At 45.9% G+C, this 211,869-nt stretch overlaps 8 protein-coding genes and 1 long non-coding RNA gene across 20 annotated transcripts; 6 read left to right on the plus strand and 3 right to left on the minus strand.

Moving 5' to 3' along the window:
* The first annotated feature begins 4,737 nt into the window (after nucleotides 1-4,737).
* C22H11orf52 (chromosome 22 C11orf52 homolog) lies at nucleotides 4,738-22,748 on the plus strand. 2 transcript variants are annotated; one of them, XM_037882461.2, is made up of 4 exons: nucleotides 4,738-5,079; nucleotides 16,785-16,825; nucleotides 18,399-18,445; nucleotides 19,015-22,748. In XM_037882461.2, exons 1-4 carry the CDS (start codon nucleotides 5,048-5,050, stop codon nucleotides 19,264-19,266), a joined length of 372 nt encoding a protein of 123 aa, XP_037738389.1. In that variant the 5' UTR covers nucleotides 4,738-5,047; the 3' UTR covers nucleotides 19,267-22,748. The 2 variants fall into 2 exon arrangements, with proteins under 2 accessions (XP_037738389.1, XP_037738390.1); XM_037882462.2 differs by having other exon boundaries at nucleotides 4,825-5,079; nucleotides 19,018-22,748.
* A 412-nt stretch (nucleotides 22,749-23,160) lies between these two features.
* Nucleotides 23,161-91,852, plus strand: DIXDC1 (DIX domain containing 1). Of its 5 annotated transcripts, none has more exons than XM_037882432.2 (22): nucleotides 23,161-23,247; nucleotides 25,009-25,185; nucleotides 26,468-26,589; nucleotides 51,630-51,759; nucleotides 52,702-52,827; nucleotides 55,494-55,743; nucleotides 57,306-57,413; nucleotides 69,654-69,766; nucleotides 72,695-72,843; nucleotides 76,511-76,600; nucleotides 76,696-76,749; nucleotides 77,760-77,810; nucleotides 79,295-79,399; nucleotides 80,064-80,117; nucleotides 80,698-80,790; nucleotides 80,881-80,952; nucleotides 81,541-81,627; nucleotides 81,824-81,985; nucleotides 83,596-83,662; nucleotides 85,468-85,576; nucleotides 86,229-86,337; nucleotides 88,031-91,852. In XM_037882432.2, exons 3-22 carry the CDS (start codon nucleotides 26,533-26,535, stop codon nucleotides 88,109-88,111), a joined length of 2,067 nt encoding a protein of 688 aa, XP_037738360.1. In that variant the 5' UTR covers nucleotides 23,161-23,247; nucleotides 25,009-25,185; nucleotides 26,468-26,532; the 3' UTR covers nucleotides 88,112-91,852. The 5 variants fall into 5 exon arrangements, with proteins under 5 accessions (XP_037738360.1, XP_043390022.1, XP_037738359.1 ...); XM_043534087.1 differs by having other exon boundaries at nucleotides 23,182-23,247; nucleotides 25,089-25,185; XM_037882431.2 differs by lacking the exons at nucleotides 23,161-23,247; nucleotides 25,009-25,185; nucleotides 26,468-26,589 and adding an exon at nucleotides 32,203-32,457.
* Nucleotides 91,853-93,892: 2,040 nt separating this feature from the next.
* Nucleotides 93,893-107,407, plus strand: DLAT (dihydrolipoamide S-acetyltransferase). The gene is made up of 14 exons (XM_037882289.2): nucleotides 93,893-94,226; nucleotides 95,483-95,584; nucleotides 96,571-96,695; nucleotides 96,821-96,977; nucleotides 99,376-99,502; nucleotides 99,957-100,147; nucleotides 100,827-100,974; nucleotides 101,206-101,273; nucleotides 102,125-102,217; nucleotides 103,278-103,385; nucleotides 104,024-104,139; nucleotides 104,459-104,621; nucleotides 104,845-104,981; nucleotides 105,705-107,407. Exons 1-14 carry the CDS (start codon nucleotides 93,978-93,980, stop codon nucleotides 105,832-105,834), a joined length of 1,914 nt encoding a protein of 637 aa, XP_037738217.1. The 5' UTR covers nucleotides 93,893-93,977; the 3' UTR covers nucleotides 105,835-107,407.
* A 1,380-nt stretch (nucleotides 107,408-108,787) lies between these two features.
* On the minus strand, nucleotides 108,788-113,938 carry PIH1D2 (PIH1 domain containing 2). 3 transcript variants are annotated; one of them, XM_037882291.2, is made up of 6 exons: nucleotides 113,844-113,938; nucleotides 112,532-112,764; nucleotides 110,979-111,102; nucleotides 110,137-110,379; nucleotides 109,385-109,647; nucleotides 108,788-109,264 (listed from the first exon to the last, which is right to left on the minus strand). In XM_037882291.2, the coding sequence occupies exons 2-6, from the start codon at nucleotides 112,712-112,714 to the stop codon at nucleotides 109,130-109,132; spliced, it is 948 nt and encodes a 315-aa protein (XP_037738219.1). In that variant the 5' UTR covers nucleotides 112,715-112,764; nucleotides 113,844-113,938; the 3' UTR covers nucleotides 108,788-109,129. The 3 variants fall into 3 exon arrangements, with proteins under 3 accessions (XP_037738219.1, XP_037738220.1, XP_037738222.1); XM_037882292.2 differs by having other exon boundaries at nucleotides 113,825-113,938; XM_037882294.2 differs by lacking the exon at nucleotides 113,844-113,938 and having other exon boundaries at nucleotides 110,979-111,064; nucleotides 112,532-112,663.
* Nucleotides 113,939-113,964: 26 nt separating this feature from the next.
* Nucleotides 113,965-125,466, plus strand: NKAPD1 (NKAP domain containing 1). Of its 2 annotated transcripts, none has more exons than XM_037882296.2 (6): nucleotides 113,965-114,102; nucleotides 115,027-115,103; nucleotides 117,272-117,372; nucleotides 119,203-119,361; nucleotides 120,474-120,527; nucleotides 121,438-125,466. In XM_037882296.2, exons 2-6 carry the CDS (start codon nucleotides 115,035-115,037, stop codon nucleotides 121,943-121,945), a joined length of 891 nt encoding a protein of 296 aa, XP_037738224.1. In that variant the 5' UTR covers nucleotides 113,965-114,102; nucleotides 115,027-115,034; the 3' UTR covers nucleotides 121,946-125,466. The 2 variants fall into 2 exon arrangements, with proteins under 2 accessions (XP_037738224.1, XP_043390071.1); XM_043534136.1 differs by having other exon boundaries at nucleotides 114,060-114,623.
* Nucleotides 125,467-126,039: 573 nt separating this feature from the next.
* On the minus strand, nucleotides 126,040-127,538 carry TIMM8B (translocase of inner mitochondrial membrane 8 homolog B). Its single transcript, XM_037882298.2, has 2 exons — nucleotides 127,347-127,538; nucleotides 126,040-126,646 (listed from the first exon to the last, which is right to left on the minus strand). Exons 1-2 carry the CDS (start codon nucleotides 127,437-127,439, stop codon nucleotides 126,479-126,481), a joined length of 261 nt encoding a protein of 86 aa, XP_037738226.1. The 5' UTR covers nucleotides 127,440-127,538; the 3' UTR covers nucleotides 126,040-126,478.
* Nucleotides 127,539-127,545: 7 nt separating this feature from the next.
* LOC102946859 (beta,beta-carotene 9',10'-oxygenase) lies at nucleotides 127,546-203,678 on the plus strand. 4 transcript variants are annotated; one of them, XM_037882290.2, is made up of 13 exons: nucleotides 127,546-127,675; nucleotides 130,198-130,302; nucleotides 181,999-182,203; nucleotides 183,722-183,933; nucleotides 187,043-187,158; nucleotides 190,363-190,465; nucleotides 195,411-195,539; nucleotides 195,731-195,891; nucleotides 196,578-196,745; nucleotides 197,401-197,538; nucleotides 198,479-198,661; nucleotides 201,765-201,875; nucleotides 202,281-203,678. In XM_037882290.2, exons 1-13 carry the CDS (start codon nucleotides 127,621-127,623, stop codon nucleotides 202,392-202,394), a joined length of 1,800 nt encoding a protein of 599 aa, XP_037738218.1. In that variant the 5' UTR covers nucleotides 127,546-127,620; the 3' UTR covers nucleotides 202,395-203,678. The 4 variants fall into 4 exon arrangements, with proteins under 4 accessions (XP_037738218.1, XP_043390068.1, XP_043390069.1 ...); XM_043534134.1 differs by lacking the exons at nucleotides 127,546-127,675; nucleotides 130,198-130,302 and adding exons at nucleotides 164,172-164,237; nucleotides 165,304-165,415; XM_007060477.4 differs by lacking the exons at nucleotides 127,546-127,675; nucleotides 130,198-130,302 and adding an exon at nucleotides 174,316-174,728.
* LOC122463563 lies at nucleotides 133,858-139,238 on the plus strand. Its single transcript, XR_006287034.1, has 3 exons — nucleotides 133,858-136,610; nucleotides 137,264-137,338; nucleotides 137,768-139,238. It is a non-coding gene; the product is annotated as an uncharacterized LOC122463563 (long non-coding RNA).
* Nucleotides 143,302-155,154, minus strand: IL18 (interleukin 18). Its single transcript, XM_037882297.2, has 6 exons — nucleotides 155,044-155,154; nucleotides 148,205-148,278; nucleotides 147,432-147,440; nucleotides 146,001-146,150; nucleotides 144,740-144,885; nucleotides 143,302-143,956 (listed from the first exon to the last, which is right to left on the minus strand). The coding sequence occupies exons 2-6, from the start codon at nucleotides 148,269-148,271 to the stop codon at nucleotides 143,726-143,728; spliced, it is 603 nt and encodes a 200-aa protein (XP_037738225.1). The 5' UTR covers nucleotides 148,272-148,278; nucleotides 155,044-155,154; the 3' UTR covers nucleotides 143,302-143,725.
* Nucleotides 203,679-211,869: the final 8,191 nt, after the last annotated feature.

Raw genomic sequence — 211,869 nt, forward strand, 5'->3', positions numbered from 1 at the left:
GTTTTGCCCATTCAGATAAAGTCCCATCCTGTATCCTTTGAGGGAAGTGAGCCGTGAATGTTTCAAGGTCCTGTACAATGTTGAAGACACAGAGCTCAGTTCAACTGGCTCAGTGGAATTATATCAGGGATGAATCTGGCCCTAAGTCCCCCTTCCGTAACCAAGTCCTTGATCAACCCGATGCTACAGGGCACTGTGGGAAAGTCCCCTTACTCTGATGATGTCAGAAGGGGGATTGTGTGTGTTATACAGTCTGCTGCAGCTACTGCCTGGGCTAGCTGTGGGGAGTCAACAGATGGCAAACTCATTCCTCTTCTGAGCCAATTAAGGCAGTGAGGTGCTGTGTCATTGACCAAATATGGGGTCTCTGGCACATCCTGATGTGGGGATACGAGTCCTTCCCTGGCGTGGCAGAGAGTGAAGCTTCCAAGACACCAACTGAGAGAGCTGGAGGATTCGTAAGTCCCTCCTTTGCATTCCTTCTTAGGGCCTGATTCTCAGTTACACTAAGGCCCCAGTGCAGTGATCTGGAAAAATAAATGGGGCCGGGAATGGCACCCTATGAATTCCTCTGTGCGGAGGGACTTCAAGCAGGGCATAAGGACTGTTCCCATCTGCCAGGCAAGTCCAGAGTCTTGCTGGAATGCACTGGTTCCTAGAGTCATACTGAGCTATGGGAATGAAATTCGGAGTGGCCTTGAGGCTGCTATAACTTACAGTGGGCCCTCACCAGCCTCAGAATACAGAGTGCAAAGGTGGTAGCTTGCTAATCTATACCTGCTCCAAGTTCAGGGAGGGTCACTGAGAATCAGTTTTGGTCTTTATGGTTTAGGAACACCCATTCTCAGTGCAGTGGGGCTGGACGGTTGCTCACCAGTTCTGATCTGCAGCCCTGATTGTCAGTGGCTGAGTGTTGCTACCGTCTGCTGAATGGCCTACGTGATTTGGGTTGGGGAGGGTCTCACTCCAGTTCCTGGTGGGCTGATCCTCCCATCCCAAAAACCAACCAGCACCACTGGCACTAACTATCCACCTGCCTGTCACTCCCAGCAGACAGGCCACGGAAGCAATAATGAACCATGGACCTTGCCTTCACAGGTGCTCTCTCCAGGGCAGGTTTGATGTGCATTGACAGGGAAGTGTGTGGGAAACTCAACCTGCTGCTTCCTTTGTGGTGGTACCTGCTTTATGTATAGAGGACTTTGATTCCTCGCCTTTCACTTCTCTCCGGGGAGCGGTGTGTAACAGGATTCATGCTTGCATAGACAGGATGCTCTGGTGAAACTGCATGGGTGGAAAGCCTGCTGGAACAGCTCACAGGATCACAGCTGTTTGATGATCTCAGGGGACTCAGATTAACGCTGGACAATCTGTGTCTAATTCCTTTTTCTTTCATTTCTTCTCTGCTGAGATGGTGGAGCCCTCTGGTGAATCTGACCTGAGCCCTTCAGCCATAACGGGGCTTTTCCTTGGCTTAGATCCATCATCTTCAGTACTAATGGAAAAAAGTAAAGGTCTCCTGCATGTAATGGAGATACCCACATCAGGGCATTTGGGTATGGCAAAGACATATATTGGGTTAGGTACAATAAAGACATTAGTAGAGAATGAAATGCTCATATACCGTGGTGATGAGCATTGTATAAAACCCAAGACTGGTCGCCAGATGTACAAGGGCTTGTTAAAAACCATGATCAGTGCAGAGGGTATTTACTGTATACTTTCCACGCCAGTCAGTTTAAAAGAGAAATATCATGAAGCCCTATTATTGAGGTGTTTTCTGGCTTCTGGCTAGCCCCCAAGATTTGATGGCTCCTCCATTAAAAAAATAATTTTATCTTCTGCAATTTTAGTTTAAACTCAGATTCCACAGCTCTAGAAAAAGAAACCTCACAACTCTCCCATCTTGGGGGGTGGGGGGGGGGGGCTGTAAGCAAGGCGGGTAAGCAACAAAACCTCACAATGCCATCCCACCAGAATGACAGGGGAAGCCTCTGTAGTGACCTGAGAATCTAGTGACCTCCATTAACAGGGAAGCAGAATGAAACCCACAAATTGTCTCTGATGCAGCATAAAGTGCAGGTTGGACAGAGTGAAGCAGCTCTGTGATAAAAGGGGCTTTGCTCTAATGGGGCTGGGTTGCATTTTTCACTAGAGGTGGAACCAATTCTCCTTCCAAAGGAGAAGTTACTGAAAAAGTTCTGAGCTAATTTTTTGTACACACAATGCTAGATTGTTCTGTGTCTGCAGAATGACTGGGGCACCAAGGTGTTACCGCAGTACAAATAATAAATACAACAATAATAATAATGGATAATTCTGTTCCCCCTCTCTCTTTTAGTCTTTTCTAGCTCTCATGGACAGGATTTAGTTCTCTGTTTCTGGGTGCCAGCAGCCCTCTCCAATGCCAATTTCACTCCTGGTTACAAAGCCAGATTCCATTCCAAGTGTCTCAGACCATGCTAAAACAACTGCCCTGAGCGCTGATGCTGGGAGGTAAGGCTGACACTGACTGGTGTGAAGCAGCTGATCATGTCTGTGGACTCTTGCTACCTAAGCACAAAATAGCACAATCGCATTGCTAAGCTTGAGTGCCGGAACCCAGGCTCCCTTTTATTCCTGCAGACAGAGGATAAAAAGGGAACGCGGAGTGGCAGCCAAATGCTTCCCGGAGCTGCCAATGTTTTCAATGGCTTTCTGTTTCTCTGGTGGAACTCAAACCAACAGCCCCAGTGTTTGTCCAGAGGGGCTGATGGAAGCAGATTCTCAACCAGGTTTTTTTGTTTTTCCATAAGGCAACAAAGCCTGAGTTAACTCTGAAATAAAAACAGACTCGCTGACTAAACAAACAGAAGGATCAGTGTCTGTGGCATTCTCAGAGACTCACAAAGTCTGTGACTGCTGACAAGAGATGAGCAAGCACCTGAGTGCTACTTAGCCACTGGGACATTGGTCGCCTCAGAAAACAGCCATGCTGGGCTTCAGGATTCAGTCTGGTTTTCCTGCTTTCACCAGTCAGATACCAGATTGGATTAGATTGCAAGTGTAACTAGCTGGTTCTTTAGTTCAATATGTGGAGACTCCTGCTTTGAGTTCTGGAGGACCCTAGTCAGTTCCTGGGGAGTAAGCCAAGGTAGTGGGCATTACACAAGCTCCACAGGACAGGGGCCTTCTCCTCATATCTCTGCTGTAAGGCATTAAGCACCGCTCTGCATGTTATCAGATAATAAACCCTGTAAATGGTAGTGTACGCTTTGGGAAGAGGGACAGAGTTATTTCCTGATAAAGCCCAGGAACTGTGTGGTTTGGGCAGTGGCTGAACCAAAGAGGAGAATTCTGTTCTGGATAGGTTCTTCTACCACGCTCATCACTGTAGAATCTACAAAAAAAACGAGGAGTCTGGTGACACCTTAAAGACTAATAGATTTATTTGGGCATAAGCTTTCGTGGGTAAAAACCCCCACTTCTTCAGATGCATAGAGTGAAAATTACAGAAGCAGGCATAAATATATCAGTAAATCAGTATATTTATACCTGCATCTGTAATTTTCACTCCATGCATCTGAAGAAGTGGGGTTTTTTACCACGAAAGCTTATGTCCAAATAAATCTGTTAGTCTTTAAGGTGCCACCGGACTCTTCATTGTTTTTGTGGATACAGACTAACACGGCTACCCCTCTGATACTGTAGTATCTGAGCACCTTTGTGCAGTGCCTTAGGAGTGAACCCGCAAAGGCTGCATATGTTACAGTAGTTAAATGCAATTATTATTCAAACATATTCAATTGTCAGTTACAACCCACAAACTCAGGGCTGGGCCTTTGAGTGCAGATAATTCCCACAACAGGGTTATGTTAAGATAAGAGCATTTATTATTAGTTGTCATTTCTAGTGCAGAAGAACCAAGTGAGCAGGGCCCTGCTGTGCTAGCTGCTATCACACACATAGCATGAGACAGCCCCTGCCCGGAAGAGCTTTATAATCTAAGTAGACAAGACAGGTGAAGGAGGTAGTTTTATCTGCATTTGAAAGATGGGTAACTGAGGCCCAGATCCGTAAAGGTATTTAGGCTCCTAACTTCCACAGCAATCAGTGGGAGTTAGGAGCCTAAATACCTTTGTGGATTTGGGCCAGAGAGACTAAAGGCCCCATTTTTAAAGGTATTTAGGAGGTTAATGAAGCAAAGAGGTGCGTAGCAGGATTCTAAAGTGCCGAGATGCTTAATTCCTATAGGAGAGGCTTTTGAAGATTCCACTAGGCACTTATCTGCATCTTTAGGCACCTAGATACCTTCAAAAATCTGTCCAAAGTCCAAAGTTTTGTCCAAAGTCACACAAGGAGCCTGTGATAGAGGCAGAAAATTGAAGCCAGGTTCCCTGAGACCCAGTCCACTGCCTTAGCCACAAGACCAATCTTCCCTAATGTTTAGCATCCCCCTGGACAAAGCCTCTCTAGCTTACTCCCTTGGTAACACCAGTCTTTGTTTTAATGCTACACATTTTTCTGACATTCTGTCTGAGATGAGGACGATCAGAGCATGAAAAGCCCTGGCAGCTCCCTTCCTTTTGGGGAAGAGCTAGCCTGGAATTGCTCATCACTTTCAGGGAGATTTAAAATCCCCTGTCTCCGATCTTTTGTCCCCATCCACCACCCCCCTAACTGCTCAGCATGGACTTTTCTGGGATGTGCCGATTCCCTGATATCACTGGGGCTCGGCGCACACTGGGAGTGCAGAATATCAGAGATGAGATTTGTCCTGTTGGCTCAAACAGGAGAATTTCCACCCAAGGGTTCAGGCTGGACGCCTGATTCTAGCTCCCCATTTGCCAGGGAGAGCTGAGTGTGGGGCTGGCAGGAGCAGCCGCCTCTGGAAATCCCTCCAGCAGATGGCACACACACAGTTTCGCTGCACTGATGGAGAGAAACCTGACACTGCCAGACACTCCCTTGGAGCTGCCAGGGGCTGAACAGGGAACCAGGAAATACAAGCTCTGCTCTCCCTGTGACTTCAGAAGAACATTTTCTGCTTCATGGAGGCAGGAGCGACATGGGCAACTCCTGCAGCTGTGCGGGACGCGGGTGAGTCCAGGCTTTGTAGGCGGTGGAGGGATCACACAGGGGGAAAGAGGCGAGGCTGGGGCGGCTGAGGGCTAAAGGTTTGGCTGACTTTGCCAACGGTGTGGAAGAGCGAGTGCGCTGTCCTGCTCTGAGTTCCCAGGGCTCCTGCGTGCCTGCTCAGTGGGCAGGCCTGTGCCAAGGCAGAGTGCGAGCAGGTGCAGAGCGAGCAGTGGGCAGGGGGGCGACTGCCACAGGAGGCCAACAGAGAGGCAAGGTGGGCGAGGTGATGTCGTTTACTGCACCAACTTCTTCTGGCCAGAGGGGCGCGCTTTCGAGCTGGCACAGGGGAGGGGAGACTCGCGCTCCCTGAATCTGGCACAGGGAGCTGGGGGTGGGGAGGTGCTTGGGTCACTGTCACCTCTCTCCTGCGCTGAGGTTGATTCCTCTCCAGACACAGTTTACAGCGGCCAGGGGCAGGCCTAACTCATGCCTGGCTGCTGCTACTACCCCTACGGGTCATTCCAGCGGCCGGGAATAGGGCGTAGGAAGGCTCTGGCCACACTCCCTGCTGCTGCACCTCCCCAAGCCTCCCTGCACTCAGGGGCCATTCTACACGGGATGGACGCTCAGGGCAGATTGGTGTTGCTTTTACTCTGGCGGGGCCGGCATAAAGGTACTGCGGATCAGCTCCTCTGAGTCCAGCTTTCTGCATCTCCTACCCCTATCTGCTGCCTGCCGCTCTGTCTCCAAGCTCCAAGCCATGAGGGTTTTATTTCCAGTCAGGAAATCCAGAAAGTGGCCCTGGGCACATTTGCAGATGTTGTTCCTGCTTGATCCCTCCAGGCTCATGTGGGGCCCAGCCCCGTCCTGCCTACTGAAAAGGCATACGATAAACCACTGTTTGATGCCAAGTGGCAATATTTGCTGGCCTGGGTGTGAGTCCATGACAGAGAAAATCTGGCCAAGGTGAAAGGGAATTATGGGAAGCCAAGCCTCTGGCTGGGTGGAGTGCGGGGGTGGGGGTGTCATAATATATAAATATATAGTTTTGTTTTTATTTTGTAATATTACATATGTGAAAATATTTGAAAAGTAACGGAGGAGGAGAATGACCTTGGAGTATTGGTTGATCATAGGATGACTATGAGCTGCCAATGTGATATGGCTGTGAAAAAAGCTAATGCGGTCTTGGGATGCATCAGGAGAGGTATTTCCAGTAGGGATAAGGAGGTTTTAGTACCATTATACAAGGCACCGGTGAGACCTCCCCTGGAATACTCTGTGCAGTTCTGGTCTCCCATGTTTAAGAAGGATGAATTCAAACTGAAACAGGTACAGAGAAGGGCTACTAGGATGATCTGAGGAATGGAAAACTTGTCTTATGAAAGGAGACTCAAGGAGCTTGGCTTGTTTAGCATAACTACAAGAAGGTTGAGGGGAGATAGGATTGCTCTCTATAAATATATCAGAGGGATAAATACCGGAGAGGGGGAGGAATTATTTAAGCTCAGTACCAATGTGGACACAAGAGCAAATGGATATAAACTGGCCGCCGGGAAGTTTAGACTTGAAATTAGACGAAGGTTTCTAACCATCAGAGGAGTGAAGTTTTGGAATAGCCTTCCAAGGGAAGCAGTGCGGGCAAAAGATCTATCTGGCTTTAAGATTAAACTCGATAAGTTTATGGAGGAGATGGTATGATGGGATAACATGGTTTTGGTAATTAAATATTCATGGTAAATAGGCCTAATGGCCTGTGATGGGATGTTAGATGGGGTGGGATCTGAGTTACCCAGGAAAGAATTTTCTGTAGTAAACCCACTGAACATTAAACCCCGCCAAATGAGGGTAGACCCATCCCCATCATCGTATCCACTCACTACACTCCGCATACTGAACATAGCCGTTGTGTGGATAACTTACCCCATATCTCAATGTCTGTACTCTAACCGGTTAAACTTTTACCCCCAGTCGGGGAGATCGCAGATTATGTAATCCTTACTCCACCAGCTCCTAAATCGAATTTTACACCCCTTGATAATCTGTACCTTATCCCCTGACAACCAGAAACTTCTATGCTTGAACTCTGTACCGTTTCTTATTTCAACATTATCTTAATAAAATTATTAAATCTGGCTGGTGAATCTTGCCCATATGCTCAGGGTTTAGCTGATTACTATATCTGGGGTCGGGAAGGAATTTTCCTCCAGGGCAAATTGGGAGAGGCCCTGGAGGTTTTTCACCTTCCTCTGTAGCATGGGGCACGGGTCACTTGCTGGAGGATTCTCTGCTCCTTGAAGTCTTTAAACCATGATTTGAGGACTTCAATAGCTCAGACATAGGTGAGAGGTTTTTCGCAGGAGTAGCTGGGTGAAATTCTGTGGCCTGCGTCGTGCAGGAGGTCAGACTAGCTGATCATAATGGTCCCTTCTGACCTTAGTATCTATGAATCTATGAAATATTTAAAAGAGACACAGCATGGCTTATTGACTGGAACTGGGAATCAGGACTCCTGGGTTCATTTCCTGGCTTGGGGAATGGCATGTAGGTTATTGGTTAGAGCATGGTGGGGACTGGGAGTCAGGATGGAATGCAAGAATCTGTACCTGCCTGTGGGGTGGGAGCTAGGGGTAGGCTAGGAATCAGGGCGTGTGACTCTGTTACTTAACATTGCTCATGGTGGGTGTTGGCTTCTCCCCTTGCCAAGGGCTCATTACAACCCCTCATCTCCACTACAGTCTCTCCATCTCCTGCCCTGAGGGTTTCTCCACCATCCTTTGCTATCTGTTAATGTTCGTGAATTGCCTGAAGAATGAAGGGTCATGCTCTGCTGTAGTCCCTCCCAGGTGAACTGGGAGTCTGCAGGGAGGCTAGGGACTCCTGAGGATAAAGAAGATCGTTATCATTGTAATTTCTGTTAGGAAGCATCACAGGCCCCAGCTGGAGGTCAGGGCCCTATTGTGCCAGTCGCTGTACAAACAGAGAAGTAGACACAATCTCTGACCTCAAAGAGAAGCAGAAACCAGTATCTGGAGGCCATGAACCTCTGAAAAAGGGGTGAATCTCTGTCCAGGGCTGAGCTACTTAGGAGCTCACCTTTCTAGCCTTCCCCTTAGCAGGAGGACCTGGGGCAGCCTCTCTCCTGAGGGCCCCTCTGTGCAGTGATTGTGCTGGGATAGATGCTGCCAGTTCTCCCTTGGCTTTGTATCAAAAACTGCCTGGAAAGTAGGGGGCAATCTGATATGTCTACCAGCTGGGTAGCACTAAGAGCCTGATCCTCCAAATGCCAGGGATATTAGGGCCTAATCCTGCAGAGTACTGAGCACCAAAAGACTCAGCACTCTGCAGGATTAGTATGTATTTGTAAAAAGAAAAGGAGTACTTGTGGCACCTTAGAGACTAACCAATTTATTTGAGCATAAGCTTTCGTGAGCTAGAGCTCACTTCATCGGATGCATAAAGTGGAAAATACAGTGAGGAGATTTATATACACACAGACCATGAAAAAATACACCTTGTAAGGAGAGTGATCACTTAAGATGAGCTATTACCAGCAGGAGAGTGGGGTGGGGGGAGAGAAAACCTTTTGAGGTGATAATCAAGGTGGGGGGGGGAATAAACAAGGGGAAATAGTTTTACTTAGTATAATGACTCAACCACTCCCAGTCTCTATTCAAGCCTAAGTTAATTGTATCCAATTTGCAAATTAATTCCAATTCAGCAGTCTCTCCTTGGAGTCTGTTTTCGAAGTTTTTTTGTTGAAGGATAGTCACTTTTAGATCAGAAATCGAGTGACCAGAGAGATTGAAGTGTTTTTCAACTGGTTTATGAATGTTATAATTCTTGACATCTGATTTGTGTCCATTTATTCTTTTACGTAGAGACTGTCCAGTTTGACCAATGTACATGGCAGAGGGGCATTGCTGGCACATGATGGCATATATCACATTGGTAGATGTGCAGGTGAACAAGCCTCTGATAGTGTGGCTGATGTGATTAGGCCCTATGATGGTGTCCCCTGAATAGATATGTGGGCACAGTTGGCAACGGGCTTTGTTGCAAGGATAGGTTCCTGGGTTAGTGGTTCTGTTGTGTGGTGTGTGGTTGCTGGTGAGTATTTGCTTCAGGTTGGGGGGGCTGTCTGTAGGCAAGGACTGGCCTGTCTCCCAAGATTTGTGAGAATGATGGGTCGTCCTTCAGGATAGGTTGTAGATCCTTGATAATGCGTTGTAGAGATTTTAGTTGGGGGCTGGAGATGACGGCTAGTGGCGCTCTGTTATTTTCTTTGTTGGGCCTGTCCTGTAGTAGGTGACTTCTGGGTGCTCTTCTGGCTCTGTCATTCTGTTTCTTCACTTCAGCAGGTGGGTATTGTAGTTGTAAGAATGCTTGATAGAGATCTTGTAGGTGTTTGTCTCTGTCTGAGGGGTTGGAGCAAATGCGGTTGTATCGTAGAGCTTGGCTGTAGACAATGGATCGTGTGGTGTGGTCTGGGTGAAAGCTGGAGGCATGTAGGTAGGAATAGTGGTCAGTAGGTTTCCAGTATAGGGTGGTGTTTATGTGACCATCGCTTATTAGCACTGTAGTGTCCAGGAAGTGGATCTCTTGTGTGGACTAGTCCAGGCTGAGGTTGATGGTGGGATGGAAATTGTTGAAATCATGGTGGAATTCCTCAAGAGCTTCTTTGCCATGGGTCCAGATGATGAAGATGTCATCAATATAGCGCAAGTAGAGTAGGGGCATTAGGGGACGAGAGCTGAGGAAGCGTTGTTCTAAGTCAGCCATAAAAATGTTGGCATACTGTGGGGCCATGTGGGTACCCATAGCAGTGCCGCTGATTTGAAGGTATACATTGTCCCCAAATGTGAAATAGTTATGGGTGAGGACAAAATCACAAAGTTCAGCCACCAGGTTTGCCGTGACATTATCGGGGATAGTGTTCCTGACGGCTTGTAGTCCATCTTTGTGTAGAATGTTGGTGTAGAGGGCTTCTACATCCATAGTGGCTAGGATGGTGTTTTCAGGAAGATCACCAATGGATTGTAGTTTCCTCAGGAAGTCAGTGGTGTCTCGAAGATAGCTGGGAGTGCTGGTAGCGTAGGGCCTGAGGAGGTAGCACCTAGAGCCGCCACCTGAGATCAAGGCTCCATTGTCATAAGCATGGTACACACGTGGTGAGAGATCACTAGCCAGAGCTTTGTGAAAAGTCATTTAAGTTTCCTGAGAATGACAGCAAGCTAGGAACGATCCGGGAAGAATGACAGCAAGCTAGGAATGATCCGGGAAACAAAGGGTCCCAAGTTTCCTTCCTGCTTCAGTTTTATGTTGGTGCCTTTTGGTCTGTCCTAAGCTGATGCCACCCTCTCATTGGTAAGGTCCTTGTGTGGTGGAGAGCGCTCTGGCTTAAAGACTCCTGGAAGCCGTGATCTGTCTTTTGTCCTCTGCTGCCATGCCTGCGTGACCTGTGAATTAAGAGCAAACATCTACCTTAAAGGCTGCATCAGGGAGAAAGAAGTAGAGAAGTGCTTTCCTCCTGAGAGTCTACAAAGAATGGGTTTCAGAGTAACAGCCGTGTTAGTCTGTATTCGCAAAAAGAAAAGGAGTACTTGTGGCACCTTAGAGACTAACCAATTTATTTGAGCATAAGCTTTCGTGAGCTACAGCTCACTTCATCGGATGCATCCGATGAAGTGAGCTGTAGCTCACGAAAGCTTATGCTCAAATAAATTGGTTAGTCTCTAAGGTGCCACAAGTACTCCTTTTCTTTTTACAAAGAATGGGGGGAAAGACACAGCAAAGGGGAGACCTCCAGTTCCACATTCCAACCGGTCACACCCTGCATGGCTGGTTTGAAGTGGCTGCTAACTGCAGCGGTAAGCTAGGTAACAGGGGCTTGACTGGGGGGTCTGCAGAGGAAAGAGAGCAGGAAAAGAATGGGCTCCATATAATCTCTGCAGCAGTGGGTCAGATGTGGCTTTGACTTAACTGCCAAATAATATTACCTAGCTTTTCTATAGCACTTTTCATCAGTGGCTCTCAAAGCCCTGCACAATCTTGAATGTAGTTATCCTCACTGCACTGCTGGAAGCAGGGAAATGTTATTGTACTTGTCTTCATTTTTATAGATAGGGAAAGTGACTTTGGCAAGGCTCACCCAGGAAGTCTGTAGCAGAGCAGGGAATTGAACACAGGCTCTCCCAAGGCCTAGGTTAGTGTTCTAATTATTGTGGACAATCCTGCCTGTCATCCAAGAAGAAGTGTGTTTTTATTGCAAGTTATCTGGCTGTAAAAAAGCCTCCACACACTGTTTTTGCCCTGCTAACCATCAGTATCACTTTCTTTGACATTTAAGTATCTTATTTTAGTTTTGCTATTTCAGAGTGTGTAAATTGCTGTTATTCCTATATATTATGTGCCTGGGCAGCACCCTAGGTGCCTCAGCAGAGAGCAGGGCTTTTTAAATAAAGGCTGAGGTCTTCAAAGGGACCTAAGGGAGTTAGGTACCCAATGCATTTGAAAATCCTATCCTAAATCGTTATTATTAACACAGACAACCTTGGGAATGGAGAATAGGTGGCAAGAAATTCAAATGGTTTCTGGAGTCTAAGAAATCATTTTTAAAAAGAACCATTAGGGCAAAAATATTAATTGAAAAAAAAAGTTTTACCTAACATCTGGACACATCTGGGGAGTGTTTCCACTGGGACTGTGTCCCCGCCTAGGCCAGTGACTCTCAATCTTTTCAGTCTGCTATACCCCTTTCAGGAGTTTGATTTGTCTTGCATATCCCCATGTTTCACCTCACTTAAAAACTAACTTGCTTACAAAATCAGACATAAAAAAACAAAAGTGTCACAGCACACTGTTACTGACAAATTGCTGACTTTCTTTTTACCATATTATTATAAAATAAATCAATTGGAATATAAATATTATACTTACATTTCAGTGTATCATATATAAAGTAGAATAAACAAGTCATTGTCTGTATGGAATTTTAGTTTGTACTGACTTCGCTACTGCTTTTTCTGTAGCCTGTTGTCAAATAAGCAATTATCTAGAGGAGTTGATATACCCCCTGGAAGACCTCTGCGTACCCCACGGGGTACGTGTACCCCTGGTTGAAGCACTGCCGTAGGCCACATACTCCTTAATTTCTCATTGAAGGAAGGAAACATTCAGCATCATATTATTCTCTGCAAACAAGGATGTACAGATCCTCTTGAACGTTGCTGTTTTCTCAAGATCTGTTAAATGCAATGAATAGGGAAAAACGGAATATTGGAGACATAAGGTGTTTGAGCCTGTGATGGGGCAGTGGGGGCATCACACAACAGAGAGAGAGTTGATGGGTGGGGTGTGTGATGGGCAGTAGGTGGAGATGTGTGATGGGTTTTAGGATGGGGGGGCTGTAGAAGCAGATTTGTGTGTGAGTGAGACGGGGTGCAGCGCAGAAGTCTGTGTGAGGTGCTGAAGCAGGTCTGTGCCTGTGTGATGGGGTGAGGATCCTGGGTGTTGACGGGGTGGGGTGTAGGAGCAGGTGTGTATCCTTGGGGTGGGGGATGTAGGTGTGTGTGCATGCAGGGGGTGCAGGCCCAGATGGGCATGTGACGGAGTATGATTTGGGCTGAACATTTATGGTCTCATTTTGAATAGAGATGTGGAGAGCTGTGCCCTGTTCTTGCCTCCCTTGCCTTGTCCATTCTAATTACAGCAGATCTGAGGTGGGGAGATGGTGTCCCTGGGATTAGCCTGCAGACATCCTCAGAATAACACCAGGCTGCAGACTGGCTGGTAAACTCCATCCACAAAGGAGGGCGAGCAGAACAGGTGAAAGCAGCTTGGAAAGTTGATCCTGAGCCCCGCATCTCAGGGAACTGGCCAGGGACTCTGCTGATTATATTTAAAGTTGAGCTATTTTAATTCCACTGCATGACCTTCCTGCATGCTGCAAAGGATCAACCGACTCCAGAGCCCAGGAGCTGGGCAGGGCACCTCATAAGAGTCAGTGAACTGGAGCTGCTCCCCTTTTGGGAGGGCATGGGGACCTGACAGGGCAGTGAAGGAAACATTTCAAAATCCAACAGTGTTGCTCAGAGCAGCAGCCCTTTTCCACAGGATAAACTCCAGCCTTGTCTTGGAAGGAGCTCGGCCTCTTCTTGTTTGTGCTAACAGCATCTTCAGTGACCTCAGCACAGCTCTTGCCACAAGGTACAGCTACTGCTGTGCTGGTCACATACCCGGGGCCTGGCCGGAGGAGGGGGATGAACTGGAGTGCAACAGTGACAGTAGCAGGGCTAGGTATTAATAATAATAACCCATCTTGTTTCCGTAGTGCCGTTCAGCCCACATGGCGCCTGAGCTGTTTGCAGACGATGGGTCAAACTGAGCCCCAGTGTCACTGAATGCAACCCCACTGATTTCAGTGGGAACTGCCCTTCGTCTACCTACACTGATTTTGCCTCCCTGTGCCCCAGCAGAAAGATGGTTAATCACTACTGCCCATTATTAAAATCTCTTAGTGCGTAACCCCCTTCCTTCCTTCATATGGTTGTTACAGAACCAAAGGCCATTAATGCCCTTCCATCCCTGGATCTTTAAAGCTGGAAAGCACAGAGCTCCTTCAGGTACTGCACTGCCCCTGGGCATGGCTGGGGTGGGTAATGCAAACACTGTGGGGCACACAAAGCCATATGCTCTTGGATACTCTCCGGTGATTCTCTCCCTTTCCTTTAAAAGTGCTAGCCCCATGTTTCCAGCCCCAGCCCCTGTGTTGCAGCAGAGACACAGCCCAGCTCTGGGAGCCTCCAAGGCCTAGCGCACTGGACATAGTCCAGGGCTGGATGTACGTGCTAGCATGTTACTAGCCATATAAGGATTGGCACCTGCTTTCCTCTGGTCCTTCTAGCTTTATGGAATGATAACATTTGCTTCATGCATCTGGCTCAGACTGTGACACATATCTGCACAGAGAGACAGAGTGTGCTCCTGGGGCCATATTCAGACCCAGTGTAACTCTGCTAAAGTCAGTCATGTTCCACTAGGGATGAATTTGGCCCTTGTTCATTGCACTACTGGGATGTCTTTCTCTCTGGTATGGGTGAGTGAGGGCAGGATTTGTCTCAGCGTCTGTGGAGCGCACAGCTTTGTTTGCTCTGGTTCTGTTTAGTCCAAAGACTTGCAGAAAGGGGGAAATTACCAGGGATCCTTCAGAAGCGTATGTTCCATAGGCGCCTGTTTCTTGAATCAGGGAGGAGCTGCAGGGTTTGGAGCTGTCAGGGCAGCAAACTGGCCCCTGGCCCCAGGAGAAAAGGTTTTGTGACAATCCTAGAGTATCCTCAGCACTCAGAGCCTTTGATCTCATAGCAGTTCAATCAAAACGGTTCTCGCTCGTTCTTGGGGGTATACTGGACTGTCCAAGTAGCAGTGGGAGGTGGGTACGTGTTTGAGGGTATCTGTAGGGTACAGATGATGTGGCACCAGGCTCCACCAAAGATCTCTCCCCCCACAAAGGCAGAACGCAGGTTTGAGGTGCACAAATTTCCCCCTGGGGCCAATCGGGCCCACTGTGTCTGTACTCTGAAGTCCTGCTGTGGGGCAGTGAACAAGGCCCTTGGCTAGACCCTGCTTCTCTCGGTGTGACTGCTGTGTCTCTCCCCAGCTGCCAGGGCTTCCTGTGGAAAGCAGGGTGTACGCACAGCAGGTCGCGGAGCTGCTAAGTCTGGAAGGGTGCCCAGCAGGCCCTGGCATTTCCAACCCTTCCACAAAAATGGAGTTGTTAGACTCAGGTATCTTAGCAACTGGGACTCCTTGTCATTCTCCTCTCTCTGTTTCTCTTGCTGCAGCTCTCAACAGTGTTACCATGGTACCATTACAGCTCATAAAGGCATTACCACAGCACAGTGTCGCTCCAACTCACGGTGGCATCCCCACAGTATTGCCCCGTCTCTGGGCCGTGTTGCCGTGGCATCAGGCCTGGTCTGGGCCACATCATTGTGATGTCTCCTAAGCTCTGGGCTGTGTTGCTATGGTGTCGTCATGGCTTTGGGCTGTGTTGCCCCAGTGTCACCCCATCTCTGGGCTGTGTTGCTGCAGTCTTGCTGTGCCGTTGTGGTGTCACTAAGGTGTTACTTAAGTGTTTGGGCTCTTTTCTGTAGCATGTAGTTGTATTTTTTAAATAGCAGAACCTAATCAGGGTCTCCTGCTCCTCCGGCCAGTCAGGAACCAGCTTCTCCACACAAGTAGAGATGTTATGATCTCATAGAATCATAGAATATCAGGGTTGGAAGGGACCTCAGGAGGTCAGGAAGGGGGCACAGCCCAGTGAGTTCTCTGCAGAAGCTCCTTTCTGAGTGGCTGTCATTGCAATTGAGACTTCGTCTGCCATTCCATTTGGGCCACCCAGAGATGGCACGTCTTTGCACGTTAGGGGTGATAGTCCCATAGATCTGTTTGTGTTATACCTATCCTAACAAGAGACAATTCTTGGCCCTTGGAAATGGGGAGAGAGTGCAGCAAAGGCAGAGATGGCTGGTCACACAGGCAAACTATGGAGCTAGGTGTTTGGCTTGACGTGTTAGTCACCATCAGTGCTTTAGTTCAGTTCCATGGATCTGTGTGGATTAGACAGTTGTGAGGCTCAAAACTTGCCTCCCTGTTCTGTGCAGGGACAGAGAGTCAGGTGGCAGAGGGACGATACACGAGAGTGACCAGCACTTACCCTTGACACGTGCACCCAAAAATCTCAGATCTACATCTGGCGTCCCCTGGAGGAGCCCCTCTTTACCCAGGACACAGGGACAGTGGGAGTCCGTGTCATCACTTCGTGCAGGCATTTCCCATCCAGGGAAAGGTGCTTCTCCAAGGTTTTATGGTGGGGCACAACCCATTGAGTTCCTGCACCTCCTGGAGAACCTCAAGCCCATCAGTTAGTGGGAGATGTGTGCACAGAATCCAAGGGACCATTGTGTTCACACTGACCACTGCAGGCATCGCAGTATATCCAAAGTATAATTCCCCGAGTCAGGAGAACTGGCAGAGATGCCTCATCAGAACCACTCTCAGGAGAGCTGGGGTCGTATCCTCATTAGATCACAATAGAGAAGGAATTTGGTGGGTCTCAAACAACCTAAGGGAACACTAGGAAGCAGAATTCATTTAGCTTTACAGACTTGGCCCTTTTTGAAATCCTCCTGTCTTGCAGGGTGAATTCCACTGAGTACCATTAAGTTTCTGTAAAAAACATAACTTCTTCTGTACAGGGAAGTAAGGGTCAAGACTAAAACTCGAGAATTCCAGTCTGGGCTTCTCCCATGGCTGCCTCAGGTGAGCAATTCTGAACAGGAGTCCTATAATGAAAGGGCTGTCTCAGACCCTGCAGTCTTGTGGGTAAATTCAGTAACACTTTCCACTGGACAGCTCCTAGGGAATTGCAACTGGGAGAGTCTTGCTTGGGTTCAATGGCTCTTAGGGCTTGTCTACACAGCTAGTTAGTGTGCAACAAGCTGGGGTAGCCTGCTGCACGCTAAGTGGCCATGTGGACCCTGCTGCTGAGCACTGAAAGTTCCCTAATGCCCATTGACTTACTTCCAGGGAGCTTTCAAGTTTCTTTCACGTTGTTCCCAAACGCAGTGTCTGGGCGACATGTGTGTGTTTGTACATGTGCATGCAATGACAATAGGAGAGACTCAGGCCTTGCAGTGTTAACATGCCTCTCTTTCTGATTTCAGGAGATGTCCTTCACCTTTTAAAAGAAAGAAAGAAAAGCAAGGTAAGGGTTTGTGAAACATCTGTGGAGAACAAGTGACAGAGTCCCACAGGTTTGTGGCTTCCACTCAGAACAGCTACAAATCTGGATTCTCATCCAAACTCCAGAGGCCCCATCCCCTCCAATGGTCTGTATGCCAAGTTTCCCTCCCTATGAAGCTGTGCTGAGACTGGACACAAGCCAACACTGAGACCTGCAGGAACCACCTGATCAGTGGAACACAAGTTGAATAGAATTTGTTGCCAAAACAGAGAGGAAATTTCCTTGCCTGATGCACCCTCCTAAAGCAGGGAAGTGTATGTGCTATGGGGTTGGCACATAGGGGGAATGGGCATATGAGGAAGGAGAATGATAAGGGGACAGACAGCAGTGCCAAACTCTGACCTTGGGCCAGCAGAGTTCCCATAGCCCCTGAGAGATGCATTTTCTCCTGTTTTTTTTTTTTTTACTTCAGCAGGCCTCTGGAGTTGCGACCTGTTGTGGTGCCTAAACTGGCAACATGGCAAACACAAGGAAAGTCTGACAAACACCAAGAATAAAACATAATGCCCACTGCAGCTAAGAAGCCTTTGAAAGCCAGGCAGGGCATGATCCTGCCCCATTGACATCAATGGGAGCTTTACCATTGACTTCAATGGGTGCAGAATTCAGACACCAATGCACTGTTATTCCTTATTATCATTGTTTCTCCTAGACAGAGTTAATGCACTTTCTAACAGGATGCACGCCTGAACAAAGTTCTCAAGGGAGAAGGTGTGTCCATGCTAGTGTAGATACCATATCAAAGGGGTGTGTGTGTTATAAATATGATTCACAGAGAGACACAGCTTTTGGGTTTGGGAATTTGTTATTGTGCCTTTTGGTAAATAGCCACATTTGTGCTAAATTACCCACGAAACAATTCCAGCTGGACCATGACAATGTTATGGGCTGTGTGAAGCTGGTCATAAGGGATTCGTGTGTTCCTCCTAGTCTTTCATCTAAAGTGCCTTAGGAATGTTATAGGATTTTGTGAGGGAGCTTCTGAAAATTCTAAATATGTTTTCAATGGCTAAATCTCATGCCAAAAAGGACTTAAATGGCTGTCTTGCTGCAAACTAAAGGGTATGTGAGTGCCCTCAGCTGGCTGTGCAGGCAGCTGCAGCTTAGCACTCCTCTAGAGCTGCAAACATCAGCTAGGAGCACAGAGAAATAAACAAACCAACAGACCTAGAACCAACCCCTGCAAAACACGTTTGCCAAACAGCGAAGGACAAAATGGGTACAGACAAACAGTGGATCTGAGATGCTCAGAGGGCCTGACGCTGTCTGTGGTGTGTACCTCCTGCTAGGTACTGCATGGTCCACAGCATGTTGTCCTCTCTGGAAAGCTCATTTTCCAAAAAGAACAGACCTGGGCTTTCTTGTGTGAGGCATGCTCCAAAGACATGATTCAGTGGGGACTTCAACAGGGCTGGAAATTTGAAAAGGCCCAGTGGGGAGAGCCTGTGTACTGGACACCCTTGCTGTGATATGCACAAGAGAGAGCAATATCCAGCAGTTAAATCACCCTGATTTTCTGGTGTTTCTTTTGCAGGCACTAGAGCAAAACAGATGAGCCAACAGCACCAGGATGACAGGAAGGTAAATGGCCCCTAAAGACATTTTCCTGAACAGACAAGTTGAAAATACAGTATTCAGCCTCTTAGGGTACATCTGCATTGGAACTGGGACAGCAAGCGTAGACTCACACAAGCTAGTTTTGATTGAGCTAGTTTAATAACAATAGCCACGTAGCGTCAATGGCACAAGCTAGCCGCTCAAGTACATACCTAGGATCCCGGGAAAGATTGTACATGGGTGTCTGCCCTTCTTTTTAACAAGCTAGCTCAATCGAAGCCAGCTTGGGTCTGCCTGCACATGCTGCAGTTGTGCTTCCTGATTGCTGTCTAGACACACCCTTACTTCCTGGGCTAGTGGGGCTGGGAGAGCTTTGGGAGCAGCATGCTTAACCCCTAGGGTAGTGCTCATGGCCAGGCTGGCAGGGACTGAGAATAGTTTGGAGACAGCATGTTCCGTTCTATGGGGAGCTGGCATCGCCTTTTGGCTGACGCTAGGTGCGATAAGGCAGTGGTGTCCACCCTTCCTGTGAGCCCATAGTGTGGGATGGGGGGAAAGAATGGGGAGCTGATTCTCTAGTACTCTTTTTCCAGAAGGACCTGGAGGCCGCTCACATGTACGATGAAGTTGTGGAGTTTCCAGTCTATGCTACTGTGAACAAGCCCAGGAATGTGAAGCGTGATGACAGCGTGCACTATGCAGATATCCAGGTGTTCACCAGGGCCCGGGAGCGCTCAGCCGAAGAGGTGAAGAACCTGCAAATTCAGAATGCGACGGAGTATGCCACCCTTAACTTCCCCCATCCCAGACTGAAATATGACAGCAGGAATGGAACCCTGGTGTAAGAGGTGCAGCAGCCTCCTCCAGCAAAAGTGTTTCACAGACCGAGATGCTGTAGATTCAAGCCTGTACCATGGACATATGGGTCTCTACCTGAGAACGTGCAGAGAAGCTGGATCCTCCAGTTGCATTTGGTTTTGAAGGACTCTAATATTTGTCGTAACTGAATAAAACTTTTCACTGGGTTTTGCTGAGAAAATCCAATTTACCCCTTTAGAAACATCAGGGATGTTTCTGAGGATGGCAGGATGTCTCCTAGAAGGTAAAGCTGCTCCCTGTCTAATGAAACCGTAGCCCAGTGCCATGGGGAGGTGGTTCATGTCATGGAAGGAGGATTAGCCCAGCACCATTATAGAGGCAGATCTGGAAACCCAGAACAAAGGATTAGATAAGTTAGAACAAGTGAAATGTTTGCCACTGGATTTTGTTTCAACATTAAGAAAACCCTGCAGCTGTTACAGAAAATGACAGGTGGGTGATACTGTGAGGAAATTGCCTGGACCATGTCACTCTATGCATGCCTCAAACTCTAGCCCTTACACTTGGCATGCTTCAGACACTAACCCCGTACCATTTCCCCAATGAACCAGTTTGTTCCCACCATGCACAGTGCTCTGCAATGCTAAAAGCAGGAATGCAGGGTCTAGACATGGCTATAAAGCAGCTCTTTCAGCAGTAGGACGGTTATAGATGTGGATCCTTGAAAGAGAATGAGAAGCTCTTAGCCATGATCTGAAATGAAAGCAACAAAAATTTACAAATTAACTTTTGAACAATAATTTAAAATCCTCTGCTAACACTTAAGGGCAGGTCACCCAGTCCTCAGACATGCTGGCAGTTTGCATGGTATGGGATTGGGGATGAATCATAGCCAACCTCAGATAGGGTTTAGGACCCTTTCTTCTTCTTCCTTCCTGTGTCATGGTAGCACACGGCGTCATAATCTCCCGTAGTACAGGGCTCACGCTACACACCCCCTCACCAATACACATTTAAGATTTTGTTTATAGATTAATAATATTGATTATTAATAATGTGGTTTAGCAACAATCCAGTAGGTTCCTGTATCCCTCCATGGCAGGGGTTAAACTATGGGCTGAATTTCCAACATTGTCACCTGAATTGGGTTTCCAAACTTAAACCAGCACTTTACACTGTTAAATGAAACTTTGGGCACCTATGTGCTCGTCTGAGTGGCTCAATGCAGGATTTGGGACATCCTGGTCAAATACCAGTGTTTGAAAATGGGGAGTTTCATAAATTTTATAATCAAATTGCATTTTGCCTACAACAACTTGTCTTTATTAACTAAAGACCTGAGTGTGATCAGTATGAGTTACTGTTCACTCAACAAAGAAAAGAGGTACTAATATCTGTGTGTTACCATGGAGATATTTTTGGGACCAGTCTTGCAATCTTTTCGCCAAAATGGCTTTTGCTCACCTATGAAGTCCCACTGACTTCAGTGGGGGTGCTATTCCTATAGTCAGGTTTGCAGGAGAAAGCCCTATATTACTGTGAGGGCTAGTTCTTCTGAGTCCCTCCTAAAGCTCCAAGGATTCTCCCTTTTCTCCCCCAGATCCCCCCACTCTCCAGGCCCTGCATGATAACCCATCCTTCTGACCAAGGAGGAATGGATGGGCTTTGGACAGCGTGACTGTGTGGCACTGGGCACTCCCTCATTACAAGGGAGTGGCTGAGTGCTTTGCCCCTGCTGGCCCAGTATTCAAGGGTAGAACTGGGGTCTCAAACCCAGATCTTGTGCATGCTAGACTGTGGGAGTAGCAAGCAACGGCAGCTTTTCATAGAATCACCAATGTTAGAACTAGAAAGAGCCAATAGTTCACCATTATCTAATCCAACCCCCCTCAGCCAGTGCAGGATGAAATAAGTTTATTATATAGGTTTTATATAAACCTTATTAAATATAGATTATCACTTACTGGGGAGCCTTCCTTTACAGCCATAATCTCCTTGGTAGAGTAACTCAAGGCACAGGGCACTGCCCATCTGCCCGTGCGCTAATGGCAGAAATGGGTGGTCTCTTTTGACACCATGCACCCTTGGTGCTAAGTCCATCTAAAGCTAGTGGATAGACATGCAGAATGCTGGCAGCTGGATGGTTTGTCATTTAGTGGTGAAACTGGGCATGTACCTGCATCTCCAGCCAAAAATTAATGGGGCTCATTTGAGAACAAATTATGCTCTAGTTCTGAGTGAAGCAACCAGCTGCCGTGAAATGTGCTGCAAAGAATCTGTTTCTGATCTGAAGTTCTCTTCCCTGGAATGCAGAGCTGGGAATGGGAAACTGAACCTCACAAATAGAGCATAGGACAAATAATAAGGGCCAGATTCTGGTTTCAGTTACACTGGGAGAAATCCACAAGTCAATAGAGTTGGTCCAGATTGTAGTTGGTGTAAATAAGAACAGAGTCTGGCCCTAAGGAACTTGTTTTCTGGTCATGTCAGTTGATTCTATTGATCTGTGGATTAATTGAACCTCTGGCTCTTTTGTATTCTCTATTAGTGTCTGTTGCTGTTACCACTGTCTTTTAATGAGCTCCTCAACGCTTGGACTGGTATTTTATCTCAGATTTCCTGGGGAATTCTAGCTTTCATGCTTAGCTGGTACTCCATGTTGTTTCTAGAGGTACAGTGTATCTTAGAGATAATCAAATGCGCTGCATAGAAACAGAAATAATACAGTAATTTTGCCTGTTTAACAGGCCTCGAATAGATAAAATGTGAAAGTACACATGTTTTGAAATGATTTCTCTGAAGAACTTGTTTTTGCACTGAATGTTAACAGATTTTACAAACATCTTCTGTTTTCTGGGCTTGTTCAGTTTGAGTTAAATGAGTGTGAAATCAAATGTTCCTTTAATGTTTGAGGCTTAATTGTACTTTTAACTAATGAAATTGCACTTTTTAAATGGTCATTATGGTGATATGCGCCTCATTCCTGTACTTATGCATGACACATGTATAAAGCTACTCACATGCATACATGGCAGATACAGGTTCATCAGTGCCACCAGTTATGAAAAGGAGATTTCTGACACTTTGTTATAAAAATAAATACTGTGTGAAGGAAAATTATTCTTGTTTACTTTCAGAAAATGTGAAGCCAATACTCATTTACAGTGAAATCTGTTTGTATGCTGAATCACTCTTATTTAGAAATGCTGATCTATATAATAAACATACAATAACATGATTTACTAAAACACTAAAACAGCATTTCTAAAATGTTGTCTTTAGGCACATTAAACAAACTATCTCTGTAGCACAGCAAGAGAATTTCTGCCCAATATCTGACTGAATTAAGTGTGATGTTATTAATTGCTGAGTTTGGGTCAGAAATGGCTAAGGAAGAATTTGTACAATCCCGCTCTGCCTTGCTGTCTGGCTCTGTGGCAAGACTCCTGAGTATCAGAAGCAGGGACTGCTGATTTTACAACTGGAAAATAAATATTTTTATAGCTAAGCTGGAAGTTGTGTTGTTGCTGGATCCTCGCCATTTGGGATGAGACATTTCTGTCCTATCTACTATCATTTTGGCACCCATCACCCTGATACCCCAGCACCACCACCTGTATCCTCCCCAGATAACCACCCCAGCTGGGCTGCTGCAGGGGCCCAGAGCAGTGGCCCCCCGGCACTCAGTCCCCCCAGCCTCTCCTTCTGGGGAACCTGGATCCCCCCTGCCCTCCATCCTCTCCCCTAGGAAACCTTGCCCACCCCAGGACCCTGGCCCCCAAGGGATCCCGCCCGCCAGAGCTGGGGGCCCTGCCCTGCGCTCCCGCTGAGCACCGCCAGGGGGAGGTCGCGCCCGGCTCTCAGCCCGGGCGGGGGGAGCCGGCGAGGGCTCGGGGGCGGGGCGGCCCCGGCGGCGGCCTCCCGGCACCGCCCCCCGGTCTCCATGGCAGCGGGGACGCGCTGCCGCCGCCGGGAGGTGCGGGGCCTGGGCCGGGCCCGGGCTGCAGGTACGGGCCGGGCTCGGCCGGGGGCGGGGGGCGAAACAGGAGCCCGCGGGGCCCGGCCGGCGACCGGCTGCGCGGCCCCAAAGGGCAGAGACCCCAGTTACCCCCCCGCGACCCCCCAGTGACCCCAGCGACTTCCTGTGAGCCCACCCCCCTCACCCCACCCACTGTACCCCCAGTGACCCCCCAATAGCCCCCAGCCCCCACATACACGCCCAGGGACCCCCAGCGACTTCCTGTGAGCCCACCCCCCACCCACTGTACCCCCAGTGACCCCCAATAGCCCCCAGCCCCCACATACACCCCCAGGGACCCCCAGCGACTTCTTGTGAGCCCACCCCCCTCACCCCACCCACTGTACCCCCAGTGACCCCCAATAGCCCCCAGCCCCACATACACCCCCAGGGACCCCCAGCGACTTCCTGTGAGCCCACTCCCCTCACCCCACCCACTGTACCCCCAGTGACCCCCAATAGCCCCCAGCCCTCACATACACCCCCAGTGACCCCCCAGCGACTTCCTGTGAGCTCATCCCCACTCACCCCAGCCCCCCACCCACTATACCCCCAGGGAGCCCCCAGAGACTTCCTGCGATCTCATCCCCACTCACCCCAGCCCCCACCCACTATACCCCCAGTTTACCACCAGTGATCCCACCAGACCCTTTGACCCCACAGCCCCCACTCTCCAGCTCCCCCCCTCCCCCGGTGACTCCCAACCTTGTACCGGACACAACCAATGACACCCCAATCCCCCATACACCCAAGTAACCTCCCCAGCCCTCCACCATACTCCCAGTGATCTCCCCATCCCCTGCCCCTCCTGCTACGCACCCAGTGACCTCCGCACCACACACTAAGTACATAGTGACCGTCCCAACCCTTTTGCACCGTCCAATACACACCCAGTGACACCCCAACTACCCACCGTACACCTAGTGTCCTCCCATCTCCATCTTCCCCATACACAGGCAGTGACACTTCCATTTCCTGCCATACACCCAGTGATCTCCCATCCCCATTCCTCCTGATACACCCAGTGACACCCCCAACTCCCCACCATACACCCAGTGACCCTACACAGTTACACTCCCATTCTCCCAATAGACAGTGACACTCCTATCACACAACCAGGAACACCCCTCTCCTCCCACTACAAATTGTTACACCACTCTACCACATACACAAACACACACGCCCCCTTGCACACCCAGTGACATCCCCATACCACCACCTACAGTGGGATATGCCTAGCCTCCCATCACTCACCCAGTGTCACCCCTTACCACACACTCCACACGCACACCCAGTGACAGCTGACCATATATCCAGGAACACCTTCCAGCATGCATATTGCCAGTGACGCCATCCCATCCTCCACCACACATCCATATGACACACTCAGTGACACCCCTCTACCTTTCACACCCAGTGATACTCATCCCCCACCACACACCCAGTGTCAACCCCATCCCCTCACCATGTGTCCAAGGACATTTCCCTGTGCCCCAGATTGCTGGGGAGATGATACCCCAAGGACAACAATATCTGCAACCCTCAGGGACATTCTCCTCCATACCTCTGAATAATACTTCCCCAGTGACGCCACCTGTACCTTCATTGTGGTCTAATTATGGATGGGGTGTTCCCCACCCCTCCTCCTTTCTGCTGTGCAGGCTAAGCCTGAACCTTTGCAGCTTCTCCTCATACCTACAACCCCCTCCAACCTCTCACCAACCTCCTTTTCTGTCCTTGGACCTTTCAGTCTCAGCCCTGTCTACCTCAAAGGAGGCAACTCATATTCATCGTGATGTTATTGCCATCGAATTTGCTGTCATGAATCAGGCGCCGCAGTGGCAAGTGCATTTGGAATGTTATTCCCCTGGAGGCCTGGGAGAAACCAAAGGGAAGGAGAGCAGGAGATTTTATAAAAGTACCATAGGTATGTCAGCACATAGATGCTCTGTGGTGATGGGTGCTGGTGATGGGTGGGATTGGTAGGTTTCCTTGACCCAAAAGCCCCGGACAATGTGTATTTTGAACTGTGTTTTAAGAAGTAAAGAAGGTATCATTATAATTAAAGGAAGGAAACTATGGGCTGCTCTGCACTTAAAATTTAAGTTGATATAGCTGTGTCACTCATGGGGTGTGAAAAATCCATACCCCTGAGTGCCGTAGCTATGCCAGCCTAACCCCCCGGTAGACTCAGCTAAGTTGACAGAAGAATGTGGCCTAACTACTATCGCTTGGGGAGATGGTGTTCCTACGGTGATGGAAAAAACCCTTCCAATGGTGTGGGTCACATCTACGCTACAGAGTTATCTTGGCGTAGCTACAGCGCCATAATTGTGCCGGTATAGTCCTTGTAGTGTAGACATACCTGCCTAAACAAATGAAAATGTAAGCTGAATATCAGGAAACATTCCTTAACAGGCAGTGGAATAGTTTCCTAAAAGAAGTGACCCATTGCTTGGGTCATTTATAACTAGATCAGACAATGCCGTGGAGAATAGAGTATAGGGAGTGCTACTGCTTTGGCTCCCACAGTCAGACTTCCTACTGCTTGGCATATATAGCTCCTACTGAAGTTGGATGGCATTTCCTGCATGCACATGAAGGCTAAACGAAATCTATATAGTATGAGCCAGTGTGACCAGTAGTCTCTATGTTACACATGTTACACATGTTTCGGAAGCATTCAAGCCTTCAATTCACTATATATACTTTACAAATGGTGGACAGAATACAAAGCCAATATGTTCCAAGCTCAAGCAGCACCCCCACCTATGAGGGAAATTTCCTTCACTCTGGTCCCACAAAAACTTGCTGTTAACTCACTGTTTATTTCTGTAAATCACTGACACTAGAAGTACTAAGTACTGAAGCTGAAGTGTTGAAACCTGTATATTTGGAAGTACTGAGGCTTCAGAGTATAACTAAAGGTCGTATAGCAGTCACAGTGCATGGGTGCTTTGATCATTCTAATCTAGACAATTCTGGAAGGACCCACCACTTGCAGGATACATATTCATAAATGCTTTGGTTTTGCCTGTGAGGCAGACAGTTTGTTAGTTTTCCATTACCTGAGTCCCTAGCCCCTCGCAGGTGTTTGCTGCAGAGGATGGGAGGAGAGGGTTGCTTTCCCCTGAAGCATTAGAGGTAGAATTTTTTTTCCTAAAAAGTTTGTTTTCCATGTGTTTAATGCATTTCCTGCTTCACCTCAGGTTTCCAAGGGGAGAATCTTCTGGTCCATTCCAACGTGTTGTGATCTAGCTTCGTGGAGGCTGACATGGGAACTCCTATGGACGTGGTGCCTAGCAGTGCAACTCAGCATGCTGAGCCTTCGGTAAATTTCCAATACTCTTTATTTTGCCCAGGAGAAAACCTCTCTGTTGGATGCCAGGGCAGCTAATGAATGTAATGATGGGGCACTACAGGGCTGTATGTACTATGGTAGGGGCTATGATGGCCTCAGATACTTTCAGCATCAGATTCACTTGCCTTCATTTCTCCTTTTATGACAGTTCCAAGAATACCTCTGACTTTGTTTTGTTTAATTTTATTAAATATGGAGGGAGTGTGATCTAGCAGTGAGAGCAAGGGCACTAGAAGTCAGAAGGTTTGGGTTCTCTTTCTGTTTCTGCCACTGACTCATTGTATACAATTCTGGTCACCCATAGTACAGAAAGATGAATTTAAACTGGAGCAGGTGAAGAGAAGGGCTACTACTATGATCAAGGGAATGGATGGCCTCTCTTACGACAGGAAACTGAAAGAACTTGGCTTGTTTAGCTTAGCAAAATAAGGCTGAGAGGGGATATAATTACTCTCTATAAATGCATTATGGGGGTAAATACCAGGGGAGGGTGAGGAGCTATTTATGCTAAAGGACAATGTTGGCAAACAAACAAATGGCTATAAACTGGCCATGAACAAATTCAGGAAATTGGAAGGTTTCTAACCCCCAGTGGGGTGAAGTTCTGAACAGCCTCCCAATAGGAGTTGTGTGGGCAAGCAACTAAATTAGTTTTATGAGAGAGCTGGACAAATTTAAGAGTATGATTGTCTGATGGGGTTGCTTATGATGGTAGGGGGTAGGGCTCAGTAGCCCTAGGGCTCATTCCCAGTTTATGTCTTATGTTCCTAAAAGCTCATGCTTCAGGGCTTCAGCTAGACACCTGCAGGGGTCTGGAAAGGATTTTTTCTTCAGTGTAGCCTGTGTTTTTTTTATTTCCTTCTTCTGAAACATCAGGGATGGCCATTGCTAGAGATGGCATATTGGGCAGAGAGGGCTAGGGATCTGAGGTGGCGCCAAGTATTGTCTCACTGATGTTCCTTGGTCGTTCCAGTGATACTTCTCTACCTCCCAAGGGTAGACACGAGGAATAATTAATTAATGTTTGTTCAGTGCTTTGAAATCTTTGTTTGCAGTATAGTTGTAGCCGTATGTTCCCAGGATATCAGAGAGACCAGGTGGGTGAGGTAATATCTTTTACTGGACCAACTTCTGTTGGTAAAAGAGACAAACTTTTGAGTTACATGGAGCTGAAGAAGAGCTCTGTCCAGTTTGAAACTTGTTGCTTTCATCATCAGCGGTTGGTCCAATAAAGGATATTACTTCACTTACCTTGTCTCTCTTTGAAATCTTTGGACAGACAGGGCAATGGAAGGGCAAAGTGTTTGTAATTATTATTATTACATTTTAATTGTTAAATTAGCTAATCACATCTCAAATAGAGGAAATACAGAAGCAAGACCATGGGACTTAACAATTGTACTTTTCATGCTTGGGACAACGGGTATGGAAGCACAGGGGTTATATTGGAACTGGCCAGCAGAGGTCACTGTAACCAACAAATCTCTAACATCCTACATGTCTGCTCTGAAGGTCATTGGAGAGACAAGGTGGGTGAGGTAATATCTTTTATTGGACCAACTTCTGTCAGTGAAAGAGACAAGCTTTCATGCTACACAGATCTCTTCTTCAGGTCTGGGAAAGGTACTCAGAGTCTCACAGCTAAATACAAGGTTGTTTAGCATAAGTAGTTGGTACGTATTCTACGGGACCATTGAAGGTGAAGTGGTCTGTTAACACTCTTGCAGTCATAGGACAAAAAAGGGGGCTAGGTGGGTTACAGATTGTTTTTATAGGTTTGTACTGCATCTAGACCATTGTGCTAGGTGCAGTACAAACCTATATGAAGATGCAGTTCTTACCCCCAAGAGGTTTACAGTCTGAAAGGACAGTGACCCACAAAGTGTAGGATCAGGGAGATAGCGTCACAGATATAGTATTTTTAATATGCACTTATATCTTCCCTGTTTAAATTATGATTGTAAACAGATAAAGGGTCAAGTATCCTCCATTGCCTCTCAATTCAGCCATCATCATTTGGTTTATTTTTTCTTTCTGGCATTCAGATTGTCACAATTGTGTAGTTTCGGGGTCAGAGTCCCAGTGAAGAAGCAAGTGTTTGACAGCAAAACCAGTTTACAGAATGGAAGCCACAGATGGCTTCATCTCTGATTCCCGACAACCATAAAAGAACATCCTGCACTTTGGTCTATCCGTTTTCTAGACTGGAGGGGGCTGTTTTATTCCTCTTCTAGACACTCCCTCCTCCCTGCACATCTGGTACCAGGCAGAAGGTCTATAATCTTTATGATCTTTTCAAGCCAATATACTGTTTTACAGGTTGATCCAACAAGGTAGACAGATGAGAACTCATCGCCCAGATGGTCTGTAATATCTGGAAGCGTACTGAGTGAGCTCAGGGCCAGCCCAGTCTCTCCACAGTTCTCTCAAAGTGCATCTGAACAGGATCCTCTGTCTTGTTCAGGGATGGCCACATAATGAGAGGACTAAAAGGGACCTCTTCAGTATTATGGGCAACACCTCTGGCTTCAGGTTCCCTGGATCATGCCAGGAAAATGCCCAATTCGGCTTACACATTCCTAGTAGGGGGTGGGGGGTGGAGAGATGCTTGTCAGGCTTAATAGCTATTTGGTTTAGTAACAAAATGCCATTTCCCCAGACTGCACTGGACTCTGCTTTGCCTGCAAGACACAGCCACCCCATGAACAGCAAGGCCTGTCCCTCCCATTCAGTGATTCTGCCACAAGGCTTTCCAAAGGAAGTACAGGGACTCTTCTGTTGGTCAGTGTGTGAAAACAACTGCTCAATCCATGAGGCTATCAACTGTATGAAACATCCAATCTGTTAACCGTGTCATCCGTCACCAATTGGAGTGAACTTTGTGTGGTGCAGTGTGCTGTGCAATGTGTTCCATGCATGGCATGATGTGCCCTGTCAGTGTTGGTACACACTCCAGGGTGCCCTGGAAGGTGTACCATGCACAGTATGCTGTATGTATTTGGGCCAGGCCAGTGCCTACCCTTATTTCAGGCCCCGGTTGTTATATTTTTCAAGGTGCTGGTGCCATATAGAGCCCACACTGAGACCTGGGATTGTTGTTTATACTCTAGATTTTTTTTATAGTCACACCTACTTCTGGAGAAAGTGAATCTGCATCCCAGACAAGCCAGAATAGTCTCTGCCATGATCTCATTTATGGCTTCTGTAGCTGAATGAAAGGTTACAAACTGTCTGTAATAACTTAACAGCAGAGTTAACTCCTCAAAGCAGCTGGCAGCATCTCAATTTGTTTCCCAAATATTTTCCAGTCTCTGGACTCTGGGGTGAAAGCGCTAATAAAGGTGCTTCATCATTACCTAATATTAATACAGAAAGCTACACACTAAATTGTCCTTGGGACCATGAAAAATGGAAAATTCTTCTCAGTGAATTTGGTTTGGCATTATTTGAACGATATATTTTACAGATTAAATACTGTTGGGTGCCCCACATTTCCAAGCTGTTCAAGAAGATCATCTCTCTATGTTTCATCATTTTTTAAAAAAAATCCGGAGCTGGGGGCTGCCTGCCTTTCCTGTAGCTGAAAAATATCTCTGGACTGTAGGGATTATGAGCAGATCATATTTAATCTGCTATAAAACTCATAAACCAAACTGTAAAAAAATCAAAGACCACTTGAGACATCTGTCACCTGTCTGTGCAGATGAGTGCTTTGCACTTGCATGCATTTGATTTTGCTTAACTACATTTCTGTCTCGTTTTTTGTCTTAAACTCAATTGATGCAGAGAGATGACCATAATATCCTCACTTGTTAATGCTCAGATATCTGCTACAAATATGTATTTACTATATAGCACTTTTTGCATTAAAAAGTATATCATAAATAGGGCCTAGTTTTGAGATTAATAGCTGAGAGTTTGATTATAATGTCTTTTGCAAAAACCCATTATTTCTCAGCTGAGATCACGTTTCTATCCCAGGAGGACCTTTTATCTAGCTCTTGCTTGAAAACCTAAAGGCCCAATCTATGTTATTTATTAAAAATTGTGATTGAATCTTAACTGCATTCACTCTGTTGGCCATTTTGTGTTCCAAAAGCAGGAAGGACCAAGGATGCATGAGGGACATGTTTGAGTGCACATAAGCAATGTTCCCAGCCCTCATGATTTTATTGTGAGTCACACAATAGTTGTCATTTATCTTTAAGCCCCAGCCCTTGCAATCATGTGATTACACAAGAACCTCAGCTTTTATTAAATAGTTAAAAAAATGTAAATTTTGAGCCATTGTGGTTGGAGAAAAGCTTGAAAACATTGATAACCAGAAGGCAAATAAAAATAACCTAAAATGTATTATTTTTTTAAATCATATGATTGTTAAGCCACTCTCATGATTTTTGGGGCCCAACTCATTTTTGAAAGCTTGGGGTTGGCAATGTTGGTGGATGACCTGTAGCCCGAGTTTCTGAATTTTTGCAGACAATAATGCATAGTCTTTGGTCCCATGATTTTGTTCCACCCAGCTGTATTGGAACGATCACTAGCAAAACATAATATATCTGTGCATTGATAACCACTCCAAAGCCTTCTGCTTTTTTATATTTGGGCAGGAAACAGTAGTGTGTATTAAATATATTGTCTTGCTCCGAAATGCATGGCCAAAACCATATGATGAAATCCTAAGGAGCAGCTTGAGTTTCACTGGGCAGTTCTGGAATTGCTGCATATCTTTGCAGAAAGAGCCTGGATCTGCTAATCTTCTGACCACACTGTAAGACTCTTCATTTTTTTTCTGGGCATTTGACAAGGGGGTGGGCTGTAGTTTGATAAGTGGCTCATTAATCATCCACCAACCCTGTAATGCTTGTCGGGCAATGGGTGAAAGTAGAAAGGCCAGACTTTGCAGGAGCAACCCATTGTTCTATGGACCTAGCTAGAGATCCATCTAGGTGGCACTCATTCAGGAGGCTACATCCTTTTTGATATGTGCCCCTTGACAGTGGTGATGGGTTGAAGTCTGATGGATTGGCTAGAGTTAAGTTGTAATTTTTCTCTGAAGAGTTTCTTTGTGTTAAATTGTTTTTTGGAAGTTGCTTCCCTTTTACCTCTTTACTTTATCTCACAGCACACAGAGCCCTGCTTTGGTGCTGTATAAATATAACTAATTATCTAAGGGCCTGGTTGCAGCTTCCTGTCCCTGTACTGGAGCTGGGTTTGCTGAGCACTCTGCTTTTTCTCCATGGCTTCACAGCAACAATGAAAGTTACAGCTAGCAGCGGTTCCAGCCTTTCGTCTAACTTTTCTTTCTTAAGTAAGCCAGGAATCTGCTGTCTGCTAACCTCTACCCTGCACGCTCTCCCCACCCCCAAACAGCACAGGGCGAGCTGTGTTTGGTAGGTTTGAAAGTCTCTTGTACCAGCAGGCGCCATGTGAGACGCAGGGCCCAGGGCCGCTGGCTGGAAATAGGTTTCAGATGTTCACCCCTGGTTCCTGGGCCTGCATCCTGTGAGCTGAGTCGTTTCTATAGGAACCGTGTGACATCTCGCCTGCTACTCCCTCAGTGGCTCCCTCATGAGCATGCTCAGTACGAGCCTTGACTTTGGCTCAAGTATCCTGTTTGCAGTAACGGGCTGCACATATGAGACTATGAATAAGGTCCCCGATGAGCTCCAACTCTTTGTCTTTGAAAGGAGGAGGAGGAGGAGGAGGTCGCGCCCTGAGCTGGAGGATCTGCTCTGTGTGCTTTGAGAACGTGGCCCTTTGGCAGGCTCGTGAAGAATGCTTGCCTGTTTGGCCAGGGGGAATTTACTGGATATTCTGCAAGAGGGCTTCTCAGAGGTAAATGCATGTCCCAGGTCTCATAAAGATGCTTACAGGGCAGTGCAGCTTTCTGTTATATAGCATCTCTCATAAAGCTGTGTCCCTCCCAGTGCTTCGCAGAACTAAATAAGAAACAGGGAGAGAGAAATTGTCTTGGAAAGGGAGAAAGAGATGCATACTGGGCAGCCCAGCTGGCATTCTGCAGATTTGCAGTAGTTTTGAAGAGTTTGTGGGTAATTAACTGCTGGTAGTTTCAGCGCAAAATGCTGCAGAAGCATTTACTCTGGGATCAAAACGTAATATAAAGTGCAGCGAGGTCAGGAGGGAACAGTTACCCTTTAAAACTGGCTGCTCCTCTTGTGCTCTGTAGGTCTCTGTATTTGAATTGCTGTTGGAAAGGCTGTACATCTGTTTTAAGGGCATGCAGAGTCATTGAGAGTGGGTGGCATGTTGTAGTCTGTGTGGTTTGTTTTTCATCACGTTTTGTAGGTTAAATAGCCAGGGATTGAAACTCAGCTTGGACAGGAGGAAACTATCATTTTTAAAGTGTGTCTAAGTTCCTTGTTTTGATCGCAGGGAGCCAGGTGAGTTTTGAATCACTGGGTGAGACCTGCCAAGAAGTTACTGAGATACAACTCCTGAGACTATATCAGGAAGTGGATAATTTTATACCCCCCCTTTTGTAGGATGCACAGAAAGTTAGTTTAAATGAACTTTGTCTAATTGCCATTTGCCTCTGTGTTGCCCCACTAAAAGATGCCACTGCTGGGCTGGTTCTGTGGGCAAAGTGTGCTGCACCATATAGACCACAGTAGGGAGGGATTTTCTGTCTGTAAGATGAGAAGGAAGGAGAACAGGGGGGTTGTGCTGGAATTAAGGATTTCCTGCTGTTTCCTTCCTCACATGGAAGTGATGATCTTGTTACATTTTACTACTTCCTAGGTAGTGTGGCTTGTTTTGTTTGTATTTAGCGCTTCTTCATCCACTCCAAGGCCCATCATCACATGACTTTTCTTTGTCACCATTCTCACCACAAACACAGGTCCCTTCTGGGCTTAGTAGGCCCAGACAGAGAATGGGGGGACAAGAAGGGCCTGAGACTTCAGCTTCATGGCAGGCCACATTTATCTCTTTTAATACTCTACTGCATTTTGAAATCTCTCCTGCTTAACAGTATAAATACTCTTCCCCCTTCTCAATACAGCATCCCTGTACCAGGCCCTCCTGCCTGACCTGTACCAAAAACCCCAACCCTATATCAAACACATGCAGTTTTAGTACAATCCACTGGTCAGTGTGTGTTATCTCTTCTGTGCCCATTACAAAGGATGTCAGTCTGTTATAGCTCTGAGCTAGAGGGTCGGGTAATTTAGCTTAAGCTGTAGAGACTCCTGCTTTCAACCCTGTTCAGTTCCTGGTGTCAGCCAAGATGGTGGCCATGAAACAAGCGTTCTCCATGTGGGAGCAGAAATCAGTCTCTTTGCAACATCTGCTCCCACCCAGATTGTCTGGTATCATCTAGGGGCAGTCCTGGTAGCCATGGGAAAAAAACAAAAACCCTTTCCTCTCCCAGTTTAATAGTAGAAACTCCAATATTCCCACTTTGGTCTAGCCATGGGGCAGAGAAACAAGACTGGGATTCCCCCTTAAATCAACTTCATGGCAGCTGAGTGTACTAGGCTAGCCCATGCACTGCAAGTTAAACTAAAAGCAAGTTAGTAAAGTGGGACAGTATCATTATCCCCATTTTACAGCATGTCAGTTATATAGCTGGGAGTGGAACTAAAAGTCCCTATTCCTTATCCTCCGCTCTGACCCACTAGACACACTCCCTCTATTATACTTTCTTATACTTTAAAAGGGTTGTTTATAGACCTCCCACAGCTTTGACACAGGGTCCCCCAATGTCTGTGCAGCCCTTATGTGTAGGCAAAGGTCAAGGTGATGGACGCCAACCCAGCATGCTGATGTCAGGAGCGCTGAGAGGGAGAAACTTCTCAGCATTGGGGTAGAGTATAAAACCAGGTCCAAGCTAAAAAGTCTTAGACCTGATTTCACACAATGGGCTAACCGTGGTACTGAAGGAGCCACCGTACCAGCTTAACTGTTGCTGTGCCTCTGGTAGCACGTCTCTCCCGTGAGCTGGTGGCTGTTACTGGAATTACGTACCTTGCAGAATGTGGGCTCCATTTCCAAACCTGTGCATGGAAGATGAACACGCCATACACTACGCACAAACACACAACTCACATGCACACCACTCACTAGTATGCATACAGATGCACACACAGGGCTCCGATGCACCCACTGTACAGGCAGTCCTCCGGAGCAGGTGTGGTTCCGGCTTAAGCAGGAGTCAATTTGCACATGGGAATTTGCATGTAGCCTGTAAACTGAGTTGGGTAAGTTCCCTTTGTTTCCTTCCCTCCCTGTCCATCCTGCTGGCTAAGGACCAGGCTCATTAACCCATTGTGCCATTATTGCCCCTTCTGCAGCTGGTGCCTCTTCTGTTTCACCTGTCAGAAGGTGCTTTCTCAGTGACTAACATAATCCCTGATTGCTGAGGGGCCCTTCAAACTGCAATTCAGGGCTGTTTCCCTTCCCATTTAAAGTCCCTAGGCCAAAAGAGGCTGCAAGTATGTCATCTGGACACATCTAAAGCAGAGTGAGTTCTGTTTAATGTTCAGATGCAGAAAGCTCTCCCATGGGCATCATACAACTCCTGTTCCTTTTTCATTAATGGAATAGTCTGCTGTGAAGGTGCTTCCCTGCTGTTTGTAAAGGCAGCTTTTGCTGCTTTGAAGCCTTTAAATAATTCAGACCCACAGCTGGACGGCAGCACGGGAATGCACGGTGGCTGTAAGTGGCAGATTATAACATTAAGATTATACCCTAGAGGACAGGATCTACTTTGTTATGATGCAGTCCATGTGGTCTCAACTCAGCACCTCTCTCACTGAAGAAATGCAACTTATTTAGGACACGAGCACAGACTTCTGTCGGTTGTTTCAGACTAATGGGGAATTCAGAGCTTCAGTAAACACGTCAGAAGAGGCCCTGAGAGCTCCAAGCAGTTAATGCTGCTGAAGTTCAACAATTATTCCCCTGTTCATACTTTCCTTTGGAAGTAGGAGGATCATTTCCTTTGACAGACTCAGTAGGTGGCTGTTTATGAGCAATGTGTTGCCTAAAGTGGCTGTTTGCTCCTTCCAGGCTTGTGTTTGAAGAACATGCATGGTCTTTGCATCGGGCTGACTCCTCCTTGGAGGATGAAACACTGAGGACTCTTCCAGGACCCCTGTGTGAATCTTTTCTGAATCAGAGTGCCACTGCCTGACAGTGGCAAAGAGTCTCAGAATTGCCACTTAGTTGTGGGAAATAATAATAGTTCCTGCCCTGCAGGGTTTTAGCTGAGTGGTTGCTGTGATGGGAACTGCCTGACTTTTTTGCATGTACAGTCTGTCTTATTACATTAACAGGATTTGTTATATCCATTTTTATATGTAGGTTCTTAAATAGTACCCATCTCCGTGAGATCCAAGTGCCAGTGAAAGAGCCTTTTTTTTTTTAAGTTAGAGTAATTCTCTGGCATTGAAGAGTCTCTCTCCAATGTGGTTCTCTCAGCTCTTCTGTTCCTCTTGGTCCATGATAGATATCTCTCTCTCAACTGTTGAGATCTTAGCAGAAAAAATCTGCCGTAGGTATCCCTTTGTAATGAACTGTTTTTGGCTAATAGGATTCACCATGGAGAGCTGTTTTTTACTTTTTTCTGTCTCCCTGCCTGTAGTAGCTCAGATCATTAGGGTCACTCCTATCCCTGTATACTTGCTATGGGGCCGTGACTCTTGATATGTGGTGGTTCAACTGAGGCTGGATTCCAGTGACTAGGCTATATGTGACTCCTTAGAGGCTTTGATATTTTCCACATAGTGGGCTTGATTCTGGTCTCACACCAGTTTTACTCTAGTGTAACTCCATTGACTTTGTAATTCCTGTTTTTACGCTGTTGTAAGTAAGTGGAGAATCAGGTTCAAGATGCTTAAAGCTTATTCAGATCAAGAAAGGCAGGGAGATGAAAGAACTGCTAATGCCACATGGCCCTGCCAGGTTGCCCATCTGGTCTATGAAATGCCAGGCAGCTGCTGCTTGGTAATTCTGCTGTACAAGCATTGGAAAACACAGCTGGAGTTTACCAGATGTTGATTTACACTGAGAGTTTCTTTTCTTCCTACCAAGATACTGTGATCCCTCAGTGCTTGGCCAAGTAGGGTTTCTGATCACTTTGACAGAGAAGCCCCTGTGCCTGGCCAGCAGCAGGGCTATTAACAGAGGAAAGATGCCTTGTGGTTAAGGTACAGGATTGGGAGTCAAGCAGCTAGGGTTCTATTCCCAGCTCTGACAGACTCACTAAATGACCTTGGGCTAGATTATGCATCGATTCCTCAGCAGCAGCTTTGCCATCCTTTTGCAAGATATATTAATAATAATATTAACAGTTAAGTCGTTATTGTTATTTCCATAGACCTTAAAGTGCTTTACGGAGAAAGGTAAAAATTGTTATCCCCACTTTACAAATGGGAAACTGAGGCAGAAAGAGGAGACGTCACTTGCCCAAGTTTACAGTGAGTCACTGGCTAGGAATAAAATCTAGGTCTCCTGATTCCCAGTCCAGTGCCCTGTACATCAGATCACGCTGCCTCCCTGGCTACTTCCTGCTCCTTGGAGGGTACCCATTTTTGTCTTGACATAGCATCATCCACAGCACTCTTCAGCCACATTGTTCCCAGCCTTTCCCAAGGACACCAGGCTCCTGACTCCCTTTCTCTTACATTGTATGCAGAGCTGGCTGCTGTCTAACCCTGAATATAAAGGGACAATGTTCCTTTTCTTCCTTGAAGTTTTGAATAATGTTTCATCCAGATTTGATCTGACAAACTTTAAACTAGGTCTTTGATTTGTTTGAATTGGTGCAGTGGAACCATTTGAGATTCTGGGTGAAAGAAGCCTCTACTCCAAGATGCTGGCAGCAACCATTTGATGATCTCTGACTGTTAAGGGCAAAGCCTGTTACATGTGGGCTTGAATGGAAACCTTATGTTTATTTAAAGAAAAAAGGCTTTGAAAAACCAGCCTGGAGAGGAGGCTGTGGCACTAAAACACCCTCTGCAAGGTGCCAGAAACTATTCTTGAGGCAACAGCTTGGGAAGGGAATGGCGTGTTGTGTGGGGAGTTCAGCAGTCAATTTAAAATGAAAACACTCTGGCATCTTGCCTTTTGTGACTTTCCTTCTTGTTAAACTTCAGAGGTAATTATATCCTGCAGAAGTGCCAAGATGTATTTAACCAAATGGATGCCCACTGTACATTTCAGGCATAGCATCAATGCACAGAGCTGCCTGTCTAGGGATAGGGGATTTGGTCAGCACTTCCGGGGCCTTTAGAAACAGTCTGAGGAGCTAAAGGTACATGCGTAGGAAAATAGCACAATCACAGGGTCTGCCCATCGTGTTATGGAAGTGACCAGCAAAGTTCCCAGTTGGGGAAAGCAAGATCAGGTGCCACTTACAAAAACACCCCACTGCAGGCAGGAATGGAGTGAGATTTCTGGTATCACAGCTTTTACCAGATGTTGGGGAGGCAACCATTTGGGCAGAGCCAAAGGAAGGTAGAGGTTGCTTACATTGAGGGAAACAAAGGAATTCACAGGGACATTTCTCCCACTTGTGTCCTGCAAAAGTTTAAATACACTGTTAGTCTATAGTGATAAAAATGGTTGATACTCAGATGTCTGTTACAGATCATTCTTCTCTGCGGTCTCCTCACCTCGGCTTGGTTTCATCGGAGGAGACTTAAGGGGAGTTGTTATTACATTGCAGCAAACTAACTGAAATGAAGTTGTGGTCAGTAGAGTGTGAGTGGTGGTGTTGGCTTCTGTGTCATGTGTGATAAAAAAAAAACTGTAGTAAAAGTGGTCAAGGAGTTAAATGGGTTACAGTGAGTATTATGGATGGGAGCCATGCTCCACTCCTCCCTTACTTCCTAGTTAGTGCCTGTTTCCCCTCAGTCTGTTATGTAGTTGAATAAAGCAGCTTGTTCCCAGCCGGCAGAACCGTAAGTAGAGTTTGTTTCTTGTGCACTGAGCCGTCCCTTTACAAATAAAAAATAGAAATACAAGTTTTTTATCTATAGCACCTTTTCCAAATGGACCCCAAAGTGCATCGCTGATTGTATAAAATATCTATATACATATGCACATGCAAGAATCATTTCGCCCAGCACTGAAATGTGATCATCTCTGGGGTAGAACAAGATGGCTATTTAGAACATGGCTGTGCAAGAGTTTAGGAGAGGAAGTGAAGAATTAAAACTAGGGGGGGGAGATAAAGGGAGGCAGAATATGAATATTTGAGGTAGAAATTGTTCAGGACACTGTCATTAAAACCCAATTCTTGCAAAAAAATGGGTTGTAATAAATGATGACAAGTGTTCAAGAGCGGAGTTTTATATCTCAGGGGAAAGACGGCACATCCAGCAGCACATCTAATGACAGTTTTAAGCATTAGCTCCCGGTCTCCTAAACTGAGAACTGAGGTAGGTAGCTGGGGCTTGGGAAAGGCCCAATTTCATTTGATGCACAGTGGTGCCCCAAAGTGGTTAAATTGTGAATTTGACAGCCCCCTCTCCTGGCTGCGAGCCACTTCATCGCTGCTTGGAAACAGACTAAAATATAAGGGAAATGTTCCAGCTATTTTTAAACGTACAGAACCTGTTGCTAAGCACTAGCTCTATGTACTCTCAGCTCGAGGTGTCCTGATCCCGGTAGCAGCAACAGCCCAGAGTGCAGGAAACTGAAGAGAGGGTCTGAAATGGATTTGTTCTCCGATTTTTTGGCCTCATCACACCGCTCCTGATTCTCTCTTTCTTATCTCCTGGCCTAAATGTACAAGGTGTGTGTGTGGTTGTGGTGCAGCCTGCCTAGCTGTTGTGTAAGTTACAGCAGCCTCAGGACTCTAACTTACACTGAGTGACCACAGCTCCAGAGGGTACTGCATTTTAGTCACCCTGCACCTCCTTTCTCTGGCAGGCCCCTACCCCGAGGCTTGTTAGGGGAAGGTTGGTGTAGAGCTATTCTACCAGCTCTGAGCCAAGTGCGGCCACATACACATGGGGGGGGGGGGCGGTATTCCCTGGAGGTCAGTTTCACTGCTGTACAGCCCTTTATGGTTCTAGAGCAGCTGTGCCAAGAATTGGGCCCACAATGTTTGCGGTTTCACCCTGTACTCAGGTCCAAATTAAAGAATTTTGGCACCCTGTGCACTATGGAAATTAGGGGCTTCCCCTCCTTTCTTAAAACACCCCACCCTTACATAGCCCATCCCAGAATGCCACTCTTTCACCACTCCATACACAGACCCTCGAATGCCCTGTCCCTCCAACCCCCCACACAGAGATCCCTGAATGCCCCCCCCAGATATACCCCAACAACCCTCTACATGCCCCCACTTATCCTGGTATTCTAGTAGCCCTGACATACATCCCACTCACTGCAGCCCCACTTTCCGCAGCCCTCAGCATCCTGGACCCCAACCCCACCACCCCCAACAACCCCCATTCACCCACAGCCCTTCTACTCTCCACCCTCACCCACATAGTCCACCAGCAATTCACTTCCAGCTCCTTACCCACTGCCCCTGGGATCTTCCTGGGCACTCACCAGCATCCCCCTGGCTCAGTGCTCTGCTTCTGTGCTGGTTTAGGGTGGCTCCTCCTGATCCCAGCCACCCAGCTCTGCTCCCTCCCATTGCACGACCTGCATTCATATAGCCCCATCAAGATGGAAGAGCAGCTGGGCCAAATTTGTGTGAGTTGCTGCGCCACTCAGTTTTGTTTTTGTTTCTGGGTGGTTAGGGGGCCCCCTGAGATAGGGGCTCTGTGCAAGTGCGCCGAGTGCTCATTGATTAATCTGGGCCTGACTTTACCGTAACAAAAATAGGGTCTGTAATTCCCAATTACTCTTCTTTGGCTCTAGAAATGGTATTTCCGAAAATAACATATTTGAAAATTTGCTAACAGTCTCAGGCTCGCTGGCTCCCTGAGCTGTACCCAGCACTGCTAAGACCTGAGTCTGCATGGACAGAAGAGAGAGTGTGGAGTTTGCAGCATCACTAATAAGTCCGTGTGGACTTGAGAAGCTCTTGAGTGACAGAAGGTGTTAAAATTACATTTCAGGCATGATTTTCTGATCAAAACATGAGAGACTCCAAATGGTTAATTCTCAGAGCTCTGAAGGCTGAATGAAAAGGATTATTAGTCAGTGCCTTTGGGTATTATATGCTGCCACACGGGGGTTAGACCTGGAATGGGCAACAACTTCTTTGTTATCACATTGGCCCTACCCCTTCTATTGGCTGGAGTTTGATTTTCTTGCGGGAAATATGGGGATACCCCCTTTGAAACCCAAGGTTCCCATTATTAAGAGGGACCTTGGTTGTGGCTGAAAGAAAGGAGAAAATGGGGAAATTTCTTAGAGAAATTGTTATAGACAAATGCCATGTTAGGTGGTTGGGAGCTCTGGAAATTCTTGCCCTTGTCTTCTTTTGGCTAATGTGTGAAATGCATTTTTAGCCCATCACTTCATCCTTCACATACCTCTTGGAGCTTGAGTTGGCATTTGAAACTCTGCCAACAAACTGCTCCCTTGTAGACCAAACAATCTTCACAGGCCAGTAACTTAGTTCCCTCCCTGGAGCAAATGGCAGCCTAGCTGGGATTCCGATAGTGGCTGTCATTCCCACCCAGCCATTACTGTCAGGACTCGAGCAAGTGATTTCAGAAGTAAAGATTCCAGCTCCTCTGTACTTTGAGCCAGACATACTGTTCTGCCAAACTAGGAGTTTTAAATGGAGGGTTAGAGATGTTACTATGTGAGATCTATATTTAGAAAGGTGAGTTTAGACAGCTGAGTTTAGAACTCTGCTTCATCAATTACACACATCCTGACCACACAGAGCTGACTGGAATATCCCTTCAGCAATTTGAGAGACCTGGTCAATGGTTTCTACAGCTTTGGGCACATCCAGTCTAAAGTCTTTGGGCCAAATTCTTCTGTTGGTCATGGCCACATACCCCCAATAATTTCAGCAGGGCTACATGGTATAAAGGAGGGCAGAAGAGAACCCCGTGCTTCTATTTTTTAAAAAAATCCAGCTAATTAAACTGGGGACCATTGTTTGAGATTAGTTTACTGATCTGAAGCAACAATTTAGCTGAAGACCATACAAACTGAAAGGCAGGCATGAAAATCCTGTTGAGTATGCCCAGTGCTCTGTGTTCAGGCATAAAAAGGGAAGGAGCCAAGGCTAGTTCAACATTCAGGCTTTATTCCTTCCTCCACATGTATTGTTTTCTCTCGTCAAATCATTCCTGAAAGTAGAGTTCTGTAAGTTCCTAGACATAATCATTCTAAAGCACCCCTATTGGGAAGCTATTATCATCACACTCGGGAAATAGTGTGGTATAAGGGGTTGGCTAGGTCGCTTCTCCCAGTGGTTTGAACCTTTTGGGTCTTCAAAACTGGGCCAGAAATCACATGGAGAACAGTTTTTGCAGTTCTGGCTAGAATTCCAGCAGAATCCCCGGATGATATTTCTCTCCATATCTCAGCAAGTCAGCTAAAAGCACTTCTCCAAACACTCCAGAATTTTAAAAATGCCCACGTTCAATTCCAAATATGGGTGATGGTTCAGGTAGTTCTTTTTGATTCTGACCTGATTCACCACTCGCTTGGATGCTACGTCAAGATTTTTGATGCACCTTTGTCTTTTACAGCTCATGCACTATCTCTGCCTCCTTATCTGTGCAAAATTGCACTAATGCCTCCTTTCCAGACAGTGCAGCCATGACTGAGGAATTCTGTGTGCTTGGGACAGGCCTTATACTGAATAAGATAGAATTTACACTGGCCCAAACGTTGTTTTGAAAGAAATTGAATGTCAGGCTTTGAAGTGAACATTTTATGAATGAGCAGCCTTGGCTGTAACATACCCCACATAGACAAGCTGGACTCACTCAGGCCTATAGTGTCCTGGGTTTCATTACATGGAGGCCAGATCCAGGCTGCTCCCGTTTATTTGGCAGCCTGAATCAGACCCAGGCATCTCTTTCCAGGATGGATCATTTTATGCTGATCTGGACGGTAACATTGTTCTATTTGTTTATGGGGTTTTATTCTCTGCTTCTACAAAGACCTAATCAAAACAAAACCAACAGAAACTCAAAGTGGAAGAACATGGGAGATTACAGAGATCATCTAATTAAGAGAATGTCAGAGAGCTTAGAAACCATGCAAGGCCTTAAACACATTACCTCCTGATGCAATTAGGTTGGCCTTTGAGCTTCATTGCTGCAGACACTTGGCTCAGGGCTCTGAACATCCAGGACACTGAATTACTTTAATATTGAAACCAGCCCCACAGCATAAGGGCAGTGGGTAGAGAATGCTTCTTACTGATCTTGCTAGACTTGTTCTGTGAGCCGTGTTCATAAGATGTAAAGGAAAAGCAGAGGAAAGACTGTGAGACCTGTTACCATCCCAGATTGAACCCCCAAGCCGAGCCATGGGGAGAGATTCAGACACTTGAGACCTTTTCTGTCACCAAATAAATTTGGAAATAAAGAAGAAGTACCTTTTCCCGGAAGCAGATGAAAATGGCAGTGAGGGTCCATGGGGAAGAGGTCGCAAGAAGTTCAGAACCCAAGAAAAGTCAGGGATTTGTTATATCAACTGTGCTGTCTACTGAAAGCAGAAGAGGCTGGATGAACTTCAAAACAAGCAGCCCCCAAACCTCTGAGAGAGTTTTGAAAGTTTCAAGGGAGTTATCCCTGTACTGTCCCATGCAAGTGGGACTCTAAAAAGGGGTAAAATAAAGGGCAGACTAGTACATGAAGGCACAGTAACCTGCCCTTAAAGCATGATGTTTTGTTTACTGCCAGGCACACATGGCTGACTCCCCACTGATACTGTGCTAGAAAGGAGAGGGAATTGAGCCCTAAGTGGCAGATGGTAAGTTACACTGGGCTGATGAGAATGCCTAGAGCAACTAATGCCTAGAGCATCATGGGAGATGTCACACTACAAGTGCTAGTTATTTCTCTTCTCTCTCAACTGGGGAAAGGGGCAAACCAGCCAGTTAAGTGCCAGGTACAATCCTAATTCAGTACAAGCCCTATATAACTTCTGTATTTCATTTTGAGACTGAGATGGGAGAAGCAGGAGGGGAATATTAATGCTGCTGATGCTGTTATGCTTTCCTTCTTTCCACCTGCAGGCTGAGTCATGTGACATTGGGAAGAGATGGTGTTGGGTATTTTCCCCTTCTATGACACCCTCCTTTCCAGGATGTTCACACATTTTAGCATGGTGGGGATTAATATCCCTCTTTCACAGACAGGGAAGAAAAATGGACAGAGAGTAAGTGACATGCCCAAAGTCACACATCATTTCTGTAATAAGGAATAGAACCCAGGAGTCTTGACTCCACAAGCTGACACACTCTGTCCCTCATATGTATCTAAACTGTGTTATGTAAATATTAACACATAACGGGGCATGTGGTTTTTGAGAGAGTCACGTGCCTTTGGCATGTAATGAGGCATAAGTTTGAAGTTCAGAAAGGAAGTAAACAACACATCTGTTGTGAGTACTCTCTCACATGCCTTAGCTATTCCCACCAATCTCTTGTATCTTATCTACTCTTTACCTTCCTCTCCTTGTCACTGGTGACAAACAGTATCATCTGGATATCATCTTTGACTTCTTGCGCTCTCTTCCCCTGCACATCTAGCCCATATCCAAATCTTGCTGCTTCTTCCTTGATAATATGTCCATGATCCAGCTCTTTCTCTTTGTCTAGACAGCTGAAACATTTGTCCAAGTCCTCTTCATATCCCACCTTGATTACTGCAACCTTCTGTCTCCTGATTCCTTAGCACTCACACTGTCCTCCATCCCCACAGTCTACTGCGATCATTTTCCTTGCTTGTCTCTCTGATCTTGTCACTCCCCTCTTTGAATCCTTCTCGGAGCTCCTCCTGCTTCACTGCATCAAGTTCATGTTTCTGGTCCTCGCTTTCAGGATCCTTCCCAGCTCTACTCCTTCCTGCTTGTTTGCCCATGGGTTCTACCATGTCAACCCTGCCATCTCCGCTCTGCTATCAGTGCCTGCCTCATCCACCTCTTTATCAGCGCCTCATAAAACAGTCTCTGCACCTTCATCCACACTGCTACTTACATATGGAAGACCCTCCCTGAACCAGTCTGTAAGGCTGCTCCATTGTCAGCTCTCTCTTCAAGACATACTTCTGCTGTGACTCTCCCAAAATATATCAGCCAGTTAATGACTGCTTGAGGGGCAGATGAGGATAGTTGACTCTTACTTCATCTATTTATAATGAAAAAAGCAAATATGTACACAATTATATATATTCTATTGTATTCCTCTCCCCTCACCCTTTGTATGTCACTTGTCTCCTTAAATTATAAATTATATTGTCTTCCTGTGTGTTTCTACAGTGCCTAGCCCAATGGGGCCTGAATCTTGACTGCACTCTCCAGACTCTACTGCAACAGAAGTATTAGATAATACTAATTAACCGTTAAGTGCCTCCAGTGCCTGAGAAGAGGCGCTCACCCTAAAGGGGTGTTTTTGCACTGAAAAATGGTTATAGCTCCCTGTTACTGGAAGCAAAATAGTTCCTGGGGTGAGTAGTCCTGAGCCCTGCTAAAGCTGTCCCATCATCAGTTGGGTCTGAGCCACCTCCTCAGTCCTGGGTACTTTGTAATTAAAATAGCAAAACTGCACACCTAGAAATATTGTACAGTTATGATCCTGCCCCTATCAGTGCTGTGCTCAATGGAGAACTTTGAGCGTTCCCAGCTGTGATTCACCCGCAGAAGGAGCTACGTGTGTCTACAACAGCAGATGGCCCCAGGGTCCATTCCTTCAAACTCTGGCCCTGTCCTGAAAGATCTTTTAGGGACATCCATAGTGATCTAAACATAAGAGAAAAACGCTGCCTGGGAGCTTCAGCAATCTGGGCCCCAGGCAGCTCCAGGTAAGGCATCTACTTTCCCATTCACAGAGTTCAGGTAAAGCAGGCCCCCTTTTGGAACACAAAGCCGTGTTAATTTAAATAGGATTAATCTTAACCCCTTTGCAATCCTAATAATCTGTGCTCTGTATAGTAAATCTTTGGGCTGAGGGTGCTGTGTTATTCCTAAAAAGAAAAATCCTCACTTCTGAGAGAAATTCAGATTGAGGTGTGGGACCAGAATCTATTCCTGCCCCACGGAGCCCGGGATATGGCTGGACCAATACTTCGGTTAAACAGCCTGTTAGTGACAGAGATTGGGCAAGCTGTTGAGCAGTAACTGGTTCAAGGGTGAGTTCTTCAGGAAAAGAAGGAGGCTGGGGTGGCTAGATCATTAGCTGTTACCTCTCAGAACACTTTGGGATGCAGCCATGAGCCAGACCTGATTATAAGACAGCAAGGGGAAGCTCCAGGGATTTGTTAAATCCTGTGCTGTTTGGAAGCATCTGTAGTTGGCAGGAGCCAGCAGCATAATGGTGTCACAGGAGCCAGTGTAATAGACCCTGTGGAAGCTTCCTCTTCAACTCAAAGAGCAAAGGTTCAACATTAGAATAGGTTAGGGTCTGAGCAGCTGTCAGGGCTATGGGCCTGAGCGGGCAGGGAAGTATATGGGCTTCCCCAGTCCAGGCCTGGGGCCCCTCTTTCTGCCTCCTCTACCAGACCTGGAGCTTCTTTCCTTGTCCCTGGCCTGGGCTTCTCTCTCTGTCTGTGCTGCTCCCATACTTAGGACACCTTAATATTATTTATTAGTATTGAAGTAGCACATACAGGGCCGTGGTCAGGATCGGGCCCCTGTTGTGATAGGTGCTGCACAAATACAGAGTAAAAGATGATCCCTGTCCCAGAATTCTTACAGTCGAATAAAGACATGACACCACAAGTGGATGTAACAAACAATCACACGGTATGAGGAAGCGGGGATGAGGGAAACAGGAATGGCTGCTCTATTCTTTCCATCTTCTCTCTTTCCCACCAGGCATGGGTGTCTTTTGCTGCATCAGTCACTCCTCTTTCAGGCTCATCAGTTCTTCTCACTCAGATTTGTGGTCTGTTAGGAGACACAACACAGAAGGTGAAGTATAGGAGGAATGGGGTAGAAAGATGTTTTAATACCACCTTGTGCCGCCTGGATTCTGAGCTGCTCTGGGGGCCAATGGGGCCCCATTATAAATTTGAGCAGCCCCATAGGCATCGCAGAATGCTTTGACCGCTCCCCATCCCATGCCCAACATGCCCCCATACTGGGACTGCAGGAAAACATTGTGGAGTAGAATGTACATTGGCCCTACACTGCTCCTGCACTTTGAGAATTCCTCTGGTGTGATATTTGCCATCATGTACCAGCAATGCCCCTCTGCCGTGTACATTGGCCAAACCGGACAGTCTCTATGCAAAAGAATAAATGGACACAAATCAGACGCCAAGAATTATAACATACAAAAACCAGTTGGAGAACACTTCAACCTCCCTGGACACTCAATTACAGACCTAAAAGTCACAATTCTTCAACAAAAAAACTTCAAAAACAGACTCCAACGAGAAACAGCAGAACTGGAATTAATCTGCAAACTGGACACCATTAAATTAGGCTTGAATAAAGACTGGGAGTGGATGAGTTATTACACTAACTAAAAGCTATTTCCCAATGCTAATTTCCCCCCTACTGTTACTCATACCTTCTTGTCAACTGTTAGAAATTGGCCATCCTAATTATCACTACAAAAGTTTTTTTCTCCTGCTGATAATAGCCCACCTTAATCGATTGATCTTGTTAGAGCTGGTACGGCAACCCCCATTTTTTCATGTTGTCTGTATGTATGTGTGTGTGTGTGTGTGTATATATATATATATATATATATATATCTTCCTACTGTATTTTCCACTACATGCATCTGATGAAGTGGGCTTTAGCCCACGAAAGCTTTTGCTCAAATAAATTTGTTAGTCTCTAAAGTGCCACAAGTACTCCTCGTTCTTTCTCTGGGCTATTGTGGCTCCTTCATGCCACCAGAGCAATTTAAAGAAGCTGTATTTAGGTTCAAAATCTTGTCCAGTGTCTGCAGCCTAAGTGCCTGAGAAATGCTGATCAGGGACTGACGACCAGTGTTGCAGAGACAGCCAGTTCTTGAGAAATGGAAGAAGCGAGGGTAAGAGAGGGGAGCCCTGGATGCTGTTCAGCAAGCAAAAGGCTGAAGCAGAAGAGAGAACACCCTGACTCGGTGGATATTAATTTAAAGAAGCTAAATGTAATACAGGGAATTTTGACAGCATTGGCTTAATGAGGCTGCTAGACCCTGATGCCCACTATGCTAGTGAGGTCTGTTGGTGATTGTGATTCTCCAGAATAAAAGATTAGTGGATAATTTTTAGATCTTAAATATCCTTTGCACAGATGAAAACTATTAATTAGCACTATGGAAAAATCTTCCCTAGAGAGAGGCTGGGAAAAGGGACAGACTGCAGACTCCAGCTTCCCTTTTTTATTGCCCACGGCTGTATCCAGAGTTCAAATATTGTTACTAATCTTGGCTAATTATCCCAAGATGAAACTTTTCAGTGTCTTTTGCAGGAATTTCCATACAGACCTAAAACAAGTAGGGGAAAATGTGGACCACTAAGGGAACAAGGAAACATGACTAGTTACATTCCCAGATAGGTTGAGTTCTATAAATAATCAGAAAGAGGAAGTAAAACATTACATTTGTGGGAAGAATTATAAAGCACACATTGTCTTTCCAATAAGTACAGACATTTTTTATATTGAGTATCATTTCATACCTAGTACATACCTGTATCACATTGTGAGAAATCTGCCTTTCAGCATTTCTAACATGCTCATCACTATACAAACTGGACACTAACATTTTCAAAAGTAGCCATTGTCTTTTCTGCTAATTAAACTTAGTGCTATAGCATTATGGATAGAATTATTCTACAGAGAAAACTCTTTTTTTGTGATTGCCAGTTGATACATGATGCTAACAGAAGCTTACCAAACAAATTCCTGAGCAGTTAACTCCTGGAAGAACCTCAGACAGACAAAGAGACTCCAAATTATCATCAACCTGTTTTTCAGATGTTTGGGTACACAAGAATGCAGAGAGAATGTCAAAATTGTGCAGTGAATTTCATGACCTGTTCCCAATTTTGGAACAAGTGTAACTCTTTGTACCTTCAAGAACTGGATGGAGAAAAATACAGAAGTCAGATCTGATCTCATTGAGAGATATGGTGCAGGAAGTGTTTTTTTTGTCCTGAAGGATGAAATCTGCTGTGTAGAAATGCTTGTTTCCATTTGCAGAATACATCCTCACAACAAAATTTGCTCTCCTTTTTTCATTTACTAGAATATGGACACGTGGAGTTCTCTGTCTGGAATAAAGGGCTTTTGGTTTTGTCCTTTAGTGCATTTAACACCACTCTGCAATTTTTAGGTCATTAAACTTTCATGTTTTTTTTTCTCTTGGGAAATTCAGTCACCTGTTCATCTCAGCTGCCAGAAATAACAGGCTGCCGCTTGGGCTTTTAGCTTTGCAGAAATCAGAGTATCTCTGGAGTCCTGCACTAAACTAATTAGCTGATAGATTTTTCTGGACACATAATAAGCTATGGATGAACAAACCAACAGTCTGAACTGCGCCAGGAAAATCTTATGCTCTGAATGAGGAAAAAATACTAAACATGCTAATTAAATGAAAGTCTGCAGTATTGTAGCAGTAACAACTGTGAAATCCTTCCCTTTGTAATAGCGACATCACTATTGCACAGGCACAAAAAGTTTTCTTTTTGGAGAGGATCATTTAAAGTGTAAATTTACAGGGCTTTAAAAGTGATTTTCTAATTACGATACTAATTACTCCATACCAGTAAAAATGCCTACCCAAAAATAGTGATTTTTGTTTTGTGTGCAAAGAATGGGAGAAAACAAAGGGAAAAGTATTAAATTGTTAATCATAAGGCTGTATTTTTATATAACTTATTTCCTTTGTGTGAAAAAGGAGTTGCTTATAGGGAAAAGACCCACAGAATCTAATAGAATATGGCAACCTTTCTAGAGTATTTTGGACCATCCTGTAGAATTTAGTAGAGAATTTTACCCCTTAGGTAGATTCCTATAGGATGGTTAATAAAAAAATGTGTAAAAAGGAGATCATTCTCTTTCATTTTATAGGTTTTTGAAATATTTTCTATGTAACCCTGTTCAATCTCTATGGAACCTTATTGAATTGTATAGGACTTTTCCATAAGGGTGCTGTAGCTGTTTCAGCGGGTAACAGATGGCTCTGTAAATAAACATCTCTCTCTTCCACTGATAATTACTTGAATAAATTAAAGCTTCACTGAATCTTTGTGTAATAGAAGGTTTGAATTCTTGTCTGTCCTTGAAATTAAATTGTGTTGTGTGGCTGGATCCTGGTGTAAAGTCCCAGGCCCCTCCTTTCTTGGGACCAGGCACTTCTGTCTAACTTAGGTCACACAGGAACTCAACTCCTCCTTGCACTTTAGCAGGGGTAGTTATTACTATTGACCTGAAAACCAATGCGGGATCATCCTCTTGTACCTATTGTATGAGTGGGAGAGAAGCCAGGACTATGCTTGTTATATTTATGCTTCATGGTTCGTGTTCCCATTCAGTGGAAGCTGGTGATATTTTCAACTGGGCAGGCGAAATTGATAACTACTGGTACTTTCAGAACTAATTTACACTAGATGAGTTAGAGTGCTGACTATTCTGGACTCTAAGCAGGGGAGGCAAAATCCACTCCAGCAAGCCTGCATTAGTCTCATGTGTCTCCCAAAGTCTAGACGTCCCACTCAGCACTTCCACTTTTGTTTTTTACAACAAATTGAGCAACCACCCCCAAGTGTGCCTCTCACACCATGCTCCATACTTATCTGCTGAGTGAGCAGAACCGATTGAACATAAGTGTCCGGGCACCTTTCTGAGCAGACGGACTGAGCTGTGTTGTGTTTAAAGTTGGATTTCCCTTGTCAGGATGATTACAAGTGGTTTTGTTATCAGAATGTGACTTTGTGGCAGGGTGTAGAAGCATAAATGATGACTGATATTGCTGAGATAATGTGGAATGGAGACTTAAAACCCGCCGCAGCTGCAGAATAATGGGAAGCTTAGTGAAAAGGGAGATAATCCCATAAAGGGATAAATCTGATTACACTCCACGTGCTGCACAAGCCCTTGTCCCAAAGGAATTCCAGTTTCACCAGGGCTTCTACTAGCCACTAACGTCTCATGTAAAGTATAGGAGTGAAAAAGTGAACCCCTTACACATGCACATGGGACTGCTTTTGCATATCAGCCCCTGACACCAGATGACTACTTAGGGAGCTCAAAAACCTGGTTCTCCATTATCTGTTGCCTCCTGCTGTCAGTTACACCTGTGCAAAGACAATGTAGAAGACTACCCAGTTAGAGTGGTAGTGTTCTTCACACAGTTTGCGCTTTCTTGCACTGATGTAAATGATGACACAAGGTGCAAGGGTGTGGAAAGTTGAGCCCAAGAGTGTCAGGACCATATACCAAAGTGAAATTGGCCCATTATCAAATCCAATCATTTCCTTAACAATTAGTGTAATTCACTGAAAATTACACTGGTTATTTTAACTGTCAACTAAGCTATATTTCTTTATTTTTTAAATATCTGAAAGTAAGTAATTTTTGGTTTTTAACATTTTATGAGTGAATTAATGCTGGGAATAAAAGTGAGGGACTGGCAGTAGTTGCTTTGAACCAGATATACTGCAGCCTCAGGCAGGTTCAATGCAAGCTTCCTTCTAAGCTGTGCTGATGCCTCTCAGTCCTGACCTGCAGTTCTTCCTGCTCTTCCAGTTCTGGGTTGTACCGAGCTACTCCAAACAGAACGCTGGTTTTGTTTTGTGAACCAGTGTCACGTAGGTGTTAGGATGAAACCCATTTGTACTTGTGATCTAAGCAAACATATGGTTGAGTGAAAGGTAAGAGTTGTGCAACTACTTCCTAAACAACAGTGACTTGCAAAATTTTGTTTTCTTTTCTGTTTACAGCATCAACTACAGGCGTACGTGGCCTGGGTGAATTCCCAGCTGAAGAAGAAGCCAGCAATAAAGCCAGTGCAGGACCTGAGGCAGGATCTCCGAGATGGGGTCATCCTGGCCACTCTCATTGAAATTGTAGGTCAGTAACACCAAGTGGCACTATTGATCCTGTTGGGGCTGTGGAGTGTTGCGTGGAGGAAGCTCGTCTTGGTGGGGCCCTGCTAGTAGAATGTTTGGAACTGTGTGAGGCTGGCCAGCAGGTCTCGCAGTATCGGAGCAGGGTGGTCATTTTAAGAGGAAGGAAAATTGTGGATCATAAAAGCTAATCTTCCACTGAAGTCCTTATGTGTTAGCTCAGTATCACTTGCTAACCTTTGGCTACTGGCCAAGTTCCAGGCCCTTTGAGAACTGCATTCACTTTGTCACCTGACACATGCCAAAACCCGCTAGCATGGCCATGATAACTGCCACAAGAGGAGCTGAGCTGTTTTAAGGGAGCCATGAAAGGATTTCCCATATCGATGAATGGCATCAGGGACCCAGAGGGGTGTATGGGCTAAGGTGGGACTAGTATGTGGCTTCTTAACTTCATTTGTATGTATGACCCGAGTCTCATTGTTCTGTATCTCTGCCTAATGTGGACAGCCCTGCCTGGAGTTTACTTGTAGGTGTTAATGGATGAGATTCCTGTCGGTCTGAGTTAATCTCTTTGCTAAGACACAAATATTTACAAGAAAGAAATAATAGGACTGAGCAGAAATGGTTCTAGAAGCTGATGCTGTCCTTTGCTGAGACTATGCTATGCAGTGCAGTGTATCTGCACAGAAGGGACATGTGCTGACTCAAGAAGATACAAGGAATAATGAATTATCCACAGAAAGCACCTTCACAGACAGTGCTACGGATTTATTTTGCCATTAGACACCTCATGAGCAGGGAGAAGTCACACATATGGCTCCCTTACTCTTCCCAACATAACAGCTGCTGAATCCTACATTCCTTGCACCTGTAACCGTTCCAGTGCCAGTCAGCACCAAGCAGGTCCATTCCTCTCTATAATTAGGCTGTTTGATTTTCCCAGCCGGTGAGAAGCTGAATGGCATTGAGGTCAGTCCCACCAGCCAGCAGGAAATGAGAGAAAATGTAGAGAAAGTCCTGCAATTCGTGGCATCAAAAAAGATACGTATGCACCAAACTTCAGCGAAAGGTAAGTGCTCCCCAATGACAGTGTCACCATGATCCTTAGCTATATATGTGAGAACTGGATCCTTTGTTGTTTTGTGTCCTACAGATAATTTATTTCCAGGCCAGTTTCTCTTGTTGCTACAGCCCAGTAACATGTTTAGTTTTCGGTTGAATGGCACTAAATTCTTGGTTGCTTTGGTAACAGTACCAAACAGGAGCAGCTAGCAGTCCAGGGCAAGAAATACATAATAGTATTAACAAAAAGAAAAGGAGTACTTGTGGTACCTTAGAGACTAACAAATTTATTTGAGCATTAGCTTTCGTGAGCTACAGCTCACTTCATCGGAATGCATCAGATGCAGTGAGCTGTAGCTCACGAAAGCTTATGCTCCAATAAATTTGTTAGTCTCTAAGGTGCCACAAGTACTCCTTTTCTTTTTGCAAATACAGACTAACATGGCTGCTACTCTGAAACCTGTCATAATAGTATTAAGAAGAAGAAGAAATGCCCCCTCTCCTCTGAGTGGTCAGAGGACCAAACAAGTGGTATAATTGAGAACACAGACTTGGAAACCTTAATTGAATGGACATAAATAAATTGTTATTGGGCTGTTGCCTTCTGTGGTGGGAACAAGATAATTCCAGACCATTGGAAATCAGTAGTATTGTTTGCCAGCATTTCCTGTCATAAGAGGAACAGAACATGTGGTGGGAAAGAGACATAAGGAGCAAAAACATGCACTTTCTGCCTCTTACTGTGGCATCATTTAGTCACAGACAGCACATGGTTGGAGGAAAACAGTCCCCTATTCTTGCTGGTTGTTGAGTGTACTGTTTGCTCCTCCTGGGGCACTGGGTGAGGTGCAGTGCCCAATGACTCAAACTGGAATCGTGGAGCATCTGACCTTTCCTGTTGTTATCAGGAGGAGAAGAGCACAGCCCTGGGGGTTACAAGCCTCAGCTGGGTAGCCTTTGTGTATTCAGAGTACACAGTAAGTGCTCCATGCCAGTAGCATGGCTACCAGCAGACTGGAGGCTGTGCTATTTTTTCCCATTCAGTGAGGCATTACATGCCAGTTCGCCCCATTTCACTGACTCTATAAGCTGTTGTTAATACTGATAAAACCTTGTCTATACTCACTGTAAACAAATATATCAACAGGCCCAGCCCAGGCAGCTCTCTCGAGGCTGCTTAACTCAGTGATCTGAATTTGCTCTCTTGTATCCAGGTTGGTAGCAGGGAAGTAAAGCATGAGCATCTAGAGTTTGGTAGGGCACAGATGAGAGCAGAGTAAGCTCTAAAGATTGAAATCCAGGGCTGGTGGTCTGCATCCCTTTTGGTTTTCCTAGAAAAAATGTCACATCCCATATCTGGCCTGTTCTAGTCTCCTTTGTCCATTCTCGGTGACAGGACTTTGTTGAGAGCTTTGTGTAAGGGCTCTGAGGTTGGACATGTTATGAAGCACTCAGAGGAATGTAGGGCAGGAGGGGACATCAAGAGGTCATTTAGTCCATCCCCCCCAGATTGAGGCAGGATTAACATATCAAAGCTACTGTGCAGAGTGAGGTGTGGGCGCAGGACTCTGGGACACAGGAACCCCTGAGTTCTAATCATAGCTCTGACACTGACTCGCTCTGTGACTTTGGGCAAGTCATTTCCCCTCTCTGCCTCAGAGCCTCTGTGAGTGACATTGATTAATTACCTTTATGATCTATTTTAACAGAATGTTTATTTTGGCCCCATCCCATCCTCCAAAAGTAAAAATTAACCACACTTCAGGCATCCGGTCCCTCCCCAAAAGTCTGGGGCTGGGATTTTCAAAGCTGCCTACAGGATTTGGATGCCCAGTTCCCATTAGACTTAATGGCCACTGCGTGTCCAAATCCATTGGGTGGCTTAGAAAAATCCCTCTACCCCCCCCCCAGAAAAAGAATGGATGGTCTTTGGAGTGAGCCCTGAAGGTCATCAGATTTGGTCTGTTTTGTACACTGAGGGAAAGTGCATAGTGATGAGGATTGATTAGTTAATGATTACTAGATGTTGTTGTTGCAGAAATCCATTCTTGCTCAGCGCCCTCCTCTTTCCTATTAAAAATGTGAATGCAAATTCCATGGGCCAGTTGGAGTCATCACTGGGACAGTGGTGATTTCAGTGACTGTGACACCTTTGTAGTGATCCTTCAATAACACTGTCACACATAGGCTGGACTATTTGTTGAAAATAATCCCATACAGAAGTCCCAAATGTGCCCAGAGCAGTTAAAATTCTGTCCTGTAGGTGGCAGTGACTGATTTTACTTCAGGCTGCTTCATACAAAACAAATTCTGTGGAGCACTGGAATGATAACTCAGTCCTAATTACAGGTTTCAGAGTAGCAGCCGTGTTAGTCTGTATTTGCAAAAAGAAAAGGAGTACTTGTGGCACCTTAGAGACTAACAAATTTATTTGAGCATAAGCTTTCGTGAGCTACAGCTCACTGCATCCGATGAAGTGAGCTGTAGCTCACGAAAGCTTATGCTCAAATAAATTTGTTAGTCTCTAAGGTGCCACAAGTACTCCTTTTCAGTCCTAGTTGTTCAGCCCCTTTCTTTTGGAATGCTCCTGTTGAGTTTAATTACATTCACACATGTTGGTCAGACAAGAACCTGCTGAGCCCCATTGCCCTGAGGTTTGATTGCATTTTGCAGATATCGTTGATGGGAACCTGAAATCCATCATGAGGCTGATCCTTGGCTTAGCTGCTCATTTTAAACCTGGCTCGGGTAAAACAGCCATTCAAAGACCAGCCAGCACGGTGGGGAAGAGCCTTTCGGCATCATCAGCCAGTCACAGGCCTCATTCAGCGGCCGCAGTGGCCCAGGGTGCCGTGGCTGCTCTGGCAGATGTTCGTCAGGATGTCTCACGCTCAGGACGTGATGTTTTCCGGCACAGACAGAGGTACTGGGTACTCCTATCTAGTCTCATTGGAATGAGTGTGAATCTTGGTGCTAAGTCTTAGTCCTCGGGGCAGGTAAAGGGGGCGTCTCCCTACAGGACAGATAAAGAGGTGTCTGCCTCTCTATTATGAATTCATACATTGCTTGTTGACCTGAACCCAGGCCACCTTTTGCTGTAATCTTATTGGAGCTCACAAACAATCTATGGTAGGACTGCATTAGCACCTGGATGGGATACCTCTATGGCTATGTCTTCACTGACAAAAAGGTGTGTTTTTACCACGGGATAACTAACGTGCGTGTAAAAACAGTGGAGGTAAGGCACTGTAGTTTTACCATAAGGGAAGCCACGTGAGGCCAGCCACGGACAGGTGGTACAGTGCTGACCTTGCCTAGCCACCTTGCAGTAAACACGACAGCGCCTTGCCTTCACCTAGGATTGTACAGCATGATAACTAGCACACATTTATTATCTCGCTTTAAAAGAAAAGAAAACAAAACACCTTTGACAAAGGGCATGGCTACACTGGAAACTTCAAAGCACTGTCATGGGAGCACTCCCTCGGCAGTGCTTTGAAGTGCGAGTGTGGTCGTGCGTGAGCGCTGGGAGAGAGCTCTCCCAGTGCTCCTGGTAATCCACCTCCACGAGGGGATTAGCTCCGAGCACTGGGAGCACAGCTCCCAGCTCTGGAAGCCTGTTTACACTAGCGCTTTAAAGCGCTCTGACTTGCTGCGCTCAGGGGGGTGATTTTTCACACCCCTGAGCCAGCAAGTTAGAGCGCTATAAAATGTAAGTGTAGCCAAGCCCAAAGCCTAAGAGCTCTACTACATCCTTCCCTTTGCATCAGTACTGAGCACAATGCCGCTGCATGGCAAAAGGAGGTGCTGTGGCTTCTGGAGGTGCTGTCTTTCAATTGAGACATAAAACTAAGGCACTGACCGTTTGTGGAATTTAGAGATTCTGGGTGCACTTTTTGTAAAAGTCAGGGTGCTAACCCTGTTGTCCAATTCCATTATGCCTCCCTACATTCCTGTTGCCGTCTCACATTATGCCAAGCAGTGGAAATTGTTGTAATGTTGCTGAGTGCTGTTTATCAGCTGCTGTGTCCTACAGTGCTATAGGTTTGGCGTTTTATTATTCTTCTGAAGGACTTGGGCAAGTGTTCCTCTTTAGATGGCCAGCCCTTGTAGTACTAGCAGAAGCTAGCCTTTTCCCCACTCCCTTCTTCCCTCTCTCTCCAAAGCTCTGCTGCTACTCATAGGAGTTTGGAAGCATTTAACAGGTAACACACTGTTCCCCTCCCCTGCCATGTCACAGGTAGATGGGAAAGGGTTTCCTGTCTCACACTTTCTAGAGCAGAAATTAGATTTTCTCATTCATAAGAGGCCCGTAGGATTGCTGCCTTCTCCTCCTTCCCTTTATTTCATCAGCCCCCATTCTGCCCTTCCTGTCCCCCAAGAATGTATATCATTAGGTTCAGTCAATAAATTTAAAAAAAAATCACAAGGATTTCTGCCCCTGCTCTGTGAAGCTGTTATTCATTATGTCATTTTTATCTTCAGAAACAGCAGCATAGACGAAGAGATTGAGAATCCCTACTGGAGTGTCCGAGAACTGGTGCAGCAGTATGAGGGACAGCAGAGCGTGCCCTCAGAGTCTTGCTCCTCCAGGTAACAGACATGCCCACTGCAGAGATGTGTCCCCTCACAGCCTGGCAGAGTCTGTCTCCTGCCCACCCCACATCTGGCCTCCTTGCAGCACAGCCCCCTGCCTACCCTATAGATGTGCTCCCCTCACAGCCCAGTCTCTGACTAGTTTTAGGAATAAGGAAAATTTCATACACTGAGATTTCCCAGTTGAGCTGGAACATGAAACACCAGCTATCAGTGAGTGACATTTCATTGACTCCCTTGATCTTGCAGACTCTCCCACAGATAAGATTTGTCTCATCCATGAGACAGTGTGGTGAGGTGGTGTGAGCACAAGGCTAGGAGGTGGGAACTCCTGAACTGTAATTCTGGCTCAGTGAGAACAGAGGGAATAGGAGTAGGAAACATCAAACCAGACGGTTTGCTGGGAGATTGAGAGAAGCTGAGAGGATGAATCACAATGGTTCCTTTGCGGCTTGGAATCTATGACTCTATGAATGAGACTGAGGTTATCGCTACAATACAGTTTACACTGGAGTTATGATGCTTAGGGGTTTGAATAAGTCACCCCCCAAGCGACGTAAATTATGTCAACCTAAGCGCCGGCATAGATCGCGCTATGTCGGTGGGAGAGCTTCTCTGCCAGCATAGCTACCACTTCTCGCGGAGGATGGAGTAATTACGTTGACGGGAGAGCTCGCTCCCCTCGCCATAGAGTGTCTGCTGTAAGCTCTGTAGTGAAGCCATTGCTTGAGAGTAGTGGAGGAGCAGAATGATCCCAAGGCTGAAGAGAAGGGAACTCTGCTCCAGTAAATGGCCAAGGAGCCATCCAGGCCTGTGAGGGAAGGAGGGGACACAGCAACCAGTGCAAGATTAATGGGTATTCTACAAGCTGATACCATCTATTCCTGGGGGAATTCTGCACCACTGCGTGTGCACAGAATTCGTGTCCCCCACAGGTTTCTTTGCTTCCCTGCAGAAAAGTGACTTTCTGACAGGGAAGCAAAGGGAAGCTGCAAGAGCAGTCATGCACCCCTCCCTAGCAGCGCAGGTACATCGTTTCAGGCACCCGGAGCAGTCAGTGGAGAGGTAAATCACCAGAGGGCTGGGGACATCCCAGCCGGTGGCTCCTACCTTCTGCCAGGATCAGCTGCTAGTCCTGGCTGAGCTGGAGGCGGGAAAGGATGGGGTTTCCTCTTCCCCTGGAAGGAGTGGCTGGGGCTGTGTCAGACCCGCAGAAACCTCCCCCAGCTGCAGGAAGCTCAGCATCCTCCCCTGTTTCCTGCCCCTATCACTCCTCAGCCGTGGCAGGAGGGGTCACTGTACGAGGAGCTGCTCCCCTATCCGCCCAGTTCCCGTGCATCCAGACCTCCCATATCCAGACTCCCCCACCAAACCTCACCCCATACACCCAGAACCCGCCTCCATACCTGAACCCCATCCCACTGAACCTCAGCCCCTGCATCTGGAGCCCCCCTGCAACCAAACCCCCTGCCTCCAGACCCCCACCTCTGCACCCAAACAACCCCCCACTGAGCTCCCTGCACTAAACCCCCCACCCTGATGAGCCCCACCCTCCTGTGCCCCCCTGAGCTCCCACATCCAAACCCCCACCCCACTGACCCCCAACTAAGTGCACCCAGACCCCCCTGAAGGCCCACTCCCCCAGCACTCAGACCCCCTGGCTGAGCCCCAACCACCTTCACCTGGAAGCCTCTAGGTCCTGCCTGGTTGAGCCTACCTACCCCATACCAGGTCCATCTGACATAGAGGGGCAGGGCCTCAGGGTATTTCTGGGGCAGGCCCAGCCCTTGTGCTGTGTCAGGGTTGAGTGCAGCCTCACCATTGAGTCCATGTCCCAGGTGAGGGGAGGGGCCGCAGGGTGATGTCCCACCTTCATGCAGCCAATGGCCTGTGCTCCCACTGCCATGCTGGAGCCTCCGCATTTATTTATTGACAAATAAAACTTGCAGAATTTTGCACAATTTTAAAATATTATGTGCAGAATTTTTTATTTTTGGCGCAGACTTTCCTCAGGAGTAATTTGTGTAAGAGACATGAAGGAGAAATGAGCTGAGACTTCCAAACCAAGCAAGCCTGATGCCCTTCACCCAGACCTCAGGGCAGGGGAAGTGGGGATTTCAGCAGCAGGCTCAGTTTCAGGAATGTGTTATTTTGTGATTCAGACCCAGAGTCTCTGAAGTGGATGCCGCAGCTGTTCCCACTGCTGTTGTGCCCTCATCCATCACCTTTAACTGCTTTTAGCTTTATAGTTATTTCATTATCCAGCCATCCCCCAACTCCCATGGACCTTCATGTTCAATCAAATTCAATGTTTAACTGATTTCTGAAAAGTCCCCTGTATCCTGCTGTAGAACATTAAAGTCAGCGTTTACCCCCATCTACGCAGCAGGAGTTTTTGCCATTGAAAGTGGGACTTGGATCTTGAGAAATACACCCTCCCTGCTATACCTGCAGCTTTGGCTGGGGACTCGCTAGATCTCACGAGCTAAGCAAAGTTGAGCTGAGGCAACACTTGACTGAGAGGTCGCTAAGGAAAGGGGTTTTGCAGGAAGTGGTATTGGTTAGAACTACAACATGTTTTACCTGGGGCTGAACACACGTGAAGGCTGAAGTGGGTGCCACTCACAGAAGTGAGCCTCAGCAGCAAGTGCTGGGAGAACACATCCCTTTGGTTCCTCACATGCTCCACTGACTCCCAGTTGCTCCAGAGCAGATGTCAAAGCCCTAGTCCTAGTCTATGGAGCCCTTAATAGAATGGGACCTGGCTGTGTCAGAGACCCACTCATCCGTAGGCCAGGACCTTCTATGGCAGCTACACTGCACAGAGACAAGGTAGCCAATGAGGAGCTGGGGGCAGAACTTTGCCACTGGTAGGAGAGATCTGACCAAGCCTGGCTGTGTTTAAGTCAGAGTGTAGGGATATACATTTTGGACAGAGCCTTTCCCCACTAACAAGGCTTGAAAGTAAAGAACTATCTCTTTGAACATGTAAATTCCCTCTTCTCCCCCTAAACTTGAGTCTCTGAATGGGGTGGAGGAGGGGACTGCAAGGAACTTGTTTAACTCCCAGCTTCACAGCTGTCTGGCCCCAGTGCAAGTCAGGGATGCACGTGGGCAGCCCTGACTTTCACCACTGATGTAAGGTGAGTCAGTGACCTTGTGCCAGTGGAGGATTGGGCATCATGGAGCTCCCCTCCATTACATCCCCTTCTTTTCTGTCCTGTCTATGCCCCGCCCTTGAACACATAGAACAAGTTCTATTTCTGGCACTGCTGGAGGATATGCTTTATGTTGGGGTTTGGGGGATGGCTGACACATGAGGTGAAGGATTTTCTTCTGCCAGATCTCCACCAGCAGAGAGTATCCCTGGTACAGGGAGATTTCTCCACTGGACTTTTCTGGCCACTTTAAGGCTTCTTTGCACCTCCATAGCACAAAGTGGCCTACCTGCCCCACACAAAGTGGCATTAGCATGCCTGAAAATCCAGCCCCTTGGTACCCAGGTGAAGAGTGAGAGGAAACACAATGGTTCTGGACCTGTTTGCTTCTTCAGAATTTTGATGGTTAAATGCCCATGTGACATGTGCCGTATAAATATCTAATATAAATCAGTTTGGTATGGGGTGGTTTTTCTCTGGTCAATACTGACTCACTTCCCCAGTGCGGTGGTAGAGGATATTGTGCTGCTGGAGGTGCTACTTATTAGATGAGAAATAAAACCATGGTCCTGACCACATGTGCTCGTTAAAGATTTCACAATATTTTTCACAAGAGTTGAAGAGTGTTTACCTCTTCGATGCGGTAAATACATTCTCTCTGCAGTTTGAATTGGCAACAGTCTTTTTCACATCATGTCCTATTGTGTAGCATTGTTGTGCACTGCTAAATAGCTGTGGAATGCCCCACAGTGGCTGCATTTCCATGAGGAGTGAAGTAATACCTATATGTGTACTTTGCAAAGTGCTTTGGGTTTTTTCACAGTTCACCAAGTGTAAGATGATATTTATTATTATTGCTGACAGAAAGTGATGTCACTGAGTAGCTTGTATATTATATAAAACCAGCAAATATTTTCCTGAACAATCTCTATGATCATAAGAGGGAATTTTACAGAACTGAAGATAAAACCATAAAATTAATTGTGCTGCTTTTGAACTAAAATCATTACTTTGTTAATAAAATGTTTGTTTGGAACTTTTGAAATTATGTTGGAGTAGAATAACAGGGGGTGCTGTGGATCAGTACTGAGGTGCATCAGCTGATCTACTTGGGGTCCCGTGGCTGGAATAGCAGGTGCTGCTGTGCATCAGGTTTGGGGTGCGACTGATCTGTTTGGAGGGGCCAGGGCTGGAATGGCAGAGGGTGCTGTGGCTCATGTTTGGGGTGCATTGGCTGATCTGGAATGGCAGGTGGGGCTGTGGATCAGGTTTGGGGTGCATTGGCTGATCTTTTTTGGGGGCAGAGCTGGAATGGCAGGGGTTGCTGTGGATCAGGTTTGGGGTGCATTGGCTGATCTTTTTCGGGGGCAGAGCTGGAATGGCAGGGGTTGCTGTGGATCAGGTTTGGGGTGCATTGGCTGATCTTTTTCGGGGGCAGAACTGGAATGGCAGGGGGTGCTGTGGACCAGGTTTGGGGTGCATTGGCTGATGGGGGGCAGGGCTGGAATGGTAGAGTGTATATCAGTTCAGCATTGAGTGGCATTGGCACAGTCTGTACCTCCGAAAGTAAGACTCTTCTCATTGGTTACTGTCTTTAATAATCACTTTTCTCTGGTTGAGTTAAAGATCTCTAAACTGCCCAGCACTCTTTTGGGTTCTGTTTTCTCCGTCTTGCTCCCTCCTTGCTGTGCAGTTGGATTAGTGGCAGAGGGAGCCCAAAGATTTTACATGTTACCTGGTGTGTATATTTCCTAGAGTTCTACTAATCATGCGCTACTGGGATGCAGACAGAGTTACTGACAGCTCCACAGGAAATGATCAGAGATTGTATCAAGCTGGAGCTAAAATGCTTTTTAATTGAAGCTGGGAATGTGCTCTGATGTGTAATTAGATTTCAGTCATAACGTCTTGAGAATGGAATATTCTTTGTCCATTACTGTGGATTTGTTCCCTGGCTTTGTACATTCAAAGACGTTGGACAGAGACTGTGCTATGTGCATCAGCATTGAGAAACAAGAGACAGGCTGAGAGGGAGTTAGGGGGCAGGGTTCTGTCAGTGTTGTCAAAGGATAAAACCACATAGCTTTTGAGGGCTGCAAAGGAGAGCAAACATGGAAATGCTATTGAGTTTTGCATGCAAGGGCCCCCTGGGGAACGGATCCAGGCTGAGGGCTGTTTTGTGTATCCTCCAGCAGTGCCAGAAATAGAACTTGTTCTATGTGTTCAAGAGGGGGGGAGCAGATTATGGCTATTGTAGAAAAGGGCATCTGATGCCGCTAGCCAAAGGCACAGCGATTGCAGACACAGAGGTTGGCTGTTTAATTGCAACAGTAACTGCCAAGTGAGGAAGGATTTATTCCTATCAAGCCCCATCAGAAGTCGGGAGGATGTTGTTCCTGTGATAAGACACCAGGCAGAGGCTGGTGCCTTAGGAGAGAAAAATTGACAGTAGCCAAACTCTGTATGTTTCATTTAGAATTGCAGATCTATGAGAAAAGGGTGTTAGATGATAGGCATGGTGCAGACTTAGCTATGTGTGAACATTCAGTAGGAAGTTTCATGTTGGCCTGGTATTGTTGCTGGTTTATGAATCACCTCAAGAGATATTAGTATTCTGTTACTGGAGCTTGGGGCCCTACTGTGATGAGTCTTGACTCTTATGACCCATTTCTGCCTTTTCTGATTCTCTCAGGTCCTGCATCCCACCTGAGGCAGGGGGCAGGTCCCCTGTTCTGCTCCTTCACCCAGTAAGCTACCACCATGAGGGATTGTGTGTGTCCATGAAGGATTTTGCATTGCTTAATTTACATGAGGGTTTCCAGGAGCCATCACATATGCCCTAGAACCCAGTGGGGCTGTTTGGTTAAAAAAAAAAAAAAAGAGATGGAATAGAGAACCTGTCAAACTCATTAGCAATTAATCCCCACATTGAGGAGCCCACAACGAGGAGCAAGGGATGTACTTGTTACCCCTACCTCTTGGCCATCTTCCCCCTTGGCCCCTCCTCCCAATTCACCCTCCTGCTCCTTACGGTCACTTAAGATGATACCCTTCCTCACAACTCTGTGAATAGTCTTGTTAACTTCAGTAGGACTTCACATGGAGTAAGGTGCTACTCAGTGTGAATCTGCCATGTGGTCTATAGTCAGGATTCCATTTTGTTGAGAATAAGCTCTGCCTGCATTCATTCCCGAGCAAATTTGAGTATAGGCAGCATTGTCTAGAACATGGAGACTGGTTGTCAGGATTCCTGGGTTCTCTTTTGGGTCTGGAAGGGTATGTGGTCAACTAGTTAAATCAGGGGACTGAGCCTCATGAAATCAGAATTCTTTTTCTGCCTGTGACACTGACTCACTGTGTGACCTTGGGCAACTCATTTCCCCTCTTCATGTCCATTTCCCCATCTCTAAACAAGAGAATGATTCTGACTTGCCTCACAAGGGGTGTGTGGCTGAACTCATCCATGTTTGTAAAGCACTTTGAGATCCTCAAGGGGAAGGTGTTAGAGACAGGCAGAACATTATTGTTGTTATCAGTCTGTCTTCCTTGTACTCATTCTGACACTGAATGTCACCCCATCTCATCTTATTGCTCTGTGACATGCTGCATATTTATACCCTGGGGCTCTTCATTGTCAGTCTCTTTAGTTTTAAAATAAATTATTTTGAAAAATGTGAGCAATCTCAGAAGAAGCAAGGAGAAGCCTGCATCCCTGACTGCAGGTGACATCTCCTGGGATGTGGTGGCACCAGTCTCCTGGATGGAAACTCCAGAGGAAAATAAGATGCTCACTTTCTCTTCCCTATTTGGAGAAGGGACTAAGCCAGTTGGAGCATGGGATCCCCAGAGTTGCCTGGCAAGAGCAAACCACATTTCTTATTAGCGAACTGACTATATTTTTGTAATCACAACATTACCCCCTCCCATCCCATTGCACAGTTCCAGTGCAGTGTCCCAGCCTAATATCGGCACATTTCTGGATTTCATAGAATCATAAAGTTTAAGGTCAGAAGGGACCATTATGATCATCTAGTCTGACCTCCTGCACAATGCAGGCCACGGAATCTCACCCACCAACTCCAGTAACAAACCCCTAACTTATGTCTGAGCTACTGAAGTCCTCAAATTGCGGTTTAAAGACTTCAAGGTGCAGAGAATCCTCCAGCAAGTGACCCATGCCCCACGCTGCAGAGGAAGGCGAAAACGGCCCGGGGCCTCTGCCAATCTGCCCTGGGGAAAAATTCCTTCCCAACCCCAAATATGGCAATCAGCTAAACCCTGAGCATGTGGGCAAGACTCACCAGCCAGACACCCAGGAAAGAATTCTCTGTAGTAACTCAGATCCCACCCCATCTAACATCCTATCACAGGCCATTGGGCATATCTACCGCTAGTAGTCGAAGATCAATTAATTGCCAAAATTAGGCTATCCCATCATATCATCTACTCCATAAACTTATCAAGCTTTGTCCTGAAGCCAGATATGTCATTTGCCCCCACTGCTTCCCTTGGGAAGGCTATTCCAGAACTTCACTCCTCTGATGGTTAGAAACCTTCGTCTAATTTCAAGTCTAAACTTCCTGGTGGCCAGTTTATATCCATTTGTTCTTGTGTCCACATTGGTACTGAGCTTAAATAATTCCTCCCCCTCTCCGGTATTTATCCCTCTGATATATTTATAGAGAGCAATCCTATCTCCCCTCAACCTTCTTTTAGTTAGGCTAAACAAGCCAAGCTCCTTGAGTCTCCTTTCATAAGACAAGTTTTCCATTCCTCGGATCATCCTAGTAGCCCTTCTCTGTACCTGTTCCAGTTTGAATTCATCCTTCTTAAACAATGGAGACCAGAACTGCACACAATATTCCAGATGAGGTCTCACCGGTGCCTTGTATAACAGTCCTAACACCTCCTTATCTCTACAGGAAATACCTTGCCTGATGCATCCCAAGACCGCATTAGCTTTTTTGACGGCCATATCACATTGGCGGCTCATAGTCATCCCCTGATCGACCAGTACTCCGAGGTCCTTCTCCTCCTCTGTTACTTCCAAGTAGTGCATTCCCAGTTTATAACAGAAATTCTTGTTATTAATCCCTAAATGCATGACCTTGCGCTTTTCACTATTAAATTTCATCCTATTACTATTACTCCAGTTTACAAGGTCATCCAGATCTTCCTGTATGATATCCTGGTCCTTCTCTGTATTGGCAATACCTCCCAGCTTTGTGTCATCCGCAAACTTTATAGCACATTTATTTCCTATGGGGCACACACATGTTCTTGATATCAGAATTTCCAGGAAGGAATGTTCTGATAAGAAGAGACAACAGAAATTATTCATGGGAAACTTGCCAAAATCCTTCCCTTCCCTTTCCCTCCCCTCTCCTTCCCTCCCACCAACCTTCCCTCCCCCACCCTGAGCTAGACATCTTCTCAGAGAATAGACTCTGCCTTGCACAGTGTGGCAGCCAGAGGGAGAGGGAGCTGGAGATAGCGAGGAAGGAAGCTACTCATAGGACTGGGAAACACTGCACACTGCTTAGAGGCTGGTGGAGCGAAGAACCTACTCTTAACAGAACACTTTTCCCTCACTGAATCCTGGGTCTCTGTAGCAGGAGCTGTATAGCTGAAGTAGGCACAATGGGATGAGAAACGCAACTTGCAATCCAGACCGAGATTCTCGTGATGAAAACAACCAGGGCATATGGTGGACCAAAATGCAGCAGCAGAATCAAAACCTGGACTGCAGAATACTCTGACTCTATAATCAAATCTGTGTCTGTGTGGGCTGCCGATTTATCACTAAACATCTCCTTGCAAAGACCCTGAACCTTTTTGCTGTGAGTCTCTCGGCTCACGCGAGGGAGTCCGACCGGCAAATATTTCTTCGTTAGTTTGACAGGAACTGGCATCCCCGGCACCGAATTCCAAGCCTGTGAATGGACAAGGCATGTCTGCAGCCAGGACCTGCGGATTCCTGAGGCTCCACGGGAAACCGACTCTGTGAGGCGAAAGGTTAAAGTGGGATCATGGGAGGGAAGCAGGTCAAATGGTGAGCGATTGTTGTCATTGTCATTTGGAACAGCAGGGTCGGGGTGTTTATTAAAATCTCCAGGGAATTCAGGCTTGTTACTGAAACTGTTTCCCTAAGCCCTGATTGCGTGCAAGACCCCAAAGCATTGACAATCCAGAAATTCAACTAGGCAAGGATTTTAGCTAAGAAACCAAGCAATGCTAGAAGGAATAATGCAGAGTGTTTTCCTGTGACATAAATCCTGCCTCAATTGATTTAATTTCCCAGCACTCATTTCCGCGTGCTTCAGTGATGAATAGTTATGTATCCTTTTAAATAAGAAATCAAATTTGAATGCGTCTTTGGATATCTCTCACTCGAATAATTTTGGGAATTGATATGAAAAACCATGGGAATTTGGCCAGCTTTAACCAGTTGGCAGAATGATAAATAGGGGTGACCTTTGGCCTGTGCTGCTGCTTCAGGAGCAATCCGCGCGCATGTAAATGTGTTCCTGCCCAAATGGCCATGTTTCTCTCATGTGCAGGGAAACTGCCTGGAGATGGAGCTGTGTCTGTAAGAAAACCTAAAGGATTCTATTAAAATCCTGTTGTAGATGTGGTGTGAAATATCTGATCCTGTCTCAGTTGCGTTAACCCCCAAATCTATCACAAAACATTCACTTTGGGCAGGGGATCTAGTTCTGAAAAGAGCAGATTGGGGAGAAATGTTACTCTCCTGTGCTGTGTCCTGCACACTGCCACATGGCCCACACGTCCCATATCCTGCACCTCCCTAGAGCACCCTCTGCCACATGTGCCTTTTCCCTTCTGGTCCTCTAGATTGATCTTTCCCCTGTATGCCTAGGTAGCCTTCTTCACGTGCACCAAATGTTGATTTTGTTTTCTTGGCCTGCTTCCTAATGGTGTTACTGCTTGTGGGGGGGACAAACCACAAATACACCTCTCAATGATCATATAGGGCTGATGGCTCCCCAGGGGTCTGAGGTGAACATGCGCAGAGGGAACATTAGTGTCCGCACCTTAAAGGAAGGCAAATCCCATGCAATATTCCTGGGCGGGTTAGGTCAGTCAGTCTGTCTCTATGATTTTCTGAGTATCTGCACTGATTTAAAGTTTGATCATTTGTCTTTAATAATTGATTATTTCCTCAGAACACAAACAACCCATTGCTGGGCCCCTGGGCAATGATTTCAGTTTTAAACACCATCTGTTAGGGAGCGCTGCATTGGGATTCACTTTCTTTAAGGTAAATCTTTGGGCACACCCAACAACCTTTAGCAAATCTGCACACTGTGGGTATGTCTATACTGCAAAGAAAAACCTGCACTGCCTAGTCTCAGAACCTGGGTCAATTGATTCGGGCTTGCAGGGCTCAGGCTGTGGGGCTAAAAATAGCACTGGACCCTGGACTCTGAAACCTGGTGAGGGTCTTGGAGTCCAGGCTCCAGCCCGAGCGGGAATGTCTACACTGCAATTTTTGGCCCTGCAGCTGAACCCCGTGAGCCTGAGTCAATTAATCTGGGCTCTGAGGGTACAGCTCCACTGTGATAAAAGACCGTAGCACAGAGCCATGGTTGGCCCAGGTCAGCTGACTCAGGTTCACAGGGCTTGGGCTGCAGAGCTGTAAAATTACAGTGTAGATATTGGTGCTTGGGCTGGAACCCTGGCTCTGGGAACCCAGATGTGGGGAGGGTCCCAGAGCATGGGCTCCAGCCCGACCCTGACTGTCTACACTGCAGTTTTATAACCCTGCAGCCCAAATGCCACAAGCTTGAGTCAGCCGACTTGGGCCAGCTGCAGGTCTTTTATTGCAGTATGGCTATACCCGAGACTGTGGGCTGTGAGTGTTCCTTTGCAGTGTAGACATACACTGTATGAGCAACAGGGTCTGAGCAAACACTGCTGCTGCTTTTTGTATCTAGTCCAGAATGGTTACACTCTCTTCTCTTAGTGACTCACACCCATTTGTTCTTTTACTGCAGTGGAAGCTGACTTAGTTGAATCATTTAAAACTAGATTAGTCAAAGGCCTGGAAAATAGACTAGGAACAATCTCTTGTGGGTGGCTCCTGGGAGTGGACTAGATGGGAGCTGCTAACAGGTCATTTCCTCTCTAATTTCTAAAATTCTCTGATTTTATTAGAGAGATGTGTATGTTCCTGAGCTGGGGGACCTATATCAGAAGTGCTGGGAAGATTGGGAAGGCAAGCTATAGAAGTGCATTTTATTTCTCTAAATCTATTCTGTTACTTTCATCGTGTTTTCTTTTTATTCTCTCTGGCTTTTGTGTCTGTCTTGAGGAGAATGAAACATTAACTCCTCCTTGCACTTGCAAGGATTAGTTCCTGGAGACTTTGGGGGCACATTAAATGGATCACTGAGCTTTGGATGCCTTTGCTGTTGTCCTGGTGATGGATTTGGGAAGAATGTCTGAAAGAGCTTGAGAGTCTGCACCTCACAACCAGCTGAGATTGTTGTAGAAATACATAGCTGCTTTCAAGAAGCTTTCTTATTTAAAGCAAGATCATGTGTTGGTATCTCTGTGTTCCCGAGGGCTCCTTAGCATGGGAGTTCTAGGTTAGTTCCCCATACTGTAATTGTCCCTTTAAATACAGGTGAGAAACCAAGAGAGCTGGGATACTGTGAATGACTTTTGGTAGCAGTTTGCAACTGTAGGCTAAGCCTTGCAATACATTATGTTGTAAGCAGAACTGCAGTCTGAAGGATAGTCTAGAATTAGCTCCTTGACTTTGGGATCTGTGTTAATGCTGCGGTGGTTGTCTCTCCTATTTACATCTTCTTAAGCTACAGGAAAAGTGAAAAGACTAATTACTGCTGCAGCACTTCAGTCAGCTACTGGCCTGAAAAGTTACAGGCACTGTCTGGCCTGCTAATGAATTCATTGGCATGTGGGCAGCGCTCAGTGTAACCAGACTTCTTGCATATTCGCTTTTTATTTTAGACAGAGATGAAGCTGCTCCTTTCCCCCTGCTGTGTTTGCAGCTCTCACTGGAAATAATTGTATCTCCTCTTCTCCTCTGCAGTCTCACATCACCCAGTCCCATACACAGCACAAAGAGCGAGTCCATTGCAACCCAGTCGGAGGAGAAAGCAGGCTTTGTGATCATCCGAGCTGAAGAAACAGAAACCAAAACAGGTAGAGCACAGATGATGTATTTCATCTTTCCCATTATGAGGACTTCCCACGTGAGAGCTATGGCAGAGACTTGCTGGATGGATTCCCAGAGACCATATGAGTGTAGAATTTTGTGAGCTGGTACATCAGTTTGTACAAAATTAAATCCCCAAAGTCACTGTTTAGTAGTGCTAAGGTTGTGCCATTGTTTGGCAAAGTCCAGGAGACTCACTAGCATGCTTTGAAAATGAAAAGCCTTGGAGAATGGATGGAGTTCAGTGTCATTTATTAGTTACAGTATAGGGTGGAAGCTTTGTCCTTACTTTAAGCTGTTGTGAAGGAAAGTCCAGTCCCACAGAAAGATTTAATCTGTTTGAATTTTGAGGCTGGAGCTGAGCCTGTGTAGTGGGGTTCTGGATTTATGCTACAGGTGCACAAAACCACCTGACTCACTTGCAGTGGCACTTTGCAGGGCTGGGGATTATTGCCTGGTTTTACTGGCACATCACTGACTTTTTACTAGGACGCCCCCCCACCCCTCCCGACGCCCCCCCCACCCCTCCCACCGGTGACCCTGATTTTTGTTTCATTTCAAGTGAGCAAAATGAATTAGCCAAAATGTCCTGCTGCTGGGTTAGTTCCTGTTTAAAATCTATTAACAGTCCACAGAGTGCAAAGGAAAGGGTTTTGATGAAGTTTCTGACATCATTTTCCTCTCAGGAACATAGTGTAGAAACAGTGCTTTCAGATCAGCTTCCATCCCCTGGCTGAGTGACAGGGAATCGCTCTAGGAATTGCTTTGTCACCCCAGCCAATGAAGCCCCCTCTTTACTATTCTTTAGTCTACAATATTTGATTGTAAAATATTTTTGAGGTTGAAATATTTGGTGGGCTGTAATATTTCACTGGTGTTTTCAACATCAGCGTGCCCATCTACCTTTTGCACAGAGGAATATCTTTGTCACTTGGCTAGAGACTGTAGCTGCCTGCAAGGATCATTCACACCTCTGGTTAATTGGGTGATGTGCCCCACTAGGATGTTTATCCCCAAGTTTAGCATCACACCTTGGGTACAATGTCTAAATCCCTGCAGCCTCCAGAGCTGTGGCATTAGCCAGCACAGACCATCTTGTTTTATGGAGATTACAAAAGGTTTCAGGGTTTATAAAATATTTTAATGTTCTTCTTTTTAAAAAGATTCCATTGAGCTCTTGATCTAAAATCAAGGCCAGTGATGAGCTGAAGTGATGATATTGAATATGAATGCAAAAAGTAAGAAAAGCAAGGACAGGCATTATGGGATCAGGCTTTGATTCAGATGTTTATTAATCTGTAAAACATGGGCTAATAGCTTTCTGAAATTTGCTTTAATTCTTGCTCAGATATTTTTGAGGACATGTAGCAGGAGACTAGTGCCTAGGTACCACAGCAGTGAAAGGTATGAGTAGATAGATAAGGCAGGAATAATGAACTGACTCATTACAAATGTCTCTGTAGGAAAAGGTTTCACACAGCAAATTACTATGGACCCAATTGTGCCAACCTTATGCAGAATAGGAACTGGCTCCCCAAGTAGCCCCATTAATTTCATGGAGTAAATTACTATTCAGTGTGAGTAAGTTTGGCAGAACCAGGCCTTGAATAAATTGGTAAACAGGGTTCTGCCTGGAAAACCTTGGCTTATTCAGGAATGGGACACAGAAGCTCATAGTGAATGTGTCTTGCGTGCATTTCACTCCCCAAGCACAGCAACTGGAGCGAGACATTCATTCAGTTAAAAGCAGCAAAGAGTCCTGTGGCACCTTGTAGACTAACAGACATATTGGATCATAAGCTTTCGTGGGTGAATACCCACTTCGTCAGATGCATGCATCTGATGAAGTGGGTATTCACCCGCGAAAGCTTACGCTCCGAAGTGGGTATTCACCCATGAAAGCTTATGCTCCAATATGTCTGTTAGTCTACAAGGTACCACAGGACTCTTTGGCGCTTTTGCAGATCCAGACTAACACGGCTACCCCTCTGATTCAGTTAAAAGTGGCACGCTCTCCCTGCCAGCACCTATAATGCTTCAGTATGCGGAGCAAAACCTGCCAGGGCTTCAAGAATTCTGGCTTTGCCTAACAGGGTTTTCACCCATGGCTTAGCAACCAGTTGTGGAGTCTCTTAATAGCAAGAGATACCGAAACAATGGAAAATCTTGATCACAAGTGTTTAGGGCCTGATCTAAAGCTCATTAAAGTCAGTGTAGTCTTTGCATTGACTTTAGTGGGCTTTAGATCAGTCCATTAGTGCTTATTGGAGTAGCCGGGGGGGGGGGGGGGGGGGGTGCCTCCTGCAACACTGAGAGATCCCCCCTTCCCATTCCCCTTCATCCTTTCTTTTAGCTCCAACAGTGAGCTATGAACACCCTCACCCCCACACACTGCATCCTCCTCTCCAACTTCCCTAGAACTCTCTAACACCAGGAGACCTTGTACATCAGTGCTAATGAAAATCAAGGATTCAGGTCACCTTTCGCTCACAGGTATGCACACACAGGGAAGGTAATGTTTCTTTTGCAGGGTGAATGAAGCATAAATCCCCAAGTTGGGGGAAGATGGTTCACCCTAGCTGTTACCTTGACATCAGCTGGAAGAGATTCCAGTTCCTGCCACTGAGAACCAAGTGCAGAGAGCTGGAGACCTCTGTATGCTGTGCCTCGCTTTCCAGAACTCCTCTGTTGTTGTTCATCTGTATTTCATGTAGCTTTTTTGAGGGGGGAAGGGATAGCTCAGTGGTTTGAGCATTGGCCTGCTAAAGCCAGGGTTGTGAATTCAATCCTTGAGGGGGCCAATTAGGGATCAGGGCAAAAATTGGGGATTGGTCCTGCTTTGAGCAGGGGGTTGGACTAGATGACCTTCTGAGGTCCCTTCCAACTCTGATATTCTATGATTTTTTCTCTTGCAGAAGAGACAGACTCTCCATTTCTCCCAGAGTGGCAGGCCAGGAGCCCTGGGACATACCTAGAGACCTCCTGGGAGGATCAGCTGCTGGAACAACAAGACCATTTAGAAAAGGAAATGGAGGAAGCAAAGAAGATGATTTCAGGCCTGCAGGTATTCACTTTGCTTTTCAGCCAGCATTCTCTTATCTTCCCTTCATACTCTTGTTTCCCTTTGAGCTCTAGCTAAGAGAGAGACTACTCTTGTGGCCTGGGACTCAGGAAATCTGGGTTCAGTTCCAGGCTCTGCCACAGACTTCTTGGATAACCTTGGGCAAATTACTTAATCCCTCAATGTGGTCATCTGTTGTATAATAATCCTTCCCTACCTCATGGGGGGTTGTAAGGATATTATGCTGATGGGGGTAGGGAAGTACCTTGATAGACAACAGAAAGGACTCATCACAGCAGTTTAAGATGTTGCTCCTTAAGCCTGATGCTAATCGTGCTGGGCTCTTGCACTCTCCACTTCCTGCCCCAGCCCTAGTGTGGATTTTCTTTTTCTTATCTTCACTGGCTTGTGCTTTGTTGCAGTCCATCTTTCCCTCTTTTCAGGGCTTTTGAATGAGGTGATAGGAAGCAAAGAATGGCCTTTCCAAGTTTCCCAGGCTGTCTCTTCTGTGGGGAAGATGTGACGAGAGGCTGGTATGAGGGGTGGAAGAGGCTGAGACAGTGCATGGAAGTGTGTTTGTTGCTGGTGCAAGGATGCAGGCTTTATTCATGTACAGTGCATGCCCTTATAGGGACTGACTGTGCATACAGTAATGAAGAGACTTCAGTCTAATGAGCGCCATCGTTGGTTATAGTAATGGTGACTGGGAAAGCGCAGAGGATGCATTTTGAGCACCCAGAAAGGGATCTCCTTCAGGGGGTGCTGACAAGTCTGGGCTTAGTAACTGATCATCTCCCTTGTCAATGTCTTTTGGTTACAGTCCAGTATTTCATTGGATTAATTAGGTGGGTGCCCTATACCCTGATTACACTTGAATAATGTGCTGTCACCATGAAAAACATGTATGTTACTGCCCAAAGTCGCAAGATGCAACAGATTTTTCCCATGTGCTGGGACTCCCATTCCTTGCCAAGATGCTTGGCAGCCCACGGTTTTTGTTAGCAGCCAATAAAACAGGCTTTGTGTGATTTGTGATTGGAAGTAATGCAAAGAGACAAGGAATGTAGGAAAATCAGTAGCGATTCATAGAACTGATCAAGAGACATAAAGAATCAGATCTGTCTCCTTTTAGTAAGACTGGTTGGGCTGTAAAATTTGGCACTTTCCCTAATGACCATTTGAATCAATTTTCTCTATCGGACCTTTTTCTAGCTGCCCTGATCTAGTCCTTCCCTGACCAAATGACCCTTGCCTCTGTGCCTTTGTGTGACTCTGCTCACTGAGCAGACACCCTGCTCCATATGGCAAAGACCCTGAACTCTCCCAGGAATACCCCTTTCTGTTTGTGCTGGGAACCGCACTTATTTTGAATTGTAAATATTTATGTACAAATAAACAAAGCCCGCATTGTGTGAGCAGCACACAGGCATGCTCCCAGCTGACAATGGGCAAGGGACACAAAAGATTCCAAAAGAAAATAGATGGTTGGTGCAATCCACTTGCATAATGCACTCTCTGGGAGCAGAGGAAGGCAGCACTGGGTAGACTGGCATTGGCCCCCCAAACACACCTCGGGAGCAAGGGAAGGCAGCTGGCATTGCTGCCCCCCTCACTCCTCAGAAGCAGGAGGAGGCAGCTGACACAGCTGTCCAAGAAATTGGATTTGATTAATTGATTTTTCCTTCTTGCTCAATATTTAAAAGCCTCTGGACCACAAGGGTTTGATTGAAATTCTGAGGCCCTGTGCAGTTTTCAGTGTTTCTGTGTGACTCCTGCCTAGATGTCCTGCTGAGCAAATTTTGGGACTGCTCTCAGATAAGCATTTCCCCAGGAGGATTTGCATTAAATGAATACAAATTGCTGTCTATTTGGCATTCAGCAAGGTTTGCATCTCTCCGGTGAGAAAATCTGACTCAACCCTTCAGCCTTGGCATTTCTGGGTTCAAGATGGAACAACCCTGCAAATGAGATTTTTAATTGGTAGCAATGAGATTGGAGTAGAACTCAAACAGAAAACTATCTGAAAGGAAGGGATGCCACTGTCCTAGCATCCTCTGTGCTAACTCTCATCAGCCTCCCAGTTCTGTCTCGTATTGCTAGTCTATCTACCTCTGTGTTACTCTCCGGCATAAACTAATTGGCTCCTGCAACCTAGAAGCGGGAAAGACTAGGCGTAGATCTCCAGCTGGTGTAAATCAGGGTAGTGAGCTATGCTTATTTACATCTGCTGACTATCTGGCCACATTAGGTCCCCCCAACGCACTTCTTATACCCACAAGCCACTGCAGAATTGTTCCCTCTTCTTCAGGGCGCTGTCCAGTTTTGTTTTAAAGTTCTCATGGTCTTCCTTGTGTGCGGACACACAGGTTCACTTTGGATGTGCTGAAAGGGTTAATCTTGTGCTGCTTCTGAATTCCTCCCTGTCTTCTCCACGCGCAGTGGCATTGCTTAAGATGCTTCAGATTTTCCTTCTGTCTCTGTGACGGAGGGTCTCCTCTTACCTTACAACTTGGGCCACAGTTCTGCAGACCTCTCTCCATCTCGCCCTGAGTGGTGCAGAATTCTAGGCTGCTCCTAAATATCCTGCTTCTGAGTCCCAGCAGTAAATATGTGGCCCAGGTCAGTCTACACTAGGACAGTGACCTGTTGCTGGCAGTGGTCCCTCAAGTCTCTGTAGTGCTTTCTGAAAGGGTATTGAAAACAGAGGTGTCGCAGTTACCCTCACATTTAAAGTGCTTTCAATACCAGCTCAGGGGGGATCTGCTGCTGAATGCCATTGTCAGCCATGGTTCCATTTCCTAGTGTGGACAGAGACTACTGAGCAGGTTTTAGGAGTGGGAAATATTCCTAACAAACACATCCAGGCTTTGCTGTACTTGTTCAATCCAGAGGTGCCCTCCTTCCAATATCTTTGAAATTAGAATGTCCATTGACTGAAAGACTAGCTTGTTTTTTAAATTAAATTTTTATTGATGCCCTGCATACATTCCAAACTAGTCTGAAAAAACCCCCTCTTGCTGAAATCTCTGCCTGGCTTTCAGCTGCTTTCCTTCAGTTTTCGTATATGCTGTCTGTCTGTAAAGGGTGATTTTATGCAGCTCAGATTAAAACCCAGGGCAGACATTGCTCATAAAAACGGCTGAGTTGATACCTTAGTTTGGTGCAGAATTTCCCTTCACCTTGACGGGAGATGTGTACGCCTGTCACCAACAGACTTCTCTGCTGGGGATCCTTTCATGGGGACATTCTGATGTCTAAAAAGAAAAGGAGTACTTGTGGCACCTTAGAGACTAACAAATTTATTTGAGCATAAGCTTTCGTGAGCTACCTGAATGCATCCGATGAAGTGAGCTGTAGCTCACGAAAGCTTACGCTCAAATACATTTGTTAGTCTCTAAGGTTGCCACAAGTACTCCTTTTCTTTCTGCGAATACAGACTAACACGGCTGCTACTCTGAATTCTGATATCTGTTTGTTTCAAAACAAGCCCCCTTTTCTGTACAGTAAGAGGTCAGCAGAAATGATAGAGAGAATTGTTTAGAGGTTGTTTGGGTCTATATTGCTGTGAAATGCTCCTTGCGAAAGATGTGGAGATGGGATTGAGTTTCTCCTTATGGCTTTCCAAGAAATCACCTGATTGGGGATTCTTTTTGCCTTTGCTGTTGCCCAGGCATTGCTGCTCAATGGGTCATTACCTGAGGATGAGCAGGAGGGATCATTTGTCCTTTGTGAACATGGGGCCTGTCCAGAAGAGCAGCTGGTGAGCATGTTCTTTTCCCTTAAGATCTAGTTTTAGTTAACTTTGTGCACTGTTCAGCCAGAGGATGGGTAATAACTGCATGCATTTGCATTCAGGTCATAATCCGAAGTCGTCTGGACCAGAGCATGGACGAAAATCAGGATCTAAAGGTTAGAAGAGGACAGATAACAACAAAGAATGGTTTTTGGGATTGGGATCTTGGGGGCTCCTTCTCTATGTGCACTAATATAGCTCTCTAATTTAAGCAGAGGGAGGGAATTGTTGCACACAGATGACTGGGAGTCAGCAGCTCTGCTGCTGTCATGCGATGTGAACTTGGTTAAGTCACTTCCCTATGCCTCAAGTTTTCTAATTTTTAAAATGGATTAATAATTGCTTCCCAAAGGGCCGTGAGAATGAATTTGGAAAGTGCTTTGAGATTCTCACATGGGAGGTGCTTTTTGAGTGTTGTTATTATTACTCACGCATGAATAGTTTCATGATCATTTGTGTTGTAAGCTAGTATAGGGTAGAATCTGGGGAACTGCCCCCTTTTCATCCAGTTTGCCTCTAAATAATGCTGTCAATGCTGCTCTCCTTTAAAACAAAACACCAAACAATTATTTGAATTAAGTCCAGCCCCGAATAGACTTCTCTGCACGTTCTCGAAGCTGGAGTCTTTCTCGAGAGATGCATATCGTGCTGCATTTAGAAACCTTTATCCAGGACAATTGTTAAATTTCTAGCCATGTCTGGGTGTAAACAAGCTTTCATGTGGAAGATAAAAGCAGCTTAGAAAAACCCTCTTGTCAAGCCTGTCTCTCTTGTGCTCTGCGCTGAAGTTGGCAGTGGCCCAGCACTAATGCTGGAAGTAAAGTGCTCTGTATTGCTCCAAAGGTGTAGATTTGGGGTATTTGCAATCTTTATCTCTGCAATTTAATATAGAGTTTAGGAGAGCTATGGTTGCTCAGAAGGTGTTTTATGGAGAAAGAGTGATTTCTATTGCTGGGTTTGTAAACTCTTTAAAACGAGTCCTGGTCTGACATGTTTTTTGGTCTGTGGGAGGAGGTGGGGTTTGTTTTATTCCAGAGGGTCTCCAGAGACCAGATGTTGGGAGGGATGGGGATATTTCTGGGATGACATGAAACTACCATTTAAACAAATTGTGTTGGATTTACAGAAGGAGTTACTGAAATACAAACAAGAAGCACGAAACCTACAAGGAATAAAGGTGAGAAGAGAGAGAATTAATTAAATAGTTAACAGTAACCACTGGGAGCCTATCAGAGGGGTCGGGGTAACGATACCTCTCAGGTTACCCCAAGGAACGGAGTATGGCCTGTTAGAGCAGGGAAGTGGCAGCCAGGGCTCATAGCTTTATAGATTCCAAGGCCAGAAGGGACCACTGGTAAGTGGAGACAAGCCCTAAATTTGTCTAACTTCAGTTTCAATCCATTGGATTGTGGTATACCTTTCTCTGCTAGATTAAAGATCGCATTATTAAATATCTGTTCCCCATATAGATTTTTATAGACTGTAATCAGCTCACCCCTTAACTTTCTCTTTGTTAAACTAAATAGATTGAGTTCCTTCAATCTATCACTATAAGGTATGTTTTCTAATCCTTAATCGTTCTTGTGGCTCTTCTCCTGGGTTCTGTTCCTGGCACTGGAAAGTGAATATGGTCAGAGCAGGGAACTGGGAGTTAGGACAGCTGGGTTCTATTCCTGACTCTTTCACTGTCTTTGTGACCTTAGCCAAATCACATTGCTTCTTTGGGCCTCAGTTTCCCAAAGGGATGGGTGGAACAAGGTATGTGTATGGTGGTTCTCATGGCCTGTTAGCCCTGTTATCCTGGGAATAAACACTTTAGTGTGGTGGATTGGTTTATTCCTAGCAGCAGAGAGGGAACCGTGGCATGTGCAGATGCCCTCCTTAGCTGGGGCAGTTGTTTGGCTGTTTGTGTTCCTGTTTGCCCAGCACCTCCCTCTGGAGTATGGGGATTTAACAATCTGCTCCTGAGCTCAAGCTATTTTTATAGCTGCATAGCGTTATGGAGGAAGCACACTGCTGTCCAAGGTGGAGCTGTTTGCTTCACAGTAATATGAATGGAAAAGTGAAAGGGTGAGCCCTGATTCAGGCATGGATCCTGGCTCCCCAGAGACACGTTCAGAGAGGAGTTGCCCAGCACTGATATGCCTCACTGGAAAGCTTGAATTTTTCACATCTGAGGCCTTGCTCCCTTGACTGATGTTTGCCTGTTTCTCCCCTGTGGGTGGTGCAGGCAATAGATGGGCGACACTGTCTCTGTGCCACCAAAAAGAGCCTCCAGGCACACAGCTGCTTCTCCCCATTGGGGAAGGTTGGCCACCCCATGCCTGAGCAGGAACTTCAAACAGGAGCACAGACATTCCTCGGTGATTTTGACAGCTAGCTAAAGGCAGAGAATTCAGCAGCAGACAGAATCACAGTGTAAGGCCTGAGAGCTTGTTCAGGCAGATGCCTTCACATATCCTGCTGTGGGTGCCGGGGCTCACCCTTGTCCATGGGCCACAGTCTGGACACTCTGCATGTCCCTCTATTTCCCCTGGGCTTGTTGTCATTTTCACTGTGTTATCTATCAACTGTAGGCCATCAGCTCCTCATGGCAGGACACCTGCCTACTCCATGCACACGAGTGGCACTGTGTTAACAATAATACGTGTATTTTCCCAGGATGCATTGCAGCAGAGGTTGGCTCAGCAGGAAGCTTCAGTTCTTCAGCTAAAGCAGGAGCTGCTGAGAGCAAATATGGACAAGGAGGAATTGCACAACCAGAATGTGAGTCATTTATGCTGCTCACTCAGACAGTGTCGCAGGTATTGGGGAGGGTGGCTGGGTATTGCAGGGTCTGAGACTACAGGGCAGAGGGTCCAGCAGTCACAGTGTGGGGCTGGTGGGCACTGTGTGGGTCCGTGAGCCGTGGGATAGATGGAGCGGTGATCACAGGGCTATTCAGAGGAAAAAGTGCAGTGCAAGCCCAGTGGCCTATAGTCATACTCATTGGAATCTCCTGCTCCTCCCTCCACTTATGGGGGTCCCTCTTCTTCTCCCCCATCCTCCAAAGGCCCTCCTCATTGGTTGAAACAGAGGAAAGCTTTGCTTTATATTTTCATTGTAACTGGGCTAAAACTGCAGTGTTCCCTTCATCTCTGTTCCACATGTTAAAGGCAAGAGACGTTTGGCAGATAGAGCATGTGTCTGTGTAGAATCAGCATTGAGGAGGCAGCAGCGGTGAAGGAGGGGTCAGCGCATGTGCCACATCCAGGGGAACAGCTTACTGCCCTGAATCTGTGCATCTAACTTCATTGCTGCTAACCTCAGGCTGTGTTACTCTGTGCACATACGCCCCACGGCAGCCTTTATCACACAAGGGTGAGGAGAGGACTGTGTCAATGGATGCACTGGATCTCCTGAGATACAAACCTCCCTTTTGTTTCTGCAGATTGATCTGCAGAGGAAGGTTGAAGAGAGGAACAGACTTCTGGGAGAATACAAAGTAAGAGAATCTCCAAGCCCAGCCACATGGAGATTGGGAGAGCCCTGAAAACATTCTTCCTGTAGGGCTCCTGCCCTCTCTGTGCTTTGTGCTCCGTCACCCCCATGGATTGTCACTGTGAATAAATAGCAATAACAAAAGATCTCTGTGATGTCCTTTGGAATACGGCTGCTCAGGTTAAGAAGGACTGTGCTGTACTCCAGAGTGCTTTTCACAGTGGTCATTGGGTTACTTTGGCATCAGCCGTGTGCACTTGAGTGCACAATGCTCACCCACAAACCTACTGCTCATCGCATCTGTGTCGTTAAATTATCCTCAGGGCCTTACATGAATCCTGGGCCTGTTGTGCTGAGATCAGTTATGCTGCTGGCCTCAGTGCCGAGCCTGTGGTGTGTCTGTAGCCCAGGGCGGTGGGGGCCTGACTGACCCTTCCAAACAAGGCCTTAAGGTACAGTTAGAACATGGGGTTTAAGGCAAATAGGCTGTGCCAGCTTTAACCCTTCCCGGCTCCTGAGGAAGGTGAAGGTGAGCCTTCATCACCTGCTCATACACTGATGCCCCCAATCCCTCTGGGTTGCAGAAGGAGCTGGGCCAGAAGGATCGGCACTTACAGCAGCACCAGGCCAAGCTAGATGAAATGCTCCATCAGCTCTCCGAGGCCAGCTACCAGCAGGTACAGAGCCCGCCAACATGCCCTGCTCTTGAGAAGCTGGTGCCAGCCTGGTCAGCTCTGTTCATACTGACTTGTCTGTTCCCTTTCCAGGCAGATTTGGAGCGGGAGCTGGAGCACAAGGAGGCCCTGCTGGCTCAGTGCATGAAGAGAGAGACAGAAGAGGTGAGTGGGGCATTAGTACTTGGAACACATCAGGCTCTCGGAATGCAGGTCTCTGTCTGACATTATGTAATGTGCAGCTAGAGTCCAGTGCCAAGCTCCCCTGGGTTCCCCCTGTATCCCAGAGAGGCCAGGTTCCATGGAACATCACAGTTGGAGCTTCTGGGAGGGGCTGCTCTCTGCTGCCAGTCAGCTGGGAAAGTTCAGACCTATTCAACTTCGTCCATCAACCTGACTAGGGGTGAAGTCCAGTGGTCTGAACACAGGATGGGGAAACAGGAATTCCTGGGTTCTAATTCCAGCCCTGACACTGACCCCCTCCAAGACCCTGTGGCAAGTCACTGCCCATCTCTGCCTCAGTTTCCCCATCTGCAAAATGAGAATCATCACACTTGCCTAGGTTCCAGCGGTGTGTGGATTCTTTAGTGAATTTTTGTACCTTGCAGAATGCTGCTGGCAATGGGGCTGTATTGTTGGTACAGTTGCTTTCCCTGCCCTCTCACAAATCTGAAGTTGGCACCTTGGAATCTTCTTCCGGGAAGTTCAGAAACTTGCTGTACCCTCTGTTAAAGTTTCTTCTCCTTGCAACAGGTGATGGCCTACAGCAATCACAGCACTCAGAGCAATGGCTTCCTCCAGACAGCAGGAAAAGGAGCTGCTCCCACAGCCCACAGAGTGGTAGGTACCCTGCTGCTTAGCCAGAGCCAGTTCAGGACTCCAGTCAGCATCCTTCCCTCTGCAGCTGCCAGCCTGTAAGGGAAAGTGCAGGCCCCTCAGGGTCCCTTGGGCCTGGGAGAAGTGCAGTGCCGGGAGGGAGGTTACACTGAGGCTCTGAATCCCTGCATTGGCTGACTTCTCCTGGTCTCTTGGGCAGACGAACGACCTGCAGTTGGTGCGTGATGCCCTCCGCAGCTTGCGGAACAGTTTCAGCGGCCACGACCCCCAGCACCACACCATCGACAGCCTGGAACAAGGCATCTCCAGCCTGATGGAGAGATTGCACCGCATGGAGACACAGAAGAGGCAAGAGAGAAGGGTAAACATTCCTCACTGGGCTTGGCTTCAGACCTCCACCTCCTCTTACTGACCAAAGCTAGCAACCAGGGAGTGCTCCATCCCCTCACATCTCTCCCTGCAGTGTGCTGATCATGTGGTCACTCTGCTCACTGAATCCTAAAGAAGCCTAGATTGTGGCAGATGGAGGGCCCCTAAGGACCCCAGCACAGCCCTGGGGGAACCCATAGGGTGTAGCAGATGGTGCTTCATTACTGTACCTCACATCTCTGCACTCACTGTCTCGCACTGGAGGCCTAATGCTAAGATGTGCTTCTTATATCACTGAGAAGCAGTCATCTAATCCAGTGGTTCTCAACCAGGGGTACGCATATCCCTGGGGGGGAGGGGTACCCAGAGGTCTTCCAGGGGGTGCATCAACTCATCTAGATATTTGCCTAGTTTTACAACAGGCTACAGAAAAAGCCCGAGCAAAGTCAGTACAAACTAAAATTTCCTACAGACAATGACTTGTTTATACTGCTCTATATGCTATGCACTGCAATGTAAGTACAATATTTATATTTGAATTGATTTATTTTTTAATTGTATAGTAAACATGAGAAAGTATGCAATATTTCAGTAGTAGTGTGCTGTCACACTTTTGTATTTTTATGTCTGATTTTGTAAGCGAGGTGAAACTTGCAGGGTACACAAGACAAATCAGACTCCTCAAAGGGGTACAGTAGTCAGGAAAGGTTGAGAGCCACTGATCTAGTCAAGTAGTTGGAACGGGGGCCTATAAGTCAGGACTCTTGGGTTCTGTTCCTGTTTCTGTCACTGACTTGCTGTGTGACCTTAGGTAAGTCACTTCACCTCTTCCCTCCCACTGGGGGCTGTGAGGATTAATTGGTCAACATTTGCAGAGTATTGTGAAGCTTGTGTGGGCAAAGAGCTGTGACTAAGCCACCACGGGCTGTCACTGCTGCTGCCTGGGCTTTGTTGTGCTGCCCATTGGGCCTGACGGTGGTATTTGGAAGCAGACACTGGCTGGCCTTATAACTACACAGGGTTAGTTTGTCTCTGTCTGGGAGCAGAGCCGTGTTAGCGTTTTTAATCAGCCCAACCCATCTGTTGTTTCTTCGTTGGGGTCTATTTCATGTCTGCAAAAAGTGTGGCAGAGCAAAGAAGTTAACAATGACATTCACAGTCCAGGCAAACCTGACTCCAGAGTCTATGCTCTGACTGTTGTTCTCTAAGGGCTATCCATCCCTATAGCCATGCTGACCCTCAGTAGGGGTTGTAGATGGTGGCATTTTGCATCTCTGGGCTGTGGGAAATCTGAACTCCTAGTATCTTGGGAGAAAATAGTCATTCATGTTGGTTACATTTAAATGCCATATCCTGCAGCAAGGGTCTGGGTGAAAATCTGTATGTATTGGGAGTCTCGGTGTGTCTGTGGTGGGGGGGGGTCTTGTGTGTAGATCTGGTTGTGTTTGTCTGGGTAGGTCTGGTTGCTAGGTGTGTGTGTGTGGAAGAAGAAGATTCTCTTAAACTGTTTCATGACATTTTCCTTCCCTGGTCAGTTTGCTTGCACCATTGCGGGCCCTGGGAACTGACCTTTTGCCCTCACTGTCTTGGCTTTCCCCTTAGGTTCAAGGGAAGTCGCCTGCAAGCCGAGCTGTGAATGAATATCGAGACTCCTGGCCTCCCAACTCCAGTGAGTGCATTTCAGCTCTATCACTCCAAAAACTGGCTTCACGGCTCAGAGATTTCCTGGACAGAGTTCACTGCACAGTGTCCCTCCTGGGAAGCAGAACAGGCTGGCCTCTCACTCCATTGCTCATTGCTGTAGCACTTCTCCTGGCCCATTTGCTTCATAGACAAGCTTCAGTGCAAGGGACTGAGGGCAGGCAGAATAGGAGCTTGATCCTGACTGGAATCCCTGGGCACTACCACAATATAAATAATAGTAATTACTCCTTGGATTCAGGGGGAAATGCCATGTTCTCTCCTTAAGGATTATTGTTGGCTGCACTGGGTGCTTGCACCACCTAGTGGCCATGAGTACCATCCTTAGGCCGGGGTTAGAGTCTAAGGTGCCACAAGTACTCCTTTTCTTTTTGCGAATACAGACTAACAACGGCTGCTACTCTGAAACCTGTCAATATGTACATTGTAGCACAGGATTTTCCCTCGCTGCATTTGCCTGACTTGAGAGCAGCGATATTTTCTTCTCCATCATGGGAACTGCTTTTCTGGGGTCGGTTGTAAATATAACCTGAAAAATCCATTGGTTTGTAAAGACTGAATTCTCAAAGTGGCCATGAGGAGTCAGCCTGTTGGTGTTAGGGACGAATAGAGAGCTCCACTTTTTAACTACATTGCAGTGCTCAGCACCAGGAGGATTTTAGGGCGGTGTTAGCAAAGGAATTAAGGACATTTAGTATCTGAAGGAAGAGCCTGATGTGGGTTCTGCTGAGAAGTCACCTGGGTTGCCTTTTCTCTTTTCTCTAAAGCTGCAATTCGTGCTGCAGCCTCCATGTCATCAGCCTAATGCATGCAAAACATGCCTCACCTGCCGCCTCCAAAAGCCCCTGCAGGCACCTTTCCCTCAACTGCAGCAGTCAATTTATTCAGGCTCTAGCGGACCACAAACCCAGAACTGCTTGGGTATAAAGAGCTCAAAGTGGCTCTAGATGGCTCTAGATTAATTAAGCCACGAAGCCCTTATGAGTGTTGTCCAGATCTGCAGTTCGCTTTCTTTGTGTACATGTTGTGAGAGGGTCTCGCTGTGTAAACCTTCCCCTGCCTAGGCCTTTGGCATAGACACACCTGTATTGCAGGAATGGGGAGGCTAATGGTGCAGTCAGAAAGAGAGATGCACGTATTAACAAAGAGAAACCCACCACGTGCACAGACATATCCCTAGTATATGTAATATGGGCAGAAGAGCAGGTGACTGGGTCTGTTGCACATTTCTGAGTTAGTAGGGCTGAGCTGACACATGACCTCTTGTCCTGTAGGTGTCAATCAATTATTGCTCCCCCTTTTCTGTCAGTCTGTCATTCTGTCACAAGCAGAATGATAATCACTTATATTGTATTCCTCCTTCACCCCTGAGCTGCTAGAAGGGGTGTCACTCACAGGATGATTCTCCTAGAATGGGCTGGAATTCTCCAGTTACTACAAAGACAGCAGGCAAAGTATCTGTAGTGTAGTCAGTGTGCTATATGCACTGTGTGCATTGGGCTGTGTGTCATCATCCCTCGGGCAGCGCTAGGGTGGCCCTTCAGGCTAACATTGTAATACTCACCTTGCAGTGCATTGTCTTCCTGTAAGGGGGCAATATCCTGCCCTTGTGCGGCGATGGACTCCATCATCTAATAGGTCTTTCCCATCTCTGGGTCTCTGCTCCTATGCTGAAATGATGCTGAGAATGCCTCTAGGGGAATGGGCGGGGGGAAAGAAAACTGTGCTCTCCCTTGGCTACAGTGACAGTGCTTTGTGTTTCTCTCTTTGCAGAATTGCCTCATTCTCACAGCACACCCACTATGAGCAGCAGTGCCTGCACCAAAGTGCTCTACTTCACTGATCGCTCACTCACACCTTTCATGGTCAATATACCAAAGAGGTGAGATCTGGCTTTGCCACACTAATAGAGTTTGGTTCACTGAAAGCCCTGATCTAATCCGTGGTACTTCTACCCACCAAAACATGCCCTCCATCCCTTAAATCCGGCTTTTGATTTATTTCATTGCAAAGAGAAAGTGGTGACAAGAAAGCAGACCCAGGATGTGTGTGTTTGTCACTTTAGGCCTGACCCGATTTCCCAGCTGATGCATATGTAATTAGTTTATTTCAAGCCCCAGAAGATTGATCTCTGGTTTGTATGATAATTCATCTCTGGTTTTATGAGTAGGCAGCAGCCAGACAGTTTTACTCTTACTCCAGCACAACACAAACCATTTAGTGCAAGACTCTCCATCTAAAATAGCAGCTGTCGCGGTCAGTGCAAAAAAGAAACATGAAAGAGTTGATTTGGAATTGTTTTCAATAAATAACAGACACTATTCTATCTGTGATCAGATGTTTTGGTTTGGGATGTACCAGGTATTTTCCAGGCACTCTGGCTCACCTCAGTGTGCTGCTGTCCATTGTGCCATATGGGATCCATGCTGGTGCTAGTGTTCAGTGTGCCATATGACAAGCTTCGTCCAAGCACTTGATCTCAATCCCGTAGCAGAATCTGCCAGCGAGGATAGCTCTTGACTCCTGTTTTGCAGGTTAGGTGAGGTGACTCTGAAGGACTTCAAGGCAGCTATTGATCGGGAAGGAACCCACCGATACCATTTCAAGGCCCTGGATCCAGAATTTGGCACAGTCAAGGAGGAGGTATGTTTGGCCTCTTCAGTAGCAGCTCTCTCATAATCTAAGTTTGTGTATGGTGTCACAGCACCAGGAACAGCCTGGACATTTCTGCCACATTCACTTTCCATGTGAGCAAAATCTCTAACTTGCTAGAGCTACAGTTTTCAGAGCTACAGTTTAAGGGACAACAGCCCCCAAGTAAGGAGCCAAAAAGGGATGTCTTCAGTCCCACCCAGAGCACTGACTATAGCGTGATCACAAAGGTGCACAAGTGGTGGATGGTGATTTGCAGGGTCCCTCCTTTGCAGGGTCACTGTGCCAGCTGCTCCCAGGGACACTTCCTATGACAGCACCATTTGGCAGATGCAGATTTCAAGTCATACCTCTAAAACAGGGGTGGGGAACCTTTTTTCTATCAGGGGCCATTGACCCACAGAAAAAAACAGTCGCAGGCCACAACCAGCCCTGCAGGGAGGCGCAGAGGCTCGGTGCTTCCCCTAGGCTCTGGGGTGGGACCAGAAATGAGGGGTTAAGGGTGCAAGAGGGGGCTCCAGGCTGGGGCAGGGATTTGGGGTGCTGGAAGGGGCTCAGGGCTGGGGCAAGGGGTTAGGGTGGGGGTGCAGGGTCTGGGAGGGAATTAGGGTGTGGGAGGGATTTCCAACCTGGGGCAGGGGGTTTGGGTGGGGGTGTGGGCTCTGGGAGGGAGTTAGGTTGCGGTGGGGGGCGGTTCAAACTGCAGCGGGGGGTTGGGGTGTGGGCTCTGGGAGGGAGTTTGGGTGCAGGAGGCGGATCAGGCCTGGGGGTTGGTGTGCCAGTGGGGGTGCGGGCTCTGTGAGAGTTAGGGTGTGGGAGGGGGCTCAGGGCTTGGGGTGTGGGTAAGGGTCTGGGGTCTGGGAGGGAGTTAGGGTGCGACAGGGATTGCCAGGTGCAGGCTCCAGTTGGGTGGCGGTTACCTGAGGTGGCTCCCAGTTGGCGGTGCAGCCGGGCTAAGGCAGGTGTGATGTCAGAGAGGTTTCTTGAATAGGGCAGGTCAGCAGGATTTGGGCCATTTCTACATCTAAACCAATGCAGAGTTTGCTCCATTTGGCCAATGGGCGTGAGCCAGGCTGGTGGAGATGGGCTTTCTCTAAAGTATCCTAAATGCTTGGGGCCAGAGTCAGCTCTGGCATAAGCGGTGCAACTCTTGTTGAAGTCAATGAGCCTACTTATGCCACAGCTGAATGTGGTTCTTGGTTTGTAATTTAGCTATTTTTATACAGTAAAGAATCCTCTTCCTTCTCCCCACAGTAACCCTAAATGATGCCCTTCCCCCAAAAAACTTTTGTTAAGATACATCAGTGCCAGTTTCTCCAGAGATGGTCTAATGTTCTGAGCACTGGACTGGGAGCCAGGAGTTCCCAAGCTTTCATCCTGGCTCTGATACTGCCTCGGTGACCTTGGGCAAATCATGACCCTTCTCTGAATCTCACTTTGCCTCTTGGAAAAATGGGGATAATAATCCTTGTTTTTTTCTCTATGCGGGAGGAATAGGCAGCTATACTATTGTTTTTAAAGCATGTTGGGAACTTAACGTGTGTACGTGCAGAAACTAACGCTATGTAAGTGCCAGTTATTTTTATTGTTTGGTTTAATTACTCCATTTTTCATGCCATTCAGATGTAATAAAGCGGTGTCTATTCTCCGGAAGTGACCTGACTCTCTCCCTGCCTTTTTATAGGTGTTCCATGATGATGACATCGTTCCTGGTTGGGAAGGGAAAATTGTAGCCTGGGTGGAAGAGGATCACGGGGAAAATTAATCAGATTCTTGAGTCTTGTTATTGTGGGGACCCATAACTGGCTGCAGTGCTCAGAGATGATGACCAAAAAGAGTGTGAGCTGGGACATGTCCAATTCAAGCTGCCAAAAGAGAGGACTTCTCTGCAACCAACGGGTAAAACGCTTTTTGTGTGCGAGGATGCCCGGCATTTAACTTTCCATGGCCAAATACAGACAGTGTTGTGAGACTGAAATTACAGGTTGGTGGGAAAGAATCATCTTGCTTTGTCCTGTCAACAAAACCCTGGAGGCCTTATTAATGTGTTTCTCCATTCTCCTGGTTCCCCCACCCCTGAAATGCCTGCTGCTGTTTGTAACTGCACATTTCAACTCTGATTTGACACATTCAGTATTATATGAACTCGCAGTGATCCCTGAAACTATAAATTCTGCCCTCATGGACCAGAAGATGCTGCTAGATTCTAGTTTTTACCAGAAGATCTGACCAGCCAAAATCCATGCCCAGAGTATTTGTGCTGAAGAGGCAGAGCTCCCTTCAATGAACTTTGCAAGCTCTTGATACAAGGAGCACCAGGAACCTGACAGTGAAAGAAGCTTGTGGATTGTGCTAAGCACTACCAAAGCAAAGACCACCAGGTGGGCAACGTTGTCTTTCTTCCCAAATGCAGGCTTCCACTTCCTAGACTTGCTTCTGCTGTTTGCCCTCCAACTTGTAATCAGGTCTGAGCTCTGTTGCTTTGTTGCCCTGGGAAGTTGGAACTCTTTGGTAACCAGGTGCTTACTTAACTGCCAATGGATTTTTGTTTCGGGGAAGGGAGCAGGAAATTTCCTAGCTTCCCCGCAGGGGTGATGAGGTACTTTTGCTTCTCCTTTTGCCAGCCCTTTCCCTACAGCCATTACCATCCCTGCTCTTTCAATACATCCAGCAAGGCCAACAGAAGTTCTAATCTGCTCTCCCAGGAAACAAGCAGGATGTTTCTTCAGGGATGAAGTGACAGAGTCTGTTCTATTGGTGCATCTGTATTCCTTCTTCCAACTTTCTCTGTGCAGGCATCACCATGTACTTGATGTTCACTGACTGACAAGGCCATTAAGCAAATAACCAAACTGGTAGGATAGATATTGTGAGCAGCAGTACCCCAATTTCCAGCATGCTTTCGTTTCTGGCACCTAATGGAGTAGAAAATGGTCAGTTGGGAGAGCATGTGTTATGAGATCCGTTAGGGTGTGTCTGCACTGCAATAAAACATCCATGGCTGGCTCATATCAGCTGACTTGCGCTCATGAGGCTATAAAATTGCGGTGTAGACATTCAAGTTGGGCTGGAGCCAGACTTCAGGACCCTGCAAAGGGGGAGGGTCCCAGAACCCAGGCTCCAGCCCGAGCCCGAATGTCTATACTGCAATTTTATAGCCCTGCAGCCTGAGCTCAAGTCAGCGGATACAAGCCAACCATGTTTTTTTTCCTTGCAGTATAGACATACCTTAGGGTCCCAGGTTTTCTCACTGCAGTGCCAGGCCCTGCTGTCATACTCTCAAGCAGCCAGACTTCTGCAAAGCTGGCCGCAGTCTGCAGCAGACAGGCACTGTTGACTGAAGAGGTCAAACAGTGAGTCGAGCCTCAATCTGTTCATCTTTGGTACACATGCCCCATCATTGGACTGCCTGCTTGTCTGAGTTGTGCGGGTGAGGCTGGGAGATGAAGAAAACTTGGTTTTATTATTTTATATTAACATGACCTTTTGTAAACTTGTTCCTGTTTTTTGGAATTATTTTGTACCAGTTTACATCGTCTGAGGTGTATATTTTTATACCAGTGCAAGTGCTTTCTGTGTATTTCCACAATACTGTGCTGTAGTTTACTCATTTTCTAGAGAATGTCGTATGTTTTGTACAGTCTCCTGTTAACACCACGCAAAGTGGGTCCCATGACTAGCTTTACTTTACTACAAAAGTACTAGTTCCTACTGTTTTTATATTTTGCCAGCTGTTTCTTGTATAGACGGGAATTACGTGTAGTTTGTCTTATCACTCCCTCTATGTGCAGGAAGAGCTCAGATGCCTTTCTGACCCCATTCCTGCACTGGTAGAACACGTGGTGGCTGTTATCGACCAGTACCATTTCATCGGCTGATTTGTAGATACTCTTTCTCTTCGCAAACAGCCGTTGGAACATCAGCATTTGGGAAAGTTCTTCAATGGGAGAAAAGCAGTATCAGTCCTGAAAAGAAACAGAAGTTCTCTTCCTCCCTAGAAATCACTGGTTTCTCTGTTGCATGTGTTTTAGTGCGTAGCTATAAGACAGCATGGGGTTATCATACTAAAATGCATTGTTATATTTCAGTTGCAATTTATCTTGAATGTCTTTTCATTCAAGTTTTACTAGTCCACTTAATTTCAGTCAGAGTTGTGCGCTTTAGGTAGGACTTGCCCATTTTATGGAAACAATTAAAACAGTAATTTTTCAAAGGCCTCCATGTATCCGTCCTGTATCCCTCTCTGCTTTTAAGAGATGAGCAGTGTTTAAGAGTTGTCTTTGGTGACTCAATGGCTGAGGTAATTGCTAATGTGATAGAACTTCTCACCTGTAGGTCATAGGTTTCAGTCTCACTCAGTAGTGATCCAGCAATGGCTGGTTGATGGCCTAGGTGTCCTGTTCCTAGGGGTTCCACATCCCCATAACCACTGTCACCACTGAAACGCCTGTTGGCAGTCTCAGCAGAGGGGCCAAGGACTGAATCAGCCCTGGAGCCACTTGCTGTCTCGTGTTCCCTTCAGGGCAGGGGCGAAGTACGTTTGGAGGAGGAGGCACAGAGAAGGAAACTTGCACTGCCACTGTCAATGCGTATTCTGGCGATAAAGATTTCATTCTGTAGCACTATCAGCCAAGCAGCCTTCATCAGTGCTAAAACCACATATGAACTAGAACAGAAACCTTGTTCCCTCTGTGACAGAAGAGATAATCACTGTACTAAGTTCACACCCTTGAAAAGCATTGGCAGCACTCTGCCCTCGGATACACACACCCACCTCCCAGAGAAGTCACTGGGACTTGTGTGAGAGAGCCTGGAGACAGAACTATTAGCACTTCTAACATTAAAATTGGAGGCCATGGCCATGCCTCGTTCTCCCCCGGGATTGCTCCCCTAGGCTCTAACACATGCATAACTCAGGTTCAGCTTTGTTCCTGCAATGACATGGCAGTTTTCTCTTGACTTCCTGTCATTGTATGAATGAGCAGAAAGGAGTATGAGTTAGGTCAGGGAAAGTTATTCACAAAATAAAGGGGAACAAGACAGTCCTGGAAAAGAGTAGGTACACACAGGGCCAGATTCTCCTCTCACTTATACCAGTTTTACTCTAGTGTAACACCATTGGCTTAAATGGATTTACTCCTGATTTAGAGCAGGGCATATGGGATCAGAATCCAGCCTTGGACTTGGTTTAAATGTTTTCCTTTGATTCTATATATATATGTTTATTTCTGCCTTACTTTCTTCAAAGCTACTTTTTGGTTTCCTTATAATTGTAACTTGATTATTTAACACACACACTATATGCAAAGTTATATTTTCCTAGAAACTCTAAAGTTTGCATTCATTACTTTTTAAAAGGTCAGTTACTCTCAAAATCCAGGTCCTCCAACAGAGTGAGAACCGAGGTTTATCTGTACATCTAAGAGCTGTATATATCTGACTGGATGTACTTTGGGTTTATGGACCAAGAAAAAATCATCTCAATAAACTGTAGTTTGCAAATGGAGTCTGATCAATCTATTTGGGTGGGGAGGGAGGTTCCTTTGAACTGAAACTTTTAATATGTTGACAGGCATACGATGCTCATGTGTATGGGTGTGTTGGCTAGGTAGTAGGAACAGAATACACAGCAGAGAAGACAATCTTGCACTGGAACTGAGTAAAGGGTCTGTTCCATCTGGCTTCCAAAATCTTCAAAGACAGCAGGAAAGCTCAGAGACTGAACCTCACTTTGAAGAGAAGATTTGGATCCACGCACATTAAACAGCAAACAGCTCTGGGCTGGTCAATTTCTTGCAAGAGTTGTTTTTATTTTTAAATACAAGTGAGCTTTTGAGATATTTTAAAACTACAACTAACCCCTGACCCAGACCATATTGCTCATATAATTTAAAATGAAATGCAATAGGTTTGGGGCTCAGTTAACTCAGAGATTTGTGAGCAAATATCACTGCAGCCACAGATTCTCATGTTTATGCATGCAGGTGCAGTGGCTGTGTTTGCTGATGGTGATGGTACAGTAGAGGCAAGTCCTGTGTGCTGAAAACAGCTCTTGCTAAATAATTTAAAAATCCTGAAGCAGTAGTGATAAGGACAATCATACTTTGCATATATACAGTACCTACCAACCAAGGATTTCAAAGCACTTTATAGATGTTAATGAAGCCTCTCAGTCCCCACGGGGAAATGTCAGTATTGCTAAGGATAGCTGATGGGTTGGAACATTTTACCGATGGGGAAACTGAGGCAAAGAGACACCCTGAACAAGACAAATTAAGACCCTGATGCTGAAATCTGTGCGTGAGCCTCACTGAAGTCAATCATGCTCTGAATGGTGTTGGGGGTTCACTTGCAGATGCAGAATTGGGGCCGATAGCTCAATAAATTCTGGGACACAGATGTATGTTATGGGAGACTCAAACATGGCACTATTGTTGGGGTCGAGGGGGCTGCGGCTGTGGGCCTAACCGGAACTGACATACAGGTTTGGCTGTGCTCTAAAGCCTATTTTCCCAGCTGGGGAACAGCCTCATGTGCCTCACCTGGAAGATGATGACAAGGCCCAGCTTTTGTACTACGTAACTCCCTCCCACCTAGGGCGTTCTGTGGGTCTGCATGAGTTTAAGTCAGTGTGGCATTTCCCCTTCATCGATTAATACAAGAATCACAACATCTGCCTGTGTGCCATAAAACAACCATCATAAAGGGAGTTCCATTCCCCCGAGGGACAGCACAGCGGGCACCTTCGAGGCGCTGGGGTGACAGCTGCAGAAGGCTGCACTGAACATGCACATCTGGGTTCGGTATTTAGCTGCCTGCGCGTAACCTTCCACCTCCCCAGTGCCCAACTGTGGAGCCATCTCAGCACCAGGGCCTCTGATAGGTATGGGAGTGAACAGCACAGAAGAGGGTGTGGGGCTGGAGACCCCCAAGTCCCTGTGATTCCTCCCTGCCCCAATCCCCCCATCCAATCCTTTGTTCGCTTATCCCACACCCCCGATCCCCCTGCTCTCCTCTATACAATTACTCCCCCAATCTGCACCTAAGTGCCCCCACTTCCCCATGAATACAATCCCAGATTCCCCTGCTCCACAGACCCCAGTGGTGCCCCATCCTGCCCCCAGACCTCCCCTGCTCCCCCATCCACCCCCACCCTACCCCTAGGAACCCCTGCACCCCCATCCTGCCCCCAGACCTCCCCTGCTCCCCCATCCTGCCCCCAGACCTCCCCTGCTCCCCCATCCACCCCTAGGGACCCCTGCACCCCCATCCACCCCCACCCTGCCCCTAAGCACCCCTGCACCCCCATCCTGCCCCCAGACCTCCCCTGCTCCCCCATCCACCCCCACCCTGCTCCCCCACCCTACCCCTAGGGACCCCTGCTCCCCCACCCTGCCCCTAGAGTCCCCTGTCCACCCCCAGACCTCCTTGCACCCAGATCTCTCGCCCAATCTCCCGGGCGCTGTCCCCTCAGCCAGTCCCTCCCTCCAGCTGTCTACCCCCCCCCCGTTTTGCGGCTCTTCACGACACTGTCGCAGCCGCTGCTGCCGTAAAGCGCGGTGGGCGCCCGCAGTCCGGAGGGGAGCGAGGTCATTGCCGGAGCCGCTGCCGGGTCCCGGCTCCACAGCAGCATGTGGCGCGTGTTCGTGCGGCGCCTCGCCCCGTGCGCGGCCCCGCGGCGGGTGCCCGGAGCGGCGGGAGCGAGCCCTGGCCGGGGGGCCCGCGCCCTGAACGGAGGGAGCCTGGGGGCCGCGCAGCCCCCGCCGGGCCGGAGCCGGAGCGCGCCGGGGCCCAGGCCCGCGGGGCGGCTGCTGCTGCTGAGGGAGCCCTGGCCCCGCCTCGTCCCGCGGCGGTGGTGCAGCCTCCCGCCCCACCAGAAGGTGAGGGGCTGGGGGGGCGCTGGGGACTGGGGCACCCGGACCTCCCCCCACCCCGGATCCTGACCCCCAGAGCCCCGCCCCCGCCACAGAGTCACCCCCTTTCCCTTCCCCCCGCTCCCTGGGGTCATGCCCCCCCCGCCACAGAGTCACCCCCTTTCCCTTCCCCCGGCTCCCTGGGGTCATGGCCCCCCCGGCTCCCCCGCCACAGAGTCACCCCGTTTCCCTTCCCCCCGCTCCCTGGGGTCATGCCCCCCCCCCCCGCCACAGAGTCACCCCGTTTCCCTTTCCCCTGCTCTTTGGGGTCATGCCCCCCCCCGCCACAGAGTCACCCCCGTTCCCTTCCCCCCGCTCCCTGGGGTCATGCCCCCCCTGCCACAGAGTCACCCCGTTTCCCTTCCCCGAGCTCCCTGGGGTCATGCCCCCCCCGGCTCCCCCGCCACAGAGTCACCCCCTTTCCCTTCCCCCCGCTCCCTGGGGTCACGCCCCCCCCGCCACAGAATCACCCCCTTTCCCTTCCCCCGGCTCCCTGGGGTCATGCCCCCCCCCCGCCACAGAGTCACCCCCTTTCCCTTCCCCCTGCTCCCTTGGGTCACGCCCCCCCCCCCCGGGTCCCCCGCCACAGAGTCACCCCCGTTCCCTTCCCCCAGCTCCCTGGGGTCATGCCCACCCTGGCCCCACAGCCACAGAGTCACCCTCTTTCTCTTCCCCCAGCTTGCTGGGGTCATGCCCACCCCGAATCTACAGCCGCTGGAGAGGCTAGGATGGGGGACCTCCCCTGCAAAGCCCCCGTGAGATGCAAACAGCCCCAGCGCAGCCTCCCCCGGCATCCCCTCTCACAGACTCGCTGGCCAGGCCCTACAAGCGGGGTCCTTCTCCTGTTCCTTGACCCCCGAAACCACAGGATGTTACCCCAGCCAGCCCTAGAGCCCACTGGCCAATAGCCCAGTCGTTTGCCGAGTTCGGATTTGCCCTTGTCTCCGTGCCCCTTCCCCACCCACTGTGGTATTGTGCACCAGTTGGTAGCTGCCCTTTAGAGCTCCAGGGGACAAGCAATTCCCTGGAGTCAGTCTGAGTTATGAAGCACCTTGGGATGAAGGGCTCTGAATAAACGTGAGACTATTGCATTAGCATTATGGCCGTTTTATTGTTGGCACCTTGACTGTTTCTGGATTCAAGAGCATTGACTGGCCTCTCGCCTCTCTTAGTGGAAGGTGTTCTAGAGTCACTTATGCTATGGCTGGGTTGTTCTTTTGCAGGTGCCTTTGCCGGCTCTTTCCCCTACAATGCAGATGGGGACTATCGCTCGGTGGGAGAAGAAGGAAGGGGAGAAGATCAGCGAGGGTGATCTGATTGCAGAGGTACCGTGGAGAGGTCGCCCCTAACCAGGACGGCCCCAGTTATGGGGCACCAAGGGCCAGTTCTTGTGGGGGGCCTCTCACTTTCTGGGGGGGTGGGAGGCTGCACCATAACCAGAGGATGAGGCAGGTTATGGTCTCTAAAATTGTCCCCGTACTAACTGCATGCCCTGGATTTTGTCACAAGTCACCCGAAACAGGTATAATTGTTCTTTCCTCACCCTTACCCATTATCTCTGATTCAGCATTGGAAGGTTGACTCCTGTCTCTGATCAGCCCATAATGCCAGCTTCCATTACCCAGTTGTTAAATTTTCAAACAAGCACCTTTGTACTTTCTCCTGTGCTGCCCCTCAGGCTTGGGAGAAGCTCCCCATAAACATCCACAAAACTAACTCATTTTCCTCCGTCAGATTTCTTCTTTAAAATTCTCTTCTGCTGTGAGGCCTACATAAAATTTGTCCACAGATAGGCTGCTGGTGGGCTGAGACCACAGGCTGTCCTGCTGATATATTGTTTCCTTGTACTCCCCTGTCAGTCTGTCCATCCATCTGGTCCCTCTCATACTTAGATTGTGAGTTGTCTGGGGCAGGGACTCTCTTTGTGTTTTGTGTGTGTACAGCACCTAGCACAGTGGTGTCCTGATCAATGTCTGGGGTGCCTAGATACTATGAAATACAGATAATAAAAATTAATATTAATCTTCTGAAGCCACTTTATTGAAGGGATTAAAAACAGCCACAACCCCACTACCCCTCAGAGTTGCCTGCTGTTTCCTAGCGACTTGTGAGGGTGATTGAACCTCTACAGTCTCTTTTCCTTGTCAGCCAAGTTGCTGCTGTCAGCTGAGATGATTCTCACCATGGCTTTATATGCCAGGGAGCTTCACCCACAAACATCAGACTGGAGGAGTCTGCGCTGTATGCAGCCCTTTTTATTTTTTTCTTTCTTTCTTTTTGGTCATAACAAGATCGTTCTCTTTTTGCAAAGGTGGAAACAGACAAAGCGACTGTGGGATTTGAGAGTCTGGAAGAATGTTACTTGGCTAAGATCCTGGTCGCAGAAGGGACAAGGGATGTCCCCATTGGGTCTGTAATATGTATCACAGTTGAAAAGTAAGTAAATCGATCACATCTCAGTAGAGTGCTGTCTTGGGAACCTGGCAGGTTGGGTGCCCTGGATGAAGCATTAGGCACGTTATCTTCCATATTGTTCATGGCTCCTTTGGCTCCTCTTCTAGGCCCGAGTTTATTGATGCCTTTAAGACTTTTACCTTGGATTCTGCAGCACCTGCTGCTGCAGCAGCCTCAGTGCCTCCCCCTCCAGCGGCAGTTCCCCCACCATCAGCTCAGCCCTCTGTGCAGGCTCCAGGCAGCTCCTATCCTCCTCACATGCAGGTAAGGCATGTACCTGTAGTGAATTATTCTTCAGTGTCTGTCTTTTGCCTGTCTAACACTAATAGCTCCTAGGCACTGTGATGTAGATATAAACCATAGGCCTTATTAGCTCTAGCTGCAGGAGTGAGAGTCAATCGTACAGATTTAAAATGGGCTTTAAAAAACTCCAATCAGTTAAGCTTTGAAAACTGTTTTAGGGCCCCTGGTATCAGTCGAAGAAGACAGTCTGTTCCCTCAGACTATGAAAAGCTCCTGTATGCACATGATTCGCTTCTTATTAAGAGGCAATGACATTGATTGGTTAATTTAGTTAGTAGATGGCCTAGCTACATAGAATGGAGTAAAGGATGAAGGCATTCAGCAAGCTATAAAGCAGCACTCTGTCTCTGGCCAAGTGACTGGTCCCCTGAAAATAAATACTTAGTCATTGGACTAGGAAGAGAGAGAAAGAGACTTTGTAATCCAGTCTTAGGGCACCCCCTGGGAGAGGGGAGACCCTGGGTCCAGTCCCCCTGCTCCAATCACTCGTTCATTATTTATCCACAATGGAACAGTTTCAACAGGAGAGACTGAGGGAGCCCCACATCAGAATATCCCATTGCTCAGTGATTAGAGCATTTTCCTGAGAGGTGGGAGACCCCTGTTCAAATCCTTTCTTGCGCTCTAGTCAGAGTGAAGAGGGGACTGAATCTGGGTGCCCCACATCCTGGGTGAGTGCTCTAACCTCTGGGCTAAAAGTTATAAGGTGAGTGGCACCACCACCTCCTCCTTTAGCCGTTTTTGTGTGGAGCGAGGCAGGTGCTGAACTCATTCCCACAAGAAGTGGCTTAGGCGGTTGGTTCCCCTTCACGATCGCTAGCAGAGCTAGGTGTCTCCCTGCAGCCCAGACTCAAGTGCCCATCAGTGTGCGTGGGGCAGGGCTTAGTACACACCCCTGTTGTTGGCATTGGCTGGTTTTTATGGTTCATGTTTTCTGGTGTCTATCTCTCCCCATTCATTGGATAGGAAGCCTAGGCCTCTAGCTCATCTTTGTGGACTGCAGAGTTGTTCATGTGATTTCTTTAGGCCACTGAATCATAGGTCTGAATCATAGAATATCATGGTTGGAAGGGACCTCAGGAGGTCATCTAGTCCAACCCCCTGCTCAAAGCAGGACCAATCTCCAATTTTTGGCCCAGATCCCTAAATGGCCCCCTTAAGGATTGAACTCACAACCCTGGGTTTAGCAACTGAAAGTTAGGCCCTGTGACATTGAGCATAAAACAAAGGGACTTAGGAGCTACATCGCACCCCCTGTTACTCTGCTGGGGCCCAGTTATGTGGGAAGAATTTCTTTTAAGTTTGCATAACCCAGGAGCAGACCAGTTGTGCTTGGTTAGTTCTCATGTGGTTAGATGCTGAGGTATCTCTGTGTGACTGCCTAGTACTACTACAGTATCCTATGTTTGTCTATCTTAAGTACTTATATGGCCCCTTTACCATTGTAGCTGAGCATCTCACAACCTTTAATGGGTTTAGCCTTGCAATACTCCTGTGAAGTAGGGAGTTGCTATAATCCCCATTTTACAGGTGGGATGCTGAGGTACAGTGAGATTGTGACTTGCTCACATCACAGGAAGTGTATGGTGGTACAGGGAATTTAACCCAAGTCTCTTGAATCCCAGACTAGCACCTTGCCCACTGGACCATGCTTCCTTTCTACTGCTCTTTTCTTGTTCAGGGCTTGTCGAATGTTGATTCTCTAACAAGTTCTGCAGTGATGCAGTAGAAGAGATACTAGTGTCTTGCAAAGTTGTGCACATCATTATTATTGCATCCGTATCTAAAGTGCCCATCGCTGTAGTACCTGACTGCTCTGAGGGCCAGGGTGTGTCACTCCCAGCACAGCTCTTCCCGTTCGCCCCTTCATTTTTCATAGTATTGTGTTAAGGAGTCATATTCCAAATGGAGTTGGGGGAACCTCACCTGTTCTGGGAATTGGGAGTTTTATTTCCATTTCTTCCACTGACTTGCTGTGTGACCTCAAACAAGGCACTCCACCTATCTATGCCTCAACTTCCCCATCTGTGCACTTCGGCTCTACAGGTGAAAACTGTTATATAAGTGCTAGGTGATGGTTATTTACTAGCACTAAACAGGCAAAGCAGAATCCCAACAGGAAAATCCCTCAGTTGTTGCCTTTCAATTTTCTTCCTTAATTTAAACTCTGGTTTAGCGTCTTTAAACAAGAATCTGGCAGCAGCAGCATCGCACCCTGTTCCGTTGGGTTAGGCAGGCCCAGGAACATATTGGTGCTGGCTCATTCTCAAGGGTAATACACTGGTTGGGGTTTGAAGTCATGCTCCTGTTGGCTTTCGGTTATCTGTTATGATACCCTCGCATTCTTTTGACTCCATAGATTGTTCTCCCTGCTCTCTCACCAACGATGACAATGGGCACGGTTCAGCGGTGGGAGAAGAAGGTTGGTGAGAAACTGAGCGAAGGAGACTTACTGGCAGAAATTGAAACAGATAAAGCCACAATAGGTGAGCAATCTCTTACCCTGAGAGAGACCATAGATTGTTCTTTAACCTTGGGGGGGGGGGAGAGAGAGAGAGAGAGAAATCCACAGTAGAGCTTCAAACCAGCCTCTTCTCTTCCAGCTGCAAAGGGCAGCAGGCCTTGGTGCAATGTAAAAGGAGCAATGTAAAGCTATTTCCTGTCCTCTTGTAGTTCTAGGTGATGGAGCTGCTAATAAAAGCAGCTCCCAGCTTTGCACCAGCCCTGTGGTGTTAAACCTGCAGTACATGGAGACTTCTCCCCATTCAGTGTTGTTTTAAAGATGTGTTAAAAAGTGGCAGGGATTTAGTTACTATGGGGAGACTGAAAGCATCATCCAAAAGAACTCTTCATTGTGCCAGTGTTGAGATTGTGTGACATCAATGCCAAACTTATGGTTATTTGATCTTCTCCAGCATTCATCAGTCATTTTCTTTTAAGGCTTTGAAGTGCAGGAAGAAGGCTACCTGGCAAAAATTCTGGTGTCTGAAGGAACAAGGGATGTGCCATTAGGAACCCCACTCTGTATCATTGTGGAGAAGGAGTCTGATATTCCAGCATTTGCTGACTACAGGGATACTGGAGTAGCTGATATCAAACCACAAGCACCACCACCCAGTCCTCTCCCTCCGGTAAAGACTATCTCTGATGGGGAAGAGAAGTGAGGGGACCATTAGCAGTTGTTAATCTGACCTGAATAATCCGGCTGGTTTGGACCTTGTGAAGCTTGAACTCCAATAATGTGTTTGTGATATCATGAGTGGAAGGATATCGTGAGATGAATACAACCTGTTAACACCAGCTAGTCTATTCTCTGGGAACTGATGGCGGTTGTTCCCCATGTCTGTAATCCAGACTGCTGCCTGTTCTAGTTTTAAATGCTCCAAATGATGGGGATACAAGTCACTTGTCTCCCAGATGAAGGGGCAGTGATTCCATAGCCTAATCAGTCACACTCCCAGAAAGGCATTCTGATAGACTAAATTTTCTCATAATGTCATTTATTTCTCTGCACATTCGTAAATAATTCCTCTCCCCCATACCTGTAGTGTTTCATTCCTTACCTCTGATCATCACTCTAGCCACAGTTCTGCTGATTTAGCTCTCATTCTCTTCCTTAATCTCCTAAATCAGCCCCTCCAGCCCCTGATCACTGTTGTTGCTGATCTGTGAACATTCTCTAGTTGGTTTTTGGTAACCAGCTGCCCATGTTCTCTTTGCATGTTACATCTCCTCATACTTAAGTGAAACTTTAAGACTTTAGCTGAATGTCTGTGCAGCTAATGACTGTGTCTAACCCATTCTCTTAAGGTGGCAGCTCCTCCTCCCCAGCCCACTGCCCCTTCACCTCCAGCAGTCTCATCACCTGGGACTCCTGTACATAAAGGAAGGGTAATAATTAGCCCCCTGGCAAAGAAAATGGCAGCAGAAAGAGGAATTGACATTGCGCAGGTGAAAGGTGAGTTGCCATTTCCGTTCTTATCCAAGTCTCTGTTGCCCTTAGATATGTGCTTAGCTGTCCGTTCGCTCCCAGTCCATCAAAAACGTTTTCTGGTCACAGATTACAGCCGAATGTCCAGTTGCTGTGCTGAGTGACTGGGTTAGAAGGGAGTGGGTTTCATTTTAATTTGCATTTTCCCAATATGGCATTGCATGAAATCATCTTACATTTCACATGTCCCTCAACCAGGTACTGGACCAGATGGCAGAATCACGAAGAAAGATATTGAGTCATTTGTGCCTCCAAAGGTTGTCCCTGTGAGTAGGACTGAAATCCGTGAGATCTCGTACTACTGCATTAGTAGTTGTTTTGACAGAAGTGTAGAGCTACCTGCCGCTCTTTGGAAGCGGCTGAAGACTGCAACCAGCAGGTGAAGTATGAGCATTCTGAAGACTGACAGTTTTGCTGGTGATTGGACAGTGTGGAAAGTGTTGGGGAGTCAGCATGTGTAGGACTTCAGAAACGTGAGATGAGATGTTCTCCTTTTTTTAATTTGTCACTTTTTGGAATTTTGCTACAGAAGCACGTCCTGCCTCTCCAGGTGTTTAAATGGTCCCCATTACCACAGTAACGGAACAGCTAATGGAGTGGTGGAGCCTTGAGGAAGGCAGCTTAGGAGGGGAAAACCAAAGGAAGGCCAGTATTAAAAACTGAAAGTCTTCTGCAGTCCTCCTTACTTTGCAATCATTGTCTGATGGAGTTCTGCTTTGTAGCTGTAACTGTGTAGGCTGATACCTATCACTAATATTTATTACCAGTCCTTAATTAGAATATAGTAGCTACAGATATCAATACCATATGTTTCATATACCCACAAACACCACATTCTGGGAACAGAATGTTATCGAGGCCTTAACATTTGGGTTTGTGAATCACTTAAAATGCATCTGGGTAGGAAGCTATAGGACGGGAGTGCCTTCTGCTTACTAAAGAAGGCAATCGGAAACACGGAGAGCAGCTGTATCTCAGCCATCTGTTTTCCACCACAGCCTTATTCACAGGAGTCATCCCAAAGCTTGTCTCCGTAATGTTGATTTCTAGTTTCTGACAAACCCCAGCTCACATTTGAGCGATGATCGGAAACCCGGCTGTCTGTCTTTGTGCACAGGCCCCGGCAGCTCCTGTTACACCTGCAGCTCCAACAGCAACACCACCTCCTTCAGGCGTCTTCACAGATATCCCCATCAGTAATGTTCGGAGGGTAAGAGGTTTTCCTTCTTTCTCTCCCTTTAAAGAGATGATTGTATTTACACATAGGAGTCTTTCCAGAAACATTAAACATTTAACCACTGTTGACTAAGGTCCCTTTTAACTAGGAGGGCCAATTGGATGCTGAAGGGTAGCGAACTTGGTGGAAAAACTTGCTCATGAGAGTAAGTGATTTAATGGCGCTGGCTTGAGCAAGGCATAGAACTGGCAGGTGTTGAGCAAGCTTCCCCCATGCAGCTTTGCTGATGCACCTCCATTCTGACCTGCGAGACCATGCAGCTTTGTCAATGCACCTCAGCCCTAATCTGCAGCAACCCTTCTATTCCATTTGCGCCTTGAGCAGAGATGGCCAGTTGTGCCAAATCATGTCGTGGTGGTTGATGTACCCAAAAAAGGGAACTAGGGTCAGATCCACCCACGCTGCGAGAAATGAAAGTTGAAGCAAAAATTTTACTGCTATTAGTGATTTATAGTAGGGTGACATCTGATAGGTGTCTGGTGGCTAATAATGGACAACCATTCCTGTTAGCCAAATCTCTCTTTTCTGGTGTAATAAACTTCATTTGAAGGTGAGGGCGAGATCTTCTTGTGGAGGTGCCTTTTATATACAGCAACTGCTTTATTGCGTTTATAAAAATGCATCCATCCAACGTTTCTGGCCTCATGTACAATCTCTCTCTCTCTCTCTTTAAAATACAAACAGTTAGGACCACTGTCCCCAAAACTAAGATGCTTCCCAAATCACCATAACAAAGTTTTCCTCTGTCTCAGCCCATCTCTTCATCTCTCTGCGCCATCCAGCAAAATGAGAGTAGGGGTATAAATTCTAGCTGATTTAAAAATGCAAAATCCTTATATTGGTCTTTTGGCTATTGTCTGCTGCTCAGTGGTCTTTATGTAGCAACTCCAAAGACGCTTGGACCAAACCTAATTGTGCTAGAATGTGTGCATCTAAGACAGTGGTGTGCGTTGTCAACCCTACTTTTAATTTGGATGGAAGCCCATTTTGCAAAGTGTGTTGTGTTTTAATGACCTGCTCTGTTTGCCTTCAGGTCATTGCTCAGCGTTTGATGCAGTCTAAACAAACAATACCTCACTACTATCTATCTATTGATATAAATGTGGAAGAAATACTGGCGCTCAGGAAAGAACTTAATAAGGTAACACAACTGAAGGGTGGTGGTGTGGGTCTGAGGACAGGTAGATAATCAGTATGATGAGCCTCCTGCATCTGTTCTTCAGGGTTGAGCCAGCTGGACTTGGGAAGAACAGGTTCCTTCGCGTCCAAAGTTTGCTGCCTCCTGCTAGTCAGGTCTTGACCCTCTTGTGACAGAGTGCGGAGAAGTCTTTTCCATCCAAACACTGCCCATTGCGTGCTCCGAGTTCCCCAACCTGATCACACTGAATCCTAGACAAGCTGCACAGCTTTCTTTTACTATTGTTGCCTCAGCTAGAAAATAGGATAAAGAGCAGGATCAAATCGTAAATGAGATGCTGCGTCTGAGCAGAGTTCTTTCTTTTGGGGAAATGAAGATCACATATCCCAAAACTGAATACTGCTTCTCAGACTACAAGGCTGGGGCAGGGGGGAGGAATGCAAATGTTAAATGGGCTTAAGACACTTTCAAATGTTGTTTCCTCTTAGAGATGTGCCAGATTGACTGACTGTGATAGGGTCACATAGTAAGTGTAAACAGGCCATGTAGTCTTGTGTTTATGCAAACTAATTCAGTTTTTGTGGTGACTATAAGGAGTGAGTAAATCACTGACATTTCAAACCTCTGTCTTCTCTTTACAGGAGGTGTCGGAGAACGTTAAGCTTTCCATCAATGACTTCATCATTAAAGCTTCAGCTCTGGCATGTGTGAAGGTGCCTGAAGCCAATTCCTCATGGTTGGACACTGTTATCAGGCAGTAAGTATATGGTCCAAATGTAGCTAGTAACTTTATTCAGTATGGTGTTAATAGCAAAATGGAGCAATTCTCCCACACTTTTGGCAGGATCTCATAAAGGCTGGCAGGAATGGGAGCAGCTGCAGTATAAAACTCAGGGGATTCTCAAGAGTTCATATACCTTTCTTAAAGTGCCCTTGTGAGTGAGGCCTGGGCACTAGACTTAATGGACATGACAGTAACCACTTGTTTATACAAGGTGGCTTTAATGCTTTAAAAAAAATCTTTCTTTTGTGTCCCGCTCAAGTAATATGGGTTGTGTCCCTGTTGTGTCTTACAGAAATCATGTAGTGGATGTTAGCATTGCAGTGAGTACTCCTGCAGGGCTTATAACTCCCATCGTGTTCAATGCGCACATAAAGGGATTGGCTTCCATTAGTAAAGATGTTGCCTCTTTGGCAGCCAAAGCACGAGAAGGTAAACTTCAGCCCCATGAATTCCAGGTGAGGAGCTTGGTGTGTTAGTAATTACTGCAGCTGTGATTTTCCCCGACTTTAAAAAAAAAAAAAAAAAAAAAAGTGAACCATTTCATGACGTGGGTCAAATGACCCCTTCAGAACAGGCACTTTCAAGTCCATGATCTAGTTTCGCAATGTTAATTAACATGCTGTGTGAAGTAACTTTTGTGATGTTCCATATATTAATCTATGTGTTTATTTCCTGTAGGGAGGCACTTTTACGGTTTCCAATTTAGGAATGTATGGGATTAAGAATTTTTCTGCCATAATCAATCCACCTCAGGCATGTATTCTGGCAGTTGGTACTTCAGAGAACAGGCTGGTGCCAGCAAATAATGAGAAGGGGTAAGTATTAAATAGAGCATTATCCAGATTCAGTTAACTCTTCAAACAGGTGACATTTACTTTGGAATAATGGCTAGTATTCTAGTTTCCCCATCAGATGATCAATATTTAGCAGTATTGCACAGTGCCACTGTGAGATAGGGAAGTCCTATTATCCCCATCTGTAAGATGGGGGCCTGAGGCACAGAGAGTAAATAATTTGCTCATGGTCACACAGGAAATGTGTGGCAGAGAAGGGAACTGAACCTTTGTCTCCTAAATCCTAGATTAGTGCCTTTCTCACAGGACCGTATTTCGCAGGCAAATTTTGAGTGGCACAGTGCAGACTTTTGAATCTGGTGAGCAAATGAATGACGCGTATAGATAAAAGGCAGTCTTACTGCCTGAAAACTCATGCTGAGGTAGCCAGGCCTAGAGTGTGACTTAGCATGGAGATAGTGAAGTTTTATCACCAATGTATATGCATTTTATTAAATAAAATGAGCTGCATGTTCCAAAGGGATCACCTAATTTCAGAAAGTGAAGGATATGATCTACTCTATCATGTAGATCTTCATCATAAGCATTTGTGAAGGTATACATGTAGATCTGAGTATTACAGGACTAACACCCTTTGGGGTTTATCTTTTATAAAAGTCCGGGGTGGTGTGAATATCACTGGCTGACAAATCTCTGCAAACTAACTTGCGAGTGCTAAATGTGGGATTTTGTTTCTCTTCCCAGGTTTGATGTGGCCAGCATGATGTCGGTTACTCTTAGTTGTGACCATCGAGTTGTGGATGGAGCAGTTGGAGCCCAGTGGCTTGCTGAGTTCAAAAAGTTCCTTGAAAAGCCAACAACCATGCTGCTATAATCGAACCAAACAACCAAGACTTTCCTAGGTCACATTGTTCTGTTCTAATCAAGCTATTTATATTTCAGTGATTAGACTCTATTAAACAAATTTTCCTTTTTTATTTTAAATATGTATATTAACTGGTAATTTTTACCATTCTGTACAGATAAATAGTTTGCAAAAGGCTTTACAGAGCAATATACAGTATAACTGTATTTAATACAGTTAATGAATTTGCCAATGTTTCTCAAAAAAAAGTAAAGTGTCTTGGATTTAAAATCATGTGAGCACTGTATGCTTCATGTATACTCCTGAATTGGGGTGGGCAGGAGCATACACAGATATATAATCTCTTATGTTCTCAGAAATTAAGAGAACCAGATTGTAAACATCTGTGCAAAAGAATCTGTAGGGCTTGGTAGCTGAAATCTACAAGCTAGTTTAAAACAAAAAACAAAACAAAAAAAGTGAACCCTAAGTGGTCTGTTCTCCTGTTAGTATTAGTGAGAGTGACAGGCATACATTGAGAGGAGGAATATTTTTTCATAGGACAAAGGGTTCATATTGCAATTCCTCCTTGGAATTCAACACTAGCTTAGATTTTCACAGCGAAGTGATCCCTTTTAGAGGACTTAAAAAAAAAAAAAAAAAAAGGCAAGAGAAGTTAAATTAATCAAGCTATCAAAACAGTACAATCAAATCTCTTCTAAATGCCACAGAGAATGTGCCCCATCCTTGTGGATTTTCACATGTGTGTATTTTTGTATGAAATTATTTTAAATGGCTGCTTTCCCTTTTGCAATGTTAACAATACACCCTGTTGCAATGGAAATAGTTGTACTGCAGACCAGTCAGAAGAATTTCTTGCTAGGTGTGTCGATACCTGTTATTAGCATGTGTAATTTGGCCATTGGAATTCCATCCCTGGCAATCATTTCTGTGATGAGTTGGATGTTTGAAAATTGATTTTTCAGACATTCTTGACACGGGAAGCTCTAACATGAGTTGAGGTCATTGATATCATAGTTCTTAGATGAAATGTCTTTGCTGCCCCAGCCTTCATAAACTGCGAATGTGCTGTCCCATGTATATAATGTATGTAAAATACTTTAAATGGTTTTCTGTTGGACTTGTACCCAAATACACTAATAATTGTGTCCTACAGTGGGGGGGATACATTAGTGGCCACTCCCAATATTCCACTTTCCAAAGGGAAATGTTAACTTAAAAAGAAAGATCATGTAGTTGATCGGTGACCTGGAGAGCTTGGTAGGAATGAAAGGTTATTCTGTACCCTATACATTGCATTAAGTATTGTCTCTTGTAAAGTTGTGCTACAGAATCCACTAAAGATAATACTGAAAAAATACACTGTGGAGATGAAATATTTTTGTGAGAACTATTTAACGTTTTACTCGGTTGGTTGCAGTTATACCTAACTTTGATGGTTGGGTAAGAAGAAAAGTTGTTGCATTTAAGTATAAAAATGTTCTGATTTTTCTCAGTTCCAGATTCTCGGGTGAGTCCATGTGTTCTATTAAATCTTTGGAATTGTTAGACTAATAAAAATTGTCCCAGTGCTTTTTCTGTTTAGTAATGGGTGCTGCTGACCTTGCTGCTAGTGCACAGTCTGTGCAAGTTGTCAGCCCTTCTGGTTGGGCAAATGCAATTTTACCCTGTTGACCTTAAGGTTTCCCGCCATAAGTGTTCAGCAACGTCTCTGTTAAGCCACTGTCATGTAGCACTAGACTTGGATGATCTATGTTTCTGACTCCACTGCACCGAGTACTTAGAATTCGGGTTAAGGAAATCCTGGACACTCTTGTTGTTCCTTCCCCGTAATAAACTGAAAATCAAAACAGGAACTAGCTTGTGCCAAAGGATCACTGTCCTATTGCGAGCCTGACTGGTGAACAGGTTGCAGAACAGCAGAATGATCCTTTCAGCTCTGTGTTTGTATTTGGCATTGTGTTGCTTGCAGTGCCCTGTTGCACCTATACACTCCAACTAGGGCAGCTCATGTACATTAACGCTATTTCAGTCTGACCTATAACTATAGAAATGCAGTCTTTAGATGCAATCCTTGTAACTGTTTCAGAACAAAAAAGGAAAACTAAGAATTGCTGCTCATGAGTAAATTAGTCTGTTAAAATTAAATACAATTATACATTTGTAACCTGTCTGTTGAATTTCTGATCTATTTTTAAACATGGTTATTCCTTTGCCATATTGTCATATGGTGTATGGGAGAAGCGTAGTGTAAAGCTAAAGTGGGTACAACCTGGCATAAAAGGGGTGAGTACATTGTGATATCAAATCACTTACCAAAAGGCATCATGAAATTGATGCTTTATTTCCTCACTTAGAGTCTGAAAAATAATTTCGTATTAGAATAGAATATGATCATTATTGCCTTTGTAAGACAACTTGACTCCTCGCCTACCTTTCCCAACCACTGAAGTACTAATTTTTCATATTATTTCATCTGCATTGGCTTGTTTTCTTCATGAATGCTAGCTGGCACCACAGACATATAGCACTTGGAAAGTGTTTATAGCAGAGAAACCCTTTTGGTAGATATCTTCATTTGCAGGGTTCTTGAGCCTTAATATTCATTATGTAAACAGGCCTTGAATGGGCAGACTGGTTCTAGAGCGCTATTGTTATGTTGCCTAGTTCTGCTGAGATTGCAGTACCGCTGCATTGGTGGGCTAAGGCCAACTCTTAGCGCACAGCTGCCCTCAGTCGTATCGGCAGAGGAGCCAGTGACTGAATTGGCTTTGGAGACTACTCACCTCACCTTGTAAAGGTAACCCCTGCATTACACCAATTTGAAAAAGAAACCAGCTTGTGGGAGAGCTTGCACTGTTATATGTCATGCATCATCAACGTCACCATCTTTCACCAGCATTAAATCCTCTATTTAAAAAGAAACAGTTTGCTAACACCAGAAAGGAAAACACTATTTCTTCAAAGTTAATCACTCTTTATTGTCTACTGATGGACAAACTGAAGATGGTAGTAAAGTTTATAATGTAGAATCATGTGTTAGAGATAAAATGATCTAAGTAACACTTAAATGTTTACAACTTGTATTAAGAATTCCTTCCTACTCTTCATACTGTACACTTCATGACCCTCTATTTTCAGAGGAAATTATGTGTGTGCAGACAGCAGAACAGATTCTTAGAATAACAGAGTGATACTGATTTCTACTTATGGGTAAGATCTTTACCATTAACCTTCCTTTTAATCTTTAAGGGTGACACATATCCACTAACTTTTTGAGAACCTGCTGTCCCTAACATTTTCCTTAGGGAATTGGCATTGTGATAAGCAACACACCTTTCCCTTTGTTAAATGTTGCTGTAGTTGCTTCTTCATTGACCAACTCTGGTAAATCCAGCTGTAATCTGTATTTCTCAGGGACTTCAACGATTACATCGTCCTAAAACATAGGCAAATTAAAATACTCCATAAGCAAGTATATATGTTAGTTAAAAGTGACTTTCTAAGCCTGTTTGGGTTCAACAGAGAGAAAACAGGTTTGTGTTCCTTTAAAACTTACCCTTGAAATGCTCAGTTCACATTCAGAAACGGAACTAACTTTAGGCAATTCAACTTTCAGTTCAATCTTTAGAGGTTTCCTGTTTGCATCCTTTGCAATGGTCAGTTCATAGGCTGGTGTGATTGCCTCCTCTGGCAGCTCCATACTGGCAATTTCTTCTATCAGATGCACTTTAGACTGTGTAACATTCTTGTTCAGCAGCAATGTAGCATTATTGTGGTCCTCCTCTCCGAGGTTGTGCTTCATCGGGTCCAGTGTCAGTTCTTCCAGAAAAAATATTATTCACATAGGTAGTTACTAAAATATCTTATTAGAAATAGTTTAGCTGTAGATTTAACTGATGGTTTTATACCAGTTGGCAAAATGTGCCAAAACTTAAGTCTCAGCTTTGTGATTATGAACTCAGCTGCTAAAGCTTGTATACTAATTTCATGGAGCTCTTTCCATCTTCATTCCTCATTTCCACTTTTATTTGTAAGTAATTTATTTTATTTGTAAGGTACAAGATTGAAACTCAAGTTTCCAGTGTTCTGTACCTTACAGTAACACCACAAAGGCCTGATTCTACTGGGCCCAGACCTGCAAGATGCTCAGCATCTCGCTGGAACAGGGCACAGGTCAGTTTCAGTATTGTTTAGATTTCATGGAGATGGAAAGTAACATTGTAACTACTTCTCACATGAACAGGACTGGGAGTTTAGCCTTTCCCATTACACCATCTCCTGACAGTAATTTAAAAGAAGTGTATGTACCGTTCCTCATGTTCTTGTTGAGAAGTGGAGCTGGTACTGGCCCTCCTCTCAGACTCTGTTTCATCCTTTTCAGGCTTCCTTTGAGTGTGAATGTTGCAATGTGATAAGAGTGGGACAGAGAGAGGTTGTAATGCTCCTCAATGTATTTAAATGTCAGACTGATCAAATGATCCATTTCTGCTTGGTTCTCCTCTCGCTGAAGAACAGTCGGGTTATATGCAATATCTATGATGGAGTAAAGCTCTAGAAAAACAATGAGAGTCAAAAATTATTGCTGTACTGCTACAATCTGTTTTATAGAGGATAGAATACACCATCTGCCGTGGCTACAATGGGGGTAATCTATATTAAGAATAATTTTGATGCTTTTCATGATTGAATGTTTTGAAGAGTCAATAATGTGACTAGGGAGTGGCTTGATCTGTGATTTCCTATGAGGTGCTGGTTCCAGAAAACTGACCTGTAGAAAATACCACTTTTATCCAGCAGACCACTTATGTACATGTGTAAAGTTAAGCATAGGCGTAATTTCCCTGTATTTAATGGAACTGTGATTACTCATGTGCCTAAAGATAGATACTTACATATGCTAAGGCCCCAATCCTGCAAGGTACTTAAGCATTTAGTGTGATGATCTACGTTTTCAGAAAGAACGACCAATTTTACTTAGGGTTCTGTCTATGCCTCCTCCACCTTCAAGTTGCGAGCTATATACCAGTCAATGGAATTCTCTTTATCAAAGTTATGCCTTTGCCTTCCCAATACAATACTACAGGACCGAGGGGAAAGTGTCCTAACTGTAGCATGTACAGAGAGTATTTTGGAACCCGTTATGTACTTGCCTGCTTTATCGGACACCTCCTCTAGTAGGCCAGCACTTAGAGGAATTGGATCAGTAGGTGACTTAGGAGCTGGGACCCTTTTCCACCTGCAGAGGTTAATGAATAATGATTTTTCATTAGGATCCTGCAAAGAGAACGCAAAATCACTTAATCACCACAAATGTTTAGGTCCCCTTATCTCCAAAAGTAAAATAATAGGCCACTTCCAACTTCTTAACTACCTATAAACTTCTTTGTTCAACGTTATATAAAACATGTAAAGAGCTGTGTGTGTCTTTGTGCCCACAGGGCTTTCGTATTGAAGAAAAGATACACTGAGGAGGAAAAAACAAAAGCTAGTCTAGATGATCATACACCAGGAGCAGGATAGGATTTACATACAGTGTATGAACATCAATTTTTGGGACACAAAGGGGCCTTTTTACCAGACAACGCCAACAGTACAAGTCTTGTCACAGTCTGTGCTATGTAGGATGTTCAAAAACAAACCACTGCTTTAGTGTCTGAGCGTGACCTATGGTTGTGCAAGTGTACACAAGTAATTCCACTGCAGTCAATAAAGTTACACTGCAGCAATAGTATGAGAGGAGAATCAGGTTTCTAGTATCTAGGAGTTGGCTACTTTCATAGCACAAGGTGGGAGAGCTGCCTCTCTCAAGACTGTTGTATTCAGTGCCCAGAGGTGCCAGTATCCAGCTCAAGTTATGGGGTTGACCCTTTCAAGGCTTACTGTGCTCTTAGATGCAGAACATATCCTGGATTTCCAAATTACATTAAGTGATCTGCTATAATCATCAATTCTGGCAGAATCTCAGAGCTAGGAATCCAGCTCTATCACACTGGGATGTATTGCAGTTTATTAATGAACCTCAGCCCACAATGTATTCCTTCCTGAATTATATGTAATCTCCTCCAGACCCTTGCTTTTTCCAGGGACACTGCTTGGTTTAATTAGGAATGGCTCTGCATTTAACACTAGAATTCATATCTGCATCTGCTGCTCTTTCCAGTCCCATGTAAACATGGTGCTTTTGCCACTGGCATATAGACCACTTGGGTAACCTGACTCTGACAATGGCCATTGCCCAATGCTTCTGTGAAAATAATAATCTTCCACAATGCACCTCTTTGTGCCGTCCGTGATAGTGCATTTTGGGAAGGAGCACTGGCTCACATCCTGAAGCACAAAGCACGAGAACCTTTATCGTTTTTATCCTAGCCAGTGGCACTGCAGAGGCTATTTTTCCTCACAAAAGTCTAATTCTTTTTTAACCTTATTGAGCCGTTAGGCTGAATGATATCCTCATTCCATCCCCAACTGGTGTCTCAGTTTTCTTGGGTCTCTAGCAGTGAACAGTAGTGCTCAGAAGGACCTTCACCCACTCCCAAGGTATTCAGACAGCCTGTGAGGGCTCCCACGACACAGAGCAGCTAGTTGTGGCTGGTTACAGCCTTTTTGCAGCTGGAAGCATCTTCCAGGCACTACCATTGCCAGGTGAGATCCTACTGGAATCTCATGGCTCTTTCATAGTATAAGCCCTTGCCCTGCGTACCAGGATGTGGGTCTGTAGGCAAAGATGTGGTTCAGGGGGAGCACAATATTGCTTTGCATCTTCCAGCTGCTGCTGCATAAATCTGTGGTAACTCTCAGGGGTGCTTTCTGACATCTCATCCAGCATACTCCAGAGCTGGGTCACTTGGGTCAGCATGTCCTCTGGGTGAGAAGGGGCGGCCATGTTTGGCACAAATGTCCTGCAGGAAGCAGCCCCGGTCCTACGCTTAACGCCTATAAGAGAAAAAGGAAAATTAGGGGGAGTATCTGCTTTGAACAGCTGCCCTTCACAGGGTCCAGGTGTTTGTATCCTCGACTCCAGGGCAAAATCAGTTCTATTAACAGGAAAAAAGATGGAGTATCTGCCAACCGCTCCCCACCCCCTTCACCTGCCCCTGAGATCTGAGAGTCACATTAGCGCCCCCTTGGCCCCCAACCACAGCACCCCATGCTTCCCTCTTGGCCCCCAACCCCAGCGCCCCGTGCTGCCCCCTTGGGCCCCAACCCCAGTGCCCCGTACTGCCCCTTAGCCCCCAACCCCAGCGCCCCGTGCTGCCCTCTTAGCCCCCACCCCAGCACCTGATGCTGCCCCCTTGGCCCCCAACCCCAGCGCCCCGTGCTGCCCCCTTGGCCCCCAACCCCAGCGCCCCGTGCTGCCCTCTTAGCCCCCACCCCAGCACCTGATGCTGCCCCCTTGGCCCCCAACCCCAGCGCCCCGTGCTGCCCCCTTGGCCCCCAACCCCAGCGCCCCGTGCTGCCCCCTTGGCCCCCACCTCAGCACCTGATGCTGCCCCCTTGGCCGCCAACCCCAGCGCCCCGTGCTGCCCCCTTGGCCCCCAACCCCAGCGCCCCGTGCTGCCCCCTTGGCCCCCAACCCCAGCGCCCCGTGCTGCCCTCTTAGCCCCCACCCCAGCACCTGATGCTGCCCCCTTGGCCCCCAACCCCAGCGCCCCGTGCTGCCCCCTTAGCCCCCAACCCCAGAGCCTCGTACTGCCCCTTAGCCCCCAACCCCAGCGCCCCGTGCTGCCCCCTTGGCCCCCAACCCCAGCGCCCCGTGCTGCCCCCTTGGCCCCCAACCCCAGCGCCCCGTGCTGCCCCCTTAGTCCCCACCCCAGCACCTGATGCTGCCCCCTTGACCCCCAACCCCAGCGCCCTGTGCTGCCCCCACCCCAGAGCCCCGTGCTGCCCCCTTAGTCCCCACCCCAGCACCTGATGCTGCCCCCTTGACCCCACCCCAGCGCCCCGTGCTGCCCCGACACCAGCGCCCCGTGCTGCCCCCACTCTCTCCCCTTCCCTCGCCACACAGATCCTGCCTCCGGGCACACGACGCCGTTTCCATAGCAACGGACGCGACAGTCCCCCTGAAGAGGAAGTGACGTAACATCTCCCCCAGCTTCCTGAATTCTGACGCCTGACTGGGTCCCCACGCCGGAGCCCGGCAGAAGCTGTGTCTCTCCCGGCCCGGGCCCTCGGGATCGGGACCCCCGCAGGCCGCCCAGTCCTTCCGGTGGAATCACCTCCGGGTCACCCACTTCCGGGTGGGGGGAGCGAGCAACCCCCCTTCCTCCGAGGGTGAGAAGGGCTCTGGGTTGGGGGGAGCGCTGGGTCGGGGGTTCTGGGGGAGTTTTTGGGGGGGAAGCGTGAGGCCTTTGGGGGAGGGGTGAGGACTGTGCCTGTGGGGGGGGGCTCCCCAGGCCTGAACGTATCAGTGTGGGGCGATACCTCGCCCGCCCCCCGCCCCCACCCAGGTGCCCAGGGCTGTGGCTGCCGCCCTGCGCTCCCTGCCAGCTGGCCCGGTTTCTGCTTTCCCCGTCCGGGCCTCCAGCCTGGCTGCCCACGTGTTGCGGCTGATGGGTCCCAGGCGGGCTGGTGCTTTGGGCTGAGATTGAAGCACATCTCCCTAGAGCCCTTTATTTTCTGCCCTGATCTGCTGTGAGCGGTCAGCTAGCTGCGGGGTGATGCCACACGGGGGCTGCGCTTCAGGGGTGGGTGAATGGCTGTATATGTAGGGCCTGGGTCTGTCCTCATCCTGTCCGTTTTACACCAGCGGCGCTCCCTTGATTTCAGTGCTGTTACTTCTGACTTATGCTGGGGTAAGTGAGAGCAGGCTCAGACCCACTCTCTGTAAAGTGATCAACATCAAAATATTAGATTAAGAGACATGGAGTAATTATCACTTATCTGCTCATTGGTATGTGGGATATGAGATACAGGGATTTATCAAAGACTCTGGATGTGGGCACCAACTGCTAGATCATCCTTTCTAGCCCCTGTACACGCAGACTGTTTCGTAGGAGGCTTAGTTTTGGGGTAATGGAGTGGCTTCTTTGGGAGCACACATCTCAGCCTGAGTCAATAGCGCATTTACTGTCACACAGATGGAAAAAACTTGCCTTTACGCTATTCATCTCACTGTCCTGACAAGAGCATTTTCTGCATTACAGAGTCTTATATGTGAGTTTCTAATAGCATAATTTTTTTGTTACTTCTGTGAAGGTTAAAGAATGTCTCGGGTCCCTTTAGGAAAAGTCCTCTTGCGAAATGTCATTCGTCACACTGATGCACACAACAAGGTATGGTACCATGTTAGATCCCTTTGCTTCTCTCTCCTGTGATAAAGTATGGTACTATTTCTCATGGCTCTTCAAGTCTGGGCTCTCTGTAAACTCAAAAGCTTGTCTCTTTCACCAATAGAAGTTAGTCTAATGAAAGATATTACCTTATCAACCTTGTCTTGCTGATACAGTCTGACTTTCCTCCTGTATATCAAGATCTGTTTCCTGTTTAGTGTTGCATGTCCAGAGTTATGATATTTACAGGGGAAAGCTCTTTCTTGATGCCATTGTGTCAAGCTATGGTATTTTCATTTTGTTGTTGCTAAATTATGGTGGCTAGACTTAAGTTGTTCCACACAGCAAATAAGTTCAGCACACAAGTATATTTTTGAAGGTAGAAATTTCTGCAGTGCATCATTGGGGTCCTTTATGCCCCATAGCAGGTGGAAGCAGAGAGAGGTCCATGCTACTTGCACCATGATTAAATTTGTTTCAACATTTTCCTTCCTAAATTAAAGATATTACTTATCTTAAAAACTCACACTAATTTTAAATTTAACAGACAAAACTTAGGGTGAAGTTCACTCTTGGGCAGAAGACCAGCACAAGGCCCCTAGTTTGGGAGTGTATGTGGGGCTAGAGCCCCACATTTTTTGCAAATGCAAAACACAAAATAAAATGAAAAAAACTCACCCTGCAGTGTTGGCTCCTGTTCTTCAGGGCTGGTCGTGGCTCACCTCTCCACACATTGCCACCTGGCACATGGGTCACAGCATAGCTCAAATTTGACCCAGCTGCCCCTCCATCATCATGATGGAGGGTTGGCTAGGCCAAACCTGAACTGGTGCATGCAGTTGCAGCACCAGTCTCAGTGGCTGGAGCTGAGCCCAGCCCCGCAGGACAGGAGCCACTGCTGCATGGTGAGTGTGGGGAGGGCTTGCTCTGCAGCCCACCTGTCCCTCCCAGGCTTTCCCCGCCCACCCCAGGGGCAGGACCCAACCCAACCCACCTCCCCAGCCCCTTCCCGGCATGATCCAACCCACCTACTGAGAGTTGATAAAAGAAACAACACTACATTTCCATATAATAAAATGAAAAATGTATAAAAGAATTTCACAGGGCTGTATTTGAGACTTAGGTGGTGCCAAGGCTATCTGCTGATTTTCTGCACAGAAGTGAATTTAATCCTGAATGCATAGGTGAATTAATTTTTAAAAGGGCCCCATCAGTTGAAAAAAAATCATATTTTGTGCATAAGCACAGCTCCTTACCTACATTACTAACAATGACTTGTATTTTTACTAATGTAGCTTTTCCCTGTTTAAACTCGTTTCGTTTTTTGCCTCTCTCTCAACTAGGGCAGTGAAAAAGTCAGTTTCGCTTTCAGCGCTGCCTTGTTTGGTTTGTAAACATGGCAAGGGAATATTTGTTTACAAGTTTGATTTATTTAAAAATAATGGAAGTGTTTCTGTGGCTCTGATGTCTTGTAAAAGCTTTTTTCCCCCTACAACGTTTACTTTGAGGTTTTGTTGTCTCTTTAAGATAAGAAATTATTTTAATTTAGCGTTTATTAGGGTTTTGTGCCTCTGTAAAATGGATCCCCACTGGAATTTGAATTTCACTTCAGTGCACAAGGCTGTTATTTCTTGAGAGATTTAGAAATTGGCCCTCTTTACTAAGACATTTAATTCACCAGGCTCATTTTCCAAAGCTCATATGTGCTTAAGATGATGCCACATGCACAACAAGGCTATGTGAACAAAATCTGTGTCAAAGCACTGGGTATGCTGTATTTTCAAGCATTTTACAGGACTACTCACTTGGGACTCAGTTCTGCAATAGATATGTGAGCAGAACTCTGGATGAGTACAGAGCTCCAATGAGAGAGAGATTCTGTATTAACTGAAGCATCTACCTGCATGGATCAGATTACAGAATAAGGCTCCTCATCTATAAAACAAAGTTGTTTGCCACTACAATTAATTGTCATTATGTTTCTCATTTTGGTTAACTTGATATAGCTAAAAAGGCTCGTTTATGTCACTGTAGCAGGTCAGCTTAGTTTGAAATCCATCAAACTTCAATTATTGACCCAGAAGAAGTGAAGTTACAATGTTTTGTAGTTGCAGAGCATCACTTCTGTAGGGTACTTAATTTTATTTTCTCATTTTCTTCATATTTTTCAGATTCAGGAAGAATCAGAAATGTGGAAAATAAGGGAGCTGGAGAAGCAGACTCAAGAGACTTACCGGTGGAAGCAAGGGAGAATGTCACCCAATACCTCCAGGTGGGACTTAGTTATCTGGAGGAAATAATCCTCTTTACCACTCTGTATTGTAGTATTATTTAATCTTTAATCAGTTATTTAAAGAGAGCGGGAGCCCTGTGTAAGGGCCAAAAATTTATTAACCATTTTGGTGACCACACAGGAGCATCCCTGTATAAGCTGGTTTTAACAGAGTTCACTCATCACTGTGGTGCCTCTTGCTGGCTGTCTTGGGGATTAGCGCCGCATATTAGCACACCCTCTTCCGGGTGGTGCCTTGCCACCATTACTCCTGCTCTAGGACCCACCTCTCTCCAAGGACCTTGGCATCCTCTTCAGTGACACAGCCCTCCAGCCATGCCACACGCTGTGCTCCCCCTTTCTAGGGGATCTGTAGTCTGCTGTTCAGCCGTTTCCCTTTGTGGCTACTGCAGCAAATTGTCTGGCTATTTCCTTGTGGCCCCAGCATCCTCTTTGCCCTTGCCTCAGCTGTCTCTCACTCTCCTGGTTCCTGCTCACAGCACGGCTCTGTTCAGGGTGCTGGCAGTTCTCACAGCCCTCCCGAGACATAGTCCTTCCTCCCTGGGCTCCCAGCAGAAAACTGCCCTTCTCTGCCCTGCAGCTCCTTTTTTATATGAGCCTGCTTGGCCCTGATTGGCTGCTCCCTTCAGCCATTCTCTGATTGGCTGCCTCCTACACAGCCTCCCTAGGGCTCTTTTAACTCTTTAGAGCCCAGTGTGGGGCAGGTGCCCCATCACACCTGTATACACCACTCTTCCTGTTGAAGTTTCACACTGCATCTTTGTGGGGTGATCCAGGTGTGCAGTTTTAAAAATATGTAACTTTAGGTAGGCTGGGGCCTCTGAAATAGCAAGATTATAGTTTGGTTAAGAAGTGTTAAGAAATGTGATAGTGATATTTGAAAAGTCTGCGCTGTCTTTGGTAGATGTACTCAGTGCTGGTGCATTAGTATTTATAGTGTGATGTGGGTTATCACTAAATGAAATCATTCTGACCGAAGGTCTTGCACCACATAAATTCCTCCCAGCCCCTGGCCAGTATTAATGTAGATAATAGTTGGTCACCTGTGGTTACTCTCACCATAACAAACTGGTTAAATGGTCATTGGTGTGCTTGAAGATCTCACAAGCTAAGCAGGATCAGGTTGGTTTGTACATGGATGAAGACCTTCAAGGAATTAGCAAGTGATGTGAGAAGTCATTTTGCTAACTCTTGCCTTTGAGTCTGTATTGAGCCCAGTGGCCCAGCTTGGTGCTGGGAGATGCTATTTTTTAGATGAGATGTAAAAGTGAAGTCATGATCAGTTGTAATCATTAAAGACCCCATGGCACTTTTTATTAGATTCAGGCTGTTAACCCTGGTACTCTGACCAAATTCCAACTCCAGTAGTTATGTTCCCTCTCCAATTTGTATTGGATACTGTCATCTTAATTTCCTGCCTTAAACTGTTGTGTCACTGTGCACTGTTAAGCAGCTGCTGCGATCCATTCCAGAGATGGTAGCATTTCAGTAGTGCTTGACGTGATGCATACTTGCCTTTTCAGAGTTCTGTGAGGCATAATTAATTATTGTTTGCAAAGTGATTTGAGAAACTGATGAAAGGCAACAGTCTGTGCAAGTCATTTATTAATCATTGGGTTGGTCCCATGGAAGCTCTGAGTGACCACCCTGTAGAGATGGAGTGAATCTCTTTGCATGGACTGACATCCAGAGAGTGTCAGATGTGTGCTTTTTCCCCAATGCCCTCTGTGCCCTAGATTGATTCATTGCCCAAAAAGTCATTTGTTCCTCTGAATTTACCACTGGAGAACACTCCTTTTTTCTCTGCAGTAGTCGGATGCGCAGTGACGGTTTTGACGAGGAGAGCCAAAGGGCTGACTGGAAGGCAAAGAACTTTGTGCATGTTCCTGACATGATCGAAGACGACCTTCTCAGAGCCCGGACCTGGAATAAGAAGCTCTATGAATGTGAAGCCAACATGCCAGACAGGTTTGTGGGTGAATTACTATCCTGGCACGGTTCCTATAGAAAAAGTATCTGGTACTTTATGACCCCCACATTTCACAAAAGTTAGTGAATTTATCCTCACAACACTCCTGTGCAATAAGGAAGTAGTATCATCCCGATTTTAGAGATGGTAAAGTGAGGCACAGGGAGACTTATGTAACATGCCCAGTGTCACACAAAGCCAGGAACGGAGCCCAGATCTCCTGAGTTTCAGTCCTGTGCGTTAGTCACAAAAGCATCCTTCTTCTCTGGCACTAAATAAATGCAGCCCTAAACCCACGACTTGTTTAGTACTGCTCTCTGTAGAATTTAACCGAATCTACTTATGATATCAAGGTAGCTAATCTCCCAGAGTTACAGGGAAATACTGGTCAGTACTTTTGGGGGTATTTCTAAGAAACAGAAGCTGCATTGTACCTCCCTGAACTCCTCCTTTACTGTCATTTTAGCCAGTCGTTTCATTCCTCCAGGTGTCTTTTTTTATTTTTATTAGCACCCAGTCCTAATCTGGCTGTTGGCATTCTTGCTGCCTGAAGATTCTCAGTACAGTTGTAATTCTGTGTTTGGACAGGTTTTAGATGTTGAATCTAGTAGTATGTAGATTTTACCACAGTGATAAAGAACCATATACTTGTGTTTTGCATTATAAATGGAATTTTGTGATCACACAATTGAATACAAATGAAACCCTCTTACTATGGGGAAATGCACAGGGTGAGCAAAGCAAATTACATGCCATGGGTGAAGTCAATGGCAAAACTTCCATTGACTTCAGTGGGGCTAAGATTTCACCCCATGTTCCCTGGGTGTTTATGAGAAGTGTGAGCTCCCAAATCATTGGGCTTCTGCCACACAGGGAGGTACAAGTTCCCTACCAGAAAAAAGCAAGGTGGCCGTTAGTCTGCTCAGAATGATCTGAACAGAATTTAGCAAAGCAAAATGTTAGCACCTTAAACAAGTAAGGAAAATACTAGCTGTTATTCCTCTGGACTCTTGTTTTATATTTTTCCTAAGGCTCTCTCTTTCATTTCACCCTCATTTTGGTTCTGAATATCGTGTGTGGTTTTAATGTGTTTCCTGCTGTTCTCTTGCAGATGGGGTCACAGTGGCTATAAAGAGTTGTATCCAGAGGAATTTGATACTGACAGGTAAGGGCAAACAGGCCTACTGAAAAGTCCAATGTCTTAATTTCTGTCAAGTCGCACAGTGAAATATAGAGCTTGTACCTCTCCAATATAGACTGTCAATTGACCTTTCAAGGCAGAATTGAATAGTTTACCTAGCAGACATGTGGCCTGAAATTCCGGTCTATTAATGTGTTCTCTTACTCAAAACAATTCTGACAATAATGTGAGAGGGCTGGCTTCACTTCATAAGGCATAAATATTGAGTTAAGGCTTGAATGCTGTCCTTACTTTGCCCATATGTGGCACCATTCCTGTAGTGAAGATCCCTCCCTGTTCTGAGTCCTGAGAGGTGATTGTATCTCTTCTAATAACAGGACATCCAGCTTTAACCCTGTGTGGCTGAAATGTTATGCAAATAAGTGTTTGGCTTCTCGGAGTTGAGCAATTTCCTGAAGTGATCCAGCTTTCACTGACTGGCTGCAAGCACGTCTGCACCTAGAAATGCTAGTCAGAATGAGAGTTCCAGTAGCATGAGAGCAATAAAGAGTGAAAATGCAGAAAAAAAAAAAACCTATTGGGACACAGATTTGTTTATTTTAAAAACCGAACATAGTAGAATTGCCAAATCTAGGACTTACCTGATTCCTGATAGTCATAGATAAGGAGTTCTTAGCAAGTTTTTCAGCATTATGTTATGTTTTTCCATGCTCTGGGTTGGTTAAAATGCCTTTGAAATGGCCCCTCATCCCAATTATAAGATATGGACCCACACTGTTAAGAGGTGAAGTTAAAAATGCAGTCAACTTATCTGACATAGCACCCATATGTCTGTCTTGAAAGGAACTCAGGTAGATGGGTTTGATTGATGCTTTGAAATAGAAAATGCTAATTTAGACTCTGCCCAGGCTTCTATTCTTTGTTCCTGCTACAGTGACCAGCAAGAGAAAGATGAACAAAACGTTGTCAATGGAAAGAGGAAATCTCACCCAGGAAAACAATCTGTGCATGCGTCACTCAAACGGAAGAGGCTAAAGAAATCACAGAAGAAGAAGCAGAAAAAGAGATCACACAAAAAGCGAAAGAAGAGGAAAAAGGAGAAGGTGAAGGCATCATCAGATTCTTCCCCAGAAAGCGAGTGCTCAGAGGAGGGGACTTCGGGCACCAGGAAAGGGAAACACAAGCACAAGAAGAAGACCAGGAAAAGGCTCGCAAAGGAACCTGCCTCTTCCTCTGGGCAGGAAAGTGACTCTTCCAGTGTGAGCAGCTCTGAGGACAGCGAACCTGAGGAGAAAAAGGAGAAGTGGTCTAAGAAAAAAAGGAGGAAATGCCCTGTGTCTGCCTCAGAGAGGCACAGTGAGATTCCGGAGAAGCAAAGCAAGAGGACGAACTGGAAAGTGGCAGCTGATGAGAAGTCGGAGGACAGCTCCGATGAGGACTAACAAGAGGCAGTGAGTCTGGGGCCATGGGTGAAATTGCACGTCAGCGAATGGAGGCCAATGTTTTCTCCCAACACTGCCCCGTGGTACAAATATGGTGCCTAACTGATTTCTGGAGCACAGCAACTTTATACCCTGCCAGGCCACAGGTATGGGCTCTGCACCTTGCTGGCTCGCAGAGGGCACCCTTTGTGTTTTTGCTGGTTTAAAACCAGGAGAGCTGAAAGGCCTGTGGAGAAGATGCCTGTCCCCCAGGTCACATCTCCTGCCCACCCACCCCAGACTCCTGACTCTATAATTGTTCTCATTTCATGGCCATATTCAGTTTTAATTGACAGTTCCTGTGGGCTGTCTTCAGAAGGGAAATGGGTGCATTGGCACTGTCTCTAGGTTTTTTTAAATTGTTCCTCTTTTCATGCGTAACCACATAATGGCCAAGACACAATTGCAATAAAGAGCAGAGGCCACAGACTAACAGCACTTTTGCCAGCCTGATTACAAAGGATGTGCCATTGGATTTAACAGCAGGGGCCCTTCACTGCAGCATTATCCCCAGGATGAAAATAAACGGATGTGGCCCCACATGGACAGTCAAAATAAGGAGGAGGTGCTGGTCTGGAACAAGGAAGGGCGGGTGGGGTGTCACAATTCTAGCTGCGGGTGTGGTGACCCCACTGCAGTGGTTTGTTTCAAACTTACCTCAGATCCCCTACCTCTGCCCTTTGTGTGACTGACTTTCCCTCCTTCCTATCAGTAACACGTCCCTCTGGATCCACTTGTGCTGATGGATGGGCCTCTGATAGGTTTCCTGTTCTGTCTCTGGCTGGCCCAATGTGTTTGACACAAAGATTGGGATGCAGGGGGGGAAAGGAACCCTTTCTCCCTGCAATAAACATGAAGACTCCATTTGTACTTTCCTTTTGAAATCTGATCTCTTTACCACCACTTTAGAGCAAGACCCAGGGACAGAGCATGGATGTGTTCAGGGATTCTAAAGGTCTGGTGAGGGCTGCTCCTCTCTTTGTACAATATGTCCACCACTGATCAGGTTCCATAGACATGTGAATATGTTTTGTGGAGCCAGTCTGTATATAGGAGATTGCGTCCCTGCTCAATACCCTCCAGTAGAAGATGGCAAAGGGGACTCTTAGCACGTACAGTCTCATATCCACGTTCCCCTGAATTTCCATATGCGACAGTAGGTGGTGTCTACACTCTCAGAATTTGGAGGTCTTGAATCTCTCTAGATCAGAATTGAGGTATCTGGGCTCCCAGATATATAAACTATGGTCTCAAACGTTTCACAAAGCCTTTTCTCTCTGTGTGTGCTTGCATATACGTAAGCCATGGAGATGCAATGGGATTACAAATCTGTGCCCAAGTCAAGAGGAAACATCATTCTTACGAGAGTTCAGATCTGTACCTGTCTTGGGATCCTCCTTTGACTTAGCTTTGCTTGAGTGAAGTTCCAGTTGAAGGCTTTTACCGCTGAGACTGGACAGTGCTAAATGAATAAGGGTGAGATGGCCTTCTCTGGTCTGAGCAGTGTAGATTACTGCTCCGACATATTGAGGCTGGGTCATGCTTTTGTATTAAAAACTCGTACTGATCCTCATTCTGCTAATCCATGAACTACTACTGTTCCCAGTTGTGCTTCTGCAGCGCCATGAAGGCAGGTTATACACATAGGTAAGGGTTTTATAGATTTCTTCCTCAGAACTTCTTGTTGAGTCAGCACTCGCAGCTCCTGGGGTGCAGACGAAGTGCCTCGCTCATACCTACCTACCTCTTTGGTCTTTGTGAGTGGAACTAATGTTTGTACAGCCCTTGGCAGATGTAAATTGCCTGAGACTCCAATTCCTAACTCCCCACTCTTATATCACTGTAGCTCTGTTAACTTCTGTGGAGTTATTCCTGATTTACCCTGCTAGGAGAGCAGAATCAGGCCCCTAGGAATTAAGAATCAGCGTGGTGGGCCCCAAAGGGATGGGGGAATAGTGCCTGGGATTTGGGCCTCAGCATAGACTGGGGGAATACCAGAGAGGTAAGGGGGATTGCAATGTGAGTTCAAAACTAGATAGCAGAAACACAACGTCGGGGTAGTTTATCTTCTAGTGGGAATGTCTTATATGTCAGCCTGGCAAACAAATCCTCCCTGCCTTCCTGTCTATAATCTGCTCAATTAGAGAACTAGTAGATACTTGGGAGGAAAAGGAGGGAATCTGGATAAATACACAATAGCCCAGATCCTTGGTCTTTTTTTAAATTTGTTGTCTCCCTTTCTCCACCTGTAGCAGGTGAAGCTTTTTTAGCTCTCCCTGTGCATATGGGCTGACACTGATAAAATGGAGAGACATCATTGTAGTGTCTGTCATTCTGTGTCCCCCTACCCCACCACTGACACAGTGCTTGGTCTACACCTTGTCATCCACTCCCTCTTCTAGAAGGCCAGTGTTTGTGACTTCCTTTCCAGGGCACGGATATGTGGGCAGCTCCTTCTCTGATGGAGTTAAGCAATGTCCTAGTTCTCTAAGGTCCTGTCTCCTAGTGTAGGGATTTCCATGAGCAGGAAGGGGAGCTGTCAATGATTCTTTTCTAGTTCAGTGTGAGAGCCACTTCTCTATTTGAATCTGCAGAAATGTTCATGCAATAACAATGCAGCAGCTTTTCACACATCACAAGAGAAATGTTCAAGGAAATTTTTATTTTTATAAAGAAATCCTCTACAGAAAGATTTTAAATTAGGAAATGTATAACTGCAGAAGTTAATAGATTCATATATTGCACTGGACTCAGTGTGGACTTTGTGGGTGGATTTTAGGGCAGGACTGAACGTTGGGGCTCAAACAATGATCCTACTATCCTAGATGGTCCAGCTCCCAATGCAACCAGTGAATAGAGTGCTTGGTATGTCAGTACTTTTGCTTTGATGGACTAGTGTCTCCAGGCATTTGAACTTTGGTTGCCTCATGCTTCTTCATCCTAAGAACATATGCCAATTGGGCACCTGCCAGTTAAAGGCATTTTACTCAGGATAATGGGCTGGCTAGAATGGGCTTCAGGATCTTTTACCCAGCCCTAGCCACGATTTATTTACCCAGGATGATCCTAACTTTGCCTTTCTTTCCCCTTAATGCAGCAATGTCTACAGCACTAAACCTCATTGTTAAACAGACCAGCAATTCACTTAAGAAGTTGCCCTCTTTTTTTCTACCTACCCCAAATCTGTTAAAGAGCTTGTGTGTCTGTGATTCTGGTACCCTCCAGCTCTGTTTGGATAATCTCCTACCTGAGGCCCACTTCCAGCTTTCCTGCTCCGTATGGTGTTGTACTACCACCATTGAACATATTTTTGAAGAGAATTCTAAGAGGTAGCCAGAGAAGGCCGGGTGGATTGTATATCCTTTCTATGAAACTTAAGTACAGGATTTTTAATGTGTGTGTGTGTGACACAGTGGTGGATGTTAACCTTATTAGATAACATAAGTCCTGATGGGCTCAGAGAATAAACCAGACTTTTCAAATGTGTGGTCAATTTATTTACAACCACTGCTCATCAGGTTAGGCTAAATGTGTGTAAAATGTCTAGATGTAGACTATTAAATAAGACTGTATCCATTCTTGTACCTTTAAACATGAGTAAAGGGAAATCTATTTTAGTCTCTCAAGCCCACATTAGACTTCTGCATTGGACTACAACATACTCAGATAACTGGGGTCTTCTGTCATTTACATTAGTGTATCACCAAATTAAGCTCAGCTGATATAAGTGAGGGTTAACCCCATGAAAAGGCTTCTGTTTGACTAGATTTAGTTAAACCAGTACAATTTTTCTAATACAGACAAAATTTTAGATACTGTATCAATTTACATTGACATTTTCAAGATTTTCTTTATAACGAGAGGGGCTAAAACCAATTTGAAAGAAAGAAAGAAAAAAAAAAGCTTGGTATGTGCAGCAAATTTCACAGCCACAGAACTGTGCAATAGGCTAGGCCCTAGCAATAAGCTTTTAACCAGTTTCACATTTTGGTTTTCATGCATTAGCCTACTGTGCAGCTTCTAGGTTTAGGCTGCAAACACTCCAGCAGAACAAGTGTTTTCATTAATTTATTAGTTCATTGAAAACATTTATATTCATATTACATTTTTAAAATTTAATTTTGATGCTAAGATACTATGCCCATCCCCTGTGTCAGTAGCAAGCACATCTCTTCTCTACTTTCCTCTAATTAGATAAAAGACGTAGAAAAGCAGTGATACACACTTTCACATCGCAAGACTTGTTTGGACAAGTGTTCCTGATGCTTTATTAAATTGCAGTACGATGACACATTTATGAACAGTTCAATGCAGCTAAAGAATTCACAGGGACAGTTGTGCTTTCCGCAAATGATTGTTCAACCACTTCTGCATTTCGTGAAAGTGTCACATAAAATGTAGCTTAGAACAGATGATGATGCTCCACTGACAGCTGATAAGTCCATTGAGCTCAACAGGAAAGATTAGGTTGTCCGGAGCTGGGAAATGCAGTAGTCAGTGTCCTCCTTTCTGTACAACCTGAGCAAAGCGGTTAGTGATGGATAATGTGGTATCAATGAATCTGTCCACACAGCTGGCTAGACAGCCTTCTGTTCTGGAGTCCAACTTTGAGCCAGGTTTGTCCACACATTTGTCCCAGCAAACTTCCATGAAATTATGAACCTGGATGTGAACAGGAAACATGTTACTACTATTTAACCAAATATTTTACAGATGGGGAAGCTAAAATATGAGAGGGGTACAACAATCACTTGTCTAGGAGTCCTGCCAGAACACCATCCTTTCCCCCTCTGCCTTATCCTCGAAGGGACCATCACCCTCAGAACTGAGAATTCAGTCACTGTGGCCAGTTCAGTGCTTGGTCTTTCTGCTGACATGGCACAAAGGGGTCCATTAATGCCGAAGACAATGTGATTTCTGTGCTCCATGCAGCTACTCATTAGGAACGGGACCAAGTCACTTTCTCACATTACCCACCATCTCCCAAAACCAGCGTCAGGGGATATGCGCAGGGGGCCGCCTTGCTCCCTCTGGGAGGGTTACAAGCCGGGCTTAATTTGTAACAAAAGAGTTGCTGCGGCTCAAGCAATTTCTTTGCACCCTAACTGACGGAGCAAGCCCAGAGGCGCCAGGGCGATCAGCTGCCAGGGTGCAGCAGTGGTGAGAAGCGTCGAGGGGGAGGAGGAGGAGGAGTCCCTTGGGGGCGGGCGGCAATAGGGGCCCCAGGGACTGACGGTCTGGACCCCGTCGGGGCTGATGTGGGGGGAGCTCCATGAAGAGCGTGCCGGGGGGAGGGGAGCAGGGGGCCTGGCTGCCCGTCGCGGGCCCGGGAGGGAACCTAGGGGCCGCCGGGGGCAGGTACCTGGGCGGTGAACTGCGCCCGCTGCTGCTCAGCGGCCACCAGCCGCTGCAGCTCGGAGACCGCGGGGTCCCGGCCCCCGTCCAGCTCCGCCATTGGGAAGGCGACTCCGGCCGCTGTGACCTTCCCCGGCGGAACCGGAAGGAAGGGGGCGGTTCCTCGCGCCGCGGGGCCAACCCCGACTCCAGCAGCTCGACCCCGGGTCTGTTTCCGCTTCCGGGTGCCCTGGTGCCCTTGGGGCTGTGGGGGCGGGCCGGGGTCAGGGGCAGACGGCAAGATGGCGGCGCTGCTCGTGCGGGGGGGCCTGTGGCGGCCCCGAGGCGGGTCGCTGGGTGAGTGCCGGGGGCGCGGGACACGGGGAGCGGGGGGCTCAGCCCGGCCCCTCCACGGAGCTGCCCTGGGCCAGGGCTGCCGGGGGGTCTGTTCCCCGCCCTGGGGCCTTGGCAAGGGTGACGCGGCACAGCGACAGCGACGACCCCCTTTGCGGGGCGGGGCCGGGCCGGGGGCCAGAAACCCGCCTGCCTGGTGCTGGGCGGGTCTGTCACCCGTCGCGGTCTGGGAGCCTCCCCCGTGGCCCCCAGCTTCTGCCTCCCCGCTAAATCCCGTGACTAGCGCTGGTCATAGAATCACAGACTATCAGGGCTGGAAGGGAGCTCAGGAGGGCATCTAGTCCAGCCCCCTGCTCAAAGCAGGACCGATCCCCAATTTTTGCCCCGATCCCTAAATGGATTGAACTCCAGTTTCCACAACCCTGGGTTTAGCAGGCCAGTGCTCAAACCACTGAGCTATCCCTCCCTCCCCCATTGCAGGCTATGCTTTGGGGGGGTGTTGGGGTCTCCCCCGCGGCTGTTTATATTGCTTGTTACCCCCCAAGGCTCTACCTTGGGTTGGAGCCTCTTGTGCTGGGTGCTGTACAAACCCAGAGCCAGAGATGCTCCCTGTAGGGATCTCAACTCACCATGAGGGCCAACGAGGACTAGTACATTGGTCCGAGGGCCGCATCACTGACACCTTTTCATAAAAAGGTACAAAAGCCCTGCCCCCCACTCCACCCCTTCCATGAGGCCCCGCCTCTGCCCTGCCTCTTCCCACCCCTTCCCCAAAGTCCCCACCCCAACTCCGCCCCCTCCCTGCCCCTATTCCACCCCTTTCCCAGATCCCCGCCCTGGCCCCGCCTCTTCTCCTCCTCCTCCCCTGAGCGCGTGCTCCCCACTCCTCCCCCGTCCCTCCTGGAAAGTGCTAAGTACTGCCAAACAGCTGTTTGGCAGTGGGAAGCGCCTGGAGGTAGGTAGAAGAGCGGTGGTGCTGCACGCTGCGGGGGAGGGCGGGCAGCGGGTGAGGAGAGCTTGGCAGCCGCAGGAAATAATTCCAGGGGGCATGGGGAGCTTGGCAGGCTGCATGAAATAACCCCGCAGGCCGAGTATTTGAGACCCCTGGTTCACAGTTTCTAAACCAGTGGGTTCTCAGCCTGGGGTACGCAAAGGTCTTCCAGGGGGTATATCAACTGCTCTAGATATTTGCCTAGTTTTACAACAGGCTACATAAAAAGCACAAGCGAAGTCAGTACAAACTAAAATTTCATACAGATACTGACTTGTTTACACGGCTCTATATACTGTACACTGAAATGTAAGTACAATATTTATATTCCAATTGATTTATTTGATAATTATGTGGTAAAAATGAGAACATAAGCAATTTATCAGTACTAGTGTGCTGTGACACTTTTGTATTTTTATGTCCGATTTTGGAAGCAAGTAGTTTTTAAGTGAGGGGAAACTTGGGAGTACACAAGACAAATGAGACTCCAGAAAGGTGTACAGTAGTCTGGAAAGGTTGAGAGCAACTGCTCTAAGCTATCTGTTAGTTCTCCCTCTGTCAGTTGTAATTGTACAGCACTCCACCTGCCTGTGTGAGCTTTAGAGAGGCAGTAAAATAAAGCTCATTTGAGGTCCCTTTGTGAAAGGCATAGCGCTATTACTACTTAACTATAGATGTGCAGAATATTATATTATGTGTCAGCTATGCCAAGCCATTGAATGAATCAATGCCACAAAAATCTGGTAGCTTAAAGGTGCAAACAAGCATCAGAAAGAACACAACAGACCTACTACCAGTTCAGATCTTTGAAAATACCATAGTTACCCATAACAGCTTAGTATTGAGCAGGTCTTTTCTAATGTAGCCTGTTTAGTTCATGAAATAAAGGCAAGATTTCCCCAATGCTCACAACATAGTTGCAAAGTTTGTCATGCCAGAGTTGGTGGCTGATGTTCTTGTCTCAGATTCCTGGAAGCACTGTTTTGGGTGCAGCTTGTCTCACTTTTGCAGGCATGGGGCTTTGGATTTTAAATCCTTGGTATGGAAATTCTAAAGCATGTTTCAGAGTAACAGCCGTGTTAGTCTGTATTCGCAAAAAGAAAAGGAGTACTTGTGGCACCTTAGAGACTAACCAATTTATTTGAGCATGAGCTTTCATGAGCTTGCATCCGATGAAGTGAGCTGTAGTTCACGAAAGCTCATGCTCAAATAAATTGGTTAGTCTCTAAGGTGCCACAAGTACTCCTTTTCTTTTTTCTAAAGCATGTGTACACCAGGCTTGTTAGAAATATTGCAAATAACACATTCCCCCTCTCCCCCATGGTCTTGTTTGTGGGGTATAATTTGTATTCCCTATTCTAACTTTGTGCATCCTTTTTTCTGAAGAAACCACTGGCTTCCTTTTTCAGGCGGCCCTCTGGACTCTTATTGCTTATTGATTAAGATGTTGGTTGCTGTAGTTTAACTTGCAGGGATTTACCTTTGAGTTTTGGGGGTATAAAAGGCAACTAATCAATCTTTGTTCCGTTGACAGTTCTCCTCAGTAAAAGTCTGTTGACCAGACCTGTGCTTGCCTGTACAACGGTCTTGGATCGGCCAACTCTGGCACATCAAATCCACATTACTCCCAGAAGCTATGGTATGTCAGTCTAAGATGGGACAAAAGTTCTGTTGATAACCACTTGGGAAGCTGCTGTTCTTTATCTATATTGTTGTTTTTATGTGATATTTGATCCTGACCTTTTCAGCCAGCTCAATCACCCTAGTCATTACAGTGTTTTCTTGGCCCCGTGGAGTGATTTGTATAGTCGCAGATAAGAAGTTGCCTTATCTACTCACTGCACCTCAATCTGAACAAGCTTTTGATTTAAAATCAATTGACATAATTTAAATTAGGAGTTGGAGGAAGTAAACATCTACAGTATAATTCGATGCTACAAAAATTTCCAAATTGCTGTGAGGTTTTTCCATCCTGTTTTGAAGGGCATGGAAATTGGTATTGCCTGAAAATTCAGGCAGTTATTTCTGTGAACAGGAAATTGTGCTGTAATGGTTTATTAGATCTCACCTTGCACTTCATGTTTTCTGCTGAAAACTTCATGATTCTTTCTGTCAGCCTAAAACTAACTTCTCAGTAATTTCACATGCAATGTCATTTTATTACAGTTTGCAGGAAAAGTGGAATTCTAAATCCAGCTTTTTTTTCCCCTTAGCATCTTTCTTAAATGGTAGAAATTGACTGAATTTCAAACAAACATTCTCAGTTTACTAACAAAGATGTTAGTTTTATCCAGTCAATTTCCACATACCTCCACAAGATAGGAAAAGGGAAGCTAGATTAAAGAATGGGTGATCCTTTTTATGGCCCTCCCATAGATTGACGGTGATTGTTGTAAGCTTGGTGCCGAAATTGTGGCTCCTTTGTTGGACAGGAGCTTCTGGTCCATCTGAGGTCAGGCTATAAAGACTGGATTGGAGGCAAGATTCATTGCTGGACAAAATTTCCTTTCTCCACTTACCAAGAATCAGTGGAGAGTGGTGTAAGATAAACAGGCAAAGACAAAAATCCCGGACTGTCATAATGTATGCCATTAAACCTGAGAAATACTATGACCAGGGATTAATTAGGATTTTATATCCTTTAAACCCAAACTTTTCCTGTCACGCCCCCCTGACCCCCAGACCAGTAATGGAATCTGCCTGCGCCGCCCCTTCCATTACTGCACAGTTGGTTCAGCAGAGGAGCGTGGGCTGAAGGCAGAGCTGGGGGTAGAACTGGGGCTGGGGGAGGAGCTGGGGCTAGAGGTGGAGCTGGCCTGGGGGTGGAGAGGGTGTGAGGGCAGAGCTGGGCTGGGGCCGAAGCGGAGCCCTCGCTGTTGCTGGATCTGGGCTGGGGGTGGAGCGGAGCTGTGGCTGGAGCTGGCCTCGTGGCAGAGAGAGAATGAGGGCAGAGCTAGGCTAGGGGTGGAGTAAGGGGCAGAGTGGAGCTGGAAATAGAAAGAAGTGGCAGAAAATAGAAAGAAGAATGCAGACACAAACCGATAAAAAGTGACAGCCACGCTTCCCCCACTCCTTTTCCCCTACAAGTTTTCTACTTTTTCGAGCTATGGAAACTACTCACACTGTGTTAACAGTTCTTTCCACAGACCATGTCTACTTGAAACAACGTGGCCTTGGACAGTCTCAATATGTAAACAAGTCCAACTCAAAAAAAGTTTGCTACATTTATGTCAAGAAGAAACTTGTTGCACGTTGGAAAGTATTTCTCGAAGTTCATGGTAGTAGCACATTAGTCCACTACAGTTGTTTTGCTGGTGATCTTTTTGTTCCATTGTCACAGCAGTTCTTCTCTAATATCGGTCACCCTGTGCAGAGCAGGAGAAATTCCATGTCTTCTTTTTGGTACAGTTCACATTAAATCTCTTTTCCAGCTCATGATTTCAGGTTGATCAAACAGCAGTAAGAATTTAGACAAGTGATCTGATGTGTGTTTAAAATCAGTTCTTTGTAACTTTATGCTGTTAGCTCTCGCCTATTAAGTGCCCATGTATTGTAAGGTGTCCTGCTTCCCTCAGTATATGTCAACATCTCTTAGAACCATATTTTTTCTAGTGGTGTCCAAAATGTGTAGGAAAAGTAGGTAAGGTACAAAGACCCCAAACTCCCACTTCTGTGCTTGTCTGAGTCACCTTGTGTGCAAACAGAACTGTGTACTGGTAGTTGTATATGGAAGAGGATTGAGATCATGGGGCCTCTTAGGCTACTTCTAGGCACTGAATACCTGGGGGTTCCAGCCCCTACTCTTATTAAGATAACAGCAATCCTAATTCATGCACTCAGCTCTTCATGGACTTATCACAGATGTATCAGATACTTAACAGATACAGCACACTCCATACATAGGTCTTAAAACATTTCACAAAGAAAGGGGAGGGGTTTCAATATCATTATCCCATATCACAGGTGGAAAACTAAGGCACAGAGAAGGGAGGTGGCTTGCCTTGGGTCACACAGTTGATGGGAGAACTAGAAATAGAACCAATGCATCTTGGTGCCCAGTGTTCTTCCCTCTCCATCCTGTTGTGCTGCTTCATTGTTATTCATCCACTCCTTTCAAACTGTCATATACTGAGCAGGGCCCTCAGTGAAGGCCACGGGGAGGCAAAACCGGCAAGCACTGCATCTGCAGGCAGTTCTTGATACACTTATGCACTAGGGCAACTAACTTTACTATTGTTTTCAAAAATGCCTGTTCTGTGGTGTTTGTGAAAGGGCCTGTTAATGACCAGCAGGCCATGAAACAAACAAAGGTGGCATTTCCTTTGGCCTCATCTATCAGCTTTTTCAGTCTGTCGTCTGTATCCTAATTAAAGGAACTTTACTTTCTGAACAGCAGAGGGAGCATTCAGAGGAGAGATTTAAAACAACATTTAAGGCAGTATTTAAAATAGGAATATTTAACACAAGAACCTGAGGTAACCTTGTGAAATTAGTAGACAACAGGTATGATTAAACAAGAGGCAGTACTTTTTCACATAATGCACAGCTAACTTGTGAAACTCATTGCCAGGGGAAGTTGTGAAGGGCAAAAGTATAACGGGGTTCAAAAAAGAATTAGATACGTTTATGGAGGATAGGTCCATTAATGGCTGGTAGCCAAGATGGCTAGGGATGCAGCCCCATGCTCTGTGTATCCCTAAATCTCTAACTGTCAGAAGCTGGGTCTGGATGACAGGATGGATCACTTGATAATTTCCCTGTTCTGTTCATTCCCTCAGAAGCATTTGGCACTGGCCACTGTCAGAAGACAAGGTACTGTGCTAAATAGAGCATTGTTCTGACCCAGTATGGCCATTCTTATGTTCTTACGAATATTGTTTGTAGCAATAAGTCAAAGGCAACCTGGTTTTGCCCAGCTAAGAGCTGTGTATCTAGGTCTGAGAAAGCACCTAGTTGCACAAAGCTGGTCAGAATGAGTTAACCATTGTTCAGATTGGGATATTGTGTGCAGAAACTCTGTGTTGAAAATGCTTTTTTTTGCAGCCGGTTCCAAGGCTGCATCTCTGCACTGGACGAGTGAGCGAGCTGTCAGTGTCCTCTTGCTGGGTCTCCTCCCTGCAGCCTATCTGTATCCTGGACCTGCCATGGACTATTCACTGGCTGCAGCCCTCACACTCCACAGTCACTGGTAAGCGTAGGTATGAAAAAGTCTGGTAGATGTCTCACCAGGACCAGCCAGAGCTACTCTTTGGGCTTATAGTCCTGGTTGCAAAGGAGCTGAGCAGCAAATCTATGTGAATCAGAAAGTTCACATTGGAACACCTGGTAAAACTCAAGAGCAAAACTCTTATTCCTTGTGTTATTGTGACTGGCATCTTGGCATGTTATAGCCTTGACCAGACTAACACCTGGTACCGTCTTTGTCATTTTGCCTCTTCATTTAGAAGGCAGAGTAGATACTCCTATTAGGAGAGCATTCTTTCACTCTGTCTTCTGAGTTTATCTCCTTATCCATATCTCATACTTTGCAGACAGTAGGAAAATTTACCTAAGGGGGACTATTGGTTGTCTTTGGCTAGTAGATTATATATGGCCTTCAGATCTGACTGTTTCAGAGCATACCCCTAAAGCAGCATCAGGACAGATCTGTGCTTAACTAAGACCTCCAAGGGAAACTCAGGATTTTATTGGTAGCTCTTTTTCCTCAAAGCCAGTACAGAGCCTGGGCATCAGCTTAGCACTAGAGGGCACTGTATTACTGGAGGTGCCATCTTTAGGGTGAGACAAAAATCAGTCTTGATTACACATGCTTGTTAATCCCCTGGCATTTTTGCGAGAGTCAGGATTTTGGTCCTGAATCCTGGCCAGATATCTTTTTGGGTAACTCCACTTTACCTCCCTAAATTCCTTTTTCAGTTTCAGTTGGGTACAGTACTTTTCACTTCCTGTGGCTGTATAGCTGTTAAACTGCTGTAAGTTTTCGACGAGAGGATGTTGCATCCATGAGGGTGTGTTTATCTGTTACCTTTCTAAGTCTACGTAGCCCCCATCATTCTAGTAACTGAGCATTTTCCAAGTACTTTAAAATGGGAATAGCATCATTCTTACTTTTCAGCCTGTAGGACAAATGGTTTGACACTTTTATCAGATTAGTATTTGTATGTGCGAGTGCATGACTCACTGAAGGGAAGCTAGTCAAATAAATGTTTTTGACATTTAATTCTGATTGTGCTGAGGCTTGTGGTTTCTGTCTGATGTAAGAGTTCTAGGTCAAGCTCCTGTGAAAGTTCTGTTTTCTGCACTCACAAGCCTCTCCTGACTGGCAGGCAAGTAGTTGTCCTTGGAGGTCTCTTAGGTTGCTTTAGCAAGGCCAATGGAAGGCTTTGACTGTCAGGACATATTCTGAACTGGACTCTATATTCAGTGAGGAGCCATTGCAGAGAACAGAGCACTGGAATGATGTAGACAGAGACCTGCCGCTATGTTTTATACTAGGTGAAATGCTGTAAGGGTCTTTGGCTTCATTATTAGATATGAGTTGCAATAATCCAGCCTGGAGATCACGAATGTGTGGATCACTGTGGCCAAGTCTTTGTCTGACAGGAAGGGGCACTGTCTTCTAATCCGCCAAAAATGGAATTGTTGTATGCCATGTTGTTGTAGCTATGTGGATCCCAGGGTATTGGAGAGACAAGGTGGGTGAGGGAATATCTTTTATTAGACCAACTTGTGTTGGTGAGAGAGACACGCTTTCGAGCTACACAGTTAGCTGTGATACTCTAGTACTTTTCCCAGACCTGAAGAAAAGCTCTGTGGTAGCTCAAAAGCTTGTCTCTCTTGCCAACACAAGTTGGTCCAATAAAAGATATTCCCTCACCCACCTTATCTCCAATGGAAGTGGACATTTTCTGCCATAGTTATTTGGGCATCCAAAAGCACTGAGGAGCCCAAAAGTATCCTAAGACAATCTGAGGACAGTTGCCCTCAATAGTGGGGGAATATTCTAATAGAGACAAGTACTTTAGCATACTTCCCTCTTCCTACCAGCCTCAGTCTCACTTGGGTTCAGCTTTAGCCAGCTACTCTTCATCTAGGTGCTGATTTCAACCAAGTATTGAATAAGCTTGGAGATGTTACTGTTTGCATTCGACATAAAGGGGATATAGAGATGGCTAGTTCTGTACTGCTGACATTTCAGCCCAAGTTGTCTCACCAACTCTTTTAACAGCTTCGTATTGATATGATTGATAAAGGAGTGGGGAGAAGATCAAGCCTTGTGGAACTCTCCAGGTGAGGGTTTTTGGGGTAGAGGAACAGTGTCCCATAATAATCCTCTGGGTTTGGTTTGAGAGGAAGAATCTGAGCTGACCTAGGAGTGTCTGTTCCCACTACAGCTTCTTGAAGATGGGACAGGAATCTTTTGTGATGAGCCGGTATTAGATACCCGAGACCGGTCCCTCAGCATTATGGGTATACTTCCCTTGTCCACAACCAGGTAATCTTCCAGTGCAAAAAGTCCTCTCACTTCACCAGGTCCTGGCTAAGAGGGATCAAGGATACTGGCATGTGACAGGTAACACTGGAGACTGTCTGACTAGCTACTAGATTAGTTTGCTTAGGCGAAGGGGGCTCAGGCGCTGTGAAGTCTTTGGTGTCAAGCAGTGGTTTATTCTAATGTTGGTTGGCATATTGCCTGGGTTAGGGTGCATATTAGATTTCCCTAATCAAAGGAAGTATTGACAATGTGATACTAGGGATCTCGGATGTTCCCATATCTCTTCCTATCCAGGAAGGACAGGAGTTGGAGTCACAGGGGGCGGTGACCTGATTTTCAGTGCTTCCATGAAGCTCTGTGGAAGAAGGGTGTGTGTATCTGGTCCTGCTCTTGACCTTGTTGCTCACCCACGTGGTCTTCCTGGATGAGGTTGATCTTCTCTGTGAAATAAGGTAATCCCCAGCATGAAGAGGTTCTGTGCTTGGAAGGAACAGTCTAGGTTTATGGTATGGGAAAGTTTTATACAGGATGGCTTTGCTTCCTCTGCAGCAAAGGAGAGGTGGGCTCTTCGCCTCCTGTACAGCATAGATTTGTAGACATTCCTTTTGTCTTCCTTTTTCAGGCTGCATGTTCCACCACCAATGTTTGTTTTCTTACCTTCTACTCTTCAAGTTGCAGGTTGTATGAGTGTCATAGTGGTCTGCAGGGGGGCTGGAGAGATGGCTATCATGCTACATTGTTCTATGGCCGTAGCAAGGTGTGGCTGGAGTGTCTTGCTAATTCTTGTACTACTTGGCCTCTTGGTTGGATAGAGTTTTCTAAGTTTTAGAATTTAGCAGGATCCCAAGAATTTTCAGGCCTGGGGTTTGGTTGTGGTGGTTTCTTGCCTTGTAACAGAAAGCTTTTTTCCCTACCTGGAGGTCAGACATGAGAGTGTGTGTGTGTCATACTCATTTCATGGTGTGGCTGTGTACGCATGCATCCAGAAATTACCTATGGTGGGAAGTTTGAATAGGAGACATTGGGTAATTGTTTTAGTGACATGATCATCCATATAAATGTTGAAATCTGTCAAGATGATGAGTCTTCTGACTTTCATCACCAGGTCAGACTACATTTCTTTCTGCTCCTCTGGGAAGACTTTTCTATCTGGTGGCTTATAGATGAGTAGGATGCCCAGGTGAGTATAGTCTCTCTCCTTGCAGATTAAGCAGACTTTAGCTCAAGAGAGCTTCTACTTTTTAGCCAGGAGGGGAGTAGATTGGCTACTTCACCTCCAGATTTGTGCTCCGTCATGCTGTGTTGGAGAGGGGAGCAAAGGAACAAGGGAAGATGACACTGAAACTGCAGTATCAGTCTGCCAGGGTTCTGTGATGTAGTTCAGGCTTGGCAGCTCATCAGTGAGAAGACCATGGAGAGTGAGGGACTTATTGAGCATTCATCTTGAACTTATGAGGCTGAGGTCCTGAAGTTTGTAGGTTTGTGTTTTGTTTGGCCCATGTGAAATATCTGTTTGCTGACTGCAACCGATTGACTGTAGTTCTTTAGTCATCTTTCCCATACACTGGAATTTCCTCTGTTCACGTCTTCCTGTTGGGGAGTTCCACAGGTGTGTGGTAGGCCTAATTGACAGTGTTGCCATTCTTATGGTGTACCAGATGTCTAGAAAGTGGCAGACTGCTCAACTAGCCAGGTGAGTGAGGTAATAATATCTTTTATGGGACTGACACAGTTGCAACAACATGGCATACAACTCCCCAAGGGTCAGAGTTAAGGTGAATTGTTAGATATAGCTTGTATATCCGTAGGAAAAACACTTCGGGATTCTCTGGGATGAAAGGTGCTCTCTAAATGTAAGAGAAATGTCCTGAGAGGTCTCAGTCTTGCCCCTTCATAGCTGTGCCAGACCCCTGTGCTTTGCTGAATGGCAGAAGCTCCCCCTGCAGCTGTGAAATCTGGGTCCTGCCTATTTGCTGCTCCTCTGAAACATCATCACTGTTAGGAATTCTTTCGCTAAATAAAATTATAGGGCCGAGGGAAGTGTTGAAATGAAACCAGACTTAAGATTTCCTACAGAAATCCTGTGTGTGTGAGCCTTTCACTGTCACAGTGGTGGTTCCTGTTTTAGGTGATATTACATATTATATGGCATGGTTTGTAGCAGGATACTGAGTTGTACTGTCTGAGTTTCCTTGTGAGTAAAAATATTTGCAAATGCTGATATTTCTTCCATGACTACCTTGTGGTGATTCTGCAAAGAGTAGGATAGTAGATTCTAAACTGGATGTCCACAATAAAAAAAACCCTTTTTTGTGCAGACAGTTAGGGGCTTTCCCCAGCAAAAAACAAGAGCCAGCTTGTTCAGTTTTACTTATCTATTGTTCCAGGATAAACACTCTTTGTCTTGGCTTTTCTGTTATGACTCATGGAGAAAGGCCACAAAATGAAACCCTCCCCCTGCACATGGGGGTTCATAGTTTGAAAATGTTTCTCTGATAGTAAGAAACTCTCCACTTCCAAAGCAAAGGTTACAGGGGCTTAAGCTGTTTAGACGTCTGTAGGGGAGCTGAACTTTCAGTTACTAAGATGGCTAAGAACAGCCGGCTTGTTGCGCTAGTGACCAGTGTGTGTCAGTCATGCCATCCCTCTGTTTCTCCTGTCATGTTTATTCTGTGATGGCTAGAGGTAGGAATGTAAAAGACCCCTGTGCACCCTTGTAGGGTGTTCTCCTTATCCCCTACTGGGGAGCTGGGATTTTATTACATTTGGAGCCATTGCTTTGGACTTGAAGTGCATCATTGCTGCTGGGACAATTTAAAAAGGGAAGGCTCTTTAAGCTACTGTAATCCCAGTGACAAACCAGAGAGCCCATGCTAATGGCTGATCTGAAACTCCAGCATTTGCAGACTTTTCCTCTGGTTTTTCTCCTTTGCTCTCACTTGGCACTTTGGGGGGCGTGCTGAAATCCTGCGTCGTGGCTCTGCACTGCACCTCCATACATTCAGACCTTCAGGTATAAATCTCTACTCAGCAAGTATTGTCATAAACCACATGCAAAACACACATTCCTGACAGGCCAACCATGATGATTGATGAAGTGAGTGTCAGTACAAAATTTAACTTTATTTGCACAAGAAACCTGAAGTCACTTAGATCTTACACCAAGCTTCTTTGGCACGTAATATTTATAGGCTGACTTTGCCATTCAAAGTAAAAACAGTCAAAGACTAAGTTATCTATGGTGCGGTCATAGGGCTGCCTGTGGATACATATTTGCTCTCCTTGTGTTTTATGGGGCTTTATACAGAACAGCCAGGGGTGCAGATAGGAACCAATCAGACCCCCCCCACACCCTGTTCCACTACCTGGTGGCAGTACATAGCTCTAGCAGTCTGAGAGTTGTCACCCCTTGCACTTCCTCTGATTCTTTCTGTGGATTGTAGCCTCCTGACTTCCCCACCTCCTCTTCTGTGTGAATTATAGCCCTCCTCTCACTGCCTTTTGGTGACCCGGGGCTATCAAAATGCCCATCTAGGTAAAACAGGTATCTCTTCCCCGCCCCGCAGTGACAGCTGCTTTAGCACAATGAATCCTGCTAGATCTTCAGGACTGTTACTGTTCCTTAGTTTGGGAGTGAAATTTACTCATTAATGGAATAGCTCTTAGCTGCGTGTTTCCTAGATACTGTTAAAAGGGTTAGTAGCCAAGTTTTATTTGGCTCCGTAATCACTAGTCAGCACAAACTGTTCTGTGAGCGCCTGCAGCTGCCTGCTGAGTAGGAATTGGATCATTTTCTCCAGCAAAAGCCTCTGAGTAGTGGAGACACATGGCTCAGTTTAGGCAGATGATGTGGAAACTGAGAAATGAAATGTGAGTGTTAGGAGGGCATTTGTTTCAGGGAAAGTCCCCATAGATGATGGCCAGGAGAGCCAGCCAGATTTGATTAGGGACTGCTCTGATCTCTTTTCAGCATGTTTCTCTTTCTTTCTTTGTAGGGGTCTTGGGCAGGTTATAACTGACTATGTCCATGGGGAGACATCTATTAAACTGGCCAATACAGGTCTGTATGTACTCTCAGCTGTGACCTTTGCAGGCCTCTGCTACTTCAACTATCACGATGTGGGTATCTGCAAGGCTGTGGCTATGCTGTGGAGCCTCTGAGATGCAACCGAACTGCTGGCAAAACATCATTGTTCACTGCTGCCTCTGCTTCATCATATTGTTACTAAATCATTCAATGAGAGAAAAACAGTAATTAAGAGTCCATAGTGCATGGGTAGAAATCTACAATTTGAGCTGGCTCCGTATTGCAAAAGCCAATATCCGTAGCAAAAAAATGGGCTAGAAATGGGTCTCTGCCAGAAGAGAGGAGTTAGGCTGATGTGAACTGGATTCAGACAAGAGTAAATTAATGTAGCTACAGTGTAATTGGGGTTGAATTAGTAGAGTTATTGTATCAGGAACAGTCTTGGATGGCTGCAACCCATTTTCCCTTTCCGTGGCTGCATTGTTTTGATCGCTGCAGTGTAATTACTGTTTAATTGCCCATTTTGTAAAATTAATTTGGCTGTGGGAAGGTTCAGCCATTGTTTCCAATGTTTCAATTAGTGAAGTGTACACAAGGTGCCTCACATAATGTTCTGAGTGGGCCCTGAGAGTCAGTGTGAAAAAGGGAAGACTTTTTGTTAATCTATACAATAAAGAATTTACAAATGTTGGGTGTGTGTGTGATTCTGACGGTCATTTTTATCTGCTATAAACAGTTAAAATCTTCTCACCACTCTGTCTTGAAGAAGGTATTATTTTAGGAAGAAATCATTGTTTATGCAATGTTTTGAATAGATCCAGTGCTGAGTGTTGTTACTGAGACTGTCCTCTGTTTATAAACCATTCTAAACACAGAAGGAAAGAATGTTTCAATGCAACTTAATTTCCAGGACTTATGAGCTGCATGTGGTTTACCAGTGCAAATGGAAATTGTTTGTCAGCAGCATTCTCTCTAATGGAGAAAATACAACCCACCCACGCACTTTTCCTGAGTACTGCCTGTGTGATTCCACAGGGGAGAGACAGTCTTGAAGTCAAATGGCAAAAACCAAAACCCTCAACCTATGTGAAGAGGGGCCATGTTCTGCCACCTTACGTGGATTTCAAACTCTCTGCAAAATCATACTTATTTCTGTTTGTTAATAAATAGGAAAGAGAGTGATCTCTGATTTACATTCTCATTGTGACTGGGCTTTCCAAAGCCCAGGTTAATAGAGGGTAGGGGGGACTTATATGGGATTTTTCAAGCAAGAAAATTGGCTACATTTATTTTTACTGTCAGTCTCGTTAACTAATAATTGGAAATATGAAGTTGTTTCATGTTACCCAAGATGGTTTTAAATTTTTAATTCCTTTCTTGACTACTAAGATTTACACATAAGGTCTAAATCTCATTTGTTTTAGAATCTACACAGCATTTTAGGGCAGTGTCAGTATCACAGCTGTCTTCGGGAGAAGAATTCAAATATGGGTGTTCTTGTGTGAAATCATGGCTGCAGCTGGCTGCCTGTCAGTATAATGGCTTCCTGCTTGGGAGGATGCAATAGCCATAGAAATGAGTCATCTGTAGTTATTTATGGGATCTTTGCCAACTGTCCAGCATAATAAATGTTTGAATGATAATGGGCCCCAGCTGAGTTCTTGGGCTGGTGTGAAAGATAGTGGTGAGAGCCTCCTCTTAACTGATTCACAGTTACTGTCCCCTATACATGTAGTTTGACTTCTATATTTGGGGTGCAGCTCTAGTCACACCAATGGAGCCATGCGTGGAGAGGCAAATTCCATGCCTGCAGTTTAGGGGGCAACTCCCCCACTCTCAGATACAAATTTCTAGCCTTTTATAAAGTGGCTATTGTCACTAAGGGCTTGTCTACACTGGCAATTTACAGCGCTGCAACTTTCTCGCTTGGGGTGCAAAAAATCCACACCCCTGAGCGCAGCAAGTTTCAGTGCTGTAAAGTGCCAGTATAGACAGTGTACCAGCGCTGGGAGCCGCGCCCCTTGTGGAGGTGGATTTTTTAGAGCTCTCTCCCAGCGCTCTGCCACGACTACACAAGCCCAGTAGAGCTCTGTGTAGTGGACGTGGTGGTGCAGCCTAGCCCTGTCTCACTCCTGTGTGATCACAGGTGTGTCATAAGTGTACTCTGAAGCCAACTGGGTCTGGGCTAAGTCTAGTCCCAGTCTCTAGCTCTTTGGCTGTAGAGTTTACACCCAGCTTCAACCCTCTTTTCTAACCTCTTCCTCAGGAAGTGGCACTCTGTAGTCCAGCTGCCTCAGACTTTGCACCTGTTTTCATACCCTTCTCTTACACCCCCCCCCCGGCCCCTTCTACCTAGCTGTAGGCACTCTGCATTCTAGTTTAACCCTTTTGGGGACAGTGTGACAGGAAAGCAAGGAGTACAGGCTTAGCAAAGAAGTTTCTTAACAACAGTCAGTGCTCTTATAAAGCACCAGAGAGCTAGTAAAATAAAATAAAAGTCCTGAGATGCCTCCTCCCCTAATCGGACCTCCACCCTTCTGGAAGTCTGAGGTTGGGACGGCATTTAGGCTAGGCAGGGTCCCTCCTGCTGATATATGATGACGGACAGCCCACCTTTTTCAGGCTATGTCTAATTGTAAGCTAGGTAGCTTGATGAGAGTTAGCATGTGTACAAACAGAGTATCTGGGGTAACATGGCTCAGTAGGGCTGAGTACGTACCCACGGGTTTCAGGAGCGTTTGTGCTCAGCATGGCTAAGACATGCTGCTGCTCCCCCAATGCTGCAGCTACACTACTATTCGTACTTGTGCGTTAGCTATCGCAAGTATAGGTAAATGAGCTGGGAAATCACACCCCTAGCTTGTAGGGGAGATGTAGCCTTTAATAACACCCCCTTTTAAAATACAGTTTCTTCCCCTTTATATATGTGCCTAAGCTGACAAGGTTAGCCATGTGGTCCGTTCCTAGTACAAAACGGAGTCTGTCGGACCCGGACCCGGACCCATCCTGTTACGGCACAGATGGATAGAAAGACAGTAAGTCTTCCTCATAGGAGTCTGCAAAATCTACTTCAGTTTTAAATGTTGTGATAGAGGGAGACACAAATGGACACTTCATTAAAAAAAAAATCAAAAGGTTCATTTAATTCCAAATGTAATACTTAATTCAAAAAGTTGGCAATGACAATCTTATGCAAAGACTTACTTTTTTTTTTTGGAGAAGGCATTGTGGTAATAGCAGCCTTACCATAGAAGCCGTTGTAACTAGCAACAGACGTTCATCTCTATGATCATAAAATTCCTAAGCTCCATGTCCACCAATTTATGTTTCAGTATTTGCTCTCAGCTGCAGGTAAGAATTGAAAAGTGTTAGTCCTGGAGCCAATAAACTCAGCACAAACCCCGAGGAACTTAACTCAGTGCCCGGAGGCTGTGTGTTTGAGTGGTTACACAGTTTAGCATAGAGATAATTTGACCACTTAAGTAATAAAAGTTGGATAAAAATGGCCAAGATATTGCTTGTGTATGGTACGTTATCAAATCAGTTTATTTGGGAGACAGTCATATATATGGATTCATCCACTTGGTCTTCATTTTCACATTGCTTTAAAATCAGTTTGCTTAAGTCCTCTTCTTTCTGAAAGGCCAAAAAGTAGCCTCGCATTAGTGAAGATTCAAATTTGAATGCTTTTGTGTGTATTGGTGAAACTGACTTTTGGATGAAGATGATGTCACTGCTTTGTTCATGAATTTCTCTGGGAACTTCTTCTTCCTGAAATGGAGGAAATATGCAGATTAATTACCAGTGCAAAAACTTGACATTTGTCTGTAGTTTTCACATCTCTACTTCAAGAACAGTTTAACATGTTCTAGCAGAGGGTTTCTCATAACAGATTTTTTGGTTGCTTCAGAGTGCGGCCACCAACTCTTGCTGGTGGCTGCTCTGACAATTTTTCCAAGCTGGAGCCCCACTGCCACAAGGCTGAAGCCTGAAGCTGAAACTCACTGCCCCAGGCTGAAGCTCAGAGCTGGGGCCCAGGGGCTGAAGTCTGGAGCCCGCCACCGGACTGGAGCTGAGGGTGGGGATGGGGAGGCTTAAGCCCAGAGCCTCGGGGCTGAAGCCCTCTCCTGGAGCCCTGGCAAGCTGAAGCCCGAAGCCCCTCTACGCCTGGGAAGGTGGGTTGGGAACTCACTAGGTGCCTGAGGTGTTGAAGGTTCCTCCCCCATCGAGCACAAACCACGGCCCCATGTGCCTGAAGATGTGTTGCCTGGAGTCCCCAGGAGGCTGTGCAGTGCATGGCACCAATCCCCTGCTGGTGGTGCCAGCAAACATCAAGGCAGTGCATCCAAGAGCAACAGCTGGAAGCTGTAGGGACGGGCTGCTGCTTTGTCCCCCATCCCTATCTCCGCCCATGAGGCTGTTGTGGCCGCAGAAAAATCCCCAGGTGGCCACATTTGAGAAACACAGTCTAGCATGTTTAATTTTTTTCTTAATTTGGGTTCCCGATGTAACTGTCAAGTTAAGGCAAACACTAGAAACAGGGGAGTTACTTACCCTAAATCGAATAGTCTTTTCCCCACTTTCATGTGTGCAGTACATACAGTAAGTCTTGTTTTCTACCAGGACGCTGAATGCCACAGGCAACCCTTCCTCCAACGTGTAGTCTTTGTAATAGTGGATGGTGAAATGCACTCCGCATCCTAAACACAAAGTACTTACTATTAGGAGCCTGTGCAGAAAGTTTGCAAACAGCCATTTAAAAATAGACGTAAAGGGGTTCCAACAGTTTTATTATCCAGGCATCTTACTACTCCACCACAAGCAGCCTCTGTCCATGACCTTCCTTACAGCTGAATGGAGCTGGGATTTGTTTTGTGTGACTGCTGATGACAAAAATTCAATTGGACTTCTGTTATCTTGTGGGCAAAACAGTTAAGGGCTAGAGAGTGTGATGTCAGTGTGCAAATCCCTTGGAGCACATGCACAAGGTGAGGGTTGCATTTCCTTCTCATGTTGGATGTAAACAGGATCTGGAAATCTGGCACTGAACGAATAACTGAAAAAAGTGGGGGCATGTAGAGATGGTGCTGATGCACACCAAAAGAGACTGACGAATTGCTCTTTGTTCCAGATACATTGCCTTGCTTGTTCAATATAAAATGATGCTTCTCACTGACACTTAATACAAAATGGGGATTCAGAACTTTGCTTGTGATAGAGGTCTTTAGAAATCTTTGCAGCAGTTCCCTAGCTCCTGGGCTTAGTTTCAGGCTATAGAGCCACATGCCTCTTTCATGGGTTTGGTACAGGACAATGTTTGGGGGTGGGGGTGGGGGTGGGGGGCGGAATTCCGTGATCTTCTGTCTGCCCACAGCTAGAACTTCTGATCTTTGGCTTCTGCTGTGATGTGAAGCTGTACTCAGATTGGCCGACCTCCAAAATGTGCAAAATCTTTTTTGGCGAGGATTGATGTCTTTTATCTGAGCTTAGCTCTGTTCTTAGCTGGCATTAAGGACAAACTACAATTACTAGAAACTGTTGCTAAACTCGGGTCTAGCTGAGGTAATCCAAGAGGTACATGGGGCAAAAGCGTACCTGGAATGAAGAGCTGGGGCAATGGTTACAGGCAATGTTCCCTCTAATTTTTGACAGGCCATGTGTGCAAAAAATTGCATCTGTTTAAATTGTTGTGCTTCTGTGCAAATTTTTGTGCATGTGGGGTTTTGCTGTGTGAGTGGGGTTTAGGATCTGTGTGCACGTGCACAGCTTAGAGGGAACAGTTGTTATAGGACATGTAAAACCAGAAGTATCATACCTGGTATCATCTCTTGATCTGCCATAGACTCAAATACATTCGTGACAGTATTCTCTGGTCCTGGCTGTACCACGAGTACCTGATTAGATGTGTTTCGAAAGATCTGGTGCTGTAGGGAGTGTTCCTTCTTCCAGTTGTCGCACTCCAGACCTTTTAATATATACATTAATCAGACAGTCACAACTAACTCCACTCTTCCCAGAAGCAATTAGGGACTTGGGTATCGTCCAAAGAGTGCCAGAAAGCCCCTTTAGCCTGTCTCCTGACCTAGTTCCATACAAAATGGTTGGTGGTGCCCACCTTATAACTTTTATCTGAGTGGTTGGAGCACTCAGCTGGGATGTGGGAAGCCCAGATTCAGTTCCCCCCTCCCTGATAGAGGGGAAGAAAGGATTTGAACAGAGGTATCCCACCTCTCAGGAGATGCGCTAACCACTGAAGAATGGGATATTAATTCTGATGTAGGGTTCCCTCCATCTCTCCTGTTGAAGCTGTTCCATTGTGGATAAATACTGAAAGACTGATTGGAGCAGGTGGATTGGACCCAGGGTCTCCTGCCCCTCAGGTGGGTGTCCAAAGAGCTGGGTGGTGGACTTATTCTCTCGCTCTCTGGCCAAATGACTGTTTCGTGATAGAAATTATAGAGTGGATGGAGACAGTACCTTCTCCTCCTCCCTTGGATTTTGAATGGGGCCGATCAAGTAGGCGTGCTCAGAGGGCACCTGCCGGCTTGGGCCTCTTGGGTGAGGCATTTAGCCACCTATCGTCTCCCAGTTTGTGAATCATTCCAGGGCTTAGGTGGGAGGTAGATGTCTGGACGCCTAGTGTGAGGCAGCAGTGTGGGCCATAGATGCAGAAACTTAGGCATCTAGGGAACTTCTGCTCTGAAAAACTTCAACACCAAGTGAGTTTAGGTGCTTACTGGGTTTGGTGGATCGCAGCACGGACTTAAGTAGATTAGTGGATTCCATCTTTACTCTCGTCCCCAAACTGCCCACCAACCAGTCTGTGCTCAGGGAGAGCCTCCATGTGATAGATTGAAGAGCCCTGCTCTGGCCCTGCTCTGCATGTTCCATCATTGGAAGATGGCCCAGGATGTGCATTTGCTCTTCCAGTTTAGACTTCAGAAGAGGAGGCTGAATACAGGTAAGGACAGTGGGTGGAGTATCCTATAGGTGGCCTTTCCCCGATCCTCAAAGCCACCTGTGTGCCAGGTGAGCTGCTCCAGCTGCAGAACATCTTTGACTTGGAGTCACTTAGTGAACTCCGGAAGGAGGGAGTTTTTCCCATGCCCACCGTTCGTGTGTTAAGGTCACCACCAAATACTGATGAACACCATGGGGGGGATTAGCCAACAGTGTTGGGAATGGCAAGCAGAATCAGCACTAGCTGAGTCCAGAGTCATAAATGTCAAGCAAATTTCAACTTTACCTTCATCATCTGTGTTCCAAGTGAGCGACGAAAGGGGAGAAGAGAAAAAACTGTTAGACTGTGTACAAACAACGGATCATTTTCTAACCAGTTTCATTCCCCAGTGTAAGCTGGAAAGCCCACCTCCACCACAACCATCACCCCTTCCAATTATCCTTTCTCTGGAGATGTCGTATAAGCAGCAAGTAGCCCATCAACCGAGGTACTGAGTCTGCAATGCTCCAGATTGATGCTTATGAGGAAACTGAAGTGAAATCAGAATAACAGTGATTTAAAAACAATTCAGCATTTTAACAGCTGAAATTATAGAAGGCTCAAGCCAGGTCTATATGACAGACCTATATCAAAATAACTATGTCGCTCAGGGATGTGGATGGACTTTGCCGATGGGAGAAGCCCTCCTGTCAGCGTAGTAGTGGCCTCACTAAAGCCCTACAGGGGTACAGCTGCACCGGCACAGCTGCGCTGTAGCACTGTATGTGAAGACAAGCCCTTAGAGTGTTCACTTGAATCTCAAGAAGCAGGCTTGGCTCCACTAACTTCTTAAAGAGCATGTTGGGAAGACTGACTCAGAGACCCAGAACTGTCACTCGCCAAGCTGTGGGGACCAGTATTGCTCTGAAGGGTTCACAGGTTATGGAGAAGCAAAGTGGGCAGCTACAGAAGTCCATAAATCAACCCCAGCAATGGACTGAATTGCATGGCAAGTGCTGATCAGCTGCACAGAAATCCCAAAATGCACACCCCATCCAGTTATAAAAGAGGAGAGTTACCTGCAAAATAGAGGTCAAAGTCTTGCCCAAATTTCACTGCAAACATACGGATCTCTTCACAGCTCATCTTCACTCTGAACAGAGCAAAGGGAAAGGGTTCAGAGATGGGAACAATACTTCTCACCCTCCAGATCTAGAGGGCTAACTTGGGCCAGTTCTCTGCTCTCAGCTGGTGCACAGTTATGCCCACAACAGGGCTGGAGGGGAGACTGAAGTGTTTCACTACACATCAGTGGGAGGGCTGACGTTACCACTTAGTACAAGGGAGAGGGCAGACTGATTTTTATTTTATTTTACTTTTTGTAGTGCCCGTCATAGACTCTTGAGTATCTGTTTCTCCATTACCTTGTACCTTGTGTCATTTAAACCAGTGTACACTGGATGTAAAATACTAGAATTATGGTTTGATGCTGTTTTTCACCTTTTACACTCTTGCAGTGGTGTAAATGATGTCATAAGACATAGGGCAACAAAGAATAAGACCCGGAGTGCTTTATGCTAATTAAACAGTAGTTCATACAAATTTGTAAATGTCACTCACTTAATGAATTGCTCATAAGAAACCTAAAATGGTGATAGCTCAGCAAAATGCCATGTCACCATTTAATCTTCCCTACTGTGCAAGCAAAAAGTTATGTTACCTTGTGTGCATTTGGTTAACTTTTTCCAATTTGGGATCCTACGGATGTTAGTGTAACCTATAAAGTTTTGGGGATCTTTTTAGTTGATAGTGTGAAACATCCTGGGCTGGGCTGCTGCAGTGCTCCCAGCAGGGAAGGGGGATGTAATTTATTTTGCAGTGGCGGAGATTTGCTCATGGGCAGGTTTTTAACCATATTTTTAGTCCAGGTTGAATTCTGGCTCTGTGACCTTGATGCGACCTCTTTAGAGAGAGCCAGCAGACATCTAGAAGAGGAGGCTAAAATGCTTCACCCAGAGGATAACAACTCATTTTCCATGTTACCAAACTTTATTTACCAAAAGACTTCCATCTTCAAACCTGGAGATTATCTCCACAAACCTGCTGGCCTCTGTGGCTTACAGGTTGCAGTTCTGTCTCCCTGCCTTCATGGCTAACTTGAAACTACTGAGGTGCTCTTAGATCGTTCATGTTCTTACAGGTTCATGCTGTGCAACAGCCTCTTCAAGTGACCTTGTATGGCAGTCAGACAAGTAGACTTTTCCCCCTCCTACCTAAAGGCAAGGTGAGCCAGAGCTGCTGCTAACGCATGTGCCCATACGAGTAATGGCCATAAAATTGCCAGGCCTGTTCAGTTTACGTACAGCTACTCCATCCTCTTCTGTTTTGTCTGACTTCAGATTTTATAGGTTGATTTGAGGAGACTCTATGCAGTTCACAAACATCCCTGTCTTCAGTGCTAGCAGCATGTCAGGAAAGGCGTATGGGATGTGGTCACCTCTCCTGCCTGGGATTTGACCCACGGGTTTCTGGATTCCAAATCAGCAATTCCATTGCTGTTAGTACTATTAGTTGGCAATGGTGGCAACCCGAATACTCTGGTGACCAGAACAGAGAGACCAATCCACGTAGGCGCGTATGCATGGGCACATTTCATGGTTGTACAGTGCAATACACCAGGTCTGGCAAGAGGCTGGGATATTATAGAAGAGATTTTAAAAGCTAAAGTGCCAAAAAAATAAACTACTGTACAGTTTAAGAAGTGATCAGCTAATTTATAGCAAAAGTTGGCATTAAAACTCCTGCCCAATAGAGTACTGCTACATTTAACCTTTTCCTGCTTGCTCTCCTACTAATCTAGCAGTGACTAAACTCTACCAGAAGAGTGAGTTTCAGACAGGCCCAGTTTCAGATGTCCTTAATTAAATCTTCAGTGTTTGTTCTTCCTCTTGGCAACTGAGATTGCTGTTCCTGTTGCTTGAGACTCCTCACGGAAGTAAAGATATTGAAAACTAGGTAGATCTGATCCCCAAATTACCATGAACTGTAGGGTGACAGACGTCCTCAATGGGTTCTCTTCACTAGATGGTTAACTGTCTAGCTAACTAACTAGAAACAAAACACAATCTTCTGTAACAGATTGCAAATGAGTGTCTACAAACAAATAACGCAATTACTAAATTATAGTTCCCAAAAGGCCACAGGCCTAAAGTTCATATTCCCCTCTCCAGTGTAAGAGGTGTTGGTCACACTTTAATCACAGTGAGTAGTAAGCATATAGGGAGGGTAAGAATTAGCTTCTTAGCTGTCTGGATATATTGCTGTAGAAGTAAACCCACCATCTGTAATCTCCAAGATGCGGTACCTAACTATGTATTGTTATATGCTGAATTCTTCACAGGCATATGCAATTTTTCACACTGTACGTAACCTCTGAAATGTTTGTTCTCCTATAAAAATATATTAATCATTTCCCTTGTTCCTGTTAACACTAATGATGTGAGATGGCTCTCGTTTGTTTGTTGGGGAATGCTGTAGTAACACCCAACTCATGCATGCTTCCAAAAGTATATCTCATAATCTAACTTGCTTTCACTGAGGTTTCAGATGGGGTTAACTAATTCTCCACTCGAGGGCAAACTACAACTTGGTATAAGTGTTAGAAGGATTTTCTGTGAGAAGTGCTCAGCTAACTCGGTATGGCTGTTGGAAAGGAGTTGAAGTGGGCCTGGTTTCATGAATACTCCGTGTAAGGGAACTTTCTTTCCAAGATACCATCTTGGTAAATCTGCAGAGTGGGGCTTCCACGGGGATATAGGTTTGTATTCTGTACCCCTACTTTTCACCATCACTGATTGAAAAGAGGATATGTGCAAGAAGGAGATACCAACACTTCTCTTCCTCTGTGCCCCAAATACAAGTGGTACAGTGAAGGATACTTATGGGGGGTGTCAAATAATTTGCCTAAATGGAGAATTATTTCAGGGTGGTTTGAGAGACTGCAGATCGCTTGGTATTTTCTCTCGATGAGGAGCAATAGGCAGTTACAAATTTTCCTGAATGTATTATTTCCTTCTGAAATAGGCTTGTTTACTGCTCTTACTTTTTTTTTCTATATCTACCACTTTACTCTTACTTGGCTCTTATATCTTGAGTGTTTAGAAATTGCCTTTTTTATTACTCTTAATAATAATTTGTAAAGGGATTATAACCAAATGGTCTATATCCTAATATTGAACTGTCCTCAACTTGCTGCTTTTACATCTAACACAGACAAAAGAGGAAAACAAATTGGCACCCAGAGTAACTGTACAACCAAATTTGGGAGTTTGATGGTAGAATAAATCTAAATGCCTTTCTGGAAAACACCAATCCCTCATTATGGCTAGCCTTGAATAGCGGCCCACTCTGACAATGAGTGTTCAGCTCAGGTAGGAAGAGAGAAAGTCTAGCCCAAAGCACTGTGGATTTACTGGGATTTTGGATTCCCTGCCGCTTTGCCACAGGGAAACCTCCATCTGCATCCTTAATAGCTTTGCTAACCATTAAAGATACTGACAGGTTTCAGAGTAGCAGCCGTGTTAGTCTGTATCCGCAAAGAGAAAAGGAGGACTTGTGGCACCTTAGAGACTAACAAATTTATCTGCGCATAAGCTTTCGTGAGCTACAGCTCACTTCATCAGATGCAAACTATACACAGCACAGGTTACCTCACATGGCTTAAAACCCTCCCGGCTTGTTACTTTCCATTTTTCTCTCCTGAGCCACAAGAACACAAACGTGCTCTTTGGTCTGTACTCTAATGAAACTCTGTCAGTTTTCTGAACTATATTTTGGAATTAACTGTTCTTGGTTGCTCTATTTAAATTTACAGAAGTAAAACCCTTCTGAAAACTGACTCAGGCAACAGCTAGGTCTGTTTTCTTGGCTTTGTGAAATGCAGCAAGACATTTCATCACTGGTCTGACACAAGCATTTCTGTAAACTGGTGAGAGCATGAGCAAAACTGTAGGTTAACCAAGCTGCCCTGCGGGTTTGACACTTCAGAGGTGACAAACCTGGCACCTCCAAATTGAGATTGAGATGCCTTTCCACTAACCACAGTAATGTTTCCTTGGTAAATCTAATCATACCAGCAAACACCAGATCTGGAGATGAAAAGTGCTTTTGTGTGTGGCTAATTCATTATTTGTATGGGTTAGGTGGCCACTATTTGCAACTGTAAGTCTAATTGCTGGGGTCAATGCCTATAGGAATGGTCTAGAGTACTTGGTCCTGCCTCAGTGCAGGGGACTGGATTATATGACCTATGCATGTCCCAGCCCCATATTTCTATGATTCAATATTTTATGAGCATCCTTTATTATTCAAATCTAAATAAATAAATTAAAGTACACAATTTATGTTAAAAGTCAGCTAATTAGGGGCATCTTTTTAAGGGTGAGAAATTCTACACAAATTAGATTCAAACTGAAGCTTTCTGCACATTGCTCTCATGTTATTAAATGTCACTCTTTTCCATGGAACTAACCATCCTCAAACACTAGACTGCCACATTTCCTCCAAATCCACAGCATCATTACTGGCAGATGAAACAAAATGCTGCAGCGATTAGTCTTTTGTTAAAATACACATTAATGTTACTTTTCTTGTGAACAGCTCAGAGCACATGGAGTGCCTCCTTCAAACCTATTCCACTCAGCCAGGATTTTATCTGCCTCCCAGCCCTACTCACCATAACAATGCAGACTGAAGTCACTAATAAACCTGGGCATATTTGTTAAATGCAGGTGCTTAAGTGAAGGCTCCGTGTGGAGGACAGCATTTGCCTCTTACTGTATAAGCCAGGGATGGCCAAACTGCTGATCTTTTACAGTTAAAGTGCGGCTTGCAGAGCCCCCCCCACCCCCAGCATCCCCATTCTTTGCCTGCCAGAAGGGGGTAGAGCTCACGGCTTCTGCCCTGGCTGCGGCATGGTGGTGGGGCTAGGGACTTGTTCCAGAGAGAGGATAGTTGCCCGTTGAGAGTGGGGGGGGAGGGGCACAATTTAAAAGTCCCCCCCCCAACAGCTTGAGTTATGCCCCTCCCAGGTACACCCTCCCTCTTACCCTCAGTGGTTCTCCCTGCAGATCCCAGCTGTTTGTTGCTGCCTCTCCCCACAGCCCAGCTTGCCAGCTCCAGCAGCTGCTGTACAGGGAGGGCGCCCAGTGGCACCTTGTGACCGAAGGGGGCCTGCAAATCCTGGCAAAAATCTGGGGGGAGGGCATGTGGCCCCATGTCTTCCCCCTGGCCCCATGTCTTCCCCCCCACCCCATGTCACCTCATGCTTCTGCCCAGCAAGGAAGGGGGTGTCAAGGTTTCAACCCTGCGGGGCACTCCTGCCGGGGCTTGGGACTTCAGCAGGAGCAGGGCTGAAGCCCCAAATCCAGACAGACACCTCCTGGCAAACCACAGCCCCAAGATCCCCCTCCCCACAGGGCTGAAGCCCTGAGCCCCACCACCCCAGCAGTCATGCCCCGTTCTTGAACTTCTGAAGATTGTCATATGCAGCTTGGAGGGTGAGTAAGTTTGGCCACCCCTGGTATAAGCAAACATTTATTTTGCAAGGTCTTTTTACGCTAAAAAAACTAACAAACAAAAAACCCTTCTACCAAAGGTGACTGAAGCAATGTAAACCTCAAAACAAACCCCCTCAGCTTTAGAGGAGTGGGCTGTCCTGCTCGTCTTATTGCTATCAGAGTCCCTTTAGGCAGGTACTTGGGAGACTCTGCTGTGAAAGCAGAATCATCTCCATCCCACTTTTGCTTATGATCTCTATACTTTGTCAAACTGTGTGACTCCAAGATTTATAGAGAGGAATTGATTCTTGATTCCAAGCTTGAGGTTGTTGCCCTAATCTGCGTGGCTTTTGTGGACTCTACACTTCCCCTGAGCTTTATCTTGAGATGTTCTTACATGTCTACAGCGCCTTTCATTCTGAAGTGAACTGATAGACAAGCTTCAGGGGCGCTTTGCATCCACCCTCCCCAGAGCTTCTGGGCAGAGACCCTGCCCCAGGCAGTATCTCAGTAACTCAGGCCAAGAAATGCACAACACTTCATCAGTTTCAAAGTTCCCCTGTGCCGATTGGGGGAGTCAGAATCAAAGCAGTAGGGATTGCTGGTCAGGGCCAGAGTTTTCTCACTGGAAGTCTTTATCTGGGCACTTTTACTCTAACTCAGTGCCCAAAAGAGCTCTCCTTCCGCCGCCCCCCCCCCGCCCCGCTCTTTAATAAAACGTATTTGCCGCCCCCGTGAACTGGATCAGTGGGTTTTCAACCGTTTTTCATTGGCAGACCCCTAAACAATTTCGAACAGAGGTGTGGACCCGTTTGGAAATCTATATTCTGGATATATAGTTGAATTCAGTTTTCAGTCTCTCTTTTCCCAGACAGGCTGAGAACCCCTGAACTGGACCGGTCCAAAGAGAGAGGTGTTTTAAAAGCAAAGGTCGATGTTGGGGAATGAAGGGCGAGGCTGCTCCAGGCACCAGCCGGCTGCTGGCTTGTGGAAGTTAGGGGGAGGAGGGCACAGCCGCAAGCGAGCCCCGGCTGAGTTTCGGGAGCAGCCTGTGCGCCCCACGGAGACGCGGCGGGGCTGGGTGGAAGCCGGTGGTCGCCTCTGTCCCAGCCGCCGGGGCTGTGCCGTGGGGACGGAGCGGGCTCGCTGCGCCGAGGCTCCTCCCCAGTGCCCCAGCCCCGAGGCACCCGCGCAGGGAGCATCCCTCCCCGGGAGAGCCAGACAGGTCCCGGGCGGGCGGGCAGGGGCGCGGGGGGAGCGGCCGGACCACCGGATCCCGACCCCGCTTGGCGGGGCTCCCCCCTAGCGCCAGCGCCCCAGCTGGGCTCCCGCCACCCCCGAGGCCGGGCAGCGGTCCCTACCTGCCTCCTGCAGCCGAGTCCGGAGCGCAATGCGCAGCGCAGCCAGAAGCCGGGGAGGGAGGAGCGCAGCCCGGCTGGAGGCGGGGAGAGCGCAGCGCACGCTGCCTGCTCCCGGGGGAGGGGGGTCCCCCGCCGGGCTCCCGCCCCGCCGAGCCCCGGGAGCTCACCAGCGAGCGCCCGTCGAGCTCAGCCCCGCGCCCTGCAGAGCCCCTCGCTTGCCCTTGGGTTATTTAGCTGCAGCGATGCTCGAAGCCCGGTCCGCCCTTTGCTCTCCTGCCCCGTTTATACTACTAGGGAGCTGCAGTTCTCTAGCCAGAAGGACCCCAAAGCGCTTTGCAAGCCAGACTCAGGAACCACTTCACCTGTGGTTGAAATGCAGCCTCCTCTGGGGTGGAACACGGCAGCTGACAGCTCAAAGTTACATAGGGTGTGGAGTAATCCCCATCAAACTGGAGCTTCAGAGGGAATGAATGGAATTACCCAAATCAGAAGTGAGCCAGGACACCAGAAGTAACACCTTAACAGTTGCTTTCTCATATACTATGGACACTTTAATGACCATACATCTTCCAGACTTTAGTTTTATATATTGTCCAAAAGAAGGCACTTCGGACAAGCAGCTTGCCCCAGCATCATGCTGCGGCATTGGCTAGATTTTGAGGCATGCTCCTTCAACATCAGTGATAGGGCTTTGTGTCTGGGGACCTGAGCTGTTGCATTTTACTCTGGATTCTTGTAATATTGCTGTGAGAAATATCAAGCCAACTAGACAATCTGAAGTGTAAATCAGGATGTTCCCAATAGATCTGTATACACACAGGCAGGCCCGTATCACTTCCCCTTTTGTCACCACAATCAAGAAACAAAATATATCAGTTTGTGCAAAGAGTGTGCTGGAGCTTTCAGAGTGGGACATGTCAGCACATGCAATGCTGGGAGCTTGACGCCATCCCAGCAGAAGGCACATCCTGTTTTCTTACCCAACTTGTTACAATCAGCTGTCTTGCTCTGCAACTGATGTCACAGATGGAAGTTGCAGTTTTGAAACAGATGTCAGAAATAGCATCAGTGCATACTCTTCCCACCCCCCCCCACTTGTGTAAAACATCCCACAAGTGTCTCTCCCTTGCACTGGAGGGGCCACTTTAGGTGTGAATAGTCAATCTTTTGGTTGTAATGAAATTGCCAAGAAATATACCAGTTGTGAGAATGTTTCTTTAGTCCAGTAGGATGGAGGAATGAGACCACCAACTCATTTTCCATGTTACCAAACATCCCCCAGATAACATTGAGTTTCTATTTTATACTGACCCAGGCTGGATATAAACTAAAAACAAAGAAATAAAAACTTCTGTGTCCCATTACCAATCCCCCAAAACCTTCCAGTCCCACAATGTGATGCTAATTAGTTTGTCATTCCTTTTTGGGGACTGTCTTTTATGTTCGTACACCATGTAGCACAATGCGGCCCTGATCTTGGCACTACTGTAATACAAATAATAATAATAATAATGAATAATAATAGTCCCATGTTTTGCTATCCTTTTTATAATGCCAGATAGCAAAACACCAAGGGAGTGACTGTCCAGTCCACCCGCTGACTTTGGCAAACTCAAGGTTTATGACTAGGCTAACAAATATCCTTATAACAGGTTTCAGAGTAGCAGCCATGTTAGTCTGTGTCCGTAAAAAGGAGTACTTGTGACACCTTAGAGACTAACAAATTTATTAGAGCATAAGCTTTCGTGAGCTACAGCTCACTTCATCGGATGTATACAGTGGAAAATATAGTGGGGAGACTTTATATACACAGAGAACATGAAACAATGGGTGTTACCATACACACTGTAATGAGAGTGATCAGGAAAGATGAGCTATTACCAGCAGGAGAGCGGGGGTGGGTGGTGGGTGGGGGGGAACCTTTTGTAGTGATAATCAAGGTCGGCCATTTCCAGCACTTTACAAGAACAGTAGGAGGGGAAATAAACAAGGGGAAATAGTTTTACTTTGTGTAATGACACATCCATTCCCAGTCTTTATTCAAGCCTAAGTTAATTGTATCCACTTTGCAAATTAATTCCAATTCAGCATTCTCTCGTTGGAGTCTGTTTCTGAAGTTTTTTTGTTGAAGAATTGCCACTTTTAGGTCTGTAATCGAGTGACCAAAGAGATTGAAGTGTTCTCCGATTGGTTTTGAATGTTATAATTCTTGACGTCTGATTTGTGTCCATTTATTCTTTTACGTAGAGACTGTCCAGTTTGGCCAATGTACATGGCAGAGGGGCATTGCTGGCACATGATGGCATGTATCACATTGGTAGATGTGCAGTTGAACAAGCCTCTGATAGTGTGGCTGATGTGATTAGGCCCTATGATGGTGTCCCCTGAATGGATACGTGGACACGTTTGGCAATGGGCTTTGTTGCAAGGATAGGTTCCAGGGTTAGTGTTTTTGTTGTGTGGTGTGTGGTTGCTGGTGAGTATTTGCTTCAGGTTGGGGGGTTGTCTGTAAGCAAGGACTGGCCTGTCTCCCAAGATCTGTGAGAGTGATGGGTCATCCTTCAGGATAGGTTGTAGATCCTTGATGATGCGTTGGAGAGGTTTTAGTTGGGGGCTGAAGGTGATGGCTAGTGGCATTCTGTTATTTTCTTTGTTGGGCCTGTCCTGTAGTAGGTAACTTCTGGGTACTCCTCTGGCTCTGTCAATCTGTTTCTTCACTTCAGCAGGTGGGTATTGTAGTTGTAAGAACGCTTGATAGAGATCTTGTAGGTGTTTGTCTTTGTCTGAGGGGTTGGAGCAAATGCGGTTGTATCGTAGAGCTTGGCTGTAGACAATGGATCGTGTGGTGTGGTCTGGATGAAAGCTGGGGGCATGTAGGTAAGTATAGCAGTCAATAGGTTTCCGGTAAACCTTCACCCCCCACCCCCACCCTGCCGCTCTCCTGCTAGTAATAGCTCGCCTTTCCTGATCACTCTTGTTGCAGTCTGTATGGTAACACCCATTATTTCATGGTCTCTGTGTATATGAAATCTCCCCACTATATTTTCCACTGTATGCATCTGATGAAGTGAGCTGTAGCTCACAAAAGCTTATGCTCTAATAAATTTGTTAGTCTCTAAGGTGCCACAAGTACTCCTTTTCTTTTTACAAATATCCTTATACTGTGGTTAGGAGGCAATTATTGCTTGATTAAAGAGCTTTTGTTACACAACCTGTGTTGCTGGGGATGTGTTTTCACTTGCCTATTTTCAGGGTCCTTGGGGATTGGTGCATTTTGGTCCCTCCTCTCTCTGCCTGTGGCACACAATAGTGTAGTCTGCTAAGGGCTGTAATAGTCTGGTTTAATTCTGGTTGTTGGGTATACTGTGTGGGTGGATGGCTGTTGTTGGTGGCCTGTGATGTACAGAAGGTCGGACTAGATGATCTGGTGACCCCTTCTGGCCTTAAACTCTATGACTAGGAAAAGGCTGGGGAGATCAGCCAAATATTCTAGAGGCCAAAACATGTGAACATGAAGCATTACAGTAAAGGAGAGTTTTAGGGAGGGATTTGAAGGAGGATAATGAGTTAGCTTTGTAGAAGTTTATGGGGAATTTCTCCAAGGCTTGGGGGGCATCATGAGAGAAAGCACAAAGTTGCTTGTTCGAAAATTTAACAAATAGACAATAGAGGCTGACATCCTGGGCCAATCAGAGGCGAGAATTGACTTTCTGATGCTGAGTGAAAGATGATAGGTAGTGTGGGGATAGGTCATTAAAAGACTTGCAAGTGAAGACAAGTAGTTTATGTTTGATATGATAGAGAAAAGGATGCAAATAGTTCGAATAGAGGGAGACAACTCTGGAGTAGAGAGGAAGTTCTGTGGATGATTCACATAGAGATGGTAGTTTAGTTTGTGTTTGTGGATGAGATTACCCAGAGATAAGGTGGAGAGGGAGAAGCAAAGGGGACCAAGGACAGAGCCCTGTGGAATCCCTACAACAAGCTGGAGGAGGAATGAGGAGGCTCCTCCAAAGGACACCTTGAGCAATTGGAGTTGGAGGAGGGGAACCAGGAGAGGACAGAATCATGGAAACCAAAAGAGGACGGACAAGATTGCAAGAAGAGCATGGATGACTGTGTTGAAGGTAACTGACAGGTCCGGGGGAAGAGGATGAAGTACTGGTTCGGAGATTTGACTAAGAAGAGGTTATTGGAGACTTTGGTGAGAGCGGTTTCAGTTGAACGTAAGGTGTGGAAGCAGATTGGAGAGGGCCTAGGATGGAACTGGTAGAGATTAATTCCAGACAGCAATTGTAAATCATGTGTTCAATTAATTGATAAAGTTAGATGGGGAGGTAGTTGGAGAGATAAATGGGGTCAAGTGTTTGGGTTTTTCTTAAGATGGGAGAGATTAAAGCAGGTCTTTCAGTCATCTGATGTTTGCCTCCCCTCAGCCAGTGTTGCGGTAGCTAGCTTTCTCCCCAAAATCTCTTTTTTAAGAACCCCCAAAGGGAGTGATGGCCGGAATAGCCCGTCATCTCATTATTTTGTCCACCAGTTACACCCGGTTTCTAACACATCAATGTTGGTCCATACTCTTCTTGGTTACCAGGCATGATCTTAACACAGTCTTTGAGTTATATCTGTAGGCCTTTTTTCTTTAGACTAATTCAGTCTTTCCGTCTCACTTTTGCACCTTTTCCCATACACATGTATTATTATAGGTTATTGTGACACTTTATAACATTTCACTGTCTTCTCACAGTTGAGCTCATAATTAGGGTAAATTTTTGGCAATTATTACAACATCTGTTGGACCATCTCAGACATTAGTATTCGTAACGTAAAACTAACTCTCCAATAAGAGCAATTGACTAATTCCTGATCATTTCACTACAGTTCACAGTTGCAGTACATTGAATATGGGCCATAATTTTGGGGAAGTATTTAGTTCTTTTTCTGTCTTATAAGCAGTTTCATTTCTTGTCTGGATTTTTTACTTTTTCCTCCAAGAAACAAGAGAAATCAAAACTGATTCATGCTGTATCTTTGGTTGTTCTAATGTTTTTTCTTTTCTACACGGTATCAATTTAGGGTTTAGGAAAATAATAACTTTTAAATTCTGTTAGTATTTGTGTTTTTAGTTAATAACATACATTTATTTTCTTGAAAAAAACAGCATACAATAATCCAGAGAAATTAAGCACAACATGAGAAAAATGGTATTTCATTTTCTGTCTTCTTAAACAAGGTGTAGTTAAAGACTATTTGGCTTGAAAGCTGTCTAATTTTTGAATGAGATGCTGTAATCTATTATATGTCATTAATCCATGGCCATATTTATCTGATTAGATTGATCCAGGTTTCCAGTTTGACTTTGCATTGTCAGCCCAAGATGTTCTAGCAATAGGAAATTCATGATTTTCAGAAGTTCTTGCACATTCCAGAAGACTAATGTAATCCAGATTCTGTTTCCACAACACACAATGGGGCTTAGATACCAGTGAAGGTACTTGTTATGAATGCATAAAATTTCTTATTTATATTTATTAAATTTTCTATTTACTATCGAATTTTAGAAATGGCAACATATAACTATGGTGAAATAAGACTGCTATGTATCACTTAAAATTCTTTCTCTTGAAATCATTACATATTCTTACTAGTACTATTTCCCATTCATCAGTCTCCAAGTTATTGACCACATTCTTGTTTCCACCTGAGGAAGATTGCTTCTGTGATATAGAGGGACATGGTGTAAGAGCCTAAATAGAACAGAGAATGCTCGGAATGTTTTAATCACAATTAAAGTGTCTGAAACAGGTCTCCAGTCTCTTCTGTTTTCATGTATGATTACATGTGTGCAGATGGAGAGGTGGCTTAAAGTGCCACTCAGCCTTCCATACTGGGATCCCACATTAAATCTTGGAACCTGTAGGATAAATATGAAATTAAAGAATTAGAATTAGCATAATTTTGGTTAAGGAAATATATGTACTCTGTAAAGAAAGCCCTGATGAGCAAGCAGAAGAAGATCTTGAAAAGAATAAGTTACAAGGCCAGAAGGAATGAAGAAGGGAGGTCTGGAGTTCAAAGAATAACTAATAAGATACGGGGAAATGTCTAAAAAACCAATAGGGGTGACTGCGAGTAGTTTTAAATAAGACAAATGGAATCTGTCTTAAAAGGAGCCTGCCTTCCTACTCCACATACACACATTATGTGTGATCTTAACAGTAAAGTCTGTGTAAACCCAGGTGCAATGGAAAAACTGTTGATCAGCAAGAAGAAATAAGGATGAAAGGCCTTGGGGGAAAAGGAGGTTGTAACTCTTATCTGGATTCAGACTGAAAATGAGGATAAATTGTCTCAATTATTTTTTAGCTGAAGTCTGTAATTGTCAATGACATAATTTGTTAAGGGGTATAAAAAGAGGTATGAATTTGAGGGTTCGTTGTGAGACCCTACCTAATCATGCTGGAGCACACCAAAATGAGACAGTTTCCCCTAGGTCTGGCCTATTTGTCAGCATACTGATTACATACTTAAGAATACTTTAAAAAAACAGGAGTACTAGTGGCACCTTAGAGACTAACAAATTTATTTGAGCATAAGCTTTCGTGAGCTACAGCTCACTTCATCGGATGCATTCAGTGGAAAATACAGTGAGGAGATTTATATACACACAGAACATGAAAAAATGGGTGTTATCATACACATTGTAAGGAGAGGTTTCAGAGTAGCAGCCGTGTTAGTCTGTATTCGCAAAAAGAAAAGGAGTACTTGTGGCACCTTAGAGACTAACCAATTTATTTGAGCATCCGAAGAAGTGAGCTGTAGCCCACGAAAGGTTATGCTCAAATAAATTGGTTAGTCTCTCAGGTGCCACAAGTACTCCTTTTCTTATTGTAAGGAGAGTGATCACTTAAGATGAGCCCACTCTCCTGCTGGTAATAGCTCTTCTTAAGTGATCACTCTCCTCACAATGTGTATGATAACACCCATTTTTTCTGTGAGTCACTCTAGACAGCGTGGTGGGGATTGTGGTGTGTAGGTGAGTGTGTGATGTGGTGTGTATGGGGGTATAGGTGTGGAGTTTGGGGGGTGTAGCTGTGTGGAGGTAAATGTGTGGGCGTTGTGATATGGAGGTTGGGGTGTGTAGGTGTGGGGGGTTGTGTGTAGGTCGGGGGTAGTGTGGGGGACTGGTCTGTGGGTGTAGGTGGGGGGGTTGTGTGTGGTGTGTGTGTGAGGTTTGTGGGGGGGTGTGAGGTGTAGGGGGGTGTGTGTGTGAGGTTTGTGGGGTGTAGGTGTGTGTGTGTGACGTTTGTGGGGGGTGTGAAGTTTGTGGAGTGTAGCAGTGTGTGTGTGTGAGGTTTGTGGGCTGTAGGGGTGTGTTTGTGGGTATGTGTGTGTGTGGGGGGGGGGGGCATGTCATTCCGCCCGGGGCTCTGCGGTAGCCCGGACGGGCCCGAACCCGCCCACCCCCCACCGCAGCAGCCGCAGAGCCGGGGACGCTTATTTCCAGCAAGGGCCCAGCCCCTCCCGCACTGACAGGCCTGAGCCCCCCCGCGAACCCCGCGTGCCCGAGCGCCCAGCCCAGCGCACTCGGCTGCCAGGGCTCGGTCAGTGCCCGCCTGCCCCCTGGCGGCGGGAGCGGGTAACTCCACCGCTGACTAGGCAGGGCTCCCCCGCAGGTGGTGCGGGGGCGGGGGGGGAGGATGCTGAGCTTCAGTGCGAAGTGCAGACCCCCCCCTTCCCCAGTGAGGCGCGCCCCCTCCTCGGCGGCCGCGCGCTGAACCGTTAACGGCCGCTTCAGGCACGAGCCTTCTTCCCCCTTTGTCCTCAGGGCGGGCGCGTGCAGCTTGCGGGGGAGGGGGCAGCTTGGTGGGAGGTGTGCGCAAGGGCGGGGGAGGCCCCTTCCTAGTGCTGTGGGGGTAGGTTATAGGTGCGGGGGGGTCACTAGGATTTGAGTGGTCATTGCATACCAAACCCCACAGAAGATAGAGCTGTGAGGGTAAAAGGAGTGTGGGGGGTGGGGGTGGGGGTTACTAGGGTTTGAGTGGTTGTTGCATATCAAGCCCCATAGGAGGTAGAGCTGTGGGGTGAACGGGGTGTATGTGTGGAGGTGCACTTTGGGGTGTATGGGGAGGGGTCACTAGGGGCTGCATACCAAGTCCTCCGGGAAGTGGAGCTGCAGGGGTGTGGTGGGGTAGAAATGGAGGGTGTGTGAGGGGGGTGCGGCGGAGAGTTTGTGGGGATTATCAGGATCTGGGTGGGCACTGCTTTCCCTAAAGAGGGGTAATCCCCTCTGAGATGGGACGGTGGGGGGCGTTTGGACCCACCACACCCCAGTTCACACCTGTACTGCCCATAGGCTGCACAGTCAAGGTAGAGGCTTGTCAGAAGCAGCTTGGAGTGAATAATAACAATCATTTGCCCCTTCGTCCAAGGAGCTCACAACACTTGGCTGGCACTAACTAGTTCAGCCTCACAGGTCCCTGTGCGCTGGATGGGTGAGTGCCATTCCCATTTGACGTAGAGGGAAGGGCTCCACAGTGAGTGACGCTGAAGATAGAACCCAGGAGTCCTGTCTGTCTGTTTCCCCCAGCACTAACCACTGGACCACACTTCCAGAGCCAAGAATAGAGCCCAGGAGTCCTAACTCTGGGCCCTGGCTCTCACCACATGATCAGGCTGCCTTCCTTGCAGCCCAGAGAGTTCTGCTTTGAGTGCTGACCGAAAGGATCACTCTATGGCCTTCTCAGACTATGTCATGCTTTAAATAGTAATGTTTTTCATTGGTAGTTCTGGTACAAATAGCTCCATAGCCAGTATGGTGTCCATCTCAGTGTAGTTCACGACATCTGAGCTTGAGTATGGAATTGTACTCATGTTGTCTGAATTACTGTATGTAGACTGGCAGGTTGTGGCAGACGATCATTGTGACATATTGTTTCTTCAGTTCCTACTCTATCCAATTGTGCTTCTCTTGCCACGCTTTACTTGGGGCTTTAGCTTCACCTTTCATAAAGTGGGAATCTATGAAGATCACATTATGCTGAAAATTCATGTTATAGTCTTTTGTTTTTCTGTTACACAAGATAAAAATACGTACTCATCAAATGTGACATTACACTTTTTGTTAGGTAACAATGACAAGTAACACAGTAAAAGCTGATGAAAATAGAAGTAAGCGTCGAAAGGAGATGGAGGTGAGTGGTTTTCTCTGACTTTGGTGGGGGAGAGGAATGGACGGGCAACCCTTCTAGGGATGAGGGGAGCTCAGTTAAAATGCCCATTCAGTCGATGCACTCTTCACTGAGACTGCCATGGATAACTGTCCAATAGGAACAGTAGGAACAGGGTTCAGGCCACCATCTCACTCCATGTAAATTACAGAAGAGTTTTCCTGAGTGCATTAGGAGATTGCAAAATAAAGCTTTTGCTTTTCACAACAAACGAAATTTGACTTACATACACCTGCACTTCTCTGTAGGGCTTATCCTGATTGAAAGCAAAACTTCAGGTTGCATAGAAGCAGGTTGTCTATTGAACCACTCAAATCTCTCAACTCAGTGTTGAAAACAGACTTTAATTTCATCCATCCCCATAAATCAGCTTGCTTTCTCGCAGGTGGGAATTTGAAATTTCATTGCTATCTCTTATTCTGACTGGAATAATAGTGCCAGGAATTCAAGTGCTGCCTTGAACATGGTAAATTTTATTATCTTTCTGATAATGCTAGTTTTTTTAACTATTCAAGTACTCAAGGAAGACAAGACCAGTCTGTTTGGTTAGGTTCATTTTGTGTGTTTTCATTTCATTGTGTGTTAACGTAGCATCATTTTGCAGCACAGCTATGTGCCATATGCCGGGCCTGTTCAAAACTGTTGCCACTGGGGGGAAATCTGTGCAGTTGTCCCATACTGCCTCATCTGTTGGTGCTCAGAGCAGAAGATTGCTACTTTTTTCATATGGTACAGTGCACTTTGTAGTGTCCTTTGTCAAGATACTGGGGAGGTAAAACTGACTAGCTGGTTTATGAGGTCTTATCTATACAGCAGAACCATATTATAACCTGATAATCACATTACCTGTTCACATTCAGGAGGGAGGCATAATACACTCACATGGTTAAGAACACAAACTGCATGTGAAGTCAGCAATATTATAACCTTAATTTAAAATAAAATCCAAACTGCAGGTCCAAACTGCAAAGTTTCAAATTCCTAAGAACCTGTACTAGCATGCATTTTTTCCCATGTGTTTTGTTACTAGAATGAAGCTTCAGAAAGTCCTCAGTTGTCCTCCCTGGAAAGACCAGACTTGGCTCTTTCTGAAAGCTCACAGTCACTTTACAAACCTGAAGCACTGGAAAAGGTTTTAAATGGTGATGTATTAAAAATATTCAGATTACTCAGACAGATAAATGTTGACATGAAGCACTCAATTCACACCTTTGAAATAAAATAAATATTTGTATTAACAGATATGAACAAGGAAATTAATAACCTGTTGTCAAAATATGCCCACATTTTAAGGCAAGTGAGCTTTAAACTTTTATACAATTTTTATATACTTAAAATAACATGGGATAATTCTTGTTTCTTAGAATATTTTTAGTCTAACTACTTGCCAACTTTGAGATATGGATAGGATGCAATGTGGTTTGATGGGCTAATGCTTTCAGCTGCATGGGTGTAATTCTTCCCTTGATGCACGCTCATAGTTCTGAGTAGTGTTAGAGCAGGGATTCTCAAACTGGGGTCGGGACCCCTCAGGGGTCACGAGGTTATTACATGGGTGGTCGTGAGCTGTCAGCCTCCACCCCAAACTCCACTTTGCCTCCTGCATTTATAATGGTGTTAAATATATTAAAAAGTATTTTTAATTGATAAGGGGGGTCACATGCAGAGGATTGCCATGTGAAAGGGGTCACCAGTACAAAAGTTTGAGAACCACTGTGTTAGAATATTGCCAGATTGATCACAAAACTTAACCTCAGAACAAAATACAAAATCCATCTTTTTGCCCTAGCCTTCCTACATGCTGACACTACAATACAAACACACGCAGTTCTTTTTATTGAAAAAACAAAATAAAAAACCTGCCTGCTTAGCATCAGGAAAGGAAGACAGAAATATTTTTAGCAATTTTTTAAACTGATGGAAGGCACTTGGATACTACACCGAAGAGTGCTAATATGAATACCTAGATGATTGATACATAAAGGTGGCATGTGGTGTGGTGGAATGTCTGCAATGTCAAGAAACTGCAGAACTAAAAGATTAACCCTAAATCCTGAAATAACAAACTCCTCTATTTAGTCTGACAAGTTAGTCTCTAAGGTGCCACAAGTCCTCCTTTTCTTTTTGCGGATACAGACTAACACCGCTGGACTCTGAAATCTATTTAGTCTGTGAAACTGAAGAGTTAACTTAGTCATGAATTCCATTGACTGAGAGACAACAGATTTATAAGCAAAGCATGAAAGCAAATTCCAAATATCAGCAGTAGTTGAGAATGTTAATATTTTTAAGTATTTATTTTAATGTTAGTGTTTTTTTCCAATTAAGTGAGAGAGCGGCAATGGATGCTTCTTATGTACAAGAGCTTGATGGAATCTTGAAAGAAGCGAAGATCATAGAAAATCACTTGAAACAGAAAAGAGAGAGTCTGAGACACAGGTTCACAGTCATTGCAAACACCCTGCAAAGTTAAAATTGATTTTGTCTGGCAAATAAGCCAAAGTGTAGGGCACAGAGTGTTGGTCATCTATGGTGTTGTATACTAGAACGTACGCTGTAAGGGAAGATGCCGGGTTTCATACATATTTAGCTTTCTGTCTGTATTTCTAACAGTTCAAGCAATTTTTAACACTTTTGGAAGCAGCATACTTTATTGAAATATAGCAAAAAAAAATCAAAACGAAGACAACAGACAGTAATTAGTGCCGTGGTAATTAGTGATACAAAACACTGGTCTCCATGATAAAACCTGTATCTTTAAGGTGCTTTAAAAATCAAGTCATAAGTTTGTCATCTTTATTGACTTGCTTACGCTGAGCCCTGGAGTCCCTTCCCTTGAGTATGTTGAAGAGATGGGAAGAACAAAATAAGGTTTGGGATGCTTGAGATGCTAGGGTTTGGGGCTATCACAAGAGAACAGAAGCGGGGAGGATTTTGATACTAAAATCTAGGATTTTATCAAACATTGTCATGATTAAATTCCCCCCCCCCAAGAACTTATGTGATATCCCTTATCAAACTTGGCTAACAGTATAAATGAAAATAGCCTTTAAATTGTTTTTCCACTTACTGATTTTCTGTTATTGTTTGTTTCTATACTGTCTACAAACAATTCTTACTAGAATAAATATTATTTTTTGGTCTCAGAACATAGAGAAAGGAAGGAACCGTGGGAATGAGGAGCTATCAAGGATCTTATTCCAGGAAGAGTGTAAAAATAGCTTTTGGCAATATTTATTTGAAAATACACTTTAGCTCTTTTATTGATTTTAAATGAATCATAGCGTTAACATTAACAATAGTTTGGGTCACATTGCCAAATCCCCATGCAATATGTTGAAATTTAACCCTATACTATGTCAGTATTGCGTGGCGTATATACAGTTTACTTAATACTTAAGTAGTATTTGAACAATTTTTCTTCACTGTCTATTGACTGAGTTCAAACAATGATTCATAAAATGTACAAGACATCATTTGTGCAGTTTGCCAGACTAATGTAATAAAGAAAACCACTAGAACGTCCTGTAGGATGGTGCCTAAATATCTTTGAAAATCTGAACCTTTGTCTACTTCTGACTTTTTGTCCATTTTATAAGAATATTACTTTAGTTTAACAATTTTACCTATTTTCTTTTTAAAATAAATGATTACATTGCTATTAAGAGGTACTGTAAAAGGTTAACTTGGGAGAATGGGAGAGGTATGTATAAGACAACTAGAATTTGTAGAAATTCCTGGTAGCTGCAGGCATAAACTTCATAAACTTAAACTTACAGATGACATCACTGTTAAGATGTTAATATTTAATGTACGCTACTATGGATTGTATGTTTGTCTTGCCATACACTCCACCGTAACTTAGACAAAATCAAAATGTGAAGACACTGGAAGATATTATCAATCTTAATTTAAAAATAATACCAAGTAATATAATGTTTTTGTTTACTACTCTAAAATGTTTATCTTAGACTAAGAATTTGACTCTTTAAAAAAAAGGAAACTTGAAAAATTGTGGTTATTTATAGTTTCACAAAACTCCATCCAAAATGTTTACTTTATAAAGTATAATGACGATAAAAAGGACAGGTCAGCACTCTTGTTTCTGAATTTAGACACCTAAATCCTTATTTAAGCACCTAAATAAACATAATCAGACTTTCATTGGTGCCAAGCATCCACAGCTTCCACTAAAGTCAAAGGGAGTTCATCGCCAGTGCTTACATCTGTGGCAACCAGGCCACTTATTTAGGCACCTAACTATGGATTTAGGTGTCTAACTTGAGGCATGCAAGTATTGAAAATGTTGGTCATAACATTTATAGTATCAGTAAAGATTAGAGCTCACAAAAGACCCACTGCATCACATAGTTAAATTCTTTACCAGTAACATTATTTTTTTACAGAACACTGTCCAATACTATTACTTTTGAAGTGCTTTGCAAAATTCTAAAATCTATTTAATAGGACTATAATTTATAGATATAAGTGCATGTCTTATAAGTATGATTGCACAGTCAGGCATTAAGGTTCAATTAAATGCAAGGTGTTCATCTTTGAAGAATCATCCTTGTTTTTGTGTAGTCATGTCGTATTCTTTTTGCATCTGAGTTGTAAAATATTCATAACCTATGTCACCCAAGGTATAAGCATCTGCAGAAGATGTTACATATTTTGGGACTCTGTTCTAGTGAGTGCGCTTTATAGTCCAAAGACACAAATGAAAGTCATTTGTCATGTCCACAATTCCTGGACTTGGTATTGGTAAACTATACACTGCATAGTTAAGTGAATTGCCAAAAATAAAAAAAATTCTTATGACATGTTTTTGTTTTTTTTTAATGGGCAGACATGAAGTTTGTCTGACTTTGAAATAGTCACTTTTATGCATTTCTAAAGTGCTTATCATCATCATATCTGGGTAGCAAATACATGGAATTAAAGTTAGATGAAATTCCTTCAAAGAAGAACAAAACATCCATCTCTTCCCTATGTACATTTCCCTATGTACATTTGCAACTACCTAAAGGAATATTATCAACTTGGTTATTTTTTAAAAAATCAACTAATTTTATAAAGTTTTAGCTTTTGATAGAACAGGGGTGGCCAACATGAGCCTGAAAAGGAGCCAGAATTTACCAATGTACATTGCCAAAGAGCCACAGTAATATGTCAGCAGCCCCCCATCAGCTCCTCCTCCCCCCTGCTCCCAGTGCCTCCCACCCACCAGCAGCCCTCCCCACACCTCCCGATCAGCTGTTTTGTGGCGTGCAGGAGGCTGGGGTAGGGGGGAGGAGGAGCAAGGACACGGCAGGCTCAGGGGAGGACGCAGGAAGGGGTGGTGTGGGGGCAGGGCTTGTGGCAGAGCCAGGGGTTGAGCATTGAGGCCCCCCCGCCCCGGCACATTGGAAAGTTGGCGCCTGTAGCTCCAGCCCTGGAATTGGTGCCTATATAAGGAGTCACATATTAACTTCTGAGGCGTCTCATATGGCTCTGGAGCCACAGGTTGGCCACCCCTGTTATAGAACATCCTTTAAAATAATATATCCAGAATCTTTAGAACATTTCCTTAGAGAAAAAGGTTTCTCCTTCTCTGTTGATTTTATAAAAAGTCTTTTCATCAGTTTAGAAACTGACCAACTGGCTGACTTCATGTTTCAATTTTTCTCAGTTGAAAAAAGAATCTGCAGTGACCATCTTACTGGCTAAAAGTATCAGTGTGCTCCTTCTGTGTGCCTGGTGGCTGCCTGTTAGTGTTCTTCACACTTCTATATAGATAGTAGTGTTCACAGCACAGTAGTTTCCTTGCTGATTATTTTAGTTCCCTTCTCTGATATACCAGAGTATCATTTTGTTGTTTTTATTATCTTGTCCACACTGATGGTGATCTTTACTAATTGCCTCTCTCAAATATCTCAAGATTTACTGGGGGAAGAAACAAACAAAACTGTTTTTATCACCTACAATGAATCTAAAAGCTGTTCCACATTGTCACTGAGGAATGAATTACCTATGGACTCCAACTGGCACCTTTCCCACCACAATCCGCTTTCCAGTTTTACTGAGGGAGGTTTGAACTGAAAATTAATTGGCTTTAAACCTGCCAGATCTAATCAGCAAAGCTTAACTGGCAATTACTTTTCCTTTAAGCTTCTCCTCCACTGTTTAAGCTGTACTGCCTTAGTAAATTTAAAAAAAAAAGTGTAAAATCTCAGATCAGTAACAGAATATAAATATACTTTAAAAATAGCAAATAGGCCTGGGGTTAAATATTAGGCCTGCTGAAGTAAATGAGAGTTTTTCAGTTGACTTCAATAGAGGCCCAGATTTCATGCCTGCATTTTAAAACTTTCTTTTTGGCAGTGGGTGTGGAGAGGCAGAAGAGAAGGGGTGCGGTGACATCCTCTTTTTCTTCTTCTTCTTCTGTGGCATCTCCATTACAGGAGATTAGCAACCATGGAACCCATTCGGGACAATCCTCTGGTAATTTTTGTATGGATGAATAGTCCTTTTGATCTACCCAGGATACCACAAAAAGAAAAGGAGTACTTGTGGCACCTTAGAGACTAACAAATTTATTTGAGCATGAGCTTTCATGAGCTACAGCTCACTTCATCCATCCAAAGATCTTTTTTTGCCTCATATTCTTCTGTCATTAACTTTCCCTTCCAGTGCCCATGAACATGCATTGCCTGCTGAACTTCTTAAAAGTGTGCCCTGTAAATCAAATCTTTCTTTTCATAAGTTCTTTAAATAATGTTTACTGAGTTCCAATGATCTCCAATACCTTTTCATTGATTATGTGGTTATCCATCATATTTTCAGAATTATTCCATAAGATCATAATTCTAAGGCTTATAGTTTCTTTGTTACTGATTGTTGGAATGTTCATGTTTCACAGCCATAATTTGATACAGGCCAAATGTAAGTTTTAAGAGTTAGAATTTAGTCTCCAAATTTATGTGCTTTCTGATCAGATGTTTATTCTTCCAGAATGTCTTTTGCTCTTGCTGTTCTGGTGCTGACTTCAATATTCAATCTTCCATCTTCTATAAGGATGCTTACTAAGTAGTGATAATTTCTCACTTGCTGTACAGCTGTGTTGTTCACTGGAATCTCGCATGTTTTCCCGGAATCCTTCCTTTAGCAACCTGATTTTGTGTTCAGGGTTCTGTTTTCCCAGCAATAGGTGTACAAGGTATTTGCTTGTCTCAGCCCACGACAGACCCACTGCCACACCCAGCATCTCTTTTCAGGCAGTTTTATTTTTCAAGCATAAGCAAAAACAACAAAAGAATTACTCAGCCCACCATGGTCTACAGCTGCCAGGGAATTTCCCCCTTTGCCTTTCTCAGTCCTTTTTGTGCAATAAGATACGAAGCAGCAAGGCCTGAGAAAGGCAAAGGGGGAAATTCCCTGGCAGCTGTAGCCCAGGGTGGGCTGGGGAACTGTTGTTGTTTTGGGATACGTCTACGTTGCACTTTAAAATCTGTGGCAATGAGTTTCAGAGCCCGGGTCCACAGACTCAGGCTCATGGGTCTTGTGCTATGCACTAAAAATTCAGCTATGTAGGTGTTCGGGCTTGGGTGGAGCTTGGGCTTTGAAGCCCAGGGATGTGGGTGGGCTCCTGAGCTCAAATGTGTGTGTTATGTAAACTTTGTACACGGTAGATTTTAGGGCTGCCACTTAGCAAGTCAGATGCCTGTACCAGATATGGACTGACTACGGAGCTTCCTTCCCAGAGAGATACACTGGATGTGTTGGGTATAAGATCCTTTAATGTACTGCCAGGTATGGTTGAGGTTAGCCTAAATAAGGGAAGTTGCACATAGCACCATGTAGTGGCTGAATAGCATAATACAGCGTAGTATGCCATTACAGTCTGTACGCCTGTTTTTAGAATCAGCTTGACTGAGTCTGTAGTAGACCCAGGCTCTGAGACTCACTGCTGCAAGTTTTAAAACACAATGTAGACATACCCTGGGGTTTGAAAAATAAAACTGCTTGAAAAGAGACTCTGAGTCTAGTAGTGGGTCCTTCATGGGCTGTGGACAAGCCAGCACTTGATAGGTGTGATAACACAAACACTTAAAGTAGTGCAGAGAATTGTACCTGTATGTTTTGAAAGATTCAGTAGTATTCTTACATATTGGGTTTTGCATAATTACAAATGGGAACTGAAAACTATATTTAGATTTGGATTTATGTGCCTATGTGGATTGTGGCAATATATGTTCACTCTATAGGATGGAACAAAATACTTTTTGGCTGTTTATTACATAAGAACGGCCATACTGAGTCAGACCAAAAGTCTATCTAGCCCAGTATCCTATCTTCCAACAGTGGCCAATGCCAGGTGCTTCAGAGAGAATGAACAGAACAGGTAATCATCAAGTGTTCCATCCCCTGTCACCTATTCCCAACTTCTGGCATCCAGGACTCTATATCCTTATCCAAACAAGCAACTGCAGGGTATCAAGGTGGAAGGAAGGGAATGTTACAGATGCAAATATAGGGAGGCAGATATATAACCCCACAGTCTTCACTCACTTTTTCAAATGTGTCACAACCTTTAGCTTCTAAAAGACCAGGAGAAGTTAGTATCCAAGTGTACATACGTTCAGAACTAGCAATGTATATTATGGGATCATTCTCACTTAATTGTGAAATGAAGATGCAGCACAATTTTAAAAGCACGTAATGACACATCCACTCCCAGTCTTTATTCAAGCCTAACGTAATGGTGTCCAGTTTGCAAATTCATTCCAATTCAGCAGTCTCTTGTTGGAGTCTGTTTCTGAAGTTTTTTTGTTGAAGAATTGCCACTTTTAGGTATGTAATCGAGTGACCAGAGAGATTGAAGTGTTCTCCGACTGGTTTTTGAATGTTATAATTCTTAACGTCTGATTTGTGTCCATTTAATCTTTTAGGTAGAGACTGTCCGGTTTGGCCAATGTACATGGCAGAGGGGCATTGCTGGCACATGATGACATATATCACATTGGTAGATGTGCAGGTGAACAAGCCTCTGAACTGGAATTAATTTGCAAACTGGACACCATTACATTAGGCTTGAATAAAGCTGGGAGTGGATGTGTCATTACACAAAGTAAAACTATTTCCCCATGTTTATTTCCCCTCCCCCCACCCCCACTGTTCCTCACATGTTCTTGTCAACTGCTGGAAATGGCCCACCTTGCTTATCACTACAAAAGGTTTTTTTTTTTCTCTCCTGCTGGTAATAGCTCACCTTACCTGATCGCTCTCCTTACAGTGTTTATGGTAACACACATTGTTTCATGTTCTTTGTGTATATAAAATCTCCCCACTGTATTTTCCACTGCATGCATCCGATGAAGTGAGCTGTAGCTCACGAAAACTTATGCTCAAATAAATTGGTTAGTCTCTAAGGTGCCACAAATACTCCTTTTCTTTTTGCGGATACAGACTAACACGGCTGCTACTCTGAAACCTGTCATTAGGTAAAAAAGGTCACCCAGCTCCTGAACTGACTGCTGAGACTAAGTGGAAAGGAGTTTTGAAGAGAAAGATGCCATCCTTTATCAAGGTTGCCTGGAGGCCTGGGTACATATATTGTTTCTTCCCTCCCTATATGCACTCCCACATCCCCCAGCACCACTCACAATAAAGTATCATGGCATCAGTACTACTGCGACCTAACTTATGCACCTGATAACTCCATGCTTCAGTTTGTTAATATAAAATAGGAATAGCGCCATATGTGGATGTTTTGAGGTTTGACTCATGCTTGGAAAGTATTTTGCAGAAACAGTTTAAAAAGCACTAAGTGCTAATAATTCTTTATCAGGATCTGAACAGAACAGTCTCTGCTGGGAGCCCCTGACTTTCTGTAGCGAAGAGAAAATCATTCTGAAAGCTACAGATAGTTTGCTTACTGGTGGAACTATTATGTTTTATGCAAAGCTCTTCAGTAAAGTCCTGCCTGTCAGAGCTGGGAAATGTGCAGTCTTAACTATACATCATACATAATACTTACCTAGCCCAATCTGCATAAGGACATAAGCACCGTTGAGCTGCCTAGAGCAACTGATAGCTCCAGAGCAGCAGCTTTTGCCTTAGGATTTATTCCTAAGGGAGACTGGTTCTTAGAATAAAGTCGCCCCCTCATGAGCAGCTAGAGACCTGCAGGTGCACTTAAACCACAACATTGGTTTAGCTATCTGCTGCACTGTGCAGGCTCATCCCTACCATTGTACAGGCTTTTATTCTGAAGTGATGGCCTCAGCCAGTCCTACTCAACACATCCATCGGAGCCAGCTGCACAATACCATCTTTCCCAGGTACCCTTGGATCTGAGGCTTTCTTCAGAGCTGAGGATCTTCCAGATGTTTTCCCAAATCCTTCTGTTTGCCATCAACCTCCTGCCTGTGAATGTGGGACATTTCCTCTGCTGTTTGATGAAATCCATCCCAGGTAAGAATCCCCTTCTCTCCCTCCTGCACAGGGACTGACGGATCTCCTGCTCTTAGAACTGCTGCTGGAGACAGGTCAGTAGAGGAATTTTATTTCTAATAGAAATTAGGAATTAAATGATACAATGAGTTTGCTAGACAGCACGGAGATCCCTAGTTATTTTGCAAGCTAATAAACAGGAGAAGCAAATGCATTGCACAGATTATATCAGATTATAAATGGAAAATACAGGTTTAGAGCTGGGGAAACCATCAGTAAACAGCAGCGTCTCTGCAGGGAGTTTGTTGTATGAAGGAAGTGTCAGTGAGTTGTAACAGGGAAATGGCTGCTTGGGGCAGGGGCCCCCACTGAAGTTTGGATCACCCACCGTTGGATCACCCACCACAGGAGGCTGGAAGAAGCCACCGTTTGGAGTTCTGTGCAGTATCTCCAGGGGACTCAGCAGTGTATGCTACCACTACACAATTTGAAATCTGCTGCTTGTTTAACAGAGAGATCTATCATCACTCATTGCGATCTGGAGGTGAGCCGTAAAAGAAAGGAATTAACCAGATTCCCCGCTGAATTTTTTTTTTGGTAGAATCAAAGGGCTGCTCCCACGGACAACAAGAGGTTGGATATTTTTCCAAGCCTGTCTTGTGATGATGTTATCCAGTGTGTATCTCAGGATACGAAGTTAGGAGCCAGCCCCAGAGGCTAACTCTTTAATCAAATCTGTTGCTAAATTTGTGAGGCATGACAAGAAATCCAATATCAGTCAGTTCTTTATCAGAATGGAGATGGAAAATATAAAGACGGAATTATTAACACAAAATGTCTGAGGAATATTAGTGCTGGGCTTCAGTGCTATCTGTAACAACCTCTGGCCCCACCATTTCAGATCTGGTAAAGTAAAGTGTTTTCCACTGAAAGATCCAATACTGCATGTGTCTGTGGCCTTCTTGTGTTATATTTTGATAGAAGAGCTATATTTCTCAAAGCAAAGCTATCAAGGCAGCATGTATGTGAAACTTCCACAGTTCTAACTTACAAAGGCCATGGTACGTTTGATGGTGGATTCTTGAATCACTCTATAATTTAGGGTGGGGATCTCTTGGATAGTCCATCCCTCAGCATCTCCCCCTACCTGCTTTCATTATATCTAAATCATCCTTAAAGATGAGCTGTACAGGGAGGCATATGGGACTGTGCCCTGTTTTGATTCCATGAGTTGGGCAAAAAAGGCCTGAGGTTTCCCCCGCCCCCTTCCCCCTAGTACCTAATTGGCAATACTAGGTCTTCCCAGTATTGTTTTTGCTGGTAGTCTGGTTGGAGACCCCAAGGACGTAGAATGAGATTTCTCAACCTTTAGCTGAATACTGAATCTGTAACAAGATCTTTTCTTCCTGTTGTTTGTTCAGGCATTTGAGTGAAACAGGTTGTGATAAAACCCCTAAACAGTCTGAATAAAAATCCCTTTTTCACTCTAGCTGGTGTCACTTCCCCGGAGTCAGCCATAATCCTGCTAGCTCTCCAGTTATCCGTAGAGTTTTCCATGAAAAACAGGATTTTGAGAGATATCTGATTAAAACAAATGTTTAACAAAGAATGTATCATGCTTTGTTCATCTCAAGAAGCAGGGTACAAAGCCCACTTGTTTTCCTTTTGTATGTTGCCTTTTTCTAATGGTATCTGGGTCTCCATCTTAAAATTATATCACTTTATGGTAGTTTTGCCAGCTGCTTGCCTTACTGTTAACTGTTCTAAGGATATAAATGTAACTATGCTCTCAGCTTAAGCTTCTGTGGACAAACCCAGCTCCTCTTTGAGCCAAACACTGTTTAAAAGAATGCTATGTGATTTGTCCTTGAATTCTGCCCAAATCTGATTCGTGTGAGTTGCGGGGACCATTTTTGGGGAGGTTAGGTGTTGGGAGATGAGCTGGAGTACTCACATTTTGGAGATAGGGAAAAATCTACAGAACAGAGTCTACTCAGTTCCCGTTCTGGATCCTAGACCATAACAACTCTGCAGAAATGTCTATTTAGTGGAACTGCAGCCTCTCTGTTTAAAATTTTGAAATGAAAATGTTTTACAGCTAGAATATCTCAACCAACTCCTCTATAAATGCCTCCATCAGTCTGTATAGCTGTCAGATTTCAGCTTGTATGAAAAGACTCCCTCTCTTTATTTCTAATGGATTTTTATCAGCATTAATGTTGGGATTGGATGAATTACTTTATATGGGATTTAATAGAATTTAATTGAGTTTTAAGAGGGAAAGGCTGCTATACGTTGCAGGATAATTACTTTAGCCCTGCAACCTGACTTATTTATCTAGCTGCAGTCTCATATTAGAGATCTAAGAAGGATTTGAGGATTGGTGAGCCAGATATCCACATTGTAGGAGGGTAAATTGCCATATCCCTTCAGGGCAACATGCAACCTTACCTGTCCTTAGTAGCAGATCTGAACAAGCAAGCTTACAAAAGTGCAGCTTGTCAACCAGTTTCTTGCTGAATTGTCCTTCCTCTGTTCTCTTGTACTGATTGCTGAATTTGTCTCTGAAGAACTAGACATCCGGCTTTGGAGATTTACAGATCATTTGTGCAGCAATTTAATTTAATCTCAAGGATTAAAGGAGGGAGGCTGGAAGATATAGCTGAGGTGGTGAAAGTGATCGGTTTTGTCAGAAGGAATTGCTTCCTGATAGGAAATGCCACCTCATAAGAGATGGAATTTTAATATTGTCTAGAATTTCTTCAGCCTCAGGCCTTGCTTGCACTAGGAAATATTTCTGTTTCAGGAAGGGGCTTAGCTGTACCATTGCTGGCCACTGTTTGTCCTTGTTATGCCTACAGCTAAACCTTAGTCAATACGGGTTAATCTAAACCAAATGCTGAACCACACCTGTCTCTTTGTGCTGATGAGCCCTTGCGAGCTGGGCTGGCTGAGCCCACAAACTGAGTAAGTGTTGGTTTAAGAGAGTTCTCCTCAATCTGTGCCTGCCATGGGCTGCTGCACCTGTTAACTGGGATGTGTGGCCAACATTTCAACAAGGGGATTCCTCAGAAATGCTCCTCCTCAGTCTGTGATGCACATGATATTTCCTAGGTAAAATCTGCCCGTTCGTGCTCCAAATGTGGAGCCCAGTCCAGCCTCAGCAGCTGGTTTATATTGGTCATGTTTTCAGCTCTCTCTGCAAGGCAAAGGATCAGAGACTGAGTTCTAAAGTCCCCTGGGAGCAAAGATTCCCCCTGTAGTGTAGAAGAATTGGATAGTATCCCTTTAAATAGCTTGTGAACTCTCTAGTAGCCCTGACTGTTCCTTATGTGTTAGAAGCCACCCAGTCCCTGTGTGTATGGAGCTAGGCCTGGCATGTTCAATCTACATAGTAAGCATGGTTACTTAGACCCTCCCCCACCCCCACAACTGTGCTCATATAGTTCCTTCGTATTACATTTGTGGGGTAAAGAGCCAAAGACACAACACCCCCTTCCAGGATGTATAGGTGGCTCAGTTAGCCAGGGGTGTGCACAACTTGCAAGCCTGCTGCAGCCCACCTGGGCTCTCCTGCCGCCTTTCTCTGTTGCTCTGCTGACTTCCACTCTCCTGCATCATATCTTTGCAGTTCCTCCCTTTCAGGGCTTGGCCCAGCTGCATCTCAAAAGCCCAAGAAAAGCTCTGCGTGTCATTTTATGTCTTCAAAGCACTTTACGAATAACTGCATTTCCTCATCTCCCCCTATATGCCCAGCTCCTCGTGCTCTGCCCAAGTTTCTGTTCTGGCTGCTCCCTTTGTCTGTCTGCTTTCCCGAGCTGCCCCTTCACACAGAATAGCCTCCTAGTCAATGTGCACTAAGCAACGTCCCTTTCCTCTGTAAGGTTCCCCTTCCCCATACCTCTTTCTACTGCGTGTAATTGTAAGCTCCTGGGGACAGGGACTGTCCCTTCTTGAATGTCAAGAAAGCACCCAGTACACTGTGGGGGTTACCATAGACTAAAAATTATAATACCATGAACCTATCAAGACCTCAGCCCACTCTATTGCGGTCTATATGAGGAAGAACTACCCATTGCTGACAATGGGTGCCAGCACTGGGCTGAGGTGCAGTCAGACAGCAAAGGTACACCAGTCTAAACTTTTCAGCATGATTCTGGAAACCCTTGGTTAACCCCTGCGTGGATTAAGTTTTAATCACAGGTGTCTGAAACAACACTTGTGCTGGACTGTGGAATGTGGGGAGTTGCAAACTATCACTTGACAGTGGGGCTGGAGGTTTCTGGTCCTGCTTGCAGTCAGTGCAATTGGTATCAATCTGGAAAGAGCCAATTTAAAGCAAGATAGGGTGGGCTTTGTCTCACTGCTGTAGAGAGTAGCCTGTTTTTTCTCTCTCTGTTTTGGGGTTCTTGTGTGTTATTGTTCTGAATTCTAAGAAATGAAATGGTGTTATGTTGCAACCTTTCATCAAGGGTATTTATGTGCTTATCTAATTCTCTGTGTGCTGTGAACATAACAGCACTGATGTCCATGCTTTGACTTGCTAGTTGTTAAACTGTGCTGCTGAACTTGTGACTGACATCCATTGTTAGCAGTGAGCAATTTTTGAGCGTAGACCAGATTCGCAGGTTTTAAGAACATGAGAATGGCCATACTGGGTCAGACCAATGGTCCAACTAGCCCAGTAGCCTGTATTCTGACTGATCAGTGCCAGATGCTTCAGAGTGAATAAACAGAACAGGACAATTTGGAGTTATCCATCCCCTGTGGTCTAGTCCCAGCTTCTGGTAGTTGAAGGTTTAGGGACACTGGGAGCATGGGGTTGTGTCTCTGACCATCTTGGCAATGAGCCATTGATGGATCTATCCTCCATGAACTCATCTAATTCTTTTTTGAACCCAGTTATACTTTTGGACTTCACTATATCCCATGGCAATGAGTTCCACAGGTTGACTGTATTTTGTGAAGAAGTGCTTCCTTTTGTTTGTTTTTAATCTGCTGCCTATTAATTTCATTGGATGACCCCTAGTTCTTGTGTTATATGAAGGGGTAAATAACACTTCCCTATTCACCTTTTCATACCATACATGCTTTTATATGTATGTCTATAGATCTCGATCATATCCCTCTTTAGTCATCTCTTTTCTAAGATGAACAGTCCCAGTCTTTTTAATCTCTCCTAGTAGGAAAACTATTCCATACTCCTAATAATTTTTGTTGCCCTTCACTGTACTTTTTCCAATTCTAATATATCTGGATATAACTGGATCTTTTAGAAAGGTGTCTGGTCTTGATTTAAAGACTTCAGCTGGAGGACAGTCCATCTCATTCCAGGCATCTGTTCAGCTTGTTCTCTGTTGCTGTGCATGACACTAACTGTTGCCTTCACAGTGTAAGATGTTGCAATCAGGCACTCTTTAAAAAACACTTTACTGGAAATGATGGGAGGAGAGAGAATTTGGGTCTATGGCAAAACCACTTACATGGGTTGGTATAAAAATTAAGGCTCAGATATGACAGTGACAGGTATAATGGAAATATCTTGAGAAAAGAGAATTGTTGCAGCAGGTTTTATTCACTCTTCAGCTCTGATGCTGTAATACGTAGGCATGGGGCTGGCTGCTTCCACCTCAGGGATCAGAAAGGTGTATGCTAATTCTGTGCAACCAGGTCTCTTCTGGAGAGTTGGTCACTCCCATGTCAAGCTTTTGCACTTGGAATACAGAACATCTAATCCTGTACACGGGCATCACCCCAGTGGAGGGGAAGCTGTCTGGCTCTCAGAGCAGGTAAGAAACAGGAGTCTTAAGAGAGAACAATGCCACAAAAGGGGGAAAGAATGTGGTCTGTAAAATAGAGGAGAAAGCTGCTAAGAAGCAGAAGCTCCTGCAATGAACTGACCTTTGTTCTACAGTTGTTGCAGCACAGGGGACTTTCCGCCTAGCAGGTGATTTGCTGGTGCCACGATTAAAAAGGGGTCTTGCATGACAAAAAAACAGAGAAGGCTGTTTGTTCTAATGGTAGCTTTTATGGAGGTGACCAATCCCATATCCCAGTCAGCACCTATACAGAGAGTTTGTTTTATTTTTTACAAACAAAGCTAATTCTTCTTGGTTTCCAAAAGCAAGTAGCAGGCATGACTGTTAGGGGACTAAAGTGCCTTTTGCCTAGATGTGACTAACCTACTTTGAAGGAGGGACAGGTCCCCAGCAGATACTCAGATGTGCCTTCGCCCCACCTGCTGAGTCATGTGTGACATCTGACTTGTTGCATCTCTGACAAGCTGCATGTATCCCCTAGGGCATGAACATAGTGATCTTGCTCTCTCGGGGTATGTTCCTGCTTTTTATGCCTCTACAGTGTGTGTTCAGAGCGACCCTGGGGCCATGGGAGCCCGTTAACTAAGTAACAAGCTGTATAAAAATGTTCCCCTGTGTCTGGTCTCCTCTGCATTTCTAATGCACCCATCACCAAGGTATCTAGGTGAACAGAGAAATACATTTGATAATGAAGCCTTGACAGCTTGACTGAGAAGTACTGCCCTGCACTGATGCATCACCTCCCACCACTGATTGGAAACCCCCGGGACTGAGCATGTTCCCTGCACACTGCTCCCAGGCTGGCTGAGCCTGGGTCTGGTCTGTAGTAGTGCTAGGGTGGCTCCTCTGTACTGCTTTCCATACCTGCATTGTGCCCAGCCCACCTGGTACTACACTGGACCATCACTCAGTGGGGAGACCTAGGTGCCTGCATAGACTCTGTAATAGATCCTCTTACACTGGTGTTGGTGGAAGAGCGGAGCCTTTGGAGGAGTTCAGCATGAGGTTTTCCGGGGAATCTATAAGCACCACTTTGTGTTCTCTCTATTTAGGTTGCAACATATTTATTTCTGGGCACGTTATAGTCTCTGTCTCTAAGTGGTCGTAACAAATGTCTGTCTCACTTACTGTTGTTACATGTTCAAATAAATTATATTAGCTTAGTCTTCCTGAAAAGTTCATTTCCTCCCTCTCTGCAACATACAAAAGCACCTTGCAGGTGTCTGTGCTGGATTAATCACGGTAAGATTTAATACACTGAATTTTCAGCTCCCCATGGCGGTGACAGAAACTCTGGAAGCAGAGTTTTATTTTGAACATCGGTTGCATTTTGGTTATTTGCAGGATGCTTTTGTCATGGAACTCCAAGTCCGACTTGCAGATATCTAGGCTGGTGGCTGTCAGTCTGTAGACTTTAGCACTAAGGGCCTTAGTCACTTGCTGTCTTCTAACTTCTTATTTGTTCTTCGCAGTTCTAAAGGACTTTCTGCCAAGCCCACAACAGGAGCCGCTCACCTTCAGCAACCGGAAGGGTTTGCAATGCATCTCGCCACTAATGAGAAGTGTGGAAGAGACTCCTCAGCCCATCCTGACAAAGGTCAAAGGGCACATTCCAAAGTGGCTCAATGGCAGCCTGCTAAGGAATGGGCCTGGGAAGTTTGAGTTTGGAGAGGAGAAGTAAGTCCAGATTTGATTGTACTTTCTAATGATTCCAGGCTGGGGGTTGGTCAAACCTAGAAGGCACCTTCACAAATGCATCACAGCCATTAGGGGCCTTCCTTAGCTCTGAAGGTGTATGACCATGAGGAAATGCTTGTAGATCCCATTCTTCTAATACAAACTCTTCTCTCATCTAGAAGCTTTCAGCACCTTTACTAGCCAGATTCATTAATCCTTGTGACCTCCCTGGGAAGTAGGAAGGTGTTTTTCCACAGTTTAAAGGAGGCCGTGACCAGCGGAAGGCCACAACATGAGCTAACAAAGCTGGGGATGAAACCCTGGCATCCTGACTCTCAGTGCTCTGTCTGTAACAGCCACTTCCCACGCCCACCCTGTAGTCCCAGGCATGATTTGCCATCCTGATTACACTAAGCTGTTTATGTGGCTATAAAAACAAACCCAGCCCTCACACTGGTTGGTGTTCTTTCATTTCAAAACAAAAAAATGTAGATCTATATTTTTAACAAGTTAAAACCCAAGCCAGTGTTTGACTGATGGTCTGTCACTCAAGCAAACCCACAGAGCTGGCTCATCTTCACATTGACTGGATGGGAGCAAGAGTAGCTGATGGAGATCAGCATACCTGATGTTCTACCTCTGAAAAACTAGGGTGCTTAACCACCCTGACAGTTAGGAAGTTTTTCCTAATGTCCAACCTAAACCTCCTTTCCTGCAATTTAAGCCCATTGCTTCTTGTCCTATCATCAGCGGTAAAAAAGAACAATTTTCCTTCCTCCTCCTTGTATCAATCTTTTATGTTCTTGAAAACTGTTATCATGTCCCCTCTCAGTCTTCTCTTTTCCAGACTAAACAAACTCAATTTTTTCAATCTTCCCTCGTACGTCATGTTTTCTAGACCTTTAATCATTTTTGTTGCCCTTCTCTGGACCTTCTCCAATTTGTCGACATCTTTCCTGAAATGAGGCACCCAGAACTGGACACAATACTCCAGTTGAGGCCTAATCAGCGTGGAGTAGAGAGGAAGAATTACTTCTTGTGTCTTGCTTACAATACTGCTGCTAATACATCCTAAAAACAGCTGGGTAGATGTTTGGGCTTGGGCTCTGAAGCCCCTCCTCCCCCCTCCAGGCTTTAGAGCCTGAATTCCAGCCTGAGCCCAAATGTCTACACAGCTATTTTTAGCACCTGGGGTCTGAGACTTGCTGTAGCTTGCTGTGTAGACAAACCCCTAGGTGCTTTTGAGAATTTGAGCCTGTCTCTAAACTTGGACCCTGTGCCTGCAAACATGTAGGCACATGAGTAGCTGCATGTCTGAGTTTTTCCGTTGTGTTCGTGCTCTCTTACACAAACACACACACACACACAAAGTTGTTTCATGATAAAAGTGTTTGTAGGATCTGGTTCTCAGATTATAGTGCAGATAATAACAAACACCAGGGTCTTAGGAGAAGGCGTGGGAGGATGCGGCACTGCACTGATCCTTCTTGTGATTTTGTTTCTCTGCTCGGCTGGAAGATATAACCATTGGTTTGATGGCATGGCCCTGCTGCATCAGTTCCAACTAGAAAATGGCATCGTGACTTACAGGAGCAAGTTCCTGCAGAGTGATTCCTATGTGACTAACAGCCAGCGCAATCGGATCATGGTCTCGGAGTTTGGAACCCTGGCTATGCCGGACCCATGCAAGAGCATCTTTGGTCGCTTCATTTCGTGGTTTGAGATGCCACGTAAGTATGTTCCTTAGTTGAAAGCAATGTTTTTGGAGGTGATATGCATCCCAAGTGGGTGATATTTGTTTGGAGGAACAGTTTTTAGGTTTGAAGGGAGCTGTGTGGAAGTTTTAGTGGTTTTGCTTTGAGTGGTCATGTTTCTGTGGGGATCACCCCTCTGAAGAAACAACTCCAAGCCAAACTCATCTGAAATAGACACACTTAACTTGGGATTTTGGCTCCCCTTCCCCCCCCCCCATGTTGTTTCCACCCAAAATCAGAAATGTAGCTCACTAAAATGTTTGTGCACCTTGGGCCTGGTCTCCAGAGGTGCTGGGGGCACCCAGAGCTCGAGGTGAAATTGACAGGAGCCCTGGTAGCTCAGCACCTCTCGCCATTGGTCCCTTTGATGCCATTTACTTAACTTTTGGGTTTGTTACCAAATTTGATTCACCTTGTTCCAGGGTTTGTGTAAATTCTGCACCTCCTCTCACAAGCAACACCCTGTAGGGTGCCGTAATGAGCATCTTACAATCTGCCGGTTTTAGTACAAACCTGTCTTGAAAGCCCCACACCTTGCTAAGCTTTTAGGGTATGTAGGCTATTCCTTTCCTTCCTGCGGTAAGGGGCGTGAGGGTGATATGGGTGAGGAGAGGATGGCACACTGAAGTGGACGTACCATTAGCTGTAGGATTATAGTTAAGGCTACGAGTATGTCACGGATGTCATGGAAGTCACAGATTCTGTGACCTCCGTGACATTGGGGCCCCGCAGCAGCCCAGCCACCACAGTGGAGGACTGTCCCAGCTCCCAGCTGGCCCCCACCAGCTCCCAGTCCTGCAGAGTGGCAGGGGATTCCCTGGAGCTCTCCAGCCCCCATGGGTGGTGGGGGATTCCCTGGAGCTCCCCAGCCCCCGTGGGTGGCGGGAGATTCCCTGGAGCTCCCCAGCCCCCGTGGGTGGCGGGAGATTCCCTGGAGCTCCCCAGCCCCCGTGGGTGGCGGGAGATTCCCTGGAGCTCCCCAGCCCCTTGCGTGGTGGGGGATTCCCTGGAGCTCCCCAGCCCCCACTGCTGGACCCTCCTCCCTCCCCATTTTATCAGGGATGTTTTTAGTGAAAGTTAGTGACAGGTCATGTCTTCCATGAATTTTTGTTCATTGCCCATGACCTGTCCATGACTTTTACTAAAAATATCCATGACAAAATCATAGCCTTAATAATGAATAGTGTATTGTTTGCTTAGGTAGAACCAGGTTATTTGTGGATGGTGACTCACAGGATTCGCTTCAGGTACATTTGAAGGAAATATAGTTAACATCTCCTGAGTGAAGCACAGAAGCTACCTGTATGAAACCAGCAAATGCAGCTCAGCCTGCATCCCATTCCTTCCCTGCAAATCAGTCAGGGCCCACTGACTGCTCCTTTGGTCTGGTCTACACTTGGGAGATTAAATTGGTTAAAGCCTCTAGAACAGTGGTTCTCAAACTAGGGCCACCGCTTGTTCAGGGAAAGCCCCTGGTGGGCTGGGCCGGTTTGTTTACCTGCCGCGTCCGCAGGTTTGGCCGATCGCAGCTCCCACTGGCTGCAGTTCTCCACTCCAGGCCAATGGGGGCTGCAGGAAGGGCGGCCAGCATATCCCTTGGCCTGCGCTGCTTCCTGCAGGCCCCATTGGCCTGGAGCGGCGAACCGCGGCCAATGGGAGCCGCGATCAGCTGAACCTGCAGACACGGCAGGTAAACAAACCGTCCCGGCCTGGCAGGGGCTTTCCCTGAACAAGCGGCAGCCGTAGTTTGAGAACCACTGCTCTAGAACATTTGTAGAACACTTGTGTCCATACCTAGAAATGCCCTAACTGCTCTAATAAATAATTACAACAGGCCATCTGTCAGTGGGTTTAATAACCAGTCAAAGAGCCACTGGTTCATTTTGATAGCCTTCTGCAATCTAGAATGCGTCCAGGAGCTCAGCTAGGAATTGTAGGCTAGATATCCAGAGGCCATTGCAGCTGAAATGGTTTCGGACAATGCTAGCGTGACTGCAGAGTGAAACAAATCCATTTCACATGTTGGTGCTGAAATGTATGTCTTAAACTGTTTCAATGCATCCAGTTCAGTTACAAACTGATTTCTTCTCTAGTGTAGACAAGACCCTAGTGAAGTTAAGAGATGGAAAATGCCTCCCAGGTCTCCTCCAATCAATTCCCCTTGCACTCCCACTAGAAGTCAGTGACAGATAATCCCCTTTTGTACATTTCCTATTATTTTGTCCAGTCCAATTAATGTCCCAAGTGATGGGACAATGCCCCTTGCATTGAATTTGAATTGCATTGTCCCACTATGGGGCCTGCTTCTGCTTTTTACATTGCTGACCTGGCCTCCTGTACAGAGTGCAATCTGGGTTCTCTGTTCATGCTTTCTGATAAATACTGGCAACTGGTTGTCTGGCCTTATAATAAAGAATATCTCAGCCCTCGCCAGGGGTTGCCTTTCCCTCAGGTCTGCACGATTCCGTTTGTAATATCATTGGTTTCCTTTAGTTGCAAGATACTGAAATGAGCCTGCACGATGACTTAGTAGTACCTGAATCAAAAGGGATCAGATTTCTTCGGTTTGCATTAAAAACAAGTCTTTTCTTTGGCATGAACTCACCTGCATAGGTAGAGCCCTGTGTGCTGCTATAGATCACTGAGATAGAAAAGAAAGAAAACCATAGAATCATAAAACTGGAAGGGACCTCGAGAGGTCATCTAGTCCGGTCCCCTGCACTCAAGGCAGGACTAAGTATTGTATAAAACCCTGCTGTAGGCCTGCAGAGAGAGACAGGTGAGTGCAGAAACAAGGAGGACAGTGTAATGTGGGTAGGACTTTGCAGGGGGGAGGCTTACACCTGGGCTCAGGTGCTCAGACTGAGTCAACTGTGCAGTGCAGACACAGCAATGTGAGGTGCACTCACACTCTAAGGCTGTCAAGTAACCACATACTGCTGGCCAGATGGTTTTAATCTGTCCTGTCTGTCCTGAAAGGGATTTGTGTCATTAGGAAAACTGGTTTATTTGTTTAAATATGCCTAACTTGCTGTAGTGAGATGTGAGCTTAATGCATCTGCATTACTCTGGGATTTTGTTTCAGGGCCAACGGATAACTCCAGTGTGAACTACGTGGTGTACAAGGGAGACTATTATGTCAGCACCGAGACCAACTTCATGCGGAAAGTGGATCCAGAAACCCTGGAAACCAAGGAGAAGGTAAAGAGTGGGTGGGATGATGGGTTTAGCACCTGGCGTGGGGGAATCATGTCACACTGTTTCCAGGATGGCCTTGGCAGCTAGTGGGGACAATTCCCAAAGATGCTCGTGGTCTTTGTGTCCAACCTGCATGTCCAACATGGTAAGAATCCATGGCTGTTGTTGAGATCCTCTGTACCTCTCTCTCCTGGCAAAAATGACTTCTCTGTGGCAGATATTGGAATTGCCAGGAAATCTACAGTCACTGCCAGTCACCCCATGGTCTTAAAAATCCCTCTGTGGTGCATGTGCTGGAGGGCATTGCAGGATCGAGGTGAATAGTAAAGCAGCTGCCATGCTTGAGGTCCAGTCACAGCCATTGGCAGCAGGCAGGGTTAGACTGGAGGACTCCTCAGGTCAGTTATATTTTCAACCAAGGGTAGAGCAGGGTCCCTCGCAACTTGGTCACTGTCCATGAAGTGCAGGATCTGGTCTTGTCTGGCGATTCCAGTGTACGGAAATGCAAAAATATATACCCATGTAACATCAAGGTTATAGATGTTAATACTCTTACAGAATTCCACTCCTGCCTATGCTCTGCCCTACCCCATGGTCCCACCCAATCTGCTCCCTTCATCTCCTTCAACCTGTCCCAACTCCAAGTCAGCCCTACCCCGGCATGCTCCTTGAATTCTTGGCTAACCTCACCTCCCCATTGTGTTCATCCTATGCACTAGCCTACATGCTGTTCAACTGCCTATCACCGAATGTGCTGTTGCATTTCAGATTAAGCTGTCTGCTGTCTTCTGCCATTTTGTGGCGTATACATCAGATTAAAGCCCTGATCTTGCAAATTGCTCTGTGCACAGCTGCATTAACTCCAGGGGGTTCTGCAAGAATGCAGGGATCTGCCCACCTGGAACAGCTTGCAGAATCATGGCCTACATTTCTAACCTTAGTGCTCCATTCCTATAAGATTTAGTTGGCATGTTAATTTCATAGGCTTTTTGAGAAAATAGAAAAGAGGGAGAAAAACACAAGGAAGGAGAGAACAGGAGAAACCGATTAAAAACTGCGGCTGCTTTTACTGGTACAGTTTACAGCTGCGTGGAGCTGGGAGCTAGGCAAACTCTCCTTTGTGGAGGAACAGCAGCACAAAGCCACACCTACCCAACACTCTGTAGAGCTCTGGTGTATTCACTGTGTGCCATAGTTGCAAGCCATATGGAAATTCTAAGCTTAGAAGCCATTTCGTGCCGCATGCGTCCAACAAAGTTGATTTTGGTGGTTGCATAATACCTATTTCAAACCTTGCCAGGGACTATTACCCAGTGAAGAGATGCCATGGGGGTGGTTTCAGTGGTAAAGTTCAGCCAAGTGGAGACACCCGGACATACAAATTCTCATCAGCCATTTTTAAAGAGGTGGACTAATATTTTCAAAAGTGGCTAATAAGTTGGGACCCTGAATTTTTGGGTGCCTAACTCAAGACACCTTAAAGAGCCTGATTTTCAGAGGGTGAACACTCAGCACTTTCTGAAAATCTGGGCCCTTTAAGGTGTCTCAAGTTGGGAAGCCAAAAATCACTAGTCACTTTTGAAAATCTTGGCTGAGAAGTGTATTTTTCACACTTGGACATTTCAGTGCATTTCCATCAGACTTTCTCCCTAAGAGATTCACCTTTTGACTAAGTCTAAGCATAGAAAGTTGCAGCCACAAAGGAGAATTCTGAACACTTATGAGCACATGAAGATAGAATTAGAATTAAGTTGTGCATGGGACCTTTGCTACAACATTTGCTATCCAGAAAATCTTTAGTTGTAGATAATATTAAACTCTGTTGCATCTTTGCATAGCCTATATTGGTGTTTGAAGAAAACACACCAGTTACCAAATGTCTCTGTCTGCTTGCAATAGAACTGATAGTTTTGGGACAGAGACTGTCTGTTAATTGCATGCCTGGACACACCTAGCACAATGGGGCCATCTTTATCTTAGGTACTTATATGGCTCCATTTCTGGGATATCAACACACCCACATTCTTTAAGGTTTAATCCAAACATCATCCCTGTGAGTGCTTTTATCTTCAATTTACAGATGGGGAATTGAGTTACCGAGAGGCTAAGGTCACACAGGACGTCTCTGGAAGAGCAGGGACTTGAATCCATGTTTCCCAAGTCCTCAATTAGTGTCCTGACCACTGGAGAACCCTCCTTCACATGCCCTGGGCCTTGAGTAGTGCCCGGGTACTATTGCTTTATAAATTATAGTGTTACCTGCACACTAGGGCACCCAGCTTTACCCAGTTCCTAGGGCTCAAGGCATAACCCGGTTAATTTAGGTACCCCGACCCTTTCCCTGTTCCTAGGGCTTCAGCGGAAAGGCACCTACATTTGCTCAGGGCATAATCTTTTGTGGGTTTATGGGGTCTTTTACCACTGAAAGAGCCTGACACAGTAATCCTTAACCTTTGTTTATTAACAGTCACCAAAACAGAATGCACACACTAAGCATACAATGCTCACCACTCCCAACAAGGCAGATGAACTGTTCCTGCTGGCCAGTCAGGATCAGGTCATCTGGGGACTCCAGCTTCTGCATGGTGTGATTGGCAGGGTATTGAGGTCTGGCAGCTCTGATCTTGGGGCTGTGTCCTGGAGTTAGTTCCAAAGAACTTTCTTTTGGATCCCAGTTTGTATAGTGAAACTTGAGTCCTGCTTAGCTGTACCTTCACCAGTCATTTTTACTGAAGTATTACAAAATAATTCTTTGATCAGTCCTAACATATTGCGAAATAATTCTTTAATCAATCATACTCCACCACCTTAGTTGACTTAAATCTTACAAAATTAGTTATGCAACAATCAAACAGAAACAATCAAAGAACGAGACAGAGACCATACAGATAAACAATAGAGAAATAGGGACAATACATAAAGACAATACAATAGAAGTATTGATTTCACAATCACAACTGTTGATAAGTGATTCCTTGCCAGAGAGAATGCTATCAAGCAAAGTTTTCTTAAAACATCTTAAAGAGATGTTTTGCTTATCTGGTGATGGTGGGTACTATTAGGAGGGGCACCTTCTTAACTGCCTGATATTATATTGTTTTGATATAATTTAGAAGGAATGTAAGGATGTGACTTTCTGCTTCTTGGCTTATGGCTGCTGCTCGGAAGTGATTCCTGCTCTGACTCTGAAAATCTTTGAATTTGCAGGTGGATTGGAGCAAATTCATTGTGGTGAATGGAGCAACAGCCCATCCACATTATGAGCCTGATGGGACAGCATACAACATGGGCAACTCTTATGGGAAACATGGTGAGGCTAGGCAGGGTAACTGCTCTGGGAAGCAGGGTGGGGTGAGGTAGGGCCAGTCCTGCAGGGAGGCTAGGCAGACTACATGCTGCTTCTGTAAGAAGGGGTTTTTGGTGGAGTCTAACAAAGTGAGGAAGCTCCCATTTCTCTGTGGGACACAATGACAGCAAAGCAGAATCAGTCTTAAATTGTGGCTGCCGTCAATCTCACCATGACATTTGTTCTCTTAATGTTTGGTCTCTTCAGGTAATGTGATTTGGGTGACTGCCTCATCCCAGTGAGCACAGACCTTTCTGTGAGCGGTGGGGAAGACCCTCAGGGCACTGCCCTGGGTAGGGATGAGATGTGTCATGCACACACGTGGATCAGTTTGGTAGAGAGAGGATGCTTTTTAAGGAAGTTACATAAAGTGTCAGGGCTGAATCTAAGGCCTTTTGAAATCAGTGAGAGTTTTTCCATTGACTTAAATGGGCTTTGGGTTGGGGCCTTCAAGCATTCCTTATGGGAAGAGAGAAATTATTATGAGGGCAGTAGCCTGCAGTAGAGTGAGTGCATTGACCCTTCCTGGACACCATAATGAAATCCCCACTCCTTGCTAGGTTTCAGAGTAGCAGCCGTGTTAGTCTGTATCCGCAAAAAGAAAAGGAGGACTTGTGGCACCTTAGAGACTAACAAATTTATCTGAGCATAAGCTTTTGTGAGCTACAGCTCACTTCATCGGATGCATTTATCCGATGAAGTGCTGTAGCTCACGAAAGCTTATTCTCAAATAAATTTGTTAGTCTCTAAGTTGCCACAAGTACTCCACTCCTTGCTAGTTATTCTCAGTTGTGCCAAATTATGCGCATTCAAGCGTCACCCCCAAATCTGCAGCGCTGTAGCTACTCTCTCTGCAGTTCCCAGTTATGAAACAGTGTGAAACTGATGTAGGGCAGCTGTCAGAAACAAACCTGAATAAAGGTGTTTATTGAAAGGACTAAACACTGGCACAGTTGGATTAATTCTTTTTAAAATACAGTCATGTCCATTTAGCCTATAGTACTCATTGCCAGCCTGTAGTACTCATTGCCAGAAGATGTCTATGAGGCCAAAAGCTTAGCAGGCTTCAGAACAGGACATTTCTATGGATAACAAGAAGATTTAGAATAGCAAGGATTAAAATAACCAAGAGCTCTGGATGGGAGATAAACCCCAATATTTCGGGGCATGACCCAACCTCTGATTACTGGGGGACAGGAAGAAACCTCCCTGGTGGCAATTTGTCCCAAAACTGCAGGGCTTCTTGAATCTTCCTTTGAAGCAGCCAGTACTGGCCACTGGAATAGTGGACTAGACAGACCACTTGTGTGATCCAGTTTGTCAATTCCTACAGATGGGGGAGTGTGGTGGGAGAAAACCTATTAGTCCATATTCCCTTGCACTTGAGGTGCCAGGATTGATCCCCATCCTTTGTCCTCTGCAGCCAGGGGTTAGGGTGGGATCAGTTTCTGCAGCAGATTTTCCAATACTAGGAAGATATTGTGCAAAACCATGACCGTATTCGAGTGGCTCTTCAAAAACAACTTTAATTTCTTTTTGCATAAAGACATTCCTCCCCAGTGTGCCTCAGCCCAGAGAAAGCAGCTAATGCCCCGTGTTGTTATATCTGACACTGCTGGCTTGCACCAATTCACTGAACAATTCCCTGGCTTTGCTGTTCTTTCATTCTTGCTGTGCTAATTCCTTTGTGCTTCAGTAGCATGTAGCTTCGTATTCCCCCACAGGGTCATGCACAGCACATGCCTCGTGATGGCTGAGTTACCAAGCCATCAATCCCACTTGGGCGGGGATCAGATTCCGTAGACAAACATCATTAAATTTCACCTGGACTCAGAATTCTAGTTTCTCCCTTTGACCCAGGAGCTGTGAGGCTGGTTTGAGTCCTCATTCCTTGTTGTGGGTGCTCAGATGTTGTGATAATGAGCTTAATACAAATGCTTAGGTTTGATTCCAGTTCCTCTGACTGAGGCCCTGTTGTAGGAAACTGGCTTTTTGTTATCTGCTCAGCTTAGCTGGTGCTGTGGCTCCAACTCTCTTAATGAGGCAGAGAAAACAGCAGAGCCTGACAATAGCTATGTGGAAATGGCCACTAGTGAGACTTGGAACAAGTCAGAAGAAATTGCTGCTGTAATGGATGAAGGAATCCAGTGGGACCCCCTGTTCTGGGGCTGGAAGCTGTGCGTAGATTTCAGCATGGGGGCAGGTGCCAGGGGCGCCCATTAGTGGGGAAGGGGGGGTGAGAGTTTCATATAGGAGGTATGCAAGCTCTCAGGTGGAGCTCTTAACTACAGTACAGAATTAGTGTGAAATGTAAGTTCTGCAGAGGAGATGTGCCCCTGGGGCAGGGAGTCAGTATTTTGTTTACAAACAGAAGCAGGGTGACTAAGATAAGAGATAAGAAAGGGCTGGTGATTAAATTAAGGATCTGGAAGTCTAGCCTGTAAAACAGATGAATGCATCCGATGAAGTGAGCTGTAGCTCACGAAAGCTTATGCTCAAATAAATTGGTTTGTCGCTAAGGTGCCACAAGTACTCCTTTTCTTTTTGCGAATACAGACTAACACGGCTGCTACTCTGAAACCTGTAAAACAGGAATCCCTGGGCGTGGGCGAAGTTGTTTTAGAGAGAATGCAGGGGACTCAGAAAAAATACAGCCAAGTCCTCTGAGCCAAGGTTACATTAAGAAAAGGGTGAGATTTGGGGGCATAATTGAAAAAGGATCAAAACCAGGGGAAGGGATAGCAGTGGTATAGAGCAAAAAGAACAGGAGGACTTGTGGCACCTTAGAGACTAACCAATTTATTTGAGCATAAGCTTTCGTGAGCTACAGCCCACTTTATAGAGAACTTCCTACTTTACCCTGTGGCCCACAGTATCTGAGTGCCTCACAAGGTCTAACCTATTTATCCTCACAGCCCCTCGGTGAGGTAGAGCAGGGCTGTTATCCCCATTGTACAGATCAGGGACTGAGGCACAGAGAAACTAAAGGCCAGATTTTCAAAGGCATTTAGGCACCTAGTGGGATTTTCATAAGCGCCTAGAAGGTTAGGTCCTTTGTAAACCTAGCTGCACCTTTGGGTGCCTAAAAAATTTGCGATTCTGTCCCTAAGGCACTGGCCTGAGGTCATACAGAAAGTCCATGGGGGGAGTAGAAGTTTTACTGGATTAAGGACTAGAAGATTTGACTCTCCAACTTTCTTTCTAGAGGAAGAGCTGCCCAGAGCTCCTGTGCCCGATTATTTTCCATTCCTGCCTGTAGTGGCCCTGAGATACCTCAGAAGTGTTAGGTTTTTTCTCAACTTTAAAATACAAAATTTTCTTGGTGTTTGGTTTTAAATATTCTCCTATGAGAACTGCAACTCAGTCACTGTAGTGCTGTGCTTAAGAGCCTTCTGGAAAGTAACTAGCCTTTAAACAGAAGTAAAAGCAGTGTTGCCAACTCTAATGATTTTGTCATGAATCTCATGCTAATTGTTTTCCTTAAAGCCTCAGCTCCTGGAGTCAAGTGGATATGTGATGGTTTCAGCCTTTATTCTTAAAGAAAAATGAAGTTTCTAGCCCTCATGGCTGTGGAAAGATTCAAAATGTGACCCAGTGCACCCTAAAGGCTCAAAAAGCAGAAGGCAAATTAAAAAAAATTCCATTTTAACACCAAATTTAAAAAAATACTATTATTTTTACATAATCTCATGATTGTAAAGCCAATCTTATTTCTGGTGAGCCTGATTCATGATTTTGAACATTTGGGATTGGCAGTACTGTGAAAGTAACTGGAAAGTGTCAGTTTCACTCCTGTTTAAGGTTAGTTTCTAGTCCATTATTTGTAGTGAGGCAGGTGCAGTATAAACTCACGGGGCCTTGCCCTAGTAGGATGTTTCCAAAGTTAAATGATCTATTCCAAGCTTGATGAACTGCAAAAAAGTGGTAGAAAGTAATCTAGATTTTTCTACAATTGTTGTATTTAAGAGTTAGTAACAGAGAATATACATTACAATTTTAAACCTACCCTGGGTGTTCCTTAAGTGATTCGACACAAGATGTGAGAACATGTTAGTATTAGAGGCGAGTGGGTCTAATTTATTTAATCCTCTTTTTTATATAGGAATTAGATACAGTGCTCCTATTAGCTAATTTCTAAATTATTATCGGCAACAAAACCCTAGAGTTTTCAAGTGCCTAAGTAGCCCCTGGAATCCCAGTTAAAATTGCCTCCCCCTACCCAAATCTGAAATGGCGCCCCTGGCAGGTGGATAGAGAAGTGGGGGTGGGTTTGGGTTCTGCTGTGAACTGAATCTGAATTTCAGCATGTGTCAGGGTATGGTCAGGCATTAACACTGCAGCTCCTGTTCATAAAATGTATTTGTCAACAAGGTATTCTCCTGGGACAATCAAAGAATTGCCATTCTGTGTTGATCTCAAACTGGAGTGCTCTGGCCAGCCTGTATACTGTGACAGAAGGAATGGATTTGGGAGAACTTGAACGCATGGCTAGAGAGGAGCTTTCCTTGCCTTGTGCCCAATAAATAAAAGAAATAGGAAGACTGTTTGAAAGGAGAAGGCATGAGTGTGTGCCCCACAGGAAGTGGGGATTTGTAGTACTGGATGAATCTGGCCAAAGCTTTAAGAGCTCATTAGCTGGGATTTATTGTCAGCACCTGATGGGATTCAGGGGTGGGTGATTGAAATATTTAAAGCTGGCTGGGGGATTTATTCCAGTGGGAATTGTGTGGTTAAATCCCCCAGTTGGCTTTGAAAATCTCATCTGGCATGTCTTGTATCTGAAGACTGACCCATTAGGACTCTGAACACGGAGAGGGCTAATGCACAGACCTGTTTGGTGCCTGCCCTGAAGTGCTGACTGGGTCAATCCTGGGTCTCTGGGCTGATGGACACTGTTTCTCCTTTCCAGGTTCCAGCTATAACATTATTCGGATTCCTCCGCAGAAGTCAAACCACAATGACACATTACAGGGAGCAAAAGTTCTGTGCTCCATCGCTCCAGCGGAGAAGATGAAACCCTCCTACTATCACAGCTTCGGTGAGGTGCCTCCCATCCTCTACTAGGCCCTCTGCATGCAGATCCAGCACACAGTCTACAAGCTACAACTTGCCATACTGGCTTCTAGTAGCAGAGGCAGGTTGTTCAGTCACCCATGCTCCCAGCAGTTCTCCTGGCCTTATTTGCCTTTTTGAGCAAAACGTTTTGATTTCCCACTTCTGTCCATTCAGGAATGAGTGAGAACTACGTGATCTTCATTGAGCAGCCCATCAAGATTAATCTGTTTCGGGTCATCACATCCAAGCTCCTGGGGAAGCCCATTGCTGATGGGATAAACTGGGAGCCGCAGTACAAAACCCGCTTCCACGTGGTGAATAAGCACACGGGAGAGGTAAATCTTCTGCCATTCCAGCTGGTACTCAGGGCTAGATTTCTCCTGATCAGTCAATCTTAGAGCCCACATGAAATGCCCCTTGCTTTTGGCAGCAGCAACCTGGGCTGTATGGGTCAGTCCAGGAACTACCGCAGTATTGGCTTGAAAACCAGGGAATGGTTAGGCCTCCTGGATGAGGAGTTATTAGGTGCTGGAGCAGAGGTAAATGCAAGAAATCCCTGTGCTGCCCCTTAGAAGAATGTAGATCAACAGGCAGTTAGGGGCTCCTGGGAAGCAGTCCTGGAGTTGCAGGTACAAGGGCTGAGATGTACCTGCCAAGTCACGTGGGGATCCAGGTGTAGGGTGAGGAGTGTGACAGTTCCCCAGGAGGTGCTATGTGAGTGTTGCGGCCACTGCCCCTACTTCTCTGGGGCGTGAGAAGGGATCCCTTCCACTGCCACTCCAGGTGGGGGGTGGTGCGTAGTGGGAGGGGCCCTTGTCATGGTGTGCTTTAGGCTCCAGATTTCCTGAATCTGGTTCTGCCCATAACTGGCTGTGAAGCTGTTATTCTGCTGGGGTCTAAGACAACTGGTGCGAAAAGTGTGACTGGAGAAATGGAAAGGGAAAATGGGACTCTCCAGGGCCCAAGGAGGGTCTGAGATTGCTGGAGGCAGGAAACAAAGCTGTTTTTTGTCTCACTGCAGCTGCTTCCAGGGCAGTTTTACAGCAAGCCATTTGCTACTTTCCATCAAATCAACGCCTTTGAAGATCAGGGTTGTGTGGTCCTTGACCTCTGCTGCCAGGATGGTGAAGGGAACCTGCATATTTACCAGCTTCAAAACCTGCGCAAAGCTGGGGAGGGTCTGGATCAGGTAAAGCCCCTGTCTCTGTGTCTGTTGTATGGGACCTGCTGATCCCAAGCTGGCTGAGCTGAAGGCTGGGAAAAGCAGAGGGAGCTTTACGGTCCCTGGAGTTAGTTGGTCTCATTGATTTGTGGGTGATTCTTATTGTGGGCAAAATGAGAATGTTTCATTGTTTTAGAAGCTGTAAACTTGTATCTAAGTAACAATGACATTAAGCCAAGGAAGGGTATGGGAGGAAGGGCCAGGGGAATGGCCAGGAGGAAGGAATAAAAAGTGCTGGGTGGGAGGGAGAGGCAGAGTGGATGGGACAGTCGACTGGGAGTCAGGAGACCAAGCTTCTATTCCTGGCTCTGCCACTGACCTGCGGAGTGAACTTGGCACTACCCCTCTCTGTGCCGGTTTCCCCTCCCATTCTTTGTGTGTCTTATCTATTTAGACTGTGAGCTCTCCCAGGCAGGACTATTTCTCACTATGTCTGTATGGTGCCTGGTACAATGGGGCCCCGACCTCAGTGTGGGGCCTCTAGGTGCTATGCTAATACAAATAATCAGAGAGCAGGTAGCCTTGGAATTGGGGGGAAAGTCGAGATGTCCCACCCCGGGGACTGAGCTCACCAGCTGTTCAGCTCTCTCTCTCTCCCTGTAACTTCCTGTCTTCCTAACAGATCTATAACTCGACTGCCAGAGCTTTCCCCCGCCGCTTTGTTCTACCCCTGAATGTGGATTCAAGCATGCCCACGGGGCAGAACCTCAGCCCTTTGCCTTACACATCAGCGAGTGCTGTGAAAGAGGCGGATGGGACGGTACGTCTTACAGGCATAAATAACTACACTGAAGGTTGCGTGCACCCGTATTGTCTTGTCCTGTGATCTTTTTAGATCTTGCCACCTAAGCAGAATCAGGCTTGTCTGTATTTGGATGGAAGTCAGTACAAAGCCCTGGCACTGTGTTGCTGGAGATGCTATCTTTTAGATGAGATGTAGAACCAAGATCCTGACCACACATGGTCACTAAAGCCCCTGTGGCACTTTTGGAATGAGTTGGGGTGTTAGCCCTGGTGTAACTGGCCAAATTCTGTCTTTTGATCCCAAAATTCACCCTGCATTTTCAGTTGGATACAAGATTGCTCTTAGCCTCCTTCTCTAAACTGTTGCGTAGTGCTGCAGTGGGTGGTTAATCAGTTCCCGTGTTCCACCCAGAAGCAGAAGGGCTGACTCAGGTCTGTGCAGAGCTGTATGGACACGTTAACACTGTTGGGAGGCCCGGATTTGCAGTGCAATGTGGATGCTCAAGCACAGACTCGGACACACCAAGTCTGCAAGCCCAGGTCCCACAGACCTGGGCTTACTATGCAGTGTAGACATAGCCCCAGAGGTGGAGTCATCTCAGTGGTGGAGGAGCAATCCCTGGATCAGCTTGTCAAGTGCTTAGGATCCTGCAAGCTGAAAGGTGCTGTACAATACATTGGAGTGCTGATGCTGGTATGGAGGCTTTCCCCCATAGCTCAGCCTTAGGGACCCTTTTGAAACGCCAGAATGCTGTAAGTCTTTTCCTTGGGTGGAGTGGATAAGGGAGCCAGCATGGTTCTGAGATGGGCTGGCTAGAGGTGTCCAGGGAACAAAGCCAAACATTTCATCTTCCCTGTAATAGCTGGGTAGCATGTGTATGAGACCAGTTCAGCATTGAAGCACTTGCCCCAGGTCAGGGCTCAGTAACACCCCTGTGCTCTGTTGCTTGCCCTAGGTCTGGTGCATGCATGAAAATCTCCACTCCGAGGACCTGGAGGAGGTAGGGGGCCTGGAGTTCCCCCAGATTAACTACTCACGGTGCAACGGCAGGAAGTACCGCTTCTTCTATGGCTGCGGCTTTCGGCACCTGGTGGGGGATTCGCTGATCAAGATGGATACAGAAACCAAGAAAATGAAGGTGAGACACAGTCGGATCTTGTTCTGTAAGACCCTGGAGTTGTCCCCATTCAATGACTCAGCCTGTGAACTGGCTGTTGTGGGTTTTCTGACCTCCTGCAGCCCAGGCAGCACTGTCACTCATCAGCACTGGGATCTATTTAACAGAGGGGCTGGGGTTGGGCCCGCACTTCCATTCTCTGCCCTGCACTGCATGAATGTGACACTCTAACACAAGAATCAGACATCTCTGGGTCTCTGGACAGACCAGGGCAGGAGAAGGGGGCTTGGGTATGGAGACAAGATCAAGATGATCTTAAAGGGTGTGCCGCCACATTATCACAATGAACACAGCACCAGAAATGTGTGTACCAAAAGATCGTTGTTGGGTTCAGTGTGCAGGCGCTGAGTGGTGCTGGTGGCCTGTGATATACAGGAGGTCAGACTAGCTGATCCGGTGGGCCTGTCTGGCCTTAAGCTCTATGACTCTAAAAATACAGTGAAACTCACAATGTGGAGGTGATGCTTCCAGGGTACTTGGAATTCAGCCTTTTGGGATCTGGGGCAATGAACATAAAGCTAGGGTGTTCTGCCCTACCAATGTGCAGTATGTGACTAGGCAGAGTTTATACTATACCTCACTGGGACAGATCTTAATCTCTAGGCCTGTGATGTGGGACCTTGAGTGGCATAATGGGGCTGTGGCAGCCACAAGTGTTTTCCTGCTTTGGTGGGTTTAAACCCCAGACCAGTATTTCCCTGTCAACACTAATAGGCTGAGGGGCCAAAGGGAGTTGGGGTCTGTCTGAAATAAGTCCTCAGTTGGGTTTAATTCAATACAAGTTTGTGTGTGGACTCTTATTTTAGAAGAAAGTCATCCTGTTTTGATTTAATTCCTTTATTCCTTAATTGGAATGAATTACCTTAGGCAAAATCACAACAGGGGTGTGTTTATGGTGAAATAAGAATGTCCTCCCACAGAGGCATTGAAATGATGAAAGATATGAATTAAACCCAAAATAGTTATTCTGGTGTCTCCCTTTTTATGTAAGATTTCCCCAAGCTTTAAAAACACAAGCAAGTTCTTTATTGAACACTACAGGAATGGTCAAGGCTTCTCCCTGAAAATTTGCTCTCTTTCCAGATTGTCATAATCTGGCTGGGAAGAGCCTCTGGAAGCTCTAAATATCACAGATTTTTGAAAAGGCTCTCTTTGTGCAGGAAGAAACCCTTGTTGGGCTCAGTCCGTCCTGGCTTTGCAACAATGGTTCATTAACTGATTATTTGTATTACTGTAGTGTCCAGAGGCCCCACTGAGACCGGGATCCCATTGTGCTAGGCACTGTACACACATGCGCATTCTCTCTCTCTGAGAGAGAGTCCCAGCCCTGATGAATAGACAAGACAGAAGAAGGGAGGGGGATGAACAAGAAGTGAAGAAACTTGTTCAAGATCATAGAGCAAATCTGTGGCAGAGCTGGCAAGAGATCAGTGCCCTACCCACCAGAGCACTAACAAATAATATTTAAGCTGTAATGACTTCATGATTTTTAGTACACTCAAGTACATCTCTTACTTTCCTTACTGTTTTTAACAGCTTTCAGAAAAGGAAAGATGATCTCTCTACTAATTGGTGCTTTTTTATTTAGCAAACATTTTCTCCCCTTTATGTTATTGCTGAAATCAAAACAGACGAGTTAGTTTCAGTTACCCTCCCTGTACTACAGGGATTGGCAATGTCTTAATGGTTGTAGCAAATTTTACAGGACCTAGAAAAACCTGGTGCAGGCTTGGGCTTGCTGCTGCATTTATAAAGAATTTCTATTTTAAAAGCAAACATCAGATTAGAAACTAGAATCCAGAAGATCCTCCTGCAGATCGTAACAGTTTCTGTGTCAGGAGTGGCCGGGTGGTCCATTGGACTGGGATAGAGGAGACCTGTGTTCTGTTGCTGGCTTTACCATTGACGTGGTGTGTGACCTTGGGCAAGTCAGTTCATGACTCAATATCCACCCTGTGCCTTGCTTGTCTATTTAGCCTGTCTTTGATGCAGGGCCTATTTCTCACTGTGTTTGAACAATGCCTCATATAATGGGGCATCAATCTCAGCTGGGAACTTGAGATGCTGCTGGAACAGAAATAATGAATAATAATGTTGCTCGTGCTTTTGAAAACTCTCACAATCCTTTAGTGTTCAGTAAATGACCCTTTCCTATTTAGGGTAAGTAGTGACACTGTGCATATGAAAGATTGGAGGGGATGTCTCAGTTGTGGTCCTCTCTTTAATGCTACTCTTCTCTTTATCTACCAGTGGGAAAATGTCTGTCTCAGTCCCCCTCCTGATTTATCTAGCTCCAATAGGTGTGGTGAGAATGGGAAATGCTTGACTTCTTGTTCACCTTGGATGATGGCCAGATGGGGACACTCAGGGCTGCTTTATTGGTGTGCTGTCACTGAAAAACAGAGCGAAATCCATCTGTGAATGAAGCATCTCACTATGCCCAGAGCTGGTCTACCCCCCTTTGTTCCCTTCTGCATTCCCTCCACTAGTTTGCTGTCCCCACTTGTTGCATCTTGTCTTAATTTAGACCAATCCTGCAGGGAGCAATGTGTAGGCAGCTCCAGTAAGTCAGTGGGGTTCATTTTTTTTTTTTTTTTTTGAATCACTTGTATGTTTAGTTGCCAAGAACTCTTGATAATAGGCACAAGTGTACCAATAAGCATGTGACCTTTAAAATGAATGACTGCCACAAAACAAACACTTGAATACAGCAACAGCATGTGTTACTAGATTTACAGACGACTTTTAGACTCTTCAGCATTGAAGGGATTTTTTAAACCTTGATGATCAGCTAGTCATGGGCTGGAAATAAACGGGTTCATCATAGGCACAGGGATCTGCCTGAGTGGAGCTCTACTGACTTCAGTAGGTCCAGCTGTGTGGAGCTAGTTGCAGGATCAGGGCCTTAGATTGTAAGTTCTTCAGGGCACAAGGTGTCTCTGCCTTTCTGGACAATACAAATGGGCCTTGATCCTGAGTCAGGTCTCTGGATATCAGCAGTATCTAAATCATAATAAAGTGCATCTCTTCTGTCTCTCTTTTTTTTTTTTTCTTGGCCTGATAGATTTGGCAAGAGGATGGATTCTACCCTTCGGAGCCCGTGTTTGTGCCAGTGCTTAAAGCCACTGCAGAAGATAGTGGGGTCATTCTGTCTGTAGTGGTCACACCCTTGCAGGTAACTCATTCTCACGTCTCACAAGTAGCAAGAAATTGTTGTATGGTTTTTAAATCATAGAATTGGATTTGGTGCCCTCGAGAGGGCAGTCCCAACACTTTATTCCCCATGCTCATCTGTTTTCCAGTCCCTGTACTGCTGAGTTTATTTGCAGTCACTACATCCTTTGCAATTGTCAATCTCAGCAGAGCATCAGAGTCCAAATAGCAGCCTAGTTTCCAGAGTCAAAGCTGCTTTAAGGATATGTCTGAGTAGCACTGGGTCTGGCTCACCGTCTTGGGTACTGGTTTGAGCAGTCTCGCTGTGCAGACAGACTCTTCCTTGTGGAGTAGGAGATGCATTGGGGATGGGAAGGCAGAGTGGAACCCAGCACTGCCATTCCTCTTCCTGTCTTTCATTCTGTAGAACCAAAACACTTTCCTGCTTGTCCTGGATGCAGAGACCTTCAGAGAACTGGGCCGCGCAGAAGTCCCAGTGCAAATGCCTTATGGATTCCATGGCATCTTTGTCCCACGTTAATGGAGAAGCCTGCTATCTCATATTAGAAGCTCCTGGCCTCTTGGAGCTCAGGGCTAGGTGAAGCCCAGTGTGAATCTCTGCTTTTCCTTTCCTTTCGCTTTTGCATTGTGCCTTTGGTGAAGGAGCTGCCTCTGTAGCCCCAAACCTGTTTTGTGTGCTGCTGCAGTATTATTAATGCGTAGTGAATGGGTCTGAAGCTAATACTGTGCAAGGTGATAGCCCCTTCTCCAGAAGAGCCCAGTGCCTTGGCTCCCTCCACTGTCCTGCTCTGCTGGTCTGCTGTAACCCCCATGCTGCCAAGAGCTGGGCAGGCCAGGGAGGCAGCAGGTGCCAAGAGAGCATGCTTCTTCCCAGCAGCAATGTGCTCTGAGTTGGAGAGGCTAGTCAGCAGCTCTGCTCGGAGGGGTGGCTTTGGCTTTAGTGCACAAAGCTAAAGGCGAGAAGGGATCAAGGGAAGGAGGGGAAATTGCCTCCTCCGAGTCCCAAGCATGCCACTGCTTCTTCAGGAAACTGTCTCAACTCAGCCAGGAAGAGCAGAGAGGGAGCTGCCCTACTTGGCAGCTGGAAAATGTCCGATCCAGTCTGTCTATGCGCTGTGCGCTAACAGCCTGTGCAAACATCACCACTCAAAGAAAAAGGATCGGTGTCATCCCATGCTTCCATGCTCTCATTGAAACCCTCCATATCTCAAACATGCCCCTGCCATGCCTCTGAGTGAAACCAGCGTGGGTCAAACACCCCTCTGCCGTGTCCCTGCCATGCCCCCTTGTGAAACCAGCGTGGGGCAAACACATCCCTGACATGTGCCCACAGCAAAACTAGTGTGTGAAACATGCCCCTTCCCATCATGTCCCCCAGTGAAACCAACATGGATCAAACATGCCCCTGACACATCCCTGCTACATCCCCCAGTGCAATCAACATGAGTCAAATATGCCCCCACACCGCATCCTGTCGTGAAATCAGCGTGGGTCAACACATCTGTCATGCCCCCATTATGCCCCCGACAATCCACAGTGAAACCAGCAGGTGTCAAACACAGCTATTTTTATTTTTCTGCTTAGGCACACTTAGAGGGCATTGCCTTAATTAACCTTCCTCCAGTCGAATATAACTCTCATTCATTCATCTTTCAGGTAGATGGGCAAGTCCCTTATGCTCAGATGCTTTAGTTGTGGTGGGATGGGTGAAGAGGGAACGGGTTAGTTGTTTGTTTGTGGAGGCCACATACAGCAACTTATCTGTCTGGCTCTACTAATAAAAGACTGCTCACAGTGATTGGTACATGGGGAACGGGCTCAATTTCTTGCTCAGGGACTTCTCGAATCATACATTTTAAAGGCCAGAAGTGACCATTATGATCATCTCTTCTGAGCTCCTCCATAACATAGAGAAACCCACCCAGACATTTCTGCAGTTGTTCATGCTGATGCAGGTGCGAGGGACAGAAAGCCAGTCCCCTGGGCATGTATTGCTTCAGAAATACTACACTACCCCCCTTCCCTGAGTGCAGAGCACATCCTCCACCCCAGGACTTTGGCGGCTGGTGTTCACTACACACAAGCTAGCCTGCTCTGCTTTGTACCTAGCTCCAAAGCATCATGTAGGCCAAATAAAGAAACAGATTACCAAATTAGCACAGCAATTCAGATGCAACTCTCCCAAAATAACAAGCTCTACCCCGAGCCTGATCCTGCTACTCATCTCCCCCCATGCCCCAGAGAAAGCCAAGGAAGAGAAATGAGCTTTAAACTAGGGTTGTGGCAAAGCAGGGGGAGAGTATTCCACAGGCAAGGCCCCCTCTCACTGCAAACACTCTAATCCAGCCCTTTCCAAATTAAACCAGGCCTTATCTTGGGCCCTCAGAGCCATCTCAACTACTGCAAATAGCACCCACAAATGAATGGGCCACACAGATGGAATAAGCGTAGGGGCCTCCAGGACAAGGGAAAGCAGCTGTGACTGGAGGAAGCTGACATCGCCCACGTCCTTGTGACAGAGGTCCTTAGAGCAGGGACAGGCCATGTCAATCCAGCCCCTTTGCCCAGGGCTAACAATGAATCCAATAGGTAACACTAAATGGTGAAGAGACGCAGACACCAGGGAGGGCAGAGAAATCCAAAGGCTCTAGGGGCGGGAAATGAAATAAGATACAACTTAGGCTAACACATGTGTGGACAAGTAACCCAACCCCCAGGTGCTTATTGGGAGGGAGAAATCTGGGAGCAAGGATACTGAAACAGTCCAAGATGTGTCTGTATGTGGGCGGGGGAAAGATGCTTGCAGCATGGGAAGAAGGCAGCAAATGACATGAGTCTGGTCTCTTTTGCAGATGTCTCCCCTGGCAGTAAGATTCTGAGTAGGGTTTGGTAGGAAAGAGCCCCTCTTTACAAGGCACTGCTATCGTCACACCTGAAATATATCTCTTTCAGTTCAGGCCATCTCATTACCAGAAAGGTAGCCGTAAAGTGGGAGAGAGCTAAGGGAACAGCAATGAAAATGGTTGAGGGGCCAGAGAAATTGACTATAAGGAAAGAGGTCAATCAATAGAGGAGGGCTAAGTACTAACTCCAGGGGGACATAATCTTCTACTGCTCTTAGAAGGGAGGGAGGGTGAGGAATTAGATCAGACCAGAGATACATGGGGGGATAAGTAGGAGCAATAGATGAAATAAAGCAAAGGAAAACTGAGTCCTGTAACTATTTCCCTTGGGAGCTTTTCCTGGTGCAAAGCCCTAGTGGCTGAGAAATGAGATTGGACAAAACACTAGCAAAGGGCAGCTAGTGGGATAGCTGGATGAGATATTAGGAATTTTCCCATCTCTCATCTTCCTCTGTTCAAGAATCAGGTGCACACGTTACAGGCACGTAGGCTGGTAGGTCATACAGAGGAAATTGGATCCAGACCCATAGTTGTAACAAAGTCTGGTTCAATATACAGTGAAAGTCAAGCTTTTCACAGGGATAAAACCTATCCCCTAGAGCAGAAGGCAGGTGATTTAAATGTATATAATACATAGGTTGAGAAAAGAGTGTCTGTACATCTGGGTATAGTGCTTAGGTTATCCACAAATACAAAGTTTGTTTTTAAAGTCATATGATACATAGAGTACGTAATCAGCACTAACCCACATTTAGGTGAATAGATTTAACAATACAGTTTAGATGTTAGAATCTGAATACTCGGGTACATCACTCATAAAAAGTTATACAGAGGTTGGGTTGTGGAAAGCAAAATATAACAATGAATGGAGATTGTCCCTCAGTAATTGAGAATTAAGTAGGTTGTCCATTTTGAAAATTCAATCCATGAGGAAAGTATTTCAGTTACTTTCCTGACTGCACTTCTCATCGGCACTCCAGCTCATCCCTCCTGGTATTGCCAATGTCCGGTGATGTGTTCTATGTAGATGTCCCTCGACCACCTGATGGCATCCGACACCATGAGCTGCGGCATCAGCCAAGTGTAGCATTGACCAATTCTGCATCGTCTCAGCACTCGCTTGTTACTGGGGTCCCATGCGCCCAAGGCTCTGACAATCAGTGCGTGTGTCTGAACCTGGTAGCCCTTAGCTCTCTAGGTTTCGGTCAGAGAGGCATATTTCTCTGCCTTTTGAGCAGCTAGTCTTGTTGGCTGCCTGGGTTGCAGGCCAGATCAACCTACATAATCTCGTTTATTAGCTCCTGCAAATCCTTAGACTGCTCCCTTCATGGAGACACTATGTCTCAGCTAGTTCTCCGGCACTACAGATGGTTGGACAGTAGGTGGTGCACTACACTGTGCCAGGCTCCGCTTCCTGACTGTTGCTAACTGTTAGCTGTTGCCTCCAGCTAACAGTGTCTGAGCCCTGCTCTCCCCAGCAGCAGCGCAAGTTCACGCTACCACTCACCTGCAGCGTCACCTGGCTGCGTACAGGGAAACCACAGAGATACTACTGTCTGCTGCCCATGCCGAATACCCTATTCTACGCTGCGGCCATTCACTGGCTCATTCACTTGTCCAAGATTCTGACCTCAGACCCTGTGAGGCTGCCATGAATTTACTAATATAGTGCCCGCAGTGTGTGCCGCATTTTCCAAACCCAGAGGAAGACACTATCCCCGTGCTGAGGAGTGCTCAGTCTGAAAGACAAGAAACACACAGGCAGGGGGAGAAAGGTATAGGATACAAGCTCAAAACTACCACCACACTAGATTTTTCTTCCCCCACAGTTCATCCCCCTTGTTTTCCTCCAAGGCCAGTCTCCAGTTTCATATGAAATATCCTTACACCACACTTCTTCCCTGCCAACACTAGATGCTGCCCTCTGCTTAGATGAGCAGTGTCCCTGGGAGATGTAATAGAGAAGCAGAAGACATAGCTAGTTCCTGAAAAAGTGGCTCTTGTAGAGGGATATGACAGCAGAGAGGGAAGTGGCCTCATAGCCAAGCACAGATAGGGTGTTCCATGCACAAGTGGCATCCTAGAAGGCTTGTGGGAGAAGTAGAGAGATGGCATGACAGGCTGGCACAGGACTGTATGATGCAATAAAAGAGAGACATTAGTAGATGGGGGCAGAGTCACAATGGGCCCTGAAGGGGACGGGCCAGAAGACTGACTAGGATGAGATGAAGGGGGGAAGACGGAGGGATTCAAAGGATGGGTGAAGTGATCAAAGTGACAGGCACTCTCACCGATCTTAGCAGCTGTGTTTTGTATGGACTGCAAGGGGGAGCTCTGAATGTCAGGGAGGCCAGAGAGGAGATGATGAGAGGCTGGAGGAGTATGTTAGAGATACTGTTGATTAAGAAGCAGTAAGATCTGGATGTGCCCTGCATGTCTGAGGAAAGGGAAGAGGAGCAACCACCAATGAGCCCCAGGTTACAGGCCTGGATAGCAGGGTTGTATCCTACAGCAGTGGTTCTCAACCAGAGGTATCACAGAATCATAGAATATCAGGGTTGAACGGGACCTCAGGAGGTCATCTAGTCCAACCCCCTGCTCAAAGCAGAACCAATCCCCAACTAAATCATCCCAGCCAGGGCTTTGTCAAGCCTGACCTTAAAAATATCTAAGGAAGGAGATTCCACCACCTCCCTAGGTAACGCATTCCAGTGTTTCACCACCCTCCTAGTGCAAAAGTTTTTCTAATATCCAACCTAAACCTCCTCCACTGCAACTTGAGACCATTACTCCTTGTTCTGTTATCAGCTGCCACTGAGAACAGTCTAGATCCATCCTCTTTGGAACCCCCTTTCAGTTCCCAGTTCCCTCAGCCTCTCCTCATAAGTCATGTGTTCCAGTCCCCTAATCATTTTTGTTGCCCTCCGCTGGACTCTTTCCAATTTTTCCACATCCTTCTTGTAGTGTGGGGCCCAAAACTCAGAGGTCTTCCAGGGGCTGCATCAATTCATCTAGATATTTGCCTATTTTTCAACAGGCTACATAAAAAGCACCAGGGCAGTCAGTAGAAACTAAAATTTCATACAGACAATGACTTGTTTATTCTGCTTTATATACCATACCCTGAAATGTAAGTACAATATTTATATTCCAATTAATTGATTTTATAATTATATGGTAAAAATGAGAAAGTCCGCAATTTGTCAGTAACAGCATGCTGTGACACATCTGCATTTTTATGTCTGATTTTGTAAGCAAGTAATTTTTAAGCAGGTGAAACTTGGAGGTACGCAAGACCAATCAGACTCCGGAAAGGGGTACAGTGGTCTGGAAAGGATGAGAGCCACTGTCGGGTTTAGCCATGCTGTATTTCAAATGGCAGTGAGACGCCCAGCAGCTAAAGGCAGTGAGTGTTAGAGAGAAAACGTTAACATCACTACAGAATGGAGAGATGTGGAGAAGGAGAGACTGCAGGAAGAGGAACCAGGAAGTCCGGAGGAGAACAGCAGCAGCAGTCTGCCACCTCTCTCTTGCTGCCACAGTGACTTAAGCCCTGGGGCAGGACCCAAAGGAGCCCAGCATAAATCTAGGTGGCTTTTCAGTGCATCTAGTCAGCTGCCCTGAAAAAGACATTAGAAAGGGCCCCAGCCGTAAGCAGCACTGCAGGCTTCACTTGAACTGGCTTTCGGGGAGGAAAATGCTGATTCAGAGACCTAGTCTGGGACACTCCTGATGTGGAGCTGCCAATGCTGCAGGGGAGAGGAGTGAGGGGCTCTCTCAGCCTTGTGCCGGGGCCTCACACTGCTGGGATTGGCTTGGATTTGAGAGAGCTGTACACGGTCCAGCATCGTTGACTGGGGAAGTCAAAGTCATGGCAATGCCGTTTTGTCTCCAACCACATTAGCTGCAGAGTAACGGGCCCACAAACGTCTCCTGTCCTGTAAGTAGCAAAGGTAAGGATGAACTCAGAAGCATCCAGCTCCATCACTAGCATGTCCGTTCTGCAAAGCTGAGTGCAGCTCATTACCCCAGCGCAGCCAAACATCTTAGCTAATGCCACGTAGAGCCAGCGCGGCATTCCCCTCCCAGCTACCAATCACCAGTCAATGGCTGAGAACACAGATCTCTCTTGCAGTTTGCATTGAACGTCTAAGCATACAACATAGAGAGCTAGTCACCAGGCCAGTCTGTGGGAGGCACTAAACATATCTATCCTGAAGAAAGCAGCAATTCTCACAGGGGATGTCGGCTTCAGAGCTGGAGTCGAGTTCTGCATTACTGAAGTCAGGCAGTCTGCGGGAAGAGGAAAAGCAGAACTGAACAGAAAGGTTCTTGGGGCTACCCATTAAATAAATACCAGCAGCCCATCATGTGGACAACCCACAGGACAATGTGTTTGTGGGAGCCAGAGAACCAAGGTAATGGGACAGAGAGGGGAACCAATCAATTGCACTGCTGGGTCAGCAGCCGGGTTGACTGTAATGAGGCACATTTCTGCTTGGATCTAACCCAGCAATGGGCTGTGGCATGTGTAAATACACTGACAGTGCATTTGCCATGACAGATGGATGCTTTAGGCTCATCTGGAACTTCAGAGAGGCTGCAAATGGAAAGGTCTAGTTCCTGGTGTGAACCCAAAGGAGGCTGTGCAGGTATTGATATGACATGCTGACAAGACATTCACTGTGTGAACAGCCACCACTCCATTATCATGAGCTGCGTCAAGGGCATGGGATAAGGAGCTGGCATGGAGGTGTAATCCTTTTCCCTGACATCTCGACTCCAGAATGGCTATCATCCCTAACTGTAGCTGTAATTGCTAATAGGAAAAATGCATAAAGAAGTCTCCTGGTCAAAGTATTTCTCCACACAAAAGGGGCTTTAATAGTGCACACTGGGATGAAAACCATAACAAAGCCCATAGGGTGGGAGGAATGAAAGTGCCTGCACTCTGTGCGGGCTTGTCTACACAAACCTTTGACCAGAAGCCACGAGTGGACTCCATAACTGCCTTATTCTATGCACTCTCCTCTGAATGGGCCACTGTCAGAGAGAGGATGCTGGGCAAGGTGGACCATGGTCTTACTCAGTCTGGAACTCTTATATTCTTATGTTCTTTGAGGCAGGGGGCATCTTTTTGTTCTGTGTTTAACACAATGGGATCCTGGACCACGACTGGGGCTCCTAAGTGCTACCATAACACAAATAATAAATAATAGTTCTTCCCAGTCCCTCCCCAGAAGACTGAGGGTTGCAGATAGTGTTAGTTCTTCTATTGTTGCTTCCCTCTTAGGTCAATTGACAAGGGTGTATGTTGGATGTCTTTTTTTTTTTTAACCTGATTTTTTTTTAATGCTTGAGCGCATCCAAGAGTCCTCTTCTCCAGTGGGCACCATACTCTGTGTCTTACAGGTCCTATCTCCTTCCATGATCAAGTTTGTGTTGCAACATCACTTTGCACCTCGGGGGAAGGGAGGGGCATGAGACAGAGCAGCCCAGGGTGGAGTTGGGGAGGGGATGATCCTGGAAGCTCTGGGATTAGTGACAACAGCAGGGGGCACATTTGGGGGAAAACATTTGTATTTTCCTACGCAGTGCCCATTGGAGCTGCCAAAGTGAGACTTCACAATGGAGAGAGATTCAAAATTAATTATGTATGCCACTTGGCTCCCTCTTGGCGAGGCTGGAAAATACTCACTTTTTTTTCAGAGTGGTAGCTGTGTTAATCTGTATCAGCAAAAAGAACGGGGAGTACTTGTGGCACCTTAGAGACAAACAAATAAATTTGTTCATCTCTAAGGTACCACAAGTACTCCTCATTCTTTTCACTTTTTTTTTGTAACCGTTAACAGCGAGGGAGTTCGCTTTCTTCTTCTTCTTCTTCTTTTTTTTAAAGTGAGATTCTGGAGAACAAGATACAGTAGGACCTCAGAGTTGCAAACACCAGAGTTACAAACTGACCAGCCAACCACACACCATATGTGGAACTGGAAGTATGCAATCAGGCAGCAGCAGAGACAAAAACAAACAAAAAACAAAAAGCAAACACAGTACAGAACTGTGTTAAATGTAAACTACTAAAAAAAAACAAGGAAAAGTTTTAAAAAGGATTTGACAAGGTAAGGAAACTGTTTCTGTGCTTGTTTCATTTAAATTAAGATGGTTAGAAGCAGCATTTTTCTTCTGCATAGTACAGTTTCAAGCTGTATTAAGTCAACGTTCAGCTGTAAACTTTTGAAAGAACCATAACGTTTTATTCAGAGTTATGAAAATTTCAGAGTTACAAACAACCTCTGTTGCCGAGGTGTCCGTAACTCCGAGATGCTACTGTAGTAGCTTTAGAAAGGTAGGGGTGTATGGGTGAACACTGGATAACAGCCCTGCTGGAAAACCTGAAAATCATGCTTTGTTTGAACATTTTGGCTTGCTGTTATTACAGGTCCCGCCTCAGGCTCCTGTAACTCAGAGAGATCAGAGGAAAAATATATTCCCCTCTGTTTTCAGTGTTTCAGAGTAACAGCCGTGTTAGTCTGTATTCGCAAAAAGAAAAGGAGTACTTGTGGCACCTTAGAGACTAACCAGCTTATGCTCAAATAAATTGGTTAGTCTCTAAGGTGCCACAAGTACTCCTTTGCTTTTTGTTTTCAGTGTGTTACTTTGTGCATGTGCCCGTGCTGCAGGTAGTTTCTCCTGTTGTTTGCAGGCCCGCTGACAGCAATTCTGGGCCCCAGGGCCGTCCCTAGGGGGGTGCAGGGCCTGGGGCAGAAGTGACAAATCCGTCACTTCCGGGACTGACCGCCTGTGCCGAGGAGCCCTGTGGCCCATCAGGGCGCAGCAGCGGTGCTGGGAGCCCTGGGCCCTTTTAAATTGCCCAGGCCTCTGGGCAATTGCCCTCTTTGCCCCCCACGTCGGCGGGCCTGGTTATTTGTGTGGGTCTTTCACACAGGACCAAGGGGGAAGAGAAATCTTTACAAATAGGACCCTGTGATGGGAAAGACCCACCCAGATATTGGCGGGGGGTGGGGGTAGGGGTTGGCGGAGGCAGGGGAGTGGGGAAGGTAGAGGACATAAAGGTTTCTTTTAATCCATGTT

Source organism: Chelonia mydas, chromosome 22 (genome assembly GCF_015237465.2).
Source record: "Chelonia mydas isolate rCheMyd1 chromosome 22, rCheMyd1.pri.v2, whole genome shotgun sequence".
Taxonomy (NCBI): domain Eukaryota; kingdom Metazoa; phylum Chordata; order Testudines; family Cheloniidae; genus Chelonia; species Chelonia mydas.

What these genes read in the sequence shown, in the direction of transcription:
- IL18 (XM_037882297.2), bottom strand. Translation starts at nt 148,271, where the DNA reads ATGAGCTGTGAAGAGATCCGTATGTTTGCAGTGAAATTTGGGCAAGAC. An exon ending in AGATCAAGAGATGATACCAG is followed by an intron (nt 144,886 to 146,000) that starts GTATGATACTTC and finishes CTTTGTGTTTAG; the next exon opens with GATGCGGAGTGCATTTCACC. An exon ending in AAAAGACTATTCGATTTAGG is followed by an intron (nt 143,957 to 144,739) that starts GTAAGTAACTCC and finishes CCTCCATTTCAG; the next exon opens with GAAGAAGAAGTTCCCAGAGA.
- LOC102946859 (XM_043534134.1), top strand. Translation starts at nt 164,178, where the DNA reads ATGACAAGTAACACAGTAAAAGCTGATGAAAATAGAAGTAAGCGTCGA. An exon ending in TTCGTGGTTTGAGATGCCAC is followed by an intron (nt 183,934 to 187,042) that starts GTAAGTATGTTC and finishes ATTTTGTTTCAG; the next exon opens with GGCCAACGGATAACTCCAGT. An exon ending in TGAATAAGCACACGGGAGAG is followed by an intron (nt 195,892 to 196,577) that starts GTAAATCTTCTG and finishes GTCTCACTGCAG; the next exon opens with CTGCTTCCAGGGCAGTTTTA.
- PIH1D2 (XM_037882291.2), bottom strand. Translation starts at nt 112,714, where the DNA reads ATGGCCGCCCCTTCTCACCCAGAGGACATGCTGACCCAAGTGACCCAG. An exon ending in GCCTACAGACCCACATCCTG is followed by an intron (nt 111,103 to 112,531) that starts GTACGCAGGGCA and finishes TTCTCTTTGCAG; the next exon opens with GATCCTAATGAAAAATCATT. An exon ending in GTGAACTGAGCATTTCAAGG is followed by an intron (nt 109,265 to 109,384) that starts GTAAGTTTTAAA and finishes CCTATGTTTTAG; the next exon opens with GACGATGTAATCGTTGAAGT.
- DIXDC1 (XM_037882431.2), top strand. Translation starts at nt 32,398, where the DNA reads ATGCTTGCCTGTTTGGCCAGGGGGAATTTACTGGATATTCTGCAAGAG. An exon ending in AGAAGAGGCAAGAGAGAAGG is followed by an intron (nt 81,986 to 83,595) that starts GTAAACATTCCT and finishes CTTTCCCCTTAG; the next exon opens with GTTCAAGGGAAGTCGCCTGC. An exon ending in ATGGTCAATATACCAAAGAG is followed by an intron (nt 85,577 to 86,228) that starts GTGAGATCTGGC and finishes CCTGTTTTGCAG; the next exon opens with GTTAGGTGAGGTGACTCTGA.
- TIMM8B (XM_037882298.2), bottom strand. Translation starts at nt 127,439, where the DNA reads ATGGCGGAGCTGGACGGGGGCCGGGACCCCGCGGTCTCCGAGCTGCAG. An exon ending in GGGCGCAGTTCACCGCCCAG is followed by an intron (nt 126,647 to 127,346) that starts GTACCTGCCCCC and finishes GTTCACATCCAG; the next exon opens with GTTCATAATTTCATGGAAGT.
- NKAPD1 (XM_037882296.2), top strand. Translation starts at nt 115,035, where the DNA reads ATGTCTCGGGTCCCTTTAGGAAAAGTCCTCTTGCGAAATGTCATTCGT. An exon ending in ACACTGATGCACACAACAAG is followed by an intron (nt 115,104 to 117,271) that starts GTATGGTACCAT and finishes CATATTTTTCAG; the next exon opens with ATTCAGGAAGAATCAGAAAT. An exon ending in ATGTCACCCAATACCTCCAG is followed by an intron (nt 117,373 to 119,202) that starts GTGGGACTTAGT and finishes TTTTCTCTGCAG; the next exon opens with TAGTCGGATGCGCAGTGACG.
- DLAT (XM_037882289.2), top strand. Translation starts at nt 93,978, where the DNA reads ATGTGGCGCGTGTTCGTGCGGCGCCTCGCCCCGTGCGCGGCCCCGCGG. An exon ending in AGGGTGATCTGATTGCAGAG is followed by an intron (nt 95,585 to 96,570) that starts GTACCGTGGAGA and finishes CTTTTTGCAAAG; the next exon opens with GTGGAAACAGACAAAGCGAC. An exon ending in CCATCAGTAATGTTCGGAGG is followed by an intron (nt 102,218 to 103,277) that starts GTAAGAGGTTTT and finishes GTTTGCCTTCAG; the next exon opens with GTCATTGCTCAGCGTTTGAT.
- C22H11orf52 (XM_037882461.2), top strand. Translation starts at nt 5,048, where the DNA reads ATGGGCAACTCCTGCAGCTGTGCGGGACGCGG. An exon ending in AAGAAAGAAAGAAAAGCAAG is followed by an intron (nt 16,826 to 18,398) that starts GTAAGGGTTTGT and finishes TTTCTTTTGCAG; the next exon opens with GCACTAGAGCAAAACAGATG. An exon ending in AGCACCAGGATGACAGGAAG is followed by an intron (nt 18,446 to 19,014) that starts GTAAATGGCCCC and finishes CTCTTTTTCCAG; the next exon opens with AAGGACCTGGAGGCCGCTCA.